We start from the raw sequence: 288358 nt of genomic DNA on the forward strand, positions 1-288358 counted from the left end.
GATAGGTCTTTACAGTTAAGCACGGGGCCCATGTGCAACTCTCTGAACTGTGCAGTGTTTGCATATTTCTGGGATGTTTTTCGCCTCTGACTTCTGCAGTTGCCTTCTGTTACTGGGGATTCCCTAACCACCAAACTGTAATTTCTGCAATTCAGGGGCTCACAAAGGTTTTTGTTTGTGCTTCAGATCACATAGTACAAGCATTCAGATTCTAGTATCTGCAGCTTAAAAACCCTTTAAGGTTTTAGTTTCATAAAACAAAGTGACTGCCTATGAGGTGTGATTTTCCATTAATGTTGGAACTGCCCAAGAGCCTCCACATACCCCTCCTCAAACCGGCTTATGCCTGGAGTTCTGCCTGTAGAGACTCATTGGTCAGTAAAAGAGTAATTTACCTGGACTGTACAGGTAGACTTCAGACCTCTGTAAGTTCTTGAGGTTAAACACAAAGTCTGTATGCATTTGCCCATTTTTAGCCCTGAAGAGAGGCACTTTAGGTCTTTGCTGGTTCCCAAAAGTATCAGTAACCCCTCAAAAGTTTAAGAATGATTGCTTTTTCTGGTAAGATGTTTTAAGTTATTTACTATTGAATGTTCTGGAAAACACATAAATGAAAAGACAATCATAAATTTTACATGCCACAAAGAGGGCCAACTGGAAACTTTGCCTAAGATATTTTCTAGAAAAACAAACAATGATTTTATTAGTTTTGCCCTCATTCTTTATTCAAAACAAAATATCTGCATTCTTGAGAGAGTTGATCACAACACAGATGTGACCTTTTCATTCTTCACTTCAAAAGTAAGGCCTGAGTACAGGACTAAGGAGGGTTCTGAACCTGACTCTGGAAAATGTTATTTCTAAGAACAGTAAGTGAGTAAGTGAAGTCTCTCAGTCATGTCCGAGTCTTTGCAACCCCATGGACAGTAGCCTGCACCAGGCTCCTTTGTCCCTGGGATTTTCTAGGCAAGAGTACTGGAGTGGGTTGCCATTTCCTTCTCCAGGGAATCTTCCCGACCCAGGGATCGAACCCAGGTCTCTTGCATTGTAGACAGACGCTTTTTACTGTCTGAGCCAACAGAGGTGGTCAAATTTCTGTAAAGAGTCAGTAGTAAATGCTGTCAGCTTTTTTGGTCCTTGTGGTCTCTGCTGCTTTGAGCTCCTCAGTTGTGCTGCTTTGTGGAAAGCAGCCGTAGACAACATGTAAACAAATGGAAGTGGTGATGTTTCCATAAAACTTTCCTTACAAAAACAAGTGGTGGACCAAATCTGGCCCATAGCAGCAGTTTGCTGATCCCTGTCTTAAAGGTTTAAAGATGCTATTGAATAAAAATAATAAGACTCACATATTTGCCACGTTTATGATATATACCAATGTCAAGGTACTTTGTGAAAAATGAAATGTCTGATTATATTATTATATTGATTGTTGCATTGGAATGAAAGTAATTTCAACAAGTTATTCTGCAAGTCAGGCAAGCCATGCATTACATTAAATATCTGACAATTAAAATCCATAACTCCACATGCCACCATCAACAAAACGAAAAGACAGCCTACCAAGTGGGGGGAAATATTTGCAAATGATATGACCAATAAGGGGTTAATATCCGAAATATATAAACAACTCATGCATGCGTAGATGCTAAGTCACTTCAGTTGTGTCTGACTCTGTGCAACCCCGTGGACTGTAGCCCACCAAGCTCCTAAGTTCATGGGATTTCCCAAGCATGAATACTGGAGTGGGTTGCCATTTCCTTCTCCAGGGGATCTTTCTGACCCAGGGATCAAACTCATATATCTTGTGTCTCCTGCACTGGCTTTACCACTAGCCCACATGGGAAGTCCAGGCACATGAAAAGATGCTCAACATCATTAACTATCAGAGAAATGCATATCAAAACCACAATGAGATATCACCTCATGCCTCATGACATACCTCATGGCTGTCATCAAAAAGAGCTCAGATAACAGATGTCGATGAGGATGTAGAGAAAAGGGAACCCTCATACACTGTTTGTGGGAATGTAAATTGGTGCAGCCTCTGTGCAAAACAGAATGGAAGTTCTTCAAAAAACTAAAAGGAGCTATAAGAGATAAATGGATAAAGAAGATATACATACATACACACACAATCAGAAAAAAGAATGAAATTTTGCCATTTGCAACAATGCAGAGGGACCTGGAAATTATTTCGCTAAGTGAAATAAGTCTTACATATTCGTGTACATGATATCACTTATGTGTGGAATCTAAAACACAAAACAACTGAATGAATATAACAAAATAGAAACGGATTCCAGATATAGAAAACAAACTACTGGTTACCGGTGAGGAGTGGGAAGAGGGGAGGAGCAAGAGAGCAGTAGGGGATTAAAAGGTACAAATTACTGTGCATAAAATAAAGAAGCTACACGGATATATTGTATGGCACAGGGAATATAGCTAATCTTTTACTAAAACTTTAAATAGAGTAGAATCTATAAAAATATTGAACCATCACATTGGACACCTGAAACCAATATAACATTGTACATCAACTACACTTCAATTAAAAAAAGATAAATAAAAGACATAGCTTAAAAAGAACAAAAGATTTAGACATGTCTGATTTTTCCAGGGCATAATACAAAAATAAAACTGTATCCTTTAAACCATGATTTGTCTCCATGCACCTCAAGGAAATTGTATTTTTGGCAAATGATGACAGTAAAATAACCCTTTTACCCTCAGGCCTCACTCCAGGTGGGGAATCCCTCCCTGATCCTCCACAGGTAGACTTCTGTTTTTTCTAGAAACCTGATATCCTTTAGAATCACAGGCTTTTGGCATCACAAATGCGAGCAGGCAGCGCCTGCCTGCCAGGCTTCAGGCTGCTGCTTGTCCAACAGGGGAGAAAAGAAATCCTTGTGATGCTCCCAAAGTCTGCAGTTTCTTTCATTTCTAAAGCAAGATGACAGAAACCCTGGACCTCTTTTTACTTTCTGCATTCAAAATAATGAGTCATTTTACCTTCCTGTTTAATATTTAGTTTTGCATGCTGTTTGGTTAGAGCATTTGATATCTGCACAGTATCAGACTGTGAGGTTTTAACAAATGAGCTAAGAGGTTAAGGGAAAGGGCTGGAATGGGCACCAAATGAATCAGAGGCAAGTCAGTCCGAAGACCATCACAGAGCTCATCACAACTGAAATCACTCTCTCTGGAAAACAGACTCCCTCAGAACGAGTGAGTGCTAACTGACCTACAGGAAAAACAGCCAGAATGTATGTAAGCTCTGCCCACTGTCTGCGGAGCAAACAGCAGTTGCAAACAGCAGTTGCAAACACACAGAGACAAAAGTGAAAGTGAAGTCGCTCAGTCGTGTCCGACTCTTTGCGACCCCATGGACACCAGGCTCCTCCGTCCATGGGATTTTCTAGGCAAGAGTACTGGAGTGGGTTGCCATTTCCTTCTCCAGGGAACTTCCCAACCCAGGGATCGAACCCAGGTCTCCCGCATTGTAGACAGACGCTTTACGTCTGAGCCACCAGGGAAGTAACAAGGGACGATTTTACAACGCTGTGCTGTGCTTAGTCTCTCGGCCATGTCCGACTCTTTTCGATCCCATGGACAGACTCCTCTGTCCATGGGAATTCTCTAGGCCAGAATACTGGAGTGGGTTGCCATTCCCTTCTCCAGGGTACCTTCCCAACCCAGGGATAGAACCCAGGTCTCCCAAGTTGTAGGCGGGTTTGAGCCACCAGGGAAGCCCGATTTTTACAATACACTGCCCAATAGCAGATTTAAGCTGACATGAGTAGCCAGACTTCACTCATGCCAAAGAAGTAGAGGGTACAAGAGAGAAATTAGGGGTGCAATGCAGGTGCAAGAGTCAGTAGGAAGCAAAGATTTTTTTTAAGTTAAGCTTATTAAAGCATAATTTACAAGCAGTTAAATCACCCTCTTGAGAGTACAATTCTGTGAGTTTTGACAAACACATATAATCAGGAAACAGGATTTCCATCACCATAAAATATTCTCTTGTGCCCTTCATAGTCAACCCCTCTGGGGAGTCCCAGCCCCTCCCAAACACTGACTTGATTTGTGTCCCTACACATATATGGGGTCTCTGTTTTTGCCTTTTCCGGAATATCAGATAAATGGAAACATCCAGTGGGTAGCAGAAAAAGTGAGATTTTAATCTCAAACAAAGAGGAGTGTTTTAGAGATCAAATGTCTATAAAGCATCTTAAGACAGACGGGGCAGTTGGTAAAGGTGACCTGTGCTATAAAATCTGCCATGGATAACGGAACTTCCTGTGTTATTTCCACACAAACTTCCTAAAATAAATACCACCATATGGATTCCCATTGTCTTTTAAGATAAAATCCAGATTCTAGAATGTAGCTTACCAGGCCTTCCTCCAGAATGATGTTTGTTGCCTCCTCCAGCCCCGTCTTTCCCATTTTCCTCTTTCCCATTCTCCACTTCAGAGTCTCTGTGCCGACCACTCTGCCACACACTGGCTCTTTCGCTCTCAGTCCGCTCTCTGTCACCTCTGGACCTTTGTACATGAGTTTCTTTCTATCAGGTGCCTCCTCCCCTGACCCCTACCTCTGGCTTCAGACTTTGGCTTCCTCTAGAAGCACTTCCTGACCCTCCCAGTTCACTTTAAACACCATTCTTGTGTGGGCTCCCACGCTTGAACTTCCCCTATCTTAGTGCTCATCAAGCTACATTGTATGATATGAAAGTGAAAGTCGCTCAGTCGTGCCCGACTCTTTGCGACCCCATGGACTGTACAGTCCATGAAATTCTCTAGGCCAGAATACTGGACTAGGTAGCCTTTCCCTTCTCCAGGGGATCTTCCCAACCCAGGAATCAAACTGGGGTCTCCTGCATTGCATGCGGATTCTTCGCCAACTGAGTTATCAGGAAAGCCCACATTGTATGATAAGTGCAGATTTAATGGTGTGTCTCCCCACTGAGATGTTACATTCCATGGAGCTTCAGGGGAACCGAAGTGCAGGCTGTCCTACTCATAGCTGTATCTTCAGCACCTAGCATGGTGCCTGGCACAAAGTCGTTTCTCAGCTTTAAACTGAGTCAAAGAGACAAATACAATGCAGACAAGATTCAGAAGAGGGAGTGTTTCTTTTAGCTAGGGATGGTGAAGGGGCAGGGAGGTAGGAATTAAGAACTCCTTTAGGAAATGCATGGAGTTTGCACAGGGCTCTTGTCAAGTTATTGCCAGTGGTCTCACAGCCCCATTCTGCTCCGGAGAGGTAAGTTTGAGTGCCTGAAAATTATATTTCCTAGACTGTCTTGTGAGCAGGGCCCAGGAGGGAATCAAAGGCAGAAGAGGGAGGAGTCCTGCTCTGGATCTGAGAGTGAGGTGGTTGCTGGGGCCACTGCAGGGATGGGGGTCCAGACTGTGGCAACCCAGATGAAGGCAGTGTCATTTCAGCAGTTCCAGACTGGTCCAGGCAGCGCCCCTTTGGCAAACCCGGAACTGAGAAGCAGCACAGTAGCGGGTATGGACTGAGGGGTTTAGACCAAGGGCGCCTAGTTGTGGTTTCTCTGTCATTCCTCAGCTTCCCCCATCTCACCTTTTGCTCTTCCACCACTTTCAGCATTTTTGCAACCAATTCCCTGTATTAAAATTCCTCGTGTTTGAAATACCTAAAGTAGTTTCCATTCTCCTTCCTGGATCCAGACCAATATTGTCGAAAAATCAGAAAAAAGGTGAAGACAGAAAGGTATTCTGTTGGGAGAGATTGCCATGAGCAAAAGTCCAGAGTTGAAAGAGTTTGGAGGAACTTTTAGAGAACACAAAATAGCCCAGTTTGGCTGAGGTATAGCTCAGCTGGTAAAGAATCCACCTGTAATGCAGGAGACACTGGTTTGATTCCTGGATTGGAAGATCCGCTAGAGAAGGGATAGGCTACCCACTCCAGTATTTTGGGACTTCCCTGGTGGCTCAGCCTGTAAAGAATCTGCCTGCAATGTGGGAGACCTGGGTTCAATCCCTGGGTTGGGAAGATCCCCTGGAGAAGGGAATGGCTCCCCACTCCAGTATTCTGGCCTATACAGTCCATGGAGTCACAAAGAGTCGGACACGATTGAGAGACTTTCACTTCTTTGGGCTGAGGTATAGTGATTAAATGGGAGAATGGCAAGGAGAAAAGGCACAGAGGCATACAAAGCCTATGGTGTGGAAGAACTCAGATATTGGTAGAAACGTCTGTACTGGGTCTGGTGAACAAGGAGATTCACTGAGGCTTTGAGTCAAGCGCTCTGATTGGAGATGGGCATGAGACGACTGTTCTGCTTAGTGGTGGGTGGGATGAACTGGAAAGAAGGGAAGGATGCAAAAACTAGCATCCTGTAAATACTATTAGTATTAGTATTTAGAGGCTGCGAGGCTTTGTTGGATGAGGTGAACGAGAGAGGAAAAACCAAATGGCACCACAATTTCCCCCTATTTAATTAAGAGAAAAGTGGAGGTATTAGGTGAGTCAAGAAGAATTAAAGTGACGGGGAAGCTGCGGAAGGCAGAAAATGACAAGTGGCATCTGTAAAGCAGTTTGAGTTTTCACCTGTGATCGCATTTGGTTTCAATTCCAGTTTCCTTGCTTTTCCATTATACTGCTTGTTGATCTTTGTCTACAGCTTGACAAAGAGGTTGGGTTTATATGACATGACTTTGATAGTCATTTGCACAGAAGAGAGAATCAAAAACCTAATGCTGGATAAGATCACTAAAGATGAGAGTGGAGAAGCCAGCCCTACAAGGATGCCTGTGGGCAGGTGGGTAGGAGAATGAAGTTTTGGATGTGAGAGAAGAGAGGTAGAGAGGTCGTTGGCGTGTAGATGGCAGGAGGACCAAGGCAGTGCTGTGCCACGCAAGTCAAGAAAGAAGAAGGCTTGATGAAAAATGGGACTTGCCAAGACTGTCACCTCCTGCAAAGTGTTAAAAAGCATAAAGGTTGAAGAAAAATCCTTGGGATTTGCACATATCGGTTTGAGTGATGTAGCAGGGACAGAATCTAGATTTCTAATGGCTGTGTGCGTGCTAAGTTGATTCAGTCACGTCCCACTCTCTGCAACCCCATGGACTGTAGCCCATCAGCTTCTCTGTCTGTGGGATTCTCCAGGCAAGAATACTGGAGTGGGTTGCCATGCCCTGCTCCAGCAGATCTTCCCAACCCAGGGATCAAAACTGGATCTCCTGCAGCTCCTGCATTTCAGGTGGATTCTTTATCACTGAGCCACTGGGAAAGCCCACTTCTAATGGAGAGAGTGGTTGAATAATGAGGAAGTAAAACAGTGAGAATGCATATTTACCATCCTCCTGACTCCTTCTGCATCCATTTTCTCTGTCTACCACAAAACCATTCTCTCTCACACCTCAGTCCCTTGCCCACAGCTCCCCACACCACCTTCATCCAAGTCTAGGATGGGTCCACTGTAGGAATTATGCATACAAAGCCAGCTCGCTGACTTTCAACTTTGGACTTCATGTAGATAGTATCAGCTTATTGTGGAGGCCAAAGCTATTTATTAGGCTTCCCTCATAGCTCAGTTGGTAAAGAATCTGTATGCAATGCAGGAAACTCAGGTCAGAAAGATCCCCTGGAGAAAGAAATGGCAACCCACTCCAGTATTCTTGTCTGGAGAATCCCATGGATAGAGGAGCCTAGCAGGCTACAGTCCATGGGGTCGGAAGAGTCGGACACAACTTAGCAAAAAAATCACCACCACCAAAGCTATTTATTAGCATCAAAGAATGGTGCTCAAAGCTGTAGATTAATGACCCTTAAAATTATGCTTAAGGGTTTTCCCTAGAGACAACTAATAGTTAATTAAATAAAGGCACATTGCCTTCTACAACTTCATTAAAAACAAACAGAAGAATTATGCAGCTCTCCCCTCCCCTCCTTTGTTTTTTGAATAAAGTGTAGCTTGTCTCATGTACTTGACATCTACTCAAAGTCACAAAAATCTCATCAATACATACTTTTAAGCGCCGAAAGCTGCCTGTGTACAAAAGACCTGGCTGACTCTGAAGAATACACTCTAAATACTTGGTGAGAGGAGGCCACGGAGGGAGTGAGCAGGCTTCCTGTATTTTCAGACTAGCGGAAGCCAAGGTTAAAATCTGATTACTTTGCAAGGATTCCAAAACTTGACGTAAATCACCTCATACAAGTCCATTAACAAATCAGAGCATCTCCCAGAGGTACTCAACCCTCATGATTCTGGTAAGTTCTGCTTTGGGGATAAAGTATACTTGCCCAAGTTAGACCTTTCATAAAATGTAGAACCCACTAAATCCAAACCTAACTAGTTCATGGTAAAATATCAGCCTCTAAGACTCATTCTGTATGGAAAAACTAGCCTGCAAAATATCCCAACAATGGTGCAGTAGGTGGAAACAGATGTCATCATTTATTTTAAGATTAGTTTATTCAACAATTGAAAGGGAGAATATTGCTTATTCTACATAACAGCTTAAGATTTGAGTAGTTTACTTGTGTTTTTTTTTTTTAATTTTTAATACAGGGCTATCAAATAGTTTTCTAGATTTTTTGAAGCAGTGTCTAAATGTTAGACTCTGTGTTGTCCTGCCATATTAAAAAGAAAATCAGGTTTTTCCATACTATACTATGTTGCCATCGGATAAAATATTTTAAAGTAACTTACAAAAAAACAACCTCTGCCTTCCTCTCGAATGGCCTAATTTTATTTTTTCTAACTGCCAATATGAAGCAGTAAATACTTATGATTGGTATCTTTAACACTGAGCAGTGAAATCTCAGTTAATTTCCACTTATGGTCTTGAAGTGATTTTTTTCCCCCCAAGTGTAAAATTTCAAACAGAGATCTTGCTTCATGTCATGTTGCTTTCCTTCTTTATTTAGATATAGAGAGTGTGTGGGAAGGAGGACGAGGGAGGGATATAGAGAGCTGGGAGGGTTCAAACCACTTTTCTATCACCCTCCTTTATGACAAAAAAAAAAGTGCTTGAAAAATGAGTCCTTAGCCTTGCTGACTCAACTTCATCACCTCCCATTCACTTCACAACCCACTGCCATCTGGCTCCCATCCCGTGGCCCCATTCAGACTGTTCGAATGCAGATGTCGCTAGCGGTTTCCCACTTGCAGAATCCAGTGACCCATTTCTAGGCCCCCTCCTACCTGACCTTTCTGCAGATTGGACAGGCTGAGGGAGCCGAGGTTCTGATCTCAGCGCCCACGGTGATTGGTTGGGGGAAATGGGTCCCGGCAAGGCTGCACAGGTTAGAGCCCAGTGAGTCCCCGGAAGGCAGTTCAGCTCATCGTTGATTGATTTTGGCTATGGTGGAGTGTATTCACGGTGTTGTTAAAGCTCTAAATTTGTTAAAGAAAAACTTGTTTGTTATGAGAATGCTTCCCATTTCTAAATATTGGCTCAAATTTTTAAAAATGAGTGTGAAACAAGCAACCATCAGTAGACCTCCCGGGAGAAGCCTCCGCTGGAGATGGTCCTCTGCGACTCTTGGCATCTGCGCTTCTCTCTCTCTCCTTGTTTATCTCTGCCTTGTTTCCGCTTTCGTTTCTGTGTCTGATTTTCACCTACTCTCTCATGTCAGGGCTCCCCAGTCTTCCTTCTTGCTGTTGCTAAGTCACTTCAGTCGTGTCCGACTCCGTGTGACCTCATAGATGGCAGCCCACCAGGCTCCCCCATCCCTGGGATTCTCCAGGCTTGGCTCTCTTCTATTTTCTCATCTTCTTGGGTGATACCACAGGCTTAGGGCTGGCTCTACAGGTTTGTAATTATTAATAATACAGTTCAGAGCCCCTCACTTAGGGTTTCATACTACTCTCTTGAGAATCTTATGCCGTTTTTGAATTTGTGTTTGGGAGTAAAGTCTGATGGGACAATGGGAGCTTGTGTTGAAGGCTTGGCATCTCAGTTTAGGTGCCTTCTCCCCTCCTCTGCCTCCCTACCCTTGCATCCTGGGTCCTGCCTGCTCTCCTCTTCCTCCCCTTCTGCCCAAACTGCTACTGCCCTCCACCCTGGCAGGGATCTGAGCACAGGTGTAAGAGGGTTGGGGTCACAACCAGTGGCATCTCAGGGGAACAGCCTGGCTGGTTGCTCTGCCCACTTCAGGTTGACAACCCTGCAGCTCCTTCAGTGGGTGATTGGCCAGAGCCTACCTCTCACCACCTGTAATTCAAATACCCAGCATATCCTGACACAAAGGATACAACCCCATGGGGTTGCCTCTCTGCCGTGGGTTGGTCTGTGGAAATGGGAGATGCCTGACTTGATTTCCGAGCTCCCTATTGAGGTATGGCCTTTAAGCAGAGGGATGGGAGGGTCTACTGGTGGGAGGGGGAATATGGTAGCCATGATGCAGAACTTTCCAGTCCCAAGGCAGAATCCCCAGGACCTTTGAGGCACTGAACTTACCCTTCAAGTACCTCCAGATCCTTAGGGCCCACAGTGTGCTGGGGGAACCTTTTCTTCTTAACTTTCCTGAATCTGGCTAGTATTCATTTTTTTCTGAGCAGCTTGAGGCACCCTACAGGTCCAGCCAGAAATATAAATTGCATAATTTCAGTGATTCCATGTAAGCTAAACATTCTGATATCTACATTTAGAACTGGTGTTGCACAATATAAAGATGAATGGTAAAATTCATGCCAATGATTTTAAATTTTATTTATTTAGAACATTAAATAGCAAATAAAAACCACCATGACATGCTGAGACTGGAAAAACGAAAATGCTTTGTGTTTTCAGTTCAGTTCATTTCAGTTGCTCAGTCGTGTCTGACTCTTTGCGACCCCATGAATCACAGGACGCCAGGCCTCCCTGTCCATCACCAACTCCCAGAGTTCACTCAGACTCACGGCCATCGAGTCAGTGATGCCATCCAGCCATCTCATCCTCTGTCGTCCCCTTCTCCTCCTGTCCCCAATCCCTCCCAGCATCAGAGTCTTTTCCAATGAGTCAACTCTTCGCATGAGGTGGCCAAAGTACTGGAGTTTCAGCTTTAGCATCATTCCTTCCAAAGAACACCCAGGACTGATCTTCAGAATGAACTGGTTGGATCTCCTTGCAGTCCAAGGGACTCGCAAGAGTCTTGGTACAGTTTATTTAATAACTTTAATGGCACCCTTTCCCTGTTTTGTGAACAAGGAGGCCCACGTTTTCATTTTCACCAGGCCCCACAAATCGTAAATCTGGTCCTATCCAGGCCTTCGTTTGCTGACGGCTCCCACCCTGTGTCTTCAGCTTGGGCACCCTTCCTCCTCTCAGACCCACATTTCTGAGGGCACAGTTGGTCAGTGCACCTGGAGGGTTTGCAGGCAACTCAAATTCAACATATTCTCATCTGATCTCATTCCCTTAAACTGCTTCTCCCCTTATATTTCCTTTTCCTGTTAATGAAATATCATACACTCATTCTCTCATAACGGAGGAGGTAATAAATTTTTCTGATGTATTTATTTATTTCAGCTGGGGTGGGTCTTCATCTCTTTGGGCACAGACTCTAGTTGTGGCGAGCAGGGTCTACTCTTTGTTGGGGTGTGCAGGCTTCCCATTCTGGTGGCTTCTCTTGTAGCAGAGCATAGGGTCTAGGCAAAAGGGCTTGGTGGGTGTGGTGCATGGGCTTAGTCGCTCTGCGGCATGTGGAATCTTCCCAGACCAGGGATTGGCAGGTGGATTCTTATCCACTGCATGACCAGGGAAGTCCTAAAACTGTTAAATGAATGAACAAAATCTTAGAAGCATTTTCAATTCTCTCATTTCTCTCTGTTTCCAATATCCCATTGGTCATCAAGTTCTATCAGTTCAACCAAACATTCCATTCCCTCTCATGTCTCTGTGCCTACATGTGGTACATGCTGCCCACAATATCTGTTTAGTTCTGGTTCAAAACCCAGATCACATATCACCTTCCCCAAGAAGCCTTTTCATAACCATCCAGGAAGAATCAGTCATTCCTTTTTCTGTAATCCTATAGCCTGCTTTTGCATTTATTATGCGGTATTATGATTATTTGTACATATATATCTGTCTCTTACTGGAACGGGAGCAAGCCAAAGACAGAATATATTTATTTACCTGTAAATTCTCAAGTGGTGCTAGTGATAAAGAATCTACCTGCCAATGTAGGAGATGCAAGAGACGCAGGTTCTATCCCTGGGTTGGGAAGATCACCTGGAGTAGAAAATGGTGACCGACTCCAGTATTCTTGCCTGGAAAATTCCATGGACAAAGGAGCCTGGTGGGCTACAGTCCATGGGATCAGAAAGAGTTGGACACAACTGAGCACACACATACACACAACACACACACACACACACATTTTATATCTGGCATAGTATATTGGACACTCTCGGTAAATGATTAGATAGTGCAGGAAAAGTAGGACAGAATTTATGGGCGCCAGAAAAAGCACAATCTTATACAGAATAAAGCTATTCTCTAGGAATACCTGGGCCTTGGTGGACAGAAGATGGAGGTAGACCCCATATCTGCATAGCTAAAGGTTCATTTCAAACACAGACTTGTCACGAAGAAGAAAAAGCGAAAAAGCAAGGAAAAAAATTGTTACTTGCAAAAGCATTCAGTTCAGTTCAGTTCAGTCCAGTCACTCAGTCGTGTCTGACTCTTAGTGACCCCATGGACTGCAGCATGCCAAGCTTTCCTGGCCATCACTGACTCCCTGAGCTTGCTCAGACTTGTGTTGGTCAAGTCGGTGATGCCATCCAATCATCTCATCCTTTGTTGCCACCCTTCTCCTGCCTTCAATCTTTCCCAGCATCAGAGTCTTTTCTAGTGAGTCAGTTCTTTGCATTAAGTGGCCAAAGTATTGGAGTTTCAGCTTCAGCATCAGTCCTTCCAATGGATATTCAGGACTGATTTCCTTTAGGATTGACTGAATTGATCTCCTTGCAATCCAAGGGACTCTCAAGAGTCTTCTCCAACACCACAGTTCAAAAGCATCAATTGTTCACCGTTCAGTTTTCTTTATGGTCCAACTCTCACATCCATACGTGACTACTGGAAAAACCATAGCTTTGACTAGATGGACCTTTGTTGGTAAAGTAATAGTTTCTGCTTTTTAATATGTTGTCTAAGTCATAGCTTTTCTTCCAAGGAGCAAGCGTCTTTTAATTTCATAGCTGTAGTCACTATCTGCAGTGATTTTGGAGCCCAAGAAAATAAAGTCTGTCACTGTTTCCATTGTTTCCCCATCTATTTGCTGTGAAGTGATGGGCATTATATAATGAAAATTAATGAGTAATGAAATAATTCCTGTATTAAATTTTTTGGAAAGCATATCATGTTAATATGACATTTAAAAAATTTTAATATAGAGAAAGCTGTACATAATTAATGTATACAACTTGATGGGTTTGGAGATAAGTATATATCTGTGATGGAGAAGAGCATGGCAACCCACTCCAGTATTCTTGCCTGGAGAATCCCATGGACAGAGGAGCCTGGTGGGCTACCATCCATAGGTTCACAAAGAGTTGGACACGACTGAAGCGACTGAGCACGAATGCATATATCCATAAAACCATCACCATGATCTATGCATTAACATGTCCCTTATCTTGAAAAGTATTTTTACTGTTGTTGCTATTACTATGTGATGAGAACACTAGATATAAGATCTACCTTCTCAGCAAAATTTGAAGTATGAAGTATAATATTGTTAACCCTAGGTATTATGCTGTACAGGAGGTCTCTAGGACTGATTCATCTTGTATAACTGAAACTTTATACCCTTTGGCTAATACCTCCCTGTTTCTCTGGCAAACTTCATTCTACTCTCTGTTTTTAAGAGTTTGACTGTTTTATGTTCATCTCATAATTGGTATCATGACACTTAAAGCTTCATGCTTATTCAAAGTCCACACAAGGAAAAAATATCAATGCCATGTACAAGATAAATTCATGTCTCCCCAGACATTTTAGTCATAGCATACATTTGATCAAGACTTCTCTATACTCAGTATGTAGTCTTACTGAGTGTTTTACAAATCAGATGTTAGGATTAAGGAATTAGGGAAAAGTGATATGGTACAAAAGCATTCCAGTGAAAACACTATGATAAAATGTTGTTCTGACACCAAAGACCATTGGTAACATCTATTACATTTTCACCAACATTAACTAAGAACTCTGGGACAGGGTCTGTTGTTAACTCAAACTTTAAACTTTAGTAATAGCAGAGTGAGAGTTTTTTAAAGTTAAAAAGAAAATCATGTGATCAATATTACTAATCACCTGGGAAATGCAAATAAAAACCACAATGAGATATCATTTCACACCTATCAGAATGTTGGTATTCAGTCACTAAGTTGTGTATCTTTGTGATCCCATGGACTGGAGCATACCAAGCTTTCCTGTCCTTCTCTACCTCCAGGAGTTTGTTCAAACTCATGTCCCTTAAGTCAATGATGCCACCCAACCATCTCATCCTCTGTTGCCCCCTTCTCCTCTTGCCCTCAGTCTTTCCCAGCATCAAGGGCTTTTCCAATGAGTTGGCTCTTCATATAAGTTCAGTTCAGTTCATTTTAATCACTCAGGCATGTCCAACTCTCTGGGACACCATGGACCGCAGCACACCAGGCCTTCCTGTCCATCACCAACTCCCAGAGTTTATTCAAACTCATATTCACCGAGTCAGAGATGCCATCCAACCATGCCATCCTCTAATGTTCCCACCCCTCCTGCCCTCAACCCTTCCCAGCATCAGGGTCCCCCAAGATGAGTCAGTTCTTTGCATCAGATGGCCAAAATATTGGAGCTTCAGCTTCAGCATCAGTCCTTCCAATGCATATTCAGGGTTTACTTCCTTAAGGATTGACTGGTATGATCTCCTTGCCAAGGGACTCTCAAGAGTCTTTCCAGCATTGCAGTTTGGAAGAATCAATTCTTTGGTGCTAAGCCTTCTTTATGATCCAGCTCTCACATCCATACATGACTACTGGAAAAACCATAGCTTTGACATGGACCTTTGTTGACAAAGTGATGTCACTGCTTTTTAATATGCTGTCTAGGTTGGTCATAGCTTTTCTTCCAAGGAACAAGTACCTTTTAATTTCATGGCTGCATCACCATTCATAGTGATTTTGGAACCCAAGAAAATAAAATCTGTCACTGTTTCTACCGTCTTCCCCATCTATTTGCCATGAAGTGATGGGACCAGATGCCATGATCTTAGTATTTTAAATGTTGAGCTTTAAGTGTGCTTTTTCACTCTACTTTTTTACCCTCATCAAGAGGCTCTTTAGTTCCTCTTTGCTTTAGGCCATTAGAGTGATATTGTCTACATATCTGAGGTCATTGATATTTCTCCCAGCAATGTTGATTCCAGCTTGTCATTTATCCACCCTGGTATCTCTCATGATGTACTCTGCATACATCTGTACCCTGTCAGAATGGCTATCCTCAAAAAAAGAAACAAAAAACAGAAATAACAATTGTTGGCAAGGGTGCAGAGAAAAGGGAACCCTCATACACTGTTGGTGAGAATGTAAATTGGTAAAGCCACTATGGAAAACAGTATGGTGGTTTCTGAAAACACTAAAAATAAAAGCACCATTTGGCCCAGCAATTCGACTCCTGGATATATATATATATATCTGAAAAAAAAAAAAACAACACTAATTTGAAAAGATACATGCTGCTCTGTGCTCACAGCAGCATTATTTACAACTGTCCAGATAGGAAGCAACTTCAGTGTCCATCGACTGATTAATGGCTAAAGAATATGTGGTATATATATATATATATATACAATGGAATACACAATGGAATACTACTTAAACATAAAAAGTAGGACATTTTGCCATTTGCAGCAACATGCATGGACTTGGAGGGTGTTATTCTGAAGGAGATCGGCCCTGGGATTTCTTTGGAAGGAATGATGCTGAAGCTGAAGCTCCAGTACTTTGGCCACCTCATGCAAAGAGTTGACTCATTGGAAAAGACTCTGATGCTGGGAGGGATTGGGGGCAGGAGGAGAAGGGTACGACAGAGGATGAGATGGCTGGATGGCATCACTGATTCGATGGCCGTGAGTCTGAGTGAACTCTGGGAGTTGGTGATGGACAGGGAGGCCTGGCGTGCTGTGATTCATGGGGTCGCAAAGAGTTGGACACGACTGAGCGACTGAACTGAACTGAACTGAACTGATGCTAAGTGAAATAAGTCAGAGAAAGACAAGTACTATATGAAATCACTTATGTGTGCATGCATACTCAGTTGCTATTCAGCTCTGACTCTGCGACCCCATGGACTGTAGCCCACCAGGCTCCTCTGTCCATGGAACTTTTCAGGCAAGAATACTGGAGTGGGTGGCCATTTTCTTCCTGACCAAAGGATCAAACCCACATCTTCTGTGTCTCCTGCATTGGCAGGCGCATTCTTTACCACTGAGCCACCTGGGAAGCCTGATGTCACTTATATGTGGAATCAAAAAAAAAAAAAAACAAAACCCACAAACTAGAAAATAAAGCAAAAAAGAAATAGATTCAAAGATACAGAGAACAAACTAATAGTTCCCAGTAGAAAGAAGGAAATGGAGAAAGGCAATATAGGGGTAGGGGGTTAAGAAGTGCAAACTATGGTGTATAAAATAAGCTATAAAAATATTATACAACACAGGGAATATAGCCAATATTTTATAGTAACTATAAGTGGAATATAATCTTTAAAACTGTGAATCAATATATTGTACACCTGTAACTTATATAATATTGTACATCAACTGTACTTCAGTTAGCAGAACCCAGAATTATAAAACCTTAATTAAAGGCAGTGCAAGTGTGATTCTCAACTGCCTTAAAAAATGCAGCCAGTTATTCTGGGTAGGTTCAGTTCAGTTCAGTCGCTCAGTCGTGTCTGATTCTTTGCGATCCCATGAACCGCAGCACACCAGGCCTCCCTGTCCATCACCAACTCCTGGAGTCCAGCCAAACCCATGTCCATTGAGTCGGTGATGCCATCCAGCCATCTCATCCTCTGTTGTCCCCTTCTCCTGCCCCCAATCCCTCCCAGCATCAGAGTCTTTTCCAGTGAGTCAACTCTTCGCATCAGGTGGCCAAAGTACTGGAGCTTCAGCTTCAACATCAGTCCTTCCAATGAACACCCAGGACTGATCTCCTTCAGAATGGACTGGTTGGATCTCCTTGCAGTCCAAGGGACTCTCAAGAGTCTTCTCCAACACCACAGTTCAAAAGCATCAATTCTTTGGCGCTCAGCTTTCTTCACAGTCCAGCTCTCACATCCACACATGACCACTGGAAAAACCATAGTACTTTCCTTTAATCTAACAAGTGAGGTTCTCTGCCTCTTCCTGTGCAGAGCAGCAAACATTGATATGTTCTGAGCTGGAGGTCTCATAAGTGGAGAACTCACTAGTAATTCCTAAGCTAAGTCTTCATAGCTTGATTCCACTGCTTCAGGATGTCCAGACCACATCAGCTGAAGTGTCTGTTAGAAATGCCAGTACTTAAGTCCCATCCTAGACTTGCTAAAGTAGAATCTTTGGAGGAAGGACTGAGAACACTGCCTTTTTAACAAGCCCTCCCACCATCTCAAGTGATCATTAGGCACTCCAGATTTTAGGAAAACCCAATTTCCAACATAAACACAAGAATTTTAAATTGTCAAATAAAATAAATTTTCTTTTCTCTTTAACAATATTGGGGAAATGAAAAGTTCCAGCTGAGTTTCCCAAAATAATTTAATTTCAGTTTACCCCAAAAGTTTCAGTGTTTTAAGCATTTTAATGAAAATCCTTCTAAACTGTGTTATATAATGCACCATCTTCTCAAACAGAATATATTATACACATTAGGCAGCGTTATGGATGACTCAGGATCATTATTACAAATATCCATTATTATAAGAATAGCTTAAAAAGTTATGAAGTCTATAAAACTGTCTGATCCTGCCCTAAACTCTACAGCCAGCTGTATTTTTATGATACTACATTTACTTTTTTTTTGCTTTGTCTTTTATTTTTTTCAGTTTTCTTCCTTGCTGGTAGGTAACTTTTATTAATGGTACCGTTACTTGTTACTTTTTTTTCTTTCCACATCACTCTTTAATAAGCTCTGGGAAAGCATGAGGAATTCTAGATGAGTAAAGTTCTCGTGTGGGTGTAAAGATCCGCTGGAATGCTTTCAGGTGTCATAAAAAGCCCCAACTCAGATTGACTTAAACAATAGGGGAATTCATTATCTCATATAACAAGAATCTTTGTTTTTGCATAGTCCAAATCAAATTGTATATACAAGTTTTACTATGCTTTTTTTCACTTATTATATCACACCATTTCCTATCAGGGTCTGGTATATATGTGTTGAGCTTTTTGTGGTAAAATGCATATGTTAAACATCATTTTAACTACTTCTAAATGTACAATTCAGTGGAATTAGATACCTGCACAGTGTTGTACAACCATCATCACTAACCATTTCCAGAGCTTTTCATCATCCCAAACTGAAACTACTCACTAAATGATAACTTCCCACTCCTTTCTCCCCAGACACTGGTAAGCACCATTCTGCTTTCTGTCTCTGTGAATCTGACCATTCTAGGTACTTCGTATATGTGGAATCATATAATATTTGTCCTTTTATATCTGGCTTATTTCACTTAGCATAATGTTTTCAAAATTCATTCATAATATCAGTTCAGTTCAGTTCAGTCGCTCAGTCATGTCTGACTCTTTGTGACTCCATGAATTGCAGCACGCCAGGCCTCCCTGTCCACCACCAACTCCCAGAGTCCACCCAAACCCATGTCCATTGAGTCGGTGATGCCATCCAACCATCTCATCCTCTGTCGTCCCCTTCTCCTCCTGCCCTCAATCTTTCCCAGCATCAGGGTCTTTTCCAGTGAGTCAGCTCTTTGCATCAGGTGGCCAAAGTATTGGAGTTTCAGCTTCAACATCATTCCTTCCAATGAACACCCAGGACTGATCTCCTTTAGAATTGACTGGTTGGATCTCCTTGCAGTCCAAGGGACTCTCAAGAGTTTTCTCCAACACCACAGTTCAAAAGCATCAATTCTTCTGCGCTCAGCTTTCTTTATAGTCCAACTCTCACATCCATATATGACTACTGGAAAAACCACAGCCTTGACTAGATGGACCTTTGTTGGCAAAGTAATTCATAATATAGCAGTACTAAATTTCCTTTTTAAAGCTAAGTAATATTTCATTGTGTATATATACTATATTTTGTTTATTCCTTCATCTGTTGATGGACACTTGGGTTGCTTCTACCTTTTGGCTATTGTGTATATCTCATTTTCTTTTTAAATTTCATCCTAAAATAAATTATACCTGGTTAGGTCCATTGACAGAATATAAGTAATTTTTTTCACAGCTTAGTTGCCATAATATTTTAAAACTTTGTTCATTAATAGAAGAAAAATGTCTTAGCATTGTTCTAATCGATATTTCTTCATTTTTTGGTCAAGTAGAGCATTTTCAATTGTTTATATTTCCACTTTTGTGAAATGTCTGTTCATGTTTTTCATATATATATATATATATATATATATGAATCTTAACATTTTTCTAACTGGAAGAGTTTTTTAAACTTAAAAATATTTCCCCAATGTCAAATTTACTGTATATATTTTCTGTTTATTTTAGCCTTTTCATTTTGTTTAGGCTTGTTTTTGATACTGAAAATATTTTTTATTGTAGTCAAATCAATCATTTAGTACATTTGTAAATGATATAATTTATTTTAAGCTTAGAGAAGTCTTCCCCATCAAGAGCATATTTCTGCACTGATTTTTTTCATTCAACATTTTATCCATCTGGAGTTGGATATATGATGTAAGATGATCTAAGCAGTTTTTGCGGACACTTTTTATGGCCACTCTTACTTGTCTTTCTGCTACATTGGCTGCTAATCACTCTTTCTGAAACTATGTCTACAATTTGCTGCTCACTGTTTTCCTGGTTCTTCTACATTCTTGCTATTGGTTTTCAGGCTCTTTCCCTGCACCTTTTGCCTACCTGTTCCTGAGACTGATTTCAATCATTTGTTCTTCTCATGCTGTACATGCTCTCTGAGTAATTAGCCCCTTGGATCCATAGGTCAATGATACCCTCTCCCCATTTTTTAAAATCTTTGGCAGAAACTGTTGCCCAGATCTGATCATTTACTCTACCAGGCACTTTTTTAGGCTCAGGAGATAAAATGCCTACTCTCATGGAACTTACAAGGGAGAGACTGACAATATTCTAGGTACATACAATATACAGTATTTAAGGGCTACAGAGAACTGATGCAGGCAAGGAAGTTCCAAAGTGCCCATGTGAGGGTTGCAGTTTTAAACTGAGTGGTCCCAGAAGGCGTGCCTGAGAAGGGGACATATATGCAAGGAGCTGAAGGAGACAGATGAGGGAACAGCCATTGAGGACATTTGTTAGAAGAACATTCGAGGCAGAAGGAAAAGCAAATGCAAAAGCCTGAAGCATGTTGTACTTTGTTCCAGAAGGAATGAGGGAACTGGAAGGCTTATGCAGATTGAATCAGAAGGAAGGCAAAAGGAAATGAGGGCAGAGATGCAATTGAGGCCAAATCACGCTGGGACCTGTCAGTCATTTATTGTCTTTGCTCCAAGCAAAATTGTCTGTTTGAGAGTTTTAAGGAGAGAAATAACATGATTGCAGGCAGATGTGTCAAGAATAGACTTTAGGAGAGCATCGGCAAAGCAAGGAAGCCAGTTAAGAGTTGGTGGCAATAATCCAGGCAAGAGGTGATGATTGCTTGGACTGGAGTGGTAACTGTAGAGGCAATGAGAAATTGGCAGGGTCAACAGGATTTACTGAGTGCTTAGATGTGGGAGTGTGAGGAAGGATCTCAGTTACTGACTGAGCTACGGTCTAGAGAGAAGCAGGATTGGGGTTTTGAACATGTGGACTGGAGATGCTAATTAGAGATCCAAGTGGAGATGTCAGTATGAGTCTGGAGTTCACAAGACAGCTCTGAGCTGGAGAAATTTGGGATTCATTAAAATATGATGGCATTTAAAGCTACGAGACTAGATGAAATCATTAAAGAATGAATATAGCTAGAGAAGCGTTCTATGCACTGAGCGCCAGGCACTCTGTATATGTATAAAAATCACAATTTTCATAAAACAGAGGAATAAAAACAGAGGAAACGGCAAGTTGTTATATAGGTTTAAGTTTCTATATAATTATTGAAACTTCACAGTACATTTCGCTTTGAGCTTCCTGGCAGCCAAGGAATAACACTGCTCATCAAATTCTCAGAAGTATTATTGCCATTATTACTTCTTTCACTTTGCAATGATAAGCCACTAGCTTTTCTAAAGATCTCCTCCCACCCATTTCTGCTCCAGTGGGTATACATGACTGTGGTTTTCATTGCTTATTAGGCAGAAATAAACTTTTAGGTTTAGATCTTTCCATTTAAAATGTGGTATTCTAAGAACTTCCCAAGTTGCTCATTATTAAAATATGAGTGTGTGTGTGTGTGTGTGTGTGTGTGTGTGTGCACGCGGGCGTGCGCATCATGGATCTGAGGCATCATGATGTCAAGATCTATTATTCAGTTATTTACATGCTAATGTTGAGTGAAATGGTTCTCCAAAAAGTGCATATTTACTCTTCTATAAGGAAGTTTTTACTTAGCTGCTAGTACTTCCATTTGGAACGTCTTCTTCCTTTGCGTCTTGTTACCCTTAGATGGTATGGTAACAGCTTCTTGACCTGCAAAATCATCTCAATTGTTGTCTCCTGTAGGACAGTTGTCCCTCTGTTGTATTTTTTTTAGTGCCCTAATTGGACTGTGGTTATACAGCATTCTCTTCTTACACCTATTACTACATTTTTACCTGTTATCATTTTTTACTATAAATCTTTATTCATATGTCTCCATCATTAGATAGGAAGTTGCTTTGTAGCAGGCAGTCTCTTTTTAACCTCTGATACTCAGCTAGGATCACAGTGACTGGCATTAGTAATCAGGTAATACAAATATGGTGACAAAATTAAGGCCCTTTGCAAATGAAAGAGCTTAATGACTGCACAGAAAAATTAAAGTTCTCTTGTTGTTGGGTAGGCTTCTAAATCATTTTCCAAGTTTTACAATAACCTAACACACTTATAGCTGCAACTATTGGTTGGTTCTAAAGGAGAGTGACATTTTCATTATTTTTAAAGCCAGCTCACGTCTGGTGCTATGCTAATTGTTGTCTGTTGTTTAGTCGTGTCTGAATCTTTGCGAGCTCATGACTGCAGACTGCCAGTTTCCTCTTTCCATGGGATTCTCCAGGCAAAAACACTGGAGTGGGTTGCCATTTCCTTCTCCAGGGGATCTTCCCAACCCAGGGATTGAACCTGTGTCTCCTACCTTGGCAGGAGGATTCTTTGCCACTGAGCCACCCGGGAAACCTGGACTGTGTTAATAGTATGGGTGTGTGTGTGTGTGTTTAAGGGATGTGCTTAAGTCAGTATTGTTTGCCAACCTGTATTTTCTATTACCCGACAATATTTGATAGCCTACTATATGCCAGTTACTGTATCAGATACTGGACTTATTTAAACTTCAAGATAGTAGCAAAACCTATGTTTATTATTTTCACAGTCACTGCATTGGGTTGAACTGAGTCCTCCTCCTAGTCCATATGGTGAAGTCCTAATGCCCAGTATCTCAGAGTGTGATGTTATTTCGAGATAAGTCTTTACAGAGGTCATCAGGTTAAAGTGAGGTTACTGGATGGGCTCTAACCCAGTATAACTGGTGTTCTTATAAAAGGGGGATATTTGGAGACAGACACGCATGGACAGAAGGCAACATAAAGAGACATGCGGAGAAAATGTCCATCCACAAGTCGAGGAGAGAGGACTGGCCAGATCTTTCTCTCACAGTCCTCAAAATGAACCAGGCCTACCGATGCCTTGGTTTTGGACTTCTAGAACTCTGAGAATTCTTTCCCAGAACTCATATTTCTGTTTTTTAAGCCAGTGTGTTGTACTTTGTTATGGTAGCCCAAGTAAACAAATATAGAAATGTATTTATGTTCTCAATGACAACCAGATAGACTGATTCCGGGACTTATTAGTTGCAAAGACTTTTTCTTTTATTGTGAAATATACTCCTTGGCATTTCAAACTTTGGGTGAGTGGTGCAAGAATATAAACCTCATCTGCTGAATTTTCTTTAATAAGCTCACTTTGGACCATTTGGCCATTAATTTAATATAGTCTTTGCAGTTATTTAGTACTTATTTCATACAGCATCTAAGGGCAGTACAGTCTATAAATGAGTTCCTTGCTACGATAAGTAATTTTTCTTTGATTTGTACCTGTTTAATGCACATACACAAAAAAGACAGGATGGATCTATTTTGGTCAAGTGTGTGTGGATAATCTCACGGTTTTATAGTCAACCTATGTGTTGATGACCACTAAAGGTAGATCTCTGAACTCCAGGCCTGTATATCCAACTGCTCTTTGGTGTTTCTACTGAGATACCTAGAGAAGGCAATGGCAACCCACTCCAGTACTCTTGCCTGGAGAAGCCCATGGACGGAGGAGCCTGGTAGGCTGCAGTCTACGGGGTCGCTAGGAGTCAGACACGACTGAACGAATTCACTTTCATTTTTCACTTTCATGCATTGGAGGAGGAAATGGCAACCCACTCCAGTGCTCTTGCCTGGAGAATCCCAGGGACGGGGGAGCCTGGTGGGCTGCCATCTCTGGGGTCGCATGGAGTCGGACACGACTGAAGCGACTTAGCAGCAGCAGTAGCCGCAGTAGCATCTCAAATTGAACCGATCCAAAACTGAGCTCCTTATCTTTTCCAGCGCACACCACCTGATCTTCAAATAGTCTTCACCATCTTGGTTGATGACAACTCTACTCTTCTCATCGCTTAAGGTAGAAATGTCAGTGTTATCTTTGACTTTGTTGTCACACATTATTTTCAGTTGGTTCAATAATGCCAGCTGATTCTACTTTCAAAATGTACCAAGAATTTCACCATTGTTACCACCACGTCTGCCTCTGTTCTGGCCCAAACTACCATCGCCTCTTGTCTGGGTTGTTGGAGGAAACTCCAAACTATTGTTCCTGCTCTTGCCACGAAGCAACTGGAGTGATCCTATAAAAATGTATGTTGGATCTCATCATGCTATTCAAAACCTTCCACTCATTTCTGAACTCATTCACAGGGAAAAGCTGAAATGCTCACTATGACCTGAGAGACCCTGCATTTTCTGGCTCCTATTTCTTCTCTTACATCTTCTGCTATTCTCTCCCTGTGTCTACTCTACCACACTTGTGTGTGCACGCATGCATGCTCAGTCATGTGCAATTCTTTGTAATTCTATGGACTGTAGCCTGCCAGACTCATCTGTCCATGGGATTTCCCAGGCAAGAATACTGGAGTGGGTTGCCACGCTCTTCTCCTGGGGATCTTCCCAACACAGGGATTGCATTTGTGTCTCGTGTCTCCTGCATTAGCAGGTGGATCCTTTGCCACTGAGCCACCTGGGAAGCCCACTCTACCACAGTTATGTCCTTGTTATTCCTGGAACAAGCCACACGTATTGTTTTCCCTCAAACTTTCCTGCTTCAGGATCCTCTCCCCACAGATATCTGTGTGATTATTTCACCTTGTTTGAGACTTCACTCAAAGATCTTTCACTTCCCCCCTCCCATCTTTATTACTTATTAGCATTTGACACTGGACATGTACTTATTTATCTCACATATTGTCAGCTTCCCCAGCTACAACATAATTCCCATGAGGTGTGTTTTTCTTTTCCTATTATATTTCAAGGACTCAATAAAATTTGGACAAACAGCACTAATTTGTCCTGTTTAGAGAGATAACACTGAACTCTCATCTTCTTCCTTCTGGATTTGCAATAATGCTATGAGAACGCGTTCCTTCATAATCTGAACCTCCACGTCTCATGCTCTTTTCATTCTTTTCCATGTCAGGCAGCTTGTTCCCAAACTCTGCTTTTATCATTCCACTCACCTGATTGCAAACGCATTCTGGAACACCTTTGCGTAAACATTAAAACATTCAGACAAATGCCTAATTTTCCAGTTCCTGGCAGTTGTATTATGTAAAGTATGAGATCAGGCATAAACTTACTTGATATTAATTTTTTGGGGGAAGAACTTTAAAAACAAATTGTTTTCTTTTTTAGCCACAGCACATATTGTAGAACCAGCATTTAATGATGGCAGATATTATTAAACAGTTAACAAAGCATGAATAAATGAAAGAAATATCTATTTTTTATTGTTGCTATGTGACTGTGAGCTCCTACAGTCCTGGACCTAAGGATTATTTTATTTATCTTTGATTCTAGCACCTAATTTATCATCTAACCCCTAAAATAAATTCAGTGTTTGATGCATGAATCATGAAGGGCTTCTGTTAGTCCATATTGCCTTTTAAGCCTTGGTCCACCTATATCTCTGCCATTACTATTATCCAGGTTATGTGCCTCCTTGAGTTTGCTTGGCTAAAGTCTTCTGTTTGATGCTATGCTTACCATCCAGTAACATGACACCACTATACAGCACTCTTCTAGGTTGCAAAGGGGATGTTTCAGTCTTCCTTAGAAGGAGGCTTGTTGAAATCTGTGGCTGCCTTGGTAATAGTGGCCAAGATAATCTGATGCTCTGCTTGCTCAGGTTCCTCGTGTTGCTTTTGGACATGACTTACATCAGTTCAGTTCGGTCGCTCAGTCGTGTCTGACTCTTTGCGACCCCATGAATCACAGCACGCCAGGCCTCCCTGTCTATCACCAACTCCCGGAGTTCACTCAGACTCACGTCCATCGAGTCAGTGATGCCATCCAGCCATCTCATCCTTGGTCGTCCCCTTCTCCTCCTGCCCTCAATCCCTCCCAGCATCAGAGTCTTTTCCAATGAGTCAATTCTTCGCATGACGTGGCCAAACTACTGGAGTTTCAGCTTTAGCATCATTCCTTCCAAAGAAATCCCAGGGCTGATCTCCTTCAGAATGGACTGGTTGGATCTCCTTGCAGTCCAAGGGACTCTCAAGAGTCTTCTCCAACACCACAGTTCAAAAGCATCAATTCTTCGGTGCTCAGCCTTCTTCACAGTCCAATTCTCACATCCATACATGACTACTGGAAAAACCATAGCCTTGACTAGACGGGACCTTAGTCAGCAAAGTAATGTCTCTGCTTTTGAATATGCTATCTAGGTTGGTCATAACTTTCCTTCCAAGGAGTAAGCATCTTTTAATTTCATGGCTGCAGTCACCATCTGCAGTGATTTTGGAGCCCCCAAAAATAAAGTCTGACACCGTTTCCACTGTTTCCTCATCTATTTCCCATGAAGTGATGGGACCGGATGCCATGATCTTCGTTTTCTGAATGTTGAGCTTTAAGCCAACTTTTTCACTCTCCTCTTTCACTTTCATCAAGAGGCTTTTTAGTTCCTCTTCACTTTCTGCCATAAAGGTGGTGTCATTTGCATATCTGAGGTGATTGATATTTCTCCCAGCAATCTTGATTCCAGCTTGTGCTTCCTCCAGTCCAGCGTTTCTCATGATGTACTCTGCATAGAAGTTAAATAAGCAGGGTGATAATATACAGCCTTGACGTACTCCTTTCCCTACTTGGAACCAGTCTGTTGTTCCATGTCCAGTTCTAACTGTTGCTTCCTGACCTGCATACAGATTTCTCAAGAGGCAGGTCAGGTGGTCTGGTATTCCCATCTCTTTCAGAATTTTCCACAGTTTATTGTGATCCACAAAGTCAAAGGCTTTGGCAAAGTCAATAAAGCAGAAATAGATGTTTTTCTGGAACTCTCTTGCTTTTTCCATGATCCAGTGGATGTTGGCAATTTGATCTCTGGTTCCTCTGCCTTTTCTAAAACCAGCTTGAACATCTGGAAGTTCATGGTTCATGTGTGGCTGAAGCCTGGCTTGGAGAATTTTGAGCATTACTTTACTAGCATGTGAGATGAGTACAACTGTGTGGTAGTTTGAGCATGACTTAGTGATGACTTAATACCTTGAAAACCCAGCCTTTCTTCCTGGAACTTCTCTGTTGCTACAGTGGTGGTAGGCACTGCTGCAAGCTGCAGGCTGCGGGTGGACAGCTGGGGAGTGCTATTGGCTCTCATTCACTTGCCGGCTCAGCTCATGCATGGATAATGCCACTGCTGTTCAGAGTCTCATTTCCCTAGAGCTGCCTGGGGAGGCAGGAGGCATGATTCAGAAATACGGGGTAGTCCACAGCTGCTGCAGTAACCTGCGCCCAAATGGAGCTCCATTTTTCTCTTCCTCTGTTCCAAAACATTGTGGTCTCCCAGGTCTGCCATGGAGAAATCACATGAGACTGACCAGCCAGACCTCTTTGTGGCCATCTCAGTTCATCACCTTGGTTATCTTTCTTTTTTTTTCTTTAACCTCCTTGCCTGCCTCATTTCCCCTTTCCCCTCTTGCTTTCCTGGAGTTGCACTCCCTAAGGAATTGTTATATAAGCCCTTACCTCAGGTTCTGTTTTCTAGACAACCAGGATTCAAATATCACCATTGAACATCTCCTCAGGCGTAGGCCTTGTAAAGATTTTTATGTGTTTACTTTTGTGATATGTACTCTCATATACGTTTTTTCTGTTCTCTCTTTCCATGTTCCTCTTTTGCACAAATCAAATGAAAACAAGCTCTTATCCTTAATACCATTAAGGGCTTAGATCACTGACTGGTAGTGGTCCGTGGCCTGTTAGGAACCAGGCTGCACAACAGGAGGTAAGTAGCAGCAAGTGAGCAAGCTTCATCTGTATTTACATTACTCTTATTTCTGCCCGAACTCCTCCTCCTTTTAGATCAACAGTGGCATTGGATTCTTAGAGGAGCACAATAAATGTAATGTGCTTGAGTCATCGCCAACCATCCTCCCACCCTGGTTTGAGGAAAAACTGTCTTCCTCAAAACAGGTCCCTGGTGCCAAAAAAGTTGGGGACCACTGGCCTAGATAATAACAGCTAATTATGCACCAGGCACCTTTACAACCATTTTTATCTCTCAACAGCCCTGTCTAGCTACTAGCATTATGACCTTTTTTTTTTTTTTTTACAAAAGAGGAATCTGAGATTAAGGTGTTTAGTGATTTGGTCAAAGGCACACAGTTAGTAAATGGCTAGGTGAACTCCAGAATTCATATTGTTAAAGACATCATAGCTCAAAGAAGCCTCCAGTAAGGACCTGGCTTTCCTGGAACCAAGATACAGGAGCTTCTCTCTTTACAAAGAGTTTAGATTCCAAATGGCTATACTTACGGCCATGGCTTTCATTCATTCAAACTTAATATGAAGGGGTTTACATTTCCAGTCTCCAGATGAATTTTCCACAAAAGGAAAAGGAGATGGGCAACCCTTTTAAAAGATGTCTACTTTTCTCATCTTTGCTCATATATGTCCTATGGCATCTCTTTCTTTTCTTCTGGCCACTCCATGTGGCAAGCGGGATCTTAGTTCCCCAACCAGGGATTGAACCCATGACCTCTGCAGCAAGAGCAAGGAGTCAACCACTGGACCATCAGGGAAATACAATAGTGTCTCTTGCTAAAGGAGACATGTTTTGTGTACTTTGAAATTGAGGGTAGGTAATTCTCTCCTAGATAATCTCTTCAAGTGTGAAGACGAACTGTTTAGCAGCTTTGTGCCCACAGATATTTCGAACATTTGATTAGTGCTTTGAGCCTATGGAACCACATTTTGCCCCAAAACACAAATTTTACCATCTTAAACTTTAGTTCCGGAACCAATACTTGGTCTTAACTAACTTCAGGTTAGGTTACTAAGCACCTGACTTAGAAGCTTATCTCTTGGATAATACTCCAAGGTTTTTCCATTCCATCAATCACTTTCCCAGTCTCCTGCTGTCAAGAGCATAGGCATATCATGTTTTACCTGTTGCACGATTTGCTTGTCACCTTCAGAATTGTCAGTACTATCATCTGTGTGCAAATGAAGCAATTCTCATTCTCATCAGTTTCAATTGTGAATATCTCCTTTTATCTCCATCACAACTCTATCCCTCTTTTTTATAGGACCTATCAGCACTCCTACTGCTTTTCTATCTATCAGATACTATGTGGTCATTATTATTCATGTAGCACCTCAAATTAAGCAGCAACAGAGCAAACATCTTTGACTCCAGAGCCCGCTGACTCCCGGGACTTTGGTGGGGAAAGATGACTTGCTTTTGTTCTGATTCAGTTCAGTTCAGTCGCTCAGTCCTGTCCAACTCTTTGCGACACCATGTACATCACCAACTCCCAGAGTTTACTCTTAAACTCATGTCAGTGATGCCATTCAACCATCTCATCCTCTGTCGTCCCTTTGCTCTGATGGGTGGCTTTAAAAAATATGTTAATAAATTAACAGTTCTTAGTTTTTGATTTTTCTACTCTGGATGCTTGACATCTTTTAGGAGGCTTCCTTCTTCCACTCAAGGAGAAAGATGTAATAAGGTTTACCACCTTCATTGAACTCCATGCCTTATTGGGTTATTGACTTTAGAAAGAAAGGATCTTGCTAACTAGTTACCTCCCTTTTTTATAGTGATTTAATTTATTGATCAATTTGAAGCCCATGTTTATATGCGGAGGCTTCACTGATCAGATCCTGGGGCCATCACATAAGCAGTATCGCTTTGGACATGTTTCCAAAGTTCTCAGGATATCGATTCCCTTGTAAGCTAGTGTGGGGAGTCGGTGGGAAAACATAAAAAGAGTTGTTCTGCAAAAGGGTTTCCACCAACGGAAACTCTGAATTTCTCTGAGGGTCTTAAACAGGATGAACAAATGAAGCAAGCTCTCGGATGATGTTCAGTCAGTCCCCGATATTCCAGGGACAGGGAATGGAAGCTGAGAAATCCAGATCACAGGCGGACGGGATAAATTCCGTGCGTGGAATGAGTCTACAAGACTTAGTCTACAAGACTAAGCCCCGCTGGGTGAACCACAGGCTGGAGCGCCCCACTTCTCCACCTCCATCCCTGTTCTCGCTCCACGCCCACCCACAGCTCGCCAGCATCAGAACGTCATCGCCGGGCGGCCGGGGGCCGGGTCGCGCGGCCCACGGCGTGGGAGCCGGAAGCCGAGCGATCAGGCTCGCGGCGTCCCGGAACCGCGGGAGACTCAGAGCTCGAGCACCTGGGGAAAACCGGCAGGAGACAGCGGGCATGCGCGAGGCTGCTGGGCAGCGCAGGCGCGCTGGCGGCCTCGCGCGGGGGACTAGGTCTGGTTCTCCGGGTTGGAGTGCTTGGGGCGTTGTGGGTTGTCCTGGCTGCGGGGGAAGAGAGGGGAGAAAAAGGAGATGCGGTTGGAGCCGGACTCTTGAGACGGGCGGATTTGCTTCTGTGATGGGGAAGGGCCGAGTGGACGGATCCTAGTGTGCGTCTGTGCTGGACGCGCACTACAAGAGTTAGGGATTTGTCGGAAGATGAAATCAAACTATTCTGCAAAGGTGCGATGCAATTTTCCTAAGCCAGGAACACGCCCAGATTCACGCCAAGATCCTGGGGATAGTGCTTCTTCGGGATGATTCTGTATCTGTGTGCCGGCACAGCGCAAAAGCTGACGTGTTATTTCAGTCTGTCACCAACGACTGCGGGGCGGGCTTTATTACATTACTCCCCAGTTTCCCTTCTGGAAACCTAGGACAGATAAAGTTGTCTATAGGTCGCACAGCTGAAGTCATGGAGTTGCTCTTTCCACCAGGTTTGTCTCCAAAGCTTACCTGCCGCCTATTAGACGGTTGGAAGTCATGAAGTGAAGTGAAGTCGCTCAGTCGTGTCTTTGCGACCCCATGGATTGTAGCCTACCAGGCTCCTCCGTCCATGGGATTTTCCAGGCAAGTCATGAATAGGTGATAATTAGACAAGAAAGACATTTTGTAAATAAGTGGTAAATCGTGAGGTTTGGACGTTAAAAGGTATAAATCAGGCTGTAGGAATAGTTAGATGTCAGGGTAAAGGGGTCACAGTGGATTTTGAATAGAATTTGGCTGGAAGGAAAAGGAAAGCATAAACTTGGAGTTGGAACCGGAAACCTGAGAAGAAAAGGAAACAATTGCCTCAGCTGAAACCTTGCGTTTACATTTAGCTTGTAAATTATAGCATCTGTAATTCTAGAGATTCTTCCAAAGCAGTGGACTATCTCTTTTCTGTACCTACATTTATGCTAGATACATAGTGATAACTATTCCTCTGTTCAGCCAGAAGATGCATTCCGGCCACCCATTTAACAGTCGGAAACTTTGGTACCCATCACAAAAATAATAGGAGATGGAGGGTTTCTTGCTGAACTCTGACCTGCCTGAGAGAGGTCTCTTTAACGCTTGCAGGTTTTCTAGCTCCATAACTTTTGTGGCTCCAGTAAGAGGAATAAATAATCATAACTCCCAAACTAGTACCATCTCAGTGCCAGCATCTATTTTTAAAGACAGGAAAAAGCCCATATCATCTTTGTTTAAAGAAGCTTGGACTCAGTGATTTGTTAATTTGTTCGTGGTTTCATACTGCTGTTATTGCTGTAACAGCTGCTGCTGCTGCTAAGTTGCTTCAGTCGTGTCCTACTCTGTGCGACCCATAGACAGCAGCACACCAGGCTTCCCCATCCCTGGGATTCTCCAGGCAAGAACACTGGAGTGGGTTGCTGTAACAGCTTGCTCTGCCCAATTTAACAACTGATTACTACCTTGTCTTAACCTCTCATTGTTTAATGGGTGTAAATTTTATCTCCCAAGCAAGACTGTAGGATTCCCCAGGCAGGAATACTGACTTTGACTTTCATTCCCACTAAAGAGCACACGTGAGGCACTCAATAATGAATGAAAGGTTGCCTTCTGAAGAGCAGGAAACAAGCCTCTTATGTCTTTATATTTTGCTGGCCCTCTAGCAGAACTATCTCCTTTTGGAGGACATTCAGCAAGTATGTGACTTGACTGCTGTGCCTTTCAGCAGAGGAAATATAATCTCCCTGTTGCCCTATAAAGAATTGGCACCTAAACACCATGTTCCCAAGAAGTCTGTCAAGAAATCATTGTTGATAAATTGATTAGGCTCAGAGAAATTCTTAATTCCTTTCTGAAGTGTGCATCTGCCTTTCCACAGTGAAATTCATGGTCAGGCTGCCCAAGAAATTCTTTGGGAGACTGTAATTTGAGTATCTTCTTGATTGAGAAAATAAATAAACCAATAAAAACCCCAACCCAACAACGGAAACCCAATACCAAACAAGACCTTTGTGCTTAAGAACCTCATCTGCAAATCAAACAACTTCGTGCCGCTGGGGTGGGGGAAGGGTCCTGGGGGCGGGGGGAGAGTGGGGCGGGGAGGCGGGGGAGAGAGTTGGGGGAGCTGGGAGGGAGAAGAGTGGGGGGTCGGCGGGGGAAGAGAGAGAGTGCATGTGTGTGTGTGTCTCGTGCTTCATTTGAGGTAGGAGAAGCCAAGAAAAATCTGAAATACCGTTTTTCTGTTAGCCTATTCAACTGATAGCAAAGAATCCATGGGGTGGGGTGCGGTTAGGAAGGCGATGAGTTCAGGTAACGTTTGAGCACAGGAGAGTCAGAGGCTAGAACAAATCCTTTTCAATATTTACATTCAGTGGCGCTAAATCTGGCCCGTTTACCCATTTATTAGCTGTGGAAATTGGGAACATTTCTGAGCCTTAGCGTCCTCTTTTGTAAAATGGGCATGAAAACGATACCACCATTTAAATTTTGTACTTACAATGTGTAAATTTGTAAAGCGCTCAGGATATTCCCTGGCACACTAGTACTTAGCAAGAGCTTTAAGTAAGTAAAAGGCGATGACCTCGACTTCCACATGGCTAGCCTCCTGTAAACCCGACCGGTACCAAAATACTGGAGACGCCGCAGTTTCGGATTATAAGGTTTTCTGACCCATGCAATTATTTGTCTGCCGTCTGCTCGGCTAAAACTCCCTCAAACGATTTGGGATGTTCGTACTCTCCTCCTCGCCTCCTTGGTTCCCGCTCTCAGTCCCCTGCCGTCTCAATCGCGGTGGGGGCGTGAACGGAGGAGGAGGACACGGCGGTCTCCCTCCCCACCCCCAATCTTCGCGGGTCTGCGAAAGCCTTGGAAACCACTCCGCGGCCCTCTTCCTCCCTGGAACGCCCCGGGGGCGGGACTCGGGGGCCGCGCAGGCCCAGTGCAGCCGCTCCGCGCCTGCGCAGCGGAGCAGCTGAAGGAGGCGGGGGATTGGTATCCGAGCGAATGTGTGAGGGGAGGAGGTGTCCGGGCCGAGCGTGGTACTACGACGGGCGCGGGCCGGAGGGGGCGGGGGGATGCGCCGCGGCGGCGGCGGCGGCGGCGGCGGCGGCGGCGGCGCGGGCGCTGGGACTGGTGTTTGGAGGCGCCAGAGCAGCGGATCCCGGTCTCGCTGCCGCAGCAGCGCGGGTGTCGCGCGCGGCCTGAAGACGCCGTACCTTTTTGCTCCTCACCTTTTTTTTTTTTTTTAAATAACCGGAACCAATGAACGCAGCCGGGACCCAAGCTCCAGAGGCCGCCGGTGCCGACGGGACCAGACTGGCGCCCGGCAGGAGCTCGCGTCTGGGGTGGCGGGGGCGGCCCGAGGAATCACAGGCGGCGGCGGCGCCTCTCGAAGCGGACGAGTGGCCGGCGGCCGGGGCGCCGCCGCGCTTTCCCCCCGCTCCTCCTCCTCGTCCTCATCCCGCCACGACGTCCGGCCCGGCCTCGGGCTGGCTGCGGCGGCGGCTCTGGGCTCCGCTGCTGGTGCTCGGGCTGCTGGTGGCCGGCGCGGCGGACGGATGCGAGCTGGTGCCCAGACACCTCCCCGGACGGCGGGCGGCGGGCTCTGCTGCGGCGGCCGCCTCCCCTGCCTCTGCCGCGGCGGCGGCGGCGGGCGACAGCTCGGTGCTCATGACAGGTGAGGGCCCGGAGGGCGGAGGGCGGCGGGCGGGGCTCTGCCGGACACTGCGGGACCACCATCTTCAGGAGGGGCCCGCGCCGCTCCCGACGCCTGCACTTCGACGGCTCGGGTCAGTGCGTGATGCCCGGACGCCAGCGCCCTGGTCGCTGCTTGGTCGCCGTCTCCTGCACTCCGGATGCCTTCCCTCTCCCCCCAACACCCCGCCCTCGCCAGAGCCTCCCGACGGCATTCGCTTCCCCGCCCTTAAGTCTGCTCCCCGGTGTTCCACGCTGAGCAATGCAGTGGTTTCCCTTCTGTGCTGCAGAAAGAGCCGGCAGGGTCTGCAGGGTACTGGGCTGATATATTTTTTTTTTTTTTGAAGCTGCTAGAAGTAGTCAGCAGCAGCAATGCGGTATGGAGTCCGCCTGTGGTGCTGCTTTTGCAAAGGCAGCTGGCAGCGAGTCTCACCGGTTCAAAGCCCTGCTGAGCAAAATGTCCCAGGGGAGACTGCTAGAGCGGATTCTTTGAGAGCCATAATACCTAGTGGTATTAGCGGTTCCTTGTTAGTATGGCAAACCTTTAGTCTAATGTGGATTTCTTTTTTTTTTTTTTCTTTTTGAGGAGTGGGAGGAAGACCCTTTTAAAGGATGGATAGATAGTATTTGCTGGTGGGATCATCACTGTGCAAAGGGTGCAGAAAGCTCAGCAGCTAACCAGCAAGATACCGAAAATTTACCAGTGCAGAATATTTGGTGCTTGTATTTGAGTAGCATAGTCCTTACAGACTGCAATAGCACCTTTTAAAAATATGGAAAGTTCTTGAAATTTGCGAACATGTATGGTAAGATGAGGTAGAAAATTAAATCCTTTAAAGCTTTCCGTTTTCGTGTGCTACTGATAGGTTGTGGTTTAAGTAATGATGTAAGGATCTTGAAATGCTTTCTTTGGGAAAAGTAATGGCGTTAAAGTGAGCTCTTTTTTTTTTTTTTTGAACTTTATATTTAAAAGTAATTTGTAGGTTTTCTATATAACTGCAGGACTAAAAAGGACACAGTCAAGTGTAACAGTATGACCCATCATTAATTTAACCAAAGAGAGTCGAACAGGCGTTTGAAAGTTACTAACAGCTGCTGTGAGTGGTGCTCAGGAGGTGGAGTTCAGAGCAAAGCAGCTATTCTCTGGGTTCTGTGACAGGATGTTTACTATTCTAGCGAGGAGGGTGTTGGTAAACTTTCCAAGCTTTTTGGAAGTTTTATGAAACATGATGATCGGAATATTTAACTTGCTTTACCCTAAAACTTATCAGGCCCTTTAAATGGAACTTGAAACATCAGATCTCCATGATTTGATAAAAAGATTACAGAATGGTCAGTATTAGGAGTGTAATAGAGTTTGAGTGAGAGAATAGATTGGATACTTTTATGCTTGAATAGTCTTATAGTAATCATTAAGAAGGTAGCAAGATAAAACTAGAATGTGGAGTTTTAATGTCTCATGCAGGAAGGGAGGGGGTGAAACTCCTTGGGTTTCTAGAAGGAATAGGAGTGTGACTCTTAGTTTCTTGAGTAGAAAAGTTTGGTTAATAAATAAATGACTACTGTTTTATCAATATGTAGTTGGTAGAAGGGCACATGATTCAGAAAATTTAGAATTAACCGCTAATGTTGTGTGTCATGTAGATTACATCAGGAAAATTACTTAAGATGGGATTTTATTTTAATAAGCAGTTAATAATCCTTCCTTTTGAAGACTTAAGTTCCTCTGAGTTATTTATGGCATTGTGAAAAAGGCAAGATGATTTGTATTAGATGAAAAGTATGATATATCACACAAAATCAGTTCGAGTGGTGGTGCTTTAAAGTAAGTTTACTAAAATAATATTAACCCTGAAATTTGTTTTTAATATTCTTTCCCTTTGTTAGAATATTGATTTTGAAAAGTTGGACATTTCTGTTTAAACTTTAAGATAATCAATGCACAAGTTGTCATTTTAATAAGTATGTAAATACAGTCAGTAGAACTGGTAGCTGGGAAAAGGTAAATTGAAAGTCCACAAGAAGGTTAGAGAATATTGAAAATTTCATTGATTTATATGGTCTGTATTGGGCTCCTTCCTATTCTGATTGTATGAATAGTGCTATCTTTTATGGTTTCCGTTTGTAAATGTTGTGCTAAACTCAGAACATAATTATTGCTATTGTACGCTTCAGGAAGTAGAACCGTAGACTGAACCAAAAAAAAAAAAAAAACAGCATTATCATAATCTAGTCAGTGTTAATGGATAGAAATGGAGTAGAGAGTTTCAGTAATAAAAGTAAGTTTTATGTGACTTTTGAAAAGTGGAAAATTCTTGTAAGAATTTGGAGACAATTGTTCTCTCTGACTGTATTAATGATGTCATTTAACCGTGAATTCTTAGTAGATCTGAAAATGACAGAGTCACTATCTTCTTTTCCTCTTCAGATTAGTATTTTAAATACTTAGATTTAGCAACACCATGAGTTTTTCTCTTACTAATAAGATCTAGAGAGCATTGTCTTCCACTGAAGTTTTCCTCTGAGGAGTTTTGCTGTAGAGGTTTACTGTAGTTTAAGAATGAATTGCCTGTCAGTCATCTACTGCATGCTTAGTTTTGAGCAAGCAGGTGTTCTTTTAAAGGGACTGTGTGTGCATTTGTGCTCAGTTGCTTCAGTGGTGTCTGACTGTTTGCAACCCTGAAGACTGTAGCCCACCAGGCTCTGCTGTCCATGGAATTTTCCAAGCAGAAGTACTGGAATGGGTTGCCATTTTCTCCTCCAGAGGATCTTCCCGACCTAGGGATAGAACCCCCATCTCCTGCTTTGCAGGCGGATTCTTTACTGCTGAGCCACTGGGGAAGCCCTTGAGAGAGAGACTATGTCAAATCATCAGGATAAACAGACCCATTGTCGTAAGAATATTGATTTATTTTTTCTTTTCTTTTTTTTATATTACTGTTTTAGGATTTAGTTTGTGCAAATTTTTGATAAGATGAAACCATTAAAAAATGCTTTGTAGTAAGGGTTTAAGTTATATATGTGTATATGTGTATAATATTTTAATAATTTTAACTTAATAATAACTGGATATATACTTAGGGTTCTTTGAAAGCGATTTTGAAATTTAAAGCAAGCTAGGGATGCACTTGTTGATTATAATCTAAAGCAGTGCTTGAATAATTAAAACATCATGTTTTTTTCTCTTTTGCCTAACAGATTCACAGTCAGTGACTTGATCCCAATCAAGTCTGAGTGATTGATCTCATTCAGATATGGTCCCTGAGAAACAGTTTATGAAAGGGCATTGATAGAGGGCATATACATATATATACACACATATACGTATGTTTTTGTGTGCATAATGTACATACATAAACATATTGCATGTATATAGAACACAATTATTCTGGTAAAATATGCAGAACAATTGAAATACTAGAACATTTTCAGAGTCTTTTAAAACAAATTTTATCTTAAAAAAATTTGCTTCTATCATTCTTTTGTGAATTAATGTAACCCTTTTTAGTGTTTATATAAAGGTTTTAACTGTAATACTTTTCACTAATTTGGCATATTAGTAAAAATATAAAATTCATATTTTTAAACATGTCTTTTGGAAGTAGTAACATTTCATTGAAAATTTAAAGTGTTCTTTTTTGAAAGTATAATACCATTTAAAAGAGCCACTACTTTCTAATGTTAAGCATATCTGTGTTGTAGGGCTTTCACTTAGATGAAGATATCTCACATGAGCATGGTTGTCTTTGGGAAGACATTAAACTTCACTTTTTTCACCTTGCCTCCCTAACATTTACCCAGCAAATGCTGTCACTTTTTTGAAGATTAGCAGTTGGCTTGAGTGTAGTATATATTACTCCGAGTAATATTTTGTGAATTTACACGTGTCAGTGGTTTCATTGTGACAGTAGTTAAATTCATAGTGTAGCTCACATAGTAATAGAAAATGTTTTTACTCCTTTCGTGAAGTTACTCTTTTTAGATTTAGCTTAGGATTTCATGAAACCACCTTTTGATGGCTAGCTCTTCTGCAGTATCCTTTTTTTCCTTTCCCATAGTTAACATTTACCAGTCCCTTTCTTTACTAGTCTTTGGCCATAGCTCTAGGTTGTTTTTTTCTTTTTCCTGATTGCAGAATTAAAGAATATACTCATATGCCTTTGATCTAGTGTATTCTGACCATTTAAGAATTGGTAGTAATATCATTGGTCTGGAAACACTGCATCCCTTGGTGCTCTTTGAGTATAGTGTGGCAGAACTGATTGGTCTCTGTTGGGAATCCCCTGGCACAGGAGAAACTCAGAGGGCCAGCTGGAATAGTTCAGGATTTAGCTTAATTTTAACAGGAGGATCCACACAGAAATTGTTTAATTTGCTAAAGGCTTGCTTTGTGACTGGATACATGCTAATATTTTTAGATTAATTAATACTTTTGAGTAACTATATCATGCATTTTAGATATTGCCCTGCTCATTGATGATAATGCAGCATGGAACACTTTATTTGTGTATATGGTAGCCAAAGTATAAACTCATTAAGCTAATGTTAAGTTTAACAACTAATAATATGATTAGCTGATTAGCAAGCCATTTTTGATTTTTGTCAGAATTTGGGCCTTACTTGATTAAGACCTACCTAGGAGATTACTTCTGAATTGATCAGATTTCATCAACCAAGCAATTATCAGGCGAATGCAGAATACCACGTAGTTGCTAAGTCATGTCCAACTCTTTCGCAGCTCCATGGACTATAGCCCTCCAGGCTCCTCTATTAATGGCATTTCTCAGGCGAGAATACTGGAGTGGATTGCTGTTTCTTTCTCCAGGGAATCTTCCAGACCCAGGAATTGAACCTGCGTCTGCTGCATTGGCAGGTGGATTCTTTACCACTGAGCCACCAGGGAAGCCCACCACGTAGTAGGAATGGAAAAAAATAGAGAGTAAGACGTGGGTTTGCTTATTGGGAATAATACTATTATTTGATGGTCAGTATTTTGCTAACTGCTGTATGTATATCACTGTTTTTGATTGAGAAATTAATTGTTAGATAATTGCATTCTTCAAATAAAAGATGAGAAAATTGAAGCAGGATAATCTTAAGTAAGTAACTTGTCCAAGATCACAGTAAGTAGCAGAGTTAGACATTGATGTGGGTTTCTCTGACTCCAGAGCTTTGTTTCTTAACTGGTGTGTTGTATGCATCATTATATACTCAAGTAGACATAATAATAGACTGTGATTAACTGTAACAGACTTCAAAATGTAGAGAAAGTAAGGCTACTGGAGACTGTGCCTTGGAACAGGGTTGGATTTGAGCTTGACCTTGATGTATTATAGATAGGACTTCTTGTGGAGATGAATGAAAAGGCTTTCAAGAGGGAGGTGTATACAAGAATAACTAATAAGTGAAATAGCTTTCTTTAATGTTTAAGCATGACTCATACAGTAAACAATCTGCCTGTGATGCCGGAGACCCAGTCCTGGGTGGGGAAGATCCCCTGAAGGAGGAAATGGCAACCTATTCCAGTATGCTTGTCTGAAAAATCCCATGGACAGAGGAGCCTGGTGGGCTGCAGTCCATGGAATCGCAGAGTCAGATGCGAATGAGTGACTAATACTGATAGAGTGTGTATAGAATAGTAGAAATGCAGGGAGAAAGAAGGTTTGCCAAATTATCAAGAACAATATTCCCTGATGTCAGGACTTCCCTGATAACTCAGTTGGTAAAGAATCCCCCTGCAATGCAAGAGACACCAGTTTGATTCCTGGGTCAGGAAGATCCACTGGAGAAGGAAAGGCTACCCATTCCAGTATTCGTGGGCTTCCCTTGTGGCTCAGCTGGTAAAAAACCCACCTGCAGTACAGGAGACTGGGTTTGATCCCTGGGTTGGGAAGATCCCCTGGAGAACAGAAAGGCTACCCACTCCAGTACTCTGGCCTGGAGAATTCCATGGACTGTATAGCCCGTGGGGTCACAAAGAGCTGGACACGACTGAGCAACTTTCACATAGTAGTCTCTAGTTTATTCCCTGGCTATTGAAATGTCAAGATATCTAAAACTGGGGTATGCAGCCAGGTACTGGGGAGTATGGAAAGCCACAGGGAAGTTTTGATACATTTTCTTGGTATATTCATTTTACTAATATTTTGAAAACAAACATTAAATATTTAATAGTAATTTAAAACATTTAACAATACTAAACATGTAGGTTGTGGAAAAAATAGGTTTATTATAAACTTTGAGGTTGAACAAAAGGCTTGAAAATGTATCTTGAACTTTCAGAATGTTTTGTTCATGAACTGAGTTCTAAATCTATCATCCTGTCAGGGGTTGAAAAGCCCTGTGGTTTTTAAACATGGGAGTGACATGACCTCAGTGTTTGAAAAGCTAAGTATGGGTGGATGGAAGTGGAGAGATAAGAGAGATAAATAAAGAGGCCAATTAGTAAGCTATATAGAAGTGGAGGTCTTGAGAGTTTAAATGATGCAGTGGCTATGCAAATGTTTAAAGGAAATTTTATAAAATTTAATGTTAGATTAGAAAGGAATCTATTTATAGGAGGTCTGAGAAATAAAAGTTACCTTTAATCTTTAAACTCCTAGAGCTTGTAGAATGATTTAAATTGGTACAAGTCCTTGAAAGGCAAGAAGAAACACTTGGTTATAGAGGGTCTTCTTTATTTCAAATATGCCTTTTTAATATAACATTATTTTTGTATATGATTGGACTCACATGTTGATTTCCTAAGTATTTATATGAAATTTTTTAGTATTCTGTATTTAGAAATGAATGTCTACTCCTTAACAAAGGATAACTTTATAGATGGAACTAACATTACAATGCTTCAGAGTTGAACCTCCCCCCTACCCTTCTTTGAATGAATAACAGTGCCTCAGAGTGCTGACATATTGTTTTCAGAAGTAATTTTTGAGTTTCATTGTGTGAATTACACATTTGATCACATGCCAAATCTAAATGATTTTTTTCCGTATTCTTCCAGATCTTTGTATTCGTAGGTATTAGATATTCAATCCTTCTTGACACTTGCTAATCCTACCTTCAGCAACTATTCTTGACTGGTTTCACTGTTGCAGATTTAAGGATGGTTCTCTCCTAAGCCTGAGTGCCCACATCTGTGTTCTCTGGTCTAGCTGAACATTTCCTCCTCAGAGAGCTTCATTACTAGGAAAGTTCTAAATTGGGGGTGGGGAACCCCAAGCCAATGATTGATTTGACTTTTGACTTTATTTCATTTGGCCCTTGAGGTGATACTGCACAGTTATCATATTTGCGGTCCTGGGAGTAATTTCCTTTTCTGCGAGGCTTCATCAGCCATCTGGTCTGAAATGAAACAACTTTTAGGATTAAGGCTAAGATTAGTTGTAGAACAGTGCCTTTTCAGTGTTTTCTTAAGATAGTGGCAACTTCCCCACCCCAGGACCAGGGAGCTAGAGTATGACAAAGAGAGTTTACTTGGACTGATTCATTTCAAAACCAAGTGCCTGTATCTGTCCCAGTATTTCTTTCTAATGAATTTGTGTTTTTGTGTGCTTCTGGATCTTAGCTTCTGTAATTTGCAATTTACTTTTTTCCTCTAGTCATTTTCACTTTCTGTACCTCTCTTTGATTTTCCTAAATGTGACATTATATGGAACTGAAAATGTTGAAGACATTTTACAGAATTAAATTTAAATTTAAAACTATTTGAATTGAATATCTTACTTGTTTAATTAAAAAATACTGAGAAGCCTCATCACAAACCCCCACATTAATGAAGATGATTTATAATTATTTTTTAAGTGATTCTCAATAATTGAAAAGGTTTTTAAATCCTGATTTGATTTTTTTTTCTTGCTATTCACAATGTACATGTTATTGCACTCATGTTTTCTTTACACTGTTTTTCTTTCCTTTCAAAAATATATGAGGTTGAGTAATAGATAATCTTAGTTCCCCTCCTTTTTTATTCCCATTCTCCAGCAATAAATCTTTTAACTTTTCCATTCGTGACAAATACATTGTTTTCCCTGTGTTTTCCTGCTCTCTGTCATCTTCAGCTGTTTCTACTTTGTCACACAACTTCAGACTATATTAATCCTTGATGTTTCCTCCTTCTGTGTTTCTGGGTCCAAATTAAAAAAAGAAAACAACGAGAAAACTACTAGAAATCTTTGTCCAACTGTGGTATAGGTATCTTTTGCTGTTTCTTGACTGCTGTGAATGTAGGATCCTAGATCTCTGACGAGCGATGGTACCCTCGTGCCTTGGAAGCAAGGGAACTCCCCTCCTTTGCTGTTTCTTGAATTTGCTTTTTAAAATATATCTTGTGCTCTGCATCCAGTGTTTGGTTCTAGTTCTGTCAAAATGGATTCTGAAAAAACCCCATAGAGGCTAAAAATGAGAAAGTCAGACTTCAGTGAATGTGTGTGTTCACATAAGTTTTGAACATTTTTAAATGACTGTTTTGTGCCAGACATGATACAAAGAACTGGGGATATAAAATTTGACCATTTTTATTGTTGCAAAAACAATGTAAACTTGAAAACTGCCAAAGTGTTGCATAATTTTAAAAAATGTTATAAATGTTATATCATTCTTAAAAATTGAGGTATAGATGTACAATAGTATAAAAGTTTCAGGTGTATGGCACAGTGATTCACAATTTTTAAAGGTAATACTCCATTTATAGTTATTGTAAAATATTGGCTGTATTCCCTTTGTATCCTTGTAGCTTATTTATTTTATGCGTAGTAGTGTGTACCTCTTAATTCCTCACCCCTTTCTTGCCCCTCCCCGCTTCTGTCTCCCCATTGGTAAACATTAGTGAGTCTGCTGCTTTTCTTTTTGTAATATTCACTAGTTTGTTTTGTTTTTTAAAATTCCACAAATAAGTGATACCATACAGTATTTGCCTTTCTCTGTCTGACTTATTTCACTTAGCATGATACCCTCCAAGTGGCAAAATTTTGTTCTTTTTTGTGGCTGAGTAGTATTCCAGTATGTACGTGTGTGTGTGTGTGTGTGTGTGTGTGTGTGTGTGTGTGTGTGTGTATGTGTATACACGCCACATCTTCTTTATTCATTCATCTGTTGGTGGACACTTAAGTTGCTTCATATCTTGACAGTTGTAAATAATGCTGCTGTGAACATTGGGGTGGATATATCCATTTGAATTAAGTGGTTTTTTTTTTTTCTTTTAGTGTATATAGGTGTGAAATTCCTAGATCATATGGTAGTTCTAGTTTTAGTTTCTGAAAAATCTCCATACTGTTTTCCACAGTACTTGCACCAGTGTGCATTCCCACCAGCAGTGTAAGAGGGTTCCCTTTTCTCCACATCCTTGCCAGCATTTGTTATTTGTATTCTTTTTGATGATAGCCATTCTTAATAGATACCTCATTCATAATGAGGTGGTATCTCATTATAGCTTTAATTTGCATTTCTCTGATGATTAAGGATGTTGAGGATCTTGTCATATGCCCATTGGCCATCTGCATATCTTCTGGAAGAATGTCTATTCAGGTCTTCTGCCCATTTTTTAATTGGGTTGTTTGCTTTCTTGATATTGAGTTTTATGAGCTGTCTATATTGGATGTTCACCCATTATTGGTCATAGCGTTTGCAAATATTTTCTCATTTAGTAGGTTGTCTTTGTTGATGGTTCCTTTTCTGGGCAAAAGCTTTTAAGTTTAATTTGGAACCACTTGATTATTTTTGGTTTTATTTCTTTTGCTTTAGAGGACAGAGCCATAAATTATTGCTATAATTTATGTCAAATTCTTCTAGGAGTTTTATGGTTTCTGGTCATATACTTTGATCTTTAATCTATTTTGAATTTATTTTGTATATGGTGTTAGGGAATGTTCCACTTTAAGTCTTTTTACTCGTAGCTGTCTGGTTTTCCTAGCAGCACTTATTGTAGAGACTGTCTTTTCTCTCTTGCATGTTCTTGCCTCCTTTGTTGTAGATTGACCATAAGTGTGTGGATTTATTTCTGGACTCCCAGTTCTGTTTTGTTGATCTATGTGTCTGTTTTTAATGCCAGTACCATACTGTTTTGGTTACTATAGCTCTGTAATATAATCTGAAGTCAGATTCCTCTAGCTCTGTTCTTTCTCAAGATTGTTTTGGCTATTTGGGATCTTTTATGTTTCCATACACATTTTAAAACTACTTGTTCTAATTCTGTGAAAAATGCCCTTGGTGTCTTGATAGAGATTGCAGTGAATTTGTAGATTGCCTTGGGTAGTACAGTCATTTTAATAGTATTAATTCATCTAATCTAATCCATGAACACAGTGTATCTTACCATTTGTTTGTGTTGTCTTCAGTTTTCTTTCATCAGTCTCTCACAGTTTTTTGAGTACAATTCTTTTAACCGCCACAGGTAGATTTCATCCTAGGTATTTTATTTTTTTGATGTTATTGTGAATGGGATTGCATCCTAAATTTCTCCTTCTGATAGTGTCTTGTTAGTCTGTAGAAATGCAACAGATGTCTATTTGCTTTTTAAAAGGAAATGACTATATATACTAGCTTATTTAGTAGCATGCCTGCATTTATTAAAAATATCAGAATATTTGTTACAGGTGCTTGTTGTACATTTGCAGTATTAAGAATAAGTCTCCCTTTTCTTTGGGAAAAGCTATATAAATAAACGTTCTTTTTTGTTTACTCTATGTTACTTTTATCCTTTATTAACAGAGAAACTAAAAAATGCAAGCAAACGAAAAGTTTCAGTGAGTTTTATGTGCCACTCACCAAGGATTAATAAACTGTCAATCCTTTCTGTTTTTCCGGGAGGGGATATACCCACTGAAAAGGTGATGCTCCACTGTGATGGAGGTATTTGAACATTTGGCTATGTACTATATTTAGTAGAATTACAAAGATGGAATTCCTAACTTTAATTTGGTGAGGTGGGTTATTAATGAAGGTGTTCCTGCCTCTCCGCAGTAGAGGTATATCCTTACTGAAAATATACGAGAGTTTACCAGATAGGGAAATTCACAGTGGTGTGTGAATTTCATAAGCTGGGTAGAGTGGGAAATGACTCTGGTCATGGACATTGGCATTTGAGAATGCTACATGGAGATTGTGAATTACCAGATACTCAAGATGGCAGAGTCAGTTGTGAGCCAGCTTGTAGTGTATCAACATTTGTATTTGAATGTGAGATTTACATTTATACCTGGCATTTGTGTATTCTATCTCACTTAAACTTTACAGAAGCCTTGTGAAATTATGGTCTTCTCTATGATAATTATTCCACATAATGGAGAGATTTAGGATTGCTCTCAAATAGTTTATACCTTAAAAATCCTCCAGTGCCAAGGATGTTTATGATAAAGCCCAGGGTGTGATTGGAAGTGAATTAGAAAATGAGGCTGGAGAAGTAGTAGAATTAAACTTTATGATTAATGTTAAATTCTAGATCTTTATTGTTCAAGGAATTTTATAACTTCCTTCTTCATTTATCTTTGGTTCAGTTCGGTTCAATCACTCAGTCATGTCCAACTCTTTGCAACCCCATGAACTGCAGCATGCCAGGCTTCCTTGTCCATCACCAACTCCTGGAGCTACTCAAATTCATGTCCATTGCGTTGGTAATGCCACCCAACCATCTCTTCCTCTGTTGCCCCCCTTCTCCCTTCCCGCGTTCAGTCTTTCTCAGCATCAGGATCTTTTCCAGTGAGTTGGTTCTTTCCATCAGGTGGCCAAAGTATTGGAGTTTCAGTCAGCATCAGTCCTTCCCATGAATATTTGGGACTGATTTCCTTTATGATAGACTGGTTGGATCTCCTTGCAGTCCAAGGGACTCTCAAGAGTCTTCTCCAACACCACAGTTAAAAAGCATCCATTCTTTGGTGCTCAGCTTTTTTTATAGTCCAACTCTCATCCATACATGAGTACTGGAAAAACCATAGCTTTGACTAGATGGACCTTTGTTGGTAAAGTAATGTCTCTGCTTTTTAATATGCTTTGTAGGTTGATGATAGCTTTTCTTCCAAGGAGTAAGCATCTTTTAATTTCATGGCTGCAGTCACTATCTGCAGTGATTTCGGAGCCCCCCAAAATAAAGTCTCTCACTGTTTTCATTGTTTCCCCATCTATTTGCCATGAAGTGATGGGACTGGATGCCATGATCTTAGTTTTCTGAATGTTGAGCTTTAAGCCAACTTTTTCATTCTCCTCTTTTACTTTCATCAAGAGGCTCTTTCTGCCAAAAGGGTCGTGTCACCTGCATATCTGAGGTTATTGATATTTCTCCCGCCAATCTTGATTCCAGCTTGTGCTTCATCCAGCCCGGCATTTTGCATGATGTACTCTGCATATAAGTTAAATAAGCAAAATGACAATATATGACCTTGACGTACTCCTTTTCCGATTTGGAATCAGTCTGTTATTCCATGTTCAGTTCTAACTGTTGCTTCTTGACCTGCATACAGATTTCTCAGGAGGTCTGGTATTCCCATCTCTTGAAAAGTTTTCCAGTTTATTGTGATCCACACAGTCAAAGGCTTTGGTGTTATCTTTGGTAAATAACCAATTTTTCCTTCCTTAAAGTTTTGCTGTTTAACTATTTTGAGCTCTTAAAAATGCTCATTTAAAACGTACATTTCTGGGGCTTAAGACAACTTAAAAAAAATTGGTATTCTCAATAAGTGGGTAATTCCTGTTTGTACTTTGTTTTCATGGCTATTTAAGGATGAAGTGTAATTTTTAAGAAACATAACATTTTATATCTTGAATTTTTATTTGGGCCATAAGTCAGTTCCAGTTTTTGCGAAGAGTAATTAAGAGCATAGTCTCTAGACTACAGCGTGATTTCCTGGGCTTGAGTCCCAGACTGACAGTGGTATTGTAACTTAGGGTAGATGGTTTAACCTATCAGTACCTTTTCCTTATCTCTAAAATGGGTTTTAAAGTACAAATGAGTTCATCTGTGTAGAAGAGTGCTTTGAGTATGGCAAGTGTAAGTGTTCAGTTATTGTTGATTTTTTTTAAATCTATAGATAGAGATGTAGGAAAGTTGTAGAAATGTGCAGTGATATATCACATGTTGTTAATATGTTTTACATACATGTAGAAAAGTAAGAAGAGTTTGAGTCACTTTTGTAATCTCAACAACCATTAATGGCCTGTTGTTCTTCTGTCGCTAAGTCATGTCCAACTCTGCGACCCCGTGAACTGCAGCATGCCAGGCTTCCTGTCCTTCATGGCCTGAGATTAGTTAAAACTTTGTAGAAATAGAAAACTAAGTGTAGACAGAGATTGAGGAGTACTATGGTATTTTTAAGAAGTTGGTTGTATGGTTAGCTTGAGTTGTTCTTTACCTTTATTTTATATAATTAAAAGATGCATGTAACAGCTGAAATATTAGTCTTAAAAATCTTAAATTTCCGAGTGTAAAGATTTATTACAGGAAATTTAGAGTATGTTGACAATTATAGTTAACATATCTACCTCAATAACTAGAAATAATAATTATAGCATCAGTTACACCCTTTTAAAGATCTGTATGTATATTTAATAACAGGCTCATAGAATGATTTTTCCTTAATGTGGAATTAATAAGTTTTAAAATGTTAAGTATATAACAGGCATATGATAAATATTAGGGATATAATGATGGACAGGACTGATGAAGTCCTTGTCCTGAGGGAGCCTGCATTTTGTTTGGGAAGATAGGGAAAAAAATAGTTAATTAGAAATGCCATCAAGGAGTGAAAGAGACAGAAGACAGAAAATAATGTGGATGGTGTGGGGACACCTATTCATTTAGGTAAGCTGGTTAGGGGAGGCTTCTGAGAAGGTCACATTTAAGGTGACATCTGAAGGATAATGGAGAGCCAAGACAGTGAAGGATTAGGGACGAGCATTCCGCACAGGGGCAATAGAATGGATAGAGACCTTGAGGCAAAAAGAATCTGAATTGTCTGAAGAAGCGAGAAAGTATTATTTTGACTGAGCATCTTGAAGGGAGGAGAGTAGCGTGTGATCTGGGTGTATAAGCAAGAAGGACCAGATGGTACAGAGCCTCATAGACCTTGTTTGAAGTTTATCAGTGGGTGATAGGAAGCAGCTGGGGATTTTAAGAAGAGTTAAGTGATAGGATTTATTTTTGTTTGGCCTGATCTGTGTGTATTTATACTGTGAAAAGAATCCTTAACATAAAATTTGTCATCTTAACCATTTTTAAGTGTACAGTTCAGAAGTGTTAAGTATATTTACTACCATTCTACCTTATTTCTGTGAATTTGACTACTTTTGATAGGTCCTGTAAGCGGAATTATGTAGTATTTGTCTTACTGTGACTAGCTTATGTCGCTTAGCATAGGGTCCTCACGGTTCATCCTTTTTGTATATAATACAGAATTTTCTTTCATCTGAAGGCTGAATAATATTCCAGTGTATGTTTATACTGCACTTCTAAAAATAGATTTATTTTATTATTTGGCTGTGGGTGGGTGCTTGTTGCTGCACATGGGCTTTCTCTAGATGTGGCCAGCGGGGGCTGCTCTTCCCTGTGGTGTGCGTGCTTCTCTTGTTGGGGAGCATGGGCTGTATGTGCCTGGGCTTCAGTAGCTACGGTGTGTGGGATCAGTACTTGGCAGCTTGTGGGCTTAGTTGCTCTGTGGCATGTAGGATCTTCCTGGGTTAGGGATCGAACTGGTGTCCCTTGCATTGCAAGGTGAATTCTTAACCAGAGAAGCCCTCTACTGCATTTTTTAAAATGTCCTTTCATCTGTTGGTTTTACCTCTTGGCTATTGTGAATAGTTCTGCTCTGAATGTGGGTATGCAAATACCTCTTTGAGACTCTGGTTTCAATTTTTTTGGATGTGTGTGTATATATTAGTGTTTTGAGGAAACTAAACTTTTTGTCTTTTCTGTGGTGGTTTCTTTTCTTTTGTACTCTTTTCTATGGTGGTTGTACCATTTTACAATCCCAGCAGCAGAGCATGTGTTCAGTTGGTCCATGATTTATGTTTTAAAGATTTCTTTGGCTGCTCTTTGGGGAATGAGTTGTTGGGAGCAAGAGTGTCCACAGGGAGATTGACTAGGAGAGTAATTATTAGAGTCCAGTTGAGAGTTAATAAAGGCCTGGACTAGGATGATAGGAGAAAAGGGTTAACGAGGTATTTTGGAACTAGAATTGATTTGACTTGCTGATGGATTGGAAAGCAGGGATAACTGTTAGATTGGTAGCTTCAAGGTTCCTAATGACATCCGAAATGCTAATGCGGGTAGAAAAGCTTCCCAGAGCCCTCAATGTATTTCTTCTCATGCCTCATAGCTCAGGCCTGGGTTATTGGACAATGGAAATAGGATTTCCCTTGTTTAGAACAATCAGGATTCATTGTCCCAGGCCTAGGGGAGTGGCCCACCTTCCTGAGCACATTGCTGGCCCATATTTGAACAAAATGGAGGTTGTCTTAGGAAGGAAGAAGAGAGGGAGTGACACATAAGTAATTAGCTCTGTGAGTTTTGGGGAAGCCTCTTGACCTCTTTGCTCCATGTGTAACATGGGAGTATAACTATCTCACAGAGATGTTTTGAAGACTAAATAGTGTATTTGAAATGTTTAACAAGGAATAAGTTCTCAACAAACGTCATTTTCTTTATGTGATTCTTCCTCCCACCCTCACCATCTGGTTTTGGACTTTGTATTTCCTTTAACTATCCTCCTGTTTTTTGATCAGCCAAACTCAAATTCTTAGAATTACATTTCACCTTTCCCCCACTCCTTTCACTCTTATTGCTACCACAGTGGTTCTGAACTCAATCGTTTGTGTTAGAGGAGGCAGTCTTGTATTCTCTTATATTCTAGTTTCATTCATAAAACCTATTATTTTTTGGTTATACCAAATTAAATTTAAGCTTGTTTTGAAATTCATAGTGGACACAAACTCCTCCTGATCTTCTCCCCGTTATAAATATACTCCACCAAAATTAGGCTAATTCTTGTTCTTTGAAACACATCTTTATTTCCTCCTTTATTCTTTTCCTTACATGTTTCCCTCATGCTAGAGTGTCCTCTCAGTCTATCAAGGTCCATTTTAAATGTTTGTGTATTCAGTCAGTAAATATTACAATATTCTGTGTTCTGTGCACTGTTTTAAGAGTTGGAGATACAGTGGTAGGCAAAACTTGACGTGGTTCCTGCTCTTCTGCATTTATGTAGTCATAAAGTATTCTCAGAGTCATCGTCAATTTGAAGACATGACTTCTACCTTGAGACTTTCTTGACGTTCTTTATACCCTTCGTATTGTAATTCTTGCAGGCAATATCTGTCTGCCTACATTGTGATACAGTCGTTTTTCTTTCCTTTCTACTCAGTTGAGAGGCATCTGTTCTGGTATCTTTCTCTTAAAAGTTGTATCATAGTCTTGTAAATGCTTTTTGACTTGAAGCTTTGTCTTTGTAATCTGTTATAGTTGATTCTTTACATCTGTATAGTGATTTATGGTTTATAAATATCACTTGGCTACATTGTGGTCTAGCCCTTTAAAATATATGCACAGTTTGGAATACTGTACGATTTCATCATTGACACGTGATCTAACATGTATTTGTTGATATTGAAAAGTTTTGTGTGTATCAGGTATTTTTGGGCAGAATTATAGCACATCTTTATTTATGCCTGTAACTTCTAGTGGAAAAACGTTAACAGGATTAACTTTGCTTTTCACTTTTAAAAACTGAGCAGTTATAATTAATATGTTACTCAGTTGTCTTAATGCTTGAACTCTTTAATTGATAATTTCACATCTTTTTGAAGGTGTTTCAGTTCAGTTCAGTCGCTCAGTCTTGTCTGACTCTTTGCGACCCCGTGAATTGCAGCACACCAGGCCTCCCTGTCCATCACCACCTCCCAGAGTTCACTTAGACTCACGTCCATCGAGTCTGTGATGCCATCCAGCCATTTCATCCTCTGTCGTCCCCTTCTCCTCCTGCCCCCAATCCCTCCCAGCATCAGAGTCTTTTCCGATGAGTCAACTCTTCGCATGAGGTGGCCAAAGTACTGGAGCTTCAGGTTCAGCTTCCTTCCAAAGAAATCCCAGGGCTGATCTCCTTCAGAATGGACTGGTTGGATCTCCTTGCAGTCCAAGGGACTCTCAAGAGTCTTCTCCAACACCACAGTTCAAAAGCATCAATTCTTTGGCGCTCAGCCTTCTTCACAGTCCAACTCTCACATCCATACATGACCACAGGAAAAACCATAGCCTTGACTAGATGGACCTTAGTCGGCAAAGTAACGTCTCTACTTTTGAATATGCTATCTAAGTTGGTCATAACTTTTTTTCCAAGGAGTAAGCGTCTTTTAATTTCATGGCTGCAGTCACCATCTGCAGTGATTTTGGAGCCCCCAAAAATAAAGTCTGACACTTTCCACTGTTTCCCCATCTATTTCCCATGAAGTGATGGTACTGGTTGCCATGATCTTCGTTTTCTGAATGTTGAGCTTTAAGCCAACTTTTTTGCTCTCCTCTTTCACGTTCATCAGGAGGCTTTTTAGCTCCTCTTCACTTTCTGCCATAAGGGTGGTGTCATCTGCATATCTGAGGTGATTGATATTTCTCCCGGCAATCTTGATTCCAGCTTGTGTTTCTTCCAGCCCAGCGTTTCTCATGATGTACTCTGCATAGAATTTAAATAAGCAGGGTGACAATATACAGCCTTGACGTATTCCTTTTCCTACTTGGAACCAGTCTGTTGTTCCATGTCCAGTTCTAACTGTTGCTTCCTGACCTGCATATAGGTTTCTCAAGAGGCAGGTCAGGTGGTCTGGTATTCCCGTCTCTTTCAGAATTTTCCACAGTTTATTGTGATCCACACAGTCAAAGCCTTTCGCATAGTCAATAAAGCAGAAATAGATGTTTTTCTGGAACTCTCTTGCTTTTTCCATGATCCAGCAGATGTTGGCAATTTGATCTCTGGTTCCTCTGCCTTTTCTAAAACCAGCTTGAACATCAGGGAGTTCACGGTTCACGTATTGCTAAAGTCTGGCTTGGAGAATTTTGAGTATTACTTTACTAGCATGTGAGATGAGTGCAATTGTGTGGTAGTTTGAGCATTCTTTGGCATTGCCTTTCTTTGGAATTGGAATGAAAACTGACTTTTTCCAGTCCTGTGGCCACTGCTGAGTTTTCCAAATTTGCTGGCATGTTGAGTGCAGTACTTTCACAGCAACATCTTTTAGGATTTGAAACAGCTCAACTGGAATTCCATCACCTTCGCTAGCTTTGTTCATAGTGATGCTTTCTAAGGCCCACTTGACTTCACATTCCAAGATGTCTGGGTTTAGGGGAATTAAAATGAATGGAATTTATTCAGTTTATAATCTTACAGACTTTAAAAACTTTTAAAAAGTGCTGATTAATATGAAATTAAGAGTAGTAAAGTCAGTCAGTATTCGGCAGGGACTTACAGTGTGTTACTTAATTGGGGAGTGTATTCAGCAGATGTTCGAATGCCTACTTCAAACTACTAGACACGTTTTACATGCCAGAGGAGGATAGAAAGCAAACAAATGAAGTCTCTGGTCTCATGATTTCACTTGTCGTGAAGTTGTAGTTTTGCTTTGTACAGTACCTGATCTTTGAACAAATTGACACTTTCCTCATTTTATGATTGCTGCTGATCCCAGTGTTCACTGGTTTCCACACTCCTTTGTAATTGAAGCTAGGTGGCACATTGATTTTATTCGTGCTCGTTTATAATATCAGTTATAGAAGTCATAATATGCAAAGCACGTATAAATACATGTTTTCTGAAGTCAACTCTAATATAATATAACAGATCTAGAACTGGAATTCAAAATCTATTGATTCCTGGTTCTGTTGTTTTTTTTGCCATATGCCATAGCATATTTCTTTATGGGACCTATTTTTTCCTCATTGTCCTCTACTCTCCCTACCCTCCATCCCTCTGCTTTCTCCTGATACAATACAGTCCACCCCTTGCTTGTTGCTGCCTCCTCTGCCTGACATGCCCCCAGTTGTTCTCCTGGTGCCTGCTCCTGCCCTCAGCTCATGCTTCTGCCTTGTTTAAAGGTGTGTACTTAACTTCAGTCTTGATGCCCCCTTGGGAGCCTTTTCTGGGTAGTGCCAACTGTGTGTAAGCCTTAGGGGATCCACTTTTCTGAGCCTATCTTTGTCAATTTTTGTGTTTTTATTTGCAGCTCTTGGAGTTTACTTATAGATCTTCTTTTTTTTTAAAAGCTTGCATTAAGCTTTTTTTTTGTATTTGTATGTTTGTTACCATTTGTAAAATCTTAAAAATAACCAAAACAAAAATTCTTAATGTGTATTTTAAAAATTATGCTTTTTAAAACTTTTAACCCCTAGAAACATGTAGATATGTTGTCCCTTTGAATTTAGTCGAAACATGTATGAAAATCTCTGAAGTTTTTTAAACTTGTTTATAAAATTATCAACTAGCTTTTAGAGTGTATTAAAATTTAGTTTTACATTTTAAAGTCTAAAAATTTGTTTATTGATGCTTTTGAACTGTGGTGTTGAAGAAGACTCTTGAGAGTCCCTTGGACTGCAAGGAGATCCAACCAGTCCATTCTGAAAGAGATCAACCCTGGGATTTCTTTGGAAGGAATGATGCTAAAGCTGAAGCTCCAGTACTTTGGCCACCTCATGCGAAGAGTTGACTCATCGGAAAAGACTCTGATGCTGGGAGGGATTGGGGGCAGGAGGAGAAGGGGACGACAGAGGATGAGATGGCTGGATGGCATCACTGACTCGATGGATGCAAGTCTGAGTGAACTCCGGGAGTTGGTCATGGACAGGGAGGCCTGGCGTGCTGCGATTCATGGGGTCGCAAAGAATCGGACACGACTGAGCGACTGAACTGAACTGAACTGAGGTGGCTGGTGGTTATTATATATTCATATAAGCCTTGAATATTGAACTGTTAGTAGTGAGGACTTTTTTCTTCATATTCTAGATTAGTAAAGGGATGAAAAATTGCTATATTCCAGGGCCTCTGATTTATAATGGAACGACATGGGAATAGACTCTGCTCAGGAAATAAAAGATGAGCCTTCTTTTGTCTAGAGTCAGTGTTTCAAGATTTCCAGATAAATAGCAGCTGTTTTTGGTTAAATACAAATTCCAAAGCAAGACGTTGTGTGTTTATAGATAGTTCTTTTCTAATGATTCTGAAGATGGTCCTGAAAAGTCTTAACCCTAGCACAGTTTGAAATTGAAGAACTAAGATCTTATAGGAAAAGTGGGCTTTGAAGTGAGGATCAATAGACATGCCAGAGTCTATTAGTATTTATGTTTGCTGAAAGCAAATACCATAGTAAAGAGTCATTGCGTGTTCTGACTTAGTAATTCAGGAAAGTGTCTTCCTTGGTGGCTCAGATGGTAAAGCCTCTGCCTACAATGCGGGAGACCCAGGTTTGATCCCTGGGTCGGGAAGATCCCCTGGAGAAGGAAATGACAACCCACTCTAGTATTCTTGCCTGGAAAATCTCACGGACGGAGGAGCCTGGTAGGCTACAGTCCATGGGGGTTGCAAAGAGTCGGACACGACTGAGCGACTGTCTTGAACACCTTGAATTTCCATTTATCATCTTTTCATTATGAGGAAGGTTTCAGAATTTCCTTCTGTAGCTTGTGAGGTGCTTGAAAACTCATTTTAATTAATAGACTATATGGTAGTTTGTGCCACTAGTTGAGCTGGGTGTGGCTTTCCTGTTACTAATGTCACCTTCAGTGCACCACAGACCTGAAATTTCCCCAGTGGAGTATTGCTGTCATTTGGTGTTCTGTGTGCCCTGAATAATGTTCCTGCTTCACTGGCAACTGTCTGCAGCGCGACTGTGCTGTAGAGGGGGCCCTCCGTGTGTGCTGGGTTTGCGGTAGGAATGGAGGAGTTCTTGATTCTCCTGAGGGCCCTTCAGCTTTAGGTAGGGCTTGTGAGCCTGGGCCTTGGCAGTGGGTCTTTCTAAGTCTTCTCCCCTTTCTCCTAGTGGAAGCTAAACTCTGCCTTGTGTCTGAGGGAGTACTTAGGCTAGAGAGAGCTTCCTGTCTTTTGCCCAGTGGTAGCTTACTGCTTAGTTGCAGCATGGGATCCTAGGCCAAGTGGGTCTCTTGTCTTTCTCCTAAGGTAGTGGGATTGTACTACTGCTGTCTCTTAGGAGCAGTGAATCTGCCTGGGCCCTGGGGATGGGAGGATTTCTCAATTATCCTGCTGGTAGATAACTCCTTCTCCTAGTCTATGCTTATCTCTCAGACTCTGACTAATAGTGGTTTTTGGTATATATATCTGTGCTAATTCTTTCCTTCCAGGTTTTGGATTCTGTTCTCTTATCCTGGTATTCACTTGTCTTCCCTTTCTATATCCTGACTTCCTATTGATAAGTTTTTGCTGCCCAGACCCTCATGGTCTAACTAAATTCCTGCTGCTGCTGCTGTCATCTCAGTCGTGTCTGACTGTGCGCGACCCCATAGACGGCAGCCCACCAGGCTCCCCCGTCCCTGGGATTCTCCAGGCAAGAACACTGGAGTGGGTTGCCATTTCCTTCTCCAGTGCAGGAAGGTGAAAAGTGAAAGTGAAGTCGCTCAGTCGTGCCCGACCCTCAGCGACCCCATGGACTGCAGCCTTCCAGGCTCCTCTGTCCATGGGATTTTCCAGGCAAGAGTACTGGAGTGGGGTGCCATTGCCTTCTCCGAACTAAATTCCTAGTCTTGTACTTCCTCTGCAGTGTCTTCAGGTTGAGTCATCAACATCACTGAAGTAAGGTACTTACTGAAAAGCCAGGAAGTGTTTCAGTTAATTTTGTGATTCAGAAATTGCCAGTTATTCTATAGTTAATCCACTTGATTGTGTATTATACTTAGCCCTCTGGACCTTGGACTGTTGTGTAATTTGTACCAAAAAGTCTCTAATGAGGATTCCATCCATTCTCCTTAGTTGGTTTCACAATCTAACAGTTGTTACAGGTTTTATTCTTCATTGCTCACCTGTGGTATAGAGTGTATGGTTTTGTAGAGGTTGAGTCAGATGACCTGGGTTTAAATTCCTATTTCACCATTTCTTTTATCTACCTGTCTATCTGTAAAATATTTATTGACTACCTTCTTTATTCTGGGTGCAGAGTTATTACTGTGACTTCCGGCAACTTTAACTTATTGAGCATAGTCATTGTGTTAAGTGCTTTTTATAGGTTCACATTTAATTTTCCGACAACTCTACAACAGCAGTAGGTTTTTTTTTTGTAGTAGTAGTACTTATTTGAGGATTTTTTTTTTGTAGTAGTAATTATTTGAGGAAATATTGAGTAATTAATTTTAGGAAACTGAAGGCTCAAATAGTTAAGAATCATGCCTACTGCCTCTGGATAGTAAGAGAAAGCAAACCTTCCACAAACATTAGTAATGTTTATTTGAAGGATTCTTTCATAATCTACTTAACTCTTCCTCTGTTAGAAACACACTGTAAGTTTTAGTTTTGTAAATAATGATTCAGCCAGACTTCTAGGAGCTGTACTTGATTGTTCTGATTTCTCGTTTCCCACATCCTGACCGTCTGTCAGTAATACTGTGGGTTCTAACTCCCCACATGTTTTGAGTTTCTCTTCTTTTCTCCATTCCCGTTGCCATCACTCTAGTCCAGGCCACCACTACCCCTCACAGGGATTCCTGCAGTAGCTTCCCACCTTCTTGCTACTGCTGTTAACCTTTGACAGTCTCTCCTCTCTGAAGCCTGTAAAAAATGCACATAAGATCATTTCCTTCCCATTTCAGTGGCTTTCCTTTGTAATTACAATAAAATAGCAACTTTTTACCCTCGTCTGCAAATCCCTGCTTGTTCTGATTTCCTTTCTACTGCTAAATATGCCAAACTCTTTCCCTGTTTCTAAGTCTTAGCACTTGAGGTTTACTGCCTGTTCCTAATGAGCTTTTTAAAAAAAAAAATATTTATTTTAATTAGAGGCTAATTACTTTACAATATTGTAGTGGTTTTTGCCATACATTGACAGTCAGCCATGGGTGCACATGTGTTCCCCATCCAGAACCCCTCCTCCTCATCCCATCCCCCAGGGTCATCCCAGTGCACCAGCCCTGAGCACCCTGTCTCATGCATCCAACCTGGATCATCAGCTTTTTGCATGGCTGACTTTAGTGTTTTGTTTTGTGTCTTTTTTGGTGACCACCTGTAGGATCAGCCCGTTTCCTTCCTCTCTTCAGTATATACACAAATCACTTAATAGTTTGATACACTTATAACTAGAAATTATATCTTAATATACTTATTATTTGCAATCTGTACTTGCCTATAGAAATGTAAGTTTCTAAAGAATCGGACCCTTGTCTGTCTTATTTGTAATCCTAAGTAGTGTCTAGTATGTTGTCGGTAATCTATAAACTTTTTGGATGATGAATGTCATGATTCATGCCTTTTGTGCATAAGTCTTTTTCTGTATTTTGATCTTTTCCCTTTCTGACGCTAGAAAGCCAGAGTAGAATTAAGCTAAGGGAAATGTTTAATGTATTTTTTAAGTGTATATGCTAATTTAAACATTCAGAAATGATTTCCTTTCTATGTAGATCTTATGATACTTAAAATGAGTGCTGTGTTATCTCAGTTTTCATTCTTCTTCTATACAGTTTTTTTTTTATTATGAACTTGAGACAAGTGTAGCAAAGAAATTTCACCCTCAGAACCACTGTTATTGTTCTTTTTAAATATACAGAGTTACTGTATATATATAGTTGCAATTCTTTTAGATGCAATTTTGCATCTTGCTTTTAAAAGTCTAACATATTCTGAGCTTATCCTAACTGTTTAATGAAATAGAAGATATATTTGCTTGTTCTTATTGTTGGATAGTTTCCCATTTTTAAATAGACTCTCTTCAGTTTTTCCATTAAAAATATTGTTACAAACATTTATGTGCATAAAGCATTTTGGCATTTTGGGTATTAAGGGTGAGTTCCCAAAGGCATACTATTAGATTAAAAGGTATGAATGTTTTAAGATTTAAAAAATATATATTACTGGCAGTAATTACTGGCATATTTTTGTCTAATGCATATATTACTGCCAAATTGCATTTTGGAAGGATTGTGTTTTTGAGTGCCCATTGATGTTTTCTGAAACTCCAATACTTTGGCCACCTGATGTGAAGAACTGACTCATTGGAAAAGACCCTGATGCTGGGAAAGATTGAAGGCAGGAGGAGAAGGGGTCGAGAGGATGAGATGGTTGGGTGGCATCACTGACTCGATGGACATGAGTTTGAGTAAGCTCCGGGAGTTGGTGATGGACAGGGAAGCCTGGCGTGCTGCAGTCCATCGGGTCCCAAAGAGTTGGACACGACTGAGCGACTGAACTGAATTGAACTGATTGGTGTTTGCAGTGAAAAAGAATCTTTGCTATTTGGGGTGAAATATCATGTTTCATTTCTATAATTACTAGAGTTTGAATGTTCCCCCACAGTGTATTGTTTAACACTTTGTCCCTTGTGAGGGCTGGGGTGGATTAGGGTGTTCCTGACAGCAGATCTCTTATCTTAAACTAATGAGAGGATGAAGCTTGATTCTTTCCTGACATTCCATTATTGTGATTTTTGTAACAGTGTGATGTTAAACAGGCTGAGCTTTCCCATAGATTATATATGCTTCTTTTCTCCAATTTTTGTTGACGTTTCAGCTGTTGGTAGTTTTTTTCCCCTCTTAATTCACATTTAATCCAGCAATTTAGTTTTCTTATATTTCTTGAATTTAACAACTTAAATTTCTTACCAGTAAGTTACCATGAATATTATAAATGTTGATTGCCTTTATTTTCTGTTGCAAGTTCCCCTTGATTGTTGACTTTTCTCCAGATGGTAATGTCCATAGTATCTAATTGCATAGTTAGTCTGAAGTTTGTGTTATTCATCTCTTTTTATGGCTTGAAGTATAATATGTAAGTCTGGGAACTGTGTGTCTCTTTCACCATGGGAACTGGTGATCAGAGAAAATTGCAGAGTGAGAAACAGGGAGGGTAGGAAGTGAAGACAGGCTTGGAATAAAGGAAAAACTAGCGTTTACAGTAATGTAAACCTGCATTTTAATTGTGTCCCATTTACTGATTTGAAGTTTCTGTGCCTCAGTTTCTTTCTTGGGGAGAAAAGGAGATGATGATATCTATCTTAAGGTCACATTAAGGATTAAATTTTACACACATACAGCATGTATATTCCTGTGCTGTATAGTATGTTATGGCATTCAGTAAATAGCTGTTTTTTTCCCTTGGGAAATAGAGGGACTGTCATGATGTCTGGGAAGACCATATTGTTCAGATTCCGAACATATGCAGTAAGTTACATTGTGGTGAGCAAAACTCTTGCACAGGTTTGTTCTCTGTAACCAAGCTGTAGTGGAAATAGAATTGTATACTTAAAATAGGGTAGGAAAAAAATTTTAAACTTTAATTTAAAATGAAAACTTCCTGCTAACATTTGTTAATTTTTTTGGAAGAAGACTTAATGTTTTATCAAATAATGCTCTTTTTATAATTGAAGAAAGCAAGCAGCATGTGGGATACTGGAATACTGTCGCCTTATGTGAGTCATATAAATCTGCAAGATTGTGTCTTTTGATAGGATGTTGGTAATTTCATATTGGATGCCCATCAGATGGATCTTCAGGATTTATCTTATTCTCTGAAAAGTAGTTGTTAAAATAGGACTATCAGATTGTCCCCTGAATTAGCAGTTGACAAATGGATTGCCCTCTCAGTGAACCAAAAGCCTTACTGTATCTCCAGTGGGGTTGGGATAATGGGATGAGATACCTGAGTTCTTTATGTTCCTCTGGAAGAAAAGATGCTGCTGTGGAGTTCACTCACCTGCAGTTGGGCTTAAGAGTCACCACTTCTCACCTTGTAATGAGCCACTTCCTGGAGAGCACCCCCCAGTCCCTTCTCTGTGCTGTTCTCTATACCAGCTCTGGGAATGGGGAAAGTGAAAGTCACTCAGTCTGTGTCTGACTCTTTGAGACCCCATGGACTGTGTCCACGGAATTCTCCAGGCCAGAATACTGGAGTGAGTAGCCTTTCTCTTCTCCAGGCGATCTTCCCACCCCAGGAATTGAGCCACCAGGGGAGCCCAAGAATACTGGAGTTGGTAGGCTACCCCTTCTCCAGGGGATCATCCCAGCCCAGGAATTGAATCCATGTCTCCTGCATTGCAGGTGAATTCTTTGCAGCTAAGCTACCAGGAAAGCCCTGGGAATGAGGAGTTGAGGTATTTATAACCTAGTGAGGAAGAGTGGATATAACTATGAGACTCTGTGATTAACAGAGGTGTATATAAAGACTTGTGAGAAAAAATTGTGAGAGTAAAGTGAAGGAGATAAATGTAATAACATGGGCTCTGAAATAAAATGGACTTAGGCTGTTTTAATTAGGATGAATAAAAATAAAATGGGCTTGTGCCATTTTATTTAGTGGAATTGTTTTGAATAAATGAGAGCAATACAGGAAAAATGTTTGACACAGTGTTTGCCACATAGTGACTTTTATAAAGTGTTAGCTGTATTACTTTAAATTCCTTTTTTAAAAAATAATATAAATTTATTTATTTTAATTGGAGGCTAATTAATTTATAATATTGTATTGGTTTTGCCATACATTGACATGAATCCGCCACGTGTGTAAATGTGTTCCCCATCCTGAACCCCCTTCCCACCTTCCTCCCCATACCATCCCTCTGGGTCATCCCAGTGCACCAGCCCCAAGCATCCTGTATCCTGCATCAAACGTGGACAGGTGATTTGTTTCACATATGATATTATACATGTTTCAATGCCATTCTTCCAAACCATCCCACCCTCGCCCTCTCCCATAGAGTCCAAAAGACTGTTCTATACATCTGTGTTTCTTTTGCTGTCTCTCATACAGGGTTATCATTACCATCTTTCTAAATTCCATATATATGTGTTATTATACCGTATTGGTGTTTTTCTTTCCGGCTTACTTCACTCTGTATAATAGGCTCCAGTTTCATCCACTTCATTAGAACTGATTCAAATGTATTTTTTTAATGGCTGAGTAATACTCCATTGTGTATATGTACCACAGCTTTCTTTTCCATTTTTCCAGGCAGTGGTACTGGAGAGGATTGCCATTTCCTTCTCCAGGGGATCTTCCCGACCCAGGGATCGAACCCGGGTCTCCCGCATTGTAGACAGACGCTTTACCGTCTGAGCCACCAGGGAAGTCTGTTGATGGGCATCTAGGTTGCTTCCATGTCCTGGCTATTGTAAACAGTGCTGCGATGAACACTGGGGTCCATGTGTCTCTTTCGGTTCTGGTTTCCTTGGTGTGTAATTCCTGCTGTTTCTTTCTGTGATGATGCATCTTAAAGCTATTTGGAGTAGAGAATTAAAAAAGTACTGGAATGGGTCTGGAGTGTGATTTGTTGCCACTATCCCAGCTTCTTTGGGAAACTCAAATACAAGGAAAGCTAATAGTTAATGATCCTGTGTTTTAGAAGGGCTTCACTGGTAGCTCAGCTGGTAAAGAATCTGCTTGCAATACAGGAGACCCCGGTTTGATTCCTAGGTCAGGAAGATCCCCTGATCCCCTGCAGAAGGCATAGGCTACCCACTCCATTATTCTTGGGCTTCCCTGGTGGCTCAGGTGGTAAAGAATCTGCCTGCAGTGGGTTGGGAAGATCCCCTGGAGAAGGAAATGGTAACCTACTCCAGTATTCTTGCCTGGAGAATCTGCATGGACAGAGGAGCCTGGCGGGCTACAGTCCATGGGGTCACAAAGAGTCGGACACGACTAATCACAGCTTTTTAGAAAGAGTACAGTGCATGCTATTTTAAGAAGGGGCTTTTTGTTGTATTCTAGCCCCCATCTGTCATTTGACTGTGGTGGAAACACCCTGTTTATTTAGCATCTTTGGAAGATTAAGTAGGCCACTCGAGTGAAAAGCCAGGATTTATTGAGTATGCACTGTGTGTCAGGTGTAGTTCTGAATGTTCTACATAGGGTATTTCATTTAGTCTTCACAGGATTGCGAGGTAGAGCTCCATTTCACAGGTGACGTAATGGAGGCCCAGAGAGGTTAGAAAAGCATTCACAGGGCTTCCCTGGTGGCTCAATGGCAAAGAATTTGCTGGCAAATGTAGAAGCCACAGGTTCGATCCCTGGTCAGGGAAAATCCCACATGCAGCGGAGCAACTAAGCCCGTGTGCCGCAACTACCAGCTTGTGCCTTGGAGCCTGGGAGCCGCAACTGCTGGAGCCTGCGCACTCTAGAGTCTGTGCTCCACAACAAGAGAAGCCTGCGCACCACGATCAGAGAGTAGCCCCCACTCACTCCAGCTGGAGAAAAGTCCAAGCAGCGACGAAGGCCCAGCACAGACGTAAATGAATAAATAAAGAATAAAACATTCATAGGGCTGGTAGATGGGAGAGGCAGGATTCTACCAACAGCACTCCTATCCTTAATCAACCCTCTTTTGATTCTTGAATAATTAATTGCACTTTAACTCTTTTGAATTATAAACTTCCTTTATTTCAAACGTTTTGGAAGCAGATTATTTCTCAGATTTGTTACTTCTCTGCCTTGTACTGAATGTAAGTTAACAGGCACATTGTTAGTGCTCACGCAGAATCACAGGTATTTTTCAGGACTTGATTTGTATAGATTTGTTCAGCTTTATCTTTCATGGCTTTGAACTGCTGTAGTATTTATTTCTTCATAAGCTTTTTCTAAAGTAGAACAGTGCAGAAAATGGCACAAAATCATTAGACAGTGCAGTTATTTTTCACAAAGTGAATGCTCCCATATTACCAATACCTAGAACAAGAAAACACAATATTGCCTTCACTCATGTCCCCTTGTAGTCACTGTCTGCCTCTGCTCATGGTTAACTGCTGCTGTCATTAATTCAGTACTGTAGGATAGCTTTCCTGTTTCTGAATGTAAAATAAAGGTAGACCTATCAAAATAAGGCTATATCACAGTTTATTAATTGTACAGCTGTATTTAAATTGTTGTGGTTTTTGTGTTAGCTGCTTAGGCTGGAATGCAAAAGGAGAAAGGAGTGGCAGAAGATGAGATGGTTAGATGGCATCACTGACTCAGTAGACATGAATCTGAGCAAATTCTGGGAGTTAGGACAAACCTGAATCTGAGCAAACTCTGGGAGTAGAGGACAGAGGAGTTACAGTTTGCAGAGTTGAACGTGACTTAGTGACTGAACAACAAGGGCTGGAAGATGGGTGTCTAAAAGCTTGAGTTGTTATAACTATTGGTAGTATAAGGGATCCTCCTTTGAGTAAAGGCTGTAGTTTTTAACATGTGATACTTGTGATATCTTTTTCATTTCTGAGGATATATTTGTAGTTTTTCAGGTTTATCTGTGTTTTGCCTAGGTGAAGTCAGAAGGAAGCTTTCATATAATTCTGCTTGTAAGACTAAGGAGTTTAGGAGCAGAGAAATGCAAAATCGGTAAGATTCACTGTTACTTGCATTATGAGAATGTAGCTAATATTATCACCTCAGATTATAGATAGGGTGTACATATATGTAATATATATATATTACAGTGTTGACTTATCCTAGGTGCTGGGAGATTTCATGATAATTTATTGAAAAATTTGTGTAAACTTTGCTTCATACCTGATTTTTAGATGCTAGATTTTTAGAAACTGATTACCATGGGCCAATTCCTCTTATTTGACAAATAAGGACACTGAAAGCTCATAATTTGTGGTTAAGTGGAAAAGAAGAAAAATATGACAGGTGGAACATTCGCTTTCTTTTTATATTCATTGTGAAACCAAATCGGTAAGAAGAGTGGAAGGAGAGCTAGGAAAGTATATCACATTTTCCTGCTTAAAACTTTCATTATCTAATAGCATATTCACATAATTGAGAAGATTGTTTTAAATTTTAATTTAAGGCTAATGTATTAAATCAACATATATTTATTGAGCATTTATAGACATTGTTCTAGGCTCTAGAGCAATGAATAAAAGAACAAAACAATGAGCTTACCTTTAAGTGGGTAAGACAGGTAAAGAAGTAGACAAACAAGTGTGTATTAAGTCAGTTCAGTTGCTCAGTCGTGTCTGACTCTTTGTGACCCCATGGACTGCAGCACGCCAGGCTTCCCTGTCTGTTACCAAGTCCCGGAGCTTACTCAGACTCAAGTCCATTGAGTCAGTGATGCCATCCAACCATCTCATCCCTTGTCGTCCACTTCTCCTCCTGCCTTCAATCTTTCCCAGCATCAGAGTCTTTTCCAAATGAGTCAATTCTTCACATCAGGTGGCCAAAGTATTGGAGTTTCACCTTCAGCTTCAGTCGTTCCAATGAATATTCAGGACTGATTTCCTTTAGGGTGGGCTGGTTGGATCTCCTTGCAGTCCAAGGGACTCTTAAGAGTCTTCTCCAGCACCACAGTTCAAAAGCATCTGTTCTTCGGCACTCAGCTTTCTGTATAGTTCAACTCTCATATCCATACATGACTATCGGAAAAACCATAGCTTTGACTAGACAGACTTTTGTTGGCAAAGTAATGTCTCTGCTTTTTAATAAGCTGTCTAGGTTGGTCATAGCTTTTCTTCCAAGGAGCAAGTGTCTTTTAATTTCATGGCTGCAGTCACCATCTGCAGAGATTTTGGAGCCCCCCAAAATAAAGTCTCTCACTGTTTCTGTTATTTCCCCATCTATTTGCCATGAAGTGATGAGACCAGATGCCATTATTTTAGTTTTCTGAATGTTGAAAACTAAATATTAAGTCAGGCAGTAATAAATTCTTTGGAGGAAAATTAAGTACAGGGAATGAAGAATGCCAGGGCAAAGTCTAAGTGTATTTGCTGTTTTGTATACAGTGGTCAGAGTAAGCTTGGGTGACATTTGAAAAGGGGGAAGAGAGCGACAGAGTGATGTGAGTCCTACTTAGGTGGAGGGAACAGCAGGTACCATGGGCCCTGAAGTGGATGGAGTGTGTTTGGATGTTGCAGAAACTTCCAAGGAGATCTCTGGACTGGTGGGTGGAGTAAGATATAGAGAGAGGAGTAAGAGATTAAGTTGGAGAGGTAGATGATGTTTAGATGATGTTTAGAGTCTTATAGATTGATATAGGGGTGTTGGTTTTTCTCTGAGATGGGGACCACCGCAGGATTTGAGGAAAGTTGTGACATGGTCTAATTTGTGTCTTAAAAGCGTCCCTTTAGTTACTTCATTGAGATGAGACTGCAGAAGATCCTAGTCTCAGGGAGCAGGGAGACCAGTTAGGAGGCTTTTGTCCATGTGGGAGGGAGTGGTGGAGCTCCAGTGTTAGCTGTGGAATTGGTGGGGGGTGCTATAGGTGGTTCTATATGCAGATACTAAATGCAGTGAAAGCCTTTCTGTTCTCCGGCTCTCAAAATCAAGTTCATGTAACATAACATTGTGATGTAAAAACATGAAAGCTTATGCTGTATTACATAATTGAAGGAGTTAAGAGATTGCAACAAACTTTGTAGTTTTTCAAATGTTGTATATTAGCCAAATTTTTTTTTTACTGCTCTCCATGTCCTTCATCCCTTTAAAACATAGTCTATTTTAGTTTTTCCCATTACTCTTTTTGTTGATATTGCTTTCATTTCTGTTGTTTCTGATTTTTAGCTTTCCTCCTTTGTGGTGGTGTAATTACAAATACCTAATCTCTTTTATTTATCCATACTTTAACCAGTATTCCTTTGGTAGTTTATTAGGTTTTTGACTTTTCTTTCTTGATTTGAATGATCTTTTAAATTCTCTTGAACTTACATCATTGTCTCTGCTACCTAACCTGAAGTTATTTTGCTTGATTATATAATTGGAGTTTTTTTCAGTTCTGAAAAGGCGATAGAGAGATAAATGTACTAAGTAAATGCTCAATAATATTTTGCTTGTTCACTGTATTAGTTGCTTGTTATTTGGTTCATGGTTTACTTATCTGTCGCAAACTGTATTCATTATGTCATGAACACACTTAAAAATTTATACATATGCCTATTTCAGTAATTATAGTCTGTGGTAAGTATCCAGGCTTTGCCGTCAGGCTGATAAGAGTTAGAATCTCACTTCTGCTGCTTATTAGACTTGCAGGGTATGCTAGGCCCTTCTTATACCTACCTGTGAAATGGGGAACACAGTGTCTTCTTCCAAGAATATGAAGTGCATAACTGTGTCTGGTAGTACTAATAATAGTCCTTCAAGTGGTTATTGCCTCTTTTTTCTTTATAAGCCATTGCTGTTGTTTAGTCTCTAAGTTGTGTTTGACTCTTGGGATAGAATGGACTATAGCCTGCCAGGCTCCATGGGATTTCCCAGGCAGGAGAACTGGAGGTTGCCATTTCTTTCTCCAGGAAATCTTCCTGGATCAGGGATTGAACCAGTGTCTCCTTCACTGGCGCGGATTCTTTACCACTGAGCCACTGAGGAAGTCCTTATAAACCATTGGGGTAATTTTTAAAGAGTTAACAAGTGATAAATATGAAGTTTTTTTTCTTTTTCTCTTTTTTTTTTACATTTTCTTTAAGCTGGAATTCCCTTTGCCTTCTTTCTTCTTTCCTTTTCTTTGTTCTTATCCCAGTGCACAGTCATCTTGCCAAAAAGCTGTGGATCCATTTGGGAATGAATGGCTGGGACAAAGATAAATAGAATGAAATTTTTGCTGTGTAGGAAGGTTTTTCCTCAAGGGGACCTATTCTCCCCTTCAACCAAGAGGTTCTACGTCTATAAACTGGGAGGGCCTTGACTCAATTTTGGTAATTCAAGTTAGTCTTGTGTTCACTTGACTTAGAGCTCTTTAGTGCATATAGATCAAATAAGAATTTAGTAGACAGCTGATGTGTTTCTCTTTTACAGGTACCATGATCAACTGGCAAATGCCATATACAGCTTTCTGAGTCAGACTATTCTGATGTCTGTTTTCACCCTGCTGTGCATGGTGGTGACCGAGTACACTTTATCTTTGGTGATTAAATGCTGTCTAGGCCCCTGCCTCCCAGGATCCATTTTTGTCCATTGCATTTGGGGAGCCCAGTTAAGTGGCAGCAGTTCACACTGTACTTTCTGACCTGCAGAGAAGAGCAACCATGGAGTTCTTTAGTAATGCTGAGGTTCACCTCACAGGTTTATTTCTGACAGTTGTCCTGAAAAGTATGTCTTCTGGATTATTCTGGGGTGGTTCAGTATGTTTTACATGATAAACCACTTTAAATGTTTCAGGTTCTCAAAGCCTTTGAATACCACCTTCTACATTATACTGGTATTCTACCATATTATTATTATTCTACCAGTTGAGCTATTTCAAGTCCTGAAAGATGATGCTGTGAAAGTGCTGCACTCAATATGCCAGTGGCCACAGGACTGGAAAAGGTCAATTTTCATTCCAGTCCCAAAGAAAGGCAATGCCAAAGAATGTTCAAACTACCTCATAATTGCACTCATCTCACACGCTAGTAAAATGATGCTTAAAATTCTCCAAGCCAGGCTTCAGCAATACGTGAACTGTGAACTTCCAGATGTTCAAGCTGGTTTTAGAAAAGGCAGAGAGGAACCAGAGATCAAATTGCCAACATCCATTGGATCATCAAAAAAGCAAGAGAGTTCCAGGAAAACATCTATTTCTGCTTTATTGACTATGCCAAAGTCTTTGACTGTGTGGATCACAACAAACTGTGGAAAATTCTGAAAGAGATGGGAATACCAGACCACCTGACCTGCCTCTTGAGGAATCTGTATGCAGGTCAGGAAGCAACAGTTAGAACTGGACATGGAACAACAGACTGATTCCAAATAGGAAAAGGAGTACTTTAAGGTTGTATATTGTCACCCTGCTTGTTTAACTTCTATGCAGAGTACATCATGAGAAACGCTGGAAGAAGAAGAAGCACAAGCTGGAATCAAGATCGCTGGGAGAAATATCAATCACCTCAGATATGCAGATGACACCACCCTTATGGCAGAAAGTGAAGAGGAACTAAAAAGCCTCTTGATGAAAGTGAAAAAAGGAGAGTGAAAAAGTTGGCTTAAAGCTCAACATTCAGAAAATGAAGATCATGGCATCTGGTCCCATCACTTCACGGCAAATAGGTGGGGAAACAGTGTCAGACTTTATTTTGGGGGGCTCCAAAATCACTGCAGATGGTGACTGCAGCCATGTAATTAAAAGACGCTTACTCCTTGGAAGGAAAGTTATGACCAACCTAGACAGCATATTAAAAAGCAGAGACATTTCTTTGTCAGCAAAGGTCCATCTAGTCAAGGCTGTGGTTTTTCTAGTAGTCATGTATGGATGTGAAAGTTGGACTGTAAAGAAAGCTGAGCGCTGAAGAATTGATGCTTTTGAACTGTGGTGTTGGAGAAGACTCTCGGAGAGTCCCTTGGACTGCAAGGAGATCCAACCAGTCCATCCTAAAGGAGATCAGTCCTGAGTGTTCATTGGAAGGACTGATGTTGAAGCTGAAGCTCCAATACTTTGGCCATCTGATGTAAAGAGTTGACTCATTTGAAAAGACCCTGATGCTGGGAAAGATTGAGGGCAGGAGGAGAAGGGGACGACAGAGGATGAGATGTTTGGATGGCATCACCGACTCAATGGACATTGGTTTGGGTGGACTCTGGGAATTGGTGATGGACAGGGAGGCCTGGCGTGCTGCAGTCCATGGGGTCGCAAAGAGTCAGACACGACTGAGCGACTGAACTTAACTGAACCATATTATACTGAGGCAGTCCTGGCATTTCAAGTTCTTTTAGTGTATACTGCCTTTTGGTACATGTTTTATCCCACTGACCCAGAGCCTTTTCTAACCAGCTCCTTGAGGTACAATATTGAATCTAGAATAGCCATTTGGTTAGTCTCATAACAACAAATTCTCCTCCTCCAAGTTTGCCCTGTCCATATTATCCCACATCCATAATATTAAATCTCACATGTATTACTCAGGTTTGTATCTGTATAAATTGGAAAAATCATACTGTTCTTTTGAATTGTAGTACTAGGGGTGTAGACCTAGGGGTCACTCCTTGTATCACACCTTTCAGGGCCAGTTGGGACTTTTGGGTCTGGAAGGAAAGGGTCTGTGTAGATCCTGAGGAGAATTAGCTGTGTCTGGCAAGGCACCTATCTAAGGGGAAGTTTTTACAGAGTCTTCATGCGAACCAGAGTTCACCTCTGTCAAGAGGCTGTGTCTTACAGCAAAGAAGAGCCAGCACAACGGTCCCCAGCTTCATTGAGATTTGTGTACATGTTGTCACTCCGGTTTGCAAGGCCCCATTTCTTCCTAGCCAGTGCCCTTTAAAAGGCAGTATCTTGTGAGGTCGAGAATTCAATTTGTGTTGGAATTCAGCCACTCACCAGATGACTCTGGGTTTGGTTTACAGAAATCTCTGCTCTGAGGCTTCAGTAGATAAGGGTTTCTTTCAGGGAAGACAGGAAACTTTCAGGTCATTTATATAGCATTTGAACTAGGCATGTGAAGTACTGAGCTTATCCTTTTACTTCCCCAATTTACCCAGCACAGGAGTCACCCGCTAATCTCATTGTAATTTTTAGTTTGACACATGTTGTAAGGTATCAATTGCATGTTCACCTAGAACCTTGATATCTGTAAGTATTGGATTGAGAGCATCCAGTGGTTAGATATCTTTTTCTGTACATCTCTTTTGCTGTGTCACTCTATGGATTGGCAGCGCCTTCTTTGCCTATCCACTGGAAATGGAGTCATTAGTGCGTTTAAATTGAATCAGAGTAGAGAACCAATTTCATAAACCCCAGAACAAATTCAGAAAACTGATGTTTAAGCATCTGTTCTTATAGAACTACTTTTGATACCCAAGTCAGTATCAGATAGGGTTCTTTAGAGAAACAGAACAAGTATATATGTGCACACACAGGTGCACATGACTTCCGTGGTAATAATTTTCTTCCTTTTGTTAAGCAATATTACTTAGCTTTGTCTTGAAGTATGTATAGAATCATGTACGTTTTGTCTGTCTTGCCAGTGCTGAGAAGTATATTTTGTTCATTTTATTGTATGTAACTTCATTTTATTTCTGTATTATATTCCAGGTGTGAATACTCCACTTTAATTTTTTAAATGAACATTTTTTCTTTGCAGTTTCTGCCCTTTTGTGAACAGTGCATCTGTGAATATCCTCTTATTTACATTTATGTGAGTTTCTCAGGGTGATGTAATGAAGGAGTTTGCTGGGTCAGATAGTATTCATCTTTACTTGTTAATACCTAATTACTTGCCAAAAGAGGGAATGTTAGTTTATTTTCCCAGGATCAGCAATATTGGTATTATATACACTTACAAAAAGTTTCTGGGGTGGATGTGAAAAATGGTATCTTTTTGTGTATTTAATTTGTTCGTTACTGTTGAGTGTTAGTTGCTCAGTCCTGTCTGACTCTTTGTGACCCCATGGACGGTTGCTCGCCAGGCTCCTCTGTCTGTGGAATTCTCCAGGCAAGAATACTGGAGTGGGTTGTCATTTCCTTCTCCAGGGGAACTTCTTACCCAGGGATGTAACTTAGGTCTCTTGCATTACAGGCAGATTCTTTACTGTCTGAGACAGCAGAAAAATTAAGCATTATTTCATATTACTGGTTATTTCAGTTTCTTCTTTTGGAGATTGTCTGTTCAGGCCTTCTCTATTTTTTTCTATTGGGTTGCTTTTTTTTTTTAGTAATGTTTTCGGAATTCTTTATATTTCTATCCTGTGTTACAAACTATTTTGTAATTCTTTGTATTTCTATCCTTTGGTTACAATTGCAGTATTTCTTTTCAGTTTATGGCTTGTCTGTTTATTTACTTATGGTGGGCTTAATGTTAGTTCTTATAGTTAGTATTGTCAAATTAACTGGGCTTTTCTTTTATTGTTAAATGCTTTTTATGTCTTAGTTAAGAAATTCTTGCTCACTCTGATATATAAATCTTACAGTATCGTCTCAGAGCTGTGTAATTTGTATTTCAGTTGAGGATTTTAATTTGCCAAGAATTGATTTCTGTGTATTTTGTTGAGAATCCAGTCTGATTTTTTTTTTCTCCTGTGTGTAGATCTCAGCCAATTCCAGAACCATTTATTTTATAAGTTTCAGTTTTCCTCACAGATTTGTATATCTCATTCTGCCATATATCAAGTGTCTATATGTGTGTGTGTCTGTTTCTGAGCTCCTTATTTCTTCCACTGATTTGTTTGTCTGTTACTTTGACAATACCGTTTTTTAAGTTACTATCATCTTAAGTATAGCAGGTTTTCTCATTTTTTTCCCCCCAAACTGGCTATTCATTGTCATTTTGCACATTCATATTCATTTAATAATAAGCTTGTTCAGCTCTAGGGGGGAAAAAAAACTGTTGGGTTTTGACTGGAATTGCAAATTGATTTGGAGATAGTTGACATCTTTGTAACATTGAGTCTTCCAATCTGAAATTTTGGTGTATATCTCTATTCAGTGGCTCTCATAAAGCTTTATAATTCTTTTCCTTAGAGGTCTTACATGTTGCTGTAATCATTCCTAGGTACTTTGTTTCGTTCTCCCTCTTTTAAACAAATATGCAAGTATCTGTTTTAACATGGAATTGTCAGTTCCCCTGCTGTAGGGTCGCAAATATTATGGGCTCATGGTTGTCTTGAGCTGGTGGTTTTTGTACCTCAAGAAGCGTGAACTTGTAAATTTTCTCTTTTCCTGAAATTTTTTAGCATGGGTAGGAAAAGGCAAGAGTTAAGCCTTATATTGGGTTTTGGAAACCCTCTATGTATGAGAAATGTGAAAAAACAGAAATTTGACTCTAACCAAATCTCATCAGTTTAAAGTCTCCATCTTGCTCTGTTGTTCATGAGGGTCAACTGAATTTGTAATCCCAACTAAGTAACTCCTTGGATAATTTCTTCTTATGAAACTTTCAGCTAAAACATGAGGGCCTAAGGTTCAGACAAATTTTGAATTAGTTTGAAAAAGTAAGTGAGTCTATTTTAGGCTTTATCCACTCCTCACAGTAATAGTCTTTTTAAGGATTTTTGAGGAATAATTGTCAAACTCAGTGTATTATCTGGATTGCTGCATAGTACATTACTACAAACTCATCTACTTAAAACATGTGAATTTATTATCTTAGGGTTTCTGTTGGCCAGGTATCTTGGCGTAGGTTAACTGGAGTCTCTGCTCAGTCTCCCAAGGTTGAAGTCAAGGTATTTGTTGGGCCACATTCTCACCTGGAGCTTGCAGTCCTCTTCCAGGCTCATTCAGTGTTGGCAGAATTCAAGTCCTTGTGGTTATAGTACCAAGGACCTTGGTCTCTTGATGTCTTTTGGCCCTTTGTTATTCTCTCCACAGCATGATGGTTTGCTCCTTCTAGGTCAGTCTTTTTTACATGTTGTGTCTTTTTGACCTTTTTTTTTTAAATGGGCCTTTTTAATGTGATGAGGTTATTCCCATCCCAGATAAAATCTCTTTTAAAGTGAAGTAAAAGTCAACTGATTGACTTAACCTTAAAGACATCTACAAAATCTTTTCTGCCAGGTAATGTAACAAATCACACTAGGGATAGCTCATCATATTCACAATTCCTCACACTCAAGAGAAATGGATTATGTAGGTTGTATACACCAGGGAGACAGCTTAGAACTATGCCTGTCACAGTCTGACTCATACAAGAATTTTCCAGCTTCTTGTATCAAGTGATACCTTGATTGTTGTTCACACATGATTTATGTTCACACATAAAGCTTTTTTTAAAATGTGCTTTTATTTTGAACTAACTATAGACTCAAGTTGCAAAATTTTTACAAAGAGCTTCTCTGTATCCGTTCTGATAAACTGAATCTTCCAATCTAAAAATTGAAAAAATTTCCCCAGTGGTGATACCTTACATAAATACAGTACATTATCAAACTCAGGAAACTGATACTGGCATAGTATGAATAAGTAGACTACAGACTTTACTTCAGTTTCAACAGTTTTTATGTCATGAATTTTTAAATTTTGGTATGTCTTTGTGCATAATTATATGTATAGATTCTTAATAACAGTCTCATTCAAGACAGAATTGCTCTGTCATCAGAAAGGAATTTCCTTGTGCTCTAGGCACATAGTAACACATTACTTCTGAATCCGTGGCAGCTGTTCTGTTCTCCACTTCTATACTTTCGTCATTATAAGAATGTTATAGGAATGAGAATTTAGATTATGTAATTTCCTGAGATTGATGCTCTTCACTCAGCATAATGCCCTTAAAGTTCATTCAAATTGCTGAATATATCAGTAGTTGATTTCTTTTTTACGGCCGAGTAGTATTCCACTGTATGGGTATACCACAGCTTGTTTAGCCATTCATACCCATTAAAGGAAATGCGTGTTTCCAGGTTGGCCCTGTTAACAAATAAAGTTCCTACAAATATTTCTGTTCAGGATTTTGTATAAGCATGTTTCTGTTTTTCCAGAATAAGTGTCTAGGAATACAGTTGACCAGAGAAGGCAGTGGCAATCCACTCCAGTACTCTTGCCTGGAAAATCCCATGGGCAGAGGAGCCTGGTAGGCTCCAGTCTGTGGGGTCATGAAGAGTCAGATACAACTGAGTGACTTCATTTTGACTTTCCTGCATTGGAGAAGGAAATGGCAACCCACTCCAGTGTTCTTGCCTGGAGAATCTCAGGGATGGGGAGCCTGGTGGGCTGCTGTCTATGGGGTTGCACAGAGTTGGACACGGCTGAAGCGACTTAGCAGCAATGCAGTTGATGGACTATATGACGAGTATGTGTTTAACTTTTTAAGAAACTGCCAGACTGATTTTCAGAGTGATTTCTGTACTGATTTCCAGAGTAAAATTTTACATTCTCAGCAGCAAAGGATAAGTGATGCAGTTTCTCTGCATCCTTGCCAGTATTTAGTTCTATTGGTATTTTTTATTTTGAGTGTCCCAACTGATGTATGGTGGTATCCCATTGTGATTTTAATTTGCCTTTTTCTAATTGCTCACAGGGTTCAACATCTTTTCATGTGTTTATCTGCCATCTCTATGTTCCTGTCTTTGCTCATTTTCTAACTGGATTTTGGTTGTTTGTCACTGTGGACCTTTTCAGATAAAGTGGAGACAGTAGTATAATGAATCCCTATTATCGAGTTTCAGCAGTTATTGCATTTTGTTCTTTTGAATATTTCAAAGCAAATCAGATATGTAAGTTTAATGTCATTTCACTTGTATCCTTAGTATCTAATACTAATACCTAATTGTATTAGTGTATACCTATTATATATTAGTAATAGTATATATTAGTAGTTAGTATATACTTAGGATATATCAGTAATATATAATATATATCTAATACCTAATACTTAGTCCATGTTTACATTTTTCTGTTTCAAAGATGTATTTTTAAAAATGGTGAGTCTGAATCAGAATTCAAGTAAGATCATTTAGTTTTTTTTTTTTTATCACTCTCCTTGCTTTTTTTCCCTCAAGCATTTGATTTGTTGGAGAAGATGGGTCATTTGTCTTCTAGACCAATTTGGATTTGTCTGATTTTTTTCTCTTTGTGTTGTTAACCTGTCCTATCCCCAGTTTCCTCTAAACTGACAGTAAAATTTAGTGTCTTCGTTAGATACAGGTTCAGATTTTTAGACAAGAGTACTTCACAGGGCTATGGCATACTCCCCGTTGCATCACCTCACAAGGCACATAATGCTAGATTGTTCTGCTTTCAGACTGCTAAGTTCAATCAGTTCAGGCATTGTCAGCCTCATGCCTCCATTTAAGCATTTCTCATTTATCTTTTACTTAATGGTTATGGCTTCCATTGAGGACTCTTTGCCAGTATTTCATTTGGGGTTACAAAGAGATGATTTTCCAGTTCAGTTGTTTTTTCATTTGTTTGCTGGATTGTCGAGAACTTTTACCAGTTTTTTGATTTTCATGAAATACATTCATACAGGAAAGGTAGTAAAAAAAATGCTCAATTCCCCCCATTCCTCTTTAATTATCAGTTCTCAGAGTAATGACTTGTTGTCCAAGTCATTTACAGAAGACACCAATGAGGTGTCTCCCTTCCCGTCATTTTCTTTGTGTGTCATTTTGAATTTGAATTTGTAGTTTTTTAAAAAAGTATTTTATACTTTTCAATGACATTTTCTTTAAAATTTTACTTTCTAACCATAGATGTTTAGAAGTGCAATTGATTTTTGTACACTGATCCTTTTAATCCAGGAACCTTGCTAAGTTCTTATTCATTTAAATTTATTTTTAGATTTATAATTACAAGTTTTTTATTCTGCTTTTCACATCTTTATACCATTTTTTGTTCCTTACTGTGGTAGCATAATACTCTATTATTGTTTGAATAGAAATGGATAATATAACCCTTCTGTTATTCCTTACATCAGGGGCAACATTTTCAATATTTTATTATTAAGAATGTGTTTTGCTATAGATTCTTTATCTGATTAAGGATGTTCCCTTATATACCTATTCATTTTATCATGTACTAGTGTCTAATTTTGGGAAATGTTTTACTGTATTTGTGATTCTATGAGTTTTCTGCTTTTAATCTGTTAATGTTAATATATTAATTGATTTTCATTAATGTTCAACCTTCTCCAGTGGACCACATTTTGTCAGAACTCTCCACCGTGACCCACCCATCTTAGGTGGCCCTACATGGCATGGCTTAGTTTCCTTGAGTTAGACAAGGCTGTAGTCATTGTGATTAGCTTGGTTAGTTTTCTATGACTGTGGTTTCAGTCTGTCTGCCCTCTGATGCCCTCTCTCAGTGCCTACCGTCTTACTGGGGATTCTTTTGCCTTGTATGTGGGGTATCTTCACATGCTTCAGCAAAGCGCAGCCACTGATCCTTTCCTTGGATGTGGGGTATCTCCTCACAGCTGCTGCTACTGACCTTGGACCTGGGGTATCTAACAGAAGAGGAAGATATTAAGAAGAGGTGGCAAGAATACACAGAAGAACTGTACAAAAAAGATCTTCACCACCCAGATAGTCACACTGGTGTGATCACTTACCTAGAGCCTTACATCCTGAAATGTGAAGTCAGGTAGGCCTTAGGAAGCATCACTATGAACAAAGCTAGTGGAGGTGATGGAATTTCAGTTGAGCTATTTCAAATCCTAAAGATGTTGCTGTGAAAGTGCTGTGTTCAATATGCCAGCAAATTTGGAAAACTCAGCAGTGGCCACAGGACTGGAAAAGGTCAGTTTTCATTCCAATTCCAAAGAAAGGCAATGCCAAAGAATGCCCAAACTACCGCACAATTGCACTCATCTCACATGCTAGTAAAGTAATGCTCAAAATTCTCCAAGCCAGGCTTCAGCAGTATGTGAACCATGAACTTCCAGATGTTCAAGCTGGTTTTAGAAAAGGCAGAGGAACCAGAGATCAAATTTCCAACATTTGCTGGATCATGGAAAAAGCAAGAGAGTTCCAGAAAAACATCCATTTCTGCTTTATTGACTATGCCAAAGCCTTTGAGTGTGTGGATCACAATAAACTGTGGAAAATTCTGAAAGAGATGGGAATACCAGACCACCTGACCTGCCTCTTGGGAAACCTGTATGCAGGCCAGGAAGCAACAGTTAGAACTTGACATGGAACAACAGACTGGTTCCAAATAGGAAAAGGAGTACGTCAAGGCTGTATATTGTCACCCACATCATGAGAAATGCTGGGCTGGATGAAGCACAAGCTGGAATGAAGACTGCCGGGAGAAATAACAATAACCTCAGATATGCAGATGACACCACCCTTATGGCAGAAAGTGAAGAAGAACTGAAGAGCCTCTTCATGAAAGTGAAAGAGGAGAGTGAAAAAGTTGGCTTAAAACTCAACATTTAGATGATTAAGATCATGGCAACTAGTCCCATCATTTCATGGGAAATAGATGGCGAAACAGTGGAAACAGTGTCAGAATTAATTTTTTTGGGGCTCCAAAATCACTGCAGATGGTGACTGCAGCCATGAAATTACAAGATGCTTATTCCTTGGAAGAAAAGTTATGACCAACCTAGACAGCATATTAAAAAGCAGAGACATACTTTGCCAGCAAAGGTCCATCTAGTCAAAGCTATGGATTTTCTAGTAGTCGTGTATGGATGTGAGAGTTGGACTCTAAAGAAAGTTGAGTGCCAAAGAATTGATGCTGTTGAACTGTGATGTTGGAGAAGACTCTTGAGAGTCCCTTGGACTGCAAGGAGATCCAACCAGTCCATCCTAAAGGAGATCAGTCCTGGGTGTTCATTGAAAGGACTGATGTTGAAGCTGAAACTCCAGTACTTTGGACACCTGATGCGAAGAGCTGACTCATTTGAGAAGACCCTGATGCTGGGAAAGATTGAGGGCAGGAGGAGAAGGGGATGACAGAGGATGAGATGGTTGGGTGGCATCACCGACTCAGTGGACATGGGCTTGGGTGGACTCTGAAAGTTGGTAATGGACAGGGAGGCCTGGTGTGCTGTGGTCCATGGGGTCACAAAGAGTCAGACACGACTGAGCAACTGAACTGAACTGAATGTTCAACCAATCTTCCATCCCTGGTATAAACTCTGCTTTGTCATGATGTATTATTATCCCTTCTCTGTAGTTTGTTTAATTTGCTAATATTTTTAGATTTTTATGTTTTAAGTGAGGCTGGATTGTAATTTTCAGTTTTAGTACTGTTTTCTTGGCTTTGGTACTAGTGTTAAGCTGTCATCATAAAATGAGTTAAGGAAGTTTCTGTTTTCTTTTTGTGTTAAAATTAGGGTTCCTTTTTTCTTGATTATTGTTAAAATTCAAAAATGAAAACAACTGGGCTTGGATTTTCTTTGTGGAAAAAGTCCCTAGGTAGTTTAGTTTTCAGTTCTTTGAAGACTGTAAGGTTAAAGTAGTGTCTTTCTGTGGTGATAAGCTAGTAGTTAAAAGTGAAAAATTCCGTATTTTTATTTTAGGAGTTATTAGGCTTCCCTGATAGCTCAGTTGGCAAAGAATCCGCCTGCGTTGCTGGAGACCCTGGTTCAATTCTCGAGTCGGGAAGATCTGCTGCAGAAGGGACAGGCTACCCACTCCTGTATCCCTGGCTTCCCTTGTGGCTCAGCTGGTAAAGAATCTGCCTGCAGTGCGGGAAACTGGGGTTTGACCCCTGGGTTGGGAAGATCCCCTGGAGAAGGGAAAGGCTATGCACTCCAGTATTCTGGCCTGGAGAATTCCACGGACTGTGTAGTCCATGGGGTCACAAAGAGTCAGATACGACTGAGTGTTTTTCACTTTCACTTTTTTATGTATATATGTGTTTATTTAGCTTCCCTGGTGTGTCAGTGGTAGAGTCTGTCTGCAGTGCAGGAGTTGTGGGTTTGATCCCTGGGTTGGGAATATCCCCTGGAGAAGGAAATGGCAACCCGCTCCAGTATTCTTGCCTGGGATATCTCATGGACAGAGAAGCCTGGTGGTTTACACTCCAGTTATATATTTATTTAAATTGTGGTAGATGATCTACAGTGTATTAGTTTCAGGTGTTTGAAAGTGAAAGTGTTAGTTGCTCAGTTGTGTCCAACTGTTTGTGACCCCATAGACAGACTCCATCTGTACCCCACCAGATGTATAGCAAAGTGATTTAGTTACACACATACACACAGAGTAGGTCTTTAATGGTTATCTGTTTTATATGTAGTAGTGTGTATATGTTAATGCGTAACCCCTGCTTTATCTGTTCCCCCCTTTACCTTTTATAAACATGTTTGCTTACTTTGTCTCTGGGTCTAGTTCTGATAAGTTTTTTTCATTTTTAAAGATTCTTTTTTTAGATTCAACATTCTTTGATTAATGGTTTGAGATGAGCTATTTTGTCTCCATTTTTTGAGGTATTGCTTGCATGCTTTTTGTCTGTAACAGTTATATTAAAATTACATTAAAATTGATTAGTATATTGTGCTTTAATACAGTATAGATTTGTGTTTTAAGCTTCTTAAATTTGTAAGCTTTCTAAATAATGAATCTTCAAGGAATCTTTAGAGGACTTTGAGCTAGATATCTAACTTAAGCTTCTTCCTCTGCTACTTACAGTCATTGAGTATATCTCTTACTTTTGGAGTTTCAGATTTCTCATTTGTAAAACAAATATCTACTTGAGGAAAAACTGAGAAGTGCTTTATAACCATACACTATTATATATATATATATATATATATATATATATGAAAAGTTTAAAAGATCGTGGATATAGATAATATGTTCAAAGAGGGACCTGAGAAGGAAACCTTTTACTGAGGTATAGTTGATGTACAGTATTGTATGTTACAGGTGTGCTACATAGTGATTCACAGTTCTTCAAGGTTACACTCCACTTACAGTTACTGTGAAATACTGGCTCTTTCCCCTGTGTTGTGCAATATATCCTTGTAGCTTATTTATTTAATGAATAATAGTTTGTATTGCTTAATCCCCTACCCCTGTCTTGGCCTTACCACCTTCTTCTTCCCACTGGTAACTACTGTTTGTTCTTCATAACTGTGAATGTGTTTCTTTTTGCTATATTCACTAGTTTGTTGTATTTTAAAATTCTACACAGAAGTGGTATCATATAGTATTTGTCTTTCTCTGTATGACTTATTTAACTCAGCATAATACCCTCCAAGTCCATCCATTTCACTCTTTTTTATAGCTGAGTATTATGCCATTTTGTATGTATATATATGGATGTGTGTATACACACATACCATATCTTCATTATCCTTTCATCTGTTGATGAACGCTTAAGTTACTTACATATCTTGAAAATTGTATAAATGCTCCTGTGAACATTGGGATGCATGTGTTTTTTAAAATTAGTGTCCTGTTTTTTTTTCTTTGGATATATACACAATAATGAAATTACTGGGTCGAATGGTAGTTCTATATTTAGTTTTTAGAGAAACTTCCATACTGTTTTCCACAGTAGCTGCTCCAGTTTACATTCCCACCAACAGTGTGGGAGGGTTTCTTTTTCTCCACACCTTCACCATCATTTGTTATTCGTGTTCTTTTTGATGACAGGCATTCTGACAGGTGTGTGGTGATATCTCATTATGATTTTAATTTGCATTCTCTGAGTTTTACTGGTGGTGAGCATCTTTTCATATGCCTTTTGGCCATTTGCATTTCCTCTTTAGAAAAATGTCTATTAGATTCTGCTCATTTTTCATTTGGGTTGTTTTATTTTTTTGTATTGAGTTGTGTGAGCTGTTTATACATTTTTACTATTAACTCCCTTATTGGTAATATCACTTGCAAATATTTTCTCCCTTTCAGCTGGTTGTCTTTGTTTTGTCAATGGTTTCCCTTGCTGGGCAAAGGCTTTTAAGTTTAATTAGGTCTCATTTGATTATTTTGGTTTTATTTCTTTTCCTGTAGGAGACAGAACCAGAAATTCTTGCTGTGATTTATGTCATAGAGTATTCCATCTATGTTTTCTTCTGGTAGTTTTACGGTTTTGTCTTATAAGTAGGTCTTTAATCCATTTTGAGTTTTATTTTTGTGTGTAGTGTTAGAAAATGTTCTAATTTCATTCTTCTACATGTAGCTGTCCAGTTTTCCCAGCACCATTTATTGGAGAGACTGTCTTTTATATGTTGTATATTCTTGACTCTGTGAGTTTATTTCTGGGCTCTCTATTCTGTTTCAGTGATCTTCTATGTGTCTGTTTTTGTATTGGTACCATACTGTTTTGATTACTGTAGCTTTGTAGTATAATCTGAAGTCAGGGAGTAGGGTTCTTCCAGCTCTGGTCTTCTTTCTCAAGATTCTTTTGGCTATTTGGAGTCTTTCGTGTGTCCAAATGGATTTTAAAAGTATTTGTTCTAGTTCTGTGAAAAATGCCCTTGATATTTTAGTAGAGATGGCATTGAATCTGTAGATTGCTTTGGATAATATAATCATTTTAACAACATTATTTCTTTCAGTCCATGAACATGGTATATTTTTCCTCCTGATTGTGTTGTCTTCATTTTCTTTGATCAGTGTCTTACAGTTTTCTGAGTATAAGTCTTTTACTTCTTGAAAGTGAAAGTGAAGTTGCTCAGCCATGTCTGACTCTTTGCAACCGCATGGACTGTAGCCTACCAGGCTCCTCTGTCCATGGGATTTTTCAGGCAAGAATACTGGAGTGGGTTGCCAATTCCTTCTCCAGGAGATCTTCCCCACCCCAGGACTGAACCTGGGTCTCCTGCATTGTAGGCAGACGCTTTATGGTCTGAGCCACCAGGGAAGTCCTTTACCTCCTTAGGTAGCTTTATTCCTAGATAGTTTATTCTTTTTGATGGGTTTGTTTTCTTAATTTCTCTTCTGATAGTATTTTGTTAGTGTTAAGAAATGTAACATTTCTGTATATTAATTTTGTACCTTGCAACTTTACTAAATTCATTGATGAGCTCTGGTAGTTTTTTGGTGGTGTTTTTAGGATTTTCTACTTACAGTATCATGTCATCTGCACACGGTGATGGTTTTACTTCTTTCCTTCTAATTGGGATTCCTTTATTTCTTTTTCTTTTCTGACCACTGAGGCTAAGACTTCCAGTATTATGTTGAGTAGAAGTCCAATATTATGTTGAATAAGAGTGGTGAAAGTGGGCATCCCTGTCTTATTCTAGATCTTAGAGGAAAATGCTTTCAGCTTTTCACCATGAGTGTGTTGTTAGCTGTGTGTTTGTCATATATAGTCTTGATTATATTGAGACATGTTCCTTCCATGCCTGCTCTTTGAAAAGTTTTTTTTTTAAATCATAAATGGATGTTGAATTTTGTTAGAAACTTTCTGTGTCTATTGAGATGATTGTGTGGTTTTTATTCTTACATTTGTTTATGTGGTGTATCACATTGATAATCTTCAGTTATTGAAAAATCCTTGCATCTCTGGGATAAATCCCACTTGACAATGGTATGATCCTTCTAATGTATTGTTGGTTTCAGTTTGCTAGTATTTTGTTGAGGATTTTTGTATCTTTGTTCATTAGTGATATTGGTGTGTACTTTTCATTTTTGTGTGCACTGTCTTTGTGTGATTTTGGTTAAAAAAGTAACCTTTGAGATCTGGTTGAATCCCTCCATTTTTTAGATAATAGAAGCTACTAGAGGATGTATAGAGCTCTGTGCATGGCCTGGGCTTCCTGTTTCCCAAATTATTGGCTTCTCCTATTTTGTCTTCCTTCAAATTAAATATTGAGTACTTGAGAGAGACTGACTTCTTTAGGCACATAGATGACTGTATCATTCCTAAGAGGTCAGGTAGAAAAGTACACGTGATATTAGGGAGAAAAGGAATGTTAAGACTTTAGTTTCTTAAGTTACAAGTAATTAAAACTGCTTCAGAGAAGTTATTGATCTTTTTTTTTTCCACCACAGTTTAGACAAAGAGAACCTTGTTATACTTTTCAGGGATTAAAATTGATGTAATTCAGTAAGAAGTAAAGCTCTGTGTGGTTGCTGCATAACTTTGTACTTGAAATTCAGTTGAAATTTTACTTAAAAAACCATTACTTCAGAATAATTTTAGTAAAATTTTACCTTATGTTTAACATGACTCTCAAATCAATTGTGTTTATAAGAGATAGTTTCTTTCAATCTAATTTGTCTACCTGATTCTTTATTCTCTCTAAATGTGCTTATGCTAAGTTGCTTTAGTCATGTCCAACTCTTTGCAACCCCACGGACTGTAGCCCACCAAGCTCCCCTCTCCATAGGATTCTCTAGGCAGAAATACTGGAGTGGGTTGCCATGCCCTCCTCCAGGGGGTCTTCCCAACCCAGGGATCAAACCTGTGTCTCTTACATCTCCTGCATTAGTAGGTGGGTTCTTTACCACTAGCTGCACCTGGAAAGCCCCTCACTAAATATAGTCTTGAAGAAAATTGTTTCCTTCAAATTTAAGTTGAAACTGATAGTGGGAAGGGTTTGAGCTTTGAAGATTCCGTATATTGTGTCCTGTTTGTGGGCTTCCCTTGTGGCTTTATGGTAAAGAATCCATCTGCCAGTGCAGGAGACCTGGATTCCATCTCTGGGTCGGGAAGATCCCCTGGGGGATGTAACGGTAATCCACTGCAGTATTTTTGGTGGGGAAATTCCACGGACAGAGGAGCCTGGTGGGCTATAGTCCACAGGGTCACAACAGAGTTAGACACGACTTACCAACTAAACAACAACAACAGCATCCTGTTTGTGGGGGGGGGGGCTTTTTCCTCCCTCTCTCTCACTGCTGCAGTAACTGAAGACCCCAGTAAGTGAAGACCTCTCCATTCCTCCAACTTAACCTCCTCTTGCCCCGTTGTGTGTGCATGCTAAGTTGCTTCAGTTGTGTCAGACTATTTGCAACCCTATGAACTGTAGCCCTGTAGCCAGGCTCCTCTGTCCATGGGCATTCTCCAAGCAAGAATACTGGATTGAGTTGCCATGCTCTCCTCCAGGGCATCTTCCCGACCCAGGGATCAAACTCACGTCTCTTATGTCTCCTGCATTGGCAGGCAGGTTCTTTACCACTAGCGCCACTTGGGAAACCCTTCTCCTTCATTAGTACAGCATGTATTTCAGTTGCTAATTATTATCTTCAGTTCCTGCTATCTGTTCTTGTTTGAGAATTTCCTCTTTCCTTCCTTTTTTACCCCTCCTTTCCCAGGAAGTTTATTACTTGTGAAATGATGAGGCACATGGGGACTTGTTAATGGGAGAAGCCCAGGTTTGCTGAGACAACTTTAAAATCCCAGATGTCTTGTAGAAAATATGTGACCCATATTTTAAATGAATTACATGCTAGATTTGTTAATAGTTATTTTGAGTAAAAATTTTCTAGGAACTGAGGCTGTGTTGCTTTTGTATGAATAGAAATTTCTCTGAGGAGTTAGGTATAGTTGCTTAGTTGTGTCTGACTCTTTGCAACCCTGTGGATGGTAGCTTGCCAGTCTCCTGTGACTGTGGAATTCACCGGGCAAGAATACTGGAGTGGCTTGCCATTTTCTTCTCCAGGGGATCTTTTTGACCAAGGGATCGAACCCGAGTCTCCCACATTGCAGGCAGGTTCTTTACTGTCTGAGCCACCAGGAAAGCTCCTCAGGAGTTACTAAGGATTTATATAAAATTAATGGTAATTTTGTTTAAATTAACTTTGATTTAAAGTTGAAGGTGGCATTCAACACAGCTTATGACTTCTTTGTTCTGAAAAACAAGACATTTTATTCAAATAAAACTCATTACATACATCTTGTCACAAAGGTAGTGCTTGTACCTCCACAGAGAAGGTTTAGTTCCTTTATGTAATAAATGTGAGTTTCTTTTTAGGTTTTATGAGTGTTATTAGCTGCACTGTAGTTCTTCAAGTTTACTAAAGTGAAGTATTGCTTTTTACTTGTATTTTTCAATGCTACTCACAAGAAGTCATGAGGATGAGTTGTTGTTGCTAAGTCACTTCAGTCGTGTCTGGCTCTGTGTGACCCCATAGACGGCAGCCCACCAGGCTCCCCCATCCCTGGGATTCTCCAGGCAAGAACACTGGAGTGGGGTGCCATTTCCTTCTGCAATGCAAGAAAGTGAAAAGTGAAAGGGAAGTCGCTCAGTTGTGTCTGACTCTTAGCGACCCCATGGACTGCAGCCTTCCAGGCTCTCCGTCCATGGGATTTTCCAGGCAAGAGTACTGGAGTGGGGTGCCATCGCCTTCTCCAATGAGGATGAATATTTTATGCTAATTTTGTAGCTAGGAAACTAAGAACCAGAGATGTTGAGTTTTGCTAAAGGTTACATGGTTACTGTGATAAAGAAATTACAGCTTACGTCTGATGCTGAAGTTGAAGGTATTGTGATTATTTAGGAAATTTTGGCGTTGATAGGTAGACTACTACTTGTAATTATAATAGTTATGTATAAAAATGCTATAAGAGTGAAGAATAGGAAGTACCTGTTACGAAGTCAGGAAGCCTTTATAAAGGAACGTAATCACTAGTGAAGAGATTCTTCAGGGATCAGAATGTGTCTTGTATTTCGTGTTGCAGAGATTGGGCTTTACTCTATGGGAGACTGGAAAGTACTTAAAGATTTCAACAGGAGGGGAAGATGTGACCATCATCTTATCCTAAAGATGTGGTGACCATAAAGAGAGATACGTTTGTAGCATGGTGGTCCTGGACATAGGGAGACCATTACAGGAAGGCTGTGGGGCGAAGCATTGAGGTTCTCTCTGATGGCAGTGATGGAGAGCTAGAGAGGCTGGAACTGGATTTGTGCTTTTTAAAAGAAATTATTTTTTATTAAAAGATAATTGCTTTACAGATGAATTTGAGCTTTTGATAGTCTGACAACATACAATTGTTGTTCACACTTATTCCACTCCCCCCCTCACCCCCAGTGTCAAAAATAGAGGTAAAAGTTTGTGTTTAGAAGACTGACCCAGTTCTGCAATCTTCAGATTGCTAATTTGCAAAGAGCCTTGCTCTAAATTGTTAAGAATATAGCTACATTTAGGATAGAAATCGTCTTTTCGTGACAAAGCTGTTTCTTTGGATGAAAGCTAAATTTATGCCTGGATTATGGTAATAGTGTAAATAAGACTTTTCAATATAGGATATACACAGTCATTTCAGGAAGCAAAGCTCATATTACTTAAAGTGATCAGTATTATTTTATGAATGGCTTCTTTATTCCCTTCTAGATCATTTCTTAGAAATATCTGATGGAGTTCTGTAGTCAGGAAGAATGCAGTAATTGTCCATCTTTTTGACATCATATCCTTCTAAGCCAGATTCTACTTATTTGATGCCACCCTGCATCTTGTTCTTTCTTCATATCCTGAAGTGCAAGGGACCTGTTGTAGTGTTCCAGTCTGACATGTGGCGGAGTTTTCTTAGGTTTTCTGTCAGAACAGTCTTCCTGTTGTTAACTGTGCCCAAAAAAAAAAAAAAAAGATTTATATGAGCTTAGTTTTTAGTCTCTAATCATTCAGAAATTTAGTTTATTCATCTAGAAGTGTCTTTCTGTAAAATTATGAAGTACAGAGGAAAATGATTCACCATTATCTTTATGCTTGATAATCAATAAAGTCTTTTATTTAATGGAGACTGCATACCATAGTGAAATTAAATGAAAGTCCTAGGAATCAATACAATTTATCTTTTAAATATTTTTGTAATCTGCCTCATTCTGTCTCACCTTATTAACATAACCTTAGTTTAGACCTTGTGGCTTGGGATAATAAAATAACTTGTCTCTCTGCCTCTAATCTGTTGTCCTTATATCCACATATTGGAGCTACCTGAATATTCTATTTCAAACATAACTCTGACACCATTCCACCGGTGTCTCCATGAGTTTCTCATTGCTATTGAGTTCACTAAACTTTTGAAGTTGTGGCGTAACTAGAGTGGTTTCTTGAATATTTAATTTCCATGAAGTCTTGGTATCTCTGACAGTTTTACACATCCCCCCCCCCAACATACTTGATTTTTTGTAAAATATTTTAATGTGTATGTTTCTTTTCAAGTTTTAAGTACTATTTATTTACTTACTTATTAGTAGTATTTATTAAAATACTTGATACAGGTTAATGTTAGTTGAGACAGGAGTATAAAATTATGAAAAGATAGAAAACAGGACACATAACTGATAGTAAATAAGAAAGTGGCACAGATCTCTGGCAACCATCTTCATAGTTCCTAAAAGCCAAACTTAGCTGAGGATTGCTGACCCTGCTAAGAATAGTCAGAGACATTTTGAATGTTTGGAGAAAAATAAGGAAAGTAGCAGATTATTTCTGATCTTGTAATCATAATGGATGACAATAGAGAGTCAAACTCTTCACCACCCGTTTGACTCTCTCTTTTGTTAGGAAAGAAATTTGATTGAAAATGGTAGATCCAGGTTATTTTGAGAGAATAGGATGAGAAAGGAACTGACTGTTCTCAGTGGCCGGGATATTTTCATTCTAGGGTCTAAAAACAACTTTAATAATCCTGTTGTCATGATCTCTGAGGAGTCTTAGAGACCAGGAATAGTATGTGAAGGCTGACAGGTTTTTTTTTGAGGTATAATTGACGTATAATAAATGGTTTCTATTGAAAGTGTACAGTTGGCAAAGTGTTAATATATGTATATATACTTTGCCACAGTTAGAATATGTATGTAAATCTTTGCCACAGTCAAGATAATTTACATAGCCATCATCCCCCCAAATTTCCTTTGCACTATGGAAGAGAAGACAGAAAAAGCAGTCCATGAGGAGGAGAATGACAATACTGTGTTGTCCTGAAATCTGGAAAAAGAAGAGACTGACCAGCTGTGGCAGATACTTACTGATAGGCCAAGTAATATGAGAACTGAGAATTGACTACTGAATTTAATAATGTAGAGATCACTGGTGATTTTGACCAGGACTGTTTAGGTGAAGTGGTAAGAGGACAAACCTGACTGGAATGTATTTTAAAGCATTTTTTAAATTTAATTTTTTAAAGGTTACTTTCCATTTTCAGTTATTAAAAAATATTAGCTGTGTTTCTTCTGTTGTACAGTATTGGGTTGGCCAAAAAGTTTGTTTGGGGTTTTCACTACATCTTATGGAAAATCCTGAATGAACTTATTGGCCAACTCAATACATCCTTGATCCTATCTTGACCCAGTAGTTTGAACCTCGTATTTCTCCACCCATATATTGCCCCTCTTCCCCAAGCACTAGTTTGCTTTCTGTATCTGTGAGTCTGCTTCCTTTTAATTTTTTGTTATATTCACTGGTTGTATTTTTTAGATTCCCCACGTAAGTAGTATCTTGCAGTATTTGTCTTTTTCTTTCTGACTTATTTTACTCAGTATAATACCCTTCAAGTGTATCCAAATTGCTGCAAAACTTCATTCTTTTTTATAGCTAAGTAGTATTCCATTGTATTTATATACCATATCGTTTGTTGGTGGACCCTCAGGTTGCTTCCATATATTGGCAATTGTAAGTAATGCTGCTTTGAACATTGAGTGTGTATATCTTTTTTTTTTTTTCAATTTTTATTTTTACTTTATTTTACTTTACAATACTGTATTGGTTTTGCCACACGTTGACATGAATCCACCACAGGTGTACGTGCAATCCCAAACATGAACCACCCCCCCCCACCTCCCTCCCCACAACATCCCTCTGGGTCATCCCCGTGCACCAGCCCCAAGCATGCTGTATCCTGCATCGGACATAGACTGGTGATTCGATTCTTACATGATAGTATACATGTTTCAATGCCATTCTCCCAAATCATCCCACCCTCTCCCTCTCCCTCTGAGTCCAAAAGTCCGCTCTACACATCTGTGTCTTTTTTGCTGTCTCGCATACAGGGTCATCATTGCCATCTTTCTAAATTCCATATATATGTGTTAGTATACTGTATTGGTGTTTTTCTTTCTGGCTTACTTCACTCTGTATAATCGGCTCCAGTTTCATCCATCTCATCAGAACTGATTCAAATGTATATCTTTTTGAATTAGTATTCTGATTTTTTTTTTTTTTCTTGGGGAGATAAAGGAGCAAAATTGCTGGGTCAAATGGTAGTTCTGTTTTTAATCTTTTTAGAAACCTCCCTACTGTTTTCCATACTGACTGCACTGGTTTAGATTCCTACCAGCTATATATGAGGGTTCTTTTTTCTCCACATATTCTCCAATATTTGTTATTTGTGTTCTTATTGATGATAGCCATTCTGATAGGTATGAGGTGATAATCTCATTGTGTATTTGATTTGCATTTCTCTGATGATTTCTGATGGTGAACATTTTTTCATGTGCCTACCTGTTGGCCATCTACATTTCCTCTTTGAAAAAATGTCTGTTTTCTTCTGTACATTTTTTTAATTGAGTTTGTTTTTGATGTTGGGCAATATGAGCTTTTTATGTATGCTGGATATTAATCCCTTATTGGTCATATCATTCGCAAATACTTTCTCCCATTTGGTAGATTGTCTTTTTGTTGAGGGTTTCCTTTGCTATGCAAAGGCTTTTAAGTTTATTTAGGTCTCATTTGTTTATTTTTGCATTTATTTCCTTTGCTTTATAGAGACAGATCCAAAAAAATGTTGCTGTGATATATGTCAAAGAGTGTTCCACCTATGTTTTCCTCTAGGAAAGTTTTATAGTATCTGTATCTGGTCTTATGTTTTGGTCTTTAATCCATTTGGAGTATACTTTTGTATATGGATTGGTGAATGTTCTGACTACTTTCTTTTAGATATAGCTGTCCAGTTTTGCTAGTATCACTTATTTGAGAGACTGTCTTCTCCATGGTATATTCTTGCTTCTTTTGTTGGAGATGAATTGACCATAAGTGTGTGGGTTTATTTCTGGACTCTCTGTTGTGTCTCATTGATCTGTATGTGTTTTTGTTCCAGTACCATATACTGTTTTGACTACTGTAGCTTTGTATTATAGTCTGAAGTCAGGAAACTTGACTCTTCCACATCTGTTCTTTCTCAGATTTTTTTGGTTGGAGTGTATTTTAACAGAAAGGGAGGAGAGAAATTAGAGATGGTAAATCAACAATGTTTTCAAGGAGATTTTCTGAAAGAGGAGTAGTGAAGTGAAATTAAAAGTATTTTGCTTTTTTTTTTTTTTTAAGAGTGAGAGTAAAGGATGTTTATATTCTGATGCTAGTGATCTGCTGAGGACAAAATGTTAAAATGTTAAGGATGAATACTTGGAGTAGTGCTATTGAGGAGTTCAGTGGGGTGAGATTTAGTTCACAAGGGTAGAGATTAACATTATATAGAAAGTTGGATAATTCATCTGTGTCAGTAGGTCAGAGGCACAGTATGAGGAGCAGACACTGGGAGGTTGATTGGTCATGAGAGTTTATGGAAAAACTCTTTTAATTGCTTCATTAAAAAGTTATTTTTTAGTGAAGCATGAGAAGCAGAGTCATCGCCATGAATAAGGATGAGGATAAGACATTAAGGGTTGAAGATCAGGAAGGTGTGAAATAGACTGGGAGAGTGAACAGACCAGATAGCTACAGTATGGTTACCTGGCAACATTAGCGTGCCATTGAAGTCTGTGGTTATGAATTCCAGGCATCATGATCCGCCTTGTTCAGATGCATGGGTAGAGAGGTACAGTAGGTGGAGAATTAGATTTTTAACAAGGTTGTGGCCTGGCTGACCAAGTGAGATAACAGAGAAGGAGGTGAGAGTGTTTACAGAGGGGTGGTTATATATAGTGGGTGGCCATGGATTTAGCTATAACAGGAGGCGAGAGAAGACATTAAAGATGAGGGACAGTAATCCATGCAAGAGATGGTGAAGGAAGAGTACACTTAGATTGCAAGAGCCTTGGCATTGAATTCCTGCTGTGCTGTTTACTTTCAGCGGGCACTTTACCTTTCTGGATAATAATAAAAGCTATCTGTTGAGTGTTGTTTGTGGACTTCCAAGTATGTGCCAACACTGTGTTAGGTGTTTTATACATAGATATCTCATTTAATCCTAACAACAACCTTGTAAATATACTGTTATTCCCATTTTATAGATGAAGTAGTTAAGGCAAAGAAGTTAAATAACTTTCCTGAGGCTGTATAATAAGTGGCAGAATGAGAATGAATTGAAAGTTCTTTTTTCCCCTATAGAATGCTCAACCTTTCTCATCAGTAAAATTGGGATACTGTTTTTATTTTCTTATTGTTGTTGGTTTCTTGTGCTGAGAAAGAAGTGAAACAATGTCATGCTCTTAGATCAGTGCCTGGCAGTACCAGTAATGTTCTTTATTTCCCAAAGTGTTAATGTAGGTAGAATGGTTTTAATAGTCTTTGTTTTCTACTTGTTTTGCTCATAGCTTTTTAAAAAATTATAAAATATATATAACATCAAATTTATCACTCTAAGCATTTTAAGAATATGAATTAGTGGCATAAAGTACATGCACAATGTTCTGGTTGTAATTTTGAATTACCATTTTCTTCCCTCCAAACGAAAATAAGCAAAGCTATTCCGATGCTCTGTGCACATAATACTGCTAATCATCATTAGTGTTCATAGCATCCTGGGAAACCAGGAGTCAGTAAATAAGTGTATACGTGCACCTGTTTACTTCTGCTTTTTCCACCTAGTCAGCAGTATTTCCCTGCATATGACAGATACAACAACGTCATGCACAGATATAGTGCTTTCTATGAGGTTATAATATAAAATACAATTGGAAGAATTAGGCATCTGTCAGTGAATCTAGAGATAAATACACCTGCATAAATAGTCCTGTTCATTTATTAATATTTATTAATATTAATATTTAAAAGTTGATTATTAAAATCAAAGGAACATATTGGTTAACCATGAATATAAGTGTAGATATTTTTGGGTTGAGGAATGTTTGGTAAATGAATTGCATATTGAGAGTTTTGAGGCAGAGGGGATTACCTTCTGTCTCCTACCTTTGAGAAGATTAGCGGGAACTTCTTGAGGTGACAAGGACAGCATGTTTTGTGTGGGTGGGGGAATAAGTGGGAGTAAAATAATCAGAGATGGTAAGTTGAAAGATGTCCCTGGAAAGTGAAAAGGGACCTAAGTAACAGTTTGTATCCAATAGTCTGTTTAAAACATTTGGAAGGTATTTTTGGATTTAGCAGTTTTTAAGGGAAATTTTTAGCTAACAAACAGATTGGGGAAGGTTTTTTCTCTTTACAAGAGTCAGACTACTTTGTCAGCAAAGTCAGTCATTCAGAGCTCCAGTCATCAGTCAGAAGAGATTTCAAAGAACAGGCCCTTTATTTTCTGTTCGGTATAACACTTAAGCCATAATTTGATAATATCAGTGGATATTTCTCAAAGAAATAAATTAATCCTCCTATATGGCAGGTTTTTGTGATACGCTTGACACTGGGAAAATAAGGGAAAATAGACTCTTCCTTAAAGAGGATATCAAAAAAGAAAGAAGGCATTGTTCACTTTCTTTTTGAATTTGAATCAGATTGTTGGTTTTTTGGAAAATGACACCGAATGGTAACCTCTGAAGATTTTAGAGAAAATATCTCAAAATACTCTGATTGAAGTATTTGATTTGATAAGTGGCTTGAACCATTAATGAAAGTACTAAGTATGAACAATATTTGTTTAAAATTTTTCTCTCAGTAGTAATAATTAAGAAAATCCTAATCATGAGACTCATAAATAGTCGCCAGTGTGGTAAGTCAAGTTCTTGGCAATATATGATGTTACGCATTGTTAATGGGCTTCAGTCATTGGTTTGTGATTAAAAGTCAGCTGGCTCTCCTCCTTAGTTGTTATGAAATTGCGGACCTTCAAGGTTTTGTAGGAGGGAAACTAGCTTTAAAGACTGGATTTGCTTTTTCAGGTTCATTTATTTCTTAAGTTCTTATTTTTCTTACATTTCTGAACTGTATCCCTACCTGTATCAATTGACTGGGACAAAAAAATAAAGAATATGGCATAAATATTGGTCTCTAGTAAAGGCTTAATGCAGTCACTTTTGATGCATTTTGTAACTATGTTGTTTGGTTACACTCAGCCAAATAGAAGTGTACGTTTGTTTTACCTAGACTTGTAGTTCAGAAGTGTCGGTCATAGTTGCCTCCCTTCTCTGACTGCATTTCACTTGTCACTTCAGTCTGACCTTTTCCATCTGACCGACTGCTGGGATTGTGGTTTATGTTCTGTTACTTCCTGCCTGCAGTTGGAATAGGCTTTCAGTGGTGACAAGCATGTTAACTGAGACTGTAGTTTTCCTCTGTAGATTAAAATGAAACTGACTATGTAGAAAAGCATTTTTTTAAACTTGAAAGCACTACACAAAATATAAATTGTGACTTATCTGTGTCATAGTTACCAACAAGTCACAGTTCAGCTCAGTCGCTCAGTTGTGTCCGACCCTTTGTGACCCCGTGGACTGCGGTACTCCCTGTGCATCACCGGAGTTTACTCAAACTCCTGTCCATTGAGTTGGTGATGCCATCCAGCTGCCATCCTCTGTAGTCCCCTTCTCCTCCCACCTTCAATCTTTCCCAGCTACTTGAAACTTTATCAGTAGTTTCTTGAATATTCTGTTTTTTAAAAATTTATTTTAATTCTCGGTTCCTTGTCATTCACTGACTAATAGCCCCAGGCCACCAGATTCACATCCTCCTGCTTCTCCGCTTGCTAGTGTTTCCTTCCTCCTCCTAGGGAGGAGTGTGGTCTAGCAGAGGACAGTTGCTTATAACGTGGGACTGACCTCCCCGCCCCACTCTTGTGAAGGCCAGGGGCAGCATCTGGGGAGAGGTGAACAGGGAGGAGCACTGAGTAATACTCTCTGCTGAGAGCCAGTCTGCCAGCAGACTGCTCTTTGTGGGTCTCAGATCTTATCTTACTTCCTCTTTGGGTTTGCTGTTTTCTCTTTTTTTAAAACCCTGCTTATTAAAATGCAATTTCTTTTGCATAATACTACCAAAAATGCAATTGCTTGCATATAAAAATCAGTCAGGCATAATTATTTATTAGGAGTGCTGATCCCCTGGAGGAAGGCATGGCAACCTACTCCAGTATTCTTGCTTGAAGAATTCCATGGACAGAGGAGTCTGGTGGGCTACAGTCCATAGGATCACAAAGAGTCAGACACAACTGAAGCAACTGAGCATGCACACACTGTATAATAATAATATATAAATATCGTAACATATATAATAATAGTAATGTATAGTAATCAATAAAATAGGCTTCTCTGGTGGCTCAGTGCTAAGGAGTTTGCCTGCCAGTGCAGGGGATGTGGGTTTGATCCCTAAGTTGGGAAGATCCCCTGGAGAAGGAAACGGCAACCCTCTCCAGATTTCTTGCCTGGGAGATCCATGGACAGAGGAGCCTGGTGGGCTACAATCCATGGGGTCTCAAAGAGTTGGACATGACTGGGTGACTAAAACAGCAATCAGTAAAAACAAGCTTAGGCCTTGCCTTGATGAAATTTTATCTTTACTGCTCGAGTTTTAGAGCCTTGAATCTTAAATATTTTAAAGTTCTCCTTCTATTAATTTTTTAATAATGTGTTATATATTTTGTTTGTATATTAAGTATTTATACAGCTGTCTTTGACAGTGGATAGATAAGATTTCATACTTCAGGCTCTTGGAAGCTACTGAATAGTTTTCATGAGAGAAGGAGTAATATTAATAAATTTCAACTAACTGCTTAGACTAACGTCAGTGTCGTAAAGAGGTAAGGGATTTTTATTGTCAGTTTCTGCATCTTAGTTTTCTAATCAGCCAAGTAACTTTGTGAAAAGTTTTTCTCTTCCAAACATTTGTATTGGAAACCAGTTAGGTAAGTAATTCAGTGAACACATTTTTTGAGTGCTTACTATGTGCCAGGCCCTGTTCTAGGCACTCAAGGGAGAGCAGTGCCTAAAATCTCATGATTGCATTATAGTGGAGGAGTTGACAGTAAGAAAATAAATACATAATATATGCACTGTGATTAAGTGCTGTGAAGAAAAACATAGCAAATAGAAAAGGCGAGGACTATTTTAGATGAGGAAATAAGATGACCTCTTAGGAGAAACGTTTGTGCTGGAATGAAAAGAGTTACCAGCAATGGGTGTACTTGGGAAAAAGAGCTTTGCAGGCTGGGGAAACTGCAAATAGGGGGTTTCAGTTAGTAATCTATTAGTATTTTTTCCTCTTTTTGGCACTTTATAGTAATCTGTAGATCCCTCCATAATCTGGCCTTCATTGATACTGTCAGTTTTGTCTCTTAATTATCTTGTCAAGTGGTAATAATAGTGCCTATTTTATAGGCAAAGTGAAATGTATAATATATAACATATTGATTTATGTGATGTGTAATAGACACTCCATAATTGATAGCTGTTGTCATCATTAGTTTGTGAGTGTAACTATTAGCAGCTTATGTTCTTGCCTATTGATGTCTTCCTAGAGAACACTTGCTCAGCTTTCAAGATTCAGTGTGAATATCATTTTCTTCTCAAATCTGTTTCTTGCTGAGCAGGCCTACTCTCTCTAAGTTTTGCTGCCATTATATATTCATTACGTGTCTGTCATTGCATTTGCCATGTTTAACTTTGTTTTTACCCTTTATGTCTCTGGCTTCTAACCTGAAGCCTGGCATTTATATATTTTTCCAGGTAAATAACTTAAATTCAGAAGTTTATTTGGCTTCTGATATTTATATATGTTTAAGCTTTCAGTTCTTCCCTGGTGGCTCAAACGGTAAAGAATCTACCTGCAATGTGAGAGACCTGGGTTCAGTCCCTGGGTCAGACATATCCTCTGGAGAATGGAATGGCAACCAACTCCAGTGTTCTTGCCTGGAGAGTTCTATGGACAGAGGAGCCTGGCAGGCCACACAGTCCATGGGATAGCAGAGTCAGACATGACTGACCTGTGCTTCTTCCAGCCCAGCATTTGTCATGATGTACTCTACATATAAGTTAAATAAGCAGGGTGGACAATATACAGCCTGACGTACTCCTTTTCCTATTTGGAACTAGTGTGTTGTTCCATGTCCAGTTCTAACTGTTGCTTCCTGACCTGCGTTCAGGTTTCTCAAGAGGCAGGTCAGGTGGTCTGGTATTCCCATCTCTTTCAGAATTTTCCACAAGACTTTATTGTGATCCACAAGCCTTTACCTCACAGTCAAAGGCTTTGGCATAGTCAATTAAGCAGAAATAGATGTTTTTCTGGCACAGGTTATGGAGTTCAGAATTCACAACTCATCTAAGTTAGAATTCAAAGGCCTTAAGACACTGTACCAAATGGAAACAGAATTTCATGTGGAAAAATGGATCACTCTTGCCATATCCTCAGCTCCTGTCTTTTCTTCTGCTGTTCCATCATGGCAAAACACCAAACCTTAGAGCAGTCTTCGTCACTTACCTTCCCATTCCTTGGGAGCATGGGCTGTTGAGTGCTGCCAGGATTCCGGCAGCACTTCCTGGTGATTGTGCCTCCCAGTCTTGTCTCCATTTGTCTTCCACTGTCACCAGATTGATCTCTCTATATGAATCTGATTTTGTTGGTCTTCTCCTTGAAATCCCTAGTGGGCTTCTCATAGTTTTCAGGGTAAAAAATCCAAATTCCTTAGTATGGAAAAGCTACTTTTAGAGTTTTTATCCCTTCTTCAGTCAGTTCAGTTGCTCAGTCGTGTCCGACTCTTTGCGACCCCATGAATCGCAGCACGCCAGGCCCCCCTGTCCATCACCAACTCCCGGAGTTCACTCAGACTCACATCCATCGAGTCAGTGATGCCATCCAGCCATCTCATCCATCCCCTTCTCCTCCTGCCCCCAATCCCTCCCAGCATCAGAGTCTTTTCCAATGAGTCAGCTCTTCGCATGAGGTGGCCAAAGTACTGGAGTTTCAGCTTTGGCATCATTCCTTCCAAAGAAATCCCAGGGCTGATCTCCTTCAGAATGGACTGGTTGGATCTCTTTGCAGTCCAAGGGACTCTCAAGAGTCTTCTCCAACACCACAGTTCAAAAGCATCAATTCTTCGGCGCTCAGCCTTCTTCACAGTCCAACGCTCACATCCATATATGACCACTGGAAAAACCATAGCTTTGACTAGACGGACCTTAGTCAGCAAAGTAATGTCTCTGCTTTTGAATATACTATCTAGGTTGGTCATAACTTTCCTTCCAAGGAGTAAGCATCTTTTAATTTCATGGCTGCAGTCACCATCAGCAGTGATTTTGGAGCCCCCCAAAATAAAGTCTGACACTGTTTCCACTGTTTCCCCATCTATTTCCCATGAAGTGATGGGACCAGATGCCATGATCTTCGTTTTCTGAATGTTGAGCTTGAAGCCAACTTTTTCACTCTCCACTTTCACTTTTGTTGAGGTTTTTTAGTTCCTCTTCACTTTGTGCCATAAGGGTGGTGTCATTTGCATATCTGAGGTGATTGATATTTCTCCCGGCAATCTTGACTCCAGTTTGTGTTTCTTCCAGCCCAGCGTTTCTCATGATGTACTCACATTTAAGTTAAACAAGCAGGGTGACGATATACAGCCTTGACGTACTCCTTTTCCTATTTGAAACCAGTCTGTTGTTTTTGATCTCTTTATTGATTTTTTTCCTCTGAATGTAATTTGTGCCAGCCAGTTGCATTTCTCTGAGTGTTTCGTGTTCTTTTCATGCCACTGAATGTATGATGCATGCATTTCTCTCCTTTCCAAGGTCATCAATACAGTTCTTTAAAACTCCCCATGTTTACCTCTAGAAAAGTTCCACCTCTTCTTTCCCTGTCTGGATTAGGTGCTGTCCTTCCATGCTCTCACAGCACTCCACAATTAATGTTCTCAGTGCCAACAGCATGCCCTTTTCCTCCCTAGCCTGTGGGCTTTTTCAAGTACAGGATACTCTTATTATCTCTTTAATTTCTAATGCTGACCAGTGGTTTGCACAGTATAGAAGACTAGAACTTTGTGATTTAGTTAATGTATGAAGTAGCAGAATTTACAGAGGTCCAGAATGTGTCCAGCTAAGTTGTGGGTATTACGAGCATGTGAGAAATGGAAGAACATGCCCCCTGCCCTTTTCATAAGCTTAGTCATATGGGCAAAATAACTTTAAGCAATTAGAGGTTAAAGTGAAAGTCGCTCAGTTGTGTCCGACTCTTTGTGACCCCATTGACTGTACAGTCCATGGAATTCTCCAGGTCAGAATACTGGAGTGCGTAGCCTTTCCCTTCTCCAGGGGATCTTCCCAACTCAGGGATCAAACCCAGGTCTCTCGCATTGCAGGCAGATTCTTTACCAGGTGAGCCACACGGTAAGCCAAAGCAGGACTTGTTGTACCAGAAGTGGGGTTCGAACCCATGAAGATATAAATCCATTGGCTCTTAAGTCCAATGCCTTAACCACTCAGCCATTCTGGTACAACATTAAAGAATGATTTGAGAATAAAGATATAGTTGAGAATTTCAAATTCCTTGGCATTTCATTATCGGCTCTTTGTTCTGTTTTTCCTTAATATTTACCACTCCTAACATGCTATTCTGGAGAAGGCACTGGCGACCAAATTCAGTACTCTTGCCTGGAAAATCCTATGGACGGAGGAGCCTGGTAGGCTGCAGGCCCTGGGATCGCTGAGTCAGACACGACTGAGCGACTTCACTTTTCACTTTCATGCATTGGAGAAGGAAATGGCAACTCACTCCAGTGTTCTTGCCTGGAGAATCCCAGGGACGGGGGAGCTTGGTGGGCTGCCGTCTATGGGGTCGTACAGCGTCGGTCACGACTGATGCAGTTTAGCAGCAGCAGCAGCAGTAGCAGCAGCAACATGCTGTTCATTTTGCTTATTTCTTTTGTTGTACTCATCTCCTCCACTAGAATGTAAATTTCATGAGAAATTTTTCTATTGTTCACTGCTATTTTCAATGCCTGACACATGGTAGTGCTCAGTAGGTATTTTTTGAATGGATTGAATGACGTTCAGAGAAAGAAGTACTCAGAAGTTGGTTTTTATAAAATACATCATGAAGAAGTTACATTTAGAGGTAGATTCTGAAAGATAGTATTTTATTAATTTAAGTTAAAAAAATACAATTTTGTTTACATACGAGTTTTTTTCCAGATTATAGGACTTCCTCCTTTTCTCTGCTTTTTAACATTTTTACTGTCCTCACTGTTGACTTTGCTTAGTTTTAACAACAAAGCCTATTTAGTCAGAGTGAGTGATGCTGACCCTTTGCTTATGTGCTAGTTATAATAAACTTTCACTTCATATGCTTATTTGCAAAATAAAATACGTATAAAAATATGTGTTTGAGAGGCAATAACACATTGTACACATAATCTTCTTTATGCCATATGTTGTTGTGATACCTGAGAGCTTATATTTTATTTTGCATCCATTCAGGAAAAGTTGTGGGCATCTCAGGGTTCTGAATGTTTTGTGAATTAGGGATTATACTTGACCATTATTTTTATAAGTTCTTAGATTTTTAGCAAATGTTAATCAGAGTTTTAAATATTTACACATTTATGTCACATAACTTATAATTTCATTTTTTAATTTTTATAGGCTTTTCTGTTTCCTTCCCTTTCAAGACTAAAGGAATGAAAATAAGTTTTGATTTAAAACTATTAAAAATGAATGTTAAATTGCCAAAATGATCTGTAAGTAGAACATGTAGGTAATGAGGCTTAAATTGTTTTGTTTTGTTTTTAAAGGAAGTTATTAGTTGATCTCCACAACTGACTTCTTTTCTTATTTTTTTCCCCTCAGTGCAGAATTAGATACTCTTAGGTGGGCTGCCGTCTGTGGGATCGCACAGAGTCGGACACGACTGAAGCGACTTAGCAGCAGCAGCAGGTCACTATAACTGCAGTAGAGCTTAGTAAATATCTAGTCTGCTTGCTTTATTTTGGAGGAGATGTAACTAAGACACAAGGACAAGTGATTTGTGCACAGTCAGTTAGTTTGTAGTAAGACCAGATGATAAACTAGGTTTTAAACTATTGTTATAGCCATTTTACACTGTTGCTGTTGTTCAGTCACCAAGTCATGCCTGACTTTCTGCAAGCTCATGGGCTGTAGCACACCAGGCTCTCCTTTCCTTCACTGTCTCCCAGAGTTTGCTCGGATTCATGTCCATTAAGTCAATGATGCTGTCTAACCATCTTATCTTCTGCCACCCCGTTCTCCATTTGCCTTGAATCTTTCCCATCTTCTGGGTCTTTTCCGGTGAGTCAGCTCTTCACATAAAGTGGCCAGTATTGGAGCTTCAGTTTCAGCAAGAGTTCTTCCAGTGCATATTCAGGGTTGATTTCTTTTAGGAGTGACTGGTTTGATCTCCCTGCAGTCCAAGAGATTCTCAGGAGTCTTCTCCAGCACCACAGTTCAAAAGCATCAGTTCTTTGGTTCTCAGCCTTCTTTATGGTCCAACTCTCACATCCTTTCATGACTACTGGAAAAACCACAGCTTTGATTTTAAACTTTAAGACCACACTATTTGTGGAAATATATGTGAATTTGATGATATTTTAAAAGGATGTTATTTTACTACTTTAGTGACTTGGTATAAATCAGTTCTTGGAATTTGTCAATCTACCAGTCAGCCATATTGAGTATGAGTGAAGTTTTGACAGTACTTTTCCATTTTGGTGTATAGGCTGTTTATTATTTGAGGTCAGCAAGAGGTAGTTTTTATTAATCTCATTTTAAGTCATGAAAAATGACTTATTCTCTCTAAATTGTTATTTTTTGACAATCTACATGTGAGGATTCACTTATTTCCATACAAAATTATTTAGGCAGTAAATGTATGTTAAGAAAAATATGAAGAACAAGGTGTTTAAAAATTTAGTTTTTCTTTGTTGAATCTAAGAAGTTACACATTTAGAGAATCATATGATGGATTCTTAGAATCTGTTAGAAAAATAATAAAGACATTTCTAAGGATCATGTCAATGTTCTACATTTCTTTTTCTTGTATTCTTTGTGATGTTGCCCTAAGGACTTACATTTTAAACTGGACTATATAAAAAAACCTCTTGTGCTCTGTGATTTTTTTTTTTTTTTCAGTTTTTAAGGAGGGAGTTTATCTGTTTTTTTGGGGGGGGAGTTAATTTGCAAATATCATGAGTTGGATAAGAAGATGATTGAAGATGTGGAAGAATGTGGACAATTTGAATTTAGTATTGGTTGTAGTTTGATATCAGTTAAGTTGGATTATTTATTTTTAGTCAGTATGTTCATATACTATACTTTTGATGTGAAGAATACCTTACTAGATAGAATTCTTAAAGCATCTTAGTTTGACTTAGTCTGAAATTTAATTTGTTGGTTTTGTTTGAAATTCAACTCTCTTGACTATAGCCTGTGTTTTGGGGTGGCAGGTTAGTAATTGCCCTTTGTTTTATTTCAGATCCATGCATGTCACTGAGTCCACCATGCTTCACAGAAGAAGATAGATTTAGTCTGGAAGCTCTTCAAACAATACATAAACAAATGGATGATGACAAAGATGGTGGAATCGAAGTAGATGAAAGTGATGAAGTAGGTGGAGACCCTTTTTCACTGATATTCTCTTGTAATAGTGTGACCAAGTTTATAGTCTTGAATTTTCCCATTATTCCTTATATGACTCAACTCCATTTTCCTCGTCTTTAGTTTTTTTTTTTTATGTTTTAATTTTACTCCTTGTATTTAGCATGATTTTTTCTTTTTTTCATGCATATATGTCTTCCCAGTTTTATAAGAATCCTTGGCTTCATGTACTTGCGTTTCTCAAACATATATTCTGTTCTATGTCACCTATTTCTGTTTTATAAACCACCACCACATTTCGTCATCTAAAGCAACAACAATTTGTTATTTGTCCTGGTTCTCTGGGTTGATCGGGCTTTGCTGGGAACATTTTGTGTTCCCACAGTTATGGCCCAGGATCACGGTGGCAGTTGTATTCAGTTGTGATCTCTTTTGGGCTGAAATATCTCAAATGACTTCTTCCCCTTCAGTCTCTCCATTTGGCAATTACTAACCTGTCATCATTCAGGGGGCTAGCTCAAACATCCTCATAACATGACAAGTGGCCTTCCAGGTGGCAGTGTTCCAAGAAAACAAGTTCCCATGTGAAAGTGCTTATCATACCCCTGCTTGCCAATACCTGTTAATATCAAATTTTAAAACAAGTTAATTGGCTGAATTCAGAGTGTGTGTGGGATAGGATTATATGAAAATATGAATGCCAGTATATGTGGTTTATTGGGGGTCACCGGTGTCATAGTTGCCTGTAACCACTGTACAAATAAATAATGCTTTTTTTTAAAGGATTCTCACCTTACCCCTGGTCTGGTGTCCCTTTTAGTTTTCTTTGTAGAAATTGTTTTCTTTATTTGATTATGGTCTCATTCTTAACCAAATTTCCTGGTCATCTTTTAGGTTTGTTCAACCTTTTTGTTGTATCTGTCACTGTTGACACTGTTTCTCTTTTAGTTTATATAATACTAAATTACATTTTTTTCTACATTATGATTTTTATGTTGTATAACAGTGACATCTTTTCATCACACTGTTGTCTAATCACATTGTTATGTAACAATAGCATTCTCTAAAAATCCATTTTTGACCTGCTGTATCCCTGGTGCTTAAATGGTAAAGAATATGGTCTCCCACCAATACGGGAGACCTGGTTTCGATCCCTGGGTCAGGAAGATCCCCTGGAGAAGGAAATGGCAACCCACTCCAGTGTTCTTGCCTGGAGAATTCAATTCATAGAGGAGCCTAGAGGGCTACAGTCCATGGGATTACAAAGAGTTGGATACGACTGAGCGACTAACACTTTCGATACCTTCATAAAACATTTACCTTGAAACTCCTCATCTGTTTTTAGGTTACTCTTATTTCCTCCATCTCTAAGTCAATCCAGATTCTGACCTACATGTATGGCTTTCTGCCTGATGTCTTTTGAGGACTCTTGTTTTCAGCTTAGTTTATCTAAAACAAAATCCCAGATCCTCTTTTTGAAATCCTCAATGGCACTTGTGGACCTATTTCTCCTTTTTTTTAAGTCTTCTAAGTCAGGAGTTGGCAGACTTTAATGTAAAGGACCAGGTTAAGGGTTGAAATGTATCCCACTCCCTAAATATTTTGAAGTCCTAACCCCCAGAAACTCATAGGGTGACCTTATCTGGAAATGGGTTTGTTTCTGATGTAGTTATTTAATAGGAGCATATAATGGAGTAGCATGGGTCCTTAGTCCCGTATGACTGGTGTCTTTGTAAGAGAAGAGAAAACCATGTGGAAAGGCAGATGTGGGGGGAAGATTATCATGTGACAGTGGAGGCAGAGATTGGAGTTATGAAGTTACAAGTCAAGGAATGACAAGAATTGCTGATGACCCCAGAAAGAGAAAGGCATCAAACAGGTTGTCCCCTAGAGCCTTTGAGAGAGCATGGCCCTGCTAACACTTGATTTCAGATTTATAGCCTCCAGACCTGAGAAAGAATAAATTTCTGTCATTTTAAGCCATTCAGTTTATGGCACTTTATTACAGCAGCCCTAGGAAACTAACATAGGCTAGCTAATAAATATTTCAGATGTTTGTGGGCCATATAATCTCTGCTGTATCTACTCATCACTCCCGTTGTAGTGCCAAGCAGCCACAGACAGTATATGGAGTAATGGTCATGGCTGTGTTTCAATGAAACTTTGTTTGTACAAAAACACGTATCAGGCTGTAGTGTGTCAACCCCTGCTATAAATGAAATCTTGTGTTTTTAGAATTAATTCCTCCCCCCTCTTTCCCACTTATCTGTTGTAGTTGTTGTTCCATTTTAATCTACGTATTTATTATTTTATGGGTAGACTATCACTTCTACATTTTTCTGCTCTAATTCATCATGCATATCACTTTGAGAATGTTTTTCTCTAGCTTAGAAGTTTAACAGTGATTTGTTAGTACTTATTAGATCAGATATTAACTCTTGAGTCTTTTTTTTTGACTGTCTCTGCATCAACTGATTTCTGCTTACTGAGCTAATAATCTCTTCTCATTGGGTTTAAATCATTTTGAATTGAGTTCAGTTCCAGTAATACCAAAATCATGGCTTCAGTTCAAAATAGTCAAATTTATTTGTTCACTTTTAGAACTACAGATGACAGGATAGTCCTATTTTACATTGTTCTCAACGCTAAGAGTTGGACACGACTGAGTGACTTCACTTTCACTTTCATGCACTGGAGAAGGAAATGGCAACCCACTCCAGTGTTCTTGCCTGGAGAATCCCACGGATGGGGGAGCCTGGTGGGCTGCCGTCTGTGGGGTCGCACAGAGTCAGACACGACTGAAGCGACTTAGCAGCAGCAACAGGAACTTAAAAAGTATTTGAAGTATGTAAATATATTCTATTGGTCAAAAAGTAGAGTAAATGAAATGAAGTTGATGGGTTGTTAGTTTTACTTACTAGAATGTAACAAAGTAGTTGTCATTTATTAAGAGTCACTTTGTTATACTGAGTAATTCTTTCTCTCAGCATCATCACTATTTTTTCTCTCTTCCACTACGAAGACACACAATATACACAACAAAATTAAGCTATAAAAGTACTTTTAGTTTTTTAGTAAAGCATTTAAAAGTAATGCTCTAGATTATTAGTGATAAATTGTTCATTCTAATCCTCTCAAGATTGTCTAAATGGTTTATTTAGTTGCCAGTATATTTACTTAGGATCTTGAAGATCAATATTCTAATGTAAGTTTTATTTACTCCATAAATTATTACTGTCCATATGAATTATGGAATAAATAGCATTTTATGTTCATATATTTGATACTCTTTGTAAAGGAAATTATATTCTCTAGACTGAATAGATTTCCTGAAATTATTGTTGTACATTTTCTTAATCATTTACAGTATTAGTTTGATCAAACTCCGTGTCAGCTCAGAGTGTCTAGTGTTAAGTAGATGAGTGCCCTGTTCAGTTTCATAATTCAGTCCATCAATTAAATTGGAAATAACTTTTAACACTAAACCTTGTACTGGGTTGAAAGGTTATAATTTTAAGTTATTACACTAATGGTGCTGTATTCCTCTGATTTTTGGTATTACTGAGGAACTAATAATTGTTTAACATTGTTTTAGGTTAAGAAATATATTAATTCAGAGGGATTATTTTGGGGAGAGTTAGAGGTGGGACTGGAAGAGCATATGTGGTTAATTTGGAAAGTTTTGGTATTAAAAAATGTTAAAAAAAGATTAGTGTGCACTTTCACTTTTTAAAACTAGAATAGTTTTAGATAGCTACATTTCAGAAGTTATAAATTGATTGGTTCATTTTTAGCCTAAATAGGTTAGATTTTTAAATATTAAAATCTACATAATAAAATTAGTCTTGTTATTAATTGATATATCAGGTTATAAATATTATTACTGGGGTGTTTTCTGACACCAAGCAGTTTTTCAGTTTTCTAACACCCAACTGCATTTCCAGGAATTCAGTTCTGACACTCTCTACCTGGAGACAGTATCAAATCCTGAGTTAAAGGACTCAGTCCCATTATACTGCCCTTACTTCAGATGCCAGCCACAAATCTCTGGTTATGTTTATGAACTTTAGCCGACTGGGCTTGAATCTGAGATTCCCATGGCTCTTTTCCTCAGATTTGAAAATTCGCTGGGTATGTATCTGAATAAAACGAAAACATGAATTCAAAACATACATGCACCACAGGTTCATAGCAGCATTATTTAAAGTTGCCAAGATATGGAAGCAACCTAAGCATCCACCAATAGATGAATGGGTATAGACGACATGGTATATAATAGAATATGACTTAGCCATAGAAAGAGTGCAGCAACATGGATGGACTTTGAAGGTATTATGCTGTTAAGTGAAATAAGTCCGACAGAGAAAGACAAATACTGTATGATACCGCTGACGTGTGAAATCTAAACATACAACAAATTAGTGAATAATACAAAAAAGAAGCAGAGTCACAATATTGAGAGCAAACTGTGATTACCAGTGGGGAGAGGGAAGTGCTGGAAGGGGCAATATAGTGGGCAATAGGGTATTAAGAGGTAAAATCTGTTAAGCTACAAGGATATATTGTACAACACAGGGAATATAGCCAATATTTTGTAATAACTATAAGTAGGCTAGGGCCTTTAAAAATTGTTAGTCACTATTGTACACCTGTAAGTTAGATAATATTGTTCATCATTTGTACTTCAATAAAAAAAGAAAATTTGCTTCAATGGCTCACAGAACTCAGGAGAACACTTTACTAATGTTTACTGGTTTATTAAGAAGAATACAACTCTGGAACAGCCAAATGGAAGAGATGTACAGGACAGGGTTTGATAGAAGGGGCATGAAGCTTTCATACCCTCTTTGGGCATGCCACCTTCCCAGCACCTCCCACACCGTGATGGGTACACTAGCTCTCTGAATCTCAGGAGTTTTTACAGAGCTCAGTTTTCCCAGAGGTCAGGTGAGTGGTACTAAAATTTCCAATTCTCTAATCACTTGGTCTTTTTGGTGACCAGCTCCATCTTGAGGCTGCCTGGAGGCCTGACCCTTATTAATCTCATTAGGGTGAACTCAGGTGTGATCAGAGGAAAAAAGAACACTATCACTGAGGAAATTCCAAGAGCTTTAAGAGCTCTATGCCAGGAACCAGGGATGAAGAACAAATATATTTGTTGTTCTATCACAATTATAAAAATATTTAAATATGGAAAAACAGCAAAAACTCATATTATTTAATTATTAAAAGTACATTCAATGGGAAAGATCTGTTCCAATAGTGTGTTATATATAGGCAGGTATTAAGTAAGCTTATGCAGATAATTGACAGCCTATTTGAATGTATTTGATTGCATAATAGTTTCTAGAATTACAAGTTATTTTAATCTTTTTACCTCATCATCAGATATTAAGTGCTCCAGTGTGTGAGGTGTTATCATTATCTCTGTGCCAAACAAAGTGAGCATGACTGTATAATTTATACTTCAGTGGAATTCTTATTCAGTCTTTTAAATTTTAATGAGATTCCAAATATTTTGTAATGAAAATAAAAACTATAAAACAAAGCTTACGTTTAAAGAACCTAGAATTCTATTGGTATGATACTTAACCTTTAATGTTTAAAAACAGAAGACAATATCTTTCTCTTTGTATTTCTTTTAATATTAATATTTAAAAGCAAATATAGCATGCGTCTCTGTTTTAATAGTACCCAAAAGAATCTAGAAATCCATTGTACAATATGGTAGCTACTAGTATGTTTGTGTATTGAGCACTTAAAATTGAAGTGTGTTGTATGTGTAAAATGTGCTTCAAATTTGGAAGATTTATATAACTATAAAACATCTAAACTTTGAAATCTTGATTACCTGTTGGAAATGGTTATATTATGGACATACACACTGAGTTACATGAAATACAAAACTTGTTTTACTTGTTTCTTTTTACTTTTTAATGTGACTCCTAGGAAATTTTAACTCACAATTTATTTCTATTGGACAGGACTGATCTTGGAGACTATAATGTATTGCAAGTGTTAAGGAATAGGTGTTTAATTCTGAGTTTTTGGACCAGTTTGGTGTCTTCAGTTCATTACAGCTGTGTCTTGATTTGTATTTCTTCAGTGTCTCTTTTAAAGTGAATATTAATACTATCTTAGGTCTCCAGTAGGCATCATTAGGAACCCTTACTCAGAAATTTTAAAATACTTAATTTCTTGTGATTTATTGAATCAAGGTATTGCTTTTAAAAGTATTTTGGATTAAAATCTTTTTACTGTAGTATAGTTTCTTTCCAATGCTGTGTTAGTTCTGCTGTACAGCAGAGTGCATCAGTTATGAGTGTACAGATATCCACTCTTTTTTTGATTTCCTTCCCATTTAGCTCACAGATAATTGAATAGAGTTCTTTGTGCTACACAGTAGGTCTTCATCAGTTATTATTTTACATGTGTGTGTGTTAGTTGCTCAGTCGTGTCTGACTCTGCAACCCATGGACTAGCCTGCCAGGCTCCTCTGTCCATGGAATTCTCCAGGCAAGAATACTGGAGTGGGTTGCCATTCCTTTCTCCAGGGGATCTTCCCGACCCAGGGTTTGAACCTGGGTCTCCTGCACTGTGGGCAGATTCTTTACCATCTGAGCTACCTGGGAAGCCTATTTTATACATAGTAGTACTCTTGCCTGGAAAATCCCATGGACGGAGGAGCCTGGAAGGCTGCAGTCCATAGGGTCGCTGAGGGTCGGACACGACTGAGCAACTTCCCTTTCACTTTCACTTTCATGCAATGGAGAAGGAAATGGCAATCCACTCCAGTGTTCTTGCCTGGAGAATCCCAGGGACGGGGGAGCCTGGTGGGCTGCTGTCCATGGGGTCGCACAGAGTTGGAAATGACTGAAGTGACTTAGCAGCAGCAGCAGTGTAATATATGGCGGTCCCTATCTCCCAGTTTGTCCCATCTTCCCCTTCCCTTCTGGTTAACTGTAAGTTTGTCTTCTACATCTGTGACTCTATTTCTGCTTTTTTTCATCTGTACCATTTTTCTATATTCCACATATAAACAATATTATACAATATTTGTTTTTCTGACTTCACTCTGTGTGACAGTCTCTAGGTCCATCCATGTCTCTGTAAATGGCAATATTTTCATTCCTTTTTATGGCTAAGTAATATTCCATTGTTATGTATGTACCACATCTTCATTGCCCATTTGTCTATTGATGGGCATTTAGTTGCTTCCATATGCTGGCTATTGTAAATAGCGCTGCAGTGAACATCGGGGTGCATGTATCCTTTCAAATTATGGTTTTCTCCAGATATATGCCTACAAGTGTGATTGCAGGGTCATATGGTAGCTCTATGCAGCTTAGTATTAAAAAAAAAAAAAACCTAATCAAAAATGGGCAGAAGACCTAAACAGACATTTCATCAAAGACATACAGATGACCAGCAAACACATGAAAAATGCTCAACATCACTGGTTATTCCCGGAGAAGGGAATTCTTTAATTTTTAGAGAAATGCATATCAAAACTACAATGAGGTATCACTTCACACTGATCAGAGAGCCAGTTATTAAAAAATCTACAATAAATGCTGGAGGTGAGGAGAAAAAGGAACTCTCCTACACTGTTAGTGGGAATATAAATTGGTGCAGCCACTATGGAGAACAGTATGCAGGTTCCTTAAAAAAACTAGCAATGTTGCTTAAAGAAAAAAACGTTTAGAATAATAGTTAGCATTTGAAAATGCTGATTGGAAGCTTAATTTTTTTCTCACATGCCCTTTGTTTTTGGTCATATGAAAAAGCATTTTCTCTTCTAGTTTATTTGTTTATTTGATATTGAGCTAATATTGGGTATCTGCTATATGCCAGATACTCAAGTAGACCTTGGAATACGTCAGGAACAAAACAGAAAAAATTATATAAATCTTCAAGCGCTTGCTAACATTCTAATGGGGCTTGTGGGAAGGCAGACTAAACAAACCAAGCAGGGAAAGGGGGATCAGACAGGTAGATAATGGATAGCTACAGCTGTAGCTTTAAATAGAATGTCATGGCAGAACTCATTAAGAAGATAGCACTTAAAGTGTATACTGTGTGCAGTGCTTGGACAAGAGAATAAATATCTGGCAATTTTCCAGAGCTGTTCTAAAACTGAAATTGGAGGACTGGGGATGTTTTAGATTAGAAACAGGATGTATGGCTTTTGCTCTCTAGGTCATTGTCTTCTGACTCAAGATCAAGGAGACTAGGTGTCAGTATATGCTGAATTTGTGACCTGCTTAGATTGACGTGTTGATTACAGTTAAGTTTGCATGTTCTGTTAATACTGAAGATATTTTGGACAGTGAAGGTACTTGATTAACAGGTAATTTAAATGAAATTATTGAATGGTTTTGTGGCCCTGAGCTCAGTAGTAGCAGGCAGTGAGAATTGACATTATTATTGCCTACTAAGTGGCTGGAAATTTTATTAAATTTCTAGTGTATATGAACTTTGTTTTCTGTTTTTACTTTTCCTCCTTTTATATTAAAAAAATTTTTTTCCCTTTTTCTACTTTCTCTTCCTTTTTATTTATTCTTCCTTTCATTCATGTCATTTTGAATAGTTTCAGTTTTTGTTCTTAATCAGTTTGTTTTATATGTATATGAATATAAATTATATATATATATAAATTTATATATACATATAAATTTCTGTGAAAAATCTGATTGTACCTTGTATTTCAGTTTTTCTTAGCTATTGTACCTGAAAAACATCTGTGTCATCATTTATATGTACCCCTTTCAGAAGACTTAGTTTTAACCACGCAGACTCTCTGTCTGAAACAAGGAGAGTCACCTAAGAAAACAGGCAAAAGCAGGGTCAGAAAAAAATTGTAGATAATACATTTTAAAAAAGGATCACTGAGTTTTGAATTTCATGGAGTACTGTTTCTAAAGGAATGTTGTTGGTGGTGTTTAGTTGCTAAGTTGTGTCTCACACTTGCGACCCCATGGACTATAGCCCACCAGGCTCCTCTGTCCATGGGATTTCCCAGACAGAAATATTGGAGTGGTTGCCATTTCCTTCTCTAGGGGGTCTTCCTGACCCAGGGATCGACCCCACATCTCTTTCATTGGCAGGCGAGTTCTTTACCACTGAGCCACCAGGGAAGGTCTTCCAAAGGAATAACTGCATGCATTCTTCTCATTTTCTAAGTTAAAATTTCAACTTATGCATTATTATCTGTTATATAATAAATTCTCCCCAACTTAATGGTTTACTAAGTCACTCATGGTTTTACCACCTCACAGTGTCCGTGTGTCAGAAACCCAGGTGCAGTTTAGCTGGGTTTCCTGGCTCTGAGCCTTTCACAAGCTGCAGTTAAGATGTCAGCTGGTGTGCTTTCTGGAGGTCCAGTGGTTAAGACTTCATGCTCCCAATCCTGGGGTCACAAGTTTGATCCCTGGTCAGGGAACTAAGATCCTGCATGCTGAGTGGTGTGGCAGGAATAAAACAGAAATAAAACAAAAAGATGTCAGGTGATATTGCAGTCATCTCAAGGCTTGATTTGGGGAGGATCCCCTTCAGGGCTGACTTATGTGGCTGTTGGCTCCTCAGGTCCTCACTGGTCATTGGTTGGAGATGTTGGTTCTCTGTCTCATGGCTGTCTCCATAGGGCAGTGGGTTTCACTCAGTGAGTGAGAGGGAGCTGAAGGGAGAGTGTAGGGTGGGGAGAGAGAAGGAAGCAGGAAGAGTAACCACATCTTGGAAGTGACGTTTCATCCCTTTTTTACTGCGTTCTGTCTAAAATGAGTCCTTAGGTCCAGCTGATCCTCAGGGGAGGCAGTTACGTTGGAGCACGGATAAGAGGATGTGGGGATTATTATGAGCCATGTTAGAGGCTGCTTACCATGGTTTGTTTTTGTTTTCTGCTAACTAGAGATATTTGATAGGAACTTCTCAAGCCACAGGATTATAAAAACAATAAAATTATATAACTTCCTTCAAAAGGGTTCGTTTTATAAGCGACCCACAATAAGACATTTCATGTTTATCTTTGTAATGTGTGTACTAGGCTCACAGTTGTGTCTGACTTTGCAACCCCATGGACTGTAACTCGACAGGCTCCTCTCTCCATGGGATTCTCCAGGCAAGAATACTGTCGTGGTTTGCCATTCCCTTCTCCAGGGGATCTTTCTGACCCAGGGATTGAACCCTGGTCGCCTGCATTGCAGGCCGAGTCTTCACCACCTGAACCACCAAGGGAAGCCCATGATGACTCATTGGAAAAGACTTTGATGTTGGGAGGGATTGGGGGCAGGAGGAGAAGGGGACGACAGAAGATGAGATGGCTGGATGGCATCACTGACTCGATGGACGTGAATCTGAGTGAACTCTGGGAGTTGGTGATGGACAGGGAGGCCTGGTGTGCTGTGATTCATGGGGTTGCAAAGAGTCGGACACGACTGAGCGACTGAACTGAACTGAACATTTTAGAGCGTGTTAAATTTGATTAAAATGATCTGTTGAGTAGTGCTTTACACGCACAAATGTACAAGTACAACAAAATTTGAAGGATCACTTGGCATTCACCCAAAAGGACAGGTGGGACAAAGTAAACTGAAGAGAGTGGGTGCGAAAGAATTCTTGCTGTTAAATTATAATTACTGAGGTATTTTCCTGTATGCTGAGATTTTTCATAGTTTCATAGTTCAGTTATTTAAAGATTTGATGCCATAAAAACAGGCTTTAGTTCTGGAAAATAGTAGCAATAAGCATACAACAAGAGTAGCGGAGAACATTAATAGTTATTCCATAGAAAAAAGTTTGTCTATGGAAAAACTGGGAAATAGCTAATTTGCTTTTGTTACTGTAGGACTTCTCAAGCTTCTATTTGTGGATTTATATACTAATATAATAGAAAACATTTATTTAGCATTGACTGTTTCTTCCACAATTGGAAGCACTTTGCACACACTCTGGTATGGACTCCTCATAGCAACCCTAGAAGCTAAGAATATACAATAATTATCTATTTTCAGACAAGGAAGTCCATTTAGGGAGATCAGGCAAATGCCCAGGGCCACTGGCTTAAAAGTGATAAAACAGACTGAACCCATGTTCTTGATTTCTAGTCTGTGTTGCCTTTCTGTGTTAATGTATATCATTAATCTCCATCATCAAGCCCTCCCTGATACAATTTATAAATAAATAGCTGTATATAAGTAGTGTGTGTATAAAAATATTTTTACTATACAGTATATACATACACGGGCTTCCCTGGTGACTCAGTGGTAAAGAATCCGGCTTGCCTGTGCAGGGGATGCGGAATCGATCCCTGGGTCAGGAAGACCCCCTGGAGAAGGAAATGACAACACACTCTAGTATTCTTGCCAAGAAAATTCCATAGACAGAGGAGTCTAGCAGGCTATATATAGTCCATGAGGTCACCAGAGTTGGACATGACTTAGTGACTGAGAAACATATACATACATGCTGCTATATCAGTGATATGTTTTTAAAATGTTTATACAAATATAAGTTTAAAATGATATAAGATTACATACAAATGGAAGCTCTAATATTTTCTCCCTTTAAAGTGGATTAGATTTTACATCCCTTTGGCGTCTGGGCAACCAAATTTGGAGACTGCTGCAGTAATGAATTGTGAAGCAGCGTCTGTTATCTGTCACGTAGGCTTCACTCCATTTTTGTAAGTACCGGCAACTGTGAGAACGCTTCCCAAAAGCAAGTTCCTGAACACTAATAATGCCAATATTCTTCTCCAGTTTCCCACTGTTCATTGTGTACAGGTCTCTTCACTAATAGCGCATCAGTTACTGATATTCTTATGGTGACTGCCCTGTTTCTTATGATTGAAATTAGCTCTGATACTATGATACCTTTAAGAAATTATATTGTGGCTGGGCTTCCCTTGTGGCTCAGCTGGTGAAGAATCTGCCTGCAATGTGGGAGACCTGGGTTCGATCCCTGGGTTGGGAAGATCCCCTGGAGGAGGGATAGGCTACCCACTCCAATGTTCTGGCCTGGAGGATTCCATGGACTGTATAGTCCATGGGGTCGCAAAGAGTCGGACACGGCTGAGCGACTTTCACTTCACTTCATTGTTAGAATGGAGGAGAGGTCACACTCTTTATACTAATTTAGAAAAAGGCAGGAGATGACTGAGGCAGCAAATTTAGATATCGTTTTGATGAGTGACTCAATGATTAAAATATATACTTTATTTCCTTTGAACAGTATGCTTTTTGTAAATTTATGATTTTTCATTTTAGATGCAAATTCTTTTAATTTTTAAATTGAATTTTTACTTGATATGTGTCTAATTATTTATCTGTAGAGGTCACAAAAGAAGTAATGATTTTGAACACCTTTGAAGAGGAGTCTGTGCAAGAAATACCCTTCTCTAATCAGGAGGAAGTCATCTGTTTGGGTTTATGCACAGTATTGTTTTTAAATTTTATTTTATTTTAAGTTGAAAGATAGTTACAATATTGTGATGATTTCTGCTGTACATCAACATGATTCAGCCATAGGTTTACATGTGTCTCCTTCCTCTTAAACCTCCATTCCACCTCCCTCCCCATCCCACCCCTCTAGGTGGTCACAAAGCATGGGCTTTGGGTTCCAAGTCATACAGCAAATTCCCACTACTTTACTTACGGTGATATATATATTTCAGTGCTACTCTCTCAAATCATCCCACCATCTCTCTGCTTCACTGTGTTCTCTATGTCTGCATCTCTATTGCTCCACTATGGATAGGTTCATCACTGTCATCTTTCTATATTACATATATATACCTTAATATAGGATATTTGTCTTTCTCTTTCTGACTTATTTCACTTTGTATGATAGGCTCTAGGTTCATCCACTTCATTAGAACTGACTCAAATGCATTCCTTTTTATAGTTGAGTACTATTTCATTGTGTATATGTAAGACGTTCAAACTGGTTTTAAAAAAAGGCAGAGGAACCAGAGATCAAATTGCCAACATCTGCTGAATCATCGAAAAGCAAGACAGTTTCAGAGAAACATGTATTTGTGCTTTATTGACTATGCCAAAGCTTTTGACTATGTGGATCACAATAAACTGTGGAAAATTCTGAAAGAGATGGGAATACCAGACCACCTGACCTGCCTCTTGAGAAATCGGTATGCAGGTCAGGAAGCAACAGTTAGAACTGGACATGGAATGACAGACTGGTTCCAAATAGGAAAAGAAGTACGTCAAGGCTATATATTGTCACCCTGCTTATTTAACTTCTATGCAGAGTACATCATGAGAAATGTTGGGCTGGATAAAGCACAAGCTGGAATCAAGATTGCCGGGAGAAATCTCAGTAACCTCAGATATGCAGATGACACCACCCTTATGGCAGAAAGTGAAGAAGAACTAAAGAGCCTGTTGAAAAGTGAAAGAGGAGAGTGGAAAAATTGGCTTAAAGCTCAACATTCAGAAAACGACGATCATGGCATCTGGTGCCATCACTTCATGGGAAATAGATGGGGGAAACAGTGGAAACAATGGCTGGCTTTATTTTTCTGGGCTCCAAAATCACTGCAGATGGTGACTGCAGCCATGAAATTAAAGACCCTTACTCCTTGGAAGGAAAGTTATGACCAACCTAGATAGCATATTCAAAAGCAGAGACATTCCTTTGTCAACAAAGGTCCGTCTAGTCAAGGCTATGGTTTTTCCAGTGGTCACGTATGGATGTGAGAGTTCGACTATAAAGAAAGCTGAGCACTGAAGAATTGATGCTTCTGAACTGTGGTGTTGGAGAAGACTCTTGCGAGTCCCTTGGACTGCAAGGAGATCCAACCAGTCCATCCTAAAGGAAATCAGTCCTGGGTGTTCATAGGAAGGACTGATGTTGAAGCTGAAACTCCGATATTTTGGCCACCTGATGTGAAGAGCTGACTCATTTGAAAAGACCCTGATGCTGGGAAAGATTGAGGGCAGGAGGAGGGATGACAGAGGATGAGATGGTTGGATGACATCACCGACTCAATGGGCATGAGTTTCAGTAGGCTCCAGGAGTTGATGATGGACAGGGAGGCCTGGCATGCTGTGGTTCATGGGGTTGCAAAGAGTCAGACATGATTGAGTGACTGAACTGAACTGAACCACAACTTCTTTATCCATTCATCTGGCAACATCTAGGTTGCTTCCATGTCCTAGCTATTGCAGATAGTGCTGTAGTGAACACTGGGGTGCATGTGTCTTTTTGAGTTATGTTTTCCTTAGGGTTTATGCCCAGTAGTGGGATTGCTGGATCGTATGGTAGTTTCATTCCTGATTTTTTAAAGAAATCTCTATACTGTTGTCCATAGTGGCTGTATCAATTTATGTACAATTTTTGATACCTTGTGACATCAAAATCTGTTAAGTACCAAATATGTTTGTCACTTTGCCTCATCTCTTCTCTGTTCTCATGTTCCTATAGCTGGTGTGCTGTGCTGAGTTCCTTCAGTTGTGTCCGATTCTCTGTGACCCAATGGACTATAGCTTGCCAGACACCCCATCCATGGGATTCTGCAGGGGATCTTTCCAACTCAGGGATCAAACCCATGTCTCTTACATCCCCTGCATTGGCAGGCGGGTTCTTTACCACTAGTGCCACATGGAAAGCCCCAACTATAGCTTGCTATTCAAAATAATTTGGAGGCTATAGACATGTTTGGAAACAAGGCAGAAATGAGGTTGGGGCACTCTTCTACTTTGCATTTAGCTTATAGAGAGAGGAAATAAAGGCAGTGAACCCTTAGGACAAAGGGATCGCTGTAGCCAGATCTGCAGGCCTCAAGGGAGAGAAGTGGATGAAAACATTTTTTATCTTTTGAAAGGTTGCTGTAAGGAATAAATCGAAGGGTGTCCCAGGATAAGCAGGAGCTTGTTGGAAATGCAAAATTACAGGCCCATCCCAGCAGTACTGGATCAGAAACTTAGGGATAGAGCCCAGAAATATGTGTTTTAACATGTTCTTCCATGATTCTGATGCCCACTCTTTATTTAATAAATCTTTACAGTTTTTGCACTATGCTTTTGTTAACAGTTTTTATAATGTCAGGCATTATATTTGGCTGCTGTGATAGTCTTGGGCCCTGAACTTTGTGATTTCACTTTGGCCACGTTCCACCGTAAGGAAGTTACAGACCTGTGGTTTCTATGAAACAGGGCTGTGTGTGTTTTTTGGGGGGAGATTCTTTGCTTTTGTTAAGTAAGGTGGTTCTATAGACTAGAATAGTTATGAATCATTGTATAAATTATTTGGACAGATCTTAAGAAGACGTCTCATTTTATAGTTATATAAATATAATTAGAATGTTTCTTAGGTTCTAAGTTTTCTATCCTGCTGCAGCGTGTGTTTACTTGAGTACCTGGGCTCTTATATCTTTTCTTGACCATTATATTAATATTACCTATTTACTAGACTTCCTCTTCTTTCTCTTATTTTTGCAATTCATTTACCAGCTGCTGTTGTTATCTTTTTATGATAGTTGATAAGAACTAACTCTCCTGCTGCTGCTGCTAAGTCGCTTCAGTCGTGTGCGACTCTGTGCGACCCCATAGACGGCAGCCCACCAGGCTCCCCCGTCCCTGGGATTCTCCAGGCAAGAACACTGGAGTGGATTGCCATTTCCTTCTCCATTGCATGAAAGTGAAAAGTGAAAGGGAAGTTGCTCAGTCGTGTCCGATTCTTAGCGACCCCATGGACTGCAGCCCACCAGGCTCCTCCGTCCATGGGATTTTCCAGGCAAGAGTACTGGAGTGGGGTGCCATTGCCTTCTCCGACTAACTCTCCTAGAATGTTTCAGTTCACTAACCTCCTTCTGTGTCAAAGCAAGTGCCATAGAAACCAGAAGACTTTCTTTTTTATAACCATCCAAACTGTCTGGGGGTAGAGGTGATTTATTATAGTAGGTTCCCTCTTCTTTATGATTCCTTAGTCACAGGTCATTTGAGAATACCATTGGTCCTATGTAGTTCAATTATATATAGATTGAATATTAGGCTTTTGTTGTAGGACCTTAAATACAACAAAAATTTCTGTGGAAAGGTGGGTTTCAAATGGCAAATAAATGCTCTTGCATGCAACTGGGAATTAATAATTTGTGGCATGAGATCTGTATATAAGGACCACAAAACTTCTGAACTATTTTATGGTGTTGAAACTTTTGAAATTTTTGTCTCTTCCTCGGAGTTCCCACATCCCCTGCTTCATCTGGTAAATATTTTAGCCTTTTCCTCCAAATAATATCTGCTTTAGTATCCTTAAGTCATACCAAATGATAATTATGTATTTTAATTTAATTGATTTCTCATTCCTGTTGATTAGTTGTTAAAGTGCCTTGCAGAGGGTTTCGTGTGGAGTACTGTTACAGACTGGAAGGGGGCAGCAGCGTGGGAGTGTGCATCAGGACCTGCATCTGTGCTCCTTCAGTTCCAGCCCAACTGTACTGCCAGCCCCGCTCTCTCGTCCCCCTCCTTTCCTGGGCACTCGCTGGATCACAGCATGGCACTGCATTTATGTAATTTTTTTTTTTTTTTTGAGAGTTTAGCACTCTTCACATTATTGTAAAAGATCTCTGAGTTCCAGGGGGTACAGAACCTATTTATTCCCATTTCACAAATGAATTAGATAAAATTGTACCTTTGCTGGGACATTAACTCTGTCTGCTGTTTATTGTGATTATGGATAGGATGACCATATGATTCATCTTCCAAACTGAAATCCTTTTCAGAATGAAAGGAGGTCATATGAGTAACTACACGAGGGCGGCAGTTGTGAGTGAGGGGTGCCCCAGGCAAATGGGGCAGCATAGTCACCTCACTGTGTGTCTTATCGCAGGTTCCCGTTGTACTGCTTATCTTTATCTTCGTTTTGCTCCTTTACTAAGTTGTTGTTAAACTGATCTAAATTTGTGCCAAGGTTTGTTCTGTTGGCAGAGCTTGATTGGATCTATTTCAGTTTAGTTTATCATCTTAAGTCCTTTTACATGGTATAATTTGTTTTCTAGTAACATGGCAGAGACTTGGGCATTTTTCTATTACTTTTTCGTAGAGTTAAGTGATCTCTCTCTCTCTGTCTGTTCTTTGGAAATAATGTAGTTTAACAATATTTTCTGTATTAATACTTGCTGACCCTTTCATTGCTTTTTAGTTATTTTTTTTTTAGTAGTTTCCTGGCTTTCCCTCATTTTTGTATGTGAAGAATTCAGTCTAAATTCTCCTTTGGACTTATCCAGTGTTCAGCCTGCTAGGCAGAAAGGAGCAGAACAAAGATGCGGATTGGTTGTGTCAAGGTCGCTTTCCTTTAAGAGGGTACAGTAAGTGTCTGTCAAACAGCTTACCTCGGTAGTGCTGACCAGGTGATTCCTGATTGACTGAATTAAGATTCCATTCCTGGGAGAGGGTGAAACTGTAATTAAGTTAAGTATTGTCTTGGTTTAGTGATGTGGGGCTTAGCATAAGTGACTTCATTATGGGCCCGTTGACTTTAACAGTTCTCCCCTTTTGATCAGACTTCAGCCTGAGAGGTGTAATCAGAATTTAAGGTGTTAGTGTCTCTGCCAGCTACTGCTCTGAAATTCTAGCTGTTTTTGCTGACCCTCTGTGTGGTGTTGACAGGTTCAGGTTCACATTTTTTAAGTTGGTCATTCTCTTCATTCCTTTTCTGATATTCCAGTCTTAGGGAGAGCACTTGTTTAGTGGTTAGTAGCTATGAACATCCACTTAAAGGTTTTGAGAGAATGCAGCATACCAGGGAGACACTATGGTTATTATAAGGATAATCCTTAATATCTGGAGTTCATTTTGAAGCCATGGTCTGCAAGACCCAAACCACTCAGATTCAAATAAGTCAAAGACAGACTTGGTTGAAAGAGTCACTTTGTTAAGCCAAGTGGCTTGTTCAGTGATCTTATATTGTTGAGTTTCGGCTCCCCCAGGAGTGTTAACCTAGGTTCAGCAGGTGGTGTTAGCCACAGCACAGGCACCTTCTTGCTCAGCTAAAAGATAACCAAGGGCTATCCCATTACCATGAACAACTTTGGTCAGAGAGTTAAGGATTTTTGTTGAGCACCTGCCATCAAACAACTTTGGCCAGAGAGTTAAGGATTTTTGTCGGACACTGCAATCTGCTTTTGCGGCAGATTCTGTAGTATCTTCAAGAGTAAAGGAGAGGTTCTTTATCAGAGCCTCAGATTTGTACTCACTTCTAACCAGGGTGGCTCAGATGGTAAAGGAGCAAATGAGGGAGACCCGGGTTCAGTCCCTGGGTTGGGAAGGTCCCCTGGGGAAGGAAATGGCAACCCACTCAAGTACTATTGCCTGGAAAATCCCATGGACGGAGGAACCTGGTAGACTATAGTCCATGGGGTCGAGAAGAGTTGGACACGACTGAGTGACTTCACTTTCACTTTCTAACCAAGGAAGGAAGTAGGGACCTGCCAAAGGAAGCAAATCCTGGATCATGAATGCCTCCTGTTAGATTCCTTCTAACTTGTTGATGTAAATTCAGGGGAGTTGACCAATGAGGTATTTCACTTTGACTGTGGATGGTTAGGGCTGCAGTTAGATCACCTAAGAGGCATTGCTAAGTTATGTGCCAGCCATGTAGGCATTCATAAGTCCAAGGAGAATGATAATCACCACTGACAAAGATAAATCCTGTCAAGGCACAGACTACTCCTGTGAAAGTGGTACTGTTAATGGATCCATTTGTCTGTTCCAAGCCATGGGTCAGTTAGGTTTTCAGTGAATTTGAGAAGTAAATCTCCTAGCCTGATATTAAAAAGTTCTAAATTCCTTGCAAAGGTGGGTGCTGCTGGTAAGATTTTTTCTGTGATTGAGAGTAGGTCCAGTTTAAATGATCCTAAGAACATGCAGGTGCAAATGTACCGTGATTTGTATAGGTATTTGAGAAAGTACAATTATAATTGGAGAAAGGTTAGAACAAGGCTGTGGATGTTCTGGCTATAAAATTTGGACTCTGACTTCCAGGGGGTTTGATTGTAGTTTGTTCGTTCCCTCCCTTCTTCCTTCCTTCCTTCCAGCCTTCTTCCCTTGTTTGTAGTTTATGTTGACATTGGGAACAGACAGAAAATTGGGAGGACGAGGGGGCCTCTAGCATCATGGACAAATTGGAATTTTTTGAAATGAAATTCAGCAGTCTGAAAGGTTACCTCTGTTAGCAATGGCTTGGGAGATATGGATGATGGCTTTATCTTTACAGGCCAGTAGCAGAGTAAAGGAAAAAAAGAGAAGAAAGTGTTTTGTGTTTAGTAAAGTATGAAGTCTTGACCTAGCAGCTTGGATGGAAGTAGTCTACCTTGATGTTGGCAACTTCTCTAACTGGTCAGTTTGATTTGTGGATCTCCAGTGCTTGCACAGGACCTGATGTCAGGTGGAGCCTTCAGCCGTGAAACGTGTACCCAAGTTTTAATGCTTTCTAGTTTCACTGTAGTGTCAGTGCTCAGAAGCACTTGATAAGGTCCCTTCCAGTGGGGCTCAGGGGTTGTCTTCCTCTGACGCTATTTCCAGAATACTCAGTTATCAGGATCCAGACTATGACCTACAGGATCCTTTAAATTGGGATCTGGGAAAGCTTTTTTAACCTGTTGATAATAGGCTTTAGCATAAGATATTATAATAGTTGATCATATTAGCATGTGATAAAGGGATCAAAAAGTTGTATACCAATAGTTTATATGGAGTAGTTTGTTTCCTAAAAGGATTACAGCAGCAGACCCCAACCAAGAAGCAGTACCTTAGGCCAAAGGAGGCCAGTAGTTTTGGTGAGTTTTGCAGTGTTTTTTGTTCAGGGTTGTATAATTTGCCTAGTGAAGTGAGTTCCTTGATCGCTGGAGGTTGTGGGAGGTAGACTCTAGTGGGACACATGTTTTCTAACACTTTCTCTTCCACTGTGAGGACATTAGCCTTGTGGCTAAGGAAGGCTTCAAGTCATCTGAAAAACATACATACACTAACAAAAACATACTGATAAGTCATTCAAGGTGGCAGTTGAGTAGTTTTCCCAGGAGTGGACCTGACAGGTCCGACACTGGTGGTAGACTGTTTTCACAGTCTTATAGAAGTGTCTTCATGCATGTTTATTCATAATTTGAGTCACCATAATTGTACCATGGTTGGTAAAGGGATGTAAAAACTGAAAGATGGGGTTTGCCAGGGAGTCAGGAAGAACCAAGCAGCTCTGGTTCTTGGTTGGGTTTCCATAGCCCCAACTAGTCATTCAGTTTGTAACCATTATTTGCCCATTGTGGTTTCTCCTATTTAGGAACAGATTGTTTCCATGTTGTAAGGACATCAGGATGGCAGAAATATGGCAGCACGTGGTCAGTTTTTGCAGAAACAGAATGGACTTTATCTACATGTACCATGACCTTTATAGACCTTGCTGCTGCCTGTACATGAAAATCAGCCAGGGCATTTTCCCAATAGCCAGGTTCAGTCCTTTCAGTGTGAGCCTCAATTTTGATACAATTTAGAAGGTAAGAGAACAGTAGCAAGAAGGTCATCTACTTGTCCATTTTTGATTGAAGTCTCAGGATATAAGAAAACCCCTTTGTTTCTATAACCTCCCCAAATCATAGATGATCCTAAAGGCACACCAGCTGTCAGTATAAATATTAATAACTTGTTCTCCTGATAATTTGCGTTTTTCTGGTAAGGGCATGGAGCTCTGCTTGTTGGACTGATTTAGCTTGTGGGAGGTTTCCCCTCTCAAGTAGTTGATATCAAGTAGTGATAGCATAGCCAGCTGGGAAATTCCCACTTTCATTTTTACAGAATGGTCTATCAACAGACAAAATTAGATCAAGATTAGTCAAAGGAGCATCTCATAAATTGCTGTCACAAAATGGGATGTTATTATCTCATTGTCATGGGGTTCACTCTTATCAGGCAAGAGTACTAATGAAGCAAAATTAATAACACTGTAGCCTTTAAGATGCAGATTAGGTGATGAAAGCAGAAGGCACTTGTAAACCCTTAGACTGCTTGCAGAGACATTCTGAGTCAGTTCAGAATTAAGACTTTGGACAGCATGTGGAGTTTGTAAGTAAATATCATTTCCTAGGATTAAATCAGAGGCTTCTACTGACTTTACTGCTGCAGCTGTAGCCTTAAGGCAGTTGGGAGAGGCACAAACAACTGAAATGAGTTCTATGCTATAATAGGCAATAGGCCTGTGTTTATCCCTTGGTCTTGCATGAGCATTTCCAGGGCTTGATTGTCTTGTTCATGTACAAATAAGGTGAAAGACTTTGAATTGTTAGGTAGCCCTAGGGCACGTGGTTCTTACAGGCTTTGTTTAAGTCACAGTGTTGGCCTACTGATGTTTATCTTCCCAAAGAAGGAATTTAGAGGTTGAAATTTTAGTTCATAGAGTGGGAAAGCTGATAGAGAAAAATTAAGAACCCGTAGTCTACTCGTAGCCAGGCAGGCCTAGGAATCCACAAATCTTTCCCTTAGTTGTGGGCCTACAAAATAATTACCGTAATTTAGTTCTTTTTGAAGATAGCTGGAATCCTTTAGCACTTAAGATTATGACCTAGATGATGAATAATGTTCAAGATCTTTTGCAGTCTGTTCATAATCTACCCTTTTCTCCTTACCATTTGCCATGCAGCTTCTTTACATACTCTTTACTCTTCCCAAAGTGAACTATTGACAGACAGCTGTCTTGTACACATCCTGTATTCTTATGCTTACAAGGCACTGCACTCATGATTTCTCACAATCTCTTCTTGTTCCATTTTTTTGTTTGTTTGTTTTAAACTTTTGGCTGCACCACGTGGCACGTGAAATCTTAATTCTCTGACCAGGGATCGAATCCATGCCTCCTGCATCGACAGCACAAGATTGTTAACCACTGGACCACCAGGGACGTCCTCTTGTTCCATTTTGCATATCAAATTATATCCAATTTCTTAAGATTAATTTTAAGATTTAGCTGAAATAGGACTTAGTCCATATAAAGTCTTTCCTGTTTCTTTTCTTTTTTTTTTTTTTTGTATTTTTTCCTGTCCGTTTTCTAAGCCAGAATAATCCGTTTCATTGCACTGTGTTTTTCCCTTGGGGTATTTGTTCGCTTATAGTTTAGCTTGACCCTTATTTTCATTTTATTTCCTTCTTTCAGTCAACTCTTTGTATTTTACCTGTACCATATTAGTTACTTAGCATATGTATATTGAGGGAAATTGAACTCTTTCTGTAGGCTATAAAAGGATGCCAAAAAAACCAACATTCTCTGAGTACTCATATGGGATTGTCTTCGTCCAAAGAAATGGATCACAGTTACGACCCTGAGTCTCACTGATAGAGATATCTTTACCTCTTCCTCTACTCCATTTTCTATAGTTGAAAACCACAAAGGATAGAAAAAGATGTTTAAAAATTATATTGCAAATTAATGAAATCTCTTAAAGGTTGGTTTTCTTAATGATTGTGAGATATCAGCAGTACATTTAAATCTTCTAAGTGAGTAAAATTGTGCATATAAGACAAAGAGTTTCCTAACATTCTTGATTGTTTAAATATTTGCACTATGCTTTACATTCAATTCAATGCAGAGATTTTAAATATATACTTTGATGATTTTTGACAAATGTGTGATGACCCAGATAACCATGATGGTGTGGTCACTCATCTAGAGCCAGACATCCTGGAGTGTGAATTCAGGTGGGCTTTAGGAAGCATTACTGCCAATAAAACTAGTGGAGGTGATGGAATTCCAGCTGAGCTATTTAAAATACTAAAAGATGATGGTGTTAAAGTGTTGCACTCAATATGTCAGCAGATTTGGAAAACCCAGCAGTGGCCACAGGACTGGATAAAGGTCAGTTTTCATCCTAATTCCAAAGAAGGGCAATGCCAAAGAATGTTCAAACTACCATACAATTGCACTCACCTCACACGCTAGCAAGATAATGCTCAAAATCCTTCAAGCTAGACTTCATCAGTATGTGAACCAAGAATTTCCAGATGAACAAGCTGGATTTAGAAAAGGCAGAGGAACCAGAAATCAAATTGTCAACATTTGTTAGATCATAGGGAAAGCAAGGGAATTCCAGAAAAACATCTACTTCTGTTTCATTGACTATGATAAAGCCTTTGACTATGTGGATCACAACAAACTGTGGAAAATTCTTAAGAGATGGGAATACCGGACCATCTTGCCTGTCTCCTGAAGCCTATATGTGGGTCAAGAAGCAACAGTTAGAACCTTACATGAAACTACTGACTAGCTCAAAATTGGGAAAGGAGTAAGACAAGACTGTGTATTGTCCCTGTTTATTTAACTTACATGTAGAGTATATGATGTGAAATGCCTGGCTGGGTGAGTTAACAAGCTAGAATCAAGATTGCTGGGAGAAATATCAGCAGCGTCAGATATACAGATGATACCGCTCTAACAGCAGAGAGTGAAGAGGAAATAAAGAGCCTTTTGATGAGGGTGAAGGAGGAGAGTGAAAAAGCTAGCTTAGAACTCAGCATTCTAAAAACTAAGATCATGGCATCTGGTCCCATCACTTCGTGGCAAACAGAAGGGGAAAAAGTAGAAGCAGTGGCAGATTTTCTCTTCTTGGGCTCCAAAATCACTGCAAATGTTGACTGCAGCCGTGAAATTAGAAGATGCTTGCTTCTTGGAAGGAAGGCTATGACAAACCTAGTGTGTGGGTGCTTGGTTGCTCAGTCGTGTCAGACTCTCTGCAGCCCCATTGACGGTAGTCCACTAGACTCCTCTGTCCATGGAGAGTCTCCAGACAAGAATATTGGAGTGGGTTGCCATGCCCTCCTCCAGGGAATCTTCCCAACTCAAGGATCGAACCCAGGCCTCCTGAATTACAGGTATATTCTTTACTCTCTGAGCCACCAGGGAAGCCAAAGAATACTGGAGTGGGTGGCCTATCCCTTCTCCAGGGGATCTTCTTGACCTAGGAATTGAATCGGGGTCTCCTTCATTGCAGGTGGATTCTTTACCAGCTGAGCTACCAGGGAAGCCCATGACAAACCTTGACCATGTATTAAAAAGCAAAGACATCACTTTTCCCACAAAGGTCCGTATAGTCAAAGCTATGGTCTTTCCACTAGTCACGTACACATGTGTGAGTTAGATCATAAAGAAGGCTGAGTGCCAAAGAATTGATGCTTTCAAATTGTGGTGCTGGATAAGACTCTTGCAAGTCCCTTGGACAGCAAGGAGCTCAAACCAGTCAATATTAAGGAAAATCAACCCTGAATACTCATTGAAAGGGCTGATGCTAAAGCTGAAACTCCAGTACTTTGGCTACCTGATGCAAACAGCTGATTCATTGGAAAAGATCCTGATGCTGGGAAAGATTGAAGGCAGAAAGAGAGGGTGGCAGATGATGAGATGGTTGGATGGCATCACTGATGCAATGGACATGCACTTGGGTGAACTCTGGGAGATGTTGAGGGACATGGAGGCCTGGCACGCTGCAGTTCACGGGGTCCCAAAGAGTGGACACAACTTAGCGACTGAACAGTAACGACAAAAATACACCCATGTATTTACCACCCCATTTGAGATACAGAACATTTTGATTCTAATTTTGAAATTCTCATTTTCTTTTGTAGAAGATGAAAAATCTTTGTGCTGCTTTAAATCTATTAAGTGAAACTGGCCAGTAATTTTCCTTTAACTCCCCATTGCTAGTTTATTTGCCACACTTTGCAGTATATTTGAAAGGAGGGTTCATCTACCTGCATTCATATCTATAAATTCTATATCTCTACTATTACTGTGGATTCAGTATTTGTGCTCTTGGCAAAAATTAATTCATGCACTTAAGCATTCAATCTCATCTACTCTTTGTCACTCTTCAGCACTTTTCTCTCCTTCAAGAACCACATTTTCCATTTTTTACTGGACTTTTCTCATCTGACTCAAACCTGCCGTTATTTTCCCACCTTATCACCACAGGCAAATAAAAACTTCTCTTGACAGTACTTTTCCCTTTGGTTACTGCTCAATTACTTTCTCCTTCCTTTACAACAAGATCCCATGAAAGGTCTTGTGTAGTACTTCTTGCATCTTGTTGTTTTTGGAACTCCTGTAAACTCTTGCCTCTTGCTCACCAGAGATGTCTGTATTGCTATGCAGTGGTCACTTGTCAATCGTTACATCACTTTTTGGTATCATGATATAGTTACACATGCTTTCCTTTTTAAACATGAAATTTTCACTTGCTTCCATGAAGCCACACTTTCCTTATTTCCTTCTATATTGGTTGCTTCTTTTCACTTTCTTTGCAGATTTTCTCTTCATCTCCCTGACTGCCTAATGTTGGAGTGCTCTGAACTTAGTGTTTGTACCTCTTTGCCTGTTCATACTTATCTCCTTGGTGGTAAAGTATACTTACTTCCTCATTTCAAGGCTTTCAAATACCTTTTACTGATTGGTATCCTAAGTTCTGGTTTTATATATCCAACTGCATCGACACCTGTTTTTGGATGTCTAATAGTACATTCAGACTTATGTTGTTGTTCAGTTGCTAAGTCGTGTCTTGACTCTTTGTGACCTCATGAACTGCAGCATGCCAGAATTCTCTGTCCTTCACTATTTCCCTGAGTTTGCTCAAGCTCACTTCCATTGAGTCAGTGATGCCATGCGACCATCTCATCCTCTGTCGTCCCCTTCTCCTCTTGCCCTCGGTCTTTCCCAGCATCAGGGTCTTTTCTGATAAATCAGTTGTTGGCACCAAGTGGCCCAAGGGTTGGAGCTTCAGCTTCAGCCACCGTCCTTCCAATTAATATTCAGGGTTGATTTCCTTCAGGATTGACTGGTTTGATCTCCTTGCTGTCCAAGGAGACTCAAGAGTCTTCTCTGCCACCACAGCTGGAAAGCATCAGTTCCTCAGCACTCAGCCTTCTTTATGGTCCAACCCTCACATCCATACATGACTACTGAAAAAAATCATAGCTTTGACTCTACAGACGTTTGTCAGCAAAGTGATGTCTCTGCTTTTTAATACACTGTCTAGGTTTGTCATAGCTATTCTTCCAGTGAGCAAGCGTATTTTAATTTCGTGGCTGCAGACTGTCCCCATTGATTTTGGAGCCAAAGAAAATGAAATCTGACACTGTTTCTACTTTCTCCCCATCAATTTGCCATGAAATGATAAGGCCGGATGCCATGATCTTAGTTTTTTGAATGTTGAGTTTTAAGCAAGCTTTTTCATGCTCCTCTTTCAGCTTCATCAAGAGGCTCTTCACTTTCTGCCATTAAAGTGGTATCATCTGCATATCTGAGGTTGTTGATATTTCTCCTGGCAGTCTTGATTCTAGCTTGTGAGTCATCTGGCCCAGCATTTCTTAGACTTCAGTTGTTCAAAATTTATTACTGATTTTCTGCCTGACTCAGATCTTGTCTCAGTTGTCTTCATTTCTAACAATGAAATTATTGTTGAAGCAGTGTATATAAGAAGCATTGACTGGCCTCCCAAAATTTGCATCATCTTTAATGTTTTGTGATTTTTTTCACTATTACTGTTCATATCTGAGATCCATTAACCTATTAGAGGCTGCAGAATGCTGATATTTTAATGTCATTCTCCTTTCTTGCTAACTGGAATACTTCTTTACAGAAAAATTTCAGTATATCAGTTGTTGGAATTCCTGTTTATGTGGGAAAGGCTGGATAAATCCTTGATTCCTTCCTCTTATTTATAGATTTTAAAAATAACTAGGTATTTTCCAAGAGTTCTCCAAAGGAGATAAAAGAGAAATATGTGTGTGCGTGTATGTGTGTGTGTGTGTGTGTGTGTGTGTGTGTGTGTATAGTATCATGAATTCATAGATTTAAATGAATTTCAGGCTGTTATTATTGTTATCATCTGTTCTGTTGTTTAAATTGTGCCAATATTTGACCTTATAAATATTTGAAGCTTATTTAATCTTGCACTGGGTCTTTTTGCCCCAATCCGAGTAGGCTTTCCAGGTGGCACTAGTCGTAAAGAACCTGTCTGCCAATGCAGGTTGTACGTAACAGGCATAGGTTCTGTCCCTGGATTGGGAAGATCTCCTGGAGGAGGGCATGGCAACCTATTTCAGTATTCTTGCCTGGAGAATCCCACGGACAGAGGGGCGACAGTCCACAGGGTCAAACAGAATCGGATTGACTGAAGTGACTTAGCACGTGTGTACAAGCAGACTTTGATAGGTTTCTTGGTTTCCGCTGTAGTAAGTTTTCCAGGCTCTGCTTGTACATAGCTGGCTCCAGATTTCCAGTTTCTTTAGCCATTTCTTTAGGGGACGTGATTGTTTTTATTGGAAAACAATTTCTGACAGACCATAGTTAAGGTGCTAGCAGTGCTGTTAGTCATTGTTCCTAAATGTTCTTTCAATGGACAGAGTAAGAAAGATTTTATTGTGTGTGTGTGTGTTTTTTTTTTTTCTTTACTAAAGGTGATACTATGAATTCACCCTGAGACTTCAGATTCAACTTTAGTACTATGGGGTTTTTATTTAACTTTATTGATTTTACCCCTGTAATCCCATTGAAACTCTTTGTGCTTAATACCAGCATAATTACTCACTAGAATTATTCCACAGTAGGTACCCACGAGTCTCAGGATAATAGTTCTAATACTAACTCCAAGATGTGATTACTAAAAGCAGTTTAAACCCTTTCTCTTTTAATTCTTGTTTTTGTCCATAAGGTATATCCCACCGGAGATACATGATTAAAATCATTGGAAGATAGTTCCTGTGTTGTTATGCTACAAACTAGATAGAACAGATTTATTTGTTTTATTTTACTTGTGATTTTAGGGATTAGATTTTAAAATTCATTTTTTAATAATTATAAAAGACATTGATTTGATTCTACAGTAATATCTGTAAAACAAAGTTTATGCAAGAAGTATAGCTTCTATCTCTGTGTCATATATCATTTTTCTTCCATTTCTTTTAGAGGTAACCCCCCTGACTTTATGGTTTATTTGCCCTTTAATTAAAAAAAATAATAAGTAAATATTTATATATTTTTATTCTCTTCTTAAAAAGTCAACCTTGTTTCAAGTAACAGTATACTTTTAATTTAATTTATTTATTTCTGGGTTCCACATGCTAGGAAGTATATTCTTTGAGGGTAGGAATTTTTGGTGGTTTCAAACTTCTGTGTTCTCACCACTCAGAACGAAGTCCAGTTCATAATAGATACTCAATAAATATTTATGTGAATAATTGTATTGTGCTTTCATGGTGTTTTATCTTAATGCAAATTAAAATTTCTGTGTTCATTAAAATACATTATACTCTATTGAAGAGTGATAATATACTGAAGAGCTCAAATTAGTATTCTGAAAGTTTATTTTTACTTTTGTGTAGTAGTTTTTCCCAGTTACTAGTGAAAGTGAAAGAAACAGTTTCTTAATAAAAGTAATAGGACATTGTTTGTAAGTAACAATCACTGAATATGTTTTTCTCATTGATACCCCTTGTAAAGAATCCGCCTGCAATGTGGGAGACCTGGGTTTGATCCCTGGGTTGGGCAGATCCCTTGGAGAAGGGAAAGGCTACCCACTCCAGTGTTCTGGCCTGGAGAATTCCATGGACTGTATAGTTTGTGGGGTTAAAAAGAGTCAGACACAACTGAGTGACTTTCACTTTCAGACTCTGTTAACTCTATGCATGTGTGTGCATATGTACTGATTTGTAATATGGCTTAGTGTAGATTTTTAAATCTTAACAATGTATGGAGAATGTTTAAATGAAAAAAAGCGTGTACTGGGACTCCTCTGGTGATCCAGTGGCTAAGAGTCCGTGATCCCAGTGCAGGGGGCCCAGGTTTGATCCCTGTTCAGGGAACTAGATCCCGCATGCTGGAACTAAGAGTTTACATGTAGCAACTAATAATCCCAGATGCTGCAATGAAGATCGAAAATCCCATGTACTACAACTAAGACTCAGGGCAGCCAAAGAAATAGTTATATATATATATATTTTAAAAGCATGTACTATAGGGGCAGAGGTTATTTGGAAACTCTATACTTTTCTGCTAAATTTTCTGTGAACCTTAAACTGTTCCAAAAAATAAAATCTTAAAAAACCCATGTACTATTGTAGTACTACTAATACTATTTTAATTGGAATCCATGGCAGATTTTAAAAGCTACAGTGACATCAATTTTGTGCCAGGAGCCATGTATAAAATAGTTGCATTTGTCTATGATATTATAAGTCATACATGCAAAAATCATCATTTTTCCAGTATTAGTATTAGAATGAAACAAGTAATGCATTTAATAGACTAGGTGTCTCAGAAATAGAACTATCCATGTGTATGATTAGTTGAACAGTGTAAAAATACTGATATCTGACTGTTTGCATTATATAAACATAGCATTGTAGATCATTGGGGATATTAAAGTCATTTCAGTAAGTTATACTTGGATAACCAAGATTTAGAGAAAAATAAAACTAGATTCTAACTTTTCACCTTATATCAAAAATAAATCAAATTAAAAAATTTAATAAAAGTGAAACCATTCTGAAATTAAAAGAAAATATAGATGAATACTTACCAGAAGTCATTAGAACTTATGACTAAGAACCTGTCAGTTCCCTTAATTAGTCTGATTAAAACTTGGTTTTTAAGTTTGACAAGGGAGAAAGAATATGAGATGGAAGGAACTGTTCAGTTTATAGCACTGACTTTCATCTCTAGATTTTTTTTTCCCCCCTTAGGAAAGTCTCTCACTGTTTACTGCTGTGATTGCCTGGCATGCTTGTATGTGTGTATGCGTGCACACTTCTGTGTATTTGCACTTTTCTGCACTCCTTTTTTCCCTTATGGGGTTGCACAGAGTCTGACACGACTGAAGCGACTTAGCAGCAGCAGCAGCAGCAGCTCTAATATCGGAGAAGGCAATGGCAACCCGCTCCAGTACTCTTGCCTGGAAAATCCCATGGACGGAGGAGCCTAGTAGGCTGCAGTCCATGGGGTCACTAAGAGTTGGGCGTGACTGAGCGACTTCACTTTCACTTTTCATTTTCATGAACTAGAGAAGGAAATGGCAACCCACTCCAGTATTCTTGGCCTGGAGAATCCCAGGCATGGGGAGCCTGATGGGCTGCCGTCTATGGGGTCACACAGAGTGAGACACAAGTGAAGCGACTTAGCAGCAGCAGCAACTCTAATATGGAAGTATGCCCTTCCCAAGTGGCACTAATGGTAAAGAACCTGCCTGCCAGTGCAGGAGACTAAGAGACGCCAGGTTCGATCCCTGGGTCGGGAAGGTCCCCTGGGGGAGGACATGATAACCCACCCCAGTATTCTTGCCTGGAGAATCCCATTGACAGGGGAACCTGGCAGGCTACATTCCATAGGGTCGCAAAGAGTTGGACACAACTTAAGTGACTTAGCATCCACGAGATCCCCCAAAGCTGAAACAAATTTTGGATGGCTTCATGTCTTTTAATTAAAAGAATATTGAGATACAGTAAAATGCAGTTGGATAATCAGTTTATTAAGTCAGTTTTCAGTTTAGTTTTGTGGTTCTTTAGAGCAAGACATCCTGGAATGTGAAGTCAAGTGGGCCTTAGGAGGCATCACTATGAACAAAGCTAGTAGAGGTGATGGAATTCCAGTTGAGCTATTTCAGATCCTAAAAGATGATGCTGTGAAAGTGCTGCACTCAATATGTCAGCAAATTTGGAAAACTCAGCAGTGGCCACAGGACTGGAAAAGGTCAATTTTCATTCTAATCCCGAAGGAAGGCAATGCCAAAGAATGCTCAAACTACCGTACAATTGCACTCATCTTACATGCTAGTAAAGTAATGCTCAAAATTCTCCAAGCCAGGCTTCAGCAATATGTAAACTGTGAACTTTGAGATATTCAAGCTGGGGTTTTAGAAAAGGCGGAGGAACCAGAGATCAAATTGCCGACATCTGCTGGATCATGGAAAAAGCAAGAGAGTTCCAGAAAAACATCTATTTCTGCTTTATTGACTATGCGAAAGCCTTTGACTGTGTGGATCACAATAAACTGTGGAAAATTCTGAAAGAGATGGGAATACCAGACCACCTGACCTGCCTCTTGAGAAACCTATATGCAGGTCAGGAAGCAACAGTTAGAATTGGACATGGAACAACAGACTGGTTCCAAATAGGAAAAGGAGTACGTCACGGATGTATATTGTTACCCTGCTTATTTAACTTATATGCAGAGTACATCATGAGAAATGCTGGACTGGTTGAAGCACAAGGTGGAATCAAGATTGCTGGGAGAAATATCAAACACCTCAGATATGCAGATGACACCACCCTTATGGCAGAAAGTGAAGAAGAACTAAAGAGCCTCTTGATGAAAGTGAAAGAGGAGAGTGAAAAGGTTGACTTAAAGCTCAACATTCAGAAAACGAAGATCACGGCATCTGGTCCCATCACTTCATGGCAGATAGATGGGGAAACAGTGGCTGACTTTATTTTTTTGGGCTCCAAAATCACTGCAGATGGGGGACTGCAGCCATGAAATTAAAAGATGCTTACTCCTTGGAAGGAAAGTTATGACCAATCTAGACAGTGTATTAAAAAGCAGAGACATTACTTTGTCAGCAAAGGTCTGCCTAGTCAAGGCTATGGCTTTTCCAGTAGTCATGTATGGATGTGAGAGTTGGACTGTGAAGAAAGCTGAGTGCTGAAGAATTGATGCTTTTGAACTATGGTGTTGGAAAAGATTCTTGAGAGTCCCTTGGACTGCAAGGAGATCCAGCCAGTCCATCCTAAAGGAGATCCGTCCTGAGTGTTCATTGGAAAGACTGATGTTGAAGCTGAAATTCCAATACTTTGGCCACCTGATGTGAAGAGCTGACTCATTTGAAAAGACCCTGATGCTGGGAAAGATTGAGGGCAGGAGGAGAAGGGGATGACAGAGGATGAAATTGTTGGATGGCATCACTGACTCAATGGACATGAGTTTGGGTAAACTCCAGGAGTTTGTGATGGACATGGAGGCCTGGCATGCGGCAGTTCATGGGGTCCCAGAGTCAGACACAATTGAATGACTGAATTGGACTGAAACACCCAGTTCCTTATTTGTGTCTTGCTTGATTTCCTATGTTGGAAGCCACCTTTGCTTATTATCGGTCATTAAATGAGTCTAGACTTTGGTAATAGGGACCTGCAAGCTACAGAAGTTTTGTTATTTGAGGACTGTATATTTTGGGGTGCTGGAGAAGGAAATGGCAACCCACTAGAGAATTCTGTGGATGGAGGAGCCTGGTGGGCTGCTGTCCATGGGGTCTCACAGAGTCGGACACGACTGAAGCAACCTAGCATGCATGCATGCATGCCTTGGAGAAGGAAATGGCAACCCATTCCAGTATTCTTGCCTGGAGAATCCCAGGGACGGAGGAGCCAGGTGAGCTGCCACCTATAGGATCGCACAGAGTTGGACACAACTGAAGCAACTTAGCAGCAGCAGCATCAGCAGCCTCAAGTTATTCAATACCTGAATTAAAGTAGCTTTGAAAATAGATGTTTAGTATTCAAAATTCCCATAAATCTTGGACCAAATGGTATGTTTAGTTCACATGCTCATTGATATCCTCCCATGGTATATCCTCCCATGGTAATATCAAGAGTGAGGAGGTTTATCCCAGTCTCTCATGTTTTATGAGAGACGAGTCCAGTACCTATTCCCAGTTGTAAATTAAGTATATAATATTTCATAAGGTAAGTACAATGGTTAATAAATATATAAGAATTTTAACCTCTAAGATTCTGGGAATGCTTAATTTAAATGTGTTGTTCTTGGGAATTATCAAACACTGGCTTGGTGAATGTAGGTTAACACCTTTCTGCATCAAGATAGGAGTTCAGAGATACTATGAAAATGCCATCAGAAGCTCTGATTGATTTGTTATAATTTTATTTTTAATATAGTCTATATACAGCTTCTAGTCAGCATAGAAAATATACAAAGAAATCATACTCAGTGGACATAGTTTTATTAAGTATCTGACTTATTAAATGTAAGCTGCCTTTTTTATTAAGGATAAATATGCCTCATTTTAAATTTTGCCGTGGTAGTACCATAATTTGTGTAATAATTCTAATTGTTGACAGTTTGGGTATTTTCAAATTTTTATTATTTTATTATAGTATTGTAATGAAAGTTCTTACCTTTCCTGAAAGGTGGAAATTCTGGGATAAAAGCAATTACCATTTAAAATTTTAATTGTTTTGCTAAAATTATCCTCCAAAAAGGTTATACTAGTTTTTACTCTTTTTTAACAGATGTGTGAATGTGCCATTTCCTTTATGTCCTGTAGATTATGTGTTTGTTTTTTCCAGCCAGCAGCTTTATTGAGGTACAGTTGACCTACAATACATTGCATGTATTTTACCATGTAGTTACATTTCCAGCAATCTTTATTCCTTTATGAAGATTTTGATTTTCAGCTGGTGATATTTTTCTTCTGCTTATAGGGCTTTAAAAACATTTCTGATGATACAGGAACAAGCTCTTTTGGTATTTGTATATATGAAAATGTTTTTATTTTGCCTTCATTTTTGAAAGATGCCTTTGCTAGGCGAGAATTTTAGGTTAAGAGTGTTTTTTTTCTCCTTACTTCAAATATGCTGCTGAAGTGGTCTCTGGATTCTTTGTGTCTGATGAAATCTGCTGTCCTTTTCTCTGTTCCCCAGTTGTGCTTAATGTGCCCTTTTTTTCCCTTCTCTGTTGCTTTTAAGATACTCTGTTTATCCCTATTTGACTGTGATATGGATTGGTGTGGTTTGTGTCTCTTGTCTTGAGGCTCACTGCTCTTATGGAATGTGTAGGTTCATAGTATTAGTAAGAATTGGAACAATTATGACCATCATTTCTTCAAATAAACTTTTTTGTTTCTCCTCAGCTCCTTGGGGACTCCAGTTACACCTGAGTTATAGCTGCTTGAGGTGGTCCCACAGCTCCTTATCCAGTTTGGGTAGTTTCTGATGCTTATTGTTATAAGTTTGCTGATATTAGTCTGTCATGTTTCAGTTTAGTTCAGTTCAGTCGCTCATGTTTAATCTATCATTAATTTCATTTAGTGTAAGATTTTTCATTTCCTTCATTATAGTTTAAATGTTTAGAATTTTGATTTGGGCCTTTTAAAAAGAACTTTAATTTTTCATGTCTCCATTAACATGTTTAATATTTACCCTGACTTTGAATATCTAGAATATATCTGAAATAACTATTTTAATATCTTTGTTTGCTAATTCTCCCTGCCATGTTTGCATTGGTTCTGATTGATTTTTCTCCTCAGTTCAGTTCAGTCGCTCAGTCATGTCTGACTCTCTGCGACCCCATGAATCACAGCACACCAGGCCTCCCTGTCCACCACAAACTCCTGGAGTTCACTCAGATTCATGTCCATCGAGTTGGTGATGCCATCCAGCCATCTCATCCTCTGTTGTCCCCTTCTCCTCTTGCCCCCAATTCCTCCCAGCATAAGGGTCTTTTCCAATGAGTCAGCTCTTCGCATGAGGTGGCCAAAGTATTGGAGTTTCAGCTACAGCATCAGTCCTTCCAATGAACACCCAGGACGGATCTCCTTTAGGATGGACTGGCTGGATCTCCTTGCAGTCCAAGGGACTCTCAAGAGTCTTCTCCAACACCACAGTTCAAAAGCATCAATTCTTCGGCACTCAGCTTTCTTCACAGTCCAACTCTCATATCCATACATGACCACTGGAAAAACCATAGCCTTGTCTAGACGGACCTTTGTTGACAAAGTAATATCTCTGCTTTTGAATATGCTATTTAGGTTGGTCATAACTTTCCTTCCAAGGAGTAAGTGTCTTTTAATTTCATGGCTGCTCTCGCCATCTGCAAAAATAAAGTCTGACACTGTTTCCACTGTTTCCCCATCTATTTCCCATGAAGTGATGGGACCAGATGCCATGATCTTCATTTTCTGAATGCTGAGCTTTAAGTCAACTTTTTCACTCTCCTCTTTTACTTTCATCAAGAGGCTTTTTAGTTCCTCTTCACTTTCTGCCATAAGGGTGGTGTCATCTGCGTATCTGAGGTTATTGATATTTCTCCCGGCAATCTTGATTCCACCTTGTGCTTCATCCAGCCCAGCGTTTCTCATGATGTACTCTGCATGGAAGTTAAATAAGCAGGGTGACAATATACAGCCTTGATGTACTCCTTTTCCTATTTGGAACCAGTCTGTTGTTCCATGTCAAGTTCTAACTGTTGCTTCCTGACCTGCATATAGGTTTCTCAAGAGGCAGGTCAGGTGGTCTGGTATTCCCATCTCTTTCAGAATTTTCCACAGTTTATTGTGATCCACACAGTCAAAGGCTTTCGCATAGTCAATAAAGCAGAAATAGATGTTTTTCTGGAACTCTCTTGCTTTTTCCATGATCCCAGTGGATGTTGGCAATTTGATCTCTGGTTCCTCTGCCTTTTCTAAAACCAGCTTGAACATCAGGAAGTTCATGGGTCACATATTGCTGAAGCCTGGCTTGGAGAATTTTGAGCATTACTTTACTAGCATGTGAGATGAGTGTAATTGTACGGTAGTTTGAGCATTCTTTGGCATTGCCTTTCTTTGGGATTGGAATGAAAACTGACTTTTTCCAGTCCTGTGGCCACTGCTGAGTTTTCCAAATTTGCTGACATATTGATTGCAACACTTTCACAGCATCATCTTTCAGGATCTGAAATAGCTCAACTGAAATTCCATCACCTCCACTAGCTTTGTTCATAGTGATGTTTTGTATCCTAAGTTTGTTCGTAGTGATTTTTATCCTGATTTGGGTTTTAATTTTCTGTATATTTGCATGCCTGGTAGTTGTTCATTGGATGCTAGCCATTGTAGATGTTACCTTTTGGGTCTGAGTTTTCCTGCTTATGGGCTTCTCTGGTGGCTCAGATGGTAAAGAATCTGCCTGCAAAGAGGGAGACCTGGGTTCAGTCCCTGGGTGAGGAAGATCCCTTAGAGAAGGGAATGGCAATCCACTCCAGTATTCTTGCCTGGAGGATTCCATGGGCAGAGGACCCTGGCAAGCTACAGTCTTTGGGTTACAAAGAGTCAGACATGACTGAGCTACTAACACTTAAGGCTGTTCCTGTTTATTCCTGTAAATGTTCTTAAGTTTTGTTCTAGGTCAGGTTGAAATTACTTGGAAACAGTTTAATCCGTTTGGCTGGCACTTTTAAGCTTCTTTCAGTTTCAGCATCAGTCCTTCCAGTGAATATTCAGTACTGATTTCCTTTAGGATTAACTGGTTTGATCTCCTTGCAGTCCAAGGGACTCTAGAGTCTTCTCCCGTACCACAGTTCATACTGTTCATGGGGTTCTTGAGGCAAGAATACTGAAGTGGTTTGCCATTCTCTTCTCCAGTGGACCATGTTCTGTCAGAACTCTCCACCAGGACCCTGTCCATCTTGGGTGGCCCTAACACGGCATGGCTCACAGTTTCATTGAGTTAGATAAGGCTGTGATCATTTTGATTAGTTTTCTGTGATTGTGGTTTTCATTCTGTCTGCCTTCTCACTGATAAGGATAAGAGGCTTATGGAAGCTTCCTGATGGGAGAGACTGATGTGGGGGAGACTGGGTCTTGTTCTGATGGGCGGGGCCACGCTCAGTAAATCTAATCCAATTAAAGATTGAGATGGTTGGATGGCATCACCACTCATGGACATGAGTTTGATCAAGCTGCAGGAGTTGGTGATGTACAGGGAAGCCTGAAGCGTGCTGCAGTCCATGGGGTCACAAAGAGTTGGACACAACTGAGTGACTAAACTGTAAGCTTTAGACAGGACCAGTGTGGTGTTTAGTCTAGGGTTAATATTTCCCAGTACTGAGGCACTCTTAGTATTCTACGTGATGACTCACATATTGTGGTTTCCTACTCTGTCTTGTTGGAACAAGCACCATTCCTTGCCCTGTATAATCTTTAGGGATTGTTTTCTCTGATTTTTTTGCATGTCTTTTTTCCTTGCATGCATTAGTAGTCAGCTAGAGACTCAAGGCACTCTTTTGAGATATCCAGGCTTCTCTCTTCTGTGCAGCTCACTGTTCTCTGGTACTTAGAGCCCATATTCTCTAGCTTCCCTTAGTCTCCCCAACTTTCTACTTCCATCTCTTCAACCCAGAACTGCTAGTCTCTGCCTGGGTTCTCTCTTCCTGCACCTTTTCCTGGAAGTTCTCTCCAGGAACTAATTTAGGGCAACCATAAGGTGTACTTTGTTTCTTGTCTCTCAGAGATCACTGTACTTTGTTGCCTAATGTTCAGTGTCCTGAAAGCTGTTGTTCCTTATGTTTTGTCTTATTTTTCAGCTGTTTGGCGAGAGGATGGTAAATCTGGTCTGTATAATTTCATCTTGGCTGGAAATATAAATTCTGGCTTACTAAGTTTTAGCCAATAAAAACAGAATGAGATTTTTTTGTTTGTTACATCTTGAATACTTATCACTACTTAAAGTGAAATTCACATATTTATGTTAAATTTGAATGACTGGCCTTATGTATTATTGATTTTATGCTGATTGTATAGAAGTTTAATTTTTGTGGTCTTATGAGTATTGGCCAGACACAAATTCATGGATGACAGAAAGACATTTAAGTAGCTTTTTGGGTGTTTAGAGTTCTGGAATCTGAGACCATATCCTAATGGTAGATATTGACAGAGGAAACGAAGGCCAAAACTTGGCTTTAGTGATCTAGTTGCCACAATACCTATCTGTTTTAACTCCAGTAAAAGCAATAAAATTTCACCATATGTTTGTAAAGCTGTCCTCTTTTCTCTTTAAAATCATTATAATTTGTGAAATAATTTTTACCTTTTATTTCCTAAATGAGGATCCAAAAGCTAAGTCATTTGGACCCTATCTTAGTGTTCTTTTAAATGATAGTACAATGCCTTTCCTTTTTTTTAAAACTAGTGGACAGACAGAATCATGCATAAATAATTTCTTTAGAGATTTTTGGATTATAATCAATAATAATACTGAAGAGTAACCAAGATACAGGTCATGCATTGGTTTCTGTAAAACAAATGGCAGGCCGACTTCGTTCACAAAAACATTGGGTTTCACAAGTTTCTTCGTAAATTACTTGTTTGGCTCTGTCCATCTGTCATTTCTCTATTAACTGATCAATCAGTTGCACCAGTATCAAAAGTAACGGTTTAGTTCTACAGTTATCTTAAAAAAGGCTGTGATCTAGGTTAAATGGTGTTGGCAGTAATTGTGCAGCTCAGCTGAACCCTGGAGTTGTTCAGAGAACAAAATCCTAAGGAGGTCACCATTGGATTTACTGTAGGTAAACTGGGGATTGATGGGTAGATTTTTGATGCTGGAAACTCGGAATGGGATTAAGGGCTGAAATGGTTCTGTAGCAATACTGCAGGGAGTTACTGTGGTGGGAGGCGGAGCCAAAGTGTGAGGTTATGCTTGTGCAAAATGGAGACTCTTTTCCAGGTCAACTTGCAGTTTTCATTAGCATAGAATTTAAATTTTTGAATTTAGGATCTGAAGAAATTCTTTCAGATGTTACATAATTTACCTTTTAAAAAAATTGTTAGTTGCATGACAACGTTTTCCGCTTTGCCTGTGTTCTCTTGTGTCTTTATGTCAGTGTCATCATCCATCTTAGATAATAAGATCAGTTTTTAAAACAGGTTCTCTCTTCAGTACTATAAGTGGCCGACATTGTTGAGTGTTTACTATATGCCAGGTACTGTTCTTTGTACTCCATATGAAATAAATTAATTTCACAGCCCTTTGATATATGACTTTTATTACCATTTGCTGATGAGAAAGCAAGAGCACAGAGGATAAAGTAACTTACTGAGGTCAAATGACAAATAGTAGATTCGGAGTACCTGTGTGCTCTGGGGACCCAGGGTGTGCTGTCATCCATTGTGCTGTTTGCTTTAACAGTTTTGGGAAGAAGTGAGAAACATAGGCAGCTCATGCTTAATTAGCATGAAGGGAAAGGCTATCCACTCCAGTATTCTGGCCTGGAGAATTCCATGGACTGTACAGTCCATGGAGTCGCAAAGAGTTGGACACGATTGAGTGACCTTCATTTTCTGAGACATTATTCTAAGCTATTTTAGTATTATTTTCAAGACAGGAAGACCCTGGAATTCTATTTTCAAGGAATGAATCAGCTTTGACTGACACATATCAGACCTTGGACACTGTTGTTTTCATAACAGGTATCATTTGGGGAAGTCTCTGCTTACATTGTTATGAAAAAACTATGGTTTTCCTCTTCACCTCTAGATTGTGTATTTTGTTTCAGTGTGTCCGAGATGGCACTTTAAGAGTACTGGGCTTGGATAGGAGGTGGGAGGGAGGTTCGAGAGGGAGGTGATGTGTGTATACCTATGGCTAGTTCATGTTGATGTATGGCAGAAACCAACACAACATTGTAAAGCAATTATCCTTCAATCAAAAATAATTAAATAGCATTGGACAGTCTTTTCCTCATAAATGGCTGAATTCCCCAAAATCCTAACATATAGTCAGGATGAAACTCATTTAAGCTTTAAACAACAGTAATAACATTGACATATAAAAACCAATCATTTTGGGTCAAAAATATTTTTATTGTCTAATACTTCTGTGTACTATGAATGCCTTTTTAATTTATTCATTTTCATGGCTGTATATAATGGGCAGTTTTGTTTTCACTGTATAGAGGAGAAATTTGAGATCAAAGAGAACATAAGTAGTAGAGCCAGATTTTGAATATAGTCTGCCAACTTCAAGAGTCTTGAGTGCTTAACTGTGATGGTAAATCACCTCTCCTGGGGTTTGAGGCCTTTAAGTGGTGCATTTAAAAATAAAAGAGAAAACACAGATCTGTCATTGTATGTCATAGAAATCAGGGCCAGAGTTGTGTAGCCCAGGCCTCCTGAGACACTGAGGCAGTCCTGGCACTATTTCTTTCTGTCTCTGTATTCAGTCCTGTCTCTTTCATCATTTTCTTTCTCTCTCTGCATTTTGGCTTCCTCCTTTCTCCTTACCACCTGGCTCACCTTGACTCTTCCTAAAATGATACCTTCAACACAAGTGTCTTTACCACCTTGAAAATGCAGACCCTTGGCCAAGTGGCTTAACTTTTCATGATCAGATTTATAGTTTCTCATGGGATAGAATTCTGTCATCCTGGTCAGGCTCTGGATTATTTTCTTCAGGGTCAAGCGTCCATCCTTCGATCACCTATCTGTGGTGGGGCTCATAGGCTGAAGGATGAGTGACTGGGCAGGACACAGTCAGGGATCTGTCTACATGACCACTGGCAGGTAGTTCTCAGGGAAAGATTAGTACCCGAGAATCTGTCTATACTAGTACATATTGGATTTTATTAAAGCTGTATCATAAAACTAACTACACATATATAAATATCAACACGGATGCAATAAACACATCATAAAAATTAAATGAAGCGATAAAAAGTAAAACAAATAACCTCACAAATACAAATGCAAAATAATATATATGTTATAGGCCCAAGTTTTTTAAAAGATGACTTCCTTTTAGGTTGTGAAAGTCAAGGAAAGATTGATGAATTGTTCTAAACTGAGGAAGATGAAAGGACATGTGGGGCTTCCCAGGTGGCTCAGTGGTTAAGAATCCACCTGCCAATGCAGGTGATTTAGGATTGGGAAGATCCCCTGAGAGGAAAGGGCAACCTAATCCAGAATTCTTGCTTGGAGTTCCCATGGACAGAGGAGCCTGGTCGGCTCCTGTCCATGGCGTTACAAAGAGTCTGACTGGACTTAGTGACTAGGTGTAATGCAAAGGGACGTGCGGACTAAATATAACACATGGTCCTGGATTGAATCCTTTAGCTGCAAAGATTTTCACTGGGACAACAGCACATATGGAATGTGTTCTGTGAATTAGATAGTACAAAATAGAGAGTATCAGAATTAATTTCCTAATTTATATGGTCATACCAATACTATATAGGATGAAATCATGTTTATAGGAAAACATGCTGAATTATTCATTGGTAATGGGACAGCATGCCTACAACTTATTACTAAGTAATTCAGTTGGGAGTAGGGGAAAGCTTTTTGTTTGTTCTGCAATTTTTGAGAATATTTCAAAATAAGAAGTAAAAAAGATAAGATAACTTCCTGCAACTGCATATATAATTTCTTTAATGGTACATGCTAGAAGAATTTATACAATAGAATCATGTGATAAATGTTTTTGAAAAGAATATTTGAGTCATTTATTTGTTGAACACTCCTTTATTTGTATTGTCAATGCAGACTTTCCTGAAGTAGGTTTACATAATTGGATAGGTTTACCAAGAAACTCTACATTATTTGCTGTGTGTTATTTGAGGATTTACTTCAGAAGATTTCAAATTCTATTTTCAGATTTCTTAATTTACTGGTCGTACTGAATAAGAAGTACCTCCCTGGTGGCTCAATGGTAAAGAATCCACCTGCTAATGCAGGAGACTTAGGTTCAATCCTTGGGTCTAGAAGATCCCCTGGAGTAGGAAATGGCACCCATTCTAGTATTCTTGCCTGGGCTATCCGACAGACAGAGGAGCCTGGCAGGCTACAGTCCATGGGATCACAAAAGAGTCAAACATGACTTAGCAACTGAACAACAACATGTATTTTCACTTATTAATGACTCTTTAAAAATTTTTTCTTCTAGCGGCCCCCATTTCGAAAATATGCAGTTTTCTGTGAAGTTTTAGAAAAGTGTGAATAGTCAGAATTGTTGTCTCCTCTCTAGGATATTGAGTTTATTGAAGCTGTTGGTTTGTAGTATATTTGGTTTATTTTCTTGATCAAAATGTTGAAGATATGTGAAATATAGAATATACTTTTGTTATATGAGTATACTTTTGTGTTATCTTGAAGGTCATAATTTAAAGCAGAAATATATATTAATTTTTGAATGATAATTCCAGAGAAAACATAATTCAGTGTTATTTATTCAGTTTTTGCCCAGCTTAGGAGCCAGATAGTTCTTTTACTCCAGATAGTTACTTTAAATTTAAAAGCTTTTTTTAAAAATTGCATTTTGATACCTTTATTTTATTTTGTTAAGCACACATTTTGGTAGATATCTATACACTCATTTTAGGCTTTCTAAAATAGTTTAGTATTTGGAATGTCACATCTAGTTTATATATGGTAAATAGCTTTATTTTCTAAAGTGTATTTATTGATCCTAAAGCCACCGAACTCTTTTTTTCTGGGTTCTCTGTTCATTGTGGTAAGAAGAATTTCCTAGGACATTGGTTTTTTTAATGTATCACATAAATGAAACAGTTGCCATTTGCTCCAACTGACTGGACCATTTCCAAGGCAGGCTTCCTCTCTGCCATGTCAATCATCATACTTTTCAGTTTAGAATTTCTCTCTAGCTCCTGGATCTCTTCCAAGAGAGGGACAGTTTCTGAGCATCTCAGCAGCAGTGATTTTTGCAGGTATATCCACAGGATTCTGAAAATGTCAGTCAGGAAGAGGAAGTGGGATGGACAGAAATAGGGAAATAGGAAATAGAAACAGACAAGAGAAGTAGTTAATGAGGCAGGTCGCTTTGAAAATAACTTTTTTTTTTAAGGAGCATTTAGGAAAAATAACAACAGTAAGGCACTGTTTAGAACAATAGAATATACAAGTGCTAGAGTGGACCTTCCAGAATAGTGCTTTCCAGATTATCTAGATTAGGGCTAACCTGTGATGAGGGACCAGATTTTTTGTTTCCAGTTCATTGTGGATAGGGCCTATCCAGTAAGTCCATTTGCCACACGATTGGGTAGGATTCTTTGAACACATTGTCTGATTGCTACAATGGATTCTAAATTCTGAAATTTCTCCATTTCTGTGTGTATTGTATGGAGTTATCAATTTGCTGAATGATAATAGTCTGCTGACCACTTGTTGAGTAGTGATTTTTGTTTTCCTAAAACTCTGTTTCCTCATTTTACAGCTAAGATTATTTAGCCCAGAAAAGTGAAACGATATTCTCTGTATTATATAGCTGTTAAATTTTCTTTTGTAGTTTCAGTAGAGCACAGTTCTACTCAAGAGCAAACATTGGCCTTTTGTCGGAAGGTGGTATTCACAGTCAGCACATTGTTGTTCATTCTGTCAGTCCTGGCTGACTCTTTGTGACATCATGGACTGCAGCATGCCAGGCTTTCTTGTCCTTCATTATCTCCTGGAGTGTGCTCAAATTCATGTCCATTGAGTGATGCAATCCAACCATCTCATCCTCTGCTGCCTTCTTCTCCTCTTGCCCTCAGTCATTCCCAGCATCAGGGTCTTTTCCAATGACCCAGGGTCTTTTCCTGCTCCTCATCCAGGTTTCCAAAGTATTGGAGCTTCAGTTTTAGCACCAGTTCTTCCAGTGAATATTCAGGGTTGATTTCCTTTTAGGATTGACTGGTTTGATCTCCTTGCTGTTCAAGGGACTCTCAAGAGTCTTCTCCAGCACCAGAATTCAGAAGTATCAATTCTTTGGCACTCAGCCTTCTTTATGGTCCAACTCTCACAATCATACATAACTACTGGAAAAACTATAGCTTTGATTATATGGGCCTTTGCTGGCAAAGTGTTGTTGCTGCTTTTTAATAGGCTCTCCAGGTTTATCATGGCTTTTCTTCCAAGGAGCAAGCCTTTTTCAATTTCATGGCTGCGGTCACCGTCTGCAGTGATTTTGGAGCCCAGGAAAGTAAAATTTGTCCCTGTTTTGACTTTTCCCCCGTCTATTTGCCATGAAGTGATGGGACTAGATGACTTGATCTTTGTATTTTGAATATTGAGTTTTAAAACAGCCTTTTCACTCTCCTCTTTCACCAGAAGTCATAAAAATATGCCTCTGTGGTTTGGGGCATTAGAGATTTCCACTTTCTGCATTATGGATTTCTTAAATAACCTTTTGTATGACATTATAATTTTAGAATCAGGAAAAAAATCAATAAAGATGCCAAGTAAACAATACCGAACAAGAAAAATCAGAAATATTGAGATAGAAAAAGCATCAGTTCAATTGCTCAGTCGTGTCCAACTCTTTGCAACCCCATGAATCGCAGCACGCCAGGCCTCCCTGTCCATCACCAACTCCTGGAGTTCACTCAAACTCAGGTCCATTGAGTCGGTGATGCCATCCAGCCATCTCATCCTCTGTCATCCCCTTTTCCTCCTGCCCCCAATCCCTCCCAGCCTCAGAGTCTTTAAGTGGTGGTGTCATCTGCATATCTGAGGTTATTGATATTTCTCCCAGCAGTCTTGATTCCAGCTTGTGTTTCTTCCAGCCCAGCGTTTCTCATGATATACTCTGCATATAAGTTAAATAAATAGGGTGACAATATACAGCCTTGATGTACTCCTTTTCCTATTTGGAACCAGTCTGTGCATTCTCTTGGCAAAACTCTGTTAGCCTTTGCCCTGCTTCATTCCACATTCCAAGGCCAAATTTGCCTGTTACTCTAGGTGTTTCTTGACTTTCTACATTTGCATTCCAATCCCCTATAATGAAAAGGACATCTTTTTTGGTAGTTACATAATAATCTATAAAAACTTTTCTTTTTGCCTAGAGTAATGGGTTTATATGTAGAAATTGTCAAGAGATGGTCAGAAACAGATTGGGAAGTATTACATAATTCCTAAAAAGTTGCTTTTTATTTGGTAGACAGTGGAGGGCAATTGAAGAATTTTATATAATAAGGCAATACAGACTAGGTTGGTTTTTAGCAAAGAAAACTTTAGTGTTTTCTTACTATATATTTTAAAATAAGATTACTAGGGGGGGTCTACTTCAGTTTTGTAAAATAGTTTAGTTCTAAATGCTGTAATTGAATGTCTTTGAACTAGAAGAAATGAATTAAAATGCAGAAGAACAAATATATGATGTAGTGATTCAGTCTATTTACTGTGTTATGAAATATCCCTGACACTAAGTATTTGGTCACATTTCGGCGGCATGTTATACTGTTGAGCATAACCAAACTGCTTGGGCTGAAATCTCAACTCTGCTTGGGCTGGAATCTCAACTCTGATGTTCTTTTTTCAACATTGGAAAATTACTTAACCTCTTTGGGTCTTGGTTTCTTTACCTATAAAATATCGATACTTGATACTTTACTTATAGAACCATCATGAAGTTAAATAGTTAAAAGACTCTCTGTGTATGTGTGTTGATGTGACATGTTTATTACGTAACATATAGCAGTATCTGATAAATGTGTGTGCTTAGTCGCTCAATCGTGTCTGATTCTTTGTGACCCCCATGGGCTGTAGCCCTCCAGGCTCCTCTCTTCATGGCATTCTCCAGGCAAGAATACTGGAGTGGGTTGCTATGTCTTCCTTCACAGGGGATCTTCCCAACCCAGGGATCAAACCCAGGTCTTCCACCTTGCAGTGGATTCTTTACTGTCTGAGCCACCAGGCAAGCCTTAGAATATTGGAGTGGGTACCCTGTCCCTTCTCCAGGGAATATTCCTGACCTAGGAATCAAACCGGGGTTTCCTGCATTGCAGGCAGGTTCTTTACCAGCTGAGCTACCAGGGAAGCCCACCTGATATATGATGAGCATTAAATCCATACTTCTAACTGCTGCTGCTGCTGTTATAATTAGAAGATATCTTATTAAATAAATTTGATAAGCATTTGAGAATAATGTGAATGTAAAATACCACAAATATGCCAGTTGTTTTCAGAAAATTACCAACCTCTGGACTTCAAATTCTACTTTTTTCTGTTTATAGAGAAATACAGAAAACTATTCTATCAATGCTCAGGATTTTTATTATTGTGTGATAAGATTGGCTTATACTTTTGTTTTCATTTAAGTATACTTAATGTTTTCTCTTTTATAGTTTATCAGAGAAGATATGAAATATAAAGATGCCACTAATAAACACAGCCATCTGCACAGAGAAGATAAGCACATAACTGTTGAGGATTTATGGAAACAGTGGAAAACATCAGAAGGTAAGGCTGTTTTAGTGATCTCGCGCTCTCAGCTGCTTTTCTTCATTGCTCACCCATTTTTAACATATGATTTACAAAAAAATCCAAATAGTATTTCTGTGAGGATGTTTATATTTTAGTAAATAATTGTTCCAGTTTTGGTTTTGAAATATGATTTTCATTTTTCTTAGGATTTCTTAAGGGTCAGCCTATTTTCAGGTAATTTGACACCTTATACTAGAATAAAAAGATAATACATGTCTGAGAGCTTAAAATTTTAGACTGTTGTTTCATCTGTTAAATGGCATTATTATAAAAAGTTTGTCAAATAAATATGGATCATAAAATTTTCCTTTTACTTATGGACGACAGTTCCTAAAGTTTTTAAAAGGCACAGAACTTTTAACCTTTTACTTAAGGAAATGCTTCATGAAGTCTTCTAATAGTTGCCTGGTAAAGTGTAATTTATATTTTATTCCTTTCTCTACACTTAAGTCCTTAAACTGTCTTATAGATAGTAATTGTTTAGGGCAGAAAAGATGTGTGACATAAAATTTCAACTAGATCTCTAGTATTGGAAAGCTACTTAAAAAAAAAAAAGTCTTCCAAGTTTTTTTTTTTAAATGGTAACAGAGTTGAATAAAATCTTTTTTCTAATGTTTCTATTCACTTATCAAATCACAATTATATTGTAGTTTATATTTTTCTCTTCAAGTTTGAACAGTGAAATGAAATTAAAAAGAAGCTAGGACACATTGCCAAGTAGGAATATGAAGAAATTATGAAGTTTACTAGACTGTCAGTGTTAGCATTTTGAAATCAGAAAATATAAGAAACTATTTCCATCAGTGCTTCATATTTTTATTAATGCTTAAGAAGATTTGCTAACTTTTTTTTCATTTTTAAAAAATAATTCTGATTAAATACTCTGGGAAGAAGCAAATGAAAGAAGGGAAAAATACTGTTGACTTCAATGAAAGATATATAGATTAAAAAAAAAAAACAGTTTGTTTCCATTCCCCTTCCCCATGCCATTTTAAAGTAATACAAACTTGAGTAGGAATAGAAATGAAAGTGAAAGTGTTAGTTGCTGAGTTGTGTCTTAGTCTTTGCAACCCCGTGGACTGTAGCCCACCGGGCTCCTCTGTCCATGGAATTCTCCAGACAAGTATACTGGAGTGGGTTGCCATTCCCTTCTCCCGGGAATCATCTTGACCCAAGCTTGAACCCAGGTCTCCTGCATTGAAGGAGGATTTTTTTTTTTTTTACCATCTGAGCCACCAGGAAGGAATAAATGAGTATAAATTTCATGGGCAAAAGTGCTAGAATGGTCAAACTCAGTAAGATTTAATCAATTTATGTGAGATATCTCAGTAGTACATAGATACTAGTGAAGGACTTGGTGATCCCTTATGGAGTCGATTGCTACTAATATCTTTTAGATTTGGAGTTTGTGGTAAGTTGAATGGAGCCCACTTAACTATGTCTGAAGGAAGGAAAAAAAGACTTGACCACTTCTCATCACCTGTTGTGCTCTCTCTCATCATGGTTCAGCCCCCATCTCTTTCCTAGATATCACGGTAATTTTCTGATAATAGGGGTAGGTCCTTAAGCGTCTCCTTGTGGATGCTTCTGTTGTGTGGTAGTCTGTTCTTCACTTGTAGAGTAATCAATTTACCATATAAATCAGATTTGCTCAATATCCTATAATGGCTCACTCAGTTCAGTTCAGTTGCTCAGTCGTGTACGACCCCATGGACCTCAGCACAACAGGCTTCCCTGTCCATCATCAGCTCCTGGAGCCTGCTCAAACTCATGTCCATCGCATTGGTGAAGCCATCCAAACGTTTCATCCTCTGTCATCCCCTTCTCCTCCCGCCTTCAGTCTTTCCCTGCATCAGGTTCTTTTCCAGTGAGTCAGTTCTTTGCATCAGGTGGCCAAAGTGTCGGAGTTTCAGCTTCAGCATCAGTCCTTCGAATGAATATTCAGAACTCATTTCCTTTAGGATGGACTGGTTGGATCTCCTTGCAGTCCAAGGGACTCTCAAGAGTCTTCTCCAACACCACAGTTCAAAAACATCAGTTCTTCTGCACTCAGCATTCTTTATAGTCCAACTGTCACACCCATTATGACTACTGGAAAAAACATAGCTTTGACTAGACGGACCTTTGTTCGTAAAGTAATGTCTCTGCTTTTTAATATGCTGTCTAGGTTGGTCATACCTTTTCTTCCAAGGAACAAGCGTCTTTTAATTACATGGCTGTAGTCACCATCTGCAGTGATTTTGGAGCCCCAGAAAATAACATCTCTCACTGCTTCTGTTGTTTCCCCATCTATTTGCCATGAAGTGATAGGACCAGATGCTGTGATCCTCATTTTCTGAATGTTGAGCTTTAGAGCCAACTTTTTCACTCGCCTCTTTCACTTTCATCAAGAGGCTTTTTAGTTCCTCTTCACTTTCTGCCATAAGGGTGGTGTCATTTGCATATCTGAGGTGATTGATATTTCCTCCAACAATCTTGATTCCAGCTTGTGCTTCTTCCAGCCCAGCGTTTCTCATGATATACTCTGCATATAAGTTAAATAAGCAGGGTGACAATATACAGCCTTGATGTACTCCTTTTCCTATTTGGAACCAGTCTGTTGTTCCATGTCCAGTTCTAACTGTTGCTTCCTGACCTGCATGCATACAGATTTCTCAGGAGGCAGGTCAGGAGGTCTAGTATTTCCATCTCTTTAGGAATTTTCCACAGTTTGTTGTGATCCACACAGTCAAAGACTTTGGCATAGTCAATAAAGCAGAAATAGATGTTTTTCTGGAACTCTCTTGCTTTTTCTGTGATCAGCGGATGTTGGCAATTTGATCTCTGGTTCTTCTGCCTTTTCTAAATCTAGCTTGAACATCTCTAAGTTCATGGTTTACATACTGTTGAAGTCTGACTTGGAGAGTTTTGAGCATTACTTTGCTAGTGTGTGAGATGAGTGCAAATGTGTGGTAGTTTGAACATTCTTTGGTATTGCCTTTCTTTGGAATTGGAATGAAAGCTGACCTTTTCTAGTCCTGTGGCCACTGATGAGTTTCCCAGATTTGCTGACATATTGAGTGCAGCACTTTCACAGCATCATCTTTTAGGATTTGAAATAGCTCAACTGGAATTCCATCACCATCACTAGCTTTGTTTGTGGTGATGCTTCCTAAGGCCCACTTGACTTCATATTCCAGGATGTCTGGCTCTAGGTGAGTGATCACACCATTGTGGTTATCTGGGTCATGAAGATCTTTTTTGTACAGTTCTTCTGTGTATTCTTGTCACCTCTTCTTAACATCTTCTGCTTCTGTTAGGTCCATACCATTTCTGTCCTTTATTATGGTCATGTTTGCATGAAATATTCCCTTGATGTCTCTAATTTTCTTTAAGAGATGTCTAGTCTTTCCCATTCTATTGTTTTCCTTTATTTCTTTGCATTGATCCCTGAGAAAGGCTTTCTTATCTCTCCTTGCTATTCTTTGAAACTCTGCATGCAGTTGGGTATATTTTTCCTTTTCTCCTTTACCTTTAGCTTCTCTTCTTTTCATAGCTATTTGTAAGGCCTCGTCAGGCAACTGTTTTGCCTTTTTGCATTTTTTTTCCCCCTTGGGGATCGTCTTGATAACTGCCTCCTATACAGTGTCATAAACCTCCATCCATAGTTCTTCTGGCATCCTGTCTATCATATCTAATCCCTTGAATCTATTTCTCACTTCCACTGTATAATCATAAGGGATTTGTTTTAGGTCATACCTGAATGGTCTAGTGGTTTTCCCTACTTTCTTCAATTTCAGTCTGAATTTGGCAATAAGGAGATCGTGGTCTGAGTCACAGTGAACTCCCGGTCTTATTTTTGTTGACCGTATAGAGCTTTTCCATCTTTGGCTGTAAAAGCTAAAGTTTTTAGGAAGACCTCTAAAGGTCGGTGATCTGCCCTATCCTAGACCCTCTTTTCCGTTTTCTGTCCTGTCCATCTCACTCTCACTGGGCTCTGTCCTAAATGGACTCCTTGCTGCAGGAATGCAGATGTCCTCCTGATTACCTCTTTTATTGGGCTGTTCTCTCCTTAAGGTCTATCCTGACAACTCTATTTAAAACAGCAAATTGCAAACCACAACCCCCATTGTCTCTTGTACTGTTGTTGATCCCTCTTCCGTAGCTTCAGACTTTCTCCACCACCCCCATCATGTATCAGCTTCCAAGATATAATTGATTAATTTGTTTTGCTTGTCCTTTTCCTTCTCTCCCCTGCCCCCCAAAAAGTTAGCCTCAGAGGAAAGGGATATCTTGGTCTATTTTTGTTTATTATTGTGTCCCAGATTCGATGGGATTTTGTCCCTAAAGCCTATTTTGATTTCTCACCCTAGTGAGGGATCTTTTGTGAGAAATGAGAAATGTCTGTTTGGTTTTAGTTGGAAGATCTTTTAAAGTTTTGAATAGCCTCTTGAATCTTTTTCCCTAGGCTTTCAACCTAATTTCCATGCCCTGAGATTTTATCATCATGGTGGTGTGAAGATTTTCCCCTTAACTCTCAAAGAGTTGGCCTAAATTATCTACTCCATGCTTCTTTTTCTCTGAACTCCAGTCTCTCACATAATAACCTCTTAGGGGTTAGGGTTTGGGAGGAAGAGTCTTAGGCTCCTACTGCAACAGCTGCACGGGAGGAAGGAGAGAGGAGCTAAATGAAAGAAACGTGTATAGAAGTTCTGTAGTGACCTAATTGATTTTCTCAGTGTCATTTCTCTCAGTTGATTTGACCATGTGTGACTCTTTCCATTTATTAAAGTGCTCATGTAAAAAGGCAGGGCATTGTTCCTAAGTCAGTGATTTTAATCATAACCTGAAAAGCCCCCGGTTTCCTGGAGGCGTCTCAGGGGACAGGGCATGCTAAATGTGTAGGGTTCTGCTTTTATTTGGTATATTTTGTTTCTCTTAAAGGTTTCTTTTGGGAAACAAAAAGTAATTCTTCTGGAAAGGTTTGGAAACTGCTGATAAGGTGACTAGAATGCAGTAATATGTAACTTAAGTTTGTTTAGTTGAATATGAATACAGATACACACACACACATGCACACACATGTGTACGTACACACAAACACACAGTCATACCTGTGGCCATCCTTGTGTCTCCAGTGCCTAGAACAGTGCCTTGTTTACTTTGATATTCAGTAAAGATCTGTTGAATGAATGAGTGTATAATGTCTGATGAGCGCTGGATACTCAGTAATTCAGTTCATACTTTGAGTACAGGCATTTCTATTGTAATGAAATATATGCATTCCTGGAAAACTTATGCTGTTCAATTATTATGCTTAATAACTGGAATTTATGGAAGAAAATTGGAGTTGGAGCCAACTACTCAAAACCTATGCAGCTTTGTAATCAGAGCACTAACAGTACTAATAAAAATAACTAGCACAGGAAAAAAAAGAGGTGTTGAATTTCAAACCAGTAAATACTATGCTCACTATAGAACTTTACCTTTAATAATACATTAAGATAACTTAATAAAAGGAGTGTTAGATAGGGTTGAACTTGCTAAATAATGACGATAAGTGCAATGTATGCAAAGATGAGAACTAAACAAGCATATCTAAGCGGCTGTGGCCAGGCTGAGCTAAGAGGAAGAAGGAATGGCAAACAGACATCATTTTCAAAGCTTTGTTGTTCTGTCTTTATACTTTGTATCCAGTTCCTGTTACTTGGTGGTGTAAAATGATAACGTGCTTTCTTTTTATCAGTTGCAGGTAAGCTAATTCATGTTACAGAAAACCATGTAGCCTAATAGGTTTTGTATCTATTTTGTGTTAAGCAGGCAGTGGATCCTGGGTATTAAAGATAAGTTAAATGCATTCTGAGCTATTGATAGGAGAATTAAGTAGCTGAGTAGAAAAAACAAAGTAAAGAAATAATTACAACATATGGTGATAGTGTATAATAATAGAAGTAAGTGTAAGATATGAAGCTCATTGGAAGGACTAATGAACTCTCTGATAGAATTATAGCCAGAATTGGGTGTTTGCAATCAGCTGTGAGGATTGACTGGGAGTTCTGGAAGGGAATAAGGAAAGTGAAAGTCGCTCACTCGTGTCTGACTCTTTGTGACCCCATGGACTATACAGTCCACGGAATTTTCCGGGCCAGAACACTGGAGTGGGTAGCCTTTCCCTTCTCCAGGGGATCTTCCCAACCCAGGAATCAAACCCAGTTCTCCTGCATTGCAGGTGGGTTCTTTACTAGCTGAGCCACAAGGGAAGCCCAAGAACTGGAGTGAGTAGCCTGTCCCTTCTCCAGCAGATCTTCCCGACCCAGGAATTGAACTGGGGTCTCCTGCATTGCAGGTGGAGTCTTTACCAGCTGAGCTATCAGGGAAGCCCTAGGCAATAAGGAGGTAGACCATATATGGTAGCCCCTTTATTGCTCCTCTTTCAGTTACCTGAAAATTTGCTGGAAGTGGAGGTAGCGTCCTTTAGGTGGTTTGTGGGTTTTCAAGCTGTATAAATATACATCCCAGCCTTTCTGTTTATAAACATTAAGACATCTGGCACATTTTAAAATGCACTTGTAAAATGGATCTGTTGTGTCATATAAATGAGTAATGTAGTAAAAGTGCCTGGCATACTTCCTGGTAACACCTGATAGGCACTTAATAAGTGTTGACTTACTTACCTTTGTAATAATGCTGGATGAACAAAAATGTTCAGCTCTATTTAAAGTTTTGTAAGGTTTTTTGCTGCAATCTCATAATATTCATCAGTTAAATGAACAGATATATTAGGCTAAAGACTCACCATTTTAGTGTACAATTCTCTGGGTGGTGAAATGTAACTAAGATCTTTATGGAATGTTGTCAAATGGGGGAAAAGGTAGAATTGTGTTCCTCAGAAATTGATACTGATCTCATATAGAACAATTTCAGTGTGACCTGAATGTACTTGTGTGTGTGTGTGTGTGTGTGTATGTGTGTGTGTGTGTGTGTAGAGAATCCTTGGTTAGCTTGCACATGGCAAAAGTCCAATATAAATAAAAGTCATTTAAAAAACTAATACTAGATTTCAGACAGATTTAGATAAACTGGATCAGTTGTTAAAACTAATGAAGGCAGCAGTTAGATAGTAGCCAGATACCTAATGAAGGAAAATATATAGAGAAAGTTATTGATTATGTATGAGATCTAGGGACTCATGTTAGATATAACACTGATTAAGTAATATATTGTTTTTAAAAATTACTCATTGGGTTAAATAGTTATTTTAACATGTGACAACCATGAGGTAATCTTTCCATCCTGTTCATGTTCAGTATGGGTCTTATCTTACATAAGGTCACTGTATAATTTTGGTCTTTACACATTGAACAGACATTTGGAAATTTTGCTGAAGGTTTATTATTGTTGTTTTTTTGACCAGGAATTTAAAGAATCTGAAATTGCTGGAGAGAATGAAAGATGTCAGCCTTTAATAATGTATGTTTTAAAGTGTGTCCAAAATCTAGCTAGAGAGAAATGAGCAAGAGCATTTTCCTTCTGTTTAGGAAAGCAGAAATGTCAGTGTTACATGAAGAAAATATAAAGGAAAAGAATTCCTGATGATGGGTGTTAAATTTCTAAAAGTAAGGAGGATTTTAACTCTTTCTTTATGTAGATCCTTGATCTTCTTAAGGATTTTTTTCTGGGTGTAAAAGTACAAATGGATCTCTAAATGTCAATAAAATACTTTTTCATGTGTATGCTCTTGGTTACAATGAGACTGGAATGAAATAAAATGTAAATCAATGCATATTGTTTGACATTATCAGCAGAGTAACTCAGAATGTAGACCTTGTGGATAATAAGGTAGCCAGTTACCTTTGTGGCATCCATCAACACAATATTGTATGTTTACAGTAGGCATAGCAGTCACTATGGCAGGATACAAGTATAAGATAAGGCCTTTTTCTTCCAGAAGTTTACAGTATTGTTACATGTGCACAGATGAAATGTTAAACAACAATACATGAAGATTTGATTAAATAGTAGGTAAGTGGTTCTATTTGTGGGACTTTAAAAGAATGGATAGATTTATTATGAGGAAGTCTTCATTAGGGGATGACTCTTTAGCAAGATTTTGAAAGATAAAATTTTTCTAGAATTGAGAAAAAGAGGGATATACTTACAGGTTACGTTAGCATATTAAAATGAGTACTTGTAATTTCCATTAGTCCTAAATCCCTCAAGTAAGCACAGTTTTCAAGTCAGAAATGTAATTTTTTAGTGTATGAAATAGAGTAAATCACAGTTTTAATATTTGTCTTTTGCTGTTAACATGTAGTGCTTAACCTTTCTGTGTCTTGGTTTTGTCATCTGTTAGATAGGGGTAAGCCTGTCTACTACAGGAGAATGTTGAAGATGAAATGAATTCGTAAATGTAGAGTGCTTAGAATAGTGCCTACCACTTAACAAGTGCTCAGAGACTAAGATAAATGTGAGCATAACACATATAGAGGACACTGGAGATTAACGTTTCTGAGTTGGGGGCCGTATCACTTACTAAATGACACTGATTACCTGGAGCACTGTATTAAGGATGTTTGATATGTGCCTAATCTCAATAGCAAAGGAGGATATTATTGTAGAAATTATGAGTTGGCAGTGTTTACAATATTTTAACCTTTTTAACATCATTGCACTAATGAGGAGCTATTACAGCTTCTTGTTTTAGAAAGTCATATAATATAGTAGAGATATAGGACAATGAATTCACTATAGTCAAGAAACCCTGCTATGAGTTTAATGTAATGTGGATTTGAGTGGGAGGAATGATAATACACAGATACTGAAGATATACAGGTTCTGAAGATATACAGATGAAGAATATGTTTTCTGTTCTCCACCTGCCTACAGTCTGCTATTGGAGAAAGTTCTGTTGACAAGTAATTAAAGGATGTGCTACTGTCTACTATCTGTAATCAGGATAGGTAGTAGGCACTGTGAGTTAATAGAAAAAGAAGTATGCTGGTCTGCCTGCAGAAGTCAGGTAAGGCCTGAGGAGTTAGTTGCATATAAAGGGGCATTTATCTTTTATCTTTGTCACTCTTTCAGTGGGAGGCACTCTGCTGGATTAATAGCTTTCAGGGTATTTGTAATTAATAGAGCACATTTTAAAAACATAAGATGCTTAATATGCTTCAAATGCTTATCTGTTTTATTAATCTAGGTGTTTAACACTTCAACTTTTATATCATACGTTTAGTTCTAGGAGGAGTTGTTGTTAACTATCTATAGAGGTACTGGGTTTTCATAGCCCACAGAAAGTGGTTTATACAAAGGAAGGCCTGTTCTTGAGGTAGAGTCTAGTTTCAGAATGACAAATGTCATTATTTGCACCACTAACAAAAGTCTTTTATAGTAAGTTTCTTTTGTGTAGAGAGTAGGTAAGACAAGCATATCGTTCATTTATTCTGTCAACCAACATTCAAGTGTGTTAACATGGGCTTTTTCTATAAGAATAGAATAAATATTACTTGATCAGTGTGTAAATTACTTGATTATTTTGCAAAAACAGTTTTGTATTAATCAGAATTGATTTTTATACCTTATATAAAGTATGTTTTTATTCTTTTACAATCAAATAGCTTTCTTTGTGTTGTGTACTTATCCAAATGAGTTCAGAGCACTCACAATAAATTGCTAATGTTTCTTAATCTTATCCTGTGTTAGTATTTCGGTCTCTGTTCCCTGAATTTCAGATCTCTTTCCGGGATAACTATTTTGGTTTTAATTATTTTAGTTGTCTTCTATTTCTCTTTCTCTTTTCTTGTTGGGACTCTCTCTTTTACTTCAGGATACTTGACTTCTGGAGACTTAGTCATTGCATATGCTGATTTGCTATGATGAATTACGACTTTTTAATCTATAGCAGATATTTGACTTTGAGACAGCTCTGTGTTCCTTTATAGTTCTTTCTTGGTTTTGTTCATCTCAATATGAGATGCAGAGACCCACTGCTTATTACATCTCTCTCTACACTGGGCTCTAGAAAACTTGATCATTTCTATTTTGTGTGAACACGTACATTAGATGTACTGTGAGCTTCATTTTTTTCTCAAATAATGAACTTTTATATCGTCATCATGCAGCGAAGCTTTTCTTATCATTTAAGGAGGTACTATTCTAAAATTGTTGTGAATTTGCCTTATTATGGTTTTTTATATATACCTGAATTCTACATTTCTCCTCTGCTGTGTTCACAGACTCAAGGGATACCTCACGTTTGGAGTACAGTAACAGAACCTTCTGCAGAAGGTAAAAATAAGGGCTGTCCACTTTTCACTGTGATGGACTATGTAGAAAACAGTAGGCTTTCTTGAACATCTTACTGTTCTTTCTTTTCTTACCCCACCAATTGGGAACCAGGTCCATATGGAACTGGTTTTAAATTTTGCTTTACTAATCTTTTGGGAAAGGGGTGGGTAGGAGGGACTCTGGTTCAAGTTCTGGTTGTTAAAATTACATGATTATGGAAGACTCACTATGTAAAATTCTGCTTTAGGTGGAACAGATGTTTTGTTCCTGCTCTTTTGGATACCGAACTTGTTCGTTGGTAATAGTTTCTTCTTCAAAGGTGGCTAGTTTTACAGAATCTTTTTTCAAGCAAGTCTTATGTTTTCTTGGGTCTTTTTTTCAATTCTAGTGAATATTAGCAACTTAGAAGCAACTGTAATAGAAATAATGCAAATTATAAACACAAAGAAAATAAAGATTTCAAAGAAACTAGATAACAATTTGAATATGAACATGACTTATTTCTAAAAATCTAAACATTTCTGTAATTCTGGAACATATGTATATACATATATACATATGTTTCAGAGGGAATGTATGATAAAACACAGGATAAACCACAAAGCACTTATGTCTTATGCTTAAAAATCTTTACACTATGAATGGCTATGCTATTGAAATAGAGTACCAAGAACAAACAATGTTAATTGTCTAACTTTCTCATCTGGTTAGGGTGCTCTTCAGTAAGAGGTCCTGAATACACATTCTTCTAACATTTGGCTAGTCTTCTGTTTCTTTTTCTCTTTGTATCAGTATTAATTCTTCCAGGAAGTTGAAAATGATGGATCATTTAGAAACTGTTGATTCAAATTGTTTAAAATCAGCTGTATACTTAAGTTATTAAACTAGAAGGTCATTACATTTCTATGTATCTTCATAGAAGATAATGTACAAAAAGGATCGAGAATTCACATTTGAAATTAAAATATTTCATGGTTGAGAAAGTCTAGATCAGTCTGACACAATGAAACAGCAAATGTCAGTTGCATTGAAGGAAATTTAATTTTTACTTCCATTATCAATTTTCATAAAAGTATCAGCTAAAAGTATCAAACAGGTATTTATCACTAGGAACTTACGGCTACTTAAGGGCTATGTTTCAGAACAGAATTAATGATGTAGAGTTGTGATTCCCTCATATAAAGGTATCATAGTTAGAGTGATATGAATTAAGACTTCACTGAGAGAAGGAAAATGAAAGAGAATAGCTCCTTGGGAATACTGTTAATAAGACAAATGCATAGCTAATGAGATAAATATGGCCATCGAGACATGGGAGATGAATCAGGAAGGTGCAGTTTCTTGGAAGTCTGCATAGGAGAGTTTTCAGGGAGTGACAGATGGTTGTATAGTTGAGGGCATAGCCCACCTGTGCCACCAAAGGATATGCTGAGAGCCCTCATGAAGAAGCTTTTTTTTAGTTCTCTGTAATGAGAACAGTTGTACTTAGGAGGAGATGATTTGTGCTTATTTTGTGAACCCTTTCAGTGATTTCATTTCCTCCTTTGTCTACTTTTTGTAACTGTTAAGGGTCCTCATGTATATTTTGTGTATCCTCTTAGTTTCATTTTATTTCTCTAGTTCATTGATGTCCTTCATGTTTTATGTCTTTGCATTATATGAATCTTTGTAAGTAATTTCTTCTCTTTCTCTGGGGGATAGAGAGAGGAGATGAAAAGTGGCCAGCAGTACTAAATAGAGAAATGTGATGTATTGGGAAAAAGCCATTAAATATGGAGAGAAGACAATCATTAACCTACAGATAGCAATTTAAACATTGGTATGGGGAATTGACTCACATTTGCACACAAAATAAATCTTAAAGAAGGTGTGAGTAGAGCAGCCCGAATGGTTATCAACAGATAAATGGATAAACAAAATATGGTATACAGTGAAATACTATTCAGCCTTAAAAAGTATGGAAATTCTGACAAATGTTGCAACATGGGTGAACCTTGAAGACATTATACTAAGTGAAATAACTGAGTCACAGAAAAGCAAATACAGTGTGGTTCTGCTTACATGAGGTACCTAGAGTAGTCAGAATCAAAGACAGAGAGTAGTATAGTAGTTGCTGGGGGCTAGTGGGAGGAGACGGAGAAGGCAATGGCACCCCACTCCAGTACTCTTGTCTGGAAAGTCCCATGGACGGAGGAGACTGGCAGGCTGCAGTCCATGGGGTCCCTGAGGGTTGGACACAACTGAGCAACTTCACTTTCACTTTTCACTCTCATGCGTTGGAGAAGGAAATGGCAACCCACTCCATGTTCTTGCCTGGAGAATCCCAGGGACGGGGGAACCTGGTGGGCTGCTGTCTATGGGGTCGCACAGAATCAGACATGACTGAAGCGACTTAGCAGCAGCAGCAGCAGGAGGAGAATGGGGAATTATTGGTTAATGGGTACAGAGTTTAAATTTTGCAAGATGAGAGTTCTGGAGTGGATGGTGCTGATGGTTGTACAACAGTATGAATACTTAATACCACTTAAAATGTATAAAATGCCAAATGTTATGTTATGCATATTCTGCCACAATAACAACTGATTTATGAGAATAAGTAGATACGACGTAGGTAAACAAGTGACTTCTTATTTAAGGCATAGGTAAGAAAATGGAGGAAACTGAATGGCAGTTACAAATGGGTAGTTTGATCAGGTAAAGGGCTTTCTTAAGAAACTGGTAGATCTGATTATGCTTAAAGAAAATAGAAAGTACTTTACTAACATGTTAAAAAGTTGAACATTAAAAATTTTTCAATTCAACAAGGATTTTATTCAAAAAGTACTACCACCATGTATTAATATGAGTTGGAAGTTGGTATTACACCTTATTACATCTTTTTTATCCCCAAAATTTTATTAGATATATTATAATCTTGACAATTATATAAGCAAGCAACAGTCTATACCTTATTACATCTTAATATAATGTGTCAGTATTTATTTATAATTATGTTGGTTTATGGTTTGAAAATATGGGTTAATAAAAAATGAATTTAGTGTAAGACAGGCAAGAAACTGGTTGACAATAATTTTCCATTGCTAGATGGCACTATCACTAGCCATTTTCAAGTCCTTTATAGAATTACTTCCTATGAAGAATTTGAGTGACAGTTCCCTTAAAACAATGTGTTGAACTTTTTGGAAGGGGATGGTGGTGGGCTGGGCTGGGAAAAGGGAAGATGAGAGGATGAGTAATTAGAGAGGGGAGATCCAAGAAATTCTTACCTTTAAAATATGCTTATTCGTTTGTTTGGTTTCTGAATTATATATCGTAAGAATATAGAATTCTAACATCCTTATTTTCCATGTTTTGACCAGTACCAAATATTTTGTGGCAGGATTTTAATGATAGTGCTACAGCTCTACTACAGTGAATAATAATAGGTTTCTGTGTGCTAGCTGCATACCCACTGATCCAGAGCCTGTGACCCTAGCAAAGGTAAGCAAGCATATCCCAGATTGCAGTGTGAGATAGTTGAAGATTGCTCTGCTTTGGTAGCTGTTAAATTTTTCTCATCTGTTTTTAATGAGCATGCCCAATTGCATGAATCTGACCATGACTTTAGACTGCATTTTCTTTTAGATGTGTAATTTTGAAAAAGAGAAGATTAAGTTTTAAGTTAGTAGATATATGTTTTTAGGCCTGTATCTAGATTCTTTGAGTGGTTTTAAAGAATGTCCCCTCAAAGTAATCACTCTAGTTTCTAATGGAACCTGCACTACATTAAATATTGGAGGCTGAATTTATCACAAGACTAAACGCTTAATAAATTACTGTGCATAACTGACTGTTCAACATGCTTTGTTGATTGGCTTGAAATTACAGTATACTATGTCTTCTTCTTTACTCTAGAGCTTTCTTTTAACGTTTGAGCAGTTGATATGTTTTAGTTTAGTCTTTTTTTTTAGTGGCAGAGGATAAAGAGACTCAAAGTACTTCAAGTAATGGGAAATTTGTTGTAAGAATGCTTATCATCAAAGATGTTATTTATTGCAAGTGATAAAAGCATACCCATTTTTTCCATTCATTAAGTCATTAAAAATTGATTCAGTTCCTCCTGAAGACTGGCCTTATTCCGGGTTTTGGAAATAGAGCATTTATCAAGATAGATATCCTACCTTCATGAAGTTAGCAGTCTTAGGAAGACAGGTAATGAGCAGGCTTGCATGATCTCAGAAGACCTTGTAGGGCCTAACAGAGTTCAGGATTTAAGTATAATATCATTATACTTACTGCGATTCTAGCTCCATTTAGGAGTTTTGAGCTAAGCAGTGATGGGTGATCTGTCTTTTGAAAAGATTATGTAGTTACTGTGTGGCTGTTAGACTCTGGAGAAGAGAGGAGCAGAAGTACAAGGTCTGCTGAGGCTCTTGCAGTGACCCGGGAGAGGGAGGTAGCAGAGGGGTCTGATTGTGATATAGTTTGAAGGACTAGCTGACAGGATTTGCTGTTGGATTGGATTCAGGAACTTGATGAGGGGAAGGGAGTTGGAGACAGGAATTAAGGATCATGCAGTGCCTAGGTTTTATGTACCTGTGGTGTTAAAATTTCTTGGAGGCAATTAGGGGAAAAAAGGTTGAAAAAGGCTCAGTTGAGGGATCAATAATGGTCAGATTTCAAAGAGGTGAAGAACTGAGTGCTGAGAGGTCAAGATGCAGAGGGGGATCCTGGAAAGAAGAAAGAGAAGTGACCAATGAGATTATGAGGGGAACTGGGAGAATCTAGGGTGCTGAAGTATAAGAAGGAAATATTTTTTTAAAAAGGGCATAGACAGTGTCAGATGCTCCAGAAGTTTGAGTAAGATCGCAACAGAGAACCACCCTTGGGTCAGCAAAGTAGAGGTTGAGGTTGTTGATGATTTTGACAGAGCAGTTGTGCTGTAATGGTGGAAGTGAAAGTCGCATTATAGTGGATAAAAGAGGAAGTGAAGATAGTAAATACTGACTTTCAAAAGAAGGGGAAGAGAGATGCGACTGTGATACCTGAAGATAGATATGATGTGAGGGGCAGTTTTAATTTTTTTTAAAAGGTGAAAGATTTTAAATGTGTTTACATATTAATGGAATGACCCAGTTGAGATATAATTGATGTAGGAGAAAATAAATTAATTAAAGCCATCTTTATTTAAAGAGAGTATAGGTATGCAGTAGGGGCTTAATCCACTCTGGTCATCTGTATTTCTCTCTATTTCTTTCTGGATTTTGCTTTTATTTTCTCCTACTGTATTTCCCAAAGGCTAACTCTGTGGCTGCGGGCAGTGGTAGACTTACCTTTTCCCAGGGTCATGACAAGAGAGAAAAGAATTTTTCCTGCCTACTCTAGAAAAGTTTCAGGAAGTAACTGACTGGCTTTAGGTCATGTGGCCATAACCTAGACCTGTCAGTGTGACCTCCAGAATGATGCCCTCTCATTACTTCCTTCTCCGACCCCCTCTCCCTGGTGATTACGAGTCTTGTCTCAGAAGACAGCAGAGAGTAAAGGGGTACCTACTTGACAAACAGCTGTAACAGATTGATGAGCAAGAGAAGGTAGACGTTGACAAGAGTAGATTGAAGAAAAGCTTAAAAGGTTATTCTGGATCCAGAAGTAGGTGAGTGGAGTCTGGCAGCATGGGTCACAAGATACAAAATACAGTTACTCCTTCAGAAAATCTGATACGTTCTTGACATTTTCAGTCAAAAACTTTTGGATTACAAATGGATTTTTCTCATAGACTTCTTTTCTTCCCTCTCTGGATTTTATGGTAAGAGCATGTTATTTCCCAAATGTAAATGCTCTATTAAATCCCATTTTGGTATTTTAATTAAATGAGCTAATATAACTCTCAACACTGGACACTGTCAGTAAAATTTGCTCCACCTCTACCCTTTCCAAAATTTTTCTGGCTGGTCTAGATTTTCACTACTGCACAGCAGTTTTTTCATTGATGAGGTGAAACCCTGACTGTGTTCACCTAGGATTGCCAGAAATGTCTATACTGTGCAGGAAGAAAGATAGGTGTTTTTAAAAGCATCATTGGAGGATCAAAGAAGTGAATTTGAGGTGTCAAAAAGTAGGTGCTGTCCATTCCACGTTACTTTGGAAGTCTTGAGAAAGTGATGCCCTCCAAGGAGTAATATGATTGGCACACTCCCTAAAGGCAAATAGTATTCATCACACTTAAGTAATATCTAAAAATACTGCCTGCTGTTTGCAACTACTGTAAAGAGCTTAAGAATAAGAAGTACTTTTCCCATGCTATCTCTTCATCATGTCCTAGAGTTCTTGTCAGTTGTGTTATTCATCAATTTTTGCCAAGTGAGGTCTTCTCAGTAGGGAGAAGAACAGACGTAACATTAGAGAATCAATGAATGTGAAGTTTATAAAGTCATCCTTAGTGAGTTGTCTGGAAAGATATGCTTTTGTGAAACTACAAAGAGTTACTAAATTATTAGTTCAGTTAAGTTCAGTTCAGTCGCTTAGTCGTGTCTGACTCTTTGCGACCCCATGAATCGCAGCACGCCAGGCTTCCCTGTCTATCACCAACTCCCGGAGTTCACTCAGACTCACGTCCATCGAGTCAGTGATGGCATCCAGCCATCTCATCCTCTGTCGTCCCCTTCTCCTCCTGCCCCCAATCCCTCCCAGCATCAGAGTCTTTTCCAATGAGTCAACTCTTTGCATGAGGTGGCCAGAGTACTGGAGTTTCACCTTTAGCATCATTCCTTCCAAAGAAATCTCAGGGCTGATCTCCTTCAGAATGGACTGGTTGGATCTCCTTACAGTCCAAGGGACTCTCAAGAGTCTTCTCCAACACCCCAGTTCAAAAGCATCAATTCTTCGGCGCTCAGCCTTCTTCACAGTCCAACTCTCACATCCGGACATGATCACAGGAAAAACCACAGCCTTGACTAGACGGACCTTTGTTGGCAAAGTAATGTCTCTGGTTTTCAGTATGCTATCTAGGTTGGTCATAACTTTTCTTCCAAAGAGTAAGCGTTATGAGTAATTTCCTGCTGTTATCAATTCTAGGAAAATCAATAGTTGTATGAGTTTAGGCTACTAGAAGAAATGGAAGCTTTATTTAGTTTACAATGCTGTTTTCATTTTCTATATTTTCTAATGAAAAATTTGGACAGTATTTTTTCAAAAAATTGTCATTTTGGTTGTCTTTCCCTTTTCTTTATATTAATAGGAAGCAAGGAGCAGAATTCTCTGAAATAGCAAATTGGTGTAATATTTTTACTAGTAACATTTGTGTAGACTGAAGACATGTATAAGCTACAAAATAGATAATGTATTGTCTTCAGGAATGTAAGAATTCATTTGTTTTGCAAGTAAATTGACTAGGCAGGATTTAGAGGTCACTTCTAGGATTTCAGTTTGTCAACAATTCCATTGAAATAAATTATTATTACTTACTAGATAATAAAGTATTCTGTTTATGTGGAATAAGAGGGCAATTTATAATTTAAGAAGAATTCTAAATTTAATTATTTGGTAATAACTGTTCATTTGTCTTCAACACTGTTTCACCAAAGTAAGCATAATTGCTTTTTTCCCCAGTGACACAGCTGGGGCCTGAAAAAAAAAATTAAAACAGGAAAGCTCTTTTGGATCTTGGAAATAAGTCAATTGCACGAGAACAAGGAAATATAAATGTGAATTATTGAGTAGACAATTAGAAAAGTAAAAAAAAAGAGAAAGGTTATTTCAATTCCAGCTGTGCTTTTATAGTAGAGCAATATGTATGGATGTGAGAGTTGGGCTGTGAAGAAGGCTGAGCGCCGAAGAATTGATGCTTTTGAACTGTGGTGTTGGAGAAGACTCTTGAGAGTCCCTTGGACTGCAAGGACATCCAACCAGTCCATTCTGAAGGAGATCAGCCCTGGGATTTCTTTGGAAGGAATGATGCTAAAGCTGAAACTCCAGTACTCTGGCCACCTCATGCAAAGAGTTGACTCATTGGAAAAGACTCTGATGCTGGGAGGAATTGGGGACAGGAGGAGAAGGGGACGACAGAGGATGAGATGGCTGGATGGCATCACCAACTCGATGGACGTGAGTCTGGGTGAACTCCGGGAGTTGGTGATGGACAGGGAGGCCTGGCGTGTTGCAGTTCATGGGGTTGCAAAGAGTCGGACACGACTAAGTGACTGAACTGAACTGAGTAGTAAGTCTCATTTTAAAAGTGTCAAAGATATTTTTGCAGTAGTTTATTATTAGTTTTTTTTTTTTCTAAATAGCATAAACCTGTATGGCAAGCTTTCCAGTATTATGAAGATAGGATCTTAGATGTTTTCAACCTGATACTAAGTGAATGTTGAACACCAACCTGGTACTAAGTGAATGCTGAACAATTAGCTTTTTTAAAGATTCTGAGTCTTTATAATCACTGAGGTTTCTCACCTTTTGGATACTGATATCTTGAGAAACTCCAAGGTACAGCTGTCCTTTCCTAGACAGATGGTATTCTAAAGAAAGTGTGGCACTTGACTGCCTGGATTCAAGTCTTTGTATAGATTTTTTCCCCTTGGCAAGTATATTAATCTTTTCTGTCTTTAACTTTCCCCATCTGTGAAATGTAGGTGGTAATAGTACCCTCTGTAGAAGACTCTGTTAAGGATTAAATTAAATCAATCAGTATATACAGCTTAGAACAATACTAGGCAGCTAATAAGGGCCTGGTATTTGCTATAACCATTGTTAGTGTTAAAAGATTGCCATACTTTCTTGAAGAAAACCACAAACTACAAAATAATGAAGAAGTTAGAAATTATTAGAATTCTATGCCAATATAATTGAAAAAGAAAGATTATTAATAGTTTTTAATTTCTTAAGTGAAAGCAACTTCAAATTTAGTGAAAATCTTCAGGACCAAAACTTTGCCCAGAGGCCCTCGTTACAGCTTTGCTTTTGGTCCTAATAATGAGTATGCAAGTATACCCAGGTGTCCTCACTTTGCAGTCTTCTTTAATCTGGAACAATTCCAAAGTATTTCCTGGCCTTGCATGTCTTTGGCCAGTAATTGTTAACAGTGTCATTTTGTAGATTGTATCTAAATTAGGATTTGTTTGATATTTTCTATGATTAGATCCATGTTAGGCATTTTGGGCTGGACTGTCACAGAAATGATTCTTTTCATTAGATCCTTTTAAGTGCCACCTGGTGTTAGTTTGTTATGCAGAATTACCTTTGATCACTTGATTAAGATAATGTCTATTCTGCTTCTGTAACCATAAAGCTGCGTTTTTCCCCTTTATAGTTAGTATTTTTTTTGTGAAGAGAAACGTGGAGACTTTGTAACATCACATCCCTCATCACTTTTCACCCACTGATTTTAGCATCCATGATTGTTTTTTGCCTGAATTGTTACTCTGATGGTTGCCAAATTATAGTTTTCAGAATTCCATCATTCCTTCTATTTATTAGTTGCATTCTACTATAAGGAAAAATTAAACAGAGTATATTAACATCTTGTCCTGTGAAGATGGTGGGAGATAAAAGGCATATCTTGAAAATAGAAGTGGGAGAAATAGTGAATCTCAAAATCTTATGACTGATCTGAAGATTGATCTTCTGCATTTATTCATTTATATCAGCATGGCGCCTGGATTTCTACTTTATTCAGTGAGTTTGTTGCTCTTGTTATTTTGATGCTTTAATTGTCCCTGATATGACTGTTGTAAACCTTTCAAGCTGACTTTTCTATTCTTTTATATGTGTGTCTCCATAGTTTTTTGAGCCTTCCTTATATTCTCGTACAAAAAGATGTTCTAGGCTTATTTTGTTATTTCTTAGCTCTACCCCTGGAAACAACCATTACTCCAAGGAGTTCTGGTTACTTCTAGTTGAGGTAGTATTTAGAAACCAAGATTTGCACACTAGGTCTTCTCATTGCTATTGAGGTATTATTCCCAGGCCCTCTCAGTAGTGAGAGTTAAGAAACACATACCTCTATATTTACTTTTCTCTAAATATTAAAAGTCATGAGTTCTTGCTGATATCTGATACTAGTTCACATTGATAGCAGTGTAACACTACTAGATTAATTCTAGCTGGTTTATTTAGTTGACTTCTTGCCCTATTTATCTCTCAGTTGTGTCTGACTCTGCGACCCCATGGACTATACAATCCATGGAATTTTCCAGGCCAGAATACTGGAGCGGGTAGCCTTTCTCTTCTCCAGGGGATCTGCCCATCCCAGGGATTGAACCCAGGTCTCCTGCATTGCAGGCGGATTCTTTACCAACTGAGCTATCTCTTTTCACCAATCATGAAAAAACTAGTTCTGTTATCATCAATATATTTTCTAGTTAGCTCAATCCTCCTGTACATACTCAGTCTCTTGACACCACTGGGCTGTTACCTCACTCAGGAGCTTGTCTTGTATGGACCTAGTATTCCCATGTCCTCATATGCAGACTCTGACCACCACTAGTCTATCTTCCCATCCTCATATGGAACTCAGCTACTGTTGGGCAATTTGAGAGTTAAAAAAAAGACCTTGGAGAGAAGTTGAGTGAACACTGTACAGTGACATTGTGTTAAGGAGTCCATCTTTATGAATTTATTTTATTACTGAAGCACATTATTCACATTTTTCCTTTATCACATAACTCTAGCTATTGAAAAAGTCCCCTGTAAATGGGGGTACCATTTAGTATTTTAATGTTTTAATCATTGTGTCAGTAGTACTCAAAAAACAAGTAAACTTTTCCTAAAAGTTGTTTTGGTGTTAGTAATGCATATAGTAGATGAAGCCTGAATTGGAAAATGCTATATACCAAATGCAGCTAATAAACTTTGTGAACTGTTTCAGATGCTAGATGTACTAGAAAGAGTCATATCAAACAAATTTCCTGAGTAACATTATCTTGAAAATGCTTTTACCCTTGGAATTGGTGAATTTTTCTATTTTGGAAGAAATAAGGATTAACACGTTTCTCATGTAATGTCTCTTTTTGCCCAGAGATGTGTGACATGAAACTGTGAAAGCTCAATTTTTATCTGGCCTTTGATTTAATACTCTTTAGAAATAAAGTATTTATTAACTGGACGTTGTGTTCATCATTTGTTGAACTCCTTAAAAGTCAATACATTTTCTTACATTAAGCTTTATATTAGTCTTAGTAATAATTTCTTGTCTCTGATGTTTTATCTAGTGCCCACTAGTAATTACTGTGCACTCAGTAAATATTTGTTGAATAAAAAACCCCAAGTCACCTGTGCAGGTAATCTTTTGAAGAGACTTTCAAATTCCAAGAGAAAAAAAATTGGAGCATTTTTGAACTCTTAGCAGAAAATAAAGCAAACATTTGTAAAGCTGTAATTTAGAATTGTTTTTGTTAAACATATTCTTTGAAAAGTATCATCTTCTCTTTTTTATGAAGTTTAACCATACTTTTGAAAAGTTTGTTGCTTTATCTAGAAATGCCACTCTAAGAGTGAATGCAAAGGTGACATTTTCCTGGCAGCTTTGGTTAATAAATCATTTTATTATTCACTCACTTATCCAGCATGTATTAATTGAGTTCCTAAGAAACATCTGCCATTCCGCATTTGTCTAGTGCGTGTTATATTTTTGGCATTGTATAATGTGTTGTGAATATAGAAATGAATGAGAAATACTGTTTGCCCTTAAAGAACTTGTTTTTATTTGATGTGAGTTACTCTTTATAGTCTCAGTTTGGGGTTTAAAAAAAAGGTCAAGGGCTGAGTGTAAAATGGAAGATACATAACTAGAAATTCATCCACTCAGTCCCTAAGGTGATGTCTTCAGTGATGCCATAATGAGATATTTAGGAAAACTTGATTAAACGTTTAGTTCCTTTATAGTCATTGAGTCCACTGATTTTATTGACTGATATATAAAGTAAGTAGATTCCTTGAACTTATTTATTATAAGTAATAATACTTATTATACTGTGATAATAATTTACATTTGTGGAGCACTTTTACCATTCCTAAGAGTTATTTCCTCATACGTTTTGTTAATCTTCAGAACAGTCATACAGTTTTGAGATTCAGTGTTTCTCCAGTTTCTGTTTTTAGATATGTCTTTGTTATTTTGCATTATCTTCATGAAAATAGGTGTTGATGGCATACTCTTGTTTAAATGATAAGAATGCAGTTGACAGTAGGAAAAGTATTAAAGTCTTCTCTTAGTGTCCACTGTACCACTGTTGGGAAGAGAACAATATACCCCTGTAATTTTTGACCTCTGAGCATTGAGACATTTACCAATATTTATCTAGGATGCCTAAAAATTACATGTAATTCTTGAAAGATGAAAGGTAAGGAGCTCCTGAGAGAAAGTGTGTAGTTATTTCTCTTTGATACAACTACTGATATTTAGGCTTCCCAAGTTCAGGGTGTGGCTCTTAGGTGTCCAAATATAGCATAGTGCAGGAATTTAGTCCATGTTACAGAGACATGCCCCGCTGACCACCATGCATCCGAGGCGTTCACATGCTGGCTCTGTTCTAAAGATAAGCCTCTCTTGATGGTCCTGAGCAGCTGATCAGCTAAAATCTCACTCTGAGCTCTGGACACCACAAAGTCTATAAACCATGTGAGTTAAGATGGAGTGTGGAAGGCTTTAAATTTTTTCATTTTTTGTATTTGAAAAAGTTATTTTTTATGTTTATATTACATTTCGTAAAAGTTGCTTTTCACCAAAGTCTTGCTATGTTGAACCTTCAGTCAGTTGCATTTTCCCATGATAAGTTATGACTGTCACTGTAAGAACTTCTGAGTCTTTTGTAACTTGAAATTCTTAGTTGAAATAGACTTTGGAAAAGTGAATACAGGTTGCACCTATATTTTAGAAATTAGCACTTCACATAAACATGGCAATAATTGAGATTTTTCAGATGACAAATAGTTTTTAGGTTGTGTATCTGAGTAGTTTCAAAATATAGCACTTCTTTCACTAACCATTTCATATAGCCAGCTTTAAGGATAGTTACTTTCGTTAACAATATTTTTACTTTCTCCTTCCTGACCCTCCTACCATACCTTTTGATACTTATAAAAAAGTTTCATACTTTATTAGAAAGTAGTAAGTGTATAAGTAACTGTAAGGTGTTTAGCTGTACAGTACTGTATTAAGATATTAGGAATTGATTTTTCTAAAATACATAGTTTGTCAAAAGAAACTGTTATGCCAGTTGCTTTCTTAATATTAAGAACGTTAAATATGGTATCATAAACTTAGAATGTAGCACTTTTTAAAAAATAGTAAGAAAGATGTTAAGAAATGAAATGCAGAGTAAATGTAAATGATGTATTATATGTGTTATATCCTTGGTGTAGATAAAAATATGTCCAAGGTGTGACACAGCTAATTGTGAATTTGGCTATATTTTAAATATTCTCATTAATGCAGAGGAGAGGAGAACAAGGAATGTAATGGTGAAGAGCTGGGGCTTTGAAGTCAACAGACACTGTTTTGAATCCTATCTCCACTGCTTACTTGGTGTGTAAATTTAGACAAGTTACTCATATTCTCTGAGCCTCAGCTTCCTGATCTGTAAACCAAGATTATAATATTACTCCTAAAACCTACTTCATAGGATTTCATGAGATAGTTCACATAAAGCGTTTAGCCCAGTTGCTGGAATTTGCCAAGTGCTTATAAAATGTTAGGTGCTGCTGTATTAACATGTCTCTACATGCACACTAATGCTTTGTAATTAGTCCCCCCCTCCCGCCTCCCCCCCCCCCCCACAGAATTTAGGTGATTTCACAAATCATATTTGAAGGCTTTTAGGACAGCTTGTACTTATATTAAATATAACAGATGAAAACTTACGTGGTGGTACTTCACAAAGCTGTTTCCTCTTTTTAGGCCTGTAACTTAATGAACTGAACTGAACTTAATACAAGTATATGGCTAAGTGCACTGGGTTCATTCAGTTCAGCTCAGTCGCTCAGTCATGTCCGACTCTTTGTGACCCCATGAACCGCAGCTTGCCAGGCCTCCCTGTCCATCACCATTTCCAGAGTCCACCCAAGCCCATGTCCATTATTGAGTCAGTGATGCCAGCCAACCATCTCATCCTCCGTCGTCCCCTTCTCCTGCCCTCAATCTTTCCCAGCATCAGGGTCTTTTCAGATGAGTCAGCTCTTTGCATCAGGTGGCCAAAGTATTGGAGTTTCAGCTTCAACATCAGTCCTTCCAATGAACACCCAGGACTGGTCTCCTTTAGGATGGACTGGTTGGATCTCCTTGCAGTCCAAGGGACTCTCAGGAGTCTTCTCCAACACCACAGTTCAAAAGCATCAATTCTTCTGCATTCAGCTTTCTTTATAGTCCAACTCTTACATCCATACATGACCACTGGAAAAAGTTTTGTAAGATTGCATTTTATAGATGAAATGAGCAAGTAAATACATGTATTTTAATCTTCTGAAGTTTCTCTTTCACAGTTTTTGTTTCTAGCACATTTGCTTGAGGCAGGAATGGACAGGAAGCACACACATTTTTACCTCATCCTAATGTCAAATACATGGCTATAAACTGGCACCTTCTAACTTCCATCATGTTATAAGTTCCTGTGATCTTTCGGAGTCAGGGATTCTCCAGTGTTACTTTGAAATGTGATATTGTGAAAACAGTATCATGTGTCTTTCATACAACTATGGGATAGCAAGTGGACACAATTAAAAACAAAACAGGTTCTTTAAGGAAGAAAAAAGTCAGTTACATATTCAGCTAATACTTAAATGGCAACTTTATGCTGAGCTGCTGGAAACTTACAGTATGGTAGGAACATAAGATGTAATTAAGCAAATAGTTACAAAATAAGGCAGCACATATGATATGCCATTTGGTAGGAATAGTAAAGTACTATAGAAATTCAGGGGAGGGAGACATCACTTTCAGTTGGTGTTTCTTCTACTTATAAGCTTGTTTGCTCAATTGAGGATGTACCTATGCATGACTCATGCATCTTTTTTGGAAGCCTGCTTTTGCTAAATGGCCACAGGAATGTTCCTCTCTTTACTCTGTTGCTGGGTATTTCTAGCCTTTCCTACCTCTTCATTCTCCTCATTACTACAGCTCCTGTTGCTGTCTAAAAGCTTTCTCCACTTAAGCACAGTTATAATTTTTCTCTTAAAAGTGCTGGTCCAAAATAATTATGTGGAGGTAGGATTGATCATAACAGTTAGGATAAGGGGAAGAAAGGGAAGCTGTTTTGGTACAGAACCAGGAATCTCATCCGTTATTACAGAAATAGCTCTTTAGCTAGCAGCAGAGGGAGGTAATGTAAAGGAGAATCCTCATCTTGCCTGTGTTCCTGTGAAAAATCCATACATGTGCTCCCCCCACACCCTCTTATCTCCCGGAGATTTGCTTCTAGTCACCATCCTGTCCCCATTCTCCCCTGTCTCACACTACTTCCTTTGGTCCAGAGCCCTGCTGCAGCTCTGAATCTCCTGAAATCTCTTTGAAATCTTACCCTTCAGGCTGGTAGAGCCCCCTTTTCAAGTCCTAGAAGCCAGTCCCATGATGAAGAACTGGCATAGCTCCAGTGGGCTATTGTGTTACTATTGCCAGGCCTTCAGAAGGCCATGGTGCTTACTTGATGTCTCTAGTGGAATCCTGACTCCATTAACACAATTAGCCGCGGCAGATTGCTCATATGTAATGTTTAACTCTTGAGTTACTATTAATGCTATATGTCTGGAAGCTTTGATTCTAAGAGAAAATGTGTTTTGAGTTTTAAAGTTAAATAGTGAGCACTTCTTTTAAATCAGGAGCCACCTATATTGTCAGTGAACTTGGGGTCAGAAGATTAGAGTTCAAATTCTAGCTGTGTGACTGCATTGCAGTTACATGTCCTCTCTTGGCCAAGGTTCTCTGTGTAGACTGTAGAGAAACAGCTGTCTTACAGATGTGGTTTGGAGATGTTAAATATAGTGTATATTAATATGTAAAATCCTAATCAAAGGGATGTGGCATGATGGTATTAATAATCACTCTGTTAGGCAGAACAAGTTCCTGCCCTTGAGGAACTCATCAGCCAGAGGGTAACACAAGCATGGACAATTTCATTAGAGCACACAGATAAATCCTGTGGCAGATATTATGTACATGTGATCAGGGGCGTGAGGAAGAGCAACTGTAATCTAGAAATGGATAGATAGGGAAAACTTCATGGAGGAGTGAGTTCCTGATCTGGGTCTCAAAGGCTAAGGAAGAGCAGCCTGACAAAGAAGGAAGAAGACAGGCATGCCATTCCAGGTTGAAGGAATGACATGTGGGAATATGGCAGATTTAGAAAGCTACATATATGGTTGCAAATGTGGAGCATAAACTGTCTACTTGAAGTACCTAATTTGATTATGAGGGCCATTTACCTGACTCTAAAGAGGTAACGTTACGGTACAGTGGTAAACAGTTCCAGACATGGACTTGTTCTGAAACCTGGTTTGACCATTTAGTAATCTGTTTTAGCTAATTAAGAACTTTACCTTCATAAACTAACAGGTTCAGTATGATGACAAAAGTACCTACTTCAAAGATTTGTTGCAGTGGTTTTTGGAAATAAGCTTTGCAAGTCTCCCAGTGTTTAATAAACACTTAGTACATGTTAGGAACAGTTTTGTTGCTGTCCTGAAAGTTCTTAGAGTTACTTTTCCCCCTCTCATTATTCTATAATCTACTGTTCTAGGTTAACAGCAGCATTTTAAACATCATCTTTTGTTCATTATAACGAAATAAAAAACAAAGAATTTGAATGAGTTTTAAAGATGGTCTAGCTCAGTGTCATTATTTTTTGTGCTGAGAAATTGAGTTTCTGGGACTGGAATCAGGTCTGTTTTAATTCCAGAGTTCTTTCTGTTGATATTGAAATAAATTGTCCTAGATCACTCAAAGACAACAACCTGTAGCACTGGTTGCAGTTTCTAGCAGAAACAATAGAATTTAACAGTGTAGAAACTGACATTTCCATAGCTTTGCAGATAGATTAAGAAAAAAATCTATATTTTTAAAGAAATACATTATCCTTCTCTGTCTGCCCTCTGGTGGAAATGCTGTTTAGCAACAGCACATGTGAAAGAGGCAGTGAGACTTGGATAATAAAGAACTGGATAATTTTTTAAAATTTACTTCTTAAAAATTGAAGTATAGTTGATTTCCAGATAATTCTTAATAACTCTTTCGCCAACAAAAATTTCTTACGCAGAAAAGTTCCTCTTTCTGTTTGAATCTCCTTTCTAAAATGTGAAAATAGATTTTCATAATAGTTGTCAATTACAAACACATTCTGCTTCATTTATTTGAGAGAATCTTGTTGAGCACCTTTTGTGCACCAAGTGCTAGGGATAGAAGAGTGAGCAAGAAGCTTATGCTTGAGAGGTATAAATGGATATTAAGACAATAATCATAGAAACAAATAATCATAAATGCTATGTTAAATGCTATGCCTAAAAGTGTGATATATGATCATATAGCAGTGTTTGAGAAGGTTCCCCAAGGAATTAAAGTTTTAACTGCAATATGAAGACTCAATAAAGTAAATAGGTAAAGGTGAGTCAGAGGGGTGGAGAAAAGGAAAGAGGAAACGCCATGTGTGCAAAGACTCCGAAGAAGGACATAGTATTATCTGTCCTAAGAATCAAAAGACAATTACTGAATTTGGAGCAGAGAAAGCTAATATACATACAGTACAGGTCCTGGTCCTGAGAAGATACTTACCAGGCATTACCAAAGAAACCAGATAGCATGAGAAAAAGAAGACGATGAAATGAACTCCCCCCACCCACCCTGCACACCAAAGTAAACTGTGTGCTCTGTGTTAGAATTTTGTGGTTTTACAGATTCATTGTAAAGAAAATTACTTTAGCGCCAGTGTAATTCTCTACTTATTAGATGGAATAATACTAGAATTTGGGTACTTTAAACATGTCTTCTTCTTCATTTGATTTCTCTTCTCTTCTGTCTTGTTTCATTGATAACTGAGAGAATATTCTGATGCACTGGAGTGTTTCGGCTTTTGCTGTGGATCGGATGAGCAGCCGTGGATGTGACAGCATCTTATCCTGCTATCTTGGCTGAAGTTTTCGTGTGGGTGTGTGAGGTGCAGCTGTGCTGTCGGTTTCTTGGCAGAGTCTCAGACCAGGCAGTTCTCAGTGCATTTCGTCTTGAATAGGCAGAAACTTAAAAAAAAAGAAGCTACTTTGCGTGTATTAAATTCAGTGGAAAGCACCCAGGGCCCGAACCCTTGGCTGATATTTATTCTAAGTTATTTGGCTAAATGGATACAGCAGCCTCGGGCACATGCCCAGTCTTAATGGCAGGAACACAGGAAGGAGAGCTCATTTAAAAAAAATTGTCAAAGCTCTGTCTCAGTATAAAATGATCAAATGTTGTATGTTATTTAAAAGTTAATTTTTGTTAAAGTTTTGTTTCTGATTTATTTAAACTTTTCTTCTAAAGAACACTTAATGAAAAAGGCAGATTGTGAACATCCAGCTTTGTTTGCAAAAGTAAATTCATACTCAGGAAGCTCTCATCTCAGGCTTATCACAGATGGATTCCCAGATCTGCTTTTATTGCTCACTTTTTTTCTTCCCTCTCCTTCGGCCTTTTCTGTGACTTGTAAGCATTTTGTTTTTCCACATCTTCAAAGTATGTATGAAGACGAATGTGGAGCTCTTCTTTTTTCCAGCACATTCACATCCTTTCCTTTGGATAAACTTGTCTTTGTTCTTCTTGAAGTGGAAATGTCTTTAACTGCTTCCAGTATTTAACTGCTTGTTTGTATCTCTGCTGTTACTTGATATTACTCCTCTCACAGTAGCATAGGATCAGGTCCTGAGGTCAGTTGCCCTGGGTTGAGATCAGTTCTGCTGGTATCTTGGTCCCATTAACCTCTCAGTTTCTCGTCTCCAAAATGGAGAGAATCATGTTAGTGTCTCATAAGTTTTTGTTTCTTTTTAAGGCTTAAAGGGAAAAATGCATATAAAGGGCTTAATTCAAAGTAAGTGTCTAGGAGAAGAGATGTTAGTTGTCCTTTTCTTCATAATTTGGAGCCAGTCCCCTAGAATCCAGTAATAGCTATCTTCAGCTCTTTTGAGTGATCTCACTCAGTCTAAAGACCATCTGTATGCTCATGACTCCTAATTTATGTCTCTATTTCTAACCTTACTTTTCCCTAAGCTCAGGATTTGTATATATGACTGCTCTTGTCTATCTGCGCTTAAATATCTGATACATACTTGAAATGTTTAGACATGTTATAATGTCTAAAAATAGAACTTTCTGTCTCTATCACCTGCCCCTACTTGCCACCCAAGTCTAGTCCGCCTCACTCTTTCCTATCTTAATTAGTGGAAGCACTCTGTGCTTCTTTAGACTTTCTTCTGCCTACCAGCTTCCATCCATTTCATCAGAACATCTAAAAGCATTTTCCCCAGAATATGTCCTGAATCTGGCCACTTGTCACTATATCCTCTACTAGAACCTTGGTCCAAGACAATAGCTCCTTTTGCTTGGACAAGGACTGGTCTTATTTCTCTTTGTTTTCAGTCTTGTCTCCCACAATTCATTCTCCACAGTGGAGAGTGCTGTTTTAAAAGCATAGGTTATTTACTTCTCCTTCTTCTTATTGAAAGATAGCCAGAATTCTTGAAAATCTTTTTTGACTTGGCCCTTCTGACTACTTTCTATCCCTCATACACAGCTGGTTCATTCCGTAAGGTTTTTATACCAGCTCTTAAGTCTGTTTGGATTGTTTTTTCTCCAAGATCATCAGTGTTGGCTCCTTGCAATTTTTGGGTCTTAAATCACATAACAGCACCTCAGAGAAACTTACCCTGACATCTTTCCTTTCTTTTGCAATAGCTGATCATTATCTGAAATTCTTCCTCTTTTCTTCCTCCTTTTATTAATTGCCCCTCCCCACTCCCAAAAGAATTCATTTTATGAAGGCAAGAAGTTGATCCATCTTTACTGCTATATTCCCAGTGCCTAGAATGGAATCTGATACTGAGAAGGTTTATAATGTTACGTGGATGGATTGTTAAATGAAAGGAAGAATGAATAAATGTATATCTGGTAAGTTTTTTTTACAGCCAGGGAAATAGTAGATTATTTCATCCTGTTCAAATTTGCATAGATGCTTATTTTAGAATTAAACATGCTAATGTTTTGTTCCCTTTTCCTTTATGTCGGTCTCTGTTCTAGATTGTAAGCCCTTAAGGGTAAGAGGTATGTCTCCATTGTTTTGAGCTTCTTATATAATGCCAAACATTATTTTAGTACTTATTAGTGATTGAATTGAAAATTCAATCTAACACCGTTATTTCCTCTGAAGTTACAGTAGTGTTATATATGTATGTACATACATATATATAATTTTTATAAATTCTGAAAGCACATGTGTTTAAAATATTCTTTTGCTTTTTATCTTTTGTAGTTCATAATTGGACCCTTGAGGACACACTTCAATGGTTGATAGAATTTGTTGAACTACCCCAATATGAGAAGAATTTTAGAGACAACAATGTCAAAGGAACAACGCTTCCCAGGTGGGTCTTTATTATCCAAGTGTTGTTTTTTTTTCCTACTCCTAGAGAATAAGGTCACTTTTCAATTAAGTTACTTCTGTGGCTAAGGACTCAAAGGAAATATTATAAATATATCCATTCTTTGATACTTGTAAGGTATGAATTTGTAGGTTTTAATCAGTTTTTCCTGCTTGAGTAATCAGGTCTTTTAAAAACATTATTCCTAGGGAAAGTAATTTTGAGAATTAGAAGATGGGTCAACTATATCTTTTTTAGATAACATCAAAGGACCAACCTCTGACCCTGTGGTAAAAGTAACAAAACTTATTCATTTGATATGAGAAAACCTATTTGAATGGATTAATGTACAGATGCCTCTTAATTGTTGCTCTTTTAATAACAGCAATAACCACTTAATATTAGTGACAATAAGTTAAATATCAAAAAAAGTTTAATTAAAGGTAAATGATAGTAATTATTTTTAAATGTATATTACACAGAGATGCTTTGTATTATCTCATTTAAGCTTCAGGTTAAAATTAAGTATGTACTATTATTCCCATTTTATAGGTTAAAGAAACCAAGTCAGAAAGAAGTTAAATATTTTGCCCAAGGTAGTATTTGAACCTGGATAGATCTGATACCAAAGTATAAGATGCTAGTTTATCCCTTAGATGTCTGGAATTGTCACTACTTTTCTAAATTATGTTTAAAAATTCCATTAGTTAACCTAATAATCACTAAAGATTTAAATGTTAAAATTTGCAGAAATTTCACTGAAATTTGACCCTTACAAGATTGTTCATGTTCCATTCAAACTTAGATTGTTCCTGTATCAAAAAAGACTTTAATAATGCTGTCTATTATTATGTGCATATTTCTAATCAGTTTGCCTGCATGTATCTTATTTAAGTACACAGCTTTTTTTGCTTAGAAGTTTGTATTTTGGATCAAGTTGAAAGTTTTCATATCTCCTTAAATGTATTCTGAGCATCAGTATTTCTGATTTTACTGTGCACATGACTATAATGATGAAATTAATGGGGTTAAGAGTCAAATCAGTAAGTGCATATTAAGTATTTTTTATATTCATGGTGCAACTAGATGCTGGAAAGAAGAAAAAAATTAAAATTGAATTCTTGCTTTTAAATAAGACAAGTTTCTAAATTAAAACAGTATAGTAGAGCATTAAGGTGGAATTAGGGTTTTTTAAGTTGTTTATGTTAACCCTGTGACTTATACAACTTTTCTTATGTTGTCCTTTGGGAAGTTTCTTTATATAATAACAACATGAAATAAACAGGCTGCTCAATATTTTGACTGTAAATGTTATGGCCACTTTTTTCTTTTAGTGAAGTAAACGTTTTCAGTTTTTAGTCACTAAGTCATGTCAAACTCTTTTGTGACCCCATAGCCTGTAGCCTACCAGGCTCCTCTGTCCATGGGCTTTCCCAGGTAAGAATACTGGAGTGGGTTGCCATTTCCTCCTCCAGGGGACCTTCCAGACCCAGGGATCAAACCTGCATCTCTTGAATTGCAGGCAGATTCTTTACCACTGAACCGTCTGGGAAGCCTGAAACTTACCAGAGATCCTCAAATTCTGGTAGAATTGTTGAGAAAACATCACACTTAATCAAGATAAGTTTTTCAAAATAGTGAGCATGTTACTACAGAAGAAAACTTATAAATGTAGAAGTTCAACTTTTAGGTCAGCCTACTGGTGCCTTTTTGAATGGAGGGGAAAGAAAAACTGGCTTAGTCTTCATCAAGCCCCTTGTATGTGGTGATAGAGATTAGATGAGTCCATTCAAAGGGGCAGTAGCAATTAATTACCTAAGTCACAAAGCTTTTTGTAGTGTAACTGTAGATAAAAGAGCTATTTGTAAGAATGTATAAGAAAATGTATTACACATTCCAGTTGTACACATACCTACAGTAATTCATTATTTTCTTTCCTTTCTGTGACTTTAAAATACTATTACATCTGTAGTAGGTAAACTATGTTAGGTTTCATATCATGGTTATCTTAAGCCTTTTACTGTGTTTTCTATATTCTGTAATTCTGTTACCAGAGCTTATACTAAGGCTCTCTTCACCTGACACATGCCTCCTCATTCCTTTCAGACCTGTGTGAACTTCCCTGACATCCTCACCCACGCAGGTAGAATCCCTTCCACCTCTGGACTCATATTGAACTTTGTGTAAAATTCTGTTTTATAGTTTCATTTTTACTACATCTCATTGTCTCTCTTAAATTTTGTATACTGATAGTATTGCTATCCATTCTTACACCCATCCATGCATTCATTCATCTATTACATAAACATTTATCAAGCATCTACTTTGGCCAAGCACCATGCTAGTTTTGGGGATAAAGAGATAAGACACAGTTTGCCTTCAGGCACTTTAATAAGTGTCATATTAAAGATGTGACAAGAGCTTACACACAAAAGGTTACCCACAGAGATGATGAATGTAGGCATTTTCTATAGGGAAAGTTAGAGTTCTTTACTCTCTAAAGTTTTGTGGAAACCTCATAGGAGTTCTGTAACCTGAAATCTTCCTAAATAAAAGGTTCAGAGTTCAGTCATTGGAATCATAGATAATTGGGATTGAATCCCTATCTTACTTACTAATTATGTCATCTTGGGCAAGTTACAACTGCCTTAGTTTCCTCATTTATAGAATGGCAATTTTACATATATTATAGAATTTTTTGAGTTTGGAAAGTTCTTGGCACAGTACTCAGCACATAATACATGCTTATTTTTTTAATTGTCATTGTTATTAACAGTTTTATTATTATTATTACACTTTGTGTCAGAAGATTCGTCTTTGTATCCCACTTGGTTAATAAGAAATCTTAACTACTGGCCTACTTGGATTGGAAGTCCAAAACAAAGCAATTTTATTTCCTATTTCACCTGAGCCTTTTGGCACCCTGCAGACTTTCTTCATTGCTAGTGAAATAGTTCTATACTTCTTATTACAAATATTCCTCAGTTTATTCCCCCAACCAGCGATGACTTTTTCCTTTTCATTTATGACTTCAGTGAACTTTTAAATAGTTTAAATATTAGAATGTAAAGGCACAGGTTTTTAAAATGATATTTATAAAGAAAATGAATATGATCTAAATTGAGAATGATTAAGTCTGCTGTGTTAATAAGTAAATTGCTTACAATTTTCTTGTTGTTTATGAAATGATGGTAAAATGCCAGAGGTAATTTAATAATTATAAAATATTTTGAATTTTATAAATTTCTGAATCACATTTATTTATAGCATAAAGAAACCTTTTAGAAAACAAAAACATCAACATAGCAATGAAATTATTGACATATAGTATTTGCACTGCTAAGCTTGCACTGAAAAGGTTTTTGTTGCATATAATGAAGTATTAAATTGCATTTGGGTGAACTCTTAATCATCACTAATATATATAAGTATTAAGTATGTTGCTGAAATATTTAAATGTACATATTAGTAATATTTTTAATATATATGTATTTTTTAAATAAACAGGATAGCAGTGCATGAATTTTCATTTATGATCTCTCAGTTGAAAATCAGCGACCGGAGTCATAGACAAAAACTTCAGCTCAAGGCACTGGATGTGGTTTTGTTCGGACCTCTAACACGTTAGTATTCTCTTGCACAAAATATGATGAAAAAGAGTAATCAGATCATCTGTTGTTATTTAAAGAAGGAAAAAGTAAGAAAGGTAGTAGACCAGAAGAACCGTCTGTTGGGTAAAAAGTACTATCTTAAAAGATTTATAGGATGAAATTTTCTGTCATTGAAATATCGCGTGTGGTATTTTCAAGGCTGGTTACTGATGTAGAAAGTTGTAAAACTGTATGTAAGTGGATTAAATTTCTAGATTTAAAACTCTATAGTAGTTTTAATGTTTGTTATTATAGTTCGATATTCACTAGAGTCCTTTTTAAAAAAGGTGCATTCTCACTATCTTGATGACGTGAAATAATAAATCCTAACTGGACTTTATTAATTACCAGGGAAAAGATTTTTAAGATACAGATCAACAACAGTGGCCCTAGAGGCCTGCTTGAAACTGTATAAAGTAACAGACTATTCTGGCAGAAGCACAAGGTGGAGAATATTATTTGATTGTTCTGAGGAAGAACATTTAAGAAATTGCTTTGTCATATTTGTAAGGAAAATAAACCTTCTTCTTTACCTTGACAGGAATACTTTCTTCCCAGAAGGGAAGTTTAATTTGTTTATGTCATTTAATTTCAGATTTCAGGAAGCTTTGGGGGAAAATTGTTTGAAGAGTACACATTTTAGAGGAATTTTATTTTTCAAAACGGAATAACTAAATTAATTCTAGAAAAAATGGCTTTCACAAATTATAAATGAAGAAACTAATGTTTGTTTTACCTCAGTTTTTGCAGTTAAGAGGCTTATAGATTTCTATGATACTGTGTTGGGGGTCCCCCTGCTTAAAAAAGGGTTACTGGAGAGGTTGGATGCATTCCATGAGTTTACTGGTGGTTCTTTTTTGGCTCAGGCTAAAAGAGCAGCTGGTGAAACAGCTGGAACCCCCCTTTGTGAGAGTTGGTGGAAATGCACTGTTGGTGGGAATTACAAACCCTAGGAAATAGAACACTATTGAAATGCCAAGCGTTCCATGGAGATGATACCCTTTCTAACCTTTTCCTTGTCCTGAGTTTTCAACTGAATCTATTGGGGATTGTCTTTGAGATTCACTCTAGTTTTTTCATGTGAATTATTGGTTAAAATAGGAATTAAACTATAGCATTTGTCTCTGTATACAGATTGATTGGGGATATTTTTATTTTATTGATCCAAGAACAAACTACTCTGTAAGCCAAACAGTATTATCATTTGTAAAGAAACCAAACTAGTCTCAAAGAATGTTGAAAACAAATGTATTAATAAACAAACCAGTTTAGAAGTTAATGATGCATTACCTTTTTAATGTGTTTGTCTTAGAATTATTACTTGAGTGAATGAACCTTATGGTTGGAACACCCACATTAAGATTATTAAAAAGAAGAAAAAAAAACCTAGCAGTATCAAGTGAATGGAGATACATTTTAAAGGCGTTTTCACTGAAATCCTTACCAGTTCATGGTATTTGTTGTATAGTTTGAGACTTGTCCATCTTTTTATTATTATTTCTGGTGGTTATAGTTCAGCCTGAATAAGTCTCATATTTGAACTAGAGCCTGAGCTGAACCTCTCAGCCCGAGGCAGAATAAAAACAAATCCTTTTGAGACTTGAGCCTTCTGCCAAGGAGTGAAGAGAGAATCTCTTTCACTGTAGGTGAGGGTATCTGCTCTGAAAATATGAAGCGCTGAGGATCTCTGGCATAGAGCATGCTGTTTACCACACTATATAAGCATACACGAACGCTAGCCTTGTAAGCCTAGGGTTCATTTCTGTGGCGCTCTTCATCTTGTCAAACATGGAAAATATCTCCTTGCTGCTAGAGGTATGGGCAGCTAGGCAGTTTTTCACTGAACACCTATAATCCGTTTGCAAGAAATAATACATCATGTTTTATTAGTTACCCTGCATCCCTCAATTGAGCCCCTGCCTTCAGAGATAAACTAGGAAATTATTTGACTAGCGGTTTCTGTGTTTTGTATTACTGAAGACAATAGGCCCTGGCTCCTTACTCCTTACTTTAGAAACAAGTAAGTGTTTAGAAACAAGTAAGTGTAGGAGTTACTTCTATCCCTGGGACCTGTTTCCCTCAAGTCACTGAGATCTCTGACAAAAAAACACCTAAAACATGGCTTGTCATGATCATTTGACCTGTGGTTTCTCAACCTTGCCACTATTTGCATTCTGGGCTGTATAATTCCTAGATAATTCTTTCTTATCACCAGAGTGGGAGCAGGAAAGAGATTATCTTGTACATTATTGGGTGTTTAACAACATCCCTGGCCTCTACCTACGAGATACCAGTAGCAAATAGCCCTACTTCCACTTCCCAAATTGTCAAGCAAAAATTGTCAAATGTCTGCTGGAGGGAAATGTCCCTCTCAGTTGAGAATCACTGATTAATCCTAACTAGTTACGTGGCTACATGCTTGGGAAGAAAACTTTCTGGTGAATGATGAGGGTTTCAGTTTCTGTATTAAAGCATGGCCACTACCTAACTTGTCTGAAGGAAGGGAGTTGGGCTGGTGATGGTGGAGCTCGTTATGACTCTTCACCCCATAGAGGATCGTTCTCTGTAGAATGCCCCAGGAGTTTTGTCACTGACTCCTGTGCCAGCAGGGGCATAGTGCATCCTTGTGGGGTTATCTCTGCCCCCTGTTGTTGTTTAGTTGCTCAGTCATTTCCAGCTCTTTTGTGACCCCAGGGACTATAGCCCGCCAGGCTCCTCTGTCCATGGCATTTCCCAGGCAAGGACACTGGAGTGGGTTGCCATTTCCTCCTCCAGGGGACCTTCCTGACCCAGGGAACGAACCTGCATCTCCTGCATTGCAAGCAGATTCTCTACCACTGAGCCACTGGGGAAGCCCTGGCCTCCTGTAGGCCTAGTATATCAGGTAGTTATCATAAACTCATTGATGATTTGAAGAAAAAGTTTGTAAAAGGCTGGGGCTTATATATGGGAGGGACATCTCATATTTTGTTTTGTTTTTAGATATCTACTACTTTTTAAATTAAGTGGCCATGTGTATTGAGATTTTGTGATACTCAAAGATTAATTGGCCATCTGTAATTCTTTTTATAGGCCCTCCTCATAACTGGATGAAGGATTTTATCCTTACAGTTTCTATAGTAATTGGTGTTGGAGGATGTTGGTTTGCTTATACGCAGAATAAGACATCAAAAGAGCATGTTGCAAAAATGATGAAAGACTTAGAGAGTCTACAAACTGCAGAGCAAAGTCTAATGGACTTACAAGAGAGGTGAGTAGGTAAAAAAGGCTATGAATCTTGTTTATGTGGGACCGTACAGTTTGTGAATATGTAATATGGGCATGTGCTTATGCATTTGTATTTAGGTTGATACATACATCAGGAATTGTGTGTACACTCACTTCCTTTCAAATTTTTAGGAAGGTCATAATTACAAATCTATTAAAAAAAACTATGCATTAGGGAATAAATGGATATTAAAAAGGTATGCATTAGGGAATAAATGGGTAGAAGACAAGTGGAAATCAAATGTAGGTAGAATTACATGTGTAGTTAAATTTTATTTTAAACATGACTTAAATAATTATCAATTTTTTAAAAGTGTTTTTCCTGAAGAGTGTTTCCATGCTATTTCCCTATTTTTAGCCCAAGATAAACCAAATAGCTATCTAGTAGGTTACCTGATGTTTTTGTTGTCCAAATTTAAGATAAATAGAAATTGCTGCAAATTGTGATCGAAACATGTATATTATTGCTTGATACATATTTATTCACTAAAATAATGAAATCTTGGAAACTTTTATGAGGAATTGTCATGTTTATTCTGTAAGGCTTGAAAAGGCACAGGAAGAAAACAGAAATGTTGCCGTAGAAAAGCAAAATCTGGAGCGCAAAATGATGGATGAAATCAATTACGCAAAGGAAGAAGCTTGTCGACTGAGAGAGCTGAGGGAGGGAGCTGAATGTGAGCTGAGTAGACGTCAGTATGCAGAGCAGGAATTGGAACAGGTATTTACGTTTTAAAGAAGTGTTTGTGAGGAAATTTGTGTTGCTACTCTGAGGATTTTTTTAAAATTTTGTTCCGTCTCCTACATTTTGTTCCATCATATATTCTTCCTTGGTCAGTAAGTAGGGTCACCTGTCCATATTGTTAGCACTGGGCAGAGTTCATACAGCAAAAAAACAGAGAACCAACTAAAAGATAAAGTTAGCATTGTGTTCACTCATGAAGTCCTAGCCCATGCCACGTTGTCTTGAGTAAACCTAAGATGTTTATTTAACATCTGTAGTATGTGTCAGTTTCTGACTATAACCTAGTAGTAAAGTATTAGTATATACAACGTTAAACTTCTCTGCTCGTGTTAGTAATCTCTATTAAACATCCATTTGAATCCTGTTAAATGGTTTTAGAACATTCTGTGGTACAGATTTTGAAGTTGTCCGAAAGGTGTCCTTTCCAATATCTGCTTCTACTGTGCATTTTGTTTTTCCTACTGTGCATTTACTCAGGATGGAATTCAGGCATTACACTATCCTTCAGAGAAGGTGGGGAGGTCGCCGGAGAATATCTTCTTAGGTAGATGTATTAGTTTTCTAATTCTGCTATAAAAAATTACCACAAACTTAAAACAACACATTGTTATTATCTTAGGTTCTTGCAGTCAGAGTCTAAAATAGGTCTACAAGGCTGCATTCCTTCTGGAGGCTCTGGGGAGGATCTGTTTCCTTGCCTTGTCCAACTTCTAGAGGCTGCCTGCATTTCTTGGCTCATGGCCCCTTCCTTCATCTTCAGAGCCTGTTGCTCCAGCCTCTGCTTCCATAATCTCATCTCCTTCTGACTTTGACCCTTTCTTTACTGATAAAGAATCTGAGGAACAAAACGAAGACAAGAAAGTGTGTTCGAGTTTAGAGAGTGACTTGTAAGACAGGTCCAAGAACTTAGGTATTCTGCCTCGCACTTTGCTTCAGGCACTGTTGCCTTCTCAGTCAGGTGCCAAATATGAAATAAAAATTAAGTAATGAATGAGTTTCGGTTTAAACTTAGACTCGTCAGAAAATGTTCAGTGTATGGTACTAGTTCCTTCAGGATTGTCATTTTTGGTAGGACTTGTCTGACTGAATGCAGCTATCTCTTTGGTTAACTGTTAACTTTTCTTTCTCTCATACCCTAGACGTTGTCTTTTGAGTCTTTTCCCTGTAAGGAGTTTGTTCTCTAAAATGACTCCTAGATTTATTTTTCAGTCTGGTCCTGTTTACGTGACAGAACCTTCTTTATACAGAATGTAGTAAAGAAGCAAGGAGTTCACAAAAAAAGCCTAGCCAAAATTACCCTGTGTTTGAGAATTAATTTTATGTTTTTTACTTCTGTGACAACTCCATACCTATTCTCAATGAGAATTCAAGCCTTGGTTTGTTTGCAGTGCTAAACTAAAAAGTTTGATAACTGTTTTTCTGATGTTTGCAGATAAGAAAGAACAAATCAGAAAGCAGTAGGGGGAAATCTATAGAGACATAAACTGATAGCATGTTGTAATGGAGACTGCCTCTCAGTGAGAGGGAAGACACCATGTAAAGAAGGACCTCTTAATCACAAGTATCCTAGTCTGGAGTTTGGAGCCTGGAGGCCTTGCACTCCATGCTAGACCCTAAGATTACCAGGATATTACAACCCAGCACAAATTTAATAATCCTAATGAGATCCTCAGTCAGTAAGTTTAAAGGAGAGAATTGGGTATTTAAAAAGAACTCCGTCCAATATGATTATAGTAATAAGAAACACAATTTTATGAGTCCTTACTGTGTGCCAAAACTTCATGCTGTGTACATCATTGCAAATGGTTTGCTCATAAATTTTAATCCTCACTGTACATAGATACATTCTCATTTACAGATGAGATGTGTATGCAGAGAGGTTTAATAACTTGCCATAGGTAGCACAGCTATTATGTGGCAAAGGGAAGATTACATGTGTCTTATTCCAAAGTCCATGTTTTCCCGTACTGCTATTAAAAGCTTTGTTTATAGAAGCAAATTTAACTAGGAAATGAATTTACATATTGTGTCATATAATCCGCAGTTCCACATAGTTTAAAGCTTTATTGTATTTTATGTGATGGGTAATCAACTCCTCAAAATTAAAAGGCAGAAAAACTGGCACATATTTTGTTAATTTCCATTAAACAAGAGCTTTTGGATGAATAATAGTACCACTTTATATTTTGTGTGGTTTAAATACATAAATTATTTTGTTCTTAAAGTCTCAAGAAACTTAAAATCAGGACAAGTCATAGTACCCCTGTTATACACAAAACAATAAGCCTCAGAAAGGAAAGAACTTGTTGAAGCTCACAGAGGTATACATCATAAAGTCAGGTCCAGAAGCCAAGCTTTCATATACTTTGGTTGTTTTTGTGTGTGTATGTGTGTGATACCATGTTTTCAGTTAGTACTGTTTCAGTCCTAGGACACAAAAATTATATAATTATTATATTTTGAAACAACTTAATTCATCATTTGTAAAAACTATTAATTATTCAATTTTCACTGCATCTATTTCCCTCTTTATTGAGCTCTTTGGGGGAGATACATTTATGGACACAATATTAAGGAAAATCTTAATGAGAAAAACATGAGCGAATTTGTTCAGATTATCTGTATACTTACCTGACAATGAAAATTTACAGAAATTTTAGCTTTAGAAGACAACGGGCATGTGACCTTCACTTTGTAGTGTTACATAGAACTCTGTGTCACAGGACCTGAGCTCAGCTTCTTTCTTGAGAGATTAGCAGGGACGCCTCAGGGCTCTGCCAGCTGTCTTATTAAGCACAGTATTGTCCCAAGCATATTGCATAGCTAATCGTGTCAGGCAAGTGTTGCTTATGATTTGTCTTAAGTAAGTAAGTGTTGTTTTACTTTCCCTGTTAATGTCTATATTTTGAATTATTTACTTCCTGTCTGATGGTTTTAGAGTTTTAAAAAGTTTATAGAAAACTTGAAAAAGTTTTAAAAAGTATTTCTGTACATTTTTTTTCTTGTAGTATCTGACAGCTGTTCTCTTTATCAGAAATTTGTGTCTAGTATTCTACTTTACCCTGGCATGTAAGGTTTATTTAAATAAATTAGATTTCATCAGATCAGACGTTCCTTTGCACGTTAGTTTAGGGATGAAGTTTCGGTTTACTTAACTTGGGAAAAATTAATTTGCAGTTTTGGGGCTCCCAAAGCAGGATGCTCCATAGTTCACTCATCACTTTGTCTGAAGGTCTTGAATATGTGTGCATAATTTCATAAACTCCATCCTGTATCTTTACACATCCTTAGCTTGAGCTCTTGCTAGTTTTTAAGTGAATCATTCCTAGAATAGGTTATCTCTTCCTCTGTGTCATTTTCTTAGACTGTCCCTAAGAGGTTTTTTGTTAGCACTTAATGCCGCCTCACAAACTCACACACTAAGCATTTTAGTTTTCTGTTTATTGTCTGGCTCCCCTAAAAGTTAACTAGAAGAAAAACTTACACATTCTGACACGGAAGCGATTCATGGTTTCCCTTGGAAAAATCAAGGTGAATCTCACTCATTGTCTGTTTTCTTGAAATTTACGTTTGGTCTGCAGGCGTTAGTTTATCTACTTTTTGATATGTGAGAAGCAGGAAAAAACTAAATAGAGGTGATATAAGACAGACTATAAGGGGAAATGTGCTCATAACAATGAGAAATAACTGGCATAAAGAAGATGTCTGAAAACATTTTTTAAAATGGTGTAATTACTTTAAAAATGAGTATATAGTTATAGTTTATAGTTCCCAGCAGAGTCTATATAGTGTATAGTTCCCAGCAGAGTCTTCTGGGAACATTAGAAGGGGTAATAGGACAAGTATTCACCCTGTTTTTGATATTTCTTCATATTCTGTCCATAAACAAACAAAAAAACACATTATGAGAAAAATGTAATCCATTTCAGTTGTTACATGCCCTGGGTGTTTGTCTCTCAATTGAGTCTGGCTATTATAAAATGTGAAAATGCAGTATTGCAACCTAAGAGAGATGTAAGCTCCCTCTCACCCTCTGTCTTTTTACAATCTTGCTTAGTGAGTTTAAGATGTGCTTAAACCTTTAACTTTTGTTTTAATGTTAAAAATATCATTTTAGACTGTGATTTTACAAAGAGTATAATTCAAATTGCTTTTTTCTTTTAATTCTGGTACTTAAATCTTAATTTCTTTTTTTTTTTTAAACTTAATTTAAATAGTTTTTAAAAAGAGAAATTTCTCTTTCTCTCTCCAACCTCTGCCACTTTCCTTTGCATCTCTTTCTACCTCCGTCTCCTCCACTCCTCCTCCTCTTTCTCTCTCTTTTTTTTCCCCCTGCCTCCCTCTCAGGTTCGAATGGCTCTAAAAAAGGCGGAAAAAGAATTTGAACTCAGAAGCAGCTGGTCTGTTCCAGATGCACTTCAAAAATGGCTTCAGCTAACACATGAAGTGGAAGTCCAGTACTACAATATAAAAAGACAGAATGCTGAAATGCAGCTAGCTATTGCTAAGGATGAGGTACTCGACTATATTGACTAAACTTACTAACATTTCTAAAGGGATTAACCAGTTGGTGTATAAAGGCCTGAATAAAATTTGTAGTATCACAGATTCTTTCATGAATTGGAACTTAGTGGGTAGATTGACTCTTGTAATCATAGGCTGTAAAGTTACTTTTTTAAGAGAAGGGTATACCTTTCAGAATGACCTTAGTATCATTTAAAAATCATCCCTGCTATCATGGTCATAAATGTTTTATACAGAGCTTTTCTCCTCTAGGTTGCTGCTTCATATCTGATTCAGGTTAGTAGTTACTAGAACTTAATGTCTGACTATTAATAATTGTGTGAAATTATTGAGTCTTATTCTGATTTCTAGTGAAAAAGAACAATAAAAAACAGTGCAGTCACTAACACCTCCATTGCAGTAGGATATAGTTTATGTTCTTCTAGTTTTAAATAGAAGAGTCAGGTCTTTCTGATCCATGGAAATAAAGAGAAAAAATTCTCCAGAACAAAGTTTGGCTTAGGAAAGCATGCTTTCGCCCTCATCTGTTTTCCTTTTTTAGAAAATAGGGCTATGTCTTGGCTAATAATTCTCCATTGATTTTATAATTATTAATATAGTCAAGACAAAATAAACCTTATTAGTGTGTGTTTTTTTCCCCAATCTGAGCCTTATTTTTCTCTCCTTGGGCTTTTAGGCAGAGAAAATTAAAAAGAAGAGGAGCACAGTCTTTGGAACTCTACATGTTGCACATAGCTCCTCCTTAGATGAGGTAGACCACAAAATTCTGGAAGCAAAGTAAGAACCTTATTGCAGTTGTCTATTTTTATTGTGTAGAAATAAAATTTATAGACAATTTGTTTTAATTTGTAATTATAGACAATTTTAAATTTTAATTTGTTATTTATAGACAATTTATATTTTAATTTGTCATTTAATCATGTTCTATTATATCCTTTATGCTAATTCCAAGAGGGGATAATTTCTTATGGAAATTGGTTAACTGCCTTGGTCTACTCATATAGTTGCCTGTTTTCAGTGCTGTATTAAAGACTTTTGATGCAAGAAGTAATTCCTATATTGACTTTTCCAGGAAAGCTCTTTCTGAGTTGACAACTTGTTTACGAGAACGACTTTTTCGCTGGCAACAGATAGAGAAGATCTGTGGCTTTCAGATAGCCCATAACTCGGGACTCCCCAGCCTCACCTCTTCCCTTTATTGTGATCACAGCTGGGTGGTGATGCCCAGAGTCTCCATTCCACCCTATCCCATAGCTGGAGGAGTAGATGATTTAGATGAAGATACACCCCCAATAGTGTCACAGTTTCCCGGTAAGTGGTTAGTTCAAAAAAGAGTTGATACAATTTAAAAATTAACTTTGTACCATACCTTTTATGAATCATTTGCTTTGAAATCTGTAATAAAAATTTAGTTAATTCTTCATTTTTTTTCTTTTTGTTCATTGTGTTTACTGTTTGAGAATACTATGTAAGGTATGTGTGGTATACATATGTATGTACGCATGTATAATAGCACATCATACATGCTAAGTCATTGTATGAATGAAATGCTGAACTTTGAGGCAAAACATCCTTTCATATGATAGCATTATCTGTAGTAGAAACTAAAAATTAGTGGAAGACCTTAGAAACCTAAGTCCAATCCTAGCTCTGCCACTCACTAACCAACTCTGTGACTTTGAGCCAATTTATTTTAAATTGAGTTGCTGTCCCAATAGGCATATTTCATAATATTTAGTTTTGCTTTTCCAATTCTTTTTATTTGAAAATATTTTCCTGCTGTATTTAACTCATAAAGCACTAAATCCATTCAACTTTAAACAAAGTTAAATGTGTTTATGTTTATAAAATATTTTCTTTTTGTGCTGGAAAGTGGTGCTTCTCCCAGAGGTGGTTTTAACATGTACAATTTTCATTATAATTGCTTTGTTATGTATGCTTTATTCTTTGCAGATATTTACAATGTTGAGTACATTTTGATAGGTTAAGTTTTAATATTTTATAATTTATTAATATTTGGAATTTTTGCAAGGTTACAGAGATTAAATTTAAAATATATATTTCTTACATTAGAAATTATTTGAAGAACTATTTATCCTTATTATTCCTTGTCTGATATGTTTTCCCAGTCTTTGTAACCCTTTTGAAACAGTATCTATAGAACAAGATTCCAAAGAATGGAGCGCAAAATTTAATCATTTATCAGTTGAAAACTTACACAGAAATTTGAGACAAATCATGATATATGATGATTTTCCAGTTTAAATTTTTCTGTCCAGTTGAAGAGCTCTTTTAGAGCTTTCCTAAAAGTTAAGATTTAGAAAGTGTTCTAATTTTAAAGCAATTTTATGAAATAAAGCCCTAAATATTTGAAAATAATTCGTCAGTGACCTATTTGCTTGTGTTCATATTTGTGATTTTAATTATCTAGTTTAATGGTAGACAGGTAGTACAGGCAGACTGGGGAGACACTAACCTCTTACAAGAGGAACAGGGGAGAGGGCAGATTGTACGCAGTATTTACTGTATTTACATACTGCAAGTGTGACCTCAGTCATTCCACCTGCCACATGCTGCAGAATAGTGATGATTGCAAAGTTTTATCTAGATGTGGGCCAGCTCTTCTGTCAGCTTGTGTTTATCAGAATTATGTGCCCTTAGGCTGCCTTTAAGCTTGCCGTATGCAATACTGATTCATAAGTATATGGTTTTGTTTGAAAATGATAGCTTTTTAGTTACAGTTTCTCCTTAGAAACATTATTCAGTATCAGAAGTATGTATATATGTATTCCCTAAAATTAACCAGTTTTTTTCTTTCCTTTTAAAGTACTTTTTGATTAGGACAAGATATCTACATGTGCATTTAAAACAAAACTTACAATTAAATGTGAATAATTTCTTTATGATTGTGATATACAGAGAAATCTGAACTTTTAAAAATAAGAAAGTACAAGAACTGATTTTAAATTCAGTATGATGTTTTAGAAATGCTGAAATTTATTATCTGTGAAAAGTAAGTTATACCAGAGATTACACTTTGAGAGCTCTGTCTCCACCCAGTGGCACAAAAGTAATACTCTGTTTACTGACAGAAGCATAATTTCTAGACCTGATAGATAAACTCTTGGCAGCAGTACTAGGGTCTAGGGTAGAATGAAGGATCTTCATTATATATCCTGTAAAGCAGTTTTAAATCTGCACCATGGATGTGTGGTAAATTATCTTAAGTGTGAAGTAATGACAAGGAAACCTGCCTATGGTATGTTAAGTGCCAAATAAAAGATTATAAAACCATATACAGAATAATATTATAATATTGTATATGTTTAAGTATGTACAAATAAACAAAGAAAATATTATCAAAGGTTAGCTCTGTGTGGATAGAACAGGTAATAGTTGTTTTCCTATGACCTTTATAGTATCTACTAAATATTTATAGTGGGATTGTAGTAGCAATTTATTTAAAATTTCTTACCATAAAGCTCTTCAGATAGGCTTTAAAATGCTGAAAATAAATTGCTTATTTACTATGATGATAACGTTTTGCTTTATTCATCTTTCTTTTTCTCTGAAAAAAGAAAATACGTCATCTCCCCGTCCTACTAAAGTTGTGTGTCTTCTAAAGCCTTTTGTACTTTTAGTACATGCAACTATAGCTGTAAGCAGTAGATACAATTGGTTGTTTAAAAATGTACATAAATATTATCAAGCTGTAGGTATCATTTCACAACTTCTTGCTCACCAATATGTTTTAGAGAATTTCCATGCTTATATACAGATAAATTAAATTCACTAAAACTGTTTAATATGAGTTAACCACAGAGACATTACTTTATCAACAAAGGTCCATCTAGTCAGGCTACGATTTTTCCAGTAGTCATGTATGGATGTGAGAGTTGGACTATGAAGAAGGCCGAGCACCGAAGAATTGATGCTTTTGAACTCTGGTGTTGGAGAAGACTCTAGAGAGTCCCTTGGACTGCAAGGAGATCCAACCAGTCCATTCTAAAGGAGATCAGTCCTGGGTGTTCTTTGGAAGGAATGATGCTAAAGCTCAAACTCCAGTACTTTGGCCACCTCATGTGAAGAGTTGATTCATTGGAAAAGACTCTGATGCTGGGAGGGATTGGGGGCAGGAGGAGAAGGGGACAACAGAGGATGAGATGCCTGGATGGCATCACTGACTCGATGGCCGTGAGTCTGAGTGAACTCCGGGAGTTGGTGATGGACAGGGAGGCCTGGCGTGCTGCAATTCATGGGGTTGCAAAGAGTCGGACACAACTGAGCGACTGAACTGAAGTGAACTGAACCACAATATATTTATTTTTGTATTGTAATAATAAACTAAGATCGTGGCATCCAGTCCCATCACTTCATGGCAAATAGAAGGGGGAAAAGTGGAAGCAGTGACATTTTCTTAGGCTCCAAAATCACTGTGGATGGTGACTACAGTCACAGAATTAAAAGATGCTTTTTCCTTGGAAGGAGAGCTATGACAAACCTAGACAGCATATTAAAAAGCAGAGACATCACTTTGCCAACAAGGTCCGTGTAGTCAAAGCTATGGTTTTTCCAGTAGTCATGTACGGATGTGAGAGTTGGACTGTAAAGAAGGCTGAGCGCTGAAGAATTGGTGCTTTCAAATTATGGTGCTGGAGAGAATTCTTGAGTCTCTTGGACTCCAAGGAGATCAAACCAGTCAATCTTAAAGGAAATTAACCCTGAATATGCACTGGAAGGGCTGATGCTGAAACTGAAGCCCCAGTACTCTGGCCAGCTGATGTGAAGAGCTGACCCATTGGAAAAGACCCTGATGCTGGGAAAAATTGAAGGCCAAAAAAGAAGAGGGCGGCAGAGGATGAGATGGTTAGATAGCATTGCCAACTCAATGGACATGAGTTTGAGCAAACTCCAGGAAACAGTGAAGGACAGGGAAGCCTGGCATGCTGCAGTCCATGGGTTTGAAAAGAGTCGGACACACCTTAATGACTGAACACATACACAGTAGTAAACTACAGTTTATCCATTTTTCTGCCAAGATAGGTTCTTTCTCCTCTTATGCTCTTGCAAAAAACACTGCAGTGAGTATCCTTATCTCTGTCTCCTTTTTCCTGACTTGGAGAGTTTCTCTGGGTGGACACATAGAAATCTCTAAGTTGTTGGGAAGGCATTTCTTAAGAGTTGTTGCCAAGTTGTTTAAAAATGGTTCATGAATTTTCAGTCCTCCCATTTTGCTAATATATGATTTTATGGCTATAGATTTTCCTCTGAGAACCACTTTAACTGAACCTACAAGTTTTGATATGTGTAGTTTGATTGTCATTTAGTTTTAAAAATGTTTACAACTTTTAATGTGTCTCTTCCTTGAGATATTAATTACCTGGGAGTATATGTTTTAGTTTCCAAATGTAGTGTGTTTGTTTTGTTGTTTATTTGGCCCTTAATTTTTAAAAAATATCTTTACTTATCAATTTCTAATTGTATTCTGGTTAGAGAATTGCACCTGTATAACATTTATTTTTTGGTATCTCCTGAGACTTGGTTCATAACCTAGCATTTATTTGATTGAATATTTAAAATTTTGCACACATATCTGAAAACTAGTTTCCTAGTTGTTAGTTATAGGGCACTACATTGTTAGTTAAATCATGTATTAGTTATGAAAAATCTTCTATATACCTACATTTTTGTCTACTTTTCTATCAGTTACAGAAAGATGTGTTAAGAACTCTCATATTTATCAGTTTATTCTTGTGATTCTGCTCATTTCTGTTTTATATAGTTTGAGCCAAGTTATGTGGTGAATACAAGTTCACTGTATCTTTTTGGAAGATTATTTTTTTATGATTATGCAGAGACTGCTTTACAGCTAGCTAACAGTACTTTTTACTTTTCACTTGCATGCATTGGAGAAGGAAATGGCAACCCACTCCAGTGTTCTTGCCAGGAGAACCCCAGGGACAGGGGAGCCTGGTGGGCTGCCGTCTATGGGGTTGCACAGAGTCGGACACGACTGAAGTGACTTAGCAGCAGCAGCAGCAACAGTACTTTTTGCCTTCAAGTTTGTATTATTTGATATTTAAATAGCTAAAAGAGCTTTCTTTTCATTAATATTTGCCAACATAATATTTTCTCTTTCTTTACTTAAAGCTTTTTCCATCATCAGACTCTAGAATATGTCTGTATAAGAAATAGCAGAAACTGCTACTCCATTGCATTCTCTTTGAGGATCTCTGTTGCCAGCTATGGTCAGCTTAATCCAATTACATTTAATCTGCTTGTTGATCCATTTGGATTTATTTCTGGCATATTATTTTGTCTATTTTCTACACCTCTTCTCAGCTTCTCTATCATTCTCCTAAGGTTCTTCAGATGCTTTAATTTTAGACGCTCCCCTCCCCATCTTATATATTAATGTTGTCCAGTGTTTTCTTTTGAATACCCTGCAAAAATCATTTTTTATTGTTTTATTCCATCATTGTTGAGAAATATTTATGTATTTCTCTGTTCATTGTATTTTCTTCATTTTTTCCTTTTTTTCTTCTTCCTTAAAAATATATTTTTTAATAAAAGTTCTTTCAGGGAGTGACTGGGAGTGGTAAATTTTTTCTTTGCCTGAAAATGTCTTTTTTTTCACTTTCACTTTAGGATAGTTATTTAATAGGATATCAAATTCTAAATTAATAATTGTTTCTCCCATAGTATTTTGAGAGCATTTTCTGGCCCCTTATTGTTACTGCTGAGAAGTTCTAGTAAGGTAGATTGTTCTCATTTCTTTTTAGTTAATCTCTTATTTCTCTCATTGCCTAGAGAATGTTTTCATTTTCTTTTATAATATAGTTCTATTATAATATAATTAGGTATAGAATTTTCCCCAGATACTTGGTATGCTTTTGAATCTGAAGATGTATATCTCTTTTCAATTATGGAAAATTATTAGTAATTTTCTCTTTGAATATTATTTTTCTTCTCTCTGTTTACTCCTACTGTAATATTAGCTGTATAGAAATATAAGACTAATATTAGCCTCTAGTTACATGTTGGATTTTATTTTATATGCCATCTCTCTTAACCTTTCTTTTTATCTAATTGTGCTGCATTCAGAGAAATTGCCTTAGATTTGTCTTCTAGATTACTTATTCTTTCTGCAGCTCTAATTTTGTTTAACCTGTTGCTTGAATTTTTAATTTCAGTGACTGTTTTCATTTCTGCTCTCCTTGATTCTTTATAAAATCTACTTGTTTTTTTAAATGCTTTTCCTTTTCTCATATTTTCAGTTTTTGTTTTATAATTTAATGATCTTAAACATCTTATTTTTTAGTTTTATTTGATAATTGTATTACTTGGTGTTCTTGATGAATTATTGCACCTGTTTCTTGAGTTTGCATAGCAGATGGCTTCTCCTGTTTTAAAGTGTTTTACTGAACTATCTTAAAGAGATTTGCTTTTTTTTTCTTCCTCCTGGGAGACACTTGTGAGGAGTAGGAGTAGGAGTAAGAACTGTCTTCAGGGGATTTACTTTTCTTCCTTCCTCCTGGGAAACACTTTGTGAAGAGCTCCGCAGTGTGATTTCTTTTGCTCTGGCAGTAGTTTCAAGGGCTTCACCTACTCAGAACCATCCTTTTTTTTTTTTGGTTAACTTCTTGAATTTGAGTTTCACAGACTTTCGCGGTAGTAAAAACTTGATCTCCAAGGTAGTCATGAGTTAGCTTGTACTGAGTTTGAGTATTGAACACCCAGAGTACTGATGTTTCCACAAGAGCCTTTTTTGGTTCCTGTACCGGCAGAACATGCACTGAAGGGAGTTCCTTGTTCATTGGTCAGATTTTTTTCCAATACACCCTCCCACTGAGGAGGGTGGTGGCCCTTCCAGGACCAGGCTTTTATCGAGAACACTCGCTCTTGATTCCTTTTCCTCCCCTTATGTGGGCTCTCGCTGTCATTTATAGCCCCCAATTAAAACCCAAACCCTTAAATTACTGAGACTGAGGCCCTCCCACAGCAGTTCTCACATCACTCACAGGCCTATTAGCTCTGGCTTTAGTCTTTCTGTTTGGCATCTGAGAATTTTCTCTTCTTCCTTTCAAACTCAGCTATGCACTTAAAACTATTGTTTTATTTTATTCCACATACTGAAGTATTTGAGGAGATTTAAAATATGTGGTTAGGGGCTGAGGGGTTGGGGATGGTGGTCAGCTTATCTTTGACTGCCATATTGCTAGAACCAGAAGTCCATATATTACTTACTATTTTTGGTTGTTGTTGGTGGTGGGGGGACCCCCTTATTCAAAACAGAATTTTACCTTCTTTGTCATAAGGAAATACAGTTTGCAAAATAGCATCATATTAAACCGCTTTGCTTCTGTATGTAATTACTGATACTAGAATGAAAAATTATCTCAGAAATAAATTTCTGTATAGTAAACTTCAGTGTTTCACTTAACTACTCTGATAAATCACAGGATGGGATGGCTGTAGACATTCATTGAGAATTAATAATTGCCTGGAAATATTAAACATACTCACCTATGTATAGAAGAGTTTGTTACCCAAGGTCAAAGTGAACTGCTTTTTAATCCTACTTGAGTTTTATGGTATTATAACTGAGTGCAGCCTTCTGTAGACCTCATTAAGCCACAAGGAAGAAGGACCCTCAACTCTAAGTGTATATATCTCTAATGGAAGGATTTGTACATTTCTTGAAGTGAAAGAGATGGCAACATATGTGAGAAGAAGAATTTTCAAAAGAATTGTAGAGTTGTAAACAATTCCATATGTGACCCATGTACTGCTTCTTATCTTTGTTATATTCTTTATTGGATTACTTAAAATTTTCCACATGTAATATATTTAATTTTTTTCTTAAACCTTCTTAGAGACACATCTTTCCATATTTGTGAGTAATACTCAAGTTTTGCAAGCAGGGAACCCTAGTTCTTCCCAGTCTTTCTCATCACTCCTAGTCATGGCTGAATGTGGCTACATTTTACTGTATATACCAAATAAGCAGTGGCTGATGAGAGTGGCTGCATCATATGCTAAGAGTTATAGAACTTAATTATCTGTGTTAGTCTGGATACATTCTTTTAGTATTTGTAGGATGTTATTTCTTCTTTGGCGAAGTGATATTGGACTTTGGAAGATTCCGATATTGGAAATCTTCTAGTTTTGTAATATAGGAATAATAAGTAAGTAAAATTCTAATGGTTGGCCTACTAAATTAAAAGTATTTTCATATTGTATGATTTGTGCTTCAAAAAAGCCTTATATAGAGGTAGTCCATTATGGAGGTAGTCAAATATTATGAAAATATTCCCTTCAATTTCACCTTCTTTTTTTACTCCATCAAGATATTTCATTGGCTGTTTCTGTTTGAGTTGTTCCTTGATTCACCCACTGAACTCATTCAGCTTACTGATTCACTCAGTAAATACTTATTGTACATCTGCTTTTTTGCCTGGCTCTGTGCGAGTTGTTGTGATGCAGTGTTGAACATTTTACACAGTTAACTCCTGCATGAAACATGCAGTCTAATGGAAGACCAAGAAGAGCAATGCAATGAGAACAGTTTCATGATGTGAAAATACACTGTGGTATTGCCATGTGAGAACAAGGAGGGAAATGCTGACCTTAAATTTGGAGGGGCTAGGAAAGTTCCTGGAGGAGCTGCTTTTGAAGCAAAAACCTGAAATAAGAGGTCAAGGGAGAGATGAGATGAGGAATGGAACTGTGAAGTGAATATCTTTTCCTAGTGTTCCTATAACAGAGAAGAGGGATACCAGTTCCAAATTAGAGGCTAGATAAATAGGGCATTCTAAGCCACGTTAAGGTGTTTGGCTTTATCCTACTCCTAGAATTAATGGGAGTCAAGTGTTCTAGGCAATAAAATGTCATATTCCTTTTCCATCATAAAGAGGTTGTGGAGGCCGCTGCATGGAGAGTAAGTTGGAGGAGAAAGATCAGTTACTAGTCTGGTACAGTGGCTCAGCATAATGCAGTGGTAGTGGAGGGGGGAGTGGACAGATGTGAGAGAGACTGAGGAGGTGGAACTGGAAACATGTTATGATTAACTAGATGGAGATTGTGATGAAGGAAGAAGAGTATCAAGAATATCTGGTGTGTCCAATTCATATAACTAGGTGAGGTGTGATGGTTTTTTTTTTTTTTAACCAAGGTGAAAAACAGAGAAGGAGGAGTGTGTTTGGGAGGAAAATGTTGAATTCAGTATGGACATCTGTGGAATACTTAAATGTCCAGTAGGCAGGTGAATGGGAAGTTCCAATGTTTAGAAAAAAGATGAAAGCTGGAGTCACAGATTTGGACTTCTGTTGACTGCAAAGGATAGTTGAAGTAATGGGAGTGGATGAAATTTGTTGAGAAGGAAAAGTGGAACAAGCACAGAACACGGCCTAGGATAGAACTTTGAAGCGGTGAGTAAAGGAAGAGGTGAGAAGATGGTTGGAGAAGTCGAGGAAAGGACAAACTGATGTCACGTGCTGATTCAGTGGTAAGAAAGGATGGAGATACTCACTGAACTTAGCAGTGAGGACATTTATCATAACTTTGCTAACAGTAGTTGTAGCGAAATCATATGGACGCACTTTACCATTTCTTTCCTGAGTGAGTGAAGATAAAGTAGAGGAGAAAGCAACTCTGATCATTTACATGAAAAGGAATAGCGATGTCCGCTGAAAACAGTCTGAGCGTAGAGGAGGCTTTGTTGTCGCTGTTGTGGTTTATCTGTTTCTCGGGTTTGTTTTTTCAACTTTTATTTTTGAGTGCTGATGGGAAATGGAAGAGGAGAAGATGAAAATAAAGGCAGCAGAAGGGACAGTCAGTAGAATAGGGTCATGGAGCTGAGGGTCGAGAATGGGACAGTAGTGGAAGGAACAGGACGTGTGAGCTTGAAAGGTAGAAATGTGATCAGAGTCTAGATTACCTGGTATCTTAAACTCACTATTTCAAAAATGGGAGTTTTGAATAACAGTAAGACCAAGGCATGAGAGTGGGTGGTGGAGTAGAATAGAGGTGAATGTCTGGTGAGAAGAGATGAGAAGCATGATTGGTTACGGTGATAGTCTTATGGATGAGATGGCTCAAGCTGATGAGATGTAGGATGAACTGGGAAGAGAATGACTGAACAGCAAGTGCCTAGTGAGATGGAAGTGAGAAATTCATGTGTGAGCTTAATAGTGTGAGCAGTGAAGAAACACATTTTTATAAAAGGAGTGAGAGTTTACAGGCAATACTGGGGGATGAGAAGGCCATCAATGTGATGTTCTGATGCCACAGATGGGAGTTGTGTAAGAATGAATAGCTTCAGCTTGAGGAGAGCTCTGTTTCCATTAAGGCAAAGAAATGAGGTGCCCATTCAATGAAGATTTAAGCATGTAGGGGAAGTATATCTACAATCAGCATAGGTCTAGACTGAGACTAGGAGCGGGTAGAAGGTAATCTAAGACTTCTGGTTAGTTCCATGATAGTCAGTGTTTAAGAAACAAATTTTTATCTAACCTTTGCCTAAAAAGTAGTGAGACTATATAAACAATATTTAGTGATTCTTGATTTAAAATGTCTCAATGTTCAAACAAGTTGTGCTGTCTTTATGCTGTGTTGATTTTTAAACATAAGGATTTGTTATCATAGGTAAATACTGCTGAGCTTTTAGATTGGTAATGTCAGTTATTATATTAAACCTCAAGTGTTTGTGTTCATGTCTGTTAATTTTTTAGACCTGCTTTCATTTTTGTTACATTTTGTCGCTTCTCAGCTCTCCTGAGAATCACAGGTGATAGAGGGTGGTAATAAGTGTGCAGTTACTCGCTGCAGTAACGGTAGATGCCCTGGTGACAGTGCCACCAGCTCTCTTCAGTGTGTCTGTGTAGCACGCATGAAAGGGGCACTGGGTTTTATGAGCATTGTCATCTGTTTCTGCTTGGTTTTCAGGGACCATGGCTAAACCCGCTGCATCACTGGCCAGAAGCAGCAGCTTGTGTCGCTCCCGCCGCAGCATCATGCCGTCCTCCCCCCAGTCTCAGCGAGCTCAGCTTCCTGCTCACACTCCTCATCCGTCACACCCGCGGCACCCCCACCATCCGCCACACACGCAGCACTCGTTGCCTTCGCCTGATCCAGATATCCTCTCAGTGTCAAGTTGCCCTGCTCTTTATCGAAATGAAGAGGAGGAGGAGGCCATCTACTTTTCTGCAGAAAAGCAATGGTACTGGGAATGAACGAAGTACAGTCTGTCTCTGGCTGGGTTGGGGGAGGAAGGAGGTGGGTGGGTACGAGTGGTGTGTGGTATAGATTTTCTGTTGCTGTGTAACGCATTACCACAGGCTTCATGCCTTCTAACAACACCCCATTTATTAGCTGTCAGTTCTGCATGCTAAAGTCCAAGCTTGGTGTGGCTAGGTTTTCTGCTGAGGGTCTCACGAGGCGAAAACCAAAGTATTGGCTGGGCTTTGTTGTTATCTGGAGCTTGCAGGGCCTCATCAAAGTTCACTTGGTTGTGGCAGAGTTTGGTTCCTTGTGGTGCTAGGACTGAGGTGCTGGTTTCTGTGTGTGCTCTCAGCTGGGGTGCTCTCAGTTTCCAGAGGCTGCCCGCTATTCCTTGCCATCTATGTGTGGCCTCTATGCCTCCTTTGCTTGGAATCTCTGCCTTCCTTTATCTCTTATCTCTAGACCCAAATTTAAAAGGCTTACCTGAATAATAATCTCTCCATATTAAGATGAACAGATTTGGTCCTTAATTGTACCTGCAAGATCCCTTCACAGCAGCACCTATGGTAGTGATGATTAATAACTAACTGGGAGAAGATGTGTGTGTGCTAGGGCTGGGAACTGGGGAACCATCTTAGAAATCTGCCCACTGCAGACCTAGGATATTTTGAGATATAACTATTAGAGGCCATTGAACACAATTGACTCAAGTCTCAGAATATCAGCCTGTCTAATGAAGAGTTGACTCATTGGAAAAGACCCTGATGCTGGGAGGGATTGAGGGCAGGAGGAGAAGGGGATGACAGAGGATAAGATGGCTGGATGGCATCACTGACTCGATGGACATGAGTTTGAGTGAACTCTGGGAGTTGGTGATGGACAGGGAGGCCTGGCATGCTGCAATTCATGGGGTTGCAAAGAGTCGGACATGACTGAGCGACTGAACTGAACTGAATGAACAGTTTTATATGTAAACTGTAAAGGCATGAGCCTCAGTATACTTGAGCATAAAGAAACATTAAATATGAATGCCTCGGGTTTTAAAATATTTGTTGTCACTTAATGATTTGTTCTGTTGCATGCTAGTACTTGCTAGTAAGCATGCAATATCAGATGCTAAAGGTGTAGGAACTTAAAGGAGGAACTTATATTCACAACAGTTTCTTTTTCTATAAAATGGATATAGTAGCAGTGTGTTCTAGTCCAGTGAGACCTCATGTTGTTGGGAATCTCTCTTTCTAAACCGTATTCCTTTTTTGGAGGAGGAATAAGTGAGAGGAAAACTGTTAATAGTTTCCTATCCTGCTACTTAATAGCTATGTAGCCTGACTTCTTACTGCCCTCCTAAGAGAAACAAAGCCAGAAGGAATGGTCTGGACATTTTCCATGAGCCCCGTTGGCTCTCTGTCGTGATTTTTTTTTTCTTTAACATATAATTGTTTTACTTACTATCAGAAGTAAAATGTATGATTAGCAGGTGATCAGTATGGCATACTCCTAAGGAGATAGAACAAGTTTTGTATCCTCGTTGCTACTGAGAATTTGCTGCAGCTTTGCCTGGTTAACACTTTATAGTTGGCTTTTTTTGTCTAGCCTTTGCAGTGTAATGCTAGTCACCAGTAAGATGGCTTTACTGACAAAACTAATTCTGTGTGGCTTACAGAAATCGGTAGGAAAACTCTAGAATTAAAATTCTTGTCTAGAATTTTTTGCAGGGATGGAAATGTTCAGTCCTTGTTTCAAAGAGCACTGTCAGAAATTCATAGCTCACTGATAAATACGAGAAGAATTTAGATTTGGAAAATGTCCTCTTTTCTTATTTTAGTCTTTTAAGTGTTGAACCTCCAGAATCCTTACAAAATGATAATAAATAAAGCACTTACTATTTACTTATCTTTTTATGTTCTACACATTATTACATGTACACACTCATTTAAACCTTACTTTAAGTCTTGTTATACATGCATTAAACTTACATAAATTCAACTACATGTCAATATGGAGGAAAAAAGGTAGAAAAATGACATAAATGGTATATACAATTAAGTTCAACATTCCAAAGAATATATGTTGTAGAAAAAAATGGGAGATTTTAAGGTGCACTGGACCTATATTCCAAATTTGACTAAGTTATACAGAAGAAGCAACACTTCAGATTAGTATTGTTTTGAAATTAGGATGTGAGAACTAGAAGAAATATTAGAAGTTAATCAAATTCTCTTACTTTGTCAGGAAAATTGAGATCTGATTAAGTGATTTGCCCAAGGTTGTACAGCTGATTAATGGCCAGACCAGGACAGGAATCTAGGTTTCCTAACTTAGACCAATATTCTGTTTACACATTATTTAGATTTTAGAAACTAGATTTTGGAATATTTTTAACCTAGTTTAGAATTTCATAGACAAAGCAGCCAAAGAACATAACAGAATAAAGAGTAAATTCATAAAATTTTAACTAAATCAGCTTCTGATTCTGGAAGCTGAACAGCTTCTAGGAACAGTGACACACACACACACATATATATATATATGCACTATTTGATTAATGGACATCTACTCCAGAAAGAAGCCTTGCAGAAAAGTCCTTACCAGTGATTGATTTCTGAGTCATTTCTTGCTGTCTGAACTGCCTCTTGCCCCCTGTTAGCACTATCCATTATCAAGTTGTAAAAGCATTTGAAAAATTGTGTAGTACATGTAACTGTATAAAATGAAAGCATCATTTAAATCCCTTATTTTCCCAGGAGATCTTCTGCCTTCTGAGAGCTTGTGGTGTAATAGACAATCTGCACATACATGTATGTGTAAAGTTCGTAGAAAGACTAAATAAATCAGCAATCTAATATATATCTAAAGTATGATATTAAAATGCATGTCAGAAGCCATAAACATGCACCTCCTAATGTGAATCATGATAGTAATCATAGTTCATCCAAAGTGAGAGATGATTCACTTCATTCACTCTGTAAATACGAATTTAGTCCTTGCTGTGTGTTGTGTACTTGCTAAAAAAACTTGAGCTGCCAAGACAGGTGAGACAAGGTCCTGGCCTAGTTCCAGCTGGTGGATGATGATCATATGTGTTCCTGCCTTTCTGTCTTCAGTTCTTTTCCTTCTCTCACCTTATTTTTTTTGCCAGTTACGTTTTTACTCTGACCCTACCTTGACTGTACTTTTCATTTCGTAGTCATTCCTTTGATAGAGTGAATGCTGTTCATCTCACCTGGATGGTACATACGAAAATGAATATGACATGATCCCTATTCTTCCCTCCCTTTTTGCCTTATTTATTAAATATCCCCATTAGCTTGTCACTGCTCCAGGAAAAACAAGTTAGTAAGACTCCCTGTCTTCATTCAGTCTCTTTTCTTCTGAGGAAACCGACTGTAAACAAGTTAATGTAAAATATTTTAGGTAGTGATAAGTTCTGGGGAGCTACACAAAGACAGGTAAAAGGAGAGAGAAAGCTGCTTTGAATAGGGTGACTGGGGCGGCATCTCTGGGAGAGAATATTTGAGCAGGGATGTGAATGACAGGGAGAAGTGAGCCATGCAGAGAAGAGAGGAGAAGGATGAGGCAGAGGGAGCAGTAAGAGCAGCAGCCTTGAGGGAGTCACAAGGTCGGCATGTGGCAGGAGCAGGGCAGAGGCTGAGAACGGCACGGCGTGCAGCAGGAGGGCAGCTGGAGGCCTGACCATCCTGGTCCTGGTGGATTTGGGTAAGGACTATGGGTTCTAGCCTAAGCAAGTGAGGAAGCGTTGGAAAGTTTCTTGAGCAAAGGAATGCTCTGGTCGAGTTTTTAAAAACCACTTTAAGGGCTGTTCAGAGAAGTAACTGAGAGGGGAGAGCCAGAGTGGAAGCCAGGAAGCTACTGCAGTCCTTGAGGTAGGGCAGGAAGAGGGATAGTGGCAGCAGGGCAGGCAGAAGGAGGCAGCTTTGAGGCATATTTGGAAGGAATAGCTAATAGCATTTACTATATGTTGCCTTTGGGGTTGTAAACTTTATTTTCCTAGGCTTCTTTATTTCTCTTTCAGCTATGGAGAAAGTGAGAGAAATCACAGAGGAATAAAGTGAGAATTTATGAAGTCGCACTGTGTCATTGCCTTTCACCTGCCATCCACTCCCTACCCTGATCTTCGCTTCTTTTTTAAACTTGGGAGAGGCTATATTTTAGCTTAGTATATTCTTTTCGTTTTTCCTTAGGAAGCTATATTCAGCCAATTTAATGACTAAAAAATAAAGGGAGAGGCAGTGACTATAATTCGTCTTCTCAACTAGATGTCAAATGTATGATTTCATAAGAAAAGTTTTCAGTATGGAAACAAGACACAGAAGTAGCTGAATGATAAAAGTCTGTAAAAATTAAACATTTTCATCTCTCTAACAATCGAAGGAGTTGCAACTTCAGTTATAATGTTTTCTAGATTGTTTATCATAGTTGATGTTTAAAATTAAACATTCCATTTTGATAAATATGTTATTTAGAATAGCGGTCTTCTAATTTTGTTAAAATGTGTGCAGAATGACAGCTTAGACTATGGAAGTCGTTTTGGTTAGGATCCACTGGAACGTCTGCAGGTGCCCTTAAGAACGCACTGACAGAATTCTGCCTTTGCCTCTCTCTCATCCAGGGAAGTGCCAGACACAGCTTCAGAATGTGACTCCTTAAATTCTTCCATTGGGAGGAAACAGTCTCCTCCTTCAAGCCTTGAGATATACCAAACATTGTCTCCTCGAAAAATATCGAGAGATGAGCTCTCTCTAGAGGATTCATCACGAGGAGATTCGCCCATAACTGCAGACATCTCTCGGGGTTCTCCTGATTGCGTGGGTCTGACAGAAACTAAGAGCATGATCTTCAGTCCTGCCAGCAAAGTATACAATGGCATCCTGGAAAAATCGTGTAGCATGAACCAGCTCTCCAGTGGCATCCCCGTGCCTAAACCTCGCCATACGTCGTGTTCCTCCGCGGGCAACGACAGCAAGCCAGTGCAGGAAGCCCCGAGTGTTGCCAGGATAAGCAGCATCCCACATGACCTTTGCCATAATGGAGAGAAAAGCAAAAAGCCATCAAAAATTAAAAGCCTTTTTAAGAAGAAATCTAAGTGAACTGGCTTGGCTGACTTGGTGTAATTCCATTCAAGTGACATCTTTAAACTTTTATCTCCCGTCCTTCACTCCCCCTTTTTTGTTTTAATTTTAGGAATGTAACTCCGTTGAGGCTTTCCAGACTGGATGCCCTAGTGGAATGTCCTTAAGGGCAACTGTCTACTGTCTGCTTATTTAAATGACTATATAATCAATATGTCAAGCCAGTTATTACTGAAAAATCATTAAGAGATGAGACAGTTTACAGTCGTTTTTGCCTATTTATTTCTGCTTTGTTATTAGTGATGTATATACACATTTTGTTGAAAGCCACTATGGACTTACAAGCTTTAATGGACTAGTAAGCCAGCATGGGCTTGCAAAAATTTCTTGTTTACCAGAGCATCTTCTTATCTTTCCACAGAGCTATTTACATCCTGGACTGAAATAACTTTAAAGGAGTAAAACTAATTGCACTACTGTTTTCCAGACTGGAAAAAAATCCCTGCAAGTGAAACTGTATAGAGTTTATAAAATGACTACGGATAGGGGACTGTTTTCACTTTTAGATCAAAATGGGTTTTTAAGTAGAACCTAGAATTTCTAATTGACTTGATTTCTGGAAATGAAAACCTGTGCTTTTATTATGGGACGCTTCTTTAAATGCATTTAACATTGTAAGTTTCAAGTCCTGCTGTAAAGATCATGTTGTTTTGTTTATCCCAGGGCTTTCACTGTGATTTTCTGCATTGCAGGCTGTATGATAAAATATAAATAATTTAAAGAGAGAAGGCTTTTAATTCCTTACACAAGTAGAAGAGTTAAAAAACTTGATTGACGGACTTAAAACATTCACAAGCATATACTGAGGTGGGGGGAATGTGGGAATTCAGGCACTTGTTTACAGACTTAATAACTGCAAAGGATTTATGGTTTGTGAAAAACTTGTACTGTGGAAAAGATAATAAATCTCAGACATTATTGTGTGGGACTGTGCTGATTTTTGTTGATAACACTCCACTGAGAACACTATATGTTTTCTGGAGAGCTGTGTAAACTGTCTTCTTGCTTAATTGCAATATAGGAAATAGTGATGTTTTGAAAGCAAGTTGTCAACAAATTTCTTTCTATTTTATATTGTTTGTCATATTTTTATGTAGTTTGAAATGTTTAAATGTTCTAATATCAAGATTAACAAATATAAATTTATGGTGCATTTAGATTGTGTTGTATTAATTTGTAAAGTTTGTTAAAATGATAGCATATGATAAAGGTAACTTTTACTGTGAAGATTGTCACGTGGAGCAACAAAGTACGTTAATATCTGAGGTTTCTGCTAAAACAAATTCTTTTAAAAATTCAGTCAAAATGATCTGGTTAATGCAGTGTGGGTGGATGCTTGGTGCATATTAACTAGAATGGTTTTTCAGCTTTATGGCTGTAACTGGTAATGTCCAACTCAGTCCTGTTTAGATGAAAATGCTGATTAAACAATCAGCATTGAGACTTACTCCAAAGAAATACTTTAGTGAGAATATGAACAGTTTCCCAACAACTCCTGTAAATTTTGCATACTTTAATGCAGTTGTTAAAACTGTTAAGGTCTTGAATGATTTTTATATATACAGATATTTATATATTTAGTAGACAGTGGTATAAGTTAAATAATTTGACTGAAATGAACATAGCGTTTTGGAGTAATTGTAAGTTAACCTGAAAGGTCAAGAGTTGAGGAACACAGGCCCGAAAGCTGTTGAGGAAGGGGAAAAACTGCATAAAGAGTTGAAAAGCGTTCTGGAAAGTTTCTTCAGAATGAAGGGAATATCTTCTTTCTTCTTACAACCAGGCAGAAGTTCTTCCCTCTGAAAACTGCAGAAGGAATGAGAACTTTTCAGTTTGATGAAAAGGAAAGGTACAAGCTGCAGAGTGTGGAGTGGGGCGGGGAGGAGGAAGGGCTCTAGGAATGCCCAGCAAGGCCCTTGCTCAAGGTTACAAGGGATCCTGGATCAGAAGCACCTGTATGCTAGAACTTGGGGTTGGGAGTGGGAGAGGCCAACCTAAGTAGAATGTGGGCTGTCATAAGTCAGAGAATGCATCGTTTGTGCTAGATTTCATACACTTTTTATAAACAGATTCAACCAAGGAATACTTGTTGCTGCTCCATGTTGCTTGTAATGTTTACTTAGTACAATGCTCCATATTCATAAATTCAAAAGATAATTTGAGTTTTGGAAAGCCACAATAATTCCATATCACATCATTTACAGATGAAGAGTTGGATGTTAGTATAAACTTTTGAACTTAACCTATTTGTAACCCTATTTTAAGCTTATAAAAACCATGGTATTTTCCTGATTTTAAAAGTTGTTACTTATAAAAAATGTTTCATGATAGAAAAGTATGAAGAAGAAAAACAACCAAGCAGGTCAAATTCTATTGCCTAAAGGAATCCTTTTAATATTTTGGCATGATTTCTACTAGATCATTTTCTATATATTGATACATACTTTACATAATAGAAATCATACTATGTATCTTTATATTATACTTTTTCACTTAATATAAGCATTTCTCCATCATTAGTAAAAACTGTTTAAGAGCAACATTTTAGTGATTGTGTGATTTCAAGAGCAACATTTTAATGATTGTATGATATACTGTTGTATTGATTTACATTATCTTTTTAAACATTCTTTTATTATTAAACATTAGGCTGTTTCCAGATTTCTAATATATGGAATGCTGGCATTTAAGATTTGCTGAGCACCCTGTATGCCAGGCACTGTTCTAAACTCTATGTTCTCATTTAATTTTTACACAAACCTTCTAAGGTATGATTTTTTTCTTTTTTAAAAATCATTTTACTAATGAGGAAACTAAGTCCAAAAAATTAATTATTTGCTGAAGATCATTAGCAATTGATAGAATTATGCTAACTTCTAAGTCATACTGCATAAATTCTAAAGAACATTCTCTTTCCTTGGAATACATATTTTTAGAAAAGCATAAAGACTTAGTTTATGTACATGCATATGTGTTTGTATGTATACACATGGAGTCTTACATGTATACCTTGATGGTGACTGAAAATTCTTTCTCCATGTAGCTGTGTTTATATTCCCCTAATATCTGAGTGTACAAGTGCCTTTTTACTTCATATCATCATTTCTGAATTATCATTTGGTTAAAACTTCACTATTTTAATGTTTTTTTTATTAGGTAAATAATATCTAGTGTGGATGGAAAGGTTTTTTTATGCCATGTGTTTTTAATTTCAGTGAATTATTTCTTTATGTCCTTTGCCCATTACGTGCTTGGGGTCCTAGTGTTTTTCTCAATCTTTTACACAGTCTTCAAATGCTATTGTATTCTTTACTTACTAACTAGAACAGTGAATTTTTTTTTTTTTTATCAAATAGCATTTTACAAGTTTATTTTTAAAAGTAAGCTGAAGAAAACATACCTTTAAGTTTTAGTCTTACTGCTCTCCTCTTTTTAGGTGTTGAATGAGAAACTAGGTTCCCGCCCCCCCTCCTCCAATAGCAGGTAAGAAGCATTCAGAATCTGCTTAATTCATTCGACAAGTATCTAATTGCTTACCAGGTACCAAACATTATGATAAGCTCCAGAGGTATCGAGGCTAATGTGACAGGTACCTCCCCTAAAGGAACTTGATATTTAATAGGGGAGACAGGTCATAAACCCTAACATAAGGCCAGTAATAGAAATACAAACCAAATGTTGGGAAGAGGGATTATGTAACTCAAAAGTATTTATTAGATCAAGGGTAATTTGATGGTGTTAATTTGCTAAGGATGTGGAGAGGTTTGCTATGGCTGAAATATGCCAAGTCCAAAGGCAAGTTTTCGGGCTTACTACTAACTAGTAGTCTAGTTCCAACAAGTGAGCTTGCAATTATTGAATTCCAGCAAAACACTTTGTGATAGCTGTGAGGGTGCTCATTCTGGGATAAGTTGTTCACCAGAGAGAAACACTGAGCTACTGCACAAGAGTCCTGATAGTACCGTAAGACTCTTCCCTCCCCACCTTCTCAACCCTGGAACAAAGCAGTCTGTTGGAATACACTCCAGATTTCCCAAGTAGGCCTGATCTGATCTTTCGGTAACTCATTTTTCTGAGGAAACTCCATACTGTTTTCCATCGTGGCTGAACCAGTTTACATTCCCACCAACAGTGTAGGAAGGTGGTTCTCTCCACACCCTCTCCAGCAGTTTTTAATTGTCAACTTTGATGATGGCCATTTTGGCAGGTGGAAGGTGATAATCCTCATTGCAGTTTTGATTTACATTTCTCAATTGGTATCAGAAGGGCTTCAGGCCAGTTTTCAGATGTTGCCTCAGTCCCATCACCGGGCTTTCCTGAGGTTATCTATGGGTCTCTGACCCACAGGGTCCTATCCGTGACAGTGTGTGTTGTGGGCCCAGGTAGGACATTGTAGGGAGGACTCAGTGCAGATCTTGATTTCTTATCTGTGACAAAGGCTTGAGGCGATGCCCAGGATTCCTTCCTGAGCTAGTTTTGACTGCCAGGGTCTCCATTATCCCGATGTTTGATCTTCTACTGCTTATGTTGCAGTATCTTCTTCATTTGCCTTTAAAAATGAGAGGGCAAGCAGGTAAGGAGAGCAGCTGTGCAGTTTGTGGTAGTCACAGTGACTCGGCCCCTCCAAATCCCCACTCTTTAAGGCAGCAGGAGAGTCGCCCTACCCTTCCCACATCTTGCCGGGTTGGCCTGGCAGGTTCTAGTCCCTTGTAAGCAGGGCTCTAAGAAATCTTACCTGAGTCAAACTTGTCTTGCTTCCAACTGCCACATTTTAGTTTCAGATAGTTGTGTGACATTAGCAGCTGTTCCAGTGTTGCGATTCTGTTGAGAATACCTGGTGTCTATTTCTGGTAGAGGTCTATCACCTCTTTAATTGGAGCTTCTTAGTTCTAAAGTATCCACATGGGCTAATTTCCCTTGTGTGAGAACATTAACTTCTGGAACCTCTCACATACCTCCAGTCCCTGGGATTTGATAGATCAGAGGGAGATTGAAGGGCAATACCACTTGGGAACTGGAAAAGATTTCTAGAATAAGTATGTGGCTTTTTTGTTTTGTTTTTCAAATACCAGCTATTCAGCTTTGGTGCTTCTCCTTGAAAAAGCTTTCAATTAACACTCAAGATGTGCCTCTGTAGTCAAAAAGTTCTGTGACAGGAAATTAAAGAGGGGCTGGTTGAGGGTGGGTGCGGGATGAAGCCCGGGTGCAGCAGTGACCCAGAGGTTACCTTGCACCTGTAACATAAAGGTAAGACAATAAACCTGGGAATCCGACCAGGGCATGGAACCTCAGGAAAGGAGAAGTAGGGAGAGAAAAGGCGCATTTATTGTCAAATCACCAAATCTTGTTCATTTAATTCCTGAGCATCTCAGCGAATGCCTCTGCTGCCCCGGGGCCTTGCTTTCTTCATTTCTCATCTTATTAACTTTAAAGGGCCTTACCATCTTTCATCCACTTGGCGAGCTTTCCAAGCCGCAGGATGGATTTGTCTCTGATTAAAATCTGTCTATGCCTCTCTGTTGCCTGTACGATAAAGTAAACTTAAACTAGCAAAAGACCTTGATGTCCTGGGCATGTTTGCTTCTCCAGCCTCATGGCTTCACAAGGACACAGCCATGTGTAACCTCCAGTTACGCTGAACCAGATGGAGCTTTCTGAAAAGCCAGACTACTGCTTTTGCCTGGAATGTCCTCTCCTGTCTTGGGCCATAAACTCTAAAGTTTTAACTCAGCTCAGGCATCTCCAGGAAGCCTTCCATACACGCCCCGATCTGAGCGTGATAGACCACTTCTGTAAATGTCCAGAACTTGATGTTTATTCTGGCATTTGTCACATCAGATTATTAATATATGGAAGTATTGAGTTGTTTTCCCAATAAACTGAACTGCTTAAGAGCAGGGACTCTGCCTTATCTTGCATTGAAGTCCTGAGGACTGGAAGTTCAGTCACTGAATACATTACATGCCTGACGAATGAATAAATAACAGACATTACTGCTGCCTTCAAGTTTCAGACTGTTAGGGCAGTCACAAGTTTAATGATTAAAAGGCAATTCAAGACTATTACCTCATATAAATGAGCATGGTATGGCTGTATTTCCATTGTCTTATAATGCAGATTCCAAAGAAGGAAGAGAATGAGATGGGGTGGGGGTAATGAGTCTGTTTTCTTTGTGAGATGTATTTTCAGAGCTGGGTTCTATCCCTGGGTCAGAAAGATCCCCTGGAGAAGGAAATGGCAACCCACTCCAGCATTCTTGCCTGGAGAATTCCATGGACAGAGGAGTCTGGTGGGCTATAGTCCATGGGGTCATAAAGTTGGACATGACTAAGTGACCAACTTTCACTGAATGAGGAGTGCTGTCTGAATAGGCCTAAAAGAAATGGTGTCAGAATGGCTGGCTTCTTTCCTTTCAGGCTCTGTTCAGGTGTTCCGTCTGTACAGTTGCTTAGCTTATCCAGTCCTGCTCTTCACTTGAGCTTTTAATGACTGTTCTACATATCTGGTAATTAATGGGATCCTTGTATCATTAGACCTTATTCTTTTAGTAAGTATATAGTGAGAGCCTATACTCTGCTGAGTGCTGAGCACAGGACAGTAAGATAAACATAGTCTTCACCTCACTTGTTGGACAAATCCATAAATAGCTGTTTAAATCACCCTGTTTGTTATTAGGGGGCTTCCCAGGTGGCACAATTGATAAAGAACCTGCTTGTCAATGCAAGAGATGTAAGAAATGGGGGCTTCACAGTCCCTGGGTCAGGAAGATCCCCTGGAGGAGGGCACAGCAACCCACTCCAGTATTCTTGCCTGGAGAATCCCATGGACAGAGGAGCCTGGAGGGCTGCAGTCCGTAGGGTTGCAAAAGAGCCGGACATGACTGAAGTGACTTAGCACATTTAGTTTGTTCTTGGTGCTATGAAGAAAATGGTCACAGAGCCAGGCAGGTATTTAAATGAGCTTTAACTCCATTAAAGGGCAGGAAGGGCCTTACCAAGGAAGTGATTTTGTGCTTAACCCTGCAGAGTTAGTAGGAAACAAAGAGGAGATCCAGGTTTTTGAATGGCCCAGGCAGTGGTAATATAGAAAGACTTGGGAGGAAAAGCATCAGGTGTGTGTAAGAAACTGAAGGAAGGCTGGATGGTAATGAGGAAGCGAGAGACCCCAGAGAGAGCAATGCCTTGCAGGTCATATTTAAGACAGTAGATGTGCTCCTGAGACCGTGGGAAATCATTGAAAGGGTTAAGTGTGGGGAAAATGATTCTTCTTAAATTTATTTTACATTTCTACTGCTTCCAGATAGCTTGAGGGGTAAACACTGTTGATTTATGTATCCTTATATTCTCTCTTAGCACCTGTCACTAAATCAAATACTTAGTAAATATTTAGCAACTTGGTTTCCAAGTGGAGGGAGACAAGTGCAAGGGTGAGACTGAGGAGGGTAATTCAGAAGACTGATACAGACTCTAGAAAGAGCCAGGGAAAGGCATGGGGAGCCTTGGAAGTCAGGTGGTTCTACTTCCCTTTGGTTAGAAGTTTGTTTTGTAATAGCTGGGATTGCTGTGGCAAAACACCATGGACTGGGGGCTTCAACAACAGAAACTGATTTTCTCACAGTTCTGGATGCTGAAACAGATCAAGCTACCAGCACGACTGGGTTCTGGTGAGGCCTTTTCCTGGTTGCAGACGGCTAGCTGCCTTTTTGCTGTGTCCTCACAAGGCAGAGAGGGGAGCGAGAGATGGGGAACGCTCAGGTTCTATCAGTCAGGTTAGGATGCCATTGTGTGGTTTCATTGAACCTTAATTTCCTCCTTGAACTTCCCTGGTGGCTCGGTGGAAAAGAATTCGCCTACCAATGCAGGAGACACAGGAGACGCAGGTTCAATCCCTGGGTCGGGAAGATCCCCTGGAGAAGGAAATGGCAACCCACTCTAGTATTCTTGCCTAGAGAATCCCCATGGACAGAGGAGCCTGACAGGCTATAGTCCATGGGGTCACAAAGTGTCAGACATGACTTAGCGTCTGAACAACAAGACTGTCTCCAAGTATAGTCACAATTGGGGTTAGACCTTCAACAAATGAATTTAGGGAGGACACAACTCAATCCTTCACAGGTTTTATACTGTGAAACCACTGAATCAGTGGTTCTCAACCTGCATGCAAGTCAACAGCGCTAGGGGAGCTCTCTCAAAGTTAATGCTGAGCGGACCTATCTTGGGAGTTCCTGTTTCTTTAAGTTCTCGCAAGGGGTTCAATTGACATTTTAAAACTATATCCCGGGGATGATCCTAATTGTATCAGGGAGCAATGACTGTACCTATGCATTGTGTTCCTAGCCTGTAAACTGAAGGACTTCATATTTAATTCTCTGTGTTCCTCTCTCTCAAATTTTTTCCTGATTAGAAAAATTTGAGAGAAACCAACCTTTGCTAGTCCTGTACAGGAAAAGCAGCCAGCTTTTCACTGTCTTGTGCTTCGTGTTATTTGTCTTGCCACGACTGACTGCATTGTTAAACAGCAGTTGTAATCTCCATATTGTTGGCTGAGTGGGTGCCAAGCACACCTAACGTTCCCGCAAATGGATCACGGCAAAGTTAGATTTGAAGGAGGGGAAAGCAGGAAGCACAATTCTGACCTTAGTGGTTTTTAACCGGAATGCTTCAGCTTCAAGTCACAGAAAACATGACTAAGCAGTGGCTCAAAAATTTGAGGCTCTATTTTCCCTCCTAGGATTGGATGTCCAGAGAAAGGTGGTCCCGGTGGTCCATGTAGTGGCTTCTTCCCTCTTTCTGCTGTATCCATCCTAGCTGCCTAATGGCCCAGGACAGCTGCATTGCCTCACATCACATGTCCATGCCAGGCGGGAAGAAGGCAAAAGCTAAGCAGTGTATGCCTGTTGACGCCACTACCTTGTAAAGTGCTTTTCAGGAAGCTTTGCCCAGTAACACCCCTCTTCACTTCATCAGCCAGGACTGTGGCTCACAGCATCATCCACAAGAGAAGCTGGGAAATAGAATGGTTTAACTTTTATTTACTTATGTTTGGTATGCTGCTGCTGCCGCTCTCAGACACAACTCTACTAATGATCGAGAAGGGGGCTGGATTTTAAGGAAAGAATTAGAAACGTCTGCCACAGGTCACTGGGCACTTGCCTGACCTTGAGGTAAATTTTAAAATGGTAGAGTTTCCCACAGCTAGAGAGTAGCCCCTGCTCCTGGCAACTAGAGAAAGCCCTTGGGCAGCAATGGAGACCCAGCACACCAAAAATAGCTTAATAAATAAAATTATTACAAAATAAAATGTTCGCATTTCTATCATGTGCCAGGAACCGTTCTAGATACTGGGAGTACAAGAGTGAAAACAAAAATGAAAAAGCAGGAAACCAGACAAAGCCAAGGCTTCACTTTCATGGGGTTACATTCAAGTGGGGAATACAATCAACAAATGAACTATGTAATATGTTAGGTGAATGGAGTGGGGACTGAGGTGGTTTGCAGTTTTCAGTTGGATGCTCAGGAAGACCAGTGTTTGGAACCTGATGTATGAGTAATAACATGAAGGAAGTGAGATATGTAAATTCCTTGGAATATAAATACCTTGAAAGGAGCCTCTAAGGCAAGGCAACAGGGAACAACAGATACAAAGTCTCTGCATTCCTCTTTGTATTTCCAGTCTATGTTTGTTTTATGGGTTCTCATTTTTATCTTAATGGACATTTTTATCTTCATATGGCCATTGGTATATACAGTTGAGGTATAAAGGGCAATTCTAGGGTTTGTCTTGATCCTTCTTCCCCCTTTGGAAAAAATAAGATGCTTGAATGTACATCCTGAGAAATTGTTAAGTGTCTTTTCCCACTTCTCTCCCCCTCCTGAATCCTGTTCCCTTATTTCCTTATCCTTCCAGAGATGATGCTGTAGAAATTATGAGAATGGATTTGGAGTCTTGATAGCTCTGAGTATGAGCCGTTACATTTCCTACCTGTGATACTGGGCAAATAGCATATCTTCCCAGAGCCTATCAGCTCATCAGAGAAGCTGGGATGGATGCTAATGCCCCCCTCACTGTTGCTATACTGAGTGAGGTGAGGAGGTGAAGGGCCCCATCGCAGAGCTGGGTACCTATTGGTTATCTCTACTCTACTCTTCCTCCTGGCCTTCAGCTTCTGGGTCACATGGAATATCTGAGGTAGGTCAAGCACTGTTCTATGAAAAAAGGACTTCAGACTCTTTACCAGTGTGCGAGGATCTAGTGTCATATATATTGCTCAGTGAAGTTATATTTACCAGCCCGTCCCTACACCCAACCCCGAAGTCTTCTGAGAGGTTGACTCCAGGCCTTTACTTACTGAATGTCAGACGCCAGTGCTGCTCACACTGTGAAACCTCATCATCCGGAACCATCCACCTGCCCTGTGTGTCTTTGCTGCTGATTCCTTTGCTCCATTTTGCCTCACCTGCTTTGACAATGCTGTAAAGAGTGGTTCATTTCAGTTTGGAAAAGCATAGTTTAAAAATGGGATCAGCAGTCTTTTTCTATAAAGAACTGGACAGTAAATGGTTTCAGTTTTGCAGGCCATGGGCCTACCACGAACTTTGTGCTCAAATCTGCCATTGCAGCTTGAAGGAAGCCACAGATGGCGTGTGAGAAATGGCGCATAGACTAGATTTGACCTGTAGTGAGCTGGATTTAGTCCATGGACCATAGTTTTCTAATCCCCAGTTTAAAATAAAGGTTAGGCACTGATCAAGAGGAAGAGCTTCATCATAGGCCCATAAAGAATAGAACATTAAAAGTAATTCACAATAAGAAATAATCGCTAAGTCACGTCCGACTCTTGCGACCCCATGGACTGTAGCCTGCCAGGCTCCTCTGTCCATGGGATTCTCTAGGCAAGAATACTGGAGTGGGTTGCCATTTCCTTCTCCAGGGGATCTTCCCCACCCAGGAATTGAACCGGAGTCTCCTACGTTGCAGGCAGATTCTTCAGCTACTGAATTACAAGGGAAGCCCTAAGAAATAATATCCCAGTACAAATAATCGCAGTTCATCCAACCAGTTCATTCACTCCCGTGTAACTAGTGCTTGCTGCACTAGGGGTTAGGTCTGCAATCTGCTTTTACGAAGTGGGTGCTTCTGGACTGAAGTGGAAGTCCTGGAGATCCTGACTCAGCCCCCTGCTGCCATCTGCGGTTGTCTGAGTGGAGTCAGCTTGGAAGTCAGTGATGTGTCAGCGTGTCCATGAGAGGGTGAGGTGGACCATAAAGGTGTCTTCTGGATCCTTAGCTGAGAGCTTGGCTGAACACCCACAAGGTGGGCTTCATGAGGCTCAGGAGAGAGTGACAGTGACGAGCCAGCAGGTGACCAGTGCTGTGAGATGCTGAAGTCTGACCAATCCCAAAGGGAATGTCTTCAATCAGCACTGCAGGGGTTCAGGTAAGGACTAATAAAGGCCACATGCTATGATTAGGGGACCATGCCCAAAAGTAGGGGTCCAGAAACTATGGCCAAATCTGGCTTGTGGCATGTTTTAGTGTGGCCCATGAGCTAAGAATGATTATCAGTTTTTAAAAGTGTTGTTCAAAAGCAGCAGCAGGAGCTGGAAGAAGCTGGAGCTGGAAGAAGAGGAAAGAGGAAAAGAAGGAAAAGGAAACTGAGACCATACATTGCTCACAAGAATTAAATTAATTACTCCCTGGCTTTTATAGATGACATTTGCCAAACCCTGCAATAGAGTAAAAGCCATATCCTGGGACTAAGAATAAATATGAGACAGAACCACCCTAACAAAAATAAAACCAAGCCAGGGTAAGAAAATTTCACAATAATTAGCTGCCTTGCAGAACAAAACCAACCTTCTTTAAAGAAAATAACATAATCCAGACTCCTTAAATATCATCCACAATGTCCAACATACAATAAAAATTATAGGACATGTGAGCAACATGTGTTACCTTTGATCAAGGGGGCAAACAGCAATCAATGAAATAGACTTTGACATGACCCAAATATTGTACTTCGCAGATCAAGACTGTAAAAGTTCCATTATAAAGATTTTCAGAGACTTATTAAAAGAAGAAAAGATGGATGCAGTAAGTCAGCAGATGTGAGATCTCAGTGGAGAAATAGATACAATAAAACAGAACCAAATGGAAATTCCATAACGGAAAGGCATGATATCAGAAATGAAACGTTCAGTGAATGAATTTAACAGCAGATCGGCGACTTCGAAAGAGGACAGTGAAATTGAAGGAAGATTAGTAGAATTATCCAATCTGAAGAAGAAAGATGTAAAAAGAAAAAAGTCTGAATATGAAAATAATGTAGAGAGTCTCAGTGATCCTCAGTGATCTGTGAGAGATATTAAAATGTCCATTAACAGTCTGAGAAAGAGAAGGAATTGTTCAGAAAAAAATATTTGAGGAAACAATACCTGAAAATTTCCAAAATTTGGTGTGTGTGTTAGTCGCTCAGTCGTGTCCGACTCTTTGTGACCCCACAGATTGTAGCCCTCCAGGCTCTTTCATTCATGGGATTTTCCAGGCAAGAATAGTGGAATGGGTTGCCATTTCCTTCTCCAGGAGATCTTCCCAACCCAGAGATCGGGCCTTGGTCTCCCACATTTCAGGCAGACTCTTTTATCATCTGAGCCACCAGGGAAGCTCCAAAATTTGGTAGAAAAGTAATTAATCTATCTAAGAAGCTCAGCAAATTCCTAACAAGTACAAAGAAAACCACACTTAGCCACATCACAGTCATTCTTTTGAAAACCAGAGAAAAAGAGGAAATCTAAAGATGGTGATGGACGGGGAGGCCTGGCGTGCTGCGATTCATCGGGTCGCAAAGAGTCGGGCACGACTGAGCGACGGAACTGAACTGAACTGAAAGATGGCCAGGGAAAAACACTTAAAGGGGAATACATGCATATGGCAACTCATTCTCATAAGAAACAGTGAAGTCCAGAGGAAAATGGGGCAACGTTTTTAAAATGTTGGAAGAAAGCAAAAACTCTGCAAACCAAGAGTTCTGTATCCAGCATGAAAACTCTTCAAAAATTAGGATGAAATGAGGAGTTTTTAAAATAAAAGAAAAACAGAAAATTTCTTGCCAGAAGACCTGCACTATAAGAAATGCTAAAGCAAGTTCTTTAGTCTAAAGGGAAATGATACTGATGAAAACTCAGATGTACTGAAAGTAATAAAAAGCACTGGGAATGATAAATATGTGGATAAATATATAAGAAGCAATTTTAAACTTTATGAAAAAACATGGCACTTAAAAGCAAAGGCAATGTTGCATTTTTAAATTTGTAACACATGTAAAATAAAATATATGACACTAATAGCTCAGGGGAGAAGAATGGAATTTTTCTCTTGCAAGTATCTTACATTTCACAGGAAGTAGTTTAATATGAACGCTCTGCAGTATGTAATTAGCAAGAATGAGCAGTGTCATCCCAGGATATAGCTAAAACTTCAGTGAAAGTAACGCAGAATGCTTGAAATATGATTAATCCAAAGAGAATGAGCCAGGTGAAATGGAGAAACCATAAGAACAAATAAGAAGGATTCAAAAATAGAAAGCAAATAGCGGGATAGTAGAATTACATCCAATCATTTTAATTACCTAAAATGAATTGACTAAACTCTTCACTTAAGAGATAGAGACTGCCTGCACAAAAATGGAAGACTCTACAATATGCTGCCTACAAATGAAGCAGTTTAAATATATGTATGCATGTAGTTTGAAAGTGAAAAAAGGATGAGAAATAATGTACCCTGGATAGTGAGCATAAGAAAGCTGCTGCGCCTATATCAGTTTCACACAGAGAGACTTTCAGACAAAGATTATTGTTACATATAAAAGGAGACATTTCATAATGATGAGTTAATTCATCAGGAAGGCACAGAACTCCTAAATATACAGATACACATAATACAGCTTTAAAATACAGGAAGCAAAATCACAGAATTGAAGCAAGAACTAGACAAAGCCACAGTTACAAATGGAGATTTTAACACCTTGTTTTCATAAATCGATGGAACAAGGAGATTAAAAAAATCAGAAAGAAAGAGGAGGGAAAATTTAAAAGGAGATGAACCCCCTTCACCCTCACTGACGATGCATTCCCCTGCTTCCTCCTAGGGTCTTGTGAACACAGTTCTGAAATGTCCTTCTCTCACCCCTCTGTTTAGCAGAAGTGTGTGGAATCAGCTGAATAAATTACGAAACATATGTCATGATTCTCTTTGTGACAGTGTAAACCTGCTATTATTTATTGGGAGGAAAAACAGAACACACAGAGCACCTCAGTACAAGATAACTGAACAGTGCAAATCAATCGCAACGTTCCAGCTTGCCTGGCGTTTTGCGGGCTACCCGCAAACATGTATTTGCTCAACAGAGACAACACAGAGCTTCACCTCACTCTGTATACCATTTTTTGTTTTACTCTCTCTGAGTTATTTGATACTGAAGCTGTAGTTAGCCATGACTTTTGCTCATTGCAATGATTTGAAAACAGTATCAAAACAGAAGCCTCATGTTTCCTTTGGCAGTTTCTCTCTGCCTTGGGCATTTCCCCCTAAGCTTTCTCTCCTTTCTTTCTTTCCCATGGCATCTCCCATCTCCTGGGTCACAATTCTTAGGGGAGTTTTCTCAGCTGTAACCAGGGTTAAGACTGGACTAACACAGGAATGATTCAGCATTATGAACACTTTTCCCTGTGTGATGAGGTGGAGGAAGAGCTCATTGCATTAGGGTGTGTGAGACTGAGTATTTCCTCAAATCCTATTTACTGGACTGCCAGGAAATTCCCTACTTTATCTTGTTCAGACTTCCAGGAGCATTTATCATACTCCTTCCTCCTCAAAACACTTCTCTCCATTTCTGTACCCCACACTCTTCTGAATAGTCAGGCTTCCCTTGTGGCTTGGACTGTAAAGAATCTGCCTGCAATGCAGGAGACCCCAGATTTGGTTCCTTGGTTGTGAAGATCCTCTGGAGAAGGGAATGGTTACCCACTCCAGTATTCTTGCCTGGAGAATTCCATGGACAGAGGAGCCTGGCAGGCTACAGTCCGTGGGGTCGCAAAGAGTTGGACACAACTGAGCGAATAACACTTTCACTTCATGCCACAGAAGTCCCTGAATTACAGAGTTGGAGAGGGGACGCCACTGTTACCTTAGACTCTTGTCTTCCTTCTTGATGAGTCTCAGGGTGTGGCCGCCAAATCCTTTTTAATACATTTCCAAGCTGGTAACAACCCCCTAAGTTCTCTCTTCCTTTCTCCTTAGGTCAGAATTCACCAGTAATATTTTTTCTTTCTTTCCAAATGTCACAAATCCACTACCCTTTGAGCCAAAGTTGCACCCCAGACATGTATTCACACTGAACAGTTAAATTTTTTTTTTTTAGTTGCCAAATTAAAAACATCTGGAAATTTCACATACAAATACAAATTTTCAGATTTCCTTAAACTAACACAAAAACAGAGAAGGAGGAGGAGTCATTGCTAAGCTCCCTCCCACTAGCGTCTTCGGGTTCCTGACCGGCCAGGCGGCAGCCCTCCTTGACGGTCAGCAATCACGCCTTCTCTTCAACCTCCCAGATACCCCAGAGTCCAAAGAAGTGAAAAAAGTTTGGAGAGCTCTGCTCTAAGTCATGTAGGAAAATAGGAATCTCATTATTTAGAATCCCAAGTCTCCTTTTTCTATCCTTATCGGCTATTTTATTTCTCTGGAATAAACCAACCTGAAAAAAATTTTTTTTGAACTGTAGTTTCCTCTAGATGGCAGTATTGTACTGACATTCTCTCAGCTATCCGCATTCCCCCGCCTTCAAAATGTTAATTATCTAATTTTTCAGTGCGAATAATTTTTGTTTCTAAATTTATTTCAGTATTTTTCCAATGATGTCAGTTTATCAGTAAGCAGGTAGAGTCCACAAGTTACAATATTTAAAAGAACAAAACGACGATTTTCTCCCCCCCCGGCCTTGGAGCTTCCTGTGTTGATTAGTAGAAACAGAACATATTGCAACGTGTAATTGTCATGATTACGCAGGCTGTTCATTTAGAGTTTGTGTGTGCACATGAATTCAGCTGCCGCATCTGCAATGCATGCTGGAAAAATAGCCCCTTTCTCTGTGCACTTGGAAACATCCAATGTTTCTCATTTGGAGCAATTTCTTTATTTTGTTTTGTGGATACTGAATGTTACCCACAAATATGGGAGGCGAGGGAGCAGAAAATAGTGTGTACTACAAGGAGGAGGCTCTTAGAGATATACATGTACATAAGTAGACACGTGAGCTGTGTGTCGGCCTCATATATAAACGAGGCAAGTGCCGCAGAAGGAAAGTTGTGTATGTTAATTAGATTAATGGTTTGGGAGCAAATCCATTTCAGAGCAACTAATTAAATATTTCATTAGAGTTATTTTATGTAATTTGCTTTGGTATGCCACAGACAGATATTAAGTATTTAATTTTATCTTCAAGTACAACCAACTAATATTTCACTGATTTAATTCTTTGGTTTTGGTTTCAGGTTTTCAAAGTGCTATGTTTTTAGTCCTGGTTAATCCGCCTGACAGCTGAGTGTGACACAGGGACCCTGCTGTTCCCTTTTGTAAAAGCTTGGTCAATTACACCTTGGACTAGCCCAAGTAGGATTTAAGCCCTCCTGTTGTCATCACTTTGATTACTCCCTAAACGGTTAGAGTTGGAAGAGCTCCATGAGGGCTTCTCTCATTCAGTGTTTGAAGGTTACGGTTTCCTTGATGGACGAGTCCTCCAGTCCCTTCATGAGCCCTCTCAGGGATGCAACTGTCTCGGGCAGCACTGTGCCAATATTGGCCCCACTGAGAGACAGAGGTGACTCTAGGGACCTTTTTTCTTCACTCTGAGCTGGGGGAGGGCAGCGGCAGGAAAGAAGTGCAAGGTGAGCAGGGCTGCGCCCAGGGAGTTGTGCAGGCTACATGTGGAGTGTGGGGCCCAGGCAACACAGCCTCCGGGAAGTTATGATTTCTTTGGAAATGGCACAGAGAGGGAACCCATCCGACTGGGCAGGTTTATTCTTCGTGCAGCGTGCAGAGTCTGCTGTGACCGCTCTCTGTTACATATAGACTGTCTTACTGCTATGGCTCCTGACTCCTCCCCACCCCTGAACTGATGCCTTGACTCTTAGGTCCAAATGATGGGTTTTACCTTTTTCCACTACTTGGCATACTCTTTCCACATCCTTCTTGGAGTCTGGCTTTTGGATCAAACTTGGCAGCACCCATGGAAGATCTTTAGAGAAAAGGTCATCAATAGCTTTGGCTTTCAGGCAAAAGCACCCTTGCTAGCATGAGCGGGTTCCTCCCTGTACAGTCAGAACAGTGGCCTGACCTCAGGTATAGCTTCTACTCTGCCGGACAACCAGCTCCTCCCGAACACCCTTCCTGACTCCTCTCCTCCTCTCTCTTCCTTTCCTGTCTTCCGGACCATAGTTAAGACTGAATGTCTTTCACTAAGCCTACCTGGACACATCTGTCTCCACAACAGAATTTTCCCTTTCTCTAAATACTTCCCGATCCTTAGTCCACCCACTTGGAAGGAGTTAAGAGAGATATTGCAGCCATAAAATTAAAAGACGCTTACTCCTTGGAAGAAAAGTTATGACCAACCTAGATAGCATATTCAAAAGCAGAGACATTACTTTGCCGACTAAGGTCCATCTAGTCAAGGCTATGGTTTTCCCAGTAGTCATGTATGGATGTGAGAGTTGGACTGTGAAGAAGGCTGAGCGCCCAAGAATTGATGCTTTTGAACTGTGGTGTTGGAGAAGACTCTTGAGAGTCCCTTGGACTGCAAGGAGATCCAACCAGTCCATTCTGAAGGAGATCAGCCCTGGGATTTCTTTGGAAGGAATGATGCTGAAGCTGAAACTCCAGTACTTTGGCCAGCTCATGTGAAGAGTTGACTCATTGGAAAAGGCTCTGATGCTGGGAGGGATTGGGGGCAGGAGGAGAAGGGGATGACCGAGGATGAGATGGCTGGATGGCATCACCGACCAGATGGACGTGAGTCTGAGTGAACTCCGGGAGTTGGTGATAGACAGGGAGGCCTGGCATGCTGTGATTCATGGAGTCGCAAAGAGTCGGACACGACTGAGCGACTGAACTGAACTGAACTGAACTGAAGAGAGATATGTGGTCTATCCTTTTGTCCAGATTTTCAGCGGCTCTAACCCTAGGTAAATGGAATCGGTATTACAGCACATAAAATCTAACCTTCTCTGGAGCATTTTAAATTCTGACAACCTTTCTAGTTTCAAGAAAAATTTCAAGACAAGTCACTTTTTATAAGCAGCATGCATTTTCAACACCACAGCCTTTGGCTAATGGGATCTTGTTAGAGGAAGTGCGAGGTCTGCATTTCCACCTTGGGACAGTCTCATCTCGCCCCAGGTCTGGAAGTCCTGTGCTCCACCTCGCTCTCTGTCAAAATGCTCACCGTGTAACTGACAGAGTTTGCAAAGACTGAACGACTTGAGGGAGCAGAAAGGAAAGAGCTGAGCTGAGAGGTGGGGCTGATGGGGTATGCCCCAGCTTTAGATTTTGAAATCCTTTAAGAAAAAATAGGTGTTTTCTAAGATGAGATGAAGAGTGGATTCCAGGCAGAGGGAATAGAAGTTGCAGAGATATGGAACTAGGAAACAGCTAACAGAGTCAGACACGACTGAAGCAACTTAGCAGCAGCAGCAGCAGCAGCAACTACATATCCCTGTGCTTCAGGGCTTAACTAAATCCCTATCTTTTTCAGAACTCTTTCACTGATAATATCAGACCACAGAGATGTTCACTGTGGTTGCCTGTTTTCCCTACAGAGCAAGACTGGAAGCCTTTGGAAACCGGAAGCCCCAAGAGACCAGTTCCATCTTTTCTGACATCCAATCCAGTCCTCAGGACTATGTTTCTGAGCTGCTCAGACACTGATATCCTGTAGGGGGAGCCCAGGATGAATGCAGTTGAAATTACTGGGTTTGCAGCTTCTTACTGATTCTGCAACAAAGGAAAATATCTTTCATTGAATATATAAGGTGAAAAAAAAAAATGCTTGAGTTTCTCTTGGTGGAAAACAAAGGGAAGTTTGCATAACTATGACTCTGTCTTTTCAGCATGTAAAGTGCTATTTTTCTGCAGAATAGGGTTTTTAATATTTGATAAGTCTTTGAGAACACTGTGCGATTAACAACATTGAATGGCGGGGCTCAGTTCAAAGGCTTGTACAAATATTTCTAAAGAAGAGCCATATTAAAGAGTCCAGTTTCCCTGAACTGTGCTTTAAGTTTATTGACACATAAATCTTCAGAAGAGTTCTTGACCTCACGTTCCTCCAGACTCTAATGCTGGCCTTTTTATGGACCAGAAGTCTGGCCACTTTGTATTTCTCCAACAGCTACAACAGTAAAGCCACCTTCGTTAGGGAATGAAATTGAAAACTCCCTCCCAATTGAGCAGTTGATTTGAATGAAATCTGTTGTTTGTCTTAGGATGTTGTAATCAGTGATAGATGTTGAGGGGCGTTTGGGGGCTTCTGTGGGTTCTGACACAAGGCATAATAACTAGAGCTGCACCCATGCCGGCATCCATCATTCTGAGCAGTGTGAAGGGCTTCCCGCCAAAAGCCCACCGCTGGCCGGGATGGGGTTTGGGCTTGCTCTGATTTGTTACACGATGCCCCCAAGGCAGAAGGTCAGAGAGGTTCAGATTTTGTTCAAGAGAAATCATAGTTCTTCATTTGTGAACATCTCTTTAAAGGAAATACTTTCTAGTGAGTGAGTGAGTGTGTGTCCCAACCATTGCACCAACAAGGACACCACATTTTGGTTCTCACTGCCCACTGAGTGTGTTGCTTGTGTGGCCTCATTTGTGATCTGCCTAGCCCTCTCTCCCTGGTCAAATACCAACACAGCTCTCTGAACCCACAGCTGCTGCTTCATGCTTTCCCTGCCTCTTCTTAAAATCAGAGAGGAGTCACTTTTCCCTGGTGTGGTGACCTTCAGCTGGGCTTGCTTGCTCTCAGTTTTTCCTGATTCCTGCCTGGTAAGGGAACGTGCTAAGCTGGGACTGGCTTAGAATTCAAACATGTTGTCTGTCCCCAGAGTCGTTACTGTCTTAATTAAGCCGTAAGACGTTGCTGAGGGATGGGGGGAGCAGTGAATAATCTCTCTTTTTGATTTGCCCAAAGTGTATTTGGCTCAAAATAAAATGCAGGTAAAGGTATATTTCTTTCCCTAAGAGCTTGGAATAATAAAAATATTATTATGCTGAGCAGGGTTCGAAGCAGGAAGATATTTGAAGAATTTGCTTCTGGTTTTGCTCCAGCTGGTCCCAGGAAGGGGATGATGGACAGTTTATGGGTTGGCCAGTCCTTCTCTGGGCTTTGTATAGCTTCCATGCTTGGTGACAATATAGACCAGGTCATAGATTGTTCTGGTAAACAGCTAGATTTTTTTCTTTGCTTCTTATAGAATCTTCTTTTGTATCCTTCATTTACAAATAGGTCAGAAAAAGTAGGGTTTTCTCCAGAGGATGTGTTAACTCATTATCCACTAGCTGTTATTTCGCAGATGTCTGCCAAACTTTGCACTTTATGTGGTACATATTTTATTAGTTTGCACATAGATGGATGTTGGCAGTTACTCAAGGATCTACTCAAAGCAAGCAAATCCTTTACTAACATCACATGTTTATTTTCTTGTGTTCTTTTGTGTCATATTTATATCCCCTCTTGACAGCAACTTATTTTATCATCATCTATCATTTCCTTTTGTCTCCTTAAATATAGAGTGAATTTCCTGCATGGTAAATTTCTGGAAGATTATCTTTTGAAATATGATTGTGTTGATTTGATAAATGTTTTGTAAATATATTTGGAAAACATGAGTTTTATAAATTATAGAGTTTGATAGTAAATAATGAATGTTTCTGACTTCCTGGTGACTGTGTGTATGAAAGTCAGTTATGATTTTTGTCTTATCCCCACTTCCCGAGCCCCTCACGCCTATGCCTCGTCTTTCTTTGTTGCCTTTGTTAGTCAGTATTGATTCTATTTTCCTTTTCTTTAGATTATTCATCATCAATTTAAAGGACTAGTTGTCACTAACTTTTATATAAGCAGCCCATCACCTAAGTCAAATACAATTGTTTGAGCAAAGTGCCTGGGAACAAAAGGGAAGGAGGTTGGAAAAGGGAGTAAAAAGAGAATGAACTTACTATCGACTCTGTGCCAAGTGCTTTACATAAGTTATTTCATTTCTTCTTCACAGCGACCCAATAAAACATATCAGATGCAAGGGATGAGACTCAGAAGTTAAATCTTTCACCCAGGGCCATGCAGTGATGGAGATGAGATTGGTACCAGCCAAATATGGCTTTGGAACATAATCAAGAGAATTCAGCAGGTGAGGGCAGATGGGAGGGAAAAGGATGGTTTGAAGATAATAAATTTCACCCACTAATGAGCAATTAGTTAAAACACATGTAAGGACATATGTTCACCTGTCACACACAGATACACAAAATTAATCTTGGGACTCAAGGATGAAAAAAAAAGAGAGAAATGAGAGAAAGTGTGAAGGTGTGCTGGGATGGTCCAGCAGGAACTTTCTGATAGGAAACCACAGCTGCAAGTGCAGGCCAGTCCCCAGGCAGGATAACAACCCCTCCCTTGCGTCTCTGCATTGGTAGGTGGTTTCTCTGCCATTGTGCCACCTGGGAAGCCCTATGCACACTCCTGTATATAAAATAGATAACTAATAAGGATCTGCTGTATAGCACAGGGAACTCTTCTCAGTGCTCAGTACTCGGATCTATATGGGCCAGGAATCTAAAAGAGTGGATATAAATGTATGTATAACTGATTCACTTTGCTGTACACTTGAAGCTAACACAGTGTTGTAAATCAATTATACTCTAGTAAAAATGAAAAAAAAAAAAAAGGAAATGCTCAATACACCTTTGATGAAGGAAGGAAAGAAAAAAAGGAAGGAAGGAAGGGAGGAGTTCCATCAGATGGCATAACTTTGACTGTATCCTAGCCTCAACATTCCTGGTATTACAGTGCTATCTTCCATTAAACTGATCCTGGAAAGCACCATGCTTAATGACCCCTTCATGGCCTTGGGTTTTCCTGTCATCCAAGGAGATTAATCTCATGTGCCAGCAATGACTGCGGCTGGTCTTGAAGAGCTCAGAAGGCTGGCTATGGCTCTTGGTGCCTCATCCTTGGAGTGTTTGCCTCACAGTTTTTGAGTTTTCCACATACAGTGTAGCTCTTTTTTTGACGCGACAGGTTCTCACTTCCTTGTACCAAAACAATCCCACTCTGGCTGGTTGCTTTTATATGTGTGGAAAAACATATACTTAGGTAAGAGATCCTTTAGAAAATAAATTGGGAAGGATGCCTGAAGTTAATTTCAAAGCTTCTTCCGTAGCTGGCAGCTTTTTCTGCAGATGTGTTCATCTCAGGGATGTGGACACCGGTTTTCTGAGTGTTAGTGTAAGCGCAGTGTGTTTAGAAAAGCAAATCTGCGTTTATCTCCTAATTAGACATTGCTGTGAAACTACGAGGCCCTGGCAGAGGCGATGCATGCTCCCCACTCCTCAGCCAGGCCCCCTGTCACACTCTGTGAGCTGTTACATGTCCCCTTTCAGCTGGGAGAACCCACATTCTCTTGCATAAGTAACATGTCCGAACAAAGTGTGGAAGCAATGCGCTTAGAGCCAACTCTTCTTGGGCACCTAAGTGGTGGACCTAAAACTGCACATCAACACCAAAACCAAATACAGAAGAGAAAAACATGAACCCCTCCACCCCCCATTCCCAGGCCGTAACGCACAAAATGGAATAGCAAAATCCTCACATCTGATCTGAAAATCTCAGACTTCTCTGAAATGGCTGGCACCAGCCCCGAGGAATTCCAGCGCTCCCGTGGCAGAGGTTTGCAGCATGGATAGAGAGGCTGATAGAGCTGGGACAGGATCTGTGAGTCTGGCAACACAGTGACCTTGGGCAGAAGCTTAATGTCACTTGGGCTCCCTCTGGCCACTTCACACATCTGTCAAAGGCGCATAATAACCCATCATCATCTCATGTGGGGGCTGAGGATTAATTAATAAGTGATTGTAAATTACTTGGCACTCCTCAGAGTCCAGGCATTCCATAAATGCAAAGAATCGTTATTATCCTGCAATTCAGCTGGCTCTGAAGCACTAATGACCTCGGGGAAGCTGCTGGAACACACAATGTGGTCTTTGCAGTTTGGAAACCCAAGGTGGAGGGACTAAATGGGGCTTTATTTCCCTGTCAACCCTACTATGAAACAAGACATTCTTCCCCACAAAAATGTCTGCCCTATGGCATTTTATCCCCTAAATTATGAAAACAGGTACCATCTTAGTTTCTGGCTTTGAATTCACAGCGGGAGTGCGGCAGTTCCCAAGGCCAATTCTCAGAGCACCAGGCTCGCATGACACAGAAAACCAAAAGGGCTTTGTCGGGACACCACGCATAATGCACTCTAGTGTGTTAGTGACCTGCAAGGGCTTTATAAGACCATGTTGAATTTTTTGTTTGTTTTTTTAAATTTATTCATTTTTAATTGAAGGATAATTGCTTTACAATATCATGTTGGTTTCTGCCATACATCAACATGAATCAGCCATAGGTATACATATGCACCCCCCGCCCCCCACCCCTTCCCACCCTTCTAGGTTGTTACAGAGCCCTGGTTTGAGTTCCCGGAGTCATTCAGCAAATTCCCGCTGGTTATCTATTTTACGTATGGTAATATGTTTCCGTGCTGCTCTCTCTACTCTCTCCTTTCGTCCCAACCTCACCTTCCTCCCCTCTGCCTGCATCCATAAGTCTAGAACAGGTTGAACTTTATTTATCCTACTCCTCAAATTATTGGATAAAATCTAGTAGATGTTTGTAAAAATTGCACCCTCCAGTCTGTGTGCCACCCTGATTGGAACGTGACTTTGAGGCTTTTCTCATCAGTGGGTGGTGCTGTTTCCGTGCCTTTGAGTCTGGGCAGGCCTGGTAACATACTGTGGCCAACAGCATGCGTCCAAAATGACATTGTAACAGTTCTGAGCCTGGGCATCAGGAGGTTTTGCAGCTTCTATTTCCACAGTTAAAACCCTGCCAGTCTCTACAAGATCCAGCCCAGGCCCTTCTGCTGGGTGATGAGAGAGCTGTGGGCCCAGCCAACTACCAGCCAACAGCCAGAGCCATCCAACTTAGTGGAAAGAAGCCGATCACAGAATGTGAGAGCGACCAGTGGTGCACAGCCCAGATCGTTGGGCTCATGAGCCCAGATAATCCAATAGTGTTGCTTTAATCCACTAAGTTTGGGGTGGTTTGTATGCAGCAATAGATTCATAAAACAATAGTGGCATCCATTTTAAAAATCCTTATACTACTCCCAGGGATACAAATTGGAGTTACAAGTTGGCAATGCTTAGACTAGCATTCGGCCGGATTGGCTATGATCAGCTCAGGATCTTTGCTGCCTCTCTGTCCATTTTTTTTCTGTGTTTGGAGGAAGAAGTAGGGACTTATATGCCCCACAGTTCCTGTCCTCATATGGTTCTGGGATATATTTAGCCAACCAGAACCACTTGAATGAGATTTGGAAAGTGAATGAAAAGAAGCTATCGTCCTTGGGTAATTGTGAGCAGGAGTGTGGGCAGATGCTGGTGTGAACTTTGTAACAGCTTCTGGGTGAGTGCCTAGAAATCATCCCCAGGGTCCTTCTACTTCTGGGTTTATGAACTCAGGCAGTTTCTTCCCCAGACCTTTCAAGGGTGTGTAAACCTCTGATGGGGAGATTTCCAGTTACATTTGGAATTAGAATGTGATGACAGCTATAAGGGCATTTCTAGGGTATAGCACATGCCTGTGGCTGATGGCCCAGGGGAACCACATTCCAGCCAAAAGCTCTACTTTGCTATCTTTTAAAAATAAACGTTTACTAATGTATTATAAGGGACTTCCCTGTGGCTCAGAGGTATAAAGAATTCTCCTACAAGGCAGGAGATATGGGCTCAATCCCTGGGTCTGGAAGATCCCCTGGAGAAGGAAATGGCAACCACTCCAGTGTCCTTGCCTAGAAAATTCCATGGACAGAGGCTGGTGGGCTGCAGTCTGTGGGCATCACAGAAGACTCAACAAAATTTAGCAACTAAACAACAACAACAATTATAAGAGATTCAATTTGGTAACAGCCAGATGTTAGTTGGTGATGGACAGGGAAGCCTGGCATGCTGCAGTCCATGGGGTTGCAAAGAGTCAGGCACGACTGAGCAACTGAACAGAACTGAACTGAACAGCCAAATGGGAGAGATGTTGGTAGGAAGAGGGAGCTTCTGTGCCCTCCTGGGGCACACCACCCTTCCCAGCACCAACCTGGAAGCTCTTACTAGTTCAGTGCCCTAGGGACCTTTCTGGACATTTTGCCTCATTTTACTTGTGTAAAATGGGAATGACAATTTTTATCCTAAAAAGTTGTGAAGAAAAGACATGGTCCAGATGTGCAAATCTGTGGGACATGGTTGCTCTCTAAACGGCACTTGTCTATTTGTTCAGGCCAAGTCCAAATGTTCAATTAATGGAGCCTACGTTACTGAATTGTACGCTTCAAGTGGCCCCATGTTTCTCCCTTCACTTTTCTATTAAACATGACACATTAGTATATCTCAAGGAATCCTCAGTAACTTCCCCAGTATCTCTATTGGCCTCTCTGCTTCCTGATCTCTACATCTTTTGCACAACTTGCTCCTGTTGCAAAGATTGTTTTCTAATAAGCAAAAGCATAGACTCAGGTGAATTAGAATGCAATTGCTGTGATATTCCCAGGGATTTGCATTTGAAATCAACAAACAAATCAAAATATCTCATTCCTCTGAAAGGATCTCAATAGGATTGTATTAAAACTCAAAGGCAAGGTGGGTGGTGCAGGGATGAGAAAGGCAGCCATCCATTCTCACTGTATAGCAGTTGCTGTGTTGTGAGAGGCCCACAAGGAATCAAGACTGAGTTAGAAACAAAAAAAAAAAAAAAAGAAAAACTTTGTCTGGTGTCTTGCTATTTTAGCTTGTTGCTTGCTTACTTGTAGGGAGGTGGGGGTGGGGGTGGGTGTTGGGCTTCTTGAACTTTTTTATGAAGGAAACTTCAAGTGCAACCAAGAGGAAACTCTTCTCCCCAGAGATCTGCGTGTGTGTTCCAGCCCACAAACCCATGGCATTTATTTGATCTTAATAATGCATATTAATTTTTCCTAGATGTAATAATCTATGAAAATTGTATTTCCTCCTAACTCTTTGTAGATAACTGATACTACAGGAAGATGTGTATACCAGGTTTGCTTCCTGAATGGTGATACTGTGAAGAGAATGGACTCAGACTCAGATATGGGTTTGAATTCTGCACTTCCCATTATACAGATGCATGAGCTGTGGAAAATGAATTAATTAATCTGAGCTGATTATCTCATCTGGGGAAAAAAAAAGAGAACAATATTTCTTTGGCAAGGTTGTTGAGAGGATAAGAATTAAATAAGACAATGCATGTAAAGTGAACAACAAAGTAAGTGATAATATGTGCATAGCAAACAGTAGCTGTTATTTTTATTGTTATTTATTCTTTTGGGGGGGCTTTCCTGGTGGCTCAGTGACAAATCCTCATGGGTTCGATCACTGGAAGATCCTCTGGAAAAGGAAATGGCAACCGACTTCACTATTCTTGCCAGGGAAATTCCATGCACAAAGGAGCCAAGAGGGCTACAGTCCAAGGGGTCACAAAAGAGTTGGCCATGACTTAGTAATTAAAACATATCCACACATTCTTTTTTTGAATACTTTTTTTTTTGAATTTTTATTTTTACTTTATTTTGCTTTACAATACTGTATTGGTTTTGCCATACATTGGTATGAATCAGCCATGGGTGTACATGAGTTCCCAATCCTGAACCCCCCTCCCACCTCCCACCCCATATCATCTCTCTGGATCATCCCCGTGCACCAGCCCCAAGCATCCTGTATCCTGTATCGAACATAGACTGGCGATTCATTTCTTACATGATAGTATACATGTTTCAATGCCATTCTCCCAAATCATCCCACCCTCTCCCTCTCCCACAGAGTCCAAAAGTCCGTTCTAAACATCTGTGTCTCTTTTGCTGTCTCGCATACAGGGTTATCATTACCATCTTTCTAAATTCCATGTATATGTGTTAGTATACTGTATTGGTGTTTTTCTTTCTGGCTTACTTCACTCTGTATAATAGGCTCCAGTTTTATCCACTTCATTAGAACTGATTCAAATGTACTCTTTTTAATGGCTGAGTAATACTCCATTGTGTATATGTACCACTGCTTTCTTATCCATTCATCTGCTGATGGACATCTAGGTTGTTTCCATGTCCTGGCTATTATAAACAGTGCTGCGATGAACATTGGGGTACATGTGTCTCTTTCAATTCTGATTTCCTCGGTGTGTATGCCCAGCAGTGGGATTGCTGGGTCAAATGGCAGTTCTATTTGCAATTTTTTAAGGAATCTCCACACTGTTCTCCATAGTGGCTGTACTAGTTTGCATTCCCACCAACAGTGTAAGAGGGTTCCCTTTTCTCCACACCCTCTCCAGCATTTATTGCTTGTAGACTTTTGGATCGGAGCCATTCTGACTGGTGTGAAATGGTACCTCATTGAGGTTTTGATTTGCATTTCTCTGATAATGAGTGATATTGAGCATCTTTTCATGTGTTTGTTAGCCATTCGTATAAGCTTCAATATACAGGCAGCTCAAAATTACTCCAAAACCATAGACATCTCTTAACTCATTACTGGACACTTCATTGCACTCCAGAGAGAAGAAATCCAGCTCCACCCACCAGAACTCCGACACAAGCTTCCCTAACCAAGAAACCTTGACAAGCCACTTATACAACCCCACCCACAGCGAGGAAACTCCATAATAAAGAGAACTCCACAAATTCCCAGAATACAGAAAGGCCACCCCAAACGCAGCTATACCAAGATGAAGAGACAGAGGAATACCCCACAGGTAAAGGAACAGGATAAATGCCCACCAAACCAAACAAAAGAGGAAGAGATAGGGAATCTACCTGAGAAAGAATTCCGAGTAATGATAGTGAAAATGATCCAAAATCTTGAAATCAAAATGGAATCACAGATAAATAGCCTGGAGACAAGGATTGAGAAGATGCAAGAAAGGTTTAACAAGGACCTAGAAGAAATAAAAAAGAGTCAATATATAATGAATAATGCAATAAATGAGATCAGAAACACTCTGGAGGCAACAAATAGTAGAATATCAGAGGCAGAAGATAGGATTAGTGAAATAGAAGATAGAATGGTAGAAATAAATGAATCAGAGAGGAAAAAAGGAAAACAAATTAAAAGAAATGAGGACAATCTCAGAGACTTCCAGGACAATATGAAATGCTCCAACATTTGAATTATAGGAGTCCCAGGAGAAGAAGACAAAAAGAAATACCATGAGAAAATACTTGAGGAGATAATAGTTGAAAACTTCCCTAAAATGGGGAAGAAAATAATCACCCAAGTTGAATACTTTAAAAAAAAAATTGAAGTAGAGTAGAATTATAATATTGTGTTAGTTTCAGGTATGTAGCAAAGTGATTGGATTATGCATATATATCTATATTCTTTTTTCAATTCTTTCCCATTATAGATTATTATAAGATTTGAATATAGTTCTCTGTGCAATACAGTAAATCCTTGTTGTTTATTTTATATATGGTACTGTGCATGTGTTAATCTAATACTCCCAATTTATCCCTACCCCTCCTTCTTCTTTGGTAACAATAAGTTTGTTTTCTATGTCTCTGTGAGTCTATTTCTGTTTTGTAAAGAAGTTCATTTATCTGATATTTTTTAGATTCCATGTGTAAGTGATATCATATGGTATTTGTGTTTCTACACCTGACTTAACTTCACTTAGTATGATAATCTCTGAGTCCATCTGTGTTGATGAAAATGACATTATTTCATTCATTTTATGACTAAGTAATATTCCATTGTATATATATGCCTCATCTTCTTTTTGCATTTATCTATTGATGGACACTTAGGTTGCTTTTATGTCTTGGCTTATTGTAACTAGTGCTGCTGTGAACACTGGGGTACACATATCTTTCCAAATAAGAGCTTTGTCTTTTTCAGATTTATGTCCAAGAGTGGGACTGCTAGATCATATGGTAACTCTATTTTTAGATTTTTAAGAAACCTTCAAACAATTGTTACTTACTTTTAGAAGGAAGAAAGTGAAATTTTCCTCATTTACTTGATACTGGAAGACCACTTAAATTTCATCTTATGGCTGAGATCTCACAGTGGACGTTGTGAAACTTTTGCTGATGTGGAGTTGAATAAGCAGCCTGGACGAGCCAGAGAGAAGGAAATACACACGCGTAAAGATGGACTGCATGTCAACAGCGACTTCGATATCCTTCCGCTGATGGTAGCCAAGTTTATGTAGATCTAAACCTTTACTCAAATAGTCATGTCCTTGGGACCCTGGAGTTTTTATGGCATGTCGAGCTGCCTGGACCCATTCATTTGGTTCACTTTATCTGCTTGATTTCTTTGCCCAAACATAAATTTCAGACATTCAAATGCCTTGTCAAGTAAGTATGATAGGGGAAAATTAGAGGATAATAACCAAGGTTTGCCTCTTGGTTCCTTTTTTGGCTTTTGTTATTTTCTTCTCTTTCTCTCTCTCTCTTTTTTTTTTTTTTTGGTCACAAAGTATTTATTGCTCCCAGGGGATGAGGGGAGTGCTAAGATATCTCTGAATAATGGCTTTCAAACAAGTTTCTGAATGGAATTTAAGAGACAGTGGTGGACACAATTGTCTTGATAGCCTGAGCTATTAAGAACTTTGTTTTTTGGTTTTATTTTTGACAAAAGGTATTTCGCAGCCAGAGTTTGTCATAAGTCTTAGAGTGATGTTATGGTTTTAATGCCATACTTTAAATGGAATACACAATGTTAGATCAGATAAAGTAGAATATGGCAGAAGTGATGAGATGTCACTTGGAGAAAGTGGCTTTCATCTCGGGAGCTGTCCCTCACTCTCTCTCAGCATGCTGGCTCTGGGGGAAGCCGGCTGCCACGTCGTGAGGTAGTCCTGTGGAGAGGCCCTTGTAAGGGAGCTGGAAGGCTGACTTCAGAGGCCCGGCATATAACGTGAGGGAGCCTGGAAGTGAATCCTTTCTCAATCTAGCCTTGAGAGAACTGCAGTCCAGCCGATGAAAGATTGACCCTATTCTCAGGAGACACCTTGAGGCAGAGACACCCAGCTTAGTCACGCCCGGGTTCCTGACCCATAGAAACTATGAGATCATCAATATTTGTTTTGCTGAGTTGTTAAATTTTGGAATCATTCATTATACAGCAATAGATAACTAATACATGTGGCCAGTTTATGGTGTTATAAAATCAGTTTTTCTTCCAAAGAGGTGATAAAGATCAATGGCTTGTTGGTGGTAATGGACAAGCAGAGTGAACGTCCCCAGGGTTAAGGCCATGATGGATTTCCATCTGGGAACATCGACAAATGCCTGTCTTAGTAGAAACCCGGGGTAAGTTTGAGGGGTTCTGCAAATCAGTTGTGACTTTGCAGTAGCAGCAGCAAAGTAGAGAGGACTTAAGACTTGCTTCCTGAGGAGGCAGCAGACTTCCTACAGGAGGAAAGAATATCTGCTGTGCTGAAAGAGAAAGTAGAGGTAATGGCCTGTGTGTCTCAGCCCGGGGATGGCAAGCCTCTTCTGTAATGAGTCAGATAAGTATTTTTGCTTGTGGGCTGTTCCTTCTCTGTCACAGCGACTTAACTCTGCCCACCTGGAAGTGCTTCTCTGTGATCATGAAGAGACGCAGAAGGAGCTGTGTGGACCAGAGGGCGGAGAAGGCCCTCACGTTTCAGCAACGTCTATAGACAGATGAGGACGGAAGGGTAAAGACAAAAGGGCACGGTACATCTCAGTCAGCGTGGATGAGTGTTCATGATGGAGCCAGGAATTTCTTCCCAGATTTTAATCCCTCCCTGGGGAGGTGTAGGGTGTGTTGTGTGTGTGTGTCTGAGAGAGAGAGAGAGAGAAAGAGAAAGTTTACAGGGACAGTATCCTGAATTGATTGAGTTCCAACCCCAAAATCACTGCACTTCTTTGAATTGGAAAATTTTTTTCCTCCATCAGTGGTAAATGGCATCTCAAGAACTAAGCTTACATCAGTCATGGGGAAATTTAAAAGGTGACATTTTTGCACACTGAGCACTGTGATTATGTAAAATCTGTGTATGCTGTGTGCATATGAATCGTTATAAGAAATAGTATCAAGGAGATCCAGATTTTGGAGTTGGGAAAAAGCCAAAAGTTCAGAGCACCTACGTAGAAATATCATTTCCTGCAATTCCTGGCTTATTCTAGAACTGAGTCAGCTATGTTATTTGCAGGGTCCAGCACAAAATGAAAATGCAGGTCTTTTTCTTCAAAATGTGGAAAACAAGTACTGTTTAAAAGTGGTACAATATAAAACTTTTTCCTTTCTTCCATGGCCTGTTTTTTGATTTGTGATGACATTTTGTATTTGCTCTTTAAGGTTGTTTTAAGTAAAGACAAATTAAAATTTTAATTATTAATAGGACTTTTACTATTCATCTGTATATTTTGCAATGCCTCTTTTAAATGCAAACATAAGAGCATTTAACTCATATAATCACCTAAATTACGTAATTCATATTTTGCAGCTTGTACCCATATATAAATATATATATATATATATATATAATATATATGTGTGTATATATATATACATACATACAAAATATATATATATTTTTTCCTACCAGAAGAGTCAAAACGCTGCACCAAATGTGCGTGTACTAAGAAGTGAAATATAAAACAGTTTTAAAACAGCTGGGTTCATGCACATACCACCGTGACTCTATATTTGGCTGACGATGAGTCAGGAAGGACGACAGACAGGAAAAGGGATTATGAGTTAACCATCTTTCCCTTTCCTGCTGTGTAACCATTTTCAGCATCTGTGGTTGACTAACAAAGGCGAGAAACATGAGGAAGACAAGATATGGTAGCGTTCAGGTTTCCTCCGTTAGGAATGCTCTAGCAAGGAACCACAAACTGAGGAACTTAGTGTTAGTTGCTCAGTCATGTCTGACTCTTTGCGACCCCATGGTCTGTAGCCCATCAGGCCATGGAATTCTCCAGGCAAGAATCCTGGGCTGGGTTGCCGTGCCATGGCATGTATCAGAAACGTATCATCTCACAGCTCTAGGGAGAGAGGTCTGAGATCAAGGTGCTGGCAGGGCCATCTCCTCTGAAGGCTCTAGGGAAGGCTCTTCCAGATCTCTCCCCAGCTTCTGGAGCAAGCCTGGGCTTGTGGCAATATGACTACAGTCTCCACAGGCCGTTTCCTTTGTACTTGTCAGGGTCCGAATTTCCCCACTGTATCAGGGTACCAGTTATGTTGGAGTAGGGCCTGTCCTACTCCAATATGACCTCATTTAAGCTGATTACAGCTGCAATGACCCTATTTTCAAATTAAGTCACATTCTGAGGTGCTGGGGATTAGGACTCCAGACCATGAATCTGTGGGCAGGGACACAGTTCAACCCACAGCCATTTCCTTGTTTGTTCATGTTTCTTAGAACTCACAGCTGCATTTGGAGCAAGTTCTGGTTTGAACAGAAAGCATGACGTCTCGGGGCTGGCAGTGTACCCCTTACCCAGTCATATACATGAATCGTGCTGAATTACCCTTTGTTGGCCACCTGCTTTCTGTGCTCCTCGGGAGCCTAAACACCATCTGGGAGTGTGATGGCAGGGGAGAGAGATGGACACACTTAGTGTTTATCTCCTCTGCTCATGTACGTGTTCCATTGTCCCATCAGACTTCACTTACAAAACCCAAGTTCAGAGAGAAGATCATTAAGGATCCAAAGATGGTTACAACTTGAGCATTAAACCAAGCAGGGGGTTCTCTGAGCCTTGGGTCCTGGATTGCATGGGTCGCACCTGCCCAAAGCGAGCTGTCTCAGAAATGTGGCCCAGATCTCTTACCTGAGCTTCATCCTCTGTTCTATAGAACCTTAGAAACTTGTGGGTGACCAAATGCAGCCACTGACTTCCTGGGGTCCACGGAGGTTAAGCGCCTGTCCCAAGTTTCCCAGTGAGAACAGGCAGAGCTGGAGCCCCTCTGACAGGTTCTCAGGCCATCACTAAGAGTTCTCCATCCATCACCTGGCCACCTGCTTCTCAGCTACCTTGCTTATTAAGAATTAGCTCACTGTAGATACCCAGAGCACAGAGCGTTCTCCAGGTTCATTGTCCCCAGGATGTGCCAAGATGCTCCTCAGATGGGTATTAAAAGGAACCTGACCCACTTTGCCTTCTTAGATGGCAGTGGAGGCAAGTGGCAGCTGTTATCCATTGTTTAGGGCGATGGGACAGTGAGCAAAGCTGAGGGTTGGAAGGATCTGAATTTTCCTGTTCACTGCTCAGTGAAAAACTCTGAATTTTAAGAGGGGTGCTGGAGAGTGAAGAAGCCAGAAAGTGGCCTTATCACACAGCAGGGGCTCAGTATTTAGATCTGGCCTAGGGCAAAATGCTCTAATGATGGAATTGAGTTTTAGGGTTCCTCGGACACCCCCTGGCCTCTTTCTTGTCTCAGTTAACTTTTGCTACATAACAAACTACCCAAAACTTAGTGCCTTGAGAGAACAGCCATCCACTTGGCTCAGTATTTGGATTGGACTCTGCAGGACAGTTCTGGTCTGATCTATCTTGCTCAGGTATTTGTGTCTATGGCCGGGGCTTGCTGGCTTGTAAAGGATTAGAGTAGCTTTTGACCATGTCATGCCACATTCTAGGCACATTCTAGAATAAGCCTGCCATGTTCTATTGATCAAAGTAGGTCACAGGCCAGCTCAGATTCAAGAAATGGAGAAGAAATAGATTCCACTTTTTTAGTGGGAGGAGCTATCAAGCATTGTGGCCATTTTGTAATTTACCTCATAAACCCCAGGACGCCTCTCAACGTCTCGTGTCTTCCACCCAAGCCTACTACACCTCACCTATCCTTGGTCTCACTGCTTTTCACTAATCCCCACCCTCCTTGTTCTTCCGGGCTATTCATCTGAAATCTTTTATGGGAAAGAACCAGTTTATTTTAGAATGACTTGTGACGGATGATAGGTAACAGACGTGCGAACACTAGTAGGGTTTTCTGGGCTTGTCTTATGACAGAACTTTCGGGCATTTTGGAAAACCAGGCCTTATATCTATCTTAAACGTTCATGATCATAAGAATTATCTGGGGAGCTTGTTGGAAAATGCAAATTCCTAATTCCGAATTTTCTGGGAGGAACTTAGGAGTCTGTATATTTCAAGCTTCCTGGGTGTTTCTTTTTAAATAACTGGTTTTGGAAACACAAACTTATTTCAAAAGCATAAGAAGCATCTTGGCAGGAGGCAGGGAAGGTGTCTGAATCCCGGAGGGATAGACGGGGTCTTATTTGTTTCTCTGTCCCCACAGCGCCTGACACCTGTGTAGTTGTCTTTCCCTGTTTAACTGAATTGAGTGGAGCCATGGTTCCCGTGGTTTGTGTTCCAGAAGCATCACTTTCTTGCGAACATGTTAGGAGTGCAAATTCCCTGAGCCCACTCCAAGCCCACTGAACCAGAGACTGAGCTGGGGCCACAGTCTGCTTTTAGAGCCTTCCAGGTGGTTGCCATGATGCTCCCTTGAGTGTGAGAGTTGCCAGGTCGGAGCTATGTACCTGTGAGGCCTCCTGGGCATATGCACAGGGGGGCAAGAAGGGCCCACCCAGGCTCTGAGGGAGTGACTGTGCCCCTCTCCCTCCCTGCCCACCCCCTACCGGGCCAGACCCACTTGCTCTCCAGTGGAATATTCCCACCGCTCCCAAGCTTGAGTGAGCCGGCCCTTGGGCCTGTCCTCATCTGTGCTAACACACTCACAACTTGCTGAATTCTTTCTTCTGCCTTCTGGACAGGGCCTCTGGCTTGTTAGTTCAGGGTTTCTGTGCCAAGAGAAAAATGATGGTTCCTGCTGGGCAAATAGAGCTTTTAAGTTGGTGTCAAGATTTCTCCCCCTTTCTTGAGCAGTTAATAAAACTCTATGCCTTAGGGGGAGAGCTGAGGGATTAGGAACTAAAAAGGAATTGGCACAAACTCTGCACAATTTCTGAAGAGTTTCAGATACACACTTAATTATAAAAGTGGGTTTACCAGTGTGCACACACATACACACACACACACACACACACACACACACACACACACAGCCTAGGTGTCAAGTTCCTTAAAGCCAAGTTCTGCTTCATTACGGTTTCTTGGATAGCCCTCAGCAAAAAGGAACCTGAAACTCCTTGTCAGCCTCATTGGCCACTGGACATTTTGTTCTCTGAACCAGAAGGCTCCCCTTTCCCCCCAAGAGAAGGAGGAGACTGAAGGAGTGAGAGGACGCTGGCGTGGACATTAGGATTCGACTTCTGACCTAGGTAGCACCACACACTCTTGAACTCATTGCTTCATCTCCTCAAGGAGTAGCCCCTTCTCTGTAAAACAGTATGTATAATTAGATTTCACCTTTCCATAAAATATTTTTGAAGGCACTTACAAATATAAATGCATGTAAAATGGCACTCAGAACTACATAAACAAAACTTGGAATTCGGTAGGATATTTGAACAAGACAAGTGGAAGGAAACGGGAAAGAGAAAGTCTGAACATTAAATTTGATTCTGAAAGTTTGGACAGGCGGGAGGCCTGGGAGAGATACAATCAAAAGTTATTTCTCACCCTATCAGGTAAACAAGGAGATGGGTGAGCATGGGTATGGAGTACAGGTGGGCTTGGGGTGGTCCGTGGGGTGTCTGTTTTCTGATGGGACTTCAAATGGGAAGAGAGTCTTTCAACTCAAAGAAGTACAAAGCGTCCCATCCTTTGTTGGATTTGCCAGCTGAAAGGGGAAAGAGGCTACTAGTGGTTTACAGAGTCAGGCAGCAGCCGGTGTTGTGTAGACTGGCTGGAGGGAGCCAGATGGGAATGGGGTGCCCCCATACGTCATGCTGTGCTAACAGACACCTCTGAAAGTGAAGAACAAGATGGGGGATTCTCCTTGCCAGCTCCCAAGTCAGATCATGAAGCTGTAGTGAGGACAGGGTGGCACTGGCACAGGCAAAGAGATCCCTGGCAAAGGATAGAGAGCCCAGAACACTCCAGACATATCTGGCTGGCGCTGCAGCTCAGTGCAAAGAATGACACTCTTCAGTCAACTTACTTATTTATTGGCAATCGGTTATTATATGGAGAAAAATACAGTGACATCCCCAGCATCATATGGGCTGAAATTTTAATTGTAGAAAGACTAAAATATAAAAGTCTAATAGCTTTTATAAGAAAATAGACCATCTTTATAAACTTGATGGAAAAAAGAATTTCATAATGTTCCAAACTCACAAACCATCGCAAAAACTGTAAAGTTCAATTTGTGTTAAAACAAAAAATTTTTTGTCCATCAAAAGATACCTTAAAAAAAAGTTAGGAAGATATAAAGAATTAATATCTAGATTACATAAAGAACTTCTCTAAACTGAAGAGAAAAAGACAGGTTAGTAAAAGTAGGCAGAAAAGATATAATTTACTGAAGTGAAAACATCAGTTGCTAACAAACACATGAAAAGATATGAGAAGATACTTAACTTCATTATTAATAAGGGAAATGCAAATTAAAACTAAAATTAGATGTTGTTTCACACCATCAGATTAGCAAAAATGCAAAGTCTGACAGGATCAAGTTTTGTTAGGGTATGGGGTGATGGGACCTCTTACCCACGCTGTTGGAAACTGGCAATGATAAGCTGAAGATACATGTACACTATTGTTCAGAAGGATACCATGAGATGGCTTTCCAAGTGGCTCAGTGTAAAGAATCTGCCTGCAATACAGGAGATGAAGTTTCAGTGCATGGATCAGGAAAATCCCCTGGAGAAGGAAACGGCAACCCACTCTAATATTCTTGCTTGGGAAATTCTACGGACAGTGGAGCTTGCAGGGCAACAGTCCATGGGAAAAACATCACTAGATAAATATCCTAGATTAATTAATATCTACACATACATACATGCATATATGCAGGCATGTTCCTACACATGTATGTTAGAAGACATGAAAAATAACAATCATAGAAGTATTTATAACAGCAAAATATTGGCAACTCTCCAGTGTCCATGCAGAGGAGAAATAAATTGTGTTATATCTATAATGGAATTCACATAGCAGTGAAAAGGAATGAACTAGAGCTACATGAATCAATATGGATTAATTCCACAAACATAATATTGATCAAAAGAAAGCAATTTGCAAATGAATATTTGCAGTATGATATCTACAAGAAAGTTCAATACACACCATAATTCTATTAATTGAACAGGGAGAAATATATATGCAAAGGAAAAAAAGAAGCATAAATAAATGAAAAATCTCCAAAATCTGGGCCGAGGGTTCCTCCTGGGCAGGAAGAAGGGAGCAAAGGAATCTTGGTGGGCTCTGTAAAGGGGATTTAACTATGTTGGCAGTGAGTTACTTTTTTAAGCTGGATTATGAGTTGTTATTCTTGATGCTGTTTGTGTGTGTGTGTGTCAAGCATTAAGGCAATGGCACCCCACTCCAGCACTCTTGCCTGGACAATCCCTTGGATGGAGGAGCCTGGTGGGCTGCAGTCCATGGAGTCGTGAAGAGTTGGACACGACTGAGCGACTTCACTTTCACTTTTAGCTTTCATGCACTGGAGAAGGAAATGGCAACCCACTCCAGTGTTCTTGCCTGGAGAATCGCAGGGACGGGGGAGCCAGGTGGGCTACTGTCTATGGGGTCTCACAGAGTTGGACGTGACTGAAGCAACTTAGCAGCAGCAGCAGCAAACATTAATAATAAAAGGTGTGTGGCCTGTTGGTTATTGACCTGACCATGTGCCCATCCTCAGAGATAAATCAGCACTGTGCTAATCCAGGCAAGGCCATTCCATTCCCTTTGCCAGAGACTCACTTTCCTCAACCCTCAGATTCTCCTTTACGTGTGGGATTGGGCACATGACCTATTTTCAGATCTAAGACGAGGTTGGCTGAGGGACTTGGTTCTGGAAAACTTTTATTTTCCTCCTTTCCTTCTTGGGACATCAGAGGAGGATGTGATATCAGCTACTGTGGCAGCCACCATTATGGGGTGACAAGCCCCAGGGCAGAAGGCCAGTGCTCTGAGGTTGGGAGAAGAGAAGAATAGTCAGAGCAGGGCTTGTATCTGATGACATAACCAAGTAACAGAATGATGCTTGAGCCATTCAGAACCCACAGAGTTTTACGAAGTAAACAATAATCACCTTCACGGCTCAAGCTACTGGTGGTCCAGCTTTCTGTTACTTGTGGAAAAAGCTTCCTTTGTATTTGTTGATACAAAACCAACAAGACATTCTCCTTTTACCCTTAGCATTGGGCTTGCCATTCTATGAAAACACTAAGCACTTTCCTTCAAATCTCTACTCTTTTTTCCCATATGCAAGGCCCCTTATGTCCTGGTGAACTACTCAACCTTAAAAGCCCCCCTGAAACGTGTTGTCTGTAATGCTTTCCCAGCAAGCCCAAGTCAGCAGCACTCTTCCTTTTTTCTGGCCTCCACATTCCCTTTCTCTGTGTTATATCCTCCTCTTGTGTGGCTGTGCATTGCACCATGAGTCCTTTTAAGGCAGGACCGTGGTGCCATCATTGCTGTGTCTCCAGTGGTACAGCATAGAGATCCGGTGAAAGTTGGATAGAATGAATGATTCTGCTTGTATCTATATCTTAGAGGGAAAACAGATGAAGTACTGAAATGGATAATTTCAGTACCAGGAGGAGGAGGAGTAGGGGGAAAAAAGAATTTGAATGGCTTTTCCAGAAATGAACATGCCAAGGGAAGCTTTTTCTTAACAGCTCTTGATGCAATATTCCATCAGTCACATTCACATCTATTAATGACTTGGTGTGCTGAATAGAGTCACATTTAAGCTCACCAGCCTATTAAAATCCTAGTTTCCTTTCATTTCCCTATCCTAATCAGGTTTAAGCAACAATTGTAAGGACTTATTTTCTAGGAGAAAAATGAATGCACAGGTGATGCTGGGCACTTGCAAAGCAATTGCCATCTCAGGACTTGAACTACAAAAGTGTGGGCAACCTTTATCATTAAACAGAGACAGTGATGCTCTTTATTATTAAAGAGATACAGTAACACAGGCAATGCATTATTTAATTTTAATGAGTTTAAACATTTCCTCCAGTATACTTCTCTGTATGAGTAATCATGAGAATAGAACAGGGATTACATTAAATGTTTCTTACTGCCTTCTGAAAGCGTTTTTCTTTTTAAAGTAGCTGTGTGTATGTGTGAATGTGGAGGGGACTCAGAAAGAAACGAATGACAAGGAGCAACAATATGCAGAATAACCTTGAGAACAACTTCAATGCATTGAAAGGTCGGCATTGGCTTTTTATGTAGCCAGGGCGCTGGGACCATTAATTGGTGCATGTGTAGATAAGAGCAGCCCTGGTTGAGAGAAGATTCCAGCTACAACAGGAGTAGACTGAGACAGACTGTTTAAGCAGACGTTCATTCTGTAGAGGGTCACTTGAAACACCTTATTTTTGGAAATGTAGGTGAATTATGATAGCAACATTTTACATAATATTTATTATCTATCTGCATGTTCATGCTCAATGCTTCACATGCCTTCTGTCATTTAAATTATAAAAATCACATGAGGTTGACACTATTATGATTTCCATTTTGCAGAATACAGACTTAGAAAACTCATCCAGGAATCATAGAACCAGTAAAGCCAAGAGCTTCCCATTTTCCTGGGAAGAGGTATAGCTCTTATTTGTGGGTTTATAAATGTTGTCTCTCCCATCAGGTCCTAGGAGAACCAGTATGAAGAGGGCCCCAGGAGCAGTCAGGACATGAGATGACCCATGTCTCAGCCACTAAGGCACAGAAGTTAACATTAGAACAGGGCGATCCTAACCAAGGCTGGGGCAGTGAAGGCCAACAGAGTCCTTGGCGGGTTTACCATCAGATTGGAGATCTGGGACAAAAGGACTGTTCTGGTGCACAGTCAGAAAGGAAGACGCTGGTGTCAAGGTCCTGGATTGTGGCTGCTGGAACTTAGCCTAGAGTTTTTATGGCACTTAGAAACATTTTCTGTCTTCTTATTGTGGATAGCAAAAAAATGAAAGTGATTTTCTCTTGTCAAACAGGACGTTGACCACCCGGAATCAGTGAGATTGCAAACTATAAAGCTCTCCTGATACTATTTTCAGTCTCTAAAGTGGGGATAACTGGAGCCCTGCTCACTGGATTGCAGGGAAAACGGAATGAGAGGCCTTATGGAAGTCACCAAACAGAGTTACCTCCTGCCATGGCTCCCTGTCACAGAGGCCGTGGAGGCTCAGAGGTTTCTAGTAATTCTCATATTCTATACATCTCTTCCCCTGGGGGTGGTCCTTCCAGGGCTGCCAGATGTGATGACCTCCAATCAACACAGCACAGAGGAAGTCTCTTGACACCCAGACCCTTCAATTTGCCTTGGGATAGACTCCTAACATCATCCCACCCCTAGTCCTGGCTGCTCCCACGGCTGCTGGCATCCTATCTCTGGTCCTTCTCTTCTTTGCCCATCAAGATATATCTGTTTTGTTTCTCTTTCCCTCAGGGTTCTCTCAGTGTTAAGAACCTCTGTAATGTGCTTTGGTGATTTAATTAAAAGAAGCTGTCAACGGATGGGACCCAGGAATTGAGGAGCAAAATATCAGAGTGAGGGGGCTCTTTCCAGGGTGCCTGACAAGACACTGATGGCAATGTCCTGTTTTGTGCACTTCAAGTCCAATTCTAAGGAGCATCTGTGCAAAATGAGGCAGGACGGGACCTGAGCATGCAATTCTCCTTGTGGTCTCCACACTTGCAGCCTTGGCCCCTAGAGATGCAAACTAGGGGCACAAGATGGGGCACAAGAGCTTAGCTTTTGTCTTGTTTAGGTTTTGGGAAGGAACTGATTTTCTGATGTTCAACCCACAAGTTCCTCCCAGTGGAAAACTGGAAGAGAAGTGAAGGCAGCTTGGTTAGAGAACAGTGAAGTTGGTGTGTACCAAAAGAATTTGGTGACTTGGAGGTGACAGTTCTAACTTTTCATTGGCAAGAAAGGGTGTATGGTTATCTCTTAGCATCCAGGGAGGGACTGGTTACAGGGCTCCTCTTTCCTCCCACTGATAACAAAATCTTTGGACACTCAAGACCCTTCAATAAAAAGGCCGAGTACAGTTGCCACCTGCCTTATCCGTAGGTTCTCCATCTGCTGACAGAACATGCAGATGCAGAGGGCGACTGTGAATTTCCATGGACATATTTTCCAGTTCGTGTGTACATCTGGCCAGTGCTGCTCGTCAATTTGCTTAACTCGACTGAACAACTCCTGACTCCAGTGGCACCAACCAGCTGGAACAGGCTTGGGGGATTTGTCTTTATTTTAATTCCACTAAAGTGGAGCAACTGTTCCTCTGCTCTGAAGACTCCACCTAAACTTCCTAGAGGAAGGTCACTACAAGTTTTATTCCCAAGTCGAATGTATGATTTCTTTTTTCTTTTTTTTTACACCAAGCAATTCTCAGATACCAGCTGGGTGTCCTACAATTCAACTAAATTCTAACACTGAAGAGATGGCATCGGATTCCACAGGTTAAAGACTCAAACCCACAAGACTTGCATTCCCTCCCCCTTCAGATGCCAATGTCACTTGTGCTTCTGATGTGCCCATATAGATAGAGGTTCTCCTGACCCACTCCTTGGGCTCAATTAACTTACTAGAGTGGCTCAAGGAGCTCAGAGAAACATTATACTTGCTAGATCAGCATTTTATTAAAAAGGGATAGAATCTACTCCAGTACTCTTGCCTGGAAAATCCCAAGGATGGAGGAGCCTGGTAGGCTGCAGTCCATGGGGTCGTTAAGAGTCAGACATGACTGAGCGACTTCACTTTCACTTTTCTCTTTCATGCATTGGAGAAGGAAATGGTAACCTACTCCAGTGTTCTTGCCTGGAGAATCCCAGGGACGGGGGAGTCTGGTGGGCTGCTGTCTAAGGGGTTGCACAGAGTCAGATGCGACTGAATCAACTTAGCAAGCAGCAGCAGAATTCAGGAACTGCTAGCTGGAATAGATGCCCAGGGCAAGGCATGAAGAGGGGTTGCTGAGCTTTAATGCCTTCTCCCCAGATCTCCACATGTTCACGAATCCAGAAACTCTTGGAACCCCACCCTATTGGGCTTTTTTGGAGGCTTCATTATGTAGCCATGGCTCTTTAAATTATTGGCCGTTGGTGACTGAACTCATCCTCCCCAGAGGTCTGGCTGGGACTGAAGGTTCCAATTCTCTGATCAGTAGTTGGTTCCTCTAGGTGGTTAGTCAATCACCTAGCCTCTGGTCTAGGTGATTTCCAAAGTCACCTCATCCAAATAAAAAGTTATATTTATTACTCTCATCATAGGAAATTCCGAGGGTTAGGGGATTGATAGGAAAGACAGTGAAAGTGTTAGTCACTCAGTTGTGTCTGAGTCTTTTGCAACCCCATGTACTGTAGCCTACCAGGCTCCTTTGTCCATGGAATTTTCCAGGCAAGAATACTGGAGTGGGTTGCCACTCCCTTCTCCAAGGGATCTTTCTGACCCAGGGATGGAACCTGGATCTTCTGTGTTGCAGACAGATTCTTTACTGTCTGAGCCACCAGAGAAGCCTCAAATGCATCTATCTCATTAAAAGTTACACTGTCACAGTCACAAAAATTTAAGTTTCAAGAGGGGAGGACTTGGGAACTCCTCTCCCTAGGCCTGTTGGGGCCTACATGTTGAAGACTGGAGATCTTGGCAAAGAGATGGTAAACTTCCCATAAGTGCTTTTCCTAAATCACTATGAATTCCAGCACTGAATGGGGGTTAGGAATAAAAATCTCACCTCTCTGCCCATCAAGAGTTGGTTGCCCTCACACACAAATGAGGAAAGTTGTTTTGTGAAAGAAGCAATGAGAAAATAATCTTATGTGCTGTTCTTGTACCTGGCTGTTGTCCTTGTTGTAAATGATGAGCTTGGCTGTGAACCAGCAATTCATTAACTGTAATTCACTGAGCACTTACTATATCTCAGGCTAGTTTCAGAGAGAAAAGTGAAAGTGTTAATTGCTTAGTTGTGTCCAACTCTTTTGAGACCCCATGGACTATAGCCCACCAGGCCCCTCTGTCGATGGAATTCTCCAGGCAAGAGAGAATTCCTCCTGCGGTAGGTAGCCATTCCCTTCCCCAGGGGATCTTTTTTTCCTAGGGATGGAACTCGGCTCTCATGCATTGCAGGCAGGTTCCTTACCATCTGAGCCACTAGGGAAGCACAGTCTCAGAGAGAAGAGGGATATTATTCTTTCGCTACCACATTCTGATTTGTTTGGTTGAGTCTGTTTGCCTTTCCCTTTGTGTCTGTGTTTTCTTTTCCTTGACCTGCTTTATTTACTCCTTCTCTTGGCTTTACTTACTGGTGCAGGAGGGGAGAGGAGATAACAGTAGCACTATCCAGGGACTGGGATGGGCTAATCCTAACCAGGGCTTTCTCATGGCTAATAGTGAGATGGGGGCACATCCCTTTCCCCCTTGAGGCTGATTAAGCATCAGTCAAGTGAGCCCATTGAATCAGAGAACTATTTCTTCTTCCAGTGCTGACACTCCTGGCCTTCCTCTGCCAGTTGGAGCTTTTTATCTGCAGAAGTTCTTTCAAGAGGATATTTATTTGTTGTAATTTAATGTAGCTTCATTATGATAAGTGCCTCTAAGTAGTTTTGTTCTTACTTTTTTTTTTAATGTGGCTTTCCTCTGTAGTATAATCATTTCAGCAAGAGCCTGAGTCTGGCGTATACTCATGGGACTGACTTCACTCTTAGTACTTTTCAAGGGGAACACATACAAATCTGGGAGCATTAGGACTGAGCAGGGTCCGACCTTCAAAATCCACTCTTGTGCACTGACTGGTTGTCCATTCACAAGACTGGCAGCCAGTGAGGATGTGGCAGCTCCAGAGATGTTGGGTCATTCAGATGCTTTAGACAGTATAGGACAAAATCAGGGTGGCTGCCGCAGGTACCTCCTGGGTTATCTGCTCTGCCCTCTGCTCTAAGAACTGTGAAGGTAGGTGACTCCTTATAGCCATGTTTGCCCCTTGCCTCTGACTGATAAAGGTGGGCATTTGATTCAAGGTTGGCTCACCATAGAACTTCCCTGAGAAAACAGAGTTAGGGTGGAGAAAGAGGTCACTCTTTAAGGTAGCTGGACCGCCCTGAAGGAGATGTGGGTGGATTTCCCCAGGCAGGAATGGAGACAATTGTGCTACAGAGAGAAGGATGAAGTAGCTTTGTGGGTGGGGCTGTGATGGAAGATGGTGATGACTGTTTTCCAGTTTTTCCTTTTGAGTCCTCTGAGGCTTGGCTACATTTCTATACTTCAGACATGGCCACATAGCTTTGATTAGTCTCCATCACTAACAAAGGACCCTTTCCAATAGGGAATTTAGATAGATATAAGCTGGAGGCTCATATTGAAGAAAAATATTTCTTCCTATACTATTGTGCCCTTCATTATTTGTCCGTTGGTTAATTCATTCGTTCACTCATTTAATAAGCATATATTGAGCTATACTACATACTGGGTATGTTCTCTGTAGGGACTGATGAGTGATACAGACACAGGGCCTGACTTCAGGGAGCTTATGGTCTGCTCCTGTGGCTGCCCTAACAAGTTACTATTAAAACAAACATGGTCACTTAAAACAACAGAAATTTATTCTCTTGCAGTTCTGGAGGGCAGAAGCCCAAAAAAAGGTGTCAGAGTCTTCACTCTATCTGAAGACTCTAGGGGAGAATCCTTCTTTGCCTGTTCCAGTTTCTGGTGCCTCCAAAAATCCCTTGGATTATAGCCACATCCTTGTCTCTGATTGCACCTGGTCTCTCCTCCTCTCTCAGTGTTTCTCTCCTCTCAGTGTCTCTTGTAAGCACACTTGTCATCGGATGTAGGGCCCATCTGGATAATCCAGGCTGATCTCATCTGCAGTTCCTTAACTTAATTATACCTGCAAAGACCCTTCTTCTAAATAAGGTCACATTTATAGGAACCAGAGATTAAGACATGAACGTAACTTTTTGGGGGCTGCCATTCAACCTACTACAGATTGGTGAACCAATTTTAGGAGCATGAAGCATGTTACAAAGGGAACATGTAAAGTCCTCAAGAAAACGGTGCCACAACTTTTTGGAGGTACCAGGGAAAGCTTGTCAGAGGAAGTGACATCATCTGAAATGGGAAGGAAGAACATTACAGAGGGTGGAGCCTTACAAAGGAAGGAAGAGGGAGAGATAGGAGAGGACGCACCTCCCACGGAAGAAAGGGGAGGCCCCGCGGCAGGGGTGGGGCATGCAGATAGACGAGGGAGGCTTGTGGGTTCCCACTGCACAGCCACATCCTTGTGCTGTCTTGTGGTTTTATCCGGAGGAAAGCGACTTGGTTTGCATTTGTAAAGAGATTTCTTGTCCTTCCCTTTTTCTCAGCAGCCTCCAACTCCCTAATTTTCTGCCGAGGGCCAATGACATCATTGGTGGGAAATCCATGACAATCCAGAAAGGCTCGGGAGAGGGAAGCTGCCTAGGTTGAAAAGTATCAAAAGCCCCTAATTAGCATCTAATGTTGCCACTCTCCCCACCTCTCATCCCCTCCTGCCTTAATTTTGGTTTTGCAAACTGTAAGTCAGTAAACTGTTATTTTCCTCAAGGCCTAAGATACCAACGGCAATTTAATATTGTGAAAAATAAGAGGTGTCTTTGCTATTCTGACATTTATTGTTTCAGAGCTCATTATTATAATTTTTTTTTTTTTCCTAATGAACGTTTCTTTCTGTCCTTCCTCTTATCTATTTTAACACATGCCATTTACTACCTCCGACCTGCTGATTACAGGGCTGGGCACAGGTTTACATCACTGTCAGGGGAAGGAGAGGAAAAATGGCAAAATAAATGGCGAGATGTCTGGGCGATAGCGAGCAGCAAAATTTGCACTGCTTAGGAGAACGCGGCACCCAAATGAAATTGCGGGCTCCGGGCGGGCGAGGTGAGGCTAAGACCCAGGCAGGTGCGTGGGCCACGTGACTGATTATTCAAATAGGCTGATGATTAACTCGGTTTATATTGATGCAAATAATCTTGCCGGAGCCGGCAACGGCTAATGCATTTTGGAACTGTGGTTTTCCATTGATAGCACAAAAATAGTGTAGAGGAAAGCCATTTTCATAATATTAATAATGGAATTACAGAATCAGGTCACTTAAAGGAACGGCGCTGACTCAGCGAAAGCAGCGTCGACTTGACTGGAGATTAATACTGAGCAAAACGAAGCACAAACCTTGTGCAGCTATCTCATGGCATGAAACACACGTCTCTTACCGTTTTCTTTTTAAAAGAGAATGAGCTTGAAAAAATGGTTCGAGCTAAGTACAGTTCTCAGACGAATTTATTGCTTAGGAAAGAACTGTCCAGTGTGCTGAGGGAGCCTCTTCTGAGGTGTTTCTTCCTTTTCTCTTTGATCAAATATTGGGTTTACCTTCCTCACCCATGCCCTGGTTTAATGCCAGCGTCTTAGGACAACGTCTGTAAATGCTTTCTGAATGAGTGCTTGAAATTGCAAATGAAGTTCCACAAATGCCCTCTAAAGAAATGGATACATTTGCCAGTGAAGATCTTGTCAGGTTGACGAGAAATGCTGGGATGATCTCCCAGGATCGTCAGCTGGGTAGAGTGAGCCTGTTGGAGGGCAGTGTGCGGATACAGTGGCAGGGACAAAGGAGGTGGCTCTATCTGTGAATTCTAAACAAAACAAAACAAAAAACCTTGAAAATATTTGGAGGAGGGCACAGAGGTGTACATAGGGTGAGGTTCACTGCAGGGCTGTTAGGAAGATGAAGCAACCAGAGATGGAATACTAGGCAGATGTTGAAGATCATAGTGAAGGGACAGGAAAAATGTTCGTGGTATATTAACGGAAGAAGCAGGTTACAAACATCTTAAAAAGAAAGTCAAGGGGTTCCTGTCATGATTATTTATCTAGCCCAGTTCATCTTTCTAGCGGCTTGATGACTGAGAATAGGGTAAGAGGTACCTGGGTAAGAAGCCAACTGCTTCTCCTTCAGAAATACCTCTTCTCAGGCAAAAGAAGGGACGGGAGAAGAATTATGGGACAAAAAGTAACTTGGAAGGGAGTCAAATGCTGTTAGAAGTTAATGCATGTCATGTTTTTTTAAACAAGGAAAAATTGTGGCAAAATATGCAGAACAGAAAATTTAGCATTTTAACTGAAGTGTACAATTAGTGTCATTTTTCCATTCACAGTATATAAGCATCAACATTCTTTCCCAGTTCTGAGGTTTCTTGCAAATTTAGAAACTTTCATTTCATATATGTATGCAAGGAATTGGAACAGGGCTGAAGACCTATTAAGCACAGGCTAGAGGTTGCCTGCTAATCTAGGCTGATCTCCGTGCATCAGCCAATAGCTGGGTTATTGCCCCATGAAGCCCCTGCCAGCAGTTGCAGAGCCATGCTGTGGCAGGATCATAGGATGGAGAGTCAGATCAGTCTTCTTGGTTGTATCTGTCTCTCTGTTACTTTCCCGGGTTGTTACCACAGCTGGATCACTTACAGTGTTGGAGGAGGTCATGAAGAGAACATAATTGCAGGTTGGACCTCACCAGCTGGACCCGTCCTCGGAATGTACTTCCTGCTCACTCTTCTCACAGTGGAAGCCCTTTGCAAAGATGCAGCCTTGAGAGAGCAAAGTGATGCTGAAGCCATCTTTATGATACACATGACTGAATCCCATTAAGGCCTGTAGATAAACTTAAAATTCTGATTGGGGGGTACTGAGATCTATTCAACTTGCGGCATCCAGTCAAGTCTCCTATCTAAGTTCCCTTGCTTATTAAAACTGTCACCTACCAGTCTGGAGTGGGTTGCCTCTTTCTCTGGTCTCTCCTTGCCCTCTGTGAATGGGGATCAGTGATGCCTGTCTTTCTTTTCTCTGTCAACAAATCGCAGGCCAGGATCTGAGCTGGGTGCTATGCTCCTCCAGGAGATAGATGGGGAGAGGGAGTGGTAATCAGGGGAGTTTTCTTGTCAAGATACACACTGAGCAGGGGAATCGGGGAACTCTATACCAATTAAGTGAGGGGAATAGGGCAAGGAGTGGGTGAGAGGATAATCCAAAGGTTAAAAGAGGAGGTTCAACTTCTAGGAAATATTCCTTTTGGTGTCCTGAACAGAGGGAAACTTTTATGTTAAGGATGCTTTTATTATTATTTTTTTAAACCACAGTATCTTCTTTCTTCCTTCATTATTGTGATCTATGGTCATTGTTTTGTTTTTGTTAAGGTGCCTGTTGGGAACACTATATAAGCATTTCACCTGGCTGTGCCCCTGGTATACTCCTGGGTGCAACTTAGTCCCCTGGCATCTTTGCTAGCACAAGTTTAACCACCTTCAGGATAACGAGAACATTGGACTCCTTATTTTTAGCAAACAGAGGGGAATGCAGTCAGCAAAGGGTGATAAATACCCCTTTATACTAAATATTTCACAGTAATGAAAAAAACAACCTCTGCCTTAAAATTGGACATTTTTTTCAATGTAATTTTTTTTTTTTTCAGGGCAGACGAATTGGCTAAGTCAGAGTGGGCAGATGTAGCTCTCATCAGCCCTGGATAGATTTCCTGGTGACTGGCCCAATGGGGCGTGTAGAATTTCCGCCTGTGATCCTCGGCACACATTCATCAGGGAGCAGGCGAGGGAAATGTTGCTGGCAGAAGCAGCCCAGGAGAAAGGATTCACCTTTGTGAGCAAATAATTTTCAGCCCTGGGAGCAGCTGGGATGTAAAAATCAAAGCCCCGACCTGGGATCTCCACTGGGCTGGTTCATTTACACTTGAATATGAGCTTTGAGGGAAGGTAGCAAGCTCTTTGTGATTAAGGAGGGGCCACAGGTGCTCTGATGGCAGGGGCGGAGTGCTGGCAGCTCCACCTTGGGAACTTGGTACTTGGGGCTGGTGGCCTGGCTGAGGCGTCACCACACTGGGGCCTGGGAGGCACAGAGATGATTAGACTTTCCAGGCTGATGTTTGACTGGTTCTCACTGTGGTGGTTTAGGCTTTATTTCTTTCATTCCAAGTGTCAACTAAAAAAAAAAAAAAAGCACAGTATGAGAGTTGTGAGTTAAGTTTATCTCGGGCAATATGAGAGGAGCCTAGTGCGTGCGTGTGCCATGGTCTGGTCCTGCTACTGCTGCTAAGTCGCTTCATTCGTGTCTGACTCTGTGTGACCCCATAGACGGCAGCCCATCAGGCTCCCCTATCCCTGGGATTCTCCAGGCAAGAACACTGGAGTGCGTTGCCATTTCCATCTCCAATGCATGAAAGTGAAAAGTGAAAGTGATGTCGCTCAGTCGTGTCTGACTCTTAGCAACCCCATGAACTGCAGCCCACCAGGCTCCTCTGCCCGTGGGATTTTCCAGGCAAGAGTACTGGAGTGGGGTGCCATTGCCTTCACCGATGGTCTGGGCCATAGGGCCACAAAGATTTGGACACGACTGAAACAACTTCGCACTCATGCACGTGAGGACTGCAGCCTGGGAGCCAGCACCTCGGATAGTTCTGAGAAACTGCCCCAAAGAGGCAGCGGGGAAAGGACAGTATGTATGTAATTTCGGCAAAGGGGGAGTACATGCGATCAAGCACATATTTTTTGTAGAGTGTCTGCTGGTTTCATGAAGCTTTTGCTAGTCATGAGAAACAATTGTCACTCTGAAGGATTTTAGTGCTTTTCTAGATATGAGGAGATATAAGAATTGGGCTCATAAAATCAGCTCCCGAGAATATCTACTGTCTAAAGACCCTGGTTTTCCAGGAGCACAGAGTGCCTCAGTTCCGCTCTCCACCCTGAAATCCTTCAGGGGGTGTTGGAGGTCCGCAGCTGCAGCAGCACATGATTTAATCCCTACAGAGGTAGATGGCAAGCCCACGGCAAGTGCTGATTTGTGGTTGACACAAGGGAGATTCACAGGGTGACTTTTTTTTTTTTATTAATAGACTTTATTTCTTAGCGCACTTTTAGGGTTAGAGAAAAACTACGCAGAAAGTACAGCAACTTCTCACAGACTCCATTCCCTGTCCCATACCCACCAGTTTCCCCTATGATTAGCTTCCTGCATTAATGTGCTACATTTGTTACAATCGTTGAACCAATTAACTAAAGTCCATATTTTACATTAAGGTCACTGTGTTATTGGGCTCCCTGGTAGGCTCAGTGGTAAAGAATCTGCCCATTAATGCAGGAGATTTGGGTTGGATTCCTTGGTCAAGAAGATCCCCTGGAGAAGGAAATGACAAACCACTCCAGTATTCTTGCCTGGAAAATTCCATGGACAGAGAAGCCTGGCAGGCTACAGTCCATGGGGTTGCAGAGTCGACAACTTAGCAACTAAACAACAAACAACGCTCTGTTGTACAACCCGATAGGCTTTTACAGTGTCCTATGGGAGCCAGTGATTTTCCCAGAGCATTTACTGCTACAAGCAGTGCCCAGGCTCTAGTGGGGCCCTTGTGGGCTAAGCAAAGGGGTCATGAGTGTCAAGCCGTCTGAGAACAGTGTTGCTCATCTCTGTCCAATGGGAAAAGAAGAGCTGCTCTCAGGCATAAGGATGAGTGTCACTGACGCTAGGAGAGGTCACTTGGAGAAGTGTTAGGTTTGCTCTGCAATAGGTGAGGAGTCTGCCTGGATGCCCTTCTCCCAGCTGGATGTCCCTTCCCGTCAACCTTTGGGTTCACATTTTCTTGGGCTATTGGGAGGGGTGGTATATTCACATGGGGCCATTGGATGATGTCAGGAGGTCCTGGGACATCCCCCGCCCCTGGGACCACTGGCTTCCAAAGGCTCAGGTTATCCCACTGCATTTGATGATTTCTTGTGGCTCCCTGGGAGCAGAAGAGGTGGGATATTCATTTGGCCTTAAAAATGGGGTTAATGAAATGAACAAAGATACAGAAGCTGGACATAGTAAGAACCAGCTTATTATGCGCTCAGTCAGTGCTGAGCACTGACTATATCCTAGGAGAGTTCCAAGAGTTTTGCTCTCCACGAATTAACTCATTTAATCCTCAAAAGAACTATGTTGTTTATTATTACTACCCCCATTTTATGAGAAAACAACTTAAGAAAAGTTAAGTAACTTTGCTCAGGTGAGTGGGTCTAGAGTCTTATTCTGAGTTGAAGCTTGGTCAATGCACTGTTGCTGTTGACTAAGCCCCACTGCATGTGGGGCCAGATACCTACACACACTCTTAAATTTCAGTCTTACTCCAACTCTATGAGGGAAGGCATTTGTCTTTGACAGACAGACTGGGTCTCAGAGAGGTCAAACAACTTAAGCTCAGCCATAACTGAGGGAAAACTGGGGCTTGAACTCAGAATTCCCTGATTTGAAACTCAGACTCATTCTCATTTATTAGTAGCTTCTGTACCTGGGAACACATCTGAATAAACCAGGGAGCGTTAATAAATCCAAACTCCTCAGTCCTCTCTCTGGAGACTGATTTAGAAGCTTGAGGGCAGGCCTGGGAATCTGTATTTTATAGAAGCCTTCCTTGGCAGTATTGCCAGCTCATCAGGTGCCCAAGTCCATGCCTAGAGGGGACACTCTGCCCCCCACAGCAGCACCACAGTCTGGTTGGGGTGCAGGTTGCACAGCAGCGTTGCTTTGTGGCACATTTCAGGTAATGAAATCACTCTAATGATTTGAGTGGACGTGGGGATCTGAATCACCCCATGAGCCACTCATCTGGGAAGCCAGTCCAGAAGCAGATGCTACTTTACTGACTTGCTACAAGGGTCCAGGGGCAAGGAACCTGCAGGCCCATTCCTTCTGCATGGTGAGGCTCTCCTATCCCCCTACCTGTAGTGGGTGGACCCCAAGAGAACCCAGATCACCAGCCAGAAGGTGCCTCGGTGAGATCTAGAGTCTGAGCAATGGCCATCATCTCAGTCAGTGTTCTTTAGTCTTGCCTGCACATAGCCTTGCTTTGGGGAGACTTTTGAAAGAAGACTGATGCCTACTCCACCCTAAACCAATCAGATTCGAACCTCTGAGGGTGGCGATAGGGGATGAGTATTTTTAAAAACCCTCTAGCTGACTCTGATGCACAGGCCAGGTTGTAAACTGTTGATTGGATGAAGCTAATGTTTAGTTGCCTCTCTGATGTTTAGTTCTTTGAGTGATTTCTTTCCTTTACCAAGTACTGTGGGTTAAATTTTTTAAAAAAAAAATTAATACACTTTATTTTTTATTACAGAGTCCCCATAGATCCTCACCTCCACACATGCATGACCCCCATCAAATGCTATTTTTGATACAAATTTGCAAGACTTTAAATAACCAAAGGACAACTCTCAGATTTCCTATCCTGAAAAGATGCTTCCTAAAATCGCTCAGGCACAAAACTGACAGAAGTTTCATGGCAACGGCTTGAGTGACTGGCTGAATCTCCAGCTCCTTTGTGGTCACAGTGTTGAACTGGGCTGGCTGTTCCCTCTGCCTAGGTGCAAGCAGGCTTGCAAAATTTCTCTGGTGGAATCTCTGTGGGTGAAATCTGCCTGTCTCAGGGACCAGTCTGGCAGGCACTCCACGTGAGTGAGAGTATATCAACAGAAACGGGCTGCCAACTTGATTTTAAAACAATCATGTTCAAATCCCCTTGAAACAAGGGAACAATTCCCCTCACCTCCACTGTTGCACCTATTTCTTTCTAAAATTCTCTTCAGCTCTATGAAAATCTTTGCAGCAGCTTCTCAGCTTGTTAAATACAAAAACATTTCACTAGGGGGCACTTCAAGACTGAGTAAGGAAAAAAACTCATCAACTTGGTGACAATGGATTTCACTTCATCATTAACTAGGTAAATAGTCCTGCACAAAGCAAAATATAAAAAATACATAAGGAATTAAATATGTATTTAGCTGAAACTGTGATTCAATTTCTGTGGGTTGTTTCCGTGGAACTGGACATGGGAGGAAAGTGGCATTCTTGGGCTTACTGATAATTTTGACTTGAATATTAAAATGATAGTAACAATAGTCCCTTTACCTGGTTTAAGATGGACACTTTGCCTATTGCAGTGCTTTAGTGCAACGGAGTGTTTAAAGCTTTTATTCAAATTTATGTTTAAGAACCGTCTCTTTTTGTTGACCTTCACGAGGAGCATTACCGTGGTTCCTAGCAAGTCCCTGCTGTAGGGCTGAGAGAGGCTTGTGTATGGAGGAGAGGTCTACAGGTGCATCAGGACCTGAGCTCTGGACCTGGACTCGTTCTATCCAGCAGTATGACTTCGGGCCAATCACTGCCCTTCTTGGGACCTCAGTATCCTCGTTTATAAAATGTATCTCTTTCTGATGGAACATGCTATAAGAATCTCCCAAGCGGTCTCTTTGTGGTTTGCTTTTCTCCTGAACAGGGTGTGCCCTGACCACATCCTGCCCAGGTGGGATTCTGTAGGCCGCTTCAATGCATTCCTTTGGGAAGCCCCTTTGGGGCCAGGTGTGGACACCCCATTCTTACCACAGGGTTCCTGCCAGCACTGGCACCAAGATTTTCGTTGCTTATGCCTCCGCTACAGCCATGTGTCTTGGGGTGTACTCATTTCCTAGGGCTGGCTGCTGCATAAATTACCACGAACTGGGAGGGTTAAAACAGCAGACATGTATTTTCTCACTGTTCTGGAGGCCAGGCGTCTGAAATCAAGGTGGGGCCTGCCATGTTTTCCTGAGGGCCCTGGGGGAATGTCTTTCCACACCTCTTGTACTCCCTGGAGGCTCTCACAGCCATGGGTGTCCTCTGGCTCTGGGAGCACAGTGGCAGCTCTGCCGCTGTCTTCACGTGGTCTTTTCCATGTTTCTGAGAGCCACCAAATCCATCTGTCTTTATGAGGCCACTAGTCATTGGAGTAAAGCCCACTCAAATCCAGGATGACACCATCTTAGCTCGATTACTCCTGCAATGATTCTGTTTCCCAACGAAAGTCAGAGCAAGGAGATCAAACTAGTCAATCCTAAAGGAAATCAATCCTGACTATTCACTGGAAGGAATGATGCTGAAACTCCAATACTTTGGCCACCTGATTCGAAGAGCTGACTCATTGGAAAAGATCCTGATACTGGGAAAGATTAAGGGCAGGAGAAGGGGGCGACAGAGGATGAGATGGTTGGATGGCATCACTGACTCAATGGACATGAGTTTGAGCAAACTCCTGGAGATAGTTAGTGAAGGACAGGGAAGCCTGGCGGGCTGCAGTCCATGGGGTCGCAGAGTCAGACACGACTGAGTGACTGAACAATGGCAATGAGGTCACAGTCACAGCACTGCCTTTATTCACAGGTATTGGGGGTGAGGAGTTCAGCATCTTTTAGGGAGACACTCAGGCTCCGATGCGCCTGCAGACCTTCTCCTCTCCTGTGCAGAAAATCCCTCGTTAATCCCACAGCAGAGACTCGCCTGCTCCACATTAATGCTGTGTGTTATGTTCCTAGTGTCTTCTTGGGAAAAGACATTTCTTGGACATAAATTTCTGAGTTTAAGCCTCAAATACTCAATTGCACTAAAACACTGAAGCTAAGGATCCTTGTTAAATCAGATGAAGAGAATATTATTAACCATCATTAACATCATTATTCTAATCCTCAAGTCGAAGTCACCACTAAGACCAAGAACCAGGGGTTAGAGCTTCAGTGTGTCTTTTTGGGAGACACAGCTCAACACACAATACAGCCTGTGACAAGCAGAGCTTCCTTGGGAGGGTTGTAAACCAGGCTCACTCAGGACAAGAAACAGAGCTCCCAGTGTCTCCCAGCATTTCTCAAGCAGTTAGAGCCCCCATGTTCTCCCTGCAGGGCTTGGTCCCTGACTTCAGGGATGCTTCTGCTGGGTTGGCTGACTGCCAGGATGTGGAGGCGAAGGAGAATGACAGCCTTGATCTGCTTTCCACATTCCTTTTTTGCAGATGCTGGCTGAGTTGGCTGGACAGTGAGCGGCAAGGTGGGGGTGCCTGATGCTGGGTTTGAGTATTTCATACATTCCTGTTCTTGGGTGGTCGGCTTTGTTCTCTGCACCAGCCCTTTCTCATTTCACTGTTTGGTTCCAAGTGGTGCCTCTGGATGAAAAGTAACCCAGAGGCACATGGGGAGGCTGAGGTTTGGCCGGCGGGGCTAGGAGCTGTTTTCTGACTGCAGATCAGTTTTAGGAGAAGCAGAGATTTCTCTGTGCTGACTTGAGATCCCAAGCAAAACAAAACAGCTACCAAGCACTGGTGCTCTGATATGCAGCCTGCTGCCCGGTGGCCTAAGAAAGCGATAGGTCACATTGATCGCTGTGCTCTTTATAGAAATTTCTAGGAAACACCTGGGATGGTACAAGTGGCCTGAAGCCAGAAAGTATTTTTGCTTCTCCGAGTTGAGGTTTATCAGATGTTTTTTCCTCCATAAAACAAACTCTGTTGATTTGAATGCCATGATCTTTCCTTAAAGAGTGTCTGGTCATTATGGATTCAGTTCTGTGAACACCCACTTCTCAGTCTTTCTCCTGAGCAGGGCGAGCTGTGGGTGAAAGTTTGACTCTAACTTGCCTTAGCAGCGAGCAAGCACGTTTCCTCTTAGCGAAGCAACTTTTTAATGTGTCTCTGCGAGACACTGCTCAGAACACCTCCACCCAGGCACTTAGGCACCGCGCTGAGATGTTAAGTACAGAGGATGGTGGGATGTTTTTGTTGCTGTGCTCGGCAAAGCTGACTGCTTTTTACAAACACATTAAACATTAATATCTACAGAATGGGCAGTTTTAGAGTGCACAAGCACGAGTTTCTTGGACACGGATTTATTTATTTTTTATTAATGTAACCTTAGCATGCTACATATTTCTCGCAGAGCTCCAGATCTGAAAAGGCCTTGGCAAGGGCCGATGAATACTTCATGATTCCATTTAAGACCAAGGGAGCCAGTAAACTCACCCCAATTTACATTTCAGCAGAGTCTTATAAGTAATGCATGTCGACCGCCTCCCAGCTGTCTCCTGGGCTGCCTAACATCTCAGCGCATTCGTGGCCTTTTTGGGAGACAGAACAGAGAAGTATTCTTTTCAATCTGTTTTCCATTTCTTTTTTCAGCTCCTTGAATCCCTGCTCTGGTGGTGGTGACTAGATGATTGGAAGGAGCTGGTCACAGAGAGCACTGTGGTCTCTCTCCTCTCTTCCTGGGTCAGCCAACAAACCCCCCTTCCCCCCACCCCCATGGTTTTGGTATCACCCGCTGAGCCAAGCCTTTCAGATGACAGTGCAGCCCTGGGCCCACGGGTCAAGCCTGTCCTGACTCTCCAGCTATTCTGATTCAAGCTGGTTGAGCAGCTTCCATCTCAGACCTGACTTTTCTAGAACAGGAGCCCCATTTTGCTGTCTTCTTGTCGGTCTCACGGCTGACGCTGCTTGTTCAGCTGGCCTGGCAAGCACCAGCTGTCCTGTGCCCCTTCATCCACTCCCTCCAGACTCCTGATCCAGGAGCTGATGACTCTGGGTCGCCCTCCTTCAACCTGTACCCTCTCTACATGGGGTGAGTCAGAACGGCACTACCCTGCAGAATCTTCCAGTGGTTTCCAACTATTCAAGGCCTGCCCGAGTATCCAGCGAACAGCTGCCCTATGGGCTTCAGACTTGCCACACAGTGGGGAGAATTGGCATAATTGCATGTGCCAATCCTTGAAAGAGGCTTCCCTGGTAGCTCAGACGGTAAAGAGTCTGCCTGCAGTGTGGGAGACCTGGGTTAGATCCCTGGTTGGGGAAGATCCCCTGGAAAAGGAAATGGCAACCCACTCCAGCGAATTCACTTTCTTTCACTTTCAGTCCTTGAAATAAATATCTCTTCCTATGTATGTGTGTATGCATGTTAATATAAATATATATAATAAATATAACTATATGATAAATACAAATATGTATATATTTATATGTTATGTGTATATATGTGTGTGTGTGTGTGTGTGTGTGTGTGGGCAATCATTTCGGTCGTGTCCAACTCTTTGTGACCCTATGGACTATAGCCCACCAGGCTCCTCTCTCCTTGGGATTCTCCAGGTAAGACTACTGGAGTGGGTTGCCATGCCCTCCTTCAAGGGATCTCCCTGACCCAGGGATCGAAGCCACATCTCTCTTGCATTGGCAGGTAGGTTCTTTATCACTAGTGCCATCTGGGAAGCCCATATGTATATGTTTATGTCAATTTCTATGTATAGGTATATGTATATCTCTTCCCTCTGTCTCTCTGGAGAACCCTGACTGATGATTCTGGAGCACCCCCTTTACTAACCATCTGGTATAAGAGGCTATCCTCCCACACGGCTCTCTGTGATGTCTACACACCCTTTGATGTTCTTCTCATAGAAAGGTGGAGACTAACTCCTCTCGCCTCCAGTACCAGCCCACCTTAGTGACTCACTTCTGTGAGTGGAATCCATGAGCTCTGAGGCTGCATTAGGAAAGGTGATATACTGTCAGCCTCAGTCTCTCCTTCTCTCCCTGTCACTCTCTGTCCCTCGCTCTTGGGACCTTCCCGCCACTTTGTGAGACAGCTCAGGACATGAAGAGAAGCCATGAGAAGGTGTTACAGCCCATTGGCCCAGTCACGGTGGCAGCTGCAACCAGCGTCATCTCCAGACGTGGGAGAACAGCCTTGGGTGACCCGACCGCCCACCTGGGAGCTGCCTCGGCGACAGTGGGTGATGAGGAGACACTGTCCCCACAGAGCCCAGCCCAAGGTGGAGAGTCAAGAGCAAAACCTAACGGTTATTATTCTTTAAAGATATATATTTAAATTTACTTTATTTTGCTGCTTCAGGTTTTAGCTGCAGCACATGGGATCTTTCACTGTGGCACCTGGGCTTTGTTGCCCCCCAGCATGCCCCTGAGTGAGGATCCAACCAACCCCTGCATTGCAAGGAGGATTCTTAACCACTGGACCACCAGGGAGGTCCCTGGTGGTTGGTTTTTATACTGCAAAAGATAACTGGTGACCATTCTCTCTCTGTTTATGCTGATAGCTGCTTATTTTTCTTACTGCTCACTATTTGGAATAAAGTTCTTTATTTCTTAACTTGTTTATTTTCTACCTCCTTTATTAAACGGAAGGTCCATGAAGGAGGGAACCTTTTCTACCTTATCCATTTTTCCAACCTAGTGCCTGTAAGAGCTTTTGGCACAAAATAGGTGCCCAGTTAATATTTCTAGAGTGAATCTACTCTAGAATACTCTTGAATCTACTAAATTATATTCTTTTTGATTTTCCTTCTTTCTTCTCTTCCTCTCTTTCTTCTCTGCCTCAGTCTTTCTGTTTTTTCTTTCTTTGCTTTCTTCTGCCTCTTCCCCTTCCTTTTTGATAATTTTATTACCTCTTATCACTCAAGTACTACATGGGATAATTTTCTTTGTAAAAAAGTAAAAATATTTCAGATAAAGCTGAATTCTCCTTCTCCCCATGCCTGGCCTCTTTCTTCCTCCCCCAACATCCTCACCTGTGTACTGCCTTGGCTCTCAGAAGAGAGGAGAAGCCTCCCTGACCCCTCACCCAACACCCAGTGCTACAGGGGCCTGGTGAGCTCCTCTGCCTCCTAGCCTCACTCTAATACCACCTTAATTTCCCTGGATCACTGTCCCCAAGCTCTGCCCTGAGGGGCACTTGTGCCTGAAGCAGTCAAAGGGTCAGGCTTCTTCTCAATAGCCCCTTTCTCCCAGGCTTTCTGAGGCTGGGATCTTAGACTCTATGGGCAGGTGCACCAGAAGGTCACTGTTGATAGCAGAGCCACGGCTGCATGACTTTGATGGGGAGCATTGGGGGGGCCTGGACTGAGGAAGGGAGAGGACCCATCTGGACTCAACTGCGAGTGGTTTTCCCAGAGCCTTATGCCTTCGATTATTGATCCAACACATTTGACAGGTATTTATTGAGCAGCTGCTATGGGACCTGCGCTGTGCTTCATGAGAGGCCTGCAGTGGTAAATACGGCAGGCGAGTTTATGGTCTAGCGGGAGAGGCAGGCAGAGAGGTGGCAAGTAAAAATTCTAATTCGACATGATCAGGGTGCTTCTGGAGATAAGTCAGGAAATCATGGTCATATTAAAGGGGGTCTAGCGTCGGAGGCTAGAGGAAGCCTCCTTAGAAACAGGAACGTGGAAGGTGAGATCTGAAGGCCAGCGAGGAGCTCACCAGATGCAGGTGGGAGCTGGGGGAGAGGAAGCACAGCACGGTGTCTGGAGGAGAGAGAAGACAGAGAGGATACGACCTCAGGCCAGAAGCCCAGCACAGTGACAGGAACCTGGGACCTGTTTACCAGGGCTACCCTTACCAGATGGAATTGTTGCTAGAACTTCAGCTTGTCACCTTAAGCAGCAGGGAGGGAAGGCCGGCAGGCCTCAGCTTGGGACACCAGCACTGGGGCCCTGCTGGGCTCCCCGCAGGTGTGAACTAAGGCCTGGAGTGGGGGTCATTTCACATGTGGGTGCTGGGAACCCAGGCCAGATGTTGCCCTCTTTTCCAGGAGATCAGGCTCTTCATATTCCCCACTCTGACCTGGACACGAATCTCTTCCCTTTCCAGGCTTCTCCAGGAAGGCCACCCCTGTGAGTGCATGGGAACTGAACTGCTGCTATTTGTGAAGGACGCGTGGGGCTGGGCATGGGGGTGGTGCTCACACAGCAGAGCCCAGGGAACCGCACATCTTCAGGCATGGGTCTCTTTTCTCCCAGGCTTCTTTGAATGTTCCATTGACATGGAGTCTCCTCTCTCTGCTCCTCAGTCTCCCCCTTCTTCCTCTCCTCCACCTCCCTCTTACCCTCCTTCTCTAGAACAGAGCAGTCACTTTTCTTATCTCATGCAGAGCAGCCCCACCTGCATCTCTAATCCCAGCTCCAGCTGACCTGAGCCCCTGAGTGGTTTATCAAAGTATTTGCCTGATGAAAGTGGGTCACTCCCTGGAGGAGAGATTCTCATGGCAGCTGCTAAAAGGAAAAAAAAAAAAAAAAAAATTATTGCAGGGGAAGATAAAATAAGCCTGGAAACACTGGTAGCTTAAGCACCTAATCGGTGTGGTCAGAGCTCCCCACCAGCTGAGAGTCAGCTGAGGGTAAAGGCACCCATGCTTCTAAACACACATGAGCGACTTTCCCCTGGGCTCTCAATATGCTTTTGTAGGTGGTGAGCTCACCTGCAGGGAAGCTATGTCACTTTAACTGGAATCATGGCCAGACTGGCTTTTTGTCTATTCTCCTCACCTCCTGTCTTTTAATTCCTCCCCCCTCCCATTTTCACTCTTGACATTCATAACTATTTACTGAAGGCCTTTATGTGCTAGGATTTAAACCAGGCATTCGCTAAGGAGAGAAATACCTTCTAGATAGATGTAGGGAGCCTTAAGGGAACTGCTGCTCACTGTCTGTCCCCTTCTCCCAGGAAGCGCTCGCCTCCAGTCACCATGACTACCACTGGCACCTTATGTCCATCACAAATGGTCTTCTTACTGAGATTTTTGGTCTTGAGGTTAAGAGGCATTAGCTCTCCTGATCTAGAAGCTACACAATGTCCAGCTCAGGTGCTTTAGGGAGGGCCACGTTTCCCCTCAAAAGCAGGGGTACATTGAGGAAGAATGAACCAATACCTAGAGAGAAAGGGAAAACTCTTAGAAGATAATCCTGGTGATAACCGTTCTCCAAGCTCCCACCGTCATAAAGCTGGGCTGCGTCTCTGCCCATCCCACAGTTTGGCTTCTTAGTTTTTCTTTGCAGTTGAACTAATAAATCTCTGATTTTGCCAAGACTGGTTTGAATTGTGATTCTGTCACTGGCATCCAAGCTAATAAAGGAGTCATTAAAATTGGACACATAAGGTACTTTGCAGTAAAAGGGCTTCTCTGAAAACTAAGAAAAAGGCTAGAGGATTGATGACTTCACGTCATTATGACCCAGCTCAAGCGAGTTCTGTGAAGTGTCTGGGCGCAGCGTCTGACAACATAGCGGGTCCCCTACCAATGTTAATTTCCTCCCTCCCTCCCATCGCCTTATCTTTTCTTCCTGGAAGCTTATTTCAAGTTAGACGCCAGAAAGCAAAAGACATTTTAAAGCAGGTTTTGTGTGCCCTTTTAGATTGCTAATCTCCTAAGTGCTATGAAGTAGCCTGGGTGATCCAATGCTTCTCAGATGTCCTACTTTTCCATGGGCTCAAGCTGAGTCTGTACTTAATATGCAACCAGAATGATATCAAAAAAATATGAATCACAGAGGCGTATAGATGGGGAGCTCTGTTACAGGGAAAGCATAGCTGTAAGAGAATAGCTTTTATAGAGACTCTCAATCCTGGGGTTCATAGCATCTTAGTTTGATTACTCTAATTAGAAACTGTTGGATTTAACATTCATCAACTTCCCAGGTCTTTTATCTTTATCCACAGTGACTCACTGACCAGTTTCTAGATTACCCTAGCCCCTTACCTTTAGAAATGCTTTCTTTGTTCTTATGAGATTTGCTATTTGTTAATTCCTGACTTCTATCAACACTGTGTGTTTTCAATACTTTTTCACACAAGACCATGGTTTGTCTTTGAACTAAATCTCCATCTTGCTGGATAGTTGCTAAGTTACAGACTTCACAATATAACTGTTTACTTTCACAATAGAAACATTTATAACAGAAGGGTTAATTGATAAAGGAACCAAGAATACCGATAAGAAATAACTTAGAATATATACATATGCAAAGTTGAGGCCCATGCTGCTAATTCTGAGTGACAACTGTCACCAGAAATCCAAGGATTCTGACGCCTGCATTAAAACCCCCACAAATGTCCCGGTTTAAGCTGTGGTGGTGGTTTGGTTGCTAAGTCTTGTTGGACTCTTTGTGACGCCATGGACTGTAGTCCACCAGGCTCCTCTGATTTTCCAGGCAAGAATACTGAAGTGGGTAGCGATTCCCTTCTCCAGGGAATCATCTCCAGCCAGGGACTGAACCTGGATATCCTGCATTGCAGGTGGAATCTTTACCAACTGAGCCACTAGGGAAGCCCAATTTAACAGTGCAGCAGTTCTAATTGGTATGCGTGGCTTGCACATGACATAAATAGTTGTAACCTTTCTGCAAAGTGCCAAGTCAGGGGATGTTAATCCACAGGGAAAGCATGGTGAGGCTGCAGCTCCAACCTGATCGGTAATTCCTGTTCTCTGATTTGAAAAAAGAGATTCCTCTCCCTGCAGTAGCCCAGCCTCTATTATGCTGTGTGTGCATTAGTAAAATTGATCTCCATAAGAATTCTTCAAACTGAATTACTTAACAGCCTTGTTGAGGGCTGTTGCCAAGGGAGAGAAGTCAGCGGAACCAGGGCTCGAGGAAGCCGCTGACGTTAAGGCTGATTAAGGCTTCCGCACTTGGCTAAACAGGCCATGCTGTCGATTAGGGAAGCCGGCTGCACTTTACACCTGGAAAACAGGCCCTCTGAGCAAGGCTCCTCTTGCATTAAGACTACTCATTTGGAGGTGATGTGAATTTTCCATATTCATTTCAATTCACTCCTCTGCTTCCTCAGGGTAATGACACACTTTGGGCTGATTTTCAGGTGGAGAGCTCTCAACCGTTCCAATTCTAAAATTTTCTTTTTCTTTTTTTTTTTTATTTTATAAAGTTCATAATAGGGTGGACAAAAAAGAAAGGAAAAAAAGAGAAGAGCAGTCAAGTGAACTCAGGTATTACCAAGCCAGGAGTTGTTTTGTTTAGAGTCTTAGGGTCTGGCATAGGCTATGGGGTCCTGCAGAAAAAGACCTTAAGGTGAAACCTGGAACCCATAAGGGATGCTTACTAGGTGCTTCGCATGGGGGAGGGGAACAAGCAGTTAGTTTGCTTTGGGCACAAACTTTAAGGAAGTGCTAAAAAGTTTGAGAATCAAGATACATAATGTATTAACACTTTCTTTTTAAAATAAAAATTACGGCAGAAAGAGCTATGATGAACAAAATACCAAAATTTTAAATGGAGACAGGATCCAACTCTGCACTTTCTGACTTCACTTTCCTTACCAGCGTCCCAGCTCCAGTGCCTTGTACACACAGCCATGTTTTCTGCCAGCAGCTGCCACCTCCATCATTGCCACGTTGCCCAGGTGATGAGAGCAGGTCAGAGTTACCCCAGTGGAGTTTTCACCTTTTGTGATAATTATGACATCCTCGTTCAAGGTTATATATTGTGGACTCATCTTCCACTCCAGACGCTGTGTTGAGTGCTCTACACCAGTAATTCATTTAATTCTAGCAGGTAAGATAGGTGTTTTTCCAGTAGTCATGTATGGATGTGAGAGTTGGACTATAAAGAAAGCTGAGCGCTGAAGAATTCATGCTTTTGAACTGTGGTATTGGAGAAAACTCTTGAGAGTCCCTTGGATTGCAGGGAGATTCAACCAGTCCATCTGAAAGGAAATCAGTCCTGAATATTCATTGGAAGGACTGATGCTGAAGCTGAAACTCCAATACTTTGGACTCCTGATGTGAAGAACTGACTCATTGGAAAAGACCTTGATTGAAGGAAAGATTGAAGGCTGGAGGAGAAGGGGATGACAGAGGATGAGATGGTTGGATGGCATTACAGACTCAATGGACATGAGCTTGAGTAAATTCCAGGAGTTGTTGATGGAAGCCTGGTGTGCTGCAGTCCATGGGGTTGCAAAGAGTTGGACACAACTGAGCGACTAAATTGAACTGAATTGAAGGTAGGTGTTAGAGTCCACAGGTGTGGAGCCCGACGCTCAGAGAGGCTCCGTCAATCAAGACCCAGGGTTCTCACCAGACTGGTGTGATTTCGAGGCCACGCCCCCACCCTTGCACACACTCCAATTCCACTGTGAAACGATCTTGAGAGGGGAACACCTTAAGGGCCGCTAATGAGTCTAGGCAGAATTTAACCTGATTGTTCTCTTATTGATGCAGTGTTGTGTACGCTCTGCTCAGACCTCTCCAGCAAGGGAGGATCCTTGCTTTCTGGGGCAGTGTTCTATTTTGGGGATGTTTATATTTTTATTGAGGCAAAACTGCCCCCTCATCACCTCCACACATTGTTCCCATATTTGTCTTTTGCAATAACTGTTTCTTTGCCTGTAATACCTTTTCTTGCTATTATCTGCTCTCTGAACTTCTAATCATTCCCCAAAACCCAGATTAAATACCCCCTTATTTATGTATATTTGTCAGATTCTCTGGATCAGTTGTTCATCCCCCATCTCTGATCTTGTGGCATTTTATACTTGTTTAGGTTCTCACATTTACTACATTTTTGGTTATAGTTATTTGTTTTCACATTTACCCCCCACTAGACTGTGGGCCCTCAGTCTTGTTTATCATCGGTTCCCAAACACTCAGCCCACTGTTTGGTACACACTGCTGCTGCTGCTGCTAAGTCGCTTCAGTCGTGTCCAACTCTGTGTTACCCCATAGACGGCAGCCCACCAGGTTCCCCTGTCTCTGGGATTCTCCAGGCAAGAACACTGGAGTGGGTTACCATTTCCTTTTCCAATGCATCAAAGTGAAAAGTGAAAGTGAAGTCGCTCAGTCGTACCCGACTCTTAGCAACCCCATGGATTGCAGCCCACCAGGCTCCTCCATCCATGGGATTTTCAAGGCCTATTAAAAAATGCTTTTGTGAAAATCACTAGAGTTAAACAGATTAGCTGGGAACACTCAAAGTTTGTTACAAAGAAAGGAAGTCTGAGTCTGAAAGTGAGTCACTCAGTCGTGACCAACTCTGCGACCCAATGGACTATACATACAGTCCATAGTATTCTCCAGGCCAGAATACTGGAGGGGGTAGCCTTTCCCTTCTCTAGGGCATCTTCTCAAGCCAGGAATTAAACCAGGGTCTCCTGCATTGCAGGCAGATTCTTTACCAACTGAGCTATCATGGAGGCCCATAAAGAAAGGAATTTAGAGTCAAATAGAACCATGATTGAATCTAAGTTTTGCCTCTTCTGTTTCCTAGATGAGTGCTCACGGACCAACCATTTAAATCCTTGTTTTCTTCCCTGCTTTATTCTCCTTCCTTATCTCTCTTTCCATCTTTGCTCGTTACCCGTCCACAGGTAGTTGCTAGCAGTGCCGTTAACAGAGCCCAGACCCTGGCTAGTTCCTACAGACAGTTCTTGGAGATCTCATGTTGAGGGCTCTTCCTGAAGTTTGAGGATGGACTCTGCAAAGAGAAAGCTATGATATTCTAGGCTGCTGCCATGTACTTTCTTGAGGGGCATCAAATTGACTCCATAAAACCCCTCCCCAAACCCAGCATTGATCTTTGATTTTAATAATGCAAACTGTAGCAAAGAGAAATCCTTATACGGGGCGATCCACAGTGTGGAGAAGTCCTCAGCGATGTGGGGAAAGCCAGCAGCAAAGGACAACCCCTGGACGCCTGGGACTTTGGGGTCAAGTTTGCTTATCGCTGCCACTGGCTGGAGCATAGTGAAGGTTGACGATGAATCTTTTCCTCTCTTCCCTCCAGGTGGCGCTAGTGGTGAAGAACCCCCCTGCCAATGCAGGAGACTAAGAAACACGGGTTTCATCCCTGGGAGGCGAAGATCCCCTGCAGGAGGGCATGGCAACCCATTCCAGTATTCTTGCCAGGAGAATCCCATGGACAGAGAGGAACCTGGAGGGCTACAGTCCACAGCGTTGCAAAGAGTTGGACAAGGCTGAACCGACTCAGCACACATGCATGTGCCCCCTACCCCAAATCTCCATTACATTAAGAAAAGGGCTTTAAGCACTGGCTCTATTTACAGTTTTATTAGATATACTTGATTGTGCCTATTATATGAAGCCTGGGGGCAAAGCACTGAATTAAATGTCAAAGAAACAAATACACAGAAAACTTCAGTAAATTGCTGAGATATGTGCACCCACATCTGTGGGCTCTGTGCTAAGAAACAGACACCCAAATCCGTGGGGGAAGCACAGAGCAGCCCTTATCCTTTAGAAAATTCTGAGCCTGAGTCCTGTCATTTCCAAGGTCAGCATGTTAGGAATTCTGCATTTTCAAAACTTGCAGCCCAGGTGATGGAAGGCATGAAATTCACATCTCTTGTTCTACCATCTCCTGCTGCTTTTGAGCTCAGTAGGAATTTCAGAATGCCGTTCTTTTTTATGCCTCCAGTCAATTCTGCACCACAACCCGAGGCAGTATTGACATGTAAAGGATGATTCCACCGATTGTAGCCACCATGCTGTTTCCCATGTCTGACAAGCCAAGGGCAGTGAGAGACTGTGGGAGGCGGGGATGGGGGCAGCGGGAAGAAGAGGAAGGTGAGCCTCCAGAGGGGCCAGGGGGAGGTTATGCGAAACAAGACTCTGTTTTTGTAAATCTGTATGCATGGTGGAAATATGTTGTTTTTGTGTGTCTTGTATGTATCACTTTGGTGAATAACTCCTCTGCTCCTATATGGTTTTGAAAGTTTGGGGAAAAAAATAACAAGTGAGATACCATTGTTTCCCCAGATGTGCATTCCACCCTTCTCTGCCTCTCTGCCTAAGAGGCTGAGCTGCAAGACCTTCATCTCCAGGGTTCTGGTTGGTTCATCCATTGAGAAGCGCTGAGAGGGGACAGGAGCTGGGAGAGTGAGCCCCCTCCCTCCTGGGTTCATTTCTCGATAAAGCTCTGGTCTCTGCTTCTTCAGGTGCCTTCGACTTACTCTGGTAACACAGCCTGGTCGTGTCTCCCTTGATGTCCTTTCTGTATGGGGAAGTGAAACTCCTGGCTGCGCCCAGGGTGGGACGCCATCCCTTGTCAATTTCCCCACCCCTGCCCACATCTTTATAAACTGCCCCTTTGTTTAACTCTCCTCGAGCTTCCCAGGTGGTGCTATTGGTAAGGAACTCACCTGCCAGTGCGGGAGACATAATGCAGTTTCGATCCCTGGGTCAGAAAGATCCCCTGGAGGAAGACATGGCAACCCACTCCAGTATTCTTGCCTGGAGAATGCCATGGACAGAGGAGGCTGACGGGCTGCAGTCCATAGGGTACCAAAGAGTTGGACACGACTGAAGTGACCGAGGGTGCGTGTACCATTGTCCCACTGAATGTGCTGTTTCTTATTGTTACCCTGACAGATACACAGCATGTCTCATTTCCCCTCAGTATCCCTCTAAAATGAAAACCAAACACCACGGACAGGCAGATAATCCAGACTAGCTCCTTCACTTCTTTAGAGATCGCTGTCAATGATTTCTTATGAGCCGGGCTGTTCTGGAGGTTAGGAACACCAGGATGAAGGACAGACCCTCCCTCTATCCTCATGGCTTGTATATCCTAATGGGAGAGACTAAACAGAGACAGACCTGAGGTCATTTCTTACTCTAAAAAAGAGGAAAGAATGACATTAGAGCCTAGCTGGGAGGGTGTCGGTGGGTGGGTAACATCAGATGGGGTGGCCAGGGAAAGTTGAGAGGCACTGTGAATGACAAGAAAAATGGCGAAAAGTGCAAATTACATGGAAAGGACAGCAAAGTGCCAGTGTATAGGAGCAGAAATGAGCTTGGTCTGGTTCAAGATGAGACAGAGGTCAGTGCAGCTGAAGTTCAGAAAGCCAGGACGTGGGGGTGGGTACTGAGGCCATAGAGGTGCTGGCCCTGATTATGTGACCAAGAAAATCAGGAGTTAGATCTTATTCCGAGTGGGACAGGGGCCATTTTAAGATTTAAAGATAGAAGTGATGCAATCTTTTTTACGTTTGTGAAAAATCCCTCTGGTTGACATCTCAGGAGGGATGCCCCATCTGTATGTGTCTTTGACTGTTATCCTTCACAACTGGCTGCCCTGCTGTGGGGAATGGTGTCCTGTGCACCATGTGATGAGGTAGGAAGCTCCTTGACTGCTCCATCTCATTTATCTTCATCCATTCAGTTGCCACATCCATCCTTTCTGCCTCTTTTGTAATTCCCCTCCTGGCTTTCATCTCCTCTGTCCTTACTTAGATTGGGAGCCTCAGTTTTCTCACCCTGGATTTCTGCACATCAGCATCTCTACTTTCAGCCTCCTGTCTCCCCCGTCCACCTCCCACTTCTTGGACAGGGTTATTTTTGTCAAACACACTCCCCAGATTCTTGTTTTGCCTTGACACCTCACTGCGTCCCTGGCCAGCCAACACAGCCTTTGCCCGTGATGCTAACAAGTGCTCTGAGATCTCGTGTTTCCTCAGAGGCTATGCTCCTTCCATCACTCTACGCCTTACCGCTGATGCTCCCTCTCCCTGGGATGCTGTTTCTCTGCTTGTCCCAGTCACACCTGGTTTTTGCAGCGCCTCTTGGGTGAAGCCAGTTGTGAAGCCCCAGCCGAGGTGGAGGTGGCCCTGTCCTCACTTCCGTGAGCAGCCCTATTTTGGCTCTTGTCACACTGTTTGGCAACTCACTGTTTGCTTGTTCGTCTTCTCCATTTCCCTGGACGCTCAGATGGTAAAGAATCTGCCTGCAATGCAGGAGACGTGGATTCGATCCCTGGGGGGTGGGGAAGATCCCCTGGAATGGCAACCCACTTCAGTAATCTTCCCGGAGAAGCCCATGGACAGAGGAGCCTGGCAGGCTACAGTCTGTGGGGCTGCAAAGAGCTGGGCTCAACTGAGAGACTAACACTTTCTGCTTCTTCTCCATCAGCCTGTGGATGAGGAGCATGGGGGAGTTTTCAAACACTAGCAACTAGCAGCGCAGGGGTACCAGCCCTTTGGAATGGAAGCCTTGGAAGGGGTCCTGGGGACCGAGGATTCTGCAGAAGCCCCAGAGCAGGAGTGGCAGGAACACTTGTCTTGGGCCTTGCATAGCAGTTGTTTTCCAAGAGTTCACTAGCTGCTGTTACAATAGTGACTTTTCAGCACTTTAGCAGCTGTTCAATAAATCTTTGTTGCATGATCAAAGGATGAATAACACTCTACCTTCCCATGAAGCATCCTCCAGTCCTTGCCCAACAGCTCTTTCCCTGTTAGAATGGAAGGCTTCCTGAGAGGCTTCCCCAGTACTCTCATACCACCTTGCCTGGGGGCGAGGAGCTACTATTTATTGAGCATTTGCTATATACACAGGGCACAGTGATAAACACACGTCTCCTTTAAGCATCATGGACTTCAGTGTGAAAATAATGACAACATCGAGCCCTTCTATGTGCCAGACCCCGTTCCAAACATATTTTAACTCATCTATTCCTTATATTAACTCTAAGAAGTGTGTGTGTGTGTGTGTGTGTGTGTGTGTGTGTGTGTGTGTGTGTGTGTGTATGCACAGTCACTTCAGTCATATTCAGCTCTCTACAACCCTATGGACTGTAGCCTGCCAGGCTCCTCTGTCCATGGGGATTCTCCAGACAAGAACACTGGAGTGGGTTGCTATGCCCTCCTCCAGGGGATCCTCCTGACCCAGGAACCAAACCAGCATCCCTTAGGTCTCCAGAATTGGCAGGCGGGGTGTTTACCACGAGTGCCGCCTGTGAAGCCCTAACTCTAAGAGGTGACTATTATTGTCCCCACTGACAGATATTGAGATGGGGGCCCAGAGAGGTTAAGCAGCTTGTTTAAGGTCACAGAGCTGGCTGGTGGGAACTCTTGTCAGATTCTCAGGCTCATGCCTTAACAACTGAACTATTCTCTCTCTACCTGAACTTGGTGATTGATGGATGGGGTAAAAGGTGGAGGATCCCCTGGGGTTCAAGATTCCTGGACTTCCCTTTAACCTCAGTTACACACTTCACACTTGCCTGAGAGGGGCTGGCACAGTGAAGGTTTTCACAGGTGTGTGCTGGGTGACGGAATGAATGAAGGGAGGGCCAGAGGTGGCAGATGCTTGGTTTTCTATTAGCTATGGGGCTTCTGCTCCGTCTGTACTCTTTCCTGAGAATTCTTCTTCTTCACTTTGGATTTGTGCTCAGCAGGGAACATTTGAGGGTGTTGAACTCTCATGGGCCATGCATGTCAGGCAAATTTCTGAGCTATTATACAACTGTAAATATATACCTGAGATGGTCCCCTGTGTTTTACGTACAATGACTCAACTAATCCTCAAGACCACTCTGTGATAGAGGGGCTCAACTCATCCCCAGTTTACAGACGATGAAATGGAAGCACAGAGAGGGGAGTTCCTGTCCCAGACCTCTCCTCTTGTGGGGGCCAGTGTTGGGATTGAAGCCCAGGCAGGCTGGCCCCAGAGTCCACTCTCAGCAGACACTGCAGGGCAAAGGGGAGCCTCTGACCACAGCCCATGCTGCTGCCCAGGCAGCCCTCATGGCCTGGCTGCTGCCTCTCCTGTGGGACAGAGTGATTTGGAGCTTGGAGAGACTGAAAACTCAAAGCGGCATTTGCTTTTGTCTTCCACCTCCTTTTTAAAGTTACTTGAAATCTTTTAAAGACAGTGCCAGTGACATTAAAAACATGAGCAATACCAGGGAGAGTGACCTTGGGCCCAGCTTCTTAACATCTCTGTGCCCCAGTTTTCCTGTTGATCAAATGGGGGTAATAACAATACATGTTTCGCAGAGTTGTAGGGATGAAATGAGTCAATACGTGCTAAAGGCTTACAACGGTGCTGTGTACACAGCAAATACTCAATAACTCTCTTTTTGTCATCTCCTCTCTTTCCTCCATTTTCCTTCTTCATTTCCTCAGGGAGATCTTTCTTAAATCCTAGATAAGGTCAGGTGTCCCTGAGAAGCTTTTTAATAGTGCTGTCCTTCCTATTTTGTAATGCTTTTTGAAGTTGTGTTTGCGTATTTAAATGTATATGTATATGTATTTAAATATTCAAATATGTATATGTATTTAAGGCATGATTCTAGATCATCAGCTCTGCAAGTGCGAGGTCTGGTCTCCTGCTCATCACTGTACCCTACTACCTGGGCTTCCCTGGTGGCACAGTCATAAAGAGCCCACCTCCAATGCAGGAGCCGTAGGAGATGCAGGTTTGGTCCCTGGGTCAGGCAGACCCCCTGGAGGAGGGCATGGCACCCATTCCAGTATCCTTGCCTGGAGAATCCCACGGCCAGAAGAGTCTGGAGGACTGCAGTCCATAGGGTTCCAAAGAGTCAGACGCAGCTGAAGCGACTTAGCACGCATGCATGAACCCTAATGCACATCCTTGTCCTCGGCACAGAGCAGACACTCAGTAAGCATTTCTAGGATGGGTGCTGTGAGAGAAGTTCCACCACCGCCCAGGACTGGATGCTGGCCTCCAGTCATCACTTAGTCATCTTTTCACTACAGCCCAGCACTATTGCTCCCTTGGCCCCTGCCAGCCTCTCTGGAAGGAATCTGGAGGAGTCATGTGTACCGTGAGCTGGACTCAGGGTACCTCCCCAAACATCTTTCTCCTGAAACTTCTGCCCACTTCTATCAGGCCCATTCTCTTCCAGCCTTCTTTTTTTTTTTTCTTTTTGACTGTGCCAAGTGGCACTTGGGGTCTTAGTCCCCAGCCAGGGATTGAACTCGTGCCCCTTGCTTTGGAAGTACAGAATCTTAACCATTGGACCACCAGGGAAGTCCCTTCCATGGGACTTCTTGATCTCATCTTGTTCCACGTGCCGTCTCTCTGTTCTTTTTCCTAGTTTCATCTATTACTTCCTCACTTTTAACTTATTCTTTCAACATAACATTTTGGGGCACCTCTTCAGATGAGTTCCTGAATGTTTTATTGTCAGAAGGGCTGAACAGAAAATGCCTTTCTACATTCACTGGCAATATGAGAATGGATCTTTTGCTTTGGTTCTTATCAGACTTACCCTGCAGACCCCTCTGTGCATCCTCAAGGTTCTTCAGGCTGGAATTGAGCAAGAAGTGCATTTAACAAAGCCTTCATTTGAGGCCCCAGAGCCCCAGGCAGCAAGAAGCAAGCTCTTGGTCGTTCTGTGAAGAGAACTTCACAACAAATGAATTGAAAACTTGGCAAGCCCCTGGTTCCGGAATTTCTCCCTTCCCAACATGTCTTTGATTCAGAGCCATTCCATGTTCACGAGTGTGATAAGAAATACTATTTGAAAATATCTCCTTTCATTTTTCAGTACATTTGCTTTGAACTGCGCCCCCCCCCCCCCGCAACTTTCCAACATTTTCTTATCTATATTGTACCAAAGTTTAATTTCTTCCCTCCTTCACAGAGATGGATGGGAACGAGCTCTCTGCTGACAGGATGGTAGATGGATTTATGCCCATAATAAGAGGTAAGAACAGAAGGGACTTTCTGTGGCTTGTGAAGAAGTCACTGCCTCCTGAGAACCAGCCGAGACCTCTGGCATCTCAGCACAGAGTCTGTGGCCAGCGGCACCTAGGACGAGGCTGGAGGAGAAAACAGGCGCATCTTCCTGTCTGGACTCGGCTGCCCGGCCACAGTCAGGATGAAGTTGGGGAACCTGTGAGCTCCTTCCTGGGCCTCCATCCCAAGCTGACTCCTGTGAGGATGCCAGAATTTGGTGAAAGAAGAAAAACAAAATAAAAAAGGAAATATAGGCTTCACAAGACATTCAGGTTTGATCCTGAACCTCAAGGTGTCCCAGCTTTGGGCTCTGCGTGCTCTGTCCAGCACACATGACCCATCCGAAAGCACCTCTCTGTACTCTATTTATCTCTGTTGATTCAAATACTGTTTCAGTGCAGCTTTAAAAAAACAGGAGGGTGGATGGAAAATACCAGGGTGTTTTCTTCACAGTCTCAGACAGGCTTGCAAAAGCAGATGACAGGCCCAATCCAGCTCTTGCATTTCCTCTTCTCTTACTCTTTTTTTTTTTTTTCCTGTCCACATTTAAGAGCAAATGAAAAAAAAAAACACACATTCTTGTGACTGAGTATTGGAATGGCTGGTACAGGTTAAGTTTTAGAGAAGTGCGGGCATGCTTGGTATCGTAGTCAATCTGAAACAATTTTCAGAATGCCAGGCCCTTTCTGCACTTTTACTTTCTTTCAAATGAAAATAGCTTTATTGTTTTGACTGATTGGAGAGTTAAGCAATCTGTGTGGTTTACTGGCTTAGAATTCAGACTGAGGTCAAGTTTCTTTTTATATTTAGGTAAAATGGCTTGGCACCAGCTTGCTACTGCAGAAATGCATCAACTTTCCTGGGGTCTATTTGTTTTCCTCCTGTGTCAAGTCCAAGAATCCAGGAACTGACTTGATTCAAGCTGTAAGTCCTGGTTACAGCTGCCTGGCATGGGGAGGTATGGGTAGCCTCTAGTCGGGTCTGTGGATTGTTCCCCAGACCAAGGCAGGAACCAGAGTGCTCTCCTGAGTCACTGCGGTGATGTCAGCCGGTAGGTCTCCTAAGGGTGTCTCTTTCTTCAGGGAGTTCTTGAGATTCTATGAAAGTAACCTGCCCACTATTAGAATGACCACTAAAACTACAGCTTCTTTATTTCTCACTTGTCTGATTCTTACCACTGACCCCTTCTGTCAAAATATGAGCCTGCCTATGTGCATACCACACACACATGGACACACATACAGACACACACATACACAGATACACACAGATACAAACAAGAGATCTGCACCTCCTGTTACCCCCACAGAACTCCGCTTCCTAACCCTGGGCTCTACCTCCTGGTTTAAAGTGTGGTCCAGGGCCCAGTAGACCCCAAGCTTGTTAGAAATGCAGAGGCCTACGCCACACTCCAGGCCAATTGACTTGAAATCTACCTGTGCGTGATCTCTTCTGATTCATGTGTGCTGCTCTCCTGGGAAACCTTACCTTTTCCAGCCATCAGAGGCTCTTTGGATGCTGCTTGCCTTGCATCTGGGCCCACACCCAGGGTCTGTCACGTTCCGGTCTGCCCGATAGCCTCCATCCTGCTGTGGTTCCCCCTCTGAAGGTCTTCTGGACCCTGGAGGGTGAGCCTTGTGTCTGTGTTCCAGACTCTCTCAGCGCAGGTGATGAAAGAGGTTTGTCTTTAGAAGACTGCTCTGGAGCTTGAACTCGGTCGGAGCCATCTCTAGATGCTTCCAGGATGCACTGAATTTAAGGGAGGGCATCCAGGCATCCAGATTGAACCTGTCTGGTGTCCTGCATCCTTGGGCTTTGGCCCAATGGTCTTCTCTAGCATGTCTGTCTGTATGCGCCATAGCGTGGCAGTTACCCTCCAGAAGTTGAGAGACGGTAGCCCTGAAACCTCTCACGAGATAGTGACTTACTTGTCCCCCAGAGCCTGATTCTCCCTTTGTTTTCGGGCCGTACACTTGGAACTAAAGCCTCCTGTTGCTGCAGGTGAATGGATTCCCCAGGCTCCTTGCTTTGGTGAGGACCTGTTCCGCTGCTTTCAATAGAAATCCAGCGACACTGGTGTAACCAGATAGAGGCCTATATTCCTTTGCTAACAGTGTGTTCAAAGGGGGGCTGTCCAGGGATGCTCTGGGGGCTCAGCGATGCCATCAGAAACCAGACCCCTTCCAGCTCCATGTGCCACCATCCTTAACATGTGGGTCCATCCCCAGGCACCCCTGGGCATGGGATGTGTACCACAGGTAAAGCGAGGTGAAGATCTGGTGCCAGCTGACTCTGTTACTATTTGTATCAGAAAAGCAATGGCTTTCTGGGAAGCCATACCCTGTGCATCTCATTAACCCAAATTGGGTCATGGGGATGTGTGAATAAGGGAGAAGCGAGCCTGGGGTTGGATAGATATTGAGCAGAATCTTCACAGCTGTAATTCAGGATGTATTGCCAGGTGGTGTTCTGAGTTGATCTGATGTGGGAGTGATTGGGGAGTACAAAGGCAGAATTCAGAGGCTGCTCTGATAGTCTGGGCAAAAGTGAGCAAGATGTCTTTGTGGATGGGTGAAGGCCACATGGGCCAGCTACAGAAAGGACCCCCATCTCCATGGTGACACCCCAACCCCACCGCTGCCCTCACGCGGACCCTGTGGTTGCCTTCAGATACATCTCTGCTTTTGTTTGCCTTCTACACAGCAGCCATAATGATCTTTAACAAATACATACATCCAAACCAGGACAAGTGACTCTCTGTGGAGAAATTAGCTGACAACACAGATTCGGTCAGGCTCTCCTGTCCCACTCTCTCATGACCTCATATCTTATGTTCTGTAAACAACGATATTGCTGAACTTGGTAGCACTGGGTCTGTACACCCACTTGGCCATGGGCCACTTTTGTCTGTCTTAATATATCAGTAGTCTTTGAAGACTCACTGCTGCTGCTGCCCAGAGAGAATAAACAGGTCTGCAATCCCCACAGCTTCTTGAGTCTTTTCTGTCTTCCCTGGTTGCACCTTTATCTACCCTGGGATCGGGGAACAATTTGAGTGGCAAGACAATTGGCTGAGTCATCAGGATATCCAGCAGGTAGGGGAGCCTGAGGCTCCAATGGAAGGAGGAAGCCAGTGGCCACCACAGAGCATGTGGTACCCGGTAGCCACTGTCCTCTTGGCGTGGGTCCCAGTGGAAGACTGGGAGGCGGTGAATGGGTCACCGGATAATATTGAAAAGACGTTATAGGCGGTGAGCTCTTGCTTGCTGGACAAAGCAGCATGTACATACTGCTGCTAACACTGTGAGGTGGGTTTTATTGACTGCCTTGAAGGTGAACATGGAGAACACTCTCCCTGATGCTGCGTGAGTGTGCAAAAAGTATTGAAAAAGCCTTGCGAGCAGCGAGCTCTTGCTTGCCAGATAAGCAGCATGCACTGCCACCAACACTGTGGGGTGGATTTTGTTGAACATGGAGAACGCTCTCTGCAATGCTGTGTGAGTGTGCGAACTGCGGAGATGGGCAGAGGAGCTAGAGCAACAGGTGCAGTTGCTGGAACAAGAGCTGCATGGCCTTGGGGACTATGGTGTCTCGGACTCGGAGGTTATAGAATGCCAGGTGACTCATGCAGGGTGCGCCTAATCAAACACACAGCCCGATGAAATGGATCGATGCTGCCATCTGCACTATGTGGACGAAAGCAGGAGTGTTCCTGGATTCCGTGAGTAAATGGCACACTTATGCTGAGTTAACCCAAGTGGTGAGAGAATTGGGCATGAGACAGGGAATGTTTAACCTAAATGCCTGGAGCCCAGATGATGACATTTCACTGGCTGTTTTCGAGATGCCGTTTTAACCAATGCTCCGCCCACCTATTTTGGATCCTTGCCTACTGTACTTACACCCTATTTGGGGAGCCCCATCTGGCTAGCTTGGGAAACACAAAGGGGCCGTGTCAGGCTAAAGGGGTCAGGGCTGTGAAAACCCTGAAGCTCAGCCAAGCTGACAAATGCCCCATCTGGGTGACACAGGCGCAAATGTGGGCTGACACACTAGCAGCAGGACTTGACAGAAATAAAATTGACAAGCAACCTAATGCTGTACTCCTAGAGCTGTGGAAGCAACTGAGACCGGAGCAGCAGTTGACGAAATGTGGAAAGCGCTCACACATGAGGAACAGGTGGTTCAGATAGAGGACTTTATGCCAACTGGAGATGTCTCTGCTGATGCCCTGTTCCATTTTGAATAGGGCTCAAACCAAGGTGCCTGCCTAGAGAGCCCCAGCGGGGACTGGAGGCTCCATGTGAAACCTGCAATTCCCTGGTCACCGACCAATGTACAAAGAGTAATGGCCCTGGTTGACGCCGGTGCTGAGTGCAGCCTGGTACACGGCAAACCAGCACAGTGTCCTGGCCACAGTGTGTATATTGACGGCTATGGTGGCCAAAACATTGAAGTATGCATGTGTCCTTGACATGGGAAATTGGGCGACTTTTTGTGCAAGTGTACACTGTGTACATGTCCCCGGTTCTGCAATGTATTTGGGAGATAGAAATCTTGCAAGGTCTTGTGCTGTGGACCTCTGTGCGGGAATTCCATCTCCGAGGGCATGTTGTGAAGGCAGTCATGAGGGGATATGCCAAGCATCCCCCACAGGTGTTGCCGACACCCTGGAAGGCAGTGACTGTGAGACAATATTGTCTACCAGGTGGCCACAAAGAAATAGATGCCGCCATTGCCGAGCTAACAGAAACGGACACTGTATGTTCTACACAAAGCCCATTCAGCTCGCCTGTGTGGCCCGTCTGGAAGCCTGATGGCTCTTGGTGGATGACTGTGGGCTACAGGGAACTGAATAAAATGGTGCCATCTGTGCATGCCTCTATGCCATTTATCCATGGCTTGATGGACCAGTTAACTGCAGCGCTGGGCACTCATCAGTGTGTGGTGGAGCTACTAATGCTTGTTTCTCCATAGTTATAGCTGCTGAGAGTCAAGATCAGTTTGCATTCACTTGGGAAGGGTATCATTGGATGTTCCAAGTCCTCCTCCAAGGATATTTGCATAGCCCAACAATATGTCATGGTTGCAAGAAATTTGGAAGAATGGAACTGCCCTGCATCAATGAAACTGTTTCATTATATTGATGGTGTGCTACTAATCTCTGATTCTTTTGCAGATGTAAAAGTGTACTGTAAAGCCGTATCCTAGGATGTAGACAGTATACGGTAAAGGTTGTATCCTCAGATTAAGAAAAATGCAATCATGTGGGTGAACAAGCCCCTCCTAATGAGGCGATGCCTTGGCTAACCAGCACCTACCATCAGGCAGGGACAAAAACCAAGTAGGCAGTTGCCAGAGGGTGGGATCTTCCTATTTCTTGGAGAGAAATAGCAGATGCCCGCCATGATTGTTCCACACGTGCCCGGGAAGCTCTTCATCCCTGCAGGCTGGCAGCCACTGATGGACAGGTGGTGAGGGGAGAGTTCCTTTGACTCGGTGGCAAGTGGACTTTGCAGGGCCTCTGCCACTATCAGAGAATGCCAGCTTCACTTTAACAACTGTAGGTACAGCTACAGGTTTGCTGTTTGGCCATGCAAGGCTGCTGACCAATGCTGTACACTTCAGGTGCTTGCCTGACTGATAGCCATGTGTGGCCATCCTCTGATTACAGAGAGTGACTAGGGTACTCATTTCACCAGAAAGGAAGTGCGAGACTGGGCACAGAGGCTGGGAATTCAATAGGTATTTCGTGGCCCATATCACCCACAGGCATCAGGCATGATTGAGTGATACGATGGTTTGTTAAAACAAGGCTTGTAGCTGTCTATTGATTCCCCTCCTCCTTAAAGGGGTGGACCTGATGCCTATGGGGGGGTTTTACGGGTGCTCAATGAAAAACCATGCAGGGGTGGAGTCGCACTGGTCGAGCCTCTTCTGCATCGTGCTGCTGCGCTGATACAACTGCAGATGGCGACAACAGATATTCTCCGAAAACCTGGCTCTGGAACCCAAGGTAATATCTTGTTCCAGCCGCAACGGAGACTGCACAAGGACAGACGGTGGCCTGGACTTGGCCGTGGAAGATAAAGGCCCGCCCCACGCGTTGGGTAGCTCTCCATGGGGGCAGAGGCTGCAACAGGACTTTCAGGTTGTACCCTGGGTGACAAGCCCCTGGCCCCCTCGTGTGCATGTCACCTGGCCAGGACCACAGGGAGCTGTTTCAGTGTTGAAAGGTGCATTTGTACTCTCCCTGGGGCCTGTCATGAATTTCCCTACTATGCTCCACGCGGAGCCGCAGGACGTAAGAAATCCACGACGTGCAGCGCCTACCTGGAGACACACTGCGGGAGAGGCGGGCCAGCCTGGCCAGTGCCTGGTGCTGGGTTTTGCTCTGTAGCAGCTGTGCAGCCTGCACACTAGTGCTTTGTTGTGGTAGCCCTTACTGTTGTGGAATGTGGGTGCAAGCAGCAATGTGCACCAGAAAAGAGCCACAGGGGGTCGAGTGTGTGTGAACAGTGGGAGAGAAGACCCGAGGAGTGGATTGTGGAGAAATTAACTGACAACACAGGCTCAGTCAGGCTCTCCTGTCCCACTCTCTCACGGCCTCACACCTCGTGCTCTGTAAACAACGATACTGCTGACCTTGGTAGCACTGGGCTTGCGTGCCCACTTGGCCACGGGCCACTTTTGTCTGTCTTAGTGTATCGGTAGTCTTTGAAGACTCGCTGCTGCTGCTGCTGCCTGGAGAGAATAAACATGTCTGCAGTCCGCGCAGCTCCTCGAGTCCTCTTCCAGCTTCCCTGATTGCGTCTCATCTACCCTGGGATCAATGAACAGTGTGAATGGTAAGACACTCCCTTTGCTTTGTTTGAGCCTCTTCCCATTTCATGTACAAACCCTAAATCCCTACCATAGCCGAGGAGACCCTAGCACATCCGGTGCCTGAGGAACTTCTCACCTTGTCCCCTACCAGTCCCCCCTTCCCTCTGCTCCAGCTACACAAGCTCCCTCTGCTTTTCACCTACACTTGATCGGGCCCCAGGACATTTGAACTCTTCTCCCCGACTCTGCCTCCAGCACTTTATTCCCCCACATTGCTGCCCTACAGGCTCTTTCTCATCTTACAAATGCCACCTCTTCTGAGAGGTCTTCCTTGACCACCTATCTAAAGTCATCAGACACATCATCGCCACTTCTTTTCTGTGGACCCTTCTACTGTTTATAGCACATGTGTTCCTGGGAGTGGAAATCTCCATCTTATGCACGCATGTCCCTGGTGTTCAGAGCGGCGTGGGACACACTCAGGAGTGCTGAGCTGCACTGCACCCATACTGTGCTTAGTCGCTCAGTCGTGTCTGACTCTTTGTGACCCTATGCACAGTAGCCCACCAGGCTCCTCTGTCCATGAGATTCTCCAGCCAAGAATACTGGAGTGGGTTGCCATGCCTTCCAGGGGATCTTCCCAATCCAGGGATTGAACCCAGGTCTCCCACATTGCAGGCAGATTCTTTACCATCTGTGCCACCAGGGAAGCCCAAGAATACTGGAATGGGTAACCTATCCCTGCTTCAGGGGATCTTCCTGTCCTGGGAATTGAACCACGGTCTCCTGCATTGCAGGTGGATTCTTTACCAGCTGAGCTACCAGGGAATCCCTAGCAGCGCTGTACCTAGTTGTTACCTGCAGGTGATGAGATGAATTAAGGACTCATTCAAACTGTGGAGGAGGAGCTGGTGTGCCTTCCTCAATGTGAGACAGGAGACTGAAAGCAGGGTCAGTGCCCGAAATGCATCCAGTGGCCCCTGGGTGAGAAGCCCAAGGTTTTGTAAGCAGGCATCCACCTCAGATGGGAAATGGGAGCCTAGAGCAGGATCTGGAGAACAGGTGAGGTGGTCAGAGACTGGAGCAAACTCTGGGCAGGCAGGTGCCATCCAGGAGCCTGGTGCCATCTGGCTCGGCTACTTTCTGGACAGAACAGTCCCATCTGCCCAGTTACAAGCTGTCTTTAAAGCCCTGCCTCACGTATCACCAGTTCCTTACTTAGTGGCTGATTGATCCTAAGGGACCAGGGGAATCAAGGAGGCCACTCAAGCTCTTAGCAAGGTGACAGTGACGTGGGTGATTCTGTTGACTAAAGGGGATCATGAGGAGAAGTCATTGGTTTAAGACATATGAGGATGAGTTGCTCAGGGTATTATGGATGCTTCTCCAGGCCTCCTGTTCCTGGGAATGTGAGCGTAATGAGGAGGTGTTTCCCTAATCACGCCGTGATCCTGCTTTCCTTTCCCCTCTTGTGGTCTGGCTGAACCACGTCTTCCTTTTCATGCTGTTTCAGCAGCACCCCCACCTCCCCAGCCTGGCTCTTTCTGCCTGTTGATGCTTCCCCTGGCCCCTTCTGGCTTCCTCTGG

The 288358-nt window shown here is 40.4% G+C and overlaps 1 protein-coding gene and 1 non-coding gene across 3 annotated transcripts; one reads left to right on the forward strand and one right to left on the reverse strand.

Annotated features, from left to right (window-relative positions):
• Positions 1-33560: 33560 nt before the first annotated feature.
• On the forward strand, positions 33561-208217 carry STIM2 (stromal interaction molecule 2). 2 transcript variants are annotated; one of them, XM_068974913.1, is made up of 13 exons: positions 33561-33975; positions 100829-100959; positions 146815-146929; positions 177673-177784; positions 181289-181404; positions 184504-184681; positions 185242-185419; positions 189791-189958; positions 190220-190243; positions 190644-190744; positions 191040-191278; positions 201914-202187; positions 206820-208217. In XM_068974913.1, exons 1-13 carry the CDS (start codon positions 33561-33563, stop codon positions 207295-207297), a joined length of 2529 nt encoding a protein of 842 aa, XP_068831014.1. In that variant the 3' UTR covers positions 207298-208217. The 2 variants fall into 2 exon arrangements, with proteins under 2 accessions (XP_068831014.1, XP_068831013.1); XM_068974912.1 differs by lacking the exon at positions 190220-190243.
• Positions 97752-97834, reverse strand: TRNAL-UAA (transfer RNA leucine (anticodon UAA)). The gene has a single exon. It is a non-coding gene; the product is annotated as a tRNA-Leu (tRNA).
• Positions 208218-288358: the final 80141 nt, after the last annotated feature.

Source organism: Capricornis sumatraensis, chromosome 7 (assembly GCF_032405125.1).
Source record: "Capricornis sumatraensis isolate serow.1 chromosome 7, serow.2, whole genome shotgun sequence".
In the NCBI taxonomy this organism is placed as follows: Eukaryota; Metazoa; Chordata; class Mammalia; order Artiodactyla; family Bovidae; genus Capricornis; species Capricornis sumatraensis.

Coding starts and splice junctions, on each gene's coding strand:
- STIM2 (XM_068974913.1), top strand. CDS start 33,561: ATGAACGCAGCCGGGACCCAAGCTCCAGAGGCCGCCGGTGCCGACGGG. Junction 100,960..146,814: donor AAGTAGATGAAAGTGATGAA/GTAGGTGGAGAC, acceptor TCTCTTTTATAG/TTTATCAGAGAAGATATGAA. Junction 190,244..190,643: donor CTGCTTCATATCTGATTCAG/GTTAGTAGTTAC, acceptor TTGGGCTTTTAG/GCAGAGAAAATTAAAAAGAA.